The following is a 243,793-nucleotide window of genomic DNA, read 5'->3' as shown; positions in this document are numbered from 1 at the left end:
GCGAGAACTTTCAATCGATTAATCGATAAAATCATTTTAACAAAAGCTCGCAAGGCTTATCAGAAACAAAGCCAGAAAGCCCAAACTTTCTTATCCACTTTCATACTCAGGTAAGTAGTAATCGTACTCTATGTTAGCATACGGTAAGTTAGCCTTGACCACCAATAAAATTAAAGTCATGGCTAGCGCGGTAATGCCAAGCATTACTCCCGTGTTACCGAGTTTTCTTCCCGCCAGAGAACTCACTCGTGCCCCCTCCCGGTCGTTTTTTGCAAGGTTTCTTTTGACCTAAACACATAATGTATTTAATTTCTTTAGGAATAAATATTTAATAAACCTTCTACTGACTAATACAATTTTCATTTAAGGATGACTTAAAAAGTATATAGTACAGTCTAGAGTATATAGAAAATACAATTTAAAAAAAAACAGAGCAGGATTTGAAATCGATTAAAAAGTTTAACGCGGCAAACTAACAAACACAGTTTCAATTTCGACGAACTTAAATAACATATTACAAGATAGAGTTGCTAAATAATTAATAAGCTCACGCCTGAGCAATTGAAAATCGAACAACAGCAAAGCCCAGTGGACATCAACATCAAAAAATTATGTCTTTATTAAAACGTATTTAGGCTTAAGAAAAGTACTTTAGGTAAAATTAACAACAAATAGTCTGTGATTAAACATACCTTGCAAACATAAAACATGGACATAACACCAAGAGGGCAGCAGCATAACATAGTAAACAGAGCCAGAAAAAAGTTAGTTGAAATCTCATTGCTTTTCACTTTAGTCTTCTTTATAATGCCCTAAAAATTAGAAATATGAAAGAGAATTAAAAGTAGGTAAAGTTAGTTAGGTTTTTTTTTTAATTTCTACATTAGTTATTGAAATTAAACTGTAGCAAACATATATATATTTTTTTGCCAAAATTTTAAAACCAAAGTTTGAAAATATTCAATATCCCAACATTTTTAACCCCTTTCTATCAGCCTTATTTAAAACTTATAGGTGTGAAAAAACAGGAAAAAATATTTGACTTTGTTTATAAAAAGAGAGTATAAAAAAATGAACGTTTTTATGTTATTATAAATTACCTTTCTATTTGTTCTTCTTTTTGTTCTTTTGCCGTTAATTTGATAAAGTTGGACTTGCCTAAAAGCGGCAGATCTACCGTACAAACTTGTTCTTTTCCTTTTTCTCTTTGCCTTCTTTTTTTGATTGCTTTTGTGCATTTTCCTTATGAAATCTTCGTCCAGAAACAGGCTTGGCGTCTCCGAGTCTAAAATCATATCATCCATTTCACTGTATTCGTAATAACTGTCACCCCTCGACTGCTGCGACATCGCCTTCTCCCCACCCGGACACTGCTGACCTCTTAGCGGAGTTTGTATTGCTGTTACCTTGCGGTTCGAAGGTGATCCAACCGGTATATGTTGTGGCGTTCTTTTTGACGAAGCTTCTAAAGCTCTAAGACCGACAATTGTTGACACACAGTTTGTCATGGGCAAGTTTTTTCTAAAAATCGCCCCTTTGCATTTATCGAAATGCTTACTATTACATTTCAAATTGTCTTGGATGTTTCTTTTATCGTGTGCTAAGTTAAGCATTAGCTTTGGCGGGAGGGGGCTATTAATAGATGTTCTGTCTAGGCTATCAGGTGAGTATTTAGTTTCACAGTTAGGATTTTTACATTTTGGCAGTCGACCACTACTATCACGTCTCCTTTCTTTTAAATGAGGGTCGTAGTTGGTATTCTGCAACATCATGTTTTTATGATTCGGTGTGCTGGTTGTTGAACTATTTTCATAATTATCCATCACCCGAGTGAGATGGTGATTTATAATGGGAAAAGTTGTTCTGGTGATGGATTGAATCATGTTGTTTGGTCTGGATTTAGGAAACTGTTTTTTGTTTTCGCAAAAATTAGGTTCTCTCATAACTTCTACAAAATTAAAAAATCGCATAATATACAGGTTAGTTATTCAGTAAAATTTCTACTTTTAAAAACCAATTTAAATAAAAAAATAACCCTAAAGATATACGGTTATTATTTTGCACAATTTGACCAAAAAAATCAATATTAATAAAAAAATAAAAATAAACTTTTTTTAAATTTTATATAGACTTTTAAATTGTATTCAAAAATCCTTTCTAAATTGTTGAAATTAAATAATACCAACCTGAATATAAAGGAGGAGGCTTTATACAAACTGTACTACTTGATATTCCAGTTAGAGTGTTTGGTCTCTGTTTTGTAGTATTTTCAAATTTCTTTTCAACCTTCATTTCGTTTACGATTTTTTGCCAGTTCTCCTTCGGTGTTTGCATTTCAACATCGTTCATTATTTTCTTAGTTAACTAATCATACACATAAAAAGATTTAAATATTTTTATTCGTCTGGAAAACTACATTTATTGTCTTGATAGCCTAGTTAATCGGTTTTTATTAGACATTATTATTTACTAAAGAAAATAAAAATGTCTAACTAAACAGAACGACCTTATAGCTATATATGTTACGATTTTTGAAAATAATTTCTTAATTTTACCTTTCACTAATCTGTGTACAATGTTACTAAATTTGCTGTAAACCTGAACTTAGTTTATTTTGTGCACGGTGCTGTAAAGTAATTTTAATCATTTCCAACTACACAGCAATTTTACACGATCGATACTAACTTGATAATTAATTATTTTTTAGCTTCTGTGTAGTTATTTAAAAAAGAAGTTTAGCTATTGAATGTTTTTTGTTCTAAACGTTTGTAAAGTTTTAACTTTTAACGCTTTTAGTAACTTCGTACCAGCCTGTCTAAATCATAATCTCCATGCAGAATATTAAATATACAGTGATTTTTCTGCCATAAATAATTTATCCACTGAACACCTAATTCGATTTGGCCATGTATAAACACTTGAAATGGCTCAATCTTCCTTGGCCTACGTTCGCTGTACGACTAAACTATACTTTGCTTTTTTTTAACATATAACCATTTTTAGGCGACATTAAATAATTTATACTGTTTATTTTGATGGGTATAAAATACGATTTTACATATTGTTTTTTATGCTCTTTTGCTGAGACTATTTTAATTTTAGAAAACAAATCTGCAAGGAAATCCATTACATATTACTGTCAAACTTGCCCGAAAAATGTTATGCTGGCTTGTAAATATCCATTACAAAATGCACAAAAAATGCCAAGAAATGTCACCTATACCCTCATGTATATACCGTTTTGTGAATTGAGTATCGAATTTAATATTTTCTGATTGACAACAGCATAATGTAATATTCCTGAACTGCACTTCTGATTCAATTAAACGCTTCAACTTGCACTTGATTTAATAATTGATGGAAATCGATCATTCGAAAATTAAAAGTTGATCGAAAAAAAATCCCATGTATTAAATATTTACCAACCCAGAAAATGTAATTAAGTCTTTTACGTATATTTCATTAGTCCAATTTAACAAAATGTTTTTCACGTTAAACTACTTTTAGAATAATAATAATATAAAAGTACATAGCTGTGCATTTTCGTATGTAAATTCCACTACTATGGAAGATCCAACTTTAAACTTGTTGCATGGTTTGCTAAATTATGTAATAAATTAGTGTCTCTAGAAATAACATAGCTTATTAATTATATGTGTAGGAACATCAAAAACTGAATATAGTACTCCTCGTTTCTTAAAATTTCACAATCTTTAGTTACTTACAAATCAATACACTATGAGGCTCGACTACAACATAACGAATCCGCCATCTTGTTGTTTACGTTAAATTAGCTATTAATTTCTAGTCACATGTTTACACCTATTGCCGATCTGTTACCCCTTATCTCTATCACGTGTTCTTAATCACGTGATGTATTGGTTTAACTTTTTTGAATGTATTGGTAAACGAGTATTCGTGATGCGAGATTGTGAACGGTTGTATGGGATCTTTCCGCAATAATAAACTATAAATTAAAATACGACTTTTCTTAGAAAAGATAGCAGACTCGATTTTTACACTAGCTGTACCAACAAGTTGTTTTCAAGAAAAAACTAAAACGTCGGTAGGTACGTTTAGTTCTTGCAGCAATTTAAACAGTTACACCAAAGCAACACAAGTTAAGGCAATATTGCTTACTTTTGAGTTAAATACCAAATAGCAAAACATTTAATTACAAAATGTCAAAAAACTGTTTTCAACGTAAAATTGTTCTTTATTATTAATGTGTTTATGAAGTTTGTGATATGTTTTTTCAAGTTTAACAGAAGTGTATGCTATTCATAATGCACAAACGAAATACATTGTAAAGATATCGAATCATGAATAGTTGAATAGCGGTGTACACTTTTCATTTATAGATTCTCTTATAGTTTATGAGCCTTTTTATATTATGATTGTTCAACCAAGCGTATTGTTATTAGACGATGCGGAAACTGTTACTATTCCTATGTTTTACTTTTGTTTTATTTTGTTTTGACAACTATAGCGTATGAATCATGTAAACAAAGCTATGACAATACCTTCAATACCTTTGTTTGAAGTTAATAAAGAATGCCATACAATAGTGTTTTGTTGGCTACTTTTAAAGCTGGCAAAGCAAAATGTAATACAGAGTTTTAGACTAGCATTTATTAAGTTTTTAATTTAGATACAGTCTACAATATGTAATAACATTATGATAAAAGTGACCAAATATATTTTAGAATGCGGGTTTGGTAATAAGGTGGTAATATATATAACCAAACATGAAATTTGTGCAATTTGTTATCGTCATTTTATTTGGAATAAACTTCTCACTATCCGACCTAATTTTACCAGATGACATGACGCAAGGTACAGTAAAGGCAATAAACCCAAAGCAATTCCTTTTTTTTTAAAGCATTTTAATAAGATTTTTATTTTTAGGTCAATATTGCAGCGGGTGCAAAGCGACGCACAAAGGTAAAAATAACTTTGGTTTTAATTAATTTTGTTGTTTTTTATTCGATTTACCAACCAATTTTTTAAATATTATTTTAGTTGGTAAAACATGATTTACATATACACTAACATAGATAAGTTACACAACTTCTATACTCCTATTTTTAGGGATAGAAAGTTTTATAAAACAGTGGAGCGGCCGCGAAAAGTTAAATGGTGTTTGTAGAGAGAAATTTGTACAAGATTTGTATGACTCGAGCTTGGAAAATTCGATTGCAACTTGCAAACATCTATTCGGTACCAACTTTGTATGGTTTTAAATTTAGCATATTCCTGTTAGTGTGAAGCATCACAACTACCTTAAACTGCCTATTTAACATTTCTATAGCCTAATTATTGTGATGCATTTTGTATTAAGAAAACTACGGCAAAGAAATAAAAGCTCAAATTGATCAAGATGTTGGAATGGAACAGTTCAAGAATTGGCTTTGTCACGAAAAATCCTATGCTTGCATCGGGGTTTTTAAAAAGCCGGATATAAAACCAAAGGTAAAAGAAATAAATTCAAATGATTGAAAACATTGTAAGTGAAATAATGGGCATTGTGTAGTACTATTATCGCAACCGACGACCGCTAGTTATAAATAGGTTAAGTTGGACAATACTTTTGGTTTACCATGTAGTTAAGGCAAGCAAGACAACTGGTGAACTCGAAAGAGTAATAGTATAGTTGGCAATGCGCACAACTTTCCCAATATGTTCACTATGTCTAATTTTTTATATGTCCAATTCGCATACTAATAGTTTTTTTAAATTCGGTTAAAAATATACAAAAATGAAATATATATGAATTTTTAAACTCTTTTTATAGTTTTTGAAACACTTTTTGAAACCTTACCAATAAACAAGTTTACATTTGAATTGCTCAAATGACATTTATTTTACAGTACGGAGCTTCGGACGATGAAATTATTCAGAAATTTATCGAAAAAAATAAGGACCGAATTAAGACACCCCACCCTACTATGAAAAATAACTTGGAAAATGAAGTTAAACAGGCTCTTACTAATAACATGAAAGACGAATTATAATTTACGTTTTCTTTTTTGTTTTTGTAGTAAAAAACTTTATGTTTTTGTAGTTCACATTGTATCGCTTACCGAAACAATATGTTTAAAATTGTTATAAAATTGCTAAAGCCTGTTATAATAGAAGAAGGTAATAATTTAGACTGGGTATTACATTGTTAACCATATAGTCGCACTTAAGACAAAACGTATATGTTTCAAACTTTTATTTTTGCATGAAAATGTCTTCAAAAAACTTAAAAAAAGACAAACCCAAATCAAAACAAAATCATGCCGTCCCATATCATTTTATGTATTTTTATTCTCACTCTGCAAAAAAATAAAAACGTTAAAGTTCCATCAATGTAGTAAGTTTATTATGTTGTTAGCTTAATATTCAAAATGGAGCAATTTTTTTACCGTTGTTTTCACCAATAGAAAGCCTGTCTAGATCATTTTCAGCATGTAGCGCTAAATTGTTGGCTTCTGCTGTATCTTTTCCCCATCCACCCAACGAAAACCTAAAGAAATAGAAAAGTTAAGTTAAAATTTGGTATTTTTGACGAAAATTAACTCCAGTCTTTGTTTAAATTAAAATGTTTTTCAAGAAGAACATTAGCTAGATGTAAATATTGCTATTAAGATTTTTTTTAATGTTCAGTAATGCAATACCTGTATTTAAATTATTTTTGCTTTGAATTAAAATTTACGTGACCAAGTGTTTACACTAACCTGGTATTGTATTTCAGGTATTTCGAGTTTCTGGTCAAGCATTTTATATTTCCCTTGCAATCGAATTTCGTGTTTTTTTCGATTTTGTAACCAGGCACTACTTCAACTTCACTGCTACCAAATGGACTTCCATCAGGCACTGTTGGAACATCATTAGAACCAAAAATACCGCCAGTATTACCGTTGACTTGATTTGCTAATTTTTTACTAGTTTTTGATCCCCAACCGCTCTTTTTGAAGGCGCCTTGAGCATAACAGCAATAAATAATAACAGCCAGTAGCACTAATGCCAAATTTAGTTTCACAAACATTTTAGTTGTTTTAATGTTTTAAGTATCTGAAAATTAAAATAACTTTTTATTTATATAAAATGCTACAATACCATGTAGAATTTATTCTATTCTTGCAAGAAGTATGAACCAACTTTCAAGCCCGTTTATTTGACGACTTAAAATTATTTTTAAACCCTATTTATATAGAGATTTTGACGGTAAAGGAAAGTAGGAAACAATATTTCATAGCAAGGGTAGTTTTTGTCATAAGAACCCTGAGCAAGTAGGGGATTTTACTGCCATGCAAATGCCCTGCAATAAAAATAAAGGGAATTTTACTGCAATAGAAACGTCCTGCAACTTAAAAAAAAACTAAAATAAACTTCCAATGACAATTTTCAATTATTTCCAAAGAAAGTTAAAATTGTTAACATAGTTTGATAAAGCTTAGCTGCATTTTTGTCAAATTGTACTTTCAAAAATATCCTAAAATCTCTTTTTTTTAATAGTACTTATAACATAAAGTTACTTATTATTTGAACATTTATTTAAATTTTTTTACGACTTTTTAGAAGTAATGTAACAGCTATAAATAAACTCAAATAAAAGGTATTTACTTTGCAGCAAGCTCAAAATATAAATCGGAAAATATTAAATTTGTAAGGTGCAATATTACACAATTGCTTTAAAAGTTTACTGTTACAGTGGAAGCTTATACAAAATAAGCTGAGTACTATTACCCAAAAACAGGTATTAAGTTACTGCTAATTAACCTTAGAGTTTTCCGTTATAACCTATACAAACAAAACCGTTTAGTGGGTGAATTCCTTAAACATTTAATTTTACTTGGAAAAAAATCGGCAAACTTTGCAAGAGTTAATTAATAGCCTAATTAAAAATAACAATTTGCAAAAAACAACAAAAAGTCCCTAAAATGTTTGTTTTTACATTTTTTTTTCACGTTGTTGTTGTATAATAAAAAATTTTTATTAATTTATGTTTAATATTTTTGTGAATATGAAAAAAAAACAACAAAAAGAATGCAATTGAATTGTTTTATTGTAAAATTTTAACCAAGTTTAATCTGTTTATTTAGTTGTTTCCAAATTACCGTTGAAATTTCTAATTTAAAAGTACAAAAAATGAGATGTTTTTAAACTCAAGAAATTATTTAAAAAGCGTACCTAATATATTAAACTAATATACTCTCAATAAAACTGAAAGCTGAAAAATAGCTGCTGCTTGTACGTTGACCTAACTAGTACAACAAAAAATTGTTGCACCCTTTTTTTAATATTGGTTTTTAATTCGTATGATTATAGGATTTGGATGATCAAAATATAAAAAAATTCAGTTTATGGTAACAATACTAGCAAATGCCTTTTTTGCAACCAAAAAAAAATTAAAATGCGACCGGCAAGAAGGGCAATAAGAAATGATATAAGTTAACCAGAATTTCAATTGCATCTCATGCATTGTATCATTGCATTGTACAAGAACAAAAACGAGCAACACGAATAAAATTGCACACAAACGCAGGGGGACGCGGAATTTGAGGGAATGGAAAATGAAGGAACGGAAATTGAAGGAACGGAAAATGAAGGAACCGGAAAATGAAGGAACGGAAAATAAAGGAACCGGAAAATGAAGGAACGGAAAATGAAGGGACCGGAAAATGAAGGAACGGAAAATGAAGGAACCGGAAAATGAAGGAGCGGAAATTGAAGGAAAGTGAAAAAAGGAGAGGCGAAGTCTTAAAAAAATAAAACGCGGAAATTCCGTTGACTATTTATTTGTATTTATGTCAATATTATTTTAAAAATAAACGGGCATTTTATAGAAGAGAGTTAGGGTATGCTGGGGTAATAAAAATTAACTCATTTTCGCTTATCAATTCTCGAATAAATGACAGTAAACCTAAATAAACAGTCAACGGTATTTCCGCGTTTTATTTTTTTAGGATTCCGTTACTCCCTTTTTCACTTTCCTTCAATTTCCGTTCCTTCATTTTCCGGTTCCTTCATTTTCCGTTCCTTCATTTTCCGGTTCCTTCATTTTCCGTTTCTTCATTTTCCGGTTCCTTCATTTTCCGTTCCTTCATTTTCCGGTTCCTTCATTTTCCGTTCCTTCATTTTCCGTTCCTTCAATTTCCATTCCCTCATTTTCAGTCGACCCAAATTGCACACAAACGCAGTTGCAATTTAATATTTCAAGAAGTCCAAAACTTTTTGTAAAAAAATTAAATGTACTTAATCTGTGTCAAAAGTTAAGTCATTTTTTCTAAGCTGTTTAAGAGGAAAAACAAAGTGTGTTTAAGGAAAATAAAACATTTAAAAAAACTAACATTAAAATGTTTTTTAATAAACACTTCATGTTAAAGTTGTCTTTTCTGTTGTCTGCAAAAGCAGGGAAATTAATGAAATGACTTTTCCTTTCTATTAACTTGTAATAAAGTCTTGATTTTTAAAATTCAAATAGCGGATCTAAAAACTTGGAAATGTGAACACATGTTTTTGTTTAAGCTATTTAAAAGTGTATAATGAATTTTTCGTTTAGGGTTTCTTTTATATTGCGTTACCAGTTTTAACTTTTTGAACTGAGGATAAATAAATTTCGGCAGCATGATGTAGTGGTAAGAACACTTGCTGGTCGTAGGTTTAATCCCCACTGCTCTCATGCTGTAGCGCCCTTGAGTAAGTCGCTATAAACAGTATGAACTCCTTCTGAGCCAGCACTTAATCAGCAGCATAATTACCGGGCAATTATAATCTATAATATCCCAAACTGCTAAAGGCAACTCGATATAAACATATATACAAAAAAAAATCAAGCCCTAAATTGATCGCGACTTGTTAGCAGAAAGCTTAAAAACTGGCTCCGTCACAAAAATATGCTCGTTTGTGTAGGCAAGGTAATAAATAACTTAAAACAAAGGGAAGGGTAAGAATAAATTGACATAGTTTAAGTTTAACATGGCACAAATAACTCACACAATATGTTAAAGTTGTTTGCCATGTATTTATTTTCAAAAAATGTTTCAACAAAATTGAAGTAAAAAAAATTAACCTTAAAAAAACATTTTTTTATATCCTTCAATTTTAACTTATTAAGACTTTTATTCGCCGAGCAAAAGCCTGTTTATCTCATCTTCAGATTGTAGTGCTAAACTGTCAGCTTTTTCGATGTCTTTTTTCCAGCCACTCAAAAAAAACCTAAAAAACAATATTTTAAAACTTAATTTTTTTAGTTTTTTGACGTGAAGAAGTTAACGGTGAATTTTTATTAAATAAATACGTAACTTATGTGAACATTTCAATTTTCACTAAATATATTCAAAACTGTATACATAGTTTACTATTTATATGTAGGTCCATGCAATATATATTGAGTATTATCATTTTCACGTACTTTCGATTGTACTTTTGATTTGGAGGCGGATTTCTACTTTCCATGCATACCCAATAACCATCTTTGTCTCTAAAACAACCGGAATCGCTTTCAAATCCGCTACCCCAATTCGAGCTTTCCGCATAACAGCAATAAATGAATACTGCTAAAACCATGCTTGTTGCAACTAATTTAGTAAACATCTTAAAACAAGTTGTTTATTTTTTAGCTATCTGAATGTTAAAATGAACTAAACGTGTCATTCGACAATCTAAAAATAATTATTTTTAAAGTTTATTTAATGTATTTTAAAACGGTCAAAACAGAAACTAGGAAGTAATATATCAATGTCAAGGTAGTTGGTAATAAGAACCCCCATCAAAAAGGAAGTTTAGCAGCAATGTTCACGTCGTACATTTCACAGTTAAACCTTTAAACAATCTTAAAACGTGAACTATAGCCTACTTGTGTTTTTATTAAATTTTAAATTAAAAGATTACTTAAAATAAGGTTTATTAAAACTACACAAAAGTACCAATTTTAAGTAGGCTAAATTTTTTTTTAAATATTGTGATAATTCTGTGGTGGTGATTGCCCACAGCTTAAAATAAGCTAAAATTTAGGTAATTTCGCTGTTAATAAAGTTGTAACTTTTTCAGCATCTCATAGAAATTTTTTAATACAGAGGGGAGCAGAAAATTTGGCCAGTGAAAAATGGCGGGGAATCGGCAATGAAATTCCTGTGTATAATATCAGCGTAAGACCATATTTCAAATGTCAATTATTTTATCTTCAAATCACTTAGGTTTCACATAACTATTCTTTCAGCTATTGCACTTAACAAGAGCAAAAACAAGCAACACAAATGTAATTGTTTTTCAGAAAAATTAAACGTACTTAATCTGTTACAAAAGTTGAACCAAAAAACAAACATGAAACCGTTTCTAAATGAACACCTCATGTTAAAGTTGTCGTTCCTGTTGTCTGCAAAAGAAGAGAAATTAAGGAAATGACTTTTCCTTCCTATAAACTTGTATTACAATTTTGGTTTTGTCGCAAGCTAGAGATTTACTTTAAAATTTTTTGAAATAAAACATTTATGTAACAAAAGCATTCTACGTACATCACATGTATACAAACACTAAATAAATAGTTTTTGCATATTAATTAAACCTATGTCCATTTAAAACACTACAAAAAAAATTTATAACAGCTAAATGACAATTAAAATTTAAACTATAAAATTGTGTTTTAAATAAATTGTACTTTTTCTTTTTAAATTTATCTGTAATGTTTTTTTTTTGTGGATATATGTTTATCCTCGATGTGGGAAAGTCGAATGCGCGACTTAAACATAAAGTAACATAACTTACTCCGACCCAGTCTCGAGTTGCCTGTGGCAGTTTGGGATATTATAGAGACTGTTATTGCCCGGTAAAATGTGCACTGGAAGGAACTAAATTTCTTAGGTGTACAATTTCATGTTAAAGTTTTTTTTTTTGTATCACGGGAAGCTATCAAAAATAGGCGTTGTTTATTTTTAAAAACAACGGTATGGGGTAACTTTAAGACGCATTATCGCCTAAATGTTTTCCTTTATTTTCCATAAACACCGCTTAGTTTAGCAGGTGATTTCCTAAACCTAAGGCTATAACTTTTTTCGCAAAAACAACAGCACCACTAATTTTTTTAGCATTATATAAAATGCAAAAAAATGTTGAACATGTGAAACAGACGTTTTAAAATAATTCAGAAAAATAAAAGAGTTGATACATTATGTTATTTTAAGTAGAAACTAGATTTATTTGATAAATGAAATATGGTTCAAATCTTTTAATCCTTTTTTTTGACCGATATAAAAATTGTAAGATGTTCCTTTTTTACTCTTTTAATATTGAAATAAATTTGAACAATAAAAATTTGTTTCGCTATTTTTATTGAAGAAGTACAAGCATTTTGATTTACTTATTTACAAAAAATCCCAAATTGCTCGTGAAATTTTGCAAATCGCTGTTGAAATCTATCACAAAAAATAATTTATAAATAAACATGTTTTTAAATAAAATTTAAACAAAACATTAAAAAAATAGAAGTAAAAAGTTAAAAGTTTACCATTTATTTAGTTTATTCTGGAAAAAGATTCTCATTTTCATATTCCTCAAATTTTCTTGGGCCATTATGCCAACAAAAGTTACATCTGAACAAAAAATTTGGAACAAACTTTAATAACAAACAAATTTATGTCTTTTCGTTGGATAATGTATAAATGAATGAAAAAAAAATACAAAATTGAGGTAGTTGAACATCATCTTTTACAAAGTTGGCAATATGACATAAAAGCAATGGAGATTAAGTGTACGCCATATATTAGATAAAATCTACTCCAAAATATAATAATAAAAATAGTAATATTTAACACCTTTTGCGATCCCGTCTATCTCTTTGAGGATTTCTTGTTTTTGGCAAAACATCAGGTTCCTTCGGTTTATGTACCTTTGTCTCTTGACAGTTGACAATAAGAAATGTCAGCATAAAAAGAACTAAGATAGACCACACGCGATGCATTTTTAATCTATTTCGTTAACAATTCTAAAATAAATAATTCTGGTAAAACAACTACTTAATACCTATTGTTAAGTAACTTTGTAATACTTTTTAAATTAGAGTTATTTTAGAATTTGGTTCAAGAAACTACGAAAAAATGAAGTTGCTAATTTATTAACTTTTAATCTAAGTTAACTTTGTAATCTCTGTAAAGTAATGAACTTTAAACAATATATAGTAGGAAAGGGGGTATAAAGGAAAGGGGGTATAAAGGAAATTACTTCACCTTTCGTGTGAAACATGATCTTTGAACAACATCATTGGGGAAAAAAATTCCAGAAAAAATGTTATGAGTCACTAATTAATTTTTAATTTTCCATAATATTTCTCAACATCTAAACAGCAAAACAAAATTGAAGGTTAATAAAGATTGATAGGATATTTTATGCAATAAACACTTGACAAAAATATTTACAAAATCAAAAAATTCGTTTTAACATTTACCCCACAAACATATACCTAAACATTAGACATTTATTTTTATTATAGTATATGTAAGGTGAAAACATTTAAGTAGTTTTATAAACTACAATTGGTTCCACATATTTCCAAAATAGGCTAGACTCTAAAGAATTAATAAATTTACACATTTTGATAATTTCTGGATCAAAATTTGGGTTACGTGACAAATTTACAAGAATAGATAAAGCTTGGCGAAAATATATTGAAGATTGATCATAATTGTTTAGTCTAAAAAAGCAAACACCGATGTTAGAATATACATCTTTAATTTTGTTATCATGCTGTTCATCTAGTGTAAATTGTTTCTTAATATTTAAAGATTTTTTAAAATAGTCAATTGCCCTGTTTAGCTCTTGCAGGTCAATCATACAATTGCCAATATTAAAGTAAACCTTTCCAACATTTTTTTCATTTTCAAAAAGTTTTTCCGCTAAATCGTAAATTTCTAAAGCCATGTAAAAATAATCAAGAGCCTTGTTTGTTTCATCAAGTTTAGATAAACATATTCCAATGTTGTCGTAAAGTCCAGCTAATTTAACATCATTTTTTTCATTCAAGGACAATACTTTAAAGATAGCAAGCGATTTTTGATAATATTTTAAAGCTTCCGCATGTTCGTTCAAGTTGCTTTTAGTCACAGCTATATTTTCATAGGCACCAGCCACCTTTTCATCTTTCGTCTGATCCGTTGTCATTTGTTTCCAATTTTTTAAACATTTAAAAAAATATGGCAACGCCATTTCCGGCTGGCCAACATTGCGAAAAGCCATAGCAACATTCTCAGTAACTTCTGTGCATTTTTTTAAAGGACAATTCTGCTCTTCAATGATCTCCAGCCTTTTTTGATAAGACTTTAAAGCTCCAGAAAAATCTTGAAGGCTGAATTCACATAAACCAATGTTGTCATAAGTTTCTTGAAGCAAATCCAACTTTGTTGATTTTGGGGAAACTTTTTTAGCAATTTTAAGTGCTTTGTTGAAGTGTAAAAGTGCTGCTTCGAAATCCTTTACTTTTGCCCAAAAAGATCCAATTTTGTTGTAAGCTTCTGCCACATTTTCATCTTTTGTTGGATTGGATGACATTCGAGTTTTAACATCTAATGACAGTCTCAAGCATGCTAGTGCTTTATTGTGTTGGTCAATTTTTAAAAAAGTTTCGCTTATAAAATCAAGGTTTTCACATTTCTCCAAAGTGTCCTTGCTTTTTTTCGTGATCGAATTCCACTCATTTAAGACATTCAAGCATTCTTCTTTTTCATTTCTTTTTATTAAAGATTCAGCTAGAACACTGTAATTTGCATAAGTAAAGGAAGAAAAAGAATCTAAACGCGGCTTTCCTTCATTTAAAACACTATCATAATGCCTTAGCTGATATCCAATCCAGGTATACATCTCTTTGACTATTATTATTCTGTTTACGTTCGATTTTTTAAGAAACATCTTGTCATTCATACACTTTTGTAATACTTTTGTGATCATAAAATAATAAATAAGGCTTTTAATACCAACAGCATCAACAATTTCTGCAACAGAATCAGAGTGTTCCATTAAGTTATCTTGTCCGTTTTTTTTTAAATAAATCCTTAACCTGGCTTCACATGCAACAGCTATAGCAAATAAAAGGAATTCCTTGTCACGAAAACTTACATAAGATTTGTTATATAACTGTTCTATTACTTCAAAGCAAGATAACCCACTTAAGCCATGCATTCTTCCAAGGGCAGATATAAATAACGTAGAACTTCTGTAGACCCCTCTCTTCAGGTTAAGCGTTGAATGTAAGCCAATTTTTAATAAATTGTCGAAAATATCAAAATCCTGAAAGCTGTCAAATGATTCTATAAACTTCGCTTTTAATTTAGGAACTTCCTTTTTGACAAGTTTTTGAAAGTGATCATAAACTTTAACATCTCCAGAAACGTAGCAAGATTCAGCAATCATATCAGCAAGGTGATATCCATTTTTTAAGTCCTGATCTGTGTTTAGCAATTCAACCATTTCACTTACTGGTTTAATAAGCTCCATAGCAAAGGGTTTTTTCTCAGTTCCAAACTGTCTTCCAAGAGGATTTTTGCAGGCATAAGGAACCATACCATCTGATGAAATGCCGCGAGGTGTCACAGCATCGTAGAACTTGAACACAGCGTGTTTACCTCCATTTATACTCTGTATATCAACACAGGGTACAATAGTTTCCCCAAGGTTGATTAACACAACTTGAAAGATACAAGCCAACCATCTAAAATATTCCAAAACTTTGTCATAATTGGGTGAAGACTGAATTCCCTCCTCTAAGACAATTACACTTTCCATATCAGAAAACGGTGTTACTTCTTTTCGAACAAGTGATCCAAGTGCAACCAATGAAAAATTGCATGGCAATTCTCCAACCACAGCAACACAATAATCGCATAATATTTTCATAATTCTTGTGAATGTTTTAGAAACATTGAATTGAAGTTGTTTTATCTGAGTGGATTTTTGTTTCATTTGCTCGTAAAATGTACTGTCATCAGTGTTTTCCGGTATCAGGTTTATGTTTTTCAGTTTAGATTGAGCTTCAGACCTTAAGGATTTTACTTCATACATGATGCCTGCTGTAGCTATAAGTAAATCCGAATCAGAATTCTCAGCATTGGCACATACCAAGAGATCTTTACATAACTGTCTTAAATTTTCTTTAATTTCTAGTATATTGTCTGGTTCTCTGAAAATAGCAGCATTTAGTAAGGCTGCTGACTGTATGAAGTTAATTTTACCAACTCCAGTATCCTTATTTTCAATTGCTTGATTTTTGTATATAGTGGCAAGCTGATGCATTATTTTACCGGTTTCTTTACTATTTTTTTCACGACCATTTTTAAAGCAAAGTTTTTTAAGATCATAAGCACAATTTCTTTCTTCATCTGACACACAAATCATTTTAATGAAATCCAAGTTTTATGTCAACAATTCAAATACCGACACTTAAAACAAAAAAGCTTCACTATAAAATATAAACGATATAAACATACTTAAGTAACATTAACACTTAGTACTGAGAAAATAAGTAGTAAAAAAAATAAAACTTCTAATTAGAATATTATTTTAACTTGGGTGCTTTCCTTAAGCCCATTTTCTTCTGAAAATTCTGTAGAATTCCTTTTATTCAACTGTAAAATAACACCACTTTTTTTTAAATAATTTTAAAATCTCATTACTTACCTGTAAAATAACACCATCCACTTGAAAAATCTACTTTTAAAAGCCTTCCACTGTTTTAAACCTTTTTATTCAACTGGAAAATACCAGCAGTGAAGGGTATTTATTTATGTCCAAACTAAACTATATATTCTCTCTTTACTTAATATTGTAACAGCCTAAAGGTTTAAAATTTCTTGTATATCATTTAAGTATCGCGCAAAACCCAAACTAGCGTGACAAAGGCCAAAATGATATGTTTAAAATTTAGAAAAAGTAATATCTGTCTCAAGAAAACCTCTTTTCCAAAAAAAAAACGTTTTTGACAAAACAAATTTTTGTACTTTTCAACTAAATGAGTTTATTTTTCAAGACATTACTCATTGTTTATACCATTACTAAACCAATTATTTAGGCCACAATAAAATGCAGAAAAAGTAAAAAAATTTCAGTCTTTTGTTTTTCTAATTTACAAAAATTAGTTGAAATAACAAATTAAAAAATTTAATTTAGTTTTTTTTTTAAACAACTTGAGATAGAAAAATAACTTACTTTTAAAGTATAAGGGACTAGTGGTGTGACAACCTCAGTAATATAACAAGCACTTCTCATTTCTTCAATAACAAACTTAGGATGAATGTTAAGTAGTGAATTATCTTGAGTTGAACATTTCAAACTAGTGGTTGTTTCAGCTACCTAATTTGAAAATAAGTTTTTAATAAACCTGTAAAAATACAACAGAAGTCGTCTTATTTTAATTTTACTGTAATGTTTAAAAACAAATCTAGATACCTAACTAATAATTTACCTTTTTTATTTTATCCGGGCTTTTTCTATTTGGTTTACATTCATTTGTTACTGTTTTTGTTTTCTATAAATACAAAATAAATACAAAAAATTTACAAATTTAATATAATACTTTACCAAATATTAGATATTTTGTTTACTTTTAAAACATATTCTTTGGTAAATTTAACGAAAATCATTAAAAATTTTATATATATACAGTTAAACACAAAACAGGCAGCGTAGTTTAGTATTCAGAACACTTGCTACACCACACATGAGGTTGTGGGTTCAATCCACACTGCTGCTATGCTGTAGCACCCTTAAGTAAGGGGCTATATACGGTACGAACTCCTGCTGATCCAGCACTTAATCAGCAGCTTAATTATCGGACAATTATAATCTATATATATAATAACCCAAACTGCCAAAGGTAACTCGAGACTGGGTCGGGTTAACAAATGTTACTCTATGCTTAGGTTGTCAAGTCGACCCTTCCACATCAAGAATAAAAATATATAACAAAAAAAGAGTAAGACACATACCACTAAAGGTGCTAAAGAACTCGTTAAAATTGGTTTCTTTGCTAACTTCTTATTACATTCTGCACCACTTAATGCCGAATCGGTAATTTCTTTTTTAATTATTTTAGGTAATAAATGCCATTGTTTTGTTTCAACGATATAGAAAGAGTTCTTTTTCAAATAAATTACAATTTTTTTGAGTATATTTGATAACATGTCAAGATATTCCTAAAAAACAATAGAGATAAATATATAAAACTTATAAATAATTATACTGTATTTTTTTTAATTAACTTTAACTTTTTAAACTATATTTAGTTTTGACACCTACAACAAAAAAGTGTTCACACCATTTTAAGTAAAAAAATAAAATGAATTTAGTTTAAAATTTAAAATAAAAAATAAGATAATTTTCTTACATTTTTCCATCTTTCCCCATTCCCCATTGTTAACATTGTAGTTACAGATGTGTATGTTATGCAGGCATTCTCATGGTTTAAACTACTTTCAAGTTTTCCAATAAAATCCTCAACAAGATTACTTCGAAAACCTATATCCTGATTATGTTTAAATAAAAACAAATTAAAAAAAGTAATATAACTTGTTTATAAAATTGGGCAATATTTAATTTTAAATTAAAATATATATATATATTTAAAATATTTTAGCAAATTTAAAAAATAAATAAATTTAGAACAATTTTAAAAATTACTTTAAATAGCTTTATTTTAAACCGTCTAAAATGCACAAATCTAATATTTTATTTTTAACTTAATCAATTACCTGAAAAATTTTTCTTATTTGGTTTTTAAGTACTAAGTCTTCTGAATTTTCTACTAAATATAGTTGGCATGTATTGTAGAGACTTTCAGCTAGTTCAATTCCTCTTGTTGCCCATTTTATTTTTGGCAATTGACTTAAAATTAAATCACATCCAAATAAAATATCTATAACTGAGGCATTTGTCTAAAAAATAATTAAATTATAAATATTTAGTAAATATCTAATCCAATTTGGGTTGAAAATATCAAATGTGTTTTGTTAGTTAAAACATTAACTTATTATACAACCCATAAAAAATGACCAACAATATATGTTCAATTTAAAAAAAATACAAGCATAACAGAAACAGTAAACTAAGTATTTTAATTAGTATATATACATCTAAAAAAGGGTTTATTTTTTTAATTTGCAACAAATATCTTACCAATAAACTAACAGCAAAGTTTAAGACCTTTTGATGTAAATTGTCAGTTAAAATACAGAATTCTTTCATAACCCAAACTTTTTTAAAGTAAGTGAAAATCCATTTCAGACATTTTCTCTCCAAAGTATTCATGTTGCAAAAGGAGCACAATTGAAATGTTTCTAGAACCCCAGATATGCACGATTCTGTTTTTTATTACAAATAATTATTAATGCAAAGTATTTAAATTTTGGTGGTGTTAATAAAACAGAATATTAAAACAAAATTAAGTAAGTCTAAAATATGTGTAAAATTTTGTCCTAAAAAAAATACACAAAAGGGTTCCATAATTCAAGTGTCATGGTGTAATGGTAACACTTAGTTTTATTACAGTGGGTCATGAGTTTGATTCCGACTGCTTTCCTGTTGTAGTGCTTTTTGAGGAGTGCACTATAAACAGTATAAATTTTAACTTTATGAAAACTAATGAAAGCCTACTTATATGACAATTGCATTCAACAAAATCCAAAACTGCCATAGGTAACCGTTGTTGGCCTTCTCACATAGAGAATAATTAAATATAAAAACTAATTTGTTGATAATTACCTGTACAGGGTTTATGAAAGAAGTGGCATTTTGTTTTTCTTACATAAAAATTGATTGCCAATTTTAAATCAGGAAAATCCAGCATATCAGCAACAGTAAAAATTGCAAAAAATTCATCGGTTGTAGAATTACCAAAATCCACCCAGGCACCATAAATATAACACAAATAAACGACAAATGCTTTCGAACTTAAATTATCTAAAAATTTCATTTCAGTTTTTTTTGTGACAGGTGTTTTTTAAAAAATTCATTTGATAATTAAAAAAAATTTAAATACACCGTTTTGTTAAAACGAAAATTAGATCATGTGTTCAGTACTTTTAAATTACATTTTAAATAAAGCTAAGCAATTTATTATATTTTAAACACAACTTTTATTTAAATTATTAAAAAAATATTTACAAACATAATGTTATCGTGTTTTGGTTATTTTCTTTCCACTTTTGAGACAACATGGCTTAAAAATAATTTGATCTTGCCAACAATATTGATTTGTGTGCCAGAAATTGAATTTTATTGACCTAAAAAAAAACAAATTTAAAATACAAAGTTGTGTTCCAAAGAAAACACAAAAATGAATCACCTTAAAAACAATTTTTAAACATTGTGAAGTTATTACTAATGTCACAATATTAAAGCTTTTTTTTAAAATTATTTATCCAAATTAAAATTATTTTAAACATCAAAGTTTATTACCAATATTACAATGTCAAAGCTTGATGAATAAAATACAGATTTCCACATCAAACCAAAATCATTTCTCGAGTTCAAATTATTGGAAAATATTTTTGATATTAACTCACTTTGCTGCATTGAACCTTAAACGATTTTTAAATTTTGTTAATTGTAGTCTTAACCTTAGTTTGTTAATACTTTTTATGGAATCTAGTATAACAAAAAGCCAAAAGCCTTATCAACTATGTTATAAATTAAGTTTCAAAACCGACAGCAGGGTTTAGTGGTAAGAACACTTGCTACACTTCATGTAGTTGTGGGTTTAATCCCCACTGCTCTCATGCTGGGTAGTTTACTGACTTCTCTAATGTTTTGTGTTATGTGATTCGAATAGAATTTGTCGTACTAGGTCTATAAGATCAAAATATTACAACCAACACAAAAATATTGGAAATAATTATGCCATACCAATACTTCTAATGCAATCTTCAGTACTGTCAGTATCCATTCGATTGTGATTGTGCATATATTTTTGATCAAAATGTTCGTCAAAATGTAAACTTAAAAAAAGACAATTTATGTTTAATAAAAACTTAATGTGCAAACTAAAAACAAATATAACTTAAATAACTTAATAGGAAATTGTATATAGCCAAAAATTTTTTTTAATAAACGTACTGTTCAACGCTAGAATTGTAATTTTGCAACATTTTATGACAAACAGTGTTCCATTCTTTAAAAGCCTTTTCTTTTCACTGCAATATGAAGCATTGATGCTCTACTAATGGGCCTATGTAAAAGGCGGAGTGCATGTGCAGATCGCGGAGTGTAAAGTGTTTTTATAACGCCACGCTTTACTTGCAGGACGTCATTAGAATGTTATGTTAGAATGTTTATAGCATAAAATGAATAAATAACCAAAAAAGTTCTTTAAATGTCGAAAAACTATACGCATTAAGCAATATCTAAAAAAAGGTCATAACCCACGTATGTCCCATTTGTTGCCCCATTTAATTTGCTAACGAATGATGAAAATGTAATTTGCTAACAAATGATGCTCACTAGAAGGCACAAACAAAGATTTAATTTTTTATTTATTCAATAAATCGATTTATTTTCAAACACGCACAAATGTACGTTAATGCTAATCTTCTTTCACGAAAGTTCTTGCTTTTACCGTGTATTCCTCATAGGAAACCAACCCATCTATATTCTCGTCAGCTTCGTCCAATAAGCTATCTACTGCTTCTGTTAAATAATATACCAAACAATAACAAATGTTAAATATATATATTGAACTAATCAACACAAGCAGGTATACATCTTAAATACCCATATTGAACTCAAGATTACAGGTCAAAAAATGAAATTAAAATAAAAGTCAAAAAATTTCGGGTTTAATCTGCGCCGGATAAAAGGCAGAATTTCGTCCGTCTTTAAGTTCAAAAAAAAACTAAAATGATACCCATATAATATTTTTCGAAGTCATCTGTTGCAATTTGTTTTCCATTTTCATCAGTTCTTTTAACTGACTCGGTAAGTGCCGAATATAACTCATTACCATCTAAAAAGCCATCTCTATTGATGTCGTGAAGCCTATAAAAACAGTTTGTAACTTTTCTATGAGGTCTAGGGCATTAAGATAAGATTTTTATGCAACAAGACCCTTACAAAAAAAAGCAAATAAGCAATCTTGTCTTTTCACCACTGGCACCAATTTAAGAAATATTAAATAGTAGCTTGAGATTTAACAACAAATCAACCTAAAATAGTAGAATTGCAAATGCTCTCCGCTTATATGATCCACTTCTAGCTCGACCAAACCACTCAGTTCCTTTTTTAAATGACTAAAAAAATAGACAACAGATTAATATTTTTTAAATATGGCTTTGTATAAATAACAGTTTAATTATTAGGCTAATTTAATTAAACTTATCTTTACTTACTCGAGATTTTGTGTTATTTTTCTATCGCTAAAACTGGGATGGCGTAAATTTCCAGTCCCTGTAGACTCAACTGCAATAATATAAACTAATAAGCAGACTAAACCCACCCATGATTTAGACTTTGTTACAATCATTTTTCTATAACTACAATTTTGTATAGTTAAACTTTGCCAGTGAAAGTAGACATGTGTTAGTTCCCACGGCAGTTAACATACGACTCGCTTAGCAAACATAACATTTATTTATTTAAAAAAAACACAGTTTATCAAACATAAAGTCATGCAGCTTTTGAAATAGTGTGATTCGCAGAATGATTTGACTGTGAAACCGAATATGAATTTTCTCTGGGCTTTTTTAGTGAACATAAAAACTGCTTTAATCCTTTCTGAAATTCCTTGTCCCATGCGCTATATATTAAGACGTTTACCAACCTAAAAACATCGTAATATGTTTTAGATACAACTTTTTTAACAATTTGCAAGTTTAAAGTGAACTTATACACTTCATCTTTTTCCAACTCTTACCCGTTTGATGCAGATAACAAGAAGGCTATAGCTGAAGGAATAGGAGCATTATCGCAGCTTAAAATCCCACTTAAGCCCAACACTTGCACAATAAGTAGGGGAACTGAAACATGTAATAACTCGTTTATAAATAAATGTAATTAACAAATTATAGACCGAAGTTATAACTGCATTTACCTAACGTGATGGTAAATCCTGCTTCCATTAAAATAATTATTCTAAGTGCAGCTAAATCATGCTTGGTACAATGAGGTACAACATTTCCTTGTAGAACGTTGGTTCGTTTGCGTTGCTTCTTATACATTAATGCAGTTGCTATTGTAAGAGTTACCTAAAACCAAAAAAACATATTAAGTATTATAAAGACCGGCAGCGTGGTGTAGTAGTCAAAACACTTGCTACACTTACATGAGGTCGTGGGTTCGATCCCAACTGCTCTCATACTGTAGCGTCTTTGAGTAAGGCGCTATAAACGGTATAAACTTCTGCTAAACCAGCACTTAATCAGCAGCGTAATAATCGGGCAATTATATTTTATAATAATCCAAATTTACAAACGCAACTCAAGACTTGATCGACGTAACTGATGTTGTTACTTTATTTTCAGTTTGTAAAGGTGACCTTATTGTTACATCGACATCGAAAATAAAGGTATATATAAAAAAACATTACCATTGCCATGTATGGCACAGCAGTTAACGAAAATATAATCGCCAGTGAGGGAGCAAATGAAGTGAGGTCTGTTGTAGTAACCAGTGGTGTCAAGAAAAATGAAAAAACAGATGGAAAATACGCATAACTAAACATGTTGTTAAAAGCTAAACAAAACAATATAAATAAAGTTACAGCGTACTTTTTTCGAATGTTTTTGCATGGTTTTAAGCCTATAAAGCTTTTTGTTTAAACAACATAAGAGTAGTCTACTAAATTTTTGATTTTTTACCTGGAAAAACTGCAGATAGAATGGCCAAGAACCAAACAAAAAGTAACCCCATATTAAATTTAAAATTGCTAAATAGTTTGTATTGAATTGGCCATCTTACAGAAAATAGTCTCAAGGCGCTCAGATATACCAAGTGATACAAAGAAGCTGTAAACCCCAAAAAATATGAAATTCCGCCAGCAAATGCTTCTGCAGACCCTACTAAGTCAAAAGTTTGCTTTTCTAGATTATACATTGTTGAGTTTATATTCCAAGAGAAATTGTAAGGCGATATCACCAGCAGTTGGAAAGCTAAATAAAAGATAACATTATTTTGTTATATTGCAATTAAATTGCAACAGATATTAAATTTTGTAAGGATTAAACTAACCTGTAAGTAAATCAGCAACAGCCAAAGAGAATTTAATTCGATTGCTTTTTGTTTTTTTAGAGTACCTCAACAAAATCCAAGGTACTAATAAATTGCCAATTAATATTAATAGGCCCAGGAGAATAACAAATACAAAATAGACTGCGCCATTGGCTATATTGCATTCACTACATTCAAGTAATGTCCTATTTAAGCATTTTTCTGATGACACTGGCGTACAAAAGAAAGGTAGTCCACATATTCGACCTGCACTGTTGTTTAGCGAATCCATAATACTGAAGTTATTTCAACATGGCATCAATTTGAATTTTCTAAATCTGATTCATCATTTTAAAATTAACCGACATCTGACATATAAAAAATGCTAATTAAATCACGTTTTTAATTTCTAGATATCCGGTTTAGCTGAAGTTTCTTAAAGCATAGTAAACAACCCAAATGTTGAATATGAATTGACTAGTCTTCACTCTGTTAACCACGCAAGTAAGAAAAAAATAAATTTTTGCTACCTCATGATGACTACGCTTTATATATCACATTTACCTAATCATGAATCAAAGCTTCCAAAACCTTAGCGTAAATATTGTTACAGTGTAAACCATTTCGCAACGAATTCCTATAATTAGATACCATTAAAATAACTACAGCCTATAGGTAAACCTAAGTGGTATAAGAACTACCAATTACTACAAGCAAACTTGAGAGCCAAGCAATAACAACGAATTTTTTTTACTTTTTTATGTACACTACTATTTAGCGAACCCATAGTGATACAGTTATTTCTTAATTTTAATAACCTGACATTTGAAGTTAATGAAATTTAGAACACGATTTTTACTTTACATATCTAAAATTTGCAGTAACAAAGTACACAATCGAAAGTTTGGATATACATATCCGATTTCGCTCCGTTAACCAAACACGAATACAAAAAATCCAATTTCTGTTATCTCATGATTATTTCGTTACAACCATGCGTTATAAATTTTGTAAATAATTCATGAAAAACAGCTTCCAAAAAGCGAATTGAAAATAATGTTTCAGTGTGAAAAATTTCGCAACAGCAGCCTTTAAATTTAAATACAATTTGATTAACTTTAGGTAAACCTTGTTAAGTTTTAACAATGGTAATTTAAAAAATAAGTTTTACCGCTGTTGGAAAAAATAAAAGTAATACAAATATCGGGTACAATGGGTTAAATGAATTTGATCGATTTAATTAAAGAAAATTAGCGGTTTAATGATTCACGCTAAATTACTTAAATAACGTTTTCCTTTCTTTTATTTTTTGTAATTTCAGTCAAGAGTTTTATATGACTTTTTGTGTAGTTAATAAAATTATATAATAACAACGATTACAATTCATTTTTTCTCTTGAATCTGACATAAAAAATGCTAATCAGATCAAGTTTTTAATTTCTAAATATCAGGTTTAGCTGAAGTTTCTAATAGCATAGTAAACAAAATTTGGATACGCGGTGACTTGTTTTTTCTCTGTTAACCGCACAAGTAATTGAAAAAATTAACTCTAGTTATCTTATGATGACTTCGTTACAACTAGGCTACGTTATATCGCTTGTGAATAATTCATGAATCAGAAATTACAAAACCGAATCAAAAAATATTACATATGAACACATTCGCAATAATTTTTTTATAATCAAATATCATTAAAATTACTATGGCCTATAGGTAAACCTTAGTTGTATAGAAACCACTAATTACTCCAAGCGACTTTTAATTACAACAAGCAAACTTGAGAGCCAAGTTTTAACAATGATAGTTGTTTTTATTTTTTTTTGTAGGTATTGTTTTACGATTGTTGTAAATAGATGAAAATAATATTATCAGCGGATATGACAAAAAGTTAATGGTTTTGATCGAATTGATTTTAAAAAATGTAGCGGGCTTAATGATTCATGCAAAATTACTGAAATGACGCACAGAAGTTTTTTACTTCTATGTCTTACAATTGCCGCAGTCAAGCGTTTTAAACTTTTTGTGTTGTAAATTTTAACAAGCAATCATTCTCTTTAGTTGAATTTTTTATCACTATTTATAAGCTAGGTGAAACATAAGGCATTGCAAATTAAACACTACTAAATATATATTTTTATATGATTTAAAAGAGTGTTATTATAATTTTACCAACTATAAATTTGAGACAGATTGAGATATGTAAACAACCTTTCTTTTAAACGTCATCATTAATAATGTATGGGATAAACAATTTTTAAAAAGGTGTAAAATGCTTTGTTAGACGATCCACCAGTCCCATTATATTTTACCCAGTTTTAGTGTCATCAACCAGATGTTAGTTTTTAGTTAAAATGTTAGTTTTGGTTTAAATAAATATAAAAGCACAAGACTGGTTTAGGCATAAATGATCACGTTTTCTTTAAATAAATGATCACGTTTTGGTAAATTAGTTAACATTACTTCAAAATGGCGCAACAAAAGAATGATTTATGCATAATTTATCAGGCTTTTGTGTGGTGTTTTATTAATATTTAGAAAACCTTTGGTAGACAGTTAGCCTAAGATTATTTTTAGTAACTCAATAAAAAAATACTTTTAAGCTAGGTAAAGTATTATAACAATTTTCTAACCCTTTCTAATTTTAATTTAGAGTTAGTATGGCTTTAATGAATACCAGTTCAGTTGACGTATGTGGATCACCTTTCTTTTGCACGTCCTTGTATTGGGAAATATGTTCAAATATAACAATAGTTCAATGCAGTGAATGCAATATTGCTAATGGTGCTATATATTTAGTTTTTGTTATTCTCTTGGGTATTTTGATTTTGATCGGCAATTTGTTAGTTCTTTGGATTCTGTACAAGTATTCTCAAAAAACAAAATCCAACCGAGTTAAATTTTCTCTAGCTATCGCTGACTTATTTACAGGTAAGCGAGTGGTTTTGAAACCATAACACTTTGTTTAACTTTGTATATGTAATTTTAATACACTTTATTTTTAGCTATTCACTTACTGGTAATAACGCCTTACAATTTCTCTTGGGGTATAAATTCAACAGCAAACTATCTAGAAGACCACACCGTTACCTCAAAAGGCACTGCAATGGCTTTTGTGAGCGGAGTATTTTTTTCCATTGGAGGTTCAGCCTCTTTGTACCACTTGGTATATCTTAGCGCACTTCGATTTTCATCTATAAGATGGCCAATTCCATACAAATTTTTGAGCAACTTTAAATTTTATTTGGGGTTGCTTTTTGTCTGGATTTTGTCGATTGCTGTGGCATTATTGCCAGGTAATAAGTTGTATTTTATATTTTAAATAAGGATTTTTTTTATATACCTAATTTAATATCTAAATTTAATCTTAAAATATAAGCTATTGATTTAGAGTATCTTACTTGAATTTTCCTTTTCAGCCTTTTTCACCAACTTGTTTACTTTTTTGTATTTTCCTTCCGTATTCTCGTACCTTTTAACACCTGTGGGAACTAACTTGGATATTGCATCATACGGTGTTTTAATACCCTTCATATTTTCGTTTTTAATACTTTTTTACTTAGCAATGGTAAGACTTAAACTGTTACAGTAGAGTTAAAGTTTAGTAATTAAAAAGTGGTCATAAATTTGATAACCACCTTTGTTTTTAGATATTTTTAACGATAGGTACTGCAATTTTGTATAAGAAGCAACAAAAAAGATCAAGGGCATTGCAAGGAGTTGTCGCTCAAAATTCTTCAAAGCAGGACTTAGCTGCACTAAAAATACTTATTACTATGGAAGCAGGGTTTACTATCACATTAAGTAATTAATTAGAGCTAATTTTGTAATCTATATCTGGCATAGAATTTTATTTTTTTTATTTTTAGTTCCAACAATTGTTCTTCAAGGGTTATCTTTAAGTGGATATTTAACCTGTGATACCGTACCAATACCCACAGCCATAACCACTTGGTTGGCAACCGCAAACGGGTAATATAGTCGTAAGAAATTAAAAATATTTTTATTCACAACAAACCATAATAGAATTTTAAAAAAACAATTTTTGCTAAATAAATTTTTTTTTTTTCAAAATAAAATAAATCTTGTTTATTTTTGTTAGGTTGATAAACGTGATCATTTATTATGCATGGGATAAAGAATTTAATAAAGGAGTAAAAACCTTTTTTGATCGATCTACAACTCTCACTTCTTACATTACATAATTTTTGTACTATTAGTTAAACTTTTTTTGTGTTATTAAGCAAATGTTTATTTTAGTTTTTTAATAAACAACTTAAATCAAAAATAAAACACACGTATGGTTTTTTGTAATATTGAATTTCTGTTAAACTTCTTAGATATTACTTTAAACATGTTTAAAAATGACAAATATATCATATTATTGTCTTTTATAACAATAACAAATGATGGCCTAGGTTGACCAGTTTTTTTTTTCGAGAAAAAAGCTCGGGGTGGTTAATTATTTAACATCATAAAAAACATAACAATAGAATTTTTGGCTTTTGAAGCCTACCTTATTGGCTTTTGTGAAGTGTTTTAAATAATTTAAGCAACTCTTAGTCGACAGTTAAACATTGTTTTCAGTTTATAGTAAATTATATTTTAATATTAAAAGAAAAGAATTTTTTATAAACTAGATAAAATATATAAAGTTTTAAATTATTAAATGTTGTAAAAATTGTTAGGACTTGTTAAGATTTATTTTGGGGTAATTATGAATTTAACAAATACCAGTTCAAGTCAAATGTGTGGACAACCTTTCTTCTGTACGCCAAGATATTCAGAAAAGTGCTCAAATATAACACTAGTCCAATGCAATGAATGCAATCTAGCCAATGGTGTTGTATATTTAGTTTTTGTTATTCTGCTGGGTATTTTTATTATGATTGGCAACCTATTGGTACTTTGGATTTTGTTCAGGTACTCTAAAAAAACAAAAGGCAATCGAATAAAGTTTTCTCTAGCAATTGCTGACATATTTACAGGTACTTGTTAAGATTAGATTGAGTGTCTCTTCTTGTTCTATGTAATATTAAAACTTAACTTTTTTAGCTTTTCACTTGCTGGTGATTATACCCTACAATTTCTCTTGGACCATACATTCAACAGCTAATTATTTAGAAGACCATGTCGTTTCTTCACAGGGTTCTGCAAAAGCATACGCTGGCGGAATATTTTATTTTATTGGAAATGCAGCGTCTTTGTATCACATGGTATATCTTAGCGCACTGCGACTATTTGCTTTAAGATGGCCAATTCAATACAAATTTTTCAGCAATTTAAAATTTTATTTGGGGTTGCTTTTTGTTTGGGTTTTGGCAATTTGGCTGACAATTTTTCCAGGTAACACATACTATTTTTAATTTTTGTTATAATAAAAAAGCAATTGTGTTGCATTTACAATGACTACAGCATGAAATTTTGGTATAAACTACTTAATTTGTTCTCTTTTAGCTTTATTTACCAACTTGTTTACTTTTTTGTACTTTCCTGCCGTATTTTCATACTTTTTGACACCGCTTGGGACCACATCAGACCCTGCATCGCTCGGTTCTCTTTTAGCAGCCATGATATCAATATTAGTTTTGTTTTATGTTGCAATGGTAATGTTTTATATATTGTTTATAGTAGAGTTAAAGTTTTAACCAACAAAAATGTGATTTAAAAATGTGCTAACCACCCTTGGTGTTTAGATAACTTTAACAGTAACTACAGCTCTTTTGTACAAGAAGCAACAAAAAAGAACAAGAGCATTGCAAGGAGTTGGGACCGAGAATTCTTCAAAGCCAGACTCTGCTGCATTAAAAATACTTATTGCTATGGAAGCAGGGTTAACTGTCACATTAAGTAATTTTTTAAAAGTAGGTATATAATTTTTGTCATATAGGTAAATGATAATTTTTTTATTTTTCAGTTCCATTAATCGTTCTTCAAGGTTTATCTATAAGTCAATATTTGACCTGTGACAAAGTACCATTGTCAACTGCTATAACCCTCTGGTTAGCGGCGACCAATGGGTAAAAATACAAATATACTAATCAATCAACAAACAGTAATATTAATAAAACATTTCTTTTGTACACAATTAAAAGAATAGTCGGATTTAATTTAAATATCTTGAAATATTTGTAAAATTCTAAGCTATATTTTTTTTATTTTCTAAAGTCGTTTAAGTATAGTAATTTCAAATACTGGTATCTTAATGTGCATGAGATATGAATAATTGATTTTGCCCTATTGAAATCTAACTGTAAAGTAATTGAATGGACATCAAAGAAAATATAAATGCCTATTTATATTTCTTAATGTTATTATTTTGGTCGTACTATAATTAACATTGTTTTTAGGTTAGTGAACGTGACCATTTATTATGTATGGGATAAAGAATTTAAAAAAGGTGTAAAATGCTTTTTTGATCAATCTACCATTCTTTCTTTTTACACAACTTAATTTTTGTACTAAATTCTAAACGTTGTTTGTGTTTTGTAATAAGTAAATGCTGTATAAATGCCGCTGTATAAAAACATATGATTAAAGAGAAATTGCAAGGCATTGCCTGTAATAAAAACCTAAATCTTTTTTGATAAAAAATATTAACCCTTTTTATCAAATAATGTTTAAGTATAAAAAGTTTATTTTTATTTAAGGTTTGTTTTTAATTCGAAGACGTTTCACATAGTTCGTTCTATTCCTGTTTGGTTTATTTAAATAATAACTCCTAAAACATTTCTCCATTATTTTTAGCGTTTCTTGGTGATTTAAATCAGTTAATATCTATTTGTTTATCCCACAAAAAAATAAATACATTTTTGTTAACTCATAATACCTCAGTAACCACTACCTGCTATAAGGCTGTTGTTGTGTAAATTATTTATGTATTAGAATTTACAAAAATAAATCGAAATAATGTTAGATTGTAAACAATTTTGTAAAAGTTTACATCTTTTAAGATTATGTGATAATTTATCACAAGACAACTCAACGTCTATAGATGAGAATCTTAGGGTCCACGGTATTAAAAAATTGGTAGACTTGATATTGCTAAAATACGATTTAACCAAATGTAAATGTTATATAGTGTTTTTAGCTCGAAAGCGAAAAACATTATTTTTTAGGTTCAAAATTTATTATTGGTTAATCACATGTCAACGATTTAAGTGGAGCGACAAATTTTATTATGTCATGTAATTACAGTGAAGTAGTCACGTTTAATAAGGCTTATGTATTAGGACCTAATAATTAGGTTATAAATAATATATAACCAACCATGGCCAGCAGTTAATTTTTTTATCAGCAAATATTAATTTAACAACTAAAATATATTTTTATACAAGAACAATGATGTATATGGCGTTTCAAATTAAAAATTTATGTAATGACTTATAAATTTTGAATTGTAATAAACGAGTTGTAAGTATAAGGTTATGGTTCTACTCAATGCCAATTCAAGTAAAATATGCGGACTACCTTTCTTTTGTACGAAACAGGCATCAGAAAAATGCCTGAATACGACATTACTTAAATGCAGTGAATGCAGTATATCAAATGGTGCTTTATATTTTGTATTTATTACTTTACTGGGCTTGTCAATATTATTTGGCAATCTATTAGTTTTTGGATTTTGTTTAACTACTCTAAGAAAACTAAGAGCAATCGAGTTAAACTATCTTTGGCAGTTGCTGACATGTTTATGGGTAAGCCTGAATACTTTTAAGTTAAAAATTATAAGTAACTTGCCATGTTGACTTAAACTCTTGCTTAGCTTTTCAGCTGCTAGTGACAATGCCTTACAATTTTTCTTGGACTGTAAATTCAACAATAAATGAAGTTACAGAGCAAACTGTGGCTTCAGTTGGATCTGCAGAAGCTTTTGTTGGCGGGATTACTTATTTTCTTGGATTTACATCTTCTTTGTATCACTTGGTATATCTAAGCGCCTTGCGACTATTTTCAATTGGATGGCCAATTCAATACAAACTATTTAGCAACTTCAACTTTAATATAGGATTATTCTTGATGTGGTTTTTGGCAGTTATATCCACAGTTTTGCCAGGTAAATAAGGTTTACTTTTTTAAACACTAATAGTAAATATAAATTATTATCTAACTTTACTAAATTTTTGTTTAGCTCTATTTACCAACATTTTCAGTTTTTGTTATCTTCCTTCGATTTTCTTGTATTTTTTAACTCCAATTACTTCAACCGGAGTTGCACCATTTAATCCTTCTTTAGCAATTGCGTTTTCGTTAACTTCGGTGCCATATTTTGCAATGGTAAAATTTATATTTTTATCTTTAGGCTGTGTGAAAGTTTTATCCAAAAAATAATGTTAATATGCGCTTACTATTGTTGATTTTAGTTAACGTTAACAATAGCAACTGGTGTGATGTACGTACGGCAACAAATAAGAGCCAGAAGGTTACAAGAAAGTGTTTCTTCATATTCCAACAAACAGAACTTTACTGCATTAAAAATACTTATTGCTATGGAAGCAGGTTTTACTATCACATTAGGTAAATGACATAAAAGTCTATTAAATCATTTATAAATAAATTAATACAACAAAAATAATTTACTTTTGCAGTTCCTGCACTTGTACTTGAAGTGTTGTTTTTAATCGAATACTTAAACTGCAACGACGCACCAGTCCCTTCAGCTATAACCTTATGGTTAGCAGCGGCCAATGGGTAAAATATTCTCAAAAATTTTTAATATTCTTGTTTACCAATAACTAATAAAAAAATAAAAACTATGTTTGTTTAAAAAAGTTTTTATTAATTTGTTTTGTTAAACCAAAAAGCATTTGTTGGGCCGATAAATGAACATTCGAAAATAACTTTTATATTTTAAAATGTTATTTATCCTACTAAATCTTAATACCAACGTTTGATTTAGGTTGGTGAACGTTAATATTTACAATGTATGGGACAAGGAATTTCAAAAAAATGTTAAAAGTTTTTTTAGTCGATCTACTAATATAACAACTTCACATAATACATAATTTGTGTATCGTTGAACTAACAAATGGTTTTTGTCACCAATCAATATCTTTATCATTCAGTTATTACTCTAAAGGCTTAGTTATAGGCTATACCAATGGAAACTGCTAATGAAAACTTTTTGATTTAGCAAATTTTTTTTAATATTTCACAAAACAAAATATAAAATGTTTATTGACGAATGTCGTTTTGATTTACTGCGTGCAACATTTAAGTTTTTTTTAAGAGTTTCATGCATGTCATTGCTATTTTTTTAAGAGTTTCATGCATGTAATTGCTAAATTTATGTAACATCAAATAAAACAAAAATTGCTAGTTGTTTGATTTTAGAAACATGTAAACACTTTCTGATTGACGCTTTACAACATTTACATGCAAATGTTACATCCATATTCAGTGAACAAAAACGTTAGATTAGTAAGTTTAAAAACAATCTAAAAAATGAAAAGTTTTGTCTTGACTTTTCAATACAAACTGTATCTTACGTTTTACAAATCAAAATCTTTTTTAAATGTTTTCGAAAATCTGGATCGCGAGCACTATATACAAGAACGTTTACCAATCTGTAAAAAAATTTTTTTTATTTACATAAGATTTACTAATCTAAAAAAACTGATTTAAAAATGTGTTTTTCACCATCTAGTAAACATACCCATTTGCCATAAATAGCCATAAAGTAATAGCAGAGGGAATTGAAATGATTTCACAAGTATAAACTCCAGTTATTACCAGCAAATCAGTAACAATCAATGGAACTAAGATTTACAATATTATATTTTTAAAAAATTATACAAATATTAGTTTAAAGTACTAAGAAATACCCATACCCTGAACACAAGACTGGTAAAGTACTTGTTCATGTAAAGCTTAAAAATCAATATGCTGAATAATAATTTAATGGTATCACTATGTCAGTAATATCCGTAGTTGGAATGCGTATTAAAATAACTTAGATAAATGTGGGGTTTAAACATCTAGGATAAAAAGATGTACAGAAACATATTTAAAAATATTCGTTACTCAGTGTTATAGTAAATCCAATTTGCATGATGGCAACTGTTTTAACCGAATTCATGTCTTGTGAAGCTGTACTGCTGCGGGTTGAGGTGCTGGTCTTACGAGGCATGTTCACCAATTTTAAACGCTTGTTACATATAATTGATGTAGCTGTAGTAATTGACATCTAAAAAGCACAAAACTTTCATAGAGAAAAAATATTTCTTGCACCTATATACTCATAAGGTATAACTTTCATTTGAAGTCTTCTCACCATAACAATATACGGAAGTAGAATGAGAGCAAATACTATTGCGATTGACGATGTATATGATGATATTATACCATTGGTGACTTTTGGAGTCAAAAAGTAGCAAAACGTGGCCGATATGTAAGAATAGGTAAAATAGTCAGAAAACCAAACTACAAAAAATATTTAAGTTTAGGGTGATAGACCATAAAATATATAAAATAAAGTAAAGGAATGATAGTTTTACCTGGAACAATTGAAGAGACTATTGCTAAAACCCAAACAAGTACCAAACCAATATTAAACTTAAAAGTAGTGAATAATTTGTACTGTATTGGCCATTTTACAGAGTAGAATCTTAGCCATCCGAGATACACCAAGTGATACAAAGAAGCGGTAAATCCAAGCAGATAAAATATTCCTCCAGCAACTGCTTCCGGAGATCCTCTTGAAGAAATTGTGTGCTCTTCGACATAATTTATAGTTGAATTTATACTCCAGGAGAAATTGTAAGTTAGTACCACAAGCAGTTGAAAAGCTAAAGAGTAATAACTTTATAATCCATAAACTAAGTCGAGGTAGTTTATCGGTTCAACTTTATTCAAGTAAAATATATAAGGTTTAAGTTATTTTAAATGGTATGTAAAAGCTTAAAGATTGACGACAACAAAAATTAAATTACCTCAAAAGCAAAATTAAAGCCCAATTTTTTAAGCTTACCAACGTACCCACAAATAAGTCAGCAACAGCCAAAGAAATTTTAACTCGATTGCTTTTGGTTCTCTTACTGTATTTCCATAAAACCAATATAACCAAAACGTTGCAAATTAAAATTAGAATTCCCAACAAGGTATAAAGTGCAACGAAGATAGCAGCGTTGGTCAAATTACATTCACTGCATTTAAGTAATGTTATATTTGAACAATCCTTGATAGCTAAATTCGTGCAAAACACTGGTAATCCACATAACTCATTCGACAAATAATTTATATCAGAAGTATTTAACAAGTCCATTGCACCTAAAGTTAAAAAATTATTATTACTTTTTACTATTAAACTTAAACTGTTATTGCTAAATAATTTTTTTACATTCGTAAACCTGTACTTAGTAAACTAACTAAAGCTAAGTCTGTAACTTGGTATGAAAGCTACTAAATATACAACCTTAATTTACGTCACTTGAAGTTTCTAAAGTTAAGCATTCTTTTACGTATCACACCAAAGGCACTACAATAGTCATCAAACGATAATGTCATGATTTCTCAGCTATTTAAAATTTAATAAAACGCTCAAATTGTAAACGAAAGTTATCGATTTTAAAGAAAATTAAAATCGCGTCATAATTTAATATTAGAAAATTTTCTGTATATGAACTAATCTTGGGTCAATTTTAAAGACTCATATTACATAGCCCAAGACTCATATTACATAGCTCTACATTATTTTTAGTGTCAAACCAAAACCTCTATTACCTTTTATTAATGGTATAAATAGGTTTAATTAATTTATATAATAGTACAATTTTAAACAACAATAGCTAAAAAAAAATTTGACGTATTTCTTAGAAAAAGCATTTTTTGACCCACAGGCCGGCGACAGCTTCCATTTTTTTGACGCACAGGCGACGACAGCTTTTAAAATACAAATCGAATTTAAATGATACAAAATATGTTTTTAAATGCGCTCTCTTAAGGCTATATTGCCAATGGCTAACGGAAATACAATCTGTCAAAAAATAAAAACTTGACAAATATTAACAAAATTTATTCGCAAAAATGTTTTAAATCTGCTATGTTACATTTAACCTTAAGTTGTTAAGTAAGTCGGTCAATCAAAAAAAAATATATATTAAAAAAATGTTTTCTGTCAATATCAAAATATATTTCTGGGCTATGTAATAAATTTATTAAAATGTTCTTTACATTTTTTACATATTAATTTATTGAATATAATATTGTTTAAATTTTTGTTGTCGATGCTAAAATCCAATACTTTTAATAAAGATTTTTGATTCAGCTTCCAATTAAATAGGAACTGCAACTGAAGAATTTCGATGTCTATACATTTCAAAACTAATACTTGATGCTTGGTTGTTTCTCAAATATGTTGGTTTAATTGAAAAAATGTTTTTTACACTATTTTGAAATTCTTCATCACGAGCACTATATATTAAAACGTTTAACAAGCTGAAAAAAAAACAATTAACATTGATTTTATATTTTCGAATAATAAATATTATTATTAAATTTTTTTAGCATGTTTAGTCTACCCGTTTGACATTGAGAGCCATAATGTAGCAGCTGATGGAATTGAAATATGCTCACAAGTTATGTTACCAGTTAATATCAAAATCTCCATTAAAACCAATGGGACTAAAAACATATACACAAAGGTTAATTCAAATACATAACAAAAAAATGCACTGTAAAAACAATTTAGCATGAGTTTTGGTATACTTAGTGTTACAGTAAACCCAATTTGCATAAGGGCAACTGTTTTAACTGAGTTTATATCTTGCGAGGTAGGGCAAGTGCGATTTGAACAACGTGGTCTGTTTTCTAATTTTAAGCGTTGATAGCAAATAATTGAAGTAGCTGTGGTAATTGCCATCTAAAAGTATTATAACAAAATTTTATCAAGAAAAATATATTTTATCAAGAAAATATGGGAAAAGGGTTAGCGAAAATATAATTGCAATTGAAGAAACATATGAAGATAAAACTACATCTGTATGTTTTGGAGTTAAAAAGTAGGAATATGTTGTTGATATATATGAAAATGTGAACGTTCCTGGAGCCAACACTAAAAACAAAAAAGTCTTGTTGTAAAGGCTTAATCTTGGTGTTAAATATTTTCTATTACCTGGAACAGTTGAAAATAGAATTGCTAAGAACCAAACAAGAAATAATCCAATTCTGAAATTAGAATTGCTGAATAACTTGTAACGCATTGGCCATCTGATTGAATAAAGTCTAAGTAGTCCTAGGTAACCCAAATGGTAAAGTGAAGCTATAAACCCGAGCAAGTAAAAAATTCCGCCGACATAGGCTTCGACTGACCCTCGTAAATTTGAACTTTGTTGCTCGAGTTCAAAAGTTGTGGAATTGACTGACCATGCGAAGTTGTATGTGGTAACTATAAGTAGCTGACCAGCTAAAAATATACACACAGGATTACCGAACAGCTTAAGGCACAGGTTACCATTTTAAATACGATCACATTATCTCTAAATTTGGGCCGAAATAGTTTAAATTACCTGTAAACAAATCTGCAACTGCCAATGAGGCCTTTACTTGATTGCACTTAGTCTGTTTCATGTGTTTTGCTACACACCAAATAACCAACAAATTGCCAAGTAATATTAATAGCCCCAACAAAATACAAAATACAGCATAAATAGCCGCATGAACCATATTACATTCACTGCATTGTATTAGGGTAATGTTTTTGCATTTTTTTAGGGCGAAGTTGCTACAAAATGAAGGCAATCCGCACAAAACATCAGTAAACTGAACAGAACTTCCGTTAGTCATATTGGTTAGTTTCAATTTAGTTAAAACATTGATTTAATTAACGTGTTTTGGGGGCTTAGGCTTTATCTGTAAATAATGAAAAAAAAAGTTAAAATAGTTTTTTAATTAAAAATTTATATTTTGTGACAACCTCTAATGGTTAGCGGCGCCCAAACGGCAAAATCATCTTTAAATTAAAAAAAAAATATTTTAATTAACCAATATTCAATATTAAACTTGAAGATAAGAAAACTTTTTTAAAGCTACCTAATAAAAAAAATCACTTTTAAAATGCTTTTTATTCTATATATTCTAATTTCCGTTACTGGAATCTCTTTAGTTAGTCTGCTGATGAAATCTAATTAATGCAAACCATTTTAAAAAAGTTTTACACATATTTTACAAAAAAATAATTATTAAAAAAACTTAAAAATAAAATTTATAAATGGCTAGCAGTCAAATGTTCCAACTATTAAATACAAATATTATTTTAATTATCAACAAATTGCTAAATGGTTTGGTTAGTTTTCAAGTTTTTAATTACCGGACAAACGTGCATGTAATTCCTAATTAGAGATCAAATTAATTAAAACGGAAATTATGTCTCGTTTAATTTTAGCAACGCTTGGAGTAATTTGGAATGACGTTTAACAACAATAAAATGCAGTTTCGGCCACGTCAGAACTTAATTACCCACATTTTACCGGTAATTAATTTTTTAAATCCTACAAATATTATACCCTTATATGGCAAGAAATCTTGAAAATATATTCATTTGTTAAAAACCACTTCAAAAAAATTTAACAAAATGCAAAAGTTTGTCCTAGATTTTTCAATGCGGTCTTTAGTTTTACAAGTTCAAATATTTTTAAAATTCTGAATCAAGCACAATATTATTTTTACTAATCTGTTAAAAAGATAACAATTTTGCATAAGTTGTAGTTATCTTTCAAAATCTGTTTAAAATGAAGTATTTTTTATAATTTAGTAGACATACCCTTGATTATAACAACCATGAAGTAATAGCTGGGAAAATAGAAATTATTTCGCAAGTGTAAACTTCAGTAATAATCAGCAAATCAGTAACATTTCTAATTATACTAAAATGTAGTTTTATAATTTTAAAAACTTATACAATTATAAGCTTTTGTTGACAAGTAACCACACATTATGGAAAACAGTCCCTTTAAGGATATTCCCGTGAAGTCAAACAATAAATATAATAGGTGAAAATAAAACAATATAACTAAGTAAGTACAATTCCAAATTGAAATAGGTAAATTAGAAAATTAACATTAGGTATGAGTTTACACTTCTGGAAACTGATAGATGTAGTAAACTTTATAAAATATTTTTTTGTTACTTTAGTGTGTGTGGTAGTGACTGTTAACTAAATTCCTATGTTGTGTAGCAGTTACGGTTTACTTACAAACCATGTTCGCCGATTTTAAACGCTTGTGGATTATAATTGATCAGGCTGTAGTAATCACTATTAGAAAAACATAATAGGCTATCGAGCAAAAAATAAAATGTAAAAAAATCAGACGTATGTGTTTCAATTTAAGAAATTTTATTGTAAAAATAGTTATAGTACTTGGAATTAGTTTTGCCACTTTTTCTGTTTATTATTTTTTTACCTATAATATTGTTTAAATTTTTAACTTATTTTTATTAACACATTTAATTCAATTTCCAACCAAAAACATGATACAAAAAAAATTAAATAGCAACTGCAATTGAAGAATTTCGATGTCTATACATTTCAAAACTAATACTTGATGCTTGGTTGTTTCTTAAATATGTTGGTTTATTTGAAAAAATCGTTTTTACACCATTTCGAAATTCCTGGTCTCGTACACTATATATTAAAACGTTTAACAACCTGATAAAAAACAATTAACATTGATTTTATATTTTCGAATAATAAATATTATTATTAAATTTTTTTAGCATGTTTAGTCTACCCGTTTGACATTGAGAGCCATAATGTAGCAGCTGATGGAATTGAAATATGCTCACAAGTAATGTTACCGGTTAATATCAAAATCTCCATTAAAACCAATGGGACTAAAAACATATACACAAAAGTTAATTCAAATATATAACAAAAGAATAGACTCTAACGACGATTTAGAATAAGTTTATATATACTTAGTGTCACAGTAAACCCAATTTGCATTAGAGCAACTGTTTTAACTGAGTTAATATCTTGCGAGGAAGGGCGACTTCTAGATGATGTACGTGGTCTGTTTTCTAATTTCAAGCGTTGATAACATTTAATTGAAGTAGCTGTGGTTATTGCCATCTAAAAATATAACAAAAAGTTTATTAATGTAATATTAAGTTTCAATTTGTATTAAAAAAATCTTACCATAAGTATATATGGGATTAAGGTAAGAGAAAATATAATTGCAATTGAAGAAACGTATGAAGATAATACTACATCTGTTTGTTTTGGAGTTAAAAAGTAGGAAAACGTTGTTGAAATATATGAAAACGTGAACGTTCTTGGAGCCAATACTAAAAACAAAAAATTCTGTAAAGGCTAAACCCTGATGTGAATTATTTTCGTATTACCTGGAACAGTTGAAAATAGAATTGCCAAGAACCAAACAAGGAATAATCCAATTCTGAATTTAAAATTGCTGAATAACTTGTAACGTATTGGCCATCTGATTGAGCAAAATCTAAGTAATCCTAGGTAACCCAAATGGTAAAGTGAAGCAATAAATCCGAGCAAGTAAAAAATTCCGCCGACGTAAGCCTCGTTTGATCCCCGTAGAATTGAACTTTGTTGCTCGAGTTCAAAAGTAGTGGAATTGATCGACCATGCGAAGTTGTATATGGTTACTATAAGCAGCTGACCGGCTTAAAATATTTATATATAAGGTTACTGCACGGCCTTAGGCATACCGCACTATTATAATAAGATTACATCATTTCTAAGTTTAGGCCTTAACATTTAGGTACCTGTAAATAAGTCTGCAACTGCTAATGAGGCCTTTATTTGGTTGCTTTTGGTCTGTTTCATGTGTTTTGCTATACACCAAATAACCAACAAATTGCCAAGTAATATCAATAGCCCCAACACAATACAAAATACAGCATAAATAGCCGCATGAACCATATTACATTCACTGCATTGTATTAGGGTAATGTTTTCACATTTTTTTAGGGCGAAGTTGCTACAAAATGAAGGCAATCCGCATAAAACATCAGTAAACTGGACAGAACTTCCGTTGGCCATTTTGGTTGGTCTCAATTTAATTCGAAACATTCTGTAAAATTAACTTTTTCTAATATTCTAAAATACTTCAATCTATCTTTTTTATACTTATAAGTTAATTTTACTATAAAACATCAAGTTAACCTCAAAACATATATTACGAAATTACCACATAAATTTTCGGATCAACGATATCAATAAATTGCTCTTGGCGATATGACTCAAATCTAAATGACATCGTTAGATTTACATTCTTACATCATCAGCTACTTGACGGCAAATGAAAGGTTTAAGTGACGATTTTGAAATCGAAACCTTTTTTTAATCAAACCGCTAATGTATTTAAAAATGCAAGGCCGGGCAACGACTGGTGGTCTGCGCTAACATTTTAATGCTTAACAAAAACTTAACAGGTAAATTTCTAAACTTGAATAAAATATTATTTTTATTTTAAATTAAAAAAAAATAAAAAATTAGCTCCATTATAACAGTTTTACTTTTATTGAAATAAAATCTTAAATGATAATCAAATTCTTGTTTGATATATTTCAAGTCCATTTTTTGTCTACATTTACGATAATGTAAATTAAACAAGCATTGTAATCAAAATGTTGTAATTAAATTAATATAATTGGCACTAAGCGGTTTTCGAAATTTTTAGGCACATAATTGCCCATGGTACCAAACCTACAACATACCATATAGGACAATTTTATACAAAAAAATATTTCGGGTAACATTATAGCATGATTAATGGTGAAAAATTTTCATTTTTTTATCGTACAAAAATGGTTTAAGACGTGCTCGACCTCTTGCTATTTTTGGAAAAACCTTGTCAGTAGGAAAGTCGGAAGGTGGCGCTATATCGCTTTCAATGTACACATCCAGCATGGCAGTCAACCTGTGGTAATAATAAAGCAATTATATGTGGTATATCTACACAGTTAGGTAAATGTAAAGATTAAACGTACCTTAGCAGTTGAATGGATAGTAAATTGTCCTTGCTGGTTTTTGAAATAAATTCACATTTGTGATCAAGGTTAGATTCTAACTGCATTTCCTAAAAAAAAACAAAAACAAAATAATTTTAAATTTTCAAAATTTTTTAAACACAACCTAAAAAAAAAAATTTAATCCTACCATTAGATTTGGATCATTTTCAGGTACTTTAACCCCTTTCCAGTTCAACTGAAGGCTAAAAAGCGGGGCAGTTTTGGGGTAATCATTGAATACAACTACCCCTACTTTAAGGGTAACATCAGCCCCTCTTTCTATTGTGGCTAAAAAATAATTATGTTGTTCTCCAGTTGCAATATTTCCATGTAATCCTAAGTTTACGATTGTTTGGTTTTGTGGTAATGTTTCGTATTCCTGAAGTGTTAATTTTGACCAATTTGTCAGAGTAGAATGAATCTGAAATAAAAAAATAATTAAAATTTATGTTGGCCATGTGTAGTGCTCTATAACATTGTTTAACAAATTTAAAAAAATATCAATTGCAAAAATTTAAAATTACGTTTACATACCCAATCAATACACAGACTTTATAAAAAACACTTTTATAAGTTAATTTTTAAGTTTAAATTTAATTACAAATTTGTAAACAAACATGAATAAATTAAAGTCACCGTTTTAGGCAAAGTTGCAGCAATATTATCTCCACAAAGGATCTTGTTCTTTTTAAACTGAGCAACTTGTTGCGCTAATCTAAGTCTTGTAGCAACCCTGTTTTTTAACTGACGGATTGTTTTCTTCATGTGAGTGAAGCTTAGTTGCATATCACCTCCCTTCATAAAAAAATGGTAGTCAAAGCCAGCTTAAAAGCATAGCTACAGAATCAAAATTTTTAAACTTAAAATTTTATTTTTACCTGCTTTTGGTTTGTTTCTTTTGATAGAAAATCCATTCCACATAATTGTTGAGCCCATATGAAAGGTTGGCCAATGTTATTAAACGTTTCTTCAATATTGACGTTTGTATTTTGAAGTAAAAACAAAGAAGCTAGGTTAGGGCAATCTACTCCAAAATCATCAGGTAAAATACACTTTAATAATTTGTCACTTTCGAGAAAGGGACTAAAATCAAAAAAAAAAAATTATTATTAAACAAAAATAAGTTAAGTAATTTTTTACCTTGCTTGAACAATGTTTTCATTGAAAGAGTTTTCTAATTCAGATTTGACCACCACAAATTTTAGTTTCATCAAGTATAAAAACTTGAGTTTCAAAATGGGACCTGAAATTTTATTCAAGAACAAACAACAGTTATATAAACATAATAACAATGTTTTTTTTTAGAAAAAATAACCAGTTTATATTACAATATTTAAAAAAAATTTAATCTATAAATTAATCTATTATAAAAAAAATTATTACAGAGTTGATTTAAAACTTTAAAAATATTTAAAGTTTTTTTTTCTACATACCTTCCCTAGCAGTTTTAATTCGGATAACAACATAAAGAGGATGGCAAGAAATTATTCCTTCATCAACTTTTGTTTCTTCAACTTCCATTTTAACTTTCGACACTTTGCGATTTCTACGTCCTGAATCTAAAACAATGTGTGGTGCAGAATAAAATAAAATATATTTAAAAGTGATTTAACTGAAATTTAGTGTAACATTTACTATATTTTTTCCCAACCCAGTCTTGAGTTTAGTCTAGAATTTCTCCTACCCAGTTTAAGTTTCCTTTGGCAGTTCAAAATATTCAAAGCAGTTGGGATCGAACTCAGGTCCACCAGTATTAAATCAAAATGTTTGACCACCACACCATGCTGCAAGTTTTATTTATCAAAAAATTTTTTTTTTTTAAAATAGCTATAAAAAATATTTAATTAACAATTTTTTTTTCACCTTCATCTTGTTCTTCCCGATCAGAATCCGATTCTTCTCCAGTGAGTTTGTCACCGTTGGCAACCAAGCTTGAGTTTTTTCGTTCAAGAATTTCAAGTTGGTGAATATTTTCAGCAACTTTTTTGTCGCCGTCAATACTTACTTCCATGCCAGAATCTAATTCATAAAAATAAAATAAATGTTTTCCTATTTCAATTAGGTTTAGAAGAACCTATATTGCTACATAAAAGGTTGTTTTAAAATTGCTGTATATACAATTTTTTTTTGGTTTATTTAAAATAAAATTTTTTTTTTTTCGATTATTAAATAACTTAATTTACATACCACAAGCCTCCTCATAGGCTTTAGATTGTAGGAAAAGAACAAAAAGAGGTCTTGGCAAAAGGCGTGCCAGCTCATGTTGTTTGCGGACTTGATCAATCGGAAGATTTAAAGCTTCTTGTAGAGGAAGAGAACTTTTGAGAAGATTTTGTAAACTTGGTGCAAGTGTCTACGGAATAAATACAAAAAAAATTAATTTTATTATAAAATACATATTTCTTGTTAAACATGTTGCTTTTTTTGGATTAAATATATGTCAAAAAACACTGTGTTACCTGTAAATGTTGTTTTTTAATTGCAATTTCATCTAAAACATCATCCTTGGATTTTTTTAAATCCTGTAAATTTTCAGCTAATCTAAAATTTTAAACAAAAGTTTAAAAATATCGCATTTTTTATAAACAATTTTAACAATCTTATTAAAATCAATAACTTGGCTTATATTAGGTAATAAAATTTTGTTATTAAAATGAAATATTAATTTTTTTTTATATAAAATTTAAAGGATTTACTTAATTCTGGTTTCAAGTTCCCAATCAAGTCTCGCCAAAGTTTGTTTGTGTTCATTTCTCTCCGTTTCATTCTGTTTAATTTAATATTGTCATAAAAAAGAAAATCATAAAACAATAAAAAGAAAAAAGAAAATTTTATTTTCAATCCAAAAAACAAGATTTTTTAATAAAAAATAACCAACAAAAAACAATTCTTGTACTAGCATGAGTATAACAATTTTAACAAAACTTTTATAAGACAAACAAAACTCTTAGAAAAAAGGTTAAGTTACCTTTTTGGAGATAGAGTTCGGTGCGTCATTATAAAACTGATCGAGTGGAACTAAAGCAACATCATCGTGTCGAGATCTAAATAAAAAATAAACTAAAATCTGGTAAAACTCAAGGTAAAAAAATGAAAACCACATCAAGGGCAAATACATTCTTTAAAAAAAAAATTCCGTAAATGATAATGAGGTAATATAATCTGGGTAGCGTTTCTTCGTTTTATTTGCCAAGCAGAAAGGTTTATTTAAATTGGAGAAGTGCAAACAAGCGTAACACCCGACGAACAAACATGAGTCAATAAAAACCATCATTGTTTTATCACTGTACTCAGAATAGGTCGCATAATCCTGTCCCATACAGAGTTAGTAATAAGGTAATAAAAGTTTATATAACAAAAATTGGGAAAAAATAAAAAAGCATAAGAGAAAAATTAAAAACTAAAATGTAAATTTTTTAAGAAGTTTGTCAGGCTTAAAGTGCTATTTATGGAAATTAAATTTTTACTATTAGTTGAACATACTTTAGTCAGGAATGTCTAAATGACCTAGCCCATGGGCTATAAAAAGTTTTTTATTACTTGCCCAGAATATAATCACTATCAGTATTACCTTAACCTAGTCCAGTAAAATCTAATTTACCATATTGTGTTTACTAGGATTTTTTTGAGTACAAGTTAATAAAAACTGAAAATTATGCCTTTCTTTAGCAAGAAGGAAAATAAGAAGACAGAGGAAAAAAAATTAGCATTAAGATTCAGTGATGCAACCGGTTATCAAAAAACCGAAGAATACAAAAAAGGCAACACAGGTTGGTCTTATATATAACACAAGTGCTTAAAAGCATATTTTTTGCCCTTAAAGAACGTAAACTGAATTCGAAATAATTTAAAAAATTGATTATTGAATACTCAAAACAGTTTAAATACATACGTATACCCAATTCATAGACTTTAAAATTAAATAAGAAAATCAACTAGTTACAATAATTTTGTTAATAGTTGGTTAAAAACTAAACTAGATTTTTATTTTTTAATTCAATATTTTTTCGAAATTTGATTATTTTTTTTAAAGAGGTCAAAAAAACAAAAACAGAATTTGACGATGCACATGGCACTTCTGGTAAAACCAAACTAAAAGCAACGTCAAAACAAACCGACCTTTCAAAAAAACAAGACATGTCAGCAGTTAGCTCTTTAACAGAGGTCAATTATATACAAAATTTTTTTTTATATATAGGCTAATATATTTCTTTTAAATAATAAATAAATTTTGATTTAAACCCATAAAATTGTACATACCATTAAATTTTTTATTTTTTATGTAATTTTGTTACTAAACAGACAAAAAAAGAAGGTGACAAGACTTCGACAGTTACCAACGTGCAATCGAATTATACGTTCAGTGCAACTTTATCTGGAACGCCGGAAGAAATCGCAAAAGAGAAGAAAAAGGTGAAAAAGCAAATGGAAAAGCGAAAAAAGGAAATGCAAAAAGAACAGAAAAAAATGCTCAAAGAAGGCCAGGAAAAGGCGAAAAAGAAGTCAATTTCTTAGAATGTTTTGGTGTTAAGTTTACATGACTAACAAACTAATACATATATTGAGCTTTTTACATTGTAACAATTCAATAACATGTATTAAACAGAAGGTTTAATTTAATGAGATTAATTTAAAATGAGACAACATATAATTAAACAATGTATTTGTGTTAAGACTTTTTATTGTTAGCCTGTGTATATAATTTTCAATACCAGCATATGCTTAAAAAATATATATATATACCTGAATTCCAAACATTTGGTTATTTCTTTGTGTAAATGATTGATCTCATATTGTAGGTTTTGTAGTTGGAGATTGTTACCATCCAACTTTTGCTTTGCCTTTACACAATTAAAACCAATTTATTAACAAAAACAACTTATTTTTTATAATAAAATATTGCCTTGATATAGCCTATATGCTACATAGTGTTTATATGTGCCAAATAAAAATCAGATACACAATTTTAGCATTTTTCCATAACGTTAAAAAAATGTTGCGTAAAATAGGGTGTTAAATTATGTATTTTTATTAGACATTTAAATCAAATAAAACAGCCAATAGCCTATTGTTTTAGAGTAATAAAATAAAGCTTAGATTTGACCGAAAATTCCCTTTTTTTATCTGACAATAAATTAAAAGGTAAAAAAACGTTATTATTAACCTCAAGAGTTTGATCTTTAACTTCTTTTCCCCTTATTTGAGCAAATCTGTTTAATTGCTTCAAACTCAAAAAATGAAAAGAGCCCTAAAAATTTTAAACAAATTTTTGAAGAACAAAAATCTTTCGAAAAAAATAGATCAAATTGGACTTTGCAACATAGTTTTATTTTTTTTTTGTATAATATAAAATATATTTTTTTACATGATTTTACAATAAAGTGGTCACTAAACCTTTTTTTATGTATGTGGTCACTAAACCTTTATCTTTATCCCCGATGCGAGAAAGACGACTTTACCAATTAAACATAAAGTAGCATCAGTTACCCCGACCCAGTCTTGAATTACCTTTGGCAGTTTGGAATATTATATAACTGCCCGATAAATAAACTGCTGATTAAGTGCTGGCTTAGCAGAAGTTCATACCGTTTAAAGGCCTTACTTAAGGTTGCTACAGCATGGAAGTCGTAGAAACTTAAAAAATAGTAACAACTGGCAAAAACATAATTTACTTTTTAAAAAAAAATTACTTAAAGATATATATATATACCTGTATTCTAAGTTCTGTCATGTCAAGTTTCACAACTTTTTTGTTTTCGGGTAATTTCGATTTAGAAGTTACAACATCTGCCATTATCTGGCGAATATTACTGCAAACCGCAGAAAATGTAGCCAAGGTGTCCGATATTTTCTCCCCATTTTCTAAAACTGGACTTGACATTATAATAAACTTTTTTTTTTTAAATGATATTTTTAAAACTGAACTATTTTTTTCCCCTACTATATTTAATATTTTCAAATTGTTTATTTACTCTATATAACAGGTTTAAATTAAATTAAAAAGTTTTTTTGCCATTTATTCCTAATACCAATTTTTTAAATTAAAATCGCTACGTGAATAGACGAAACAGTGCAACAGGGGTGTCCATGGGAATTGAACATATGACCTACACATTAACTGCTCGTTGAAAAAAAACACAACCTGTTTTTGACACCAATAGTCAGGTTGAAATTAAAACAACTAATTCGTTAACTCAATTTGTCAATATATTTTTATTTAGATCTTGCCTAAAATAAAAAACGCTTTGCTACTTAATAAAAGTCCCGAAAACAGTCCACCAAAATTTATTTACTATTTTATCCTCAAAAAATGTAGAGAATATTTACAATGTACAGAACAGCTTTATTTTTTAATAAGGACAATAAAACACATTAAAACACCAAAAAAAAACAGAATATTACTTTAATTATACCTAAACATTGAATGATTGTTTACACTGAGTTAAATTGCTAATTACAGTATGCAACAAAATAATTTCACTACTTTTTAATCCAGGAAAAAAAACGAGTTTTCCAATTAGCAAACAATAGTTGCTGAAGTATCATCAAAAACAGAATCATTTGTTGCACAATAATCAATCGCAAAAAGGGTTCGGCAAAAAATATCATCAGCGCAGCCAGGGAATCTACGATAAACGCTAGTGTACTTAATATAAATGTCCTTTTTATCATTTTTATCTCATTTTTTCGTTTTGTTTGGTTAGATTGCAAGTCCCCAGTGAAAACTGTTCCCACAGACATCTTAGCGTTTTTCCATAAAATTGACATGAGCAATATAAGTGCTGTGACGTGAGTAAAAAATATATGGATGACGATAAATACCAGTAGACCTCCAATTAAAATATCGTTATCTTCTTTAGGCCTGTAGATGCATTCACCATTTTCTTCTACTGTAGTAAAAGCAAAAATTACCATTATAATTTCAAAAATAAATGCAAATAAATTTGTGAAAGCAGAAATCAAACTTAGTCGTCTTCGACTTTTTGTAGATAAATGACGTAAAAATGGATTAACATAAAAGCTTCGCTGTCGAAACCAAAGTGTTGAATAATGACTATACGCTACACAAATGGTAAAGATTATTTGAGTTTTAAGAAGCCAAGAACAATAAAATGACTTTGTCGTCTCAGGACCATACAATTCATACAATACTAATAAAGAATCACATATCCCAAACCAAGAACCGACTAGATTACTGAGGCGCATTAAAACAGTATGCTTCGTTACGTATGGCGAACTTTGACCTCGGCCAAATTTTAGATATTTTCGTTCATAAATGCAAAGAGCAGTGAACACGTAAACATAAACAACAAAAACAAACGAGCGTGAAATTCCTTGTACAGTGGTCGTCAAGTCTCCCCAAGTTGCAAAACTGTTAGCTAAATGTGTAAAGTTTGTCTCATTTGCTTGTAACGTAGCATTTTCTAACATAAAAACAGTTTCTCCAATTCCTGACATTTTTAAAAATCAACAGCAACAAATGTTTTACCAAAACAGTTTTTTGCCAAACAAAATTGAATTTTTTTTTCAACAATTGTTTATTCAGTTCATAAACATATTTATTGTATAAATATTTAAAATAAACCTTTTGGGCACTTATTTATTTTAAATGAAAATTTGAACTCAAAAATAGTAAAAATAATTAGCTTATGATTAAACAGCAGAGTGTTTTGAAAATTTAAGTCATAATAATCCAGTTTTAATTTTGAAAACATAAGGTATGGTGATAATTTACAGGTAATTTTTATAAATAATTAAAATATGTAATACTTTAATTTGCCAAATGTTATAACAAGTCAAGGGTTAATATAAGTAACAATGCCCTTATATGATAACAGTAAAACCAATAAACTGTTAATAACATTAAAAATTGTAGACAAAATTATTTAAATAGTCATTTTTTAATGTCAAAAAGTGGTTTGTCTCGTAAACTGTTAAATATAAGAATTCAAATACAATTAGTTGAACTCTCCATAGAATATGTATAACGGCATTTACACGATAGCCGCAAGAGCTTTTTTTAAATACGACTCAACCTGATAAATACTTGAAATTTAATACCAAAATTCTAAAGAAAAAACAATTTATTTTAATTTTTTCACCCACAGAACATTACGTAAAAAACCAATCAGTTCAAATTTATAACAAACAAGAAACTAAGTGTTTGCGGTTTATAATAGAAATTAAAATGTCGCGCTGTCCCTTACATTACCTTTTCGGCGCTATAAAAATGGCGTTTATAAAGCATATAGTCATTACACTAAATTGTATCGAAATTATTAACTGAACAAGTATAAAAATATTTACTAAAATATGAAATTCGTTTTTGTATTACTTCTGGCCAAATGTTGCCTGGGAATGGAACCTTTATGGTACGTAAAATAATTCATTTTTCAAAAAACTTATTTATTATTACACTATAGTAACTTTGTTGTATCGTTTTTTTTTCGAAGGAAAAGATTCGCCATGATACAAATGCATCAAGGTACTAGTGTAAATCAGTTGTGCTAAATCTATTTTTTAATTTAAAAACTTTACCTGCAAGATTTATTAACATATTGTATTCTTATTTTTAGACTACTATCCCGATATAGAACAAAACTCGAAAAACCAGTAAGTACACGAAATTTCAAAATCAAAATTTGTTAAACTAGGATTGCCAACATTTAATTAAGTTTATTACAAAATATAAATATTAAAACCCAAATATTGAATTTAATATAAAATCTTCATGTTTTAAAAAAGAAACGACCTAAGCACATCTTGTTTTCTAGACCGTAAGTCATTTTTTTATTTCATATATATAGAAATACATTATTCTTTTTTAAATAAAAAAAAAACTTAAATAAATTAAGTTATAATTAAACAATAAACAAAGCATTTGTGTAAATTCCAAAAGTGATTTTATTTTATTTGAACAGAGCCAGTAATTATTAATCAAAGGCTTTTGCAATGTGGCCGAAGACAAAATATGGGTTACTCAAAAAGAATAATTGGTAAAAATGTTAATATAAAATACTAAAACGAATAAAATAAATATTAGAAGCGCTTAACAATAGAACTTATTATATAAACAATTGGTAAAAAAAATCATTTGTAGTTTACGATCCCCGATAAAATTTAAACACTTAAAGGCAAAGAGTAGCAAAAACTAAAGAATTCAAAACATAACATGCATTATTTAAAAAAATATAACTATTAAGATGGACAGTAAATTGAAAAAGGCCGTTCCGGGACCGTAAACTACTTATGATCCTTTAAAATCGCCTTTTTATTAAGGTGGTGCTGAGGCTGATAATGGAGAATTTCCTTGGCATGCGGCAATATACGAATTTAACGAACTTATTTGTGGAGGAGTTTTAGTTTCTCCCGATCTTATTCTTACTGCAGCGCATTGCTATACTGAATGTGAAAGTCAAGCAATTAGGTTAGCATCTAAATTGTATATTTCTGGTATTCGTATATTATGCAAACATTTTACAGTTTAAATTAAGGGATTTTTGTGGCTAAAATAGGCAACTAAATGTTTTGCTTTTGAAAACACTTTTGCTTTTAAGAAACTTAAATATTTTTCAGTTTTGATAATGTCAAGAAAAAAAAACTTACCCCATTATGTTTTACAGAAATGAATTCTCTTTTAATAGTGGGTCTCGTTCAAGTGAGAATGTGATGTTGGGTCGCTACGGTGTAACTATAGGTCGAACATTGGACAACTTATCACAATTGAAAGTTGCTAAGTTAATGTGTCACGACCAATATAAAATTGATCTTACTACCCATCAACAAACGTAAATATAATACAGATACTAGTTTATTAAAAAAAAACATTTGTTAAAGGATCTTAGTTTTTCCTAATCAATTTTTATGTATTAATATAACATTTACGGTTATAGAAATGACGTTGCCTTGTTAAGGCTAAGTAGACCAACAGAATCAAGTTTCTTATGTATTGACCAGCCTACCTTTCCTAACCACAACTATGGTTTTAATTCAAAAGGCTGTTTTGGGTTAGGTCATGGGTTTACTGAATCAGGTAACTTTGTTTTGTACAAGCTAAGAATGTGGGTCATTCTTGAAATCGATTATGTTTGTCATATAAATATATGACAAAAATGAACATTAATTAAAAAATACATAGATTTTAGTACATTTAATATTTCTAAACAAATGTATTGCCTAATCTTACGTGCAGAGATTGTATTGGGTGTTATAACCGGCAGCGTGATGTGTCGTAAGAACACTTGCTACACCACTCATGAGGTCATGGGTTTAATCCCCACTGATTTTGTGCTGTAGCACCCTTGAGTAAGGCAATTTAAACGGTATGAACTCCCGCTGAGCCAGCACTTAATCAGCAGTATAATTACCGTGCAATTATAATCTATATTATCCCAAACTGCCACAGGCAACTCGAGACTGGGTCGGGGTAACTGATGTTACTCTATGTTTAAGTCGCGCATTCGACTTTCCCACATCGAGGATAAAGATATATACAAAAAAAATGAAGGTATCTAATTTTAAATTTAACAGGTCGTAAAAGCGAAATTCTTCGGAAGGTGAAGGTTGATTTATTTAGTCCAAGTAGATGTAAATCATTGTACAACGACTATCCAGAAGATGATACAAATTTAATTTGTACACGTGCTTCAGGATTACCAAACGGAGTTTCATGTGATGTACGTTAATTTTATTATATTTACAAAACAAAAACCTTACTTTCTTACGTATTTAGATGGACAGTGGCAGCCCAGTAGTATGTCCAGTTAATCCGAATGACCGTTATTCAGCATATATGGTAAGAGGGATATTTTCATTTCGACCTGGCAACAACAAGTGCTCTAAAGACACTGTCTCTGTTCTTACTAACATGGGTATATCCAGCAAGGAAAATTCGCCCTGGTGTTGGGTGTTGAAACAGATACGAGTGTCCGGTTTAAAACGGTGATAATTGGGATGAGAAACAAAGGATCTTTTTTATATTGACCCTAACTCGATAACTGATTTATTTATTGTTTTTTTTCAAATAAACTGCAACCAAAAATATAGTGGTTTTAAAACAAGTTTTAGAAAAGTAAGGATAAGCTCGTTTAACTTTAAAACAAAAGTCATTTAAATTGCTTAAAGGAAATTTATGACCGAAATACAAAATAGAAGTAACAATATTTTTAGAAACATTAAATAAACTGCCTAATTTAAGTCACAAATTTTAATACTTTTTATTTAAATAAATAGTTTTTATTTAAAAATCAAAACTTTTCAACTAGTAGTTTTATTGATAAATTTGTAAGAAATTCAATGGGAAATAAATAATAAAAATGTTCAAAGGTCGTCCCTTACTCCAAAGCCTGGTCCAGTTGGGGGAGTAGTTAATGAAGTTAAACCACCCAAAGGTTCACAGGCAAATCGCTCACTTCTGCAAATAACAAAATTAATAAAAAATACGATAAGATAATAGTGAGTTAGTTATACAAGTTATAGGTTTACAAATCTCTTAAGGGCAAGGCTTTATTTATTAAAATATTAACTGAGCCAAGGTTAAGGAACTTATTCTATGATTACGCTGTAAAACAACATAAAAAAACAAAATTTTAAAATCCTTTTTTTTTACTAAGAGGGATGGTAATATAAATAAATTAAAAATAACTACAAAATGGGTTATTTGCCTTGGTCCTGCTTTGGGGGTTTTTCCTGCTTTAAGATCATCAATAATTTGTTCCATGTCACTTGCTTTTAAATCTTCCTGTATTAAAACAAAAAAAAAATTTTTGATTTAAAAAAAAATTTACTAATTTTTTGTAATTTTTGGTTATGAGAATTATTGTCCATAAAAAAAAACAAAAATCCAAATAGAACCACTACTCACATAATAATCATCGTTTATTTGAATCATTGGAGCATTAACACAAGCTCCCAAACATTCAACCTCATTTAACGTAAACAAACCATCCTTGGTTGTTTCCCCAACTTTAATTCCTAGTTTTGATTGAATAACTTCTAGTATTGAGTCAGAGTCACATAGCATACAAGGGGTTGTGGTACAAAGTTGCAAGTGATATTTTCCAACAGGATTTCTATATTGTATAATTATTTATTTGTATTTATTTAACATTGCTGAACCAGAGAAAATTTAAATGTAAAGGAATTAAATATTTAATCCATATAAGCTAGGCTATAGTTGACAAGATTTTGGCAGACCTATTATTGCACATACAATTAAATTATAGGCTAACATAATAATACAATAAAAAAATTGGTTTACATTATTAAAATATCTTTCCTTTGTCGTAAGTAAATTAATTTATTTTGTACTCTAGTTAAGCACTTTAAACAAAGCAGGCCCTATTAAAGGTAAAAAACTAATAAAGGCTAATTCAAAGTAACAAAAAACTCGTTAATCTATAGCTATTAAGACAGCTTTTCCAAATCAAAGACAAACAAATCCAAATAAATAACATATTTCAAAGACTTATTTACCTTTTATACATTGTATAGAATGTTGCTACTTCATATACTCTCATTGGAGGAATATCTAAGATATCAGCAACTTTGTTCATCGCTGAAATGGGTAACCAACCATGTTGTCGCTGTGCAAGATCTAAAACTGGCATCACTGACGCCACCTTGTGTCCTTCAGGATAGTTGGCTTTAATTGCTTCTATCCTCTTTTAAATATCAAAAAATAAATAGGCCTAGTCATTTTATAAACAATGCTGTTTTTTTATGATTTTATCAAAAATAAACTATAAAGGTTGCTATGCTATTAGGTTAAGTTGTAAAATAAATGATTATTTCTTATATAAACTAGCAGACTTATCAACAGCATAGTTTAGTGGTAAGAACACTTGGCTTTAGTACATGAGGTTCTAAGCTCGATCCCCACTGTTCTAATGCTGTAGCAGCCCTAAGTTAGGCTCTATAAACAGTCTAACAGTATGGACTCATGCTAGGTCATAATCAGCAGTAATATTAATTAAAATCTACAATATCCCAAACTGCTACAGGCAACTCAAGACTGGGTTGGAGTAACAGTTGTTACTTTATGTTTTGGTCGCACATTTAACCTTTCCACATCAAGGATATAAAGTTATATACAAAAAAAACTGTTAATTAGACAAAGTTTCTGAAATGGAGAATAAAAAATTGTTTGGTTAAAAATAATCCACTTTTTTACTTTGTAATTTTCTTCAGTAAAATCGAATGGGGTAGTAGGGTTGTTTTCAGGGGTATCTACATGGTTACACAAGGCTCCACTTTTCACTGCAGAAGTTTGATGAAAAAATTTGATATTTCTTCCAACCTTAAAAAACAGAACAAAAAGTTAATAAGTGTTCTTCAATATTTTAATATAGAATATATTTAACTCACGGCGTACGACAAAGCTTTTCTTGCATGGGATAACATTTTTTTATAAAAATAACTTGGAAAAAATCAACACAACCATAAATCGAGTGAGGATGATTACCTAAGCGTGAACGAGGCAAAATTGTAACTTTATGCGTTTGAATATTTTTTGATGGATGTATTGTAATCAATACAATTGCACCACTATAGTTTTTGCTAAATTTATAAAATAAATTTATATAAAACGGTATATACAACTATTTTTTAAGACAAAAGTAGTTACAGTTTATTTTTTTTAAATAATAGAGACATTCCAATTTGTTATGCCGTTTTATTGCCAGACATCTTAGCCCTAAAAAAAACTTTTTTATTATTAACCTAGTTTCCTAGAATACCCGTGAATCCTTACTAAAGTTTATAAACTGTCGTGATTAATGATGAAGACGCATGTTAGAATTACGCGTCAAAATGTTTAAAAAATCGTGCCAGATTTTAAACCGACGCATGACATAAGTTCGTTCGCAATCGTCCAATACATCAATGACAAAAACTTTTCGAGAAGTGAAAGTTAGATGTAAATATTATAAATTAGTGTTTAGTTAAAACTAACATATAAAAGTAACGGAAATTTTTGTTTATCATTAAGTCTTATTTAACGTGACATTGTTTAGATAATAGCCTTTTTTAGTTGACAATTCCTTGTCAATTTTTTAAGTCTAAGTTTTTAAAGTTTTAGACTCTTTTAGAAAGGTAACATAGTCACAAAATCGACATTTAAAATAAGATAATGTAAATCAAATATTTTTATTGTTTTTATTTTGTTTATTGTCGTTTTAAAAAAATGTGCTTGGCTAGGTCTTGTTTTTAGAATAAAATATTCAAGTTTTATAATTCCTTATTAGATGGATAAATATTTAATAATTATGTATGGTAATCAGTCAGTGCCTTTTCAAGTTATGTATTGAGCTTTCTACAACTTTTAAATAAATCATGATGATAGGCTTTATAAATCGCTTCGTATCAAGTAGCCTATAAATATTTAAAAACACGTAGTTCAATTATTTTACCTTTAGAAAGTAAGGTAACTGTATAAAAAGTGTATTGTAGTTCAATTTTAAAAAATGAAGAAAATTTTAATATTATTCTGTCTTTATTTATGTTTATGTTTACATTTATCGCAAGGTAAGTTATGTATATATTTTTTAAGTATAATTATAATTATGTATAATTAAAAATAATAATAAGTAACACTTTAATATTATTGATTTTTATTAATTATTTAAAAAAGGTATAACTACATAATTCTATGTTTTAATAACAACCAAAAATAAAAAACATCAATGTTTAAATAATAAAAAACCTTTATAGACATTTGAATAATAAAATTATGTCAAAATTAAAAAAAAGTTACAACTTATATAAAAAAAAAAAGTTACAACTTATAAACATTTTTTACAACTTATAAATAAAAAACGTTACAACTTATAAATATTTCAGGAAGACAACCTTGCAAACCCGGATATTTTGTCTGGGGAGGAAAATATTGTTTTAAAGTATCCTCCGTTAAATCTTCCTGGAAGGAAGCGGAGGACTCGTGCTCGAGAGACGGAGGATACCTTTCCTCCGTCCACTCTTCCGCCGAGATGAAATTCATTCGAATTTTGATGCTTATTAAGCGGGCAAGAAAAATGTATTTGGGTAAGTCGAATAAAGTGCGCTCCTTTTTGAGGATAAAAATTAAATAATATTTGAACTTTGGATTTTTGTTTTAAATATCAAAAAATAACAAATTTTAAAATGCTTTGTTTTATAAGGCATTTAGTTTATTTAACACGTAAAAACATTTTGCATGCAGTAAAGTTCCAATAAATGCAAATAAACTTATATTAACACGCAACGAACTTTGATAAATATCAATCTGAATCTAACCGGACATGATTGCGACAAACTTTCGTTAGTTTTATTTCGGTTATTGCGTCAAACCAGCAGAATGTTAAACTTAGAGCAAAATTGAGATTGCGGAATCACAAATAAATGCCATGTAAATTACTAAGAAAAGTAAAAAAACCTTGATTAGCTTACCAAAATATTAAATTAGCAGATTTTGTATAATGTCCATGTTATACAAGTTAATGATAAATAATAAATTTAAAACTTATTTTCCTTTGTGAGGTATCACTTTTCGCGGAATGACACTAAAATTGTAGAACAACAGTCACGTATATAAGCCACCACATTTAATCCTTGCATTAATATATAGGTTTATATCGGGACCCAAACCATGACCTATTTCTAAACCAAGATGAAACCGAGTCAGATTTTTTTCAGTGGAAAAACGGGAATCCGCCATATTCGAAAACGAAGAAATGTGTCACCGTGTCAATGTCAGACGGCAACCGGTGGTCGGCTGAAGACTGTAATGAACGACTACAATATCTATGCAAAACATATATAAGTAAGTATGTTCAATAAGTTATAGGCAGAAATTTTGTCAAGCCCCTGCAAAATTTTCAATTTACTTTTATTATGTTTATTTTTTGATTTTTTGAGTAACTTAAATATTAATTTTGTTACAAGTTTTCACAATATGTTTTTCCATTTGTTTGATATATAATTTCTATGAGAACCTTCTTAAATGGCGCCAAATGCTGACGCACGAAACAGTTAAAAAAAGGCAAACGCCAATTTAACAAGCGCGTAGCCTTAGTTCAATTAAAGTTTAAACCAATATGTCGATATTTCAAATGTTTTGCTAGCTCCAAGAAGTCGAGTTAAAAGAAGAAAGAGGCAAAGGTGTCATGTGTGCTACAACGCGGCTTCAAATGAGGAATGCAACTCAAAAATATCTCGAACTTGTTCAGAATACGAGGTCAACAAATTTTTCCTACTCAAATATCTAAAACGGCCTAAAATTCTCCATTTTATTTTGATTTTTTGTCAAAACGCTAGGTTTTAGTTTGGTTTGTCATATCTCAACAATTTGTTATATTCTATTACAGAACACTTGTCAAAATGAAGTTCGAACCAGCGGTGGGCGGACACTTATATCAAAGCGATGTAAGCAACAAGTTGCCTGCGAAAACGATTACCAACAGAACACCAAAGCTGCTTGGATGGTTGCCCAGTGTTCTTCTACGTTTACAACGAACAGTGTTTGCAGGTGTTGTTGTAAAGGAGAGATGTGTAATGAGGCTGAACTGCCATGTATAGGAGGTAGGTAATACTTAGCCTTGTTGAAATATTAATTAATTTTTAAGGCATGCGTTCAACCGAAATTTAATAGGCTCCAAAGCAATTATAAAAAGGTTAAGCTTTCTGTTTTTATCTCTAAATTTATCAAAAAACAATAATATTTAAATTTATCTACTTTGCTAAATAAATCATGTTGATCAATAAACATTGTTTTGTAATAAATAAATGTATTTTTTTAAAAACCATGTTGCATTTGATTTTAAACAGATACGTCTTGTAAGGCTCTATCTGTGCCGAGCAATGCTTTTCTAAAGTGCAACAACGGTCAAAATTCTGGCTCAATATGTACATTTCAGTGCGCTTTAGGCTACCGACTTATTGGTGGAAATAGGAGACAGTGTATTGGACAGACTCAACAATGGTCGGGCAGCAGCCCAACTTGCGAAAGTACGTCGAATCTAGTCGAAGACTTTCGCGTATTTTTCGTTAACGCGTATTTCACGTTAGTGGCATATTTAACGAATAGTAAGTGGGCCCTTGCCATAATTCCCGACTTATATTTACTAGTCAACAGGTGGCCCCTTTAATTTATTTTTTAGTTAATAAAAATACATATTTTATGTTGTCTTCAGATGTAGTTTGTCCTGATAGGAAAACTGATCTTGTGAACGGAAATGTGAGGTGCAGCGACCAAAACTCGTTCGGTTCACGTTGTACTTATACTTGTAATCAAAATTACACGTTAAACGGAGCATCTCAGGTGTCCTGTTTAAGTACAGGAAGATGGAGCTCAGATGCACCAACGTGTCGATGTAAGTATTGCCTTTAGGTAGTTCAGTTCAAGTTTAGTTCTCGTTTTGGACTAATGTTTATTACTTTTCAGTGATCACTTGTCCAGAACCTCGTACAGTACGAAATGGTCGACAAATTAGTTCTAGAGAAAATCAAATCGGTAGCACCCGACAATATGCTTGCAATCAAGGCTATACATTTCGAGGAAGTGACGTTATCACATGCTTGGATCTTAACAACGACAGAAGAGGAGAATGGAACGGAAGGCCCATTTGTGAAAGTAAAAGTCTACATATAGTAAACCGAATTGACAATGTATTGCATTAAAGGGGCCATAGAAAAAGTTGTATTTTTTCCAAATTTATTTTAGGGATCCAATGTCTTGCGGAAATTCAACCACCAGAGAATGGCGACGTGGTTACAGATGACAAGTTTTACGGCTCAGAAATCACATATAACTGCAATGCAAGATATTACATGGATGGTAACAGTACTGGAGAGTGTGTAGATACCAACAACGACGGAGTTGGGGAATGGAGTATAAGTACACCAAGTTGCAAAGGTAGGTAAAAACTTAAAATAAGTATAAGATAACCAAAAATTCAAGGTTACATCTTTATAAGTCATATGTTTCAAAATAAAAAATTAATGGCAAATGTAGTTTAAAGTGGGTAAAAAAGTGCTAGTTATTCAAACATGTATTTATAACAAATAGTTTTTATTCCCAAACTAATATTAAAATTCAAGTGAGCAAGTATTATAGTTATTTTACAGCAATCACATGCGTCGAGCTGTCCCCTCCTCAGTTCGGAATCTTAGACGGCACTTCTCCATTTTTGGTTGACGACCAAATATCAGTGACATGCGACCCAGGGTACTTTTTAGTTGGGGAAAGTACCCTGAGGTGTTTGGATGATGATAGAGATGCGAATGGAATATGGGACAAAGCATTGCCAGTTTGCGAAGGTTTAAATAATTTGGATTGTCTAGTATCATTTTTATACAAACACAGTTTTTCTATATTAAACAATAAATATTTTGACAGAAATCGTTTGCAATACAATTTCTAATCCCATAAACGGACAAGTATCTGCAAATTCTTTACCATCCTGGGGTACCAGGGTCAATTTTACATGTTCTGAGGGGTATTTTCTAGAAGGAGAAAGTAGTTTGCAATGTGGTGATAATAATAATGATGGTACTGGTGATTGGAATAACAACGAACCGATTTGTAACTGTAAGAAAACTTGTTGCATATTTTTTTAAAGATAACTGCAACCTTGTAAGGCATTTATATTTAAAGATTTTAAAATCACCAATGTAAACACTTTTTCATTTGTCTTTAACAAAATAAGTTTTTGGTATTTTTTTATCGGGTAAGAGTGTAATATTTGGACGTGTTTGAGCTACCCATAAACGTTGATTTCAAGGGCGAATAGTGCGGCATTTGTGCGGCTCAAACCCGAAATCTTTCGGCTCGTAGTCCGAGGCCATGACTTGTATATCACACTATTTGACTATACACACTTTTTGTGCTTTTAGTAATTCGTTGCCCTGCGTTAACGATACCGGTAAACGGGAGGTCAGCAGCACCTTTGCAAACCAGATATGGTTCTGTTGTAAGATTTCTATGTGACGAGGGTTATTACGTCATCGGGTCAGCAAATTTAACTTGCGAAGATTATAACAACGACGAGGTAGGAGATTGGGATGACTCAACTCCGTTCTGTGAACGTAAGACTTTGTTAAGGGATATTAATTTTAAAGTGACAGGAATTCGGACAACCAATTTATATTAGTTGTATTAACATATTCCTTGTGCTTGAAATAGCTCAATAATACTACTTTTTCCGTCCTCAAAGTAACCTGAAATTTTAACAGTAGAATTCATTTTTTTCTTTAGGAATAGTTTGCAGAGAAATTCTGCCCACGCCTCGCAACGGTCAGATCCTCTTCTTTCCAGAAAACACGGCGTTTTACGGTTCCACGTACGAGTTTGCCTGTGACGTCGGATATTTTTTGATAGGAAGTGACGTCATTACGTGTGGTGACAATAATAATGACAACGACGGTGATTGGCTACAAGATATACCAGTGTGTAGACGTAAGTATATATATATATATATTTATTTTATATTTGTTTATTCTTAATATGGAAAGGTCGACTTCACGACCTACAAGAAGCAACATCAGTTACCTCGACCCAGTCTCGAGTTTCCTATGACAGCTTAGGATATTATAGATTATAACTGCCCTTTCATTTTTCATTAAGCTGCTGAATAAGTGCTGGCTTAGCAGGAGTTCATACCACTTAAATAGCGCCTTACTCAAGGTTGCTACGGCATAACAGCAGTGGGAATCGAACTAAAGACCTCATGCAATGCAACCAAGTGTTCTGACCAATACACAACGCTGTCGGTTGCAACAATCAAACAACGCATTAAATTTTAATTACATTTTATATAAATTTTTAGCAAAATGACTGTCTCTAGTTGGAGTTTAATAAATTCTTTTTAGTCTTGATTTTTAAAGGGTTTTGTTTTGTAGAAATCTTGTGCCCGGAGTTGGTGGCACCCAGGAACGGTTTCTTTGCTTCAATATCTTCGTTAGAGTTTGGAGAAACGTTGGAAGTTGAATGCCATGATGGATTTTATTTGATTGGAAATTCTTCGTTGACTTGTATCGACTTAAACACAGACGGACGAGGAGACTGGAATTCCATTCTGCCAGTTTGTGAACGTAAGTTACAGATTGTAGTTCATATGAGTATTTACTATGCTTTGGAATATTGAATGAGTTTACAAAAAAGCAGTTTTCTAGTAAATCTGTTGCATTTTTTGAACGTTAAATGTTAAAATTAAAATTGCGTTGATTGCGTAACGTTATTGATTTAATTTCTTGATTAATTTTAAATCCTTGATTAAATTTTAAACCGGCAGCGTGGTGTAGTGGTAAGAACACTTTCTACACTACACATGAGGTTGTGGGTTCAATCCCCACAGACATCATGCTGTAGCGCCCTTGAGTAAGGAACTATAAACGGTATGAACTCCTGCTGTGCCAGCAATTAATCAGCAGCTTAATTATTGGGCAATTATAGTCTTTAATATCCCAAACTGCCACAGGCAACTCGAGACTGGGTCGGAGTAACTGATGTTACGCTATGTTTAAGTCGCGCATTCGACTTTCCCACATCGAGGATAAAGATATACAAAAAAAAATTAATCCTGAACTATAAATTTTCTTTTATTTCTAAACGTCTACAACTTTATTTATTTTTCGATCACACGGCAAATTCTTTTTAGAAATTTCTTGTTCATCAAGTGACGTGCAAGCACCTGAAAACGGCAATGTCGAATTTCCGACTTCTACAATATGGGGATCCACCGCTACTTTTACGTGCGACGAAGGTTACTTTTTGGTCGGAGAATCTCAGAGAGTTTGCCGGGATTCAAACGACGATGGAGCCGGGGATTGGTCCGGAAATTCCTCGATGTGTGAAAGTAAGAACAAAGGGATTTACTATATCAAAATAATAAAGAACTTTGACTTTTTGAATGTGGTGACTTTATAATGTTTACCCGTTATTAAAAAAAATCCAAGTTTATCTAATTTTTTAAATTTTCTTATTTGAAGGGGTTCTATGTCCTGTTTTACCAGAACCCGAAAATGGACTGTATGTTCCAGCAGATGTTACTTTCGGTACTGAAGTCACTTATATTTGCAATGAAGGATTTTTTCTGAGAGGTTCTAGTGTACTGCAATGTACTGACATTGAAAATAACGATGCGGTCGGGGAATGGAGTAACAATCCACCATTTTGTGAGCGTAAGTAAAAAAGAAATCTTAAATTTCTGTAAAGATTAATCTAGCTTTGGTGATATTTTCTAACTCACAAATTAAAATAAAATTACTAATTTTTTGTGTGTTTTATTCTAAATTGACATAAGAATTACTCTATTTAAAAATCTTGATTACTCGATTTTAAATATACCTCTTTTTTAGAGATTGTTTGTCCTGTAATATCTTCTCCCTTAAATGGAGATGTTGTCGGTATAGGCAACGCGGTAAGCAGAGCAAGGCAGCAGATTTGGGGAACAAGAGCGACATTTATATGTGATCCGGGGTATTTTCTTGACGGTGTTTCTGTGATCCAGTGTGTCGACAATTTAAATGACGGCGTCGGGGAGTGGTCAAATCCTGAACCATCTTGCACATGTAAGTAAATTTGCAATCACATTTAAAATATATTTAGTTTCCAAGTAGAAAAATGATGTTAATATTAAAGTTAATGTATTGATATTAACATGTAAAAAAGTGACGTCAACTGCTCTTAAGACCTTGTATCAATTAAAAATTAATTCAAGTGTCATGTCATTTTTAAACAGTGATTGAATGCCCGAGTCTCGGACCAATTTTAAGCGGAGCATACGTCATGTCCGATGACGTGTTTCGAATCGGGACATCGGTTACAATTCAGTGTGACGAAGGTTATCATGAAACTTACAACGGTGACGTCATATGTAGGAATACGACGAACAGTCCGGTTGGAGAGTGGATAGGAGTTCTGCCAACTTGCGAACGTAAGTGTTTAATGATAATAACCATTACTTGACTATGATGATTACATTAAAGTTAAAGTCCTATGTTGGCGATAATTTTTAATTCAAAATTAATAAAGTTGATGTCACTGAACACAAAAATGTTTTTAACTTTGAATAATTTGACTTACTTTTTAAGTTATAAAACTTTAAAAAAAGGAAAGGCATATGTGTGATGACGTAGAAAGTATTAGCTTGTATACATTAACCACGCTACTTATGGTACTTTCTACGTTTTTTTTGCCTTTTTTTGATTTAGTGTCAACCATACTTATGCGCTATATACATCAACTACAAACGACTTTGGAATTAGTTTAATTTTCTTTACCATTAAAGTATTCACAAAAGCGACTATTTTATCTTCTTTAGAAATACTTTGCAATGATATATCAAGAGATCCACCAAACGGGGTAGTTGCTTGTTCGGATTTTAACTTGTTTGGTAGCTTGTGTGTTTTCCAGTGTGAACGGGGTTATTTTTTAAACGGTAGCAACTCGACAGTGTGTATGGATTTAGATGAAAATGGACAAGGAGAATGGTCGACAGAAGTTCCAGTTTGTCAAAGTAGGGTTAATAAGTTTTAACAGCTTTCTTTATATTATTAGGCATAGTGTGTATGATATACCTTTGTCTAGAATATATCTTTGGAAGAATAGTTTTTTATAAATTGAAGATGGAGTATATTGCATATAAAATAGGTGTTTTTAAATCTGCAATGTAATTTTAGATGACAAATAGCTATATAAAAATTTTTTTTTTTTTTAGAGCTAAGTCAGAAGCACAAAATCCCTAATTATACTTTTTAATAGCCTTTTTTTTCTTTTTTGCAGAAATAACTTGCGATCCCGGACTATCCAACCCAGAAAACGGTGTAGTCGACTGTACATTAGAAAACGAATTTTCTTCTGAATGTCATTTCTCGTGCGAAAACGGATTTTTTTTAAAAGGAAATGATATTCTAGTATGTGGAGGCGGTGACCGGAACGGGAACGGAACCTGGAGCCAGGAGGCCCCGATTTGTGGCCGTAAGAGAATTTAGTTTAGGCTACTGACCTAATCAAGGTTATACAATGAGGTCCGTTAACATCGCTGTCTTTTTAGAAATTAACTGCGAGCCGCAAAATTCTCCAGCAAATGGTGGAGTTTCATGTTCAGATGGAAACAAATATGGTAGCAGGTGTATATTCGAATGTGATATAGGACACTCTGTCATAGGCTTTGATACGGTTTCTTGTGGTGAACCAACGGCAGATAGCACAGGAAGGTGGAATGGGGATCCGGTATTTTGCGAGAGTAAGCATATAACTAACTATATATATAATATTGTATGGATGTATATTTACTGTATTGCTTATTCAAAACTCTAAATTTGGCTACTATGGACACAGTGTTAAAATTTCAAAAAAAGTTAAATTTTTTTTTTTTAAGACGAAGTATATATATATATTTTCAGCAATTAGTTAATTTATGTTTTACTCTTTAAGTGAACCAATGCGAAATACCTAGCGAAAACCCAGTCAACGGAACATACGAATGCACCAACTCGAATTTTTATGGAAGTGAATGTAATTACTCTTGTGCTGAGGGATATTTTCTAATTGGAACCCAAACTAGGTCGTGTTTGGCTAATCGACGTTGGAGCGAAGAAGAGCCGACTTGTGAAAGTAAAACTAAAACAAAATGTGTAAAGTTCACCACAATTTTATTTTTTTTTTGTTAGAAAATGATCGGTTATTTGCCTAATTTATTAATATACCCAAATCATTGGCTTTACTAAATAAAGTATTGGGTTTAATCCCCACTGCTCTTATGCTGTAGCGCATTAACTGCTGCCAAGCCAACACTTAAACAGTAGCCTAATTAGCGGGCAATTATAAATATATAATCTAGAACTGCCGAAGGCAACTTGAAACTAGGTAGGGGTAATTGATGTTACCCTACGTTTAGAAAGTTGACTATCCAAATCGAGAATAAATAAATATAAAAAAAATTACGTGGTTATCACAATGACAGCTATTTTAATACACTTTTGCATGTATAAAATATCAAAAAACAAAAATCCTATATAATATGCTTAATCGCAAGGGTTTATATCTTAAATGTTTTTACCCTTTTATCAATAGTACAACGGTGCAAACCACTGCCTGAAAACCCAACTGACGGACTAGTATTTTGCACTGATGAAGACAAATATGGGAGCATTTGTTCTTATTTCTGCGATCTTGGGTTTGAGCTGTTGGGTTCGGCGACTACAACTTGCATGGCAGATACAAACGGAGACAATTTTGGGGAATTTAACAATCCACCTCCGTTTTGTGAACGTAAATAAAATCCTAATTTATTTTAACTTATATATATTTTTTTTGTATAAATCTTTATCCTCGATGTGGGAAAGTCGAATGCGCGACTTAAACATAGAGTAACATCAGTTACTCCGACCCAGTCTCGAGTTGCCTGTGGCAGTTTGGGATATTATAGATTATAATTGCCCGATAATTATACTGGTGGCTCAGCAGAAGTTAATACCGTTTACAGCGCCTTACTCAAGGGCGCTACAGCATAAGATCAGTGGGGATTGAACCCACGACCTCATGTGTGGTGTAGCAAGTGTTCTTACCACTACACCACGCTGCCGGATTTATAAAACCAAAAACGATATCCCAATATGATAAAATTGAATGTGGTTATTGTAGAGTAATAAATGTGCAACTGTTTAGCAATATATTGCCCTGATATTGAGGGAAAGATCGACGGCGGTGCTGTCATCTGTGCGATTGGTTCGGACGAGCTAGAAGGAAACAGATACGGATCGGAGTGCGTGCTAATTTGTGACGACGGTTACCGCGCGCAGGGCGACAGAAGAGCTATCTGTTTGGGAAAGGGCGTTTGGACACGAACCATCGGAACATGCCAAAGTAAATGCATTTTTTTAGTGGACTATTGCATACAAAATTACAGAGCAATTGTGCGAGACTATTAATTTAAAATTTAATAACCTTTATTTAAGGACTTTTAAATTGCAAAAAAGTAACAAAGATTCTTTTTTAGGATATCGCTGTTTTCCACCGCTTCCCATCCCTCGATTTGGATCAAAATTATGCACCACTCGCGATGATTCTATCGGCACAGTCTGTCGGTTCTCGTGCAATCGAAGCACACTAGTGGGCGTAAGTGATCAGGTCACGTGTTTAGCGAACGGCTCATGGGATCTAGCGCCACCTACATGTAGTCGACCTTGAGTCAAGATATGTTTGCTTTTTTATTTATGATTCGTTAATGCTGTAATATAAAAATCTGCCTCGTTAAAATGTTTGTATTCGCTTTTTTATTGCTTAAAATCCGAGACTATTTATTTAAATGTAAAGGTAAAAAGTTACACTTTATTGTACCAAATTTTCGTTAAATTGTACTTACAATAAACCAAAATCATTTTTTAACCTTTAAAAAACTAAATGCTTGTAGAGTTTTTATTTTATTTATCGTACTTTTAAACACCCAGAACTTTTTCTTTTTTGGACTATTTCTAAATGTAAAATTTCTGCTATGTGTACTAATAAAACAAGCAGTTCTGTAAACAATATCAAATTTGATTTTTTTTCAAATACGCAAATTTTACATTTGAAGGTCTACCAAATTCACGCGCAAACAAAACGTAACTTGGTGATAATATAATAAAGCAAAAGTGAGAAAAAAAGATTGCACAAGTAGGTTTAATTAAACAGATGTCAGATGCAGTAATGTAATCAAATTTAAACGCAAATCACTTAACACCTTACGGCACTTGATGTCAAATATTGCCCCTTAAAAAACTATAGCCAAAATGTTATATATTTTTACACAGAAAAAATAAATTTATTTTAATAATGGTTTTGAAATAGTTTTTTTTTTTTTGTGAAAAAATATTTGTTGTAGCATTTTTTTCGACGATATTTACAATCAGTCGAATATACACAGTGGATACATGTAGACGACACTTGAGTTAAATATACATATCTTTAAATGTGCTGCTTTAAAGGAGAGGCTGTACAGGGTCGTAATGGTAGGAAAATCAGAAAAAATATACGGTGGAACATCGAACCACCCCAACAGAGTCAATTACAGAAATTCAATTTCAAAAAAAAGTCTGAGTAACGAAAATTATAAGCAGAATTCTTGAAAAATGCTACTCCTACCGTTTTTTAATATCCAAATCCATTTAATAATGAACTATACATATGTGTATACACAAACTTCATGTACTAAAACTGCATCAAGCAGCTATAGCACCCATACATCATATAATGGTGTATTTAGAACACAACTATGTAATCATATGCATTGCATACCAATTACCCGCGCAAAATAACGCTACCAATTGTCGGTTGATATCGTAATAATCACGCATCGTCGATTGCCCACATTTCGAGGCCTTGGACGAAAAAGTCGTGGTTTGAGGATAAAGTAGGGTTGTTAAAAGTTAAGCAAGGTTGGCTGCTGCCGTGGCATAAATCACCGTCAATCCAGATACCAGATCTTCCACTAAAAAGAAAAAAATTTTGTTATTTTTACAAAAAAAATCTTAAAATTGATATTGAAATTGTCAAAAATAAAATCATATTAAAAAGTCTGACAAAAAACCTTTTTAATTTTTTTTGCACAATTTTTAATTTTTTTTAAATAAAAAATAAATTCAAAAACTTACTCTCCGCCTCCTAAAGTAAAAGCGTTGATGTCGCCTTTAATGTAAAAGTGATTCTCTCCAGTCCATTCGTAAAATTCAACTTTGGGTTCAAGTTTAAACAAAAATGTTTCACCGGTCCCGTAAAAATGTTCGCTAACTCGGGGTCGGGAAGATAAATAGGCCCCAAAAATCTAAAATCATAATTGTTCGACATTTAGATTTTAATGCATCATATTTTGTACATACAAACAACCTATGCCATAAAGTAAAAAAAAATTATAATAACAGTCCAACCCAATTTACCGGCAGCATAGTGTAGTGATCACTACATTTTACTACATGAGGTACTGGGTTCGATTTCTATTGCTCTCGTGCTGTTTCGCCCTTGAGGTAGGCGCTATAAACAGTATAAACTCATGCTCAGCCAACAATAATCGGCAGCTAATAATAAGCGTATAGTATCTCAAACTGGCAAAGGACTCGAGACTGAGTCGGGGTAACTTATGTTACTCTAAGTTTAGGTCGCGCATTTGACCTTTCCACATCGAGGATAATTTAATAAAAATAACACAAAACAACATAACTTACATGATCGTCACTGTCTTTGATAACCAGCAACACTGGACAGTCGTCGTAGCCTACTTGCATTTTTCTATACAGTGTTCTTAAACTCATTCCATGTTCGTAGGTACTGTACAATAACTTCCAGTTGTAGCCGACAGCACAGGCGGGAAGTTGTTTACATAACTGTAAATATAAAAAGTTATAAATTTAATAAATTTAACGTTTAATATTCAAGTCATTAGGATAAGTGTAATAAGTTGAAAAGGCAATACCAAAATTTAAATGAAATTCATCGCATAAATTTATTAGGGGCACCAATTTTTTTTTATCCCTTTAAAGGGACAGGTTTCTGATATTTTACTAAGTAAGGGTGTAAAATTTGGACTAACTTTAGCTATCCGTAAACGCTGGCTTAAGGAAAAATAATGTGACAATGGTGCGACTCGAACCCAAAACCTTACGGCTCGCAGTCTCACACCATGACCGCTATACCACACTACCTGGGTTTACTAAGCACCAAATGCATTCATTTTTACAAAGTCAGTAGACCACGTCACCTACCGGAAGTAAGGTGTCGTCAGTGATTAAATTGCTTTTTTGTGAAAGTTCTGGTATAATTGAAGCATCCTCGTTCGCTAACTCAATTGCGCCCAAATTTCGTCTCCGCGCTTCCTCTAAACTGACAATCTATAAAAAAAAATTAATATTTTTTAAAAAAATAACAGTTAGAAAAAAAACTAAAAAAAAAATTTTAAAGTTAATTTTTAAAATAATTGAATGAAAAAAAGATTTTAGTAAAACTTAGTTTGCTTTAGTAAAAAATCGAATGTTAAAATAAACAAAAAATATTTATACTGACTCAGTCTCAAGATATTATCAAATTTAGCTAACAAGCGAAATTTCAGAGTATATCAGATCAGCAATTTAAAACTGATATTATATTTCTAGTCTAAGTCAACAACATACAACGGCAAACATTTACTTTTGTTGGTTTAGGCCCCACAGGCTGTACAACAGTTCGTTTAGATTGTCTAACAACAACTTCAGAGTCCAAGTCTAACGAACTGCTATGATCTATTCTAGTATACGCGTTATTGGGCAATAACGTTAAGTTATTTCCCCAAATTCTTAAACGAGAGCCTCTTATGTAGGATATTCCCCTTGCCATGAATGACCAAATGACGTGTAGGAACCATACCACGCATAGTTTTATTGTATTTCGTGATTTTCTATGCAGCAATAATACTGCAGCTAGTAGGAATAGTAAAACATGCCAAATCGTGGCCCTGTTTTCGTGCAGTACTATCAAAGGCATTTCGTTTTTGGCTTGTAAAAAATTATGTACAGACTGTGAAAACACACCTAAATAAATTTACAATTTATAATGCCTTTGGCGATGTTAAAATCTCAAAACATTGCAATAATGTACCAAGTTTTCTGTTGTATTAGATATTAATTAACTTCTGCATTTAAATTAATTCTACTAACTCATAGATAGTATTAAATTTCACTCCTACACAGCTTTCTAGCAAATACATAAGCTTAAATTCCCCTGCCAATTTGCGCAGTATAGCGTATGCGAGTTCTGGACAAATAAACGTTTTTTTCTCTGTATGTGGCTGGCACCCTTTAGTCATATGACACACAATGGAATCACGTGACTTCATGTCCGTGATCAAAGTATAAACAGCTTATTAAACGATAGAGGGCGACTAAGAGTCTTACAACTGCCGAGTATGTTAATAATAATAAAAATTCCTTCAACTAAAAAATTCAAAAAATGACTAAAATAATTTAAAAAAATTTAATAAATTAAAAGCTGTTAAATGCTTAACCATCGAATCGACAGTCAAAACAGTCAATAATATGCTAATTAAACCTAAAAATGACAAATCTGCTTTTCCTGCAGTTCAATCCTTGTTTAAGTAATGTTATGACTGTTATTAAATTAAATATTAATGAGATTAGGTTTTTTGAATTATTAAAATGTTTTATGTTTTACCTTAACTTTGGGGTGGCAATTCTAAATGCATATCGATAGAGATTAAATAATTAAATCAAAATAATAAATTGCAAAAAAATTATCAAAAAATTTAATTTAAACGTTGCCTTACAAACCCTTTAAAAATATTAATTTATTATGTTATATAGCACTGTGTAAATAACGGCCTTTGCCTACAGGGTTAATTAGGTTCATCTATATATAGCACACTAATAAAACAATTTATAAATAGTCGTCAAATTTTTAATGTCGGGAGACAAAAACTAAGACTGCAATTACTATATCATATTAAGCACTTAAAATAAATATTAAATTATTAATATTAATGCGTTTTTAATTGATTTTTGAATATATCTTAAAACAGCTTTTTTTCTGCTAAAAAACATTTTCATCTCAAAGATTTAAACTAAAAAATAAATTTTTTTATACTCAAAATTTTACTTAAACATTCAAGCAATTCAATCCAAATTTTTGGTATATCAATCTACCACATTTTAAATTTCTCTTACCTCCCATTCCTTATCGAAGGTAGCATCGTCAAAAAAGTCCTCGATAAAATCAAGAGATGAAGCATTCGTTGACGATCTTTCTCTCGTATCTCCACAAACTTTATCGTTGGCTGTTAACACGAAAAATAAAAAAATTAAAATGTTAATTGGTTTTTAGAGAATTTAAACATGGAGAAATGAAAGTAAAAATAAATTTTAAAGTGTGTAACACAGTAAATCTAAAGTAAATAAAACACACCTACTAGATTTTACTAAATAAAAACATATATTATCAACATTGAAAAAAAAACATTGATAGCAATATACTTATATATAAATATAAAAATTTTAAATTTTAATTTTATTTTTAAGCAAAAAAATTAAAATATTTCAAAAACACTAACTTGAATGTATATTTCCATCTTGCTGGACTACCGAACTGTTCATTACAACGAACCCGTTCTGTTCAGCGTAATCTAACGTATAGGGGTCTGGGCTCCACTGTATAAAGAAGGCCAGCAACTGATCAGACCTATATTACAATAATAAATACAACTTATAATAAGCAAATCTATTTCCTTATGCTGGTTAAACTGAATGTTTGGAATACATATGGTTATATGGTGGTTAAAGAAGTAGGCGTTTTAAAAAAACCCTATATTTAAATGCTTATAGTGTGTATACCTTATACCAATTAATACACGAATAGTACAAACATACTTTAATTAAATTAAACAAAAACGGTTCCGTTGCTTAGACTTAAAATGAAACAAATTTAAGTTTAATTATTAAGCTAACATATATAGTATTTAACATTTAACAAAAGTATATAATACTAAACTTAGTGATAAAATTTTAACGGTGTTTTTTATTGGTTATAATTTTTTTGTAGTAGGTGTGCAGTTTACGCGTCGCTGTACAGAAAAACGCCTGCATAAGCAAAAATGACTCATAGCGAAATAAACTTAAAATTTAAGTTGTTTTTGACAATCAAGTGCCGGTGTACGTGATTTTTAACAGTTGCGTTGTTGTTTATTGCGGTTCCTATATACGTCATTTATCTCAATCAATCAAGTTTATTTTGAAGAAATTGTTAACTACGTCTGACTGATCACGTAGCACAAATATGACAAAAATATAAATAATTATAAAATGTTTGTAGACATTTTTTAATAAAAACAATTTTTGTAGATAAATTTTAAATAGACTTAAACGGCAGTAATTACATATTTAAAACAGAAGTAGTCAAAAAATGTAATAAAATTAAAAAAACTTCAAAAATTAAATTAGTTTACTAAAAATAAATTAATTTACAAAAAATTAAAATAAATTAATTTTCAAAATATTTAAAAATTAAATAAATTTACAAAAAAATGAAATAATCTGGCACTAAAAAATATGAAAACACTTTATTCTTACATTTTTTTTTTTTTTTTTTTAAAACATTTTTTTTTAAAACAATTTTTTTTTAAACTTACCTTGACCGTTGCACTTGGAACCAGCTTTCTTTCGTCTCATTCTCTTTGTTGTTATTATTACTGTTCACCTTTCCTTTCACCAACGTTGCCCCGTCCTCACATCCATAAACTGTGGGGTTTTGGTCCTCACACGCCCCGTGCAATTTCTTAAGTGAAGCGAAGGTGTTGATCATGGGCATCTTGGATCGTATGCACATATACACAAATTCTTCACTTTAAGATTAAATAATTTGTAGTTTTTAATAAAGGGTTTTGCTCGAGTTTATATAAAAATCTGTTTAAATGTAGTTAATATTTTTTCAAAAATGGTTAATTTAAACTTTAGATTAAAAAAAAATTTTTTTTTGCAAATTTTATATAAAAAAAATTTATATTGCTATACTATTGGTAAAATCATTTTCGATTTAAACAATAATTATTCAATTAAATAAAAAAGTTAAAGTCCTTTTTATTTTTTTGTAAAACCTTTTTTTAAAAGGGTTTATCGCAATCGCTTATACGTAAAAAATATTGCACAATCTGAACGGAAATTTATACAATTAACTTTGCTCTTGTTTATGTATGGGTAATAAATTTACGTAGATGGACTTAAAAAAATACGTAAGCAAAATTTGATTTTGACGTCACGCATAAAAACAGCTGATTTCTAAACCTCAGTGACGTAACAAAAACAATGCGGCGATCTTTGGTCGTAAGTTGACGTCACGAAAAAAATATAAATGGTATTGAGCAAAAATCAAAAGTTATTGCAAAATATTCCATTTAAAAAAAAATTTAAATCTAACTTTAATAACTAAGAAATTGACGCTTTTAGTAACAACTTTTGCATTTAAAACAATACGAAGGCGTCAATTTAAGTTTAAAGTGAAAACAAATGTATATCCTAGAAACCCGGCGTCCTATCTATAACGTCCAATTATAAAAGGTGCGATATATAAACATCGCATTAGAAGTCCCGATGTTCTATAAACGCAACTCGACGAAAATCAACAAAAAAATAGTTTCGAGTTAATATACTGCAATAAAAGTTGACAACAAGAGAATGGCACTTTCTTATCATAAAATAGTAGTATAAATTTACTGCCTGTAATTACAGCGCTAAACGATGTAAGCCATATATGTTAGCCTCTATATTAAATAGCCTCAATGAACTAGTTAAATAAACTATAAACTTAGTAATACCCATACAAATTTTCTACTAATATATTGCTCAAGGCTAACTAGTTGTTTACCATGGATCGCTTTTCACAATAATGATAATAAATTACCGATTTCAAGGGCTTATATACTGTTGTTTACAAAATTTCTGCTGTACTACATTACACGTTAATTACTACACTGCATGACTAACATAAAGCGCTGTTACGGTGGTTGTCCATGTGACATAATGATCATTACGTTAGCGCCATGTGATAAATCAATGCAATTCTCACACATACGGACTTACTAGGTTACGCAATATTTAATAAAAATAATAAGCCTATTACGACGCTTGTATGAAATTTAAGTAAAACTTTCATAAAGTCTTTTCTATTTAAATAATATACAAATTTAGATATTGCATACAATTTACCAAAAAAAAAACTATTACATGTCTATATAATGTCGTCGATATTTTGCAATTTTTATTAGAAATTTTCCTTTATTTTAGACTCTGTCTAAAAATTCTACTGTATGTCTATCATGAATGCGAAATTACTCTAAATCACTATACAGACGACGATATACAAAGTAAATATTCTCTCTACGACAACCGGCAGAATCGCCGATGCTTTAAATACCCGACGGCTAGGAAAAAAAGAGACTCTCGCACGGATTTCTTTTCGTCCAGTGATTTCGTCCCGAAAAAGGTAAAAACTCGACTAAACTTTTTTTAAAGCGATTCGGATTTCGCAACACAGAAAACCGTTTTTTGTTTTATGTCTGTGCCATTTTTAGCGCATTGCACTACAAAAAGGGAGTTTAAATGCCCAAAAAAATTGCGAAATCCAAGCGCGTTGAGAAATTGCGAAATCGTTTCCCATTGCACGTGTTATATTTCAATTGTCGTACTTAATAAAACAGACTTTTGTGCCAAAACCACGTGTTACTAACAGTTTGCATAAGCAGCACCTATTTACAAAGGCCTCAAAAAATGTATAGGTCAAATATTGAATGATTGCATTATAATGTGATTACATTAACAGTTCAGCTAGTGTTGTCTTAAATCTTAACAAAAATCCATATTGATATTGGGTATCGATCTTACCGGTCAACAAGATCACGTGTCAAAGCGGTACAAAAGAAAATCTTATTATTCTTGCACAAAAATTTTGAAAAAAAATCAATCTACCCTTTAGCCTTTGCTCTTTGCTTTTCGACTTAGTTTACAATTTGATAGCTCTGATTAGGATGTATAAGATGCACTTAAATGACTCAACTTAACTTCTATGCTCTTATATTTGAATGATAGTTTCATTAAACATAGATGTGATGATATAAAACCTATGGACTACAGCCCAATCGACCAACGGTTAATTAACATAAACAATCTCGCGTAGGGAAAGCAAGAGATAACCCCGCGTGAACTTTTCATTGCATTTTGCAGGCTGCAATTGATAGAAAAAAATTGCGAAATTCGCCGGCGCAGTAAACCTAATAAAATAAACATTTTAAACAATTACGACCGAATTTAAAAAGCATTTAATGAAACAATGCGTTCGATATTTCGAAATCTTTTTTAAAATGCTACGTGTAACAAATGGCTTATTATTTGCAACGAGGTGGTTTATTTTTGCAAAAAAATGCATCGATTAAATACAGGCGACGTTAAATCAGCCGGCGATCGATATTAGGCCGAAGCAACGCCACTGAGCCATATACAAATGCAGATAAGTAGGTTATCCTGAGTTTAAACCAAACATAAGTCATAGGGCATGCGACACTTCGACTTTTTCGCACATATACACGATATTCTCAATTTTTTAAGCCAACGGAGACTAAATTTAACGGCCGTAATTTACAGCCTTTGTTTTTGAAAGCCAGTCGCTAACTATAAGAAAGAAACGCTCTCGCATATAGAAAAAAGAAGAATGGACCTGGCGATAGGGCAAACCGGTTCGCGGTTTAAGGAGAACCGCAACCTGAGATAGCTGCTCAGCAGGCCGCAACGCGTATCTACACAAAGCGGACTTTGTACGAACAGCGACGTCACGAGGTACTAGTGAAAAGTGGTTGTTAGCGATGAATGAAATAAAGAGACGTGTGTGTTTTGCTAGTGTAGGTTTAACTCAATAATGACGCGCTTACTAAGAAGCTGCTGGCTGCTAACTTGCAGACTTGAAGCGACAAAAACATGTTTACGTGCGCTGCATTCGCGTAAAACACCCACGAAATTTAACCGGAAACTGTACGACTGGCGCTAGAGCACTAAATCAACAACGCTTATGTGGGAAAAGGTATGGAGGATAGTAAATCGGTATTAGGCGTATTTGCCAATCGTAGTATCCCTTGGCAATTAGCATGCTTCAATAATTTTATTATTAAAGATGATGAAAATTAAAGGGATTTATTTTAAAGAGTATTAATTAAGTTATTATTAAATTAAACTAGATATAAAATGCGGGGTGCTTTAAATTAGTTCATTTCAGTTTTAATCCGTTTTACAAAACCTTGATTAAATTAATCCGGTAACCAGTACCCACAAATAGGTAACACCTAATTGGAACTTAAAAATAAAAATTCAAAAATAGACAACAATAGATTTTACATATCTAGATATTTTTGTTCTACTGTTAGTAATTAAGACAGGCTTAGTGGTTTGCTTGTTTGTTTATGTAAGAATTACATGGATTTACTAATAAGGTTTAGATCTGTTTTTACAAAATATAAAGGTTATAACCTCTAAGATAAAAAAGCAGCATTAAAGATATAATAACAAACATTTAACCAATGATTGACCTAATTTAAAAGTTATAATTTAGCCTACATAAATACAAAAAGGTAATTACATTTTTATATTTTTGAAAACAAAAGTGTAGAAGAAATATGGAAGAATAAAATTAGTTTTCTAATTGTAAAAAAATTACAGCCTAACCAAGTGGTTTAAAAATTGTGCATTGCGTTTAACCATATCTTAACATCTGACTTTACTTTTAAAAGTATCATAGCCCTTCCTGTTTTTGTTCCGAAAAGTCGGGTCTAATTGAGTGTTTTATTGTTTTGTTTGTAATTTTTGGTTATTATTATAAAATACACGCATCCACAACCAGTTTCATTAAAGTAGGAGCAATTTAGATTTTTAATTTTTGACTTAATAAAACTAGTTGGTGACTGGGTAAGTTAAAACTTACTCATTTTTTGGAACTGAAGTTTTCAGATTAACTTCTCCTACTTCGTTTTCATCAGTTTCCGGAAAAAAATCTAAAAAAATGCAATTTCTGAAATTAAATAGTATTGAATTTCAAAAATGTATCTTAATATTTATAAACAAATAAACTATTTAAAATAAACTACGAAAAAATTACAGTGAGTTTTAAAAATTTTGTTTTAACAATCAGCCAAGAAAAATAATTAAATGGGAAATTGCAATAATGCCATTTAAAAAAGGAAATATTGAAACTTTAAAATAATTAGTTGTTTTTAAGAGTTAAGGTAAAACAACCGGATCTAATTTGAAACAAATTTTCACAGTTTTCGATAATAGAATTATAAGGTAGAAAAATACACAAAACACAATTACGTTAAACCATTGTTAATGAAACACCGCAAATACCTGAATACACTTAAAAAAATTAAGGCACTAACACTAAGCCTTTTTATAAAATAGTATAAGGCAATACCATTATTCAGTTCATTTTAGATTTAAAATCGACATACAGTTTTAACAAGAACCTAATTACGGTGCAAACTACATTCTATAATTACTTTAAAAATTATTTTATTTTGACCTTTATTGATTTTTGGTTTTAAATAAAATAAAACTACAAAAAGGTTTAACAAAAAGGCTATTCTCCTAGTGCAAAATAAAATGGTCACCCTTAAATAATTTTTACAATTTAACAACCCAACGAACAAAATAACAACAAATAAAACCACACGAAACTAATGATTAATTTAATGAGTTCAGGACAATTATGAAACACCATTTAAATAACAGTTTATCTTACTTGTATTTTGGGAAGAGGTACCTAAAGCAAATTGTATTGAAAAATAAATATGATTTCACCAACTACATAATATTAAAATCTGTTAAATGCGAATGTAAGAACTATGCAAACCGCACACTTTAGCCAATTAAATATGCATTTATTTTCTAAAAAATCAAAATAAAAAAAAATGGTAGAGAATTATTATATTAAACCTAAATATTTAAAAGAATTATATGTATTTACCTTGCACAGTTTTAACAATGGAGAACAAAAATGGAAATTCGTTCATCAATTTTGTTTCCGATTGATTTTCATTCTCGGCTTTTGGGGATTCCGAGCCATTGGAACTGTTGATACCAGTGTCTTCATACGAGCAATCAATATTGGGTTGCTGCTTTTTTGGTGCTTCAGATGTTGAGGATTGTACAGTGTTTTTCAGACTATAAAAATGAATTTTGATAAAAAAAAATTTTATTTTAGGTTTTAGACTTAAAAAAAATTGATCTTATAAAACTTAGAATAAAAACTAAGATTTTAAGACCGTAATTAATAAATAAATTGCGTAAATTTTTTTTTTAATATATTTATAGACACTTAGAAATTTCGTTTTATATTTTTTATCGTGTTTTGTGGTTAGGCCATATCCTATTAGTGGTTCTTGATTGTTCAAACTAACAATATCGGCAATTTAATGGGCTTTAAATATTTAATATGACTATGTATTAGATACTCACCAAGATTTTTTTAAACAATCCCCAGTCTATTAATTATTTATACATATTTGTGGTATACAATTTTGTAAAATGTAGATATCATAAATTTATTTGCTTAGGTAAAATGTTCTAAAAAAAGATTTTTCTCAAGCAAAAATATTGCAGTCTTGGGTATATTATTTGAAATCAAACGAGTTACTACCTTATTTATTTAAGCCCTTAAATAATTTAGCACAAAATTGGTGATGCCTTTAAAAGCAGATCAATCCTAATTACATATAAAATATGAATCACCTAATTTTTTGAAAGATAATCCACCAAAAAACATTTTTATACAGTAAATAAATGTGTAATTTAGGCTATCAAAAAAAAAAAAAAAAAAAAACTAGTTTAGGCAAATGTTGTTTATAAATAAATAAACAAAGAAGTCAAAAATAAACAAAAACAAATGGGGTCACCTAATTTTTTCAGCAAAGTTTCCCGTGAACATCGTTGCACTTGTGATACAGGCCAGATTGCACATTATTCCAAACTTTTCCACCCCCTCTAACTCTACCAGTGGGTCCTTTGGATCGGGGTCAAACATTACAGATGTTGGGGTGACCAGCAAGACCCCTCTCACCATACCCTGGAAAATTAAAACCAAATTAATTTTTCTAGATTAAAAATTTCAAAGACAAATAAAATAATTTTAAATTACAATTTAAGCAGTTTTTTGCAAAAAATTTTAAGGGGAAGTAGATATATAAAAGTGCTTGCGCTTAAGAAGTTATAAATAAACCCTTAATGGCATAATGATAATTTAGATTTTCCAGGAAAAAATCCCTCTAAAACTCAAAATAATTACATAACAAAAATAAACAAGTAAAATAAATAATTAACTTGATTTCAAATATTTTAAAAGAATGGAAACTTATTTTAAATTATACACATCTTGTTAATTATTAACTTTTTATCATTGTAGGCAAGGTAAAGGTATAAGATGGGATAAAGCAAGGTACAAGACCGTACAAATAAAATATTAACACCAATATTTTACACAACTATTGAAAATTCCCATAGGATGTTAAACAAAATGATATATTACATGGTCTACTAGCTTACAAAATAATAGCTTATAAAAAATTGTCATTGTTATCCTGTATTTGGGCAAATCAATAGAATGCTATAGCCTATAAATTTGTGCTACAACTGCATAGGCGCAGTTACATTTCCTGTTTTCCAAGTCAAAAATTGTCAAAAATTATACAACATGTTAAACCAAATATAAAACCATCTTTCTGTACTATGAAAGCAAATAAAAATATGGGCCAATGCACTTACAAATAGCCTGAAGGATTATTTAATTTATTATTTCCTTTGTTGTATAACAGATTAACTAACCCATGTGATAGTATTACATTGTTTTAAACATCAAATGGTAAACCACCAAACACACTCTAAAATACCTGACAAAATATTGTGACCAATTTTGCATTTAATTATCTTTATTATTAAACATGATGGCTTATAGTTATCAAATATTTGTTAAAAATGTTAAAGACTTAGCATATGTTAAGAGAAAATACTCAAAAAATGTCATGAGACACGGTACTCTTAAAGCATGACTTACAATTCACGCTCATATGATTAGAATAAATATAAAAAAGCTATTGGAGGCATGATACAATAAGAGCAATAAACAAATTAATCTAAACTAGTTTGCACAATAAACATTGCACACAGACCTTTTTTGCAAGCCCCTGATACGTAATTCAAAACATGTTTATAAATCATTATATTACTATAAATTATGTTATGATTGTGCTATTTACCTAAATAACAAGAGTGAAACGAAAACAAACTATCACAATTTACTACACTTGTGTTTCTTTGTTTATATACTACTTTTTGTATCTAAATCAAGAAATAAAATCATGATTTTTTTGTTCTTAATATATACAGCCTTTTTTGTTTTTTTAAGCAAAAAAACTTCATTTTTTCTTTCTTTTTTGATTAGTAAACCGAAACCAACCTGATTAAAGTTAACGAAAGATGCTGTCATTTTCAGGAAATTCTCTTCAAATTTTTCCGAGCCCGATTCGCTGGTCAGCGTTTTTCTAGGAGTAGGCGTAGGAGAATATCTGTTTGTTCTTAATATTTCATCCATCGGTTGATTGTCTAGCTCTGAGGTATAAATAATTTAAAAGCTAATATTTTGGCATTCAACATTGTTAATTACCAAAAATATTTATAAAATACGAAAATTAGAACCACATAAGAACATATGCTGTTTCAATACTAGGAACCCTAACGAGGTAAAAATCTATTATGAATTTCCAAGAAGTTAACTGTAAGACTAAAAAATTGTTATGCTTTTACAAACATTGTGTTATTTAAAATCCATACCTTGTTTTGGCAAATGGTTTGGTATAATAGGTGATTTCAGAGTATTAAACTCAAATATGAATTCTTTGCTCAACTTGCGTTTCTATATAAAAAAAAAATAATTATTAATAAAGTAATTATATACTTTCTTTTTTTTAAACATTAACAAACAAGCCCCATTCCGAGGACACTTTAAATCAACATGCCAAGGCCATGCAAAAACAATGGATCTAATTGTAACTTTTCTAAACAATTACACCTTAAAAGTATTCCCTATGACAAGTATATATCTATTTTACAAAAAAAAATTGTTTGGGGATAATTGTCAAGGCCAGTTTTTCTACCAAAAAAATAGTTAAAGGCTAGTGTGAGTTAATTAAAGAAAAATTGGTATACCACAATATCATCGTTTGCTGGGGAGCCTGACAGTGGAGCAAGAAAGGCAAAATCTCCGTCAAAACTTGATCCTGATGTTGGTCTTTTCTTCTCAGGAAGATCATTTTCCTGGGAGGTATACTCGGGTACCATTAACACCTTTAAAAAAATTAAAATTAAACCTTTAAAAATAAAACTTAAAAAACAGTTTTGCTTATTGACTAAAATAACACAATCGGTTACCTTTATATAAACACAATTAACTTAAAATATAACTATATCAGGATTTGGTAAAAATTTTTGTTTTAAATTAAATGTTGTCCTTTGTATAAAATTTAGTTTAATCAATACTTATTTACAACACTTTTGGGATTAACTATTAGTATGTACCACTTAAAATAATTATTGGTTCTCCTTTCCCTTTTACAACAAAGCAATAATACAAAAGCAGTAGTTTAACTATTTTAATCTGGATATTTATGTTGTAATAATTTTCATGTTAAACAATTAATTATATTCTGAATTGATTGAAAAAATTTTGGTAAAATTATTTAAAAATTACCTGGTCTGGAAATACAAAAGATGATGACATTTTATTCATTTTCATCAACTTTGATGTTGTTGTGTTAAAACTAACAGCAATACTTCGCAGTGTATCACTGCTGTTCACCTAAAAAAAACAATTAACTTTAAAATTAATAAAATCATAATGACGTTACAGAAATTCATAAAACGAAAGCCTAAATTTTGGCACGCAGATAAACTTTTAGCAATTTTTACATTAATAACAGTAAAATTATTATTTACATGATATTCCATGCCTTCTAAATTCTGTTTTCTTCAAAACAGAAATCTATATTAACAATTGACTGCTTGACGTTCGATGTTCGAACGCTCCGATCGTCTTTTAACTTCTTCGATTAGCAGATAGTACAGTGTGATTTAAATTGATTCAAATAAACGTACAGTGAAACACTTTAGCTTCGTGGCAATTCTTTTTGCGAAATGACATAAATAAATAAAATACCAGAAGACCAACTAAAAATTTTTTCTCCTTTCTTCAAAATACTTCAGTCAACAGCTGACTTTGTGTAATAATAATAGCATACTATTAAGAAAATATGACAACACGATAGTTGTTTTGTTACGGGTCGCATATTTAAACAAAAATTGGTAAGATTGAGTTACAAAATTTATTTTTTATGCAACTTTGTAAAATATCATCAATAAATTTTGTTTGGTTTTAGGAAAACAAACTTGAAAATGTTGTTACTAATGATCTATCAACACAAGTCTTTAAATTTATGACGTCACATAATCACACGTAGTTAGATGCTACCATTGTCATTCTGCTAGAATTTTTTTTTTAAATCCTAGCAGAACTTCGCATTTTTCCGCAAAATATTACGTTGATATGATAAGTTACGTCGATAACACAAAATAAACAAAAACACAATATTTATTATTTAGAATGCGCATTTTAAGCTAAGTTAAATTTTTACGATTATGTTTTTTAAAATATAAAAAAATTAATTTAAAAACAAAATTAAACTCCTAAAAAACAAATTTTATAATTTAAATATTTCTAAATATCTAACAGTATGTTTATATTCCCCAAATATTTAAAAATATTAGGAAGTCAAATAAATTTTAATACAAATTCAACCTTGATAGATGCAAATAAGAATGCATAGTTTTAAGATAAACATTTTTCCTTTAGGCAAAAAACGAATCTCACTCTCTAGCAGAAAGTATATTCCGACTAAATAATACTAACTAAATTTCTTCAATAGATAAATAATTATAATTAAACATTGCAGGCAAAGTTTAAAGTAAAACAACTTATGGATATATCGCTTGGATCCAATTAAAAATATTTTCCGACGATAGGAACTGAATAAAAATTTAACATTGTCTGATTCATTCTCAAAAAAATGGCTTTATTAATTTTCAAAATGAACAAATTTAAATTACGTCAGCTATCAACTGAAAAATTTTAACAAATATTTCCCAAATTTAACCGAGCATTAAATTTCAAAGTTATTTAAAATATTTTCCGACAAAAAGAAATCCAATAAATTTTAATGCAAGCTAACCCTTATAATAACAATGTAGTTAAGTTTTAAGATGCACATTTTGCGTTTTCGTTAATTATCGACATTTCAATTACTATAAAAGAAACAACAGCCAGCTTCTTTAGGCAAAAAAACGAAACTCTCCAGCAAAAAGTATTTTCCGACTAAATAATACGAACCAAATTTTAACAATAAATAAATAACGATAATAGCTAAACAACTTTTGTTAGCAAAAGTTGTGGTGAAGTCGACAAACAATTAGATTTATTTGATAAATAAAATATGGTTTAAATCATTTGATCATTTTTAAAATTAATCTTTATTAATAAATAAAATTATGCATAAACATTACTTAATTATGAATATTAACTAAATAAATAAATCTAATATTACGCATTTAATTATTGGACTAAAAATGTATTAAATTATTGATTTAAGAAAATTTCAGAACAAAATTATTTTAAAAGTTTTAAAATATTAATATTTAATTTTTTGATCAACAAAAGTAATTAAATATACTCAACAAACAAAATTTAATTTTTTAACCCAGTTTTAAGTTGTTGACATCAGAATAAAATTTTAAATGCCTAAAATTGATTTTTGATTTTTAATAAATAAACAAGCATTTAAATATAACAAACAAACAAAAATTAGTTTTTAAATATGTATTTTAATTACAAATATTATAAAATACATTATACTAAATTTTAATTGCTTAATATCAAACTTTAATTTTTAATTAACAAACAAGAATTTAAATGTAATAAACAAACAAAAATTAAATTTTTAATCCATTTTTGACTTAATAATATTATAATATACCTGACCAAAATTTGAAAACTTAATAACGATTCCTAAATTTAAATAAATAAACACCTTTTAATCAGTAATTAGTGATATTTAAATTATCAAAATAGGGAGATTGAAACACGATATGATAATAAACAATATACTAAAATTTTAGAGATTTAAATACAAAATCAAAAGTTATTCGATTTTAAAATTCGGATTAGTAAGAATAAAATTGACACCACAAAACGACACATGATTTTTCAATGGAAAACCTACTTAGTGGGTAAAAAATGCCCAGTTTAAAAAGTATTTCTAAATAATGACCGTTTACTGTTGCATTCACGTTTTAAATGGTAATTGACAAAAGCGGCAGCGTGGGGTAGTGGTAAAAACATTTGCTACACCACATGAGATCGTGGGTTCCCTCCCTACTGCTCTCATGTTGTAGCGCCCCTGAGTAATGCGCTTTAAAGGGTATAAACTCCTGCTAAGCCAGCACTAAATCAGCAGAATAAATATAGATATATTATAGCCAATAATTACTTAAACTGCAAAAAATGGGTTAAATAAGTATAATTTAAAAGTCACATATAAATTACAGGTATAGTGCTTAGTTAAAAACATATTGTTCTAGAAGTTAAAAAGCGTTACAGGAATGTCCGTGAATATTTGTAAATCGCACAAAACAAAGCAAAGTATCTTGATGTCGCAATTCAAGGTTTGATTTGCAATAGCGTTAACGGATGTATGCAGAATATTTAAGTTTTTAAAAGCAACAGTAATTCAACATATTTACCACTTGAAAAAAGGTTATTCACCTAAATAATTGTCTAAATTGCATAAAAATATAATAAAAATTTATTAATTTAGTCATATTCATGTGATTTATCAACTTGTTATTAATAAACTTGTTTATTTACAGACTATTGCCGACTAACTTTAGATCAAAGCTTTAACAATCGCGTTTTTTTATGATCGAATTTTATGTCGATGTATAACTTTTGGAAACTCTAACCCTGATTTCCTAACCCTAATCTTAAAAAAGCCCTAGCTCATGCGATTTCAAGAAAGATCGCTGGATTTGTGACGTTACATCGTCTTTAAATCAAATATATAACACTTTTTATTGCATTATTTTTATTTATATATACTTTTTTTAACTATGTTAGACTACTAAAGTTTAAAATATTTGCATTTTATTAAATATTTTTAAAATAATAAAATATCAAGAATAAACGAAAAATTTGGTGTAAATATGAACGGCTTAATAAACATCAGCTTATTCAAAAATTTGTATTATTTACTTTAGCAAATATAAATTAAGCTTACTTAAAATTTTATTAATATGCTTCTAAGACTATGGTTTACTTTATTTTTTACACGCTTACCCTAAAATTGCCTATTTTAATTTAATAAAAATCGCTCTATTGGCCCCTATTTTATTTATTAATTATTTAAACATTTAAGTTTTAAACTACTGCAATCATCCCTATCACCGTTTTTTTGTAGCTCGTTTAAATTTTCGTGGTGTTAAGCAAAGGTGGGCACTAAACCGTTAACCCGCTAATCGCTGATTAACGAAGTTAACTTTTGCGTAATAATTTAACTTTTAAGTTAACTTTAAAAAGTATTATCGGACCTGTTAACTTTCGTTAAATTGTGCTTCCGTTAATATAAGTTCGTTATCTCAATTTTTTAAATCTAAGTTAATAAATGTTAGGAATTAACGCATTTTTACCGTATCACATTTTCAAATATAATATAACACCTCCCCTTTAAACCAAAGTCATTAGACATTAGTATCAAATGTTGGGTGGACCCCACCGTTAATTGCACATTTGCTCTTACATCTTATAAATAAATATCTTACTATTTGTGGTGCGTAATAATTTTGTAGAATAAATTTAAATTAGTCACCACAAACAAAAATTTTTTTTATGCGTATAACATTTTATGGCACTTCCCGATATTGAGATCATTTGTGCGGGCTCGTTCTAATCATTTGTATCTTTTAACTTTCCTGTTTTTATTAACAGTCCCATCTACCAAATGGAAGGGGTATAAGTTATTTATCACTTTTTGTGATAAAACTTGATGCCCTATTTTATTTTTCTAGATGAAAGCTGTTTTTGCTGGACAAGTGGAAAGAGCTCCGTCTGTGGATGGATGTCTCTTTTCACTTACGGGATGGAGGAATCAGGGTCAAGGTAAGATAGGAAAGGGTAGGTAAGGGGGTTAAGGGGTCGAAAGGAGGGAAGAGGAAAAGGTAGGCCGGGTGGGGTACGAGGAAAAGGTAGGCTGGGTGGGGTAAAGAGGAAATAGGTAGGCTGGGTGGGGAAAGTGGAAAAGATAGGCGGTGTTGGGTAAGAGGATAGGGTAGGAAGGAGTGAGTAAGTAAAAAAACGGTGCGTAGCTGGACGAAAATGACGTCACAATCCCTGTGTGCCACATTCTTATTGCCAGTTTTTGAAAATTGCAAGCTATGACGCTTGAAAACTTTTTTGTAAAATATTTTTCTTTCATTCAAAAGTGTAACTAAACTGCGATTTGATGCGAAAGGATTGTTTAATTTAAATGTTAACGTTAACGGTTATCAATAACTTGAGTTACATTCTATTTAATTTCACTAATTAAAGTTAACGAAGTTAATGTATTGTGTAACGAATCACTATTTAACGAAGTTACTTTTTCGGTTAATTGTGCCCACCTATGGTGTTAAGGCAAAGTAGTAATTTTTTGTTATGGAATTGTGACAATATTTTACTTCGTAGCTAATTTAAATGCTAAAGGTATCATGTTTAACACAGTATTCTAATAATATTGTGAAAATGTTCAACTTAGTAGCTTCTTTTTATGGTGTTGTGACAAAATTTTTAATAGTAGCTAATTTTAATAGTGTTCTGACTGATTTTTACACAGTAGTTCGGGTATTTTTGTATTAACTTGATATTTTTGTATTAGCGATTTAACAATTTATATTAACATTTATTACGCGAAAAAATGCGCAGTTCTACTAGCAGAATGACAGTGGTTAGATGCTGTATGCTTTGCGAGGTTTACTTTGGCGTTTGATTTTGCAAAATTAGGCCTAAAAGTTGTTATTTGTTTTGGTTATTGTATGGATAAATGGCAAAAAAGACCAAAAGGACGAGGAAGAGGAAAGTTAAATAATGGAAGAAAAGAAAATTCGGCATGGAATTCAACTTCACGACTTTCTGGTATATATATTTTATATATTTTTTTCCCAGTATAAATGTTAAACTACAACTGGGTAAAGTTTTATTCAATTATTTTTTATGTTTAACTTTTGTTTATGCTTTTGTTTAACTTTTTTTTATGCTTACAGCCTTATTTGAATTATTTATCTATAAATAAATTATAGATTAATGGTAGGCCAGTCTGGAAAGCAGGGCAGCGTGCACGCACGAGATTTTTTTCATTAAAAAAAATGCACGCCTGGAATTAGCGTTTTGCACGCCCGGTGTCTTAAAAAAATGTGCACGCACAGCACTGACGCCTAAAACACGCTAACATAAATCACGCGTGCTCGCCTAGACCGAAAATTTTAATACGCGTGCACGCGCGGTTACGCATTTTTTTACGCTTGCACGCACGAGATCTCGTCGAAAACTGCCCAACTTTCCAGACTGGATGGTAGGCCTATTTAAAAACAATTTCTGAATTTAAAATCTTAATTTATCCCAGGAATAAAACAACAAGAAAACTCCCAAGCAAGATTTGAAGCGGTTCAAAAACAACAAAGTGGAAATGTCAAAGCAATTTTGGAGAAGTTCAACTATGACTCCTCTTCTGATGAAGAGGACCTAAATGAAGAAGAAATCTTCTCAACTTTAACAAAACTATTTCCAAGTATGTAAAAAAATAATTTCAAGTTTATATATATTATATATATATATACCTTACATATTTGCTAATAAATTTTATATATAAATAACAAATTGAAACAGAAACTCCAGATGAAGGCAGGGATGCTAACCTAGGAAGTACAACTCAATATTTAACTGAGAGTTTACAATCTGGAGCTTTAACATGTCTCGTCTGTATATCAAGTGTTAAGAGAGCTGACAAAGTAACTGTATTTTAGTCTATTAAGTTAGATTTTGCATATCTAAATGAAAACTTTTTGTAGGTGCAGTTGAACAAAGTTGTTTTGTGAAAATTTATTAATTTTTTTTGAACTTTACAATTTTTACACCATATGTGAAATTAAGTGATATTTTTATAACTTTTTGATATGGTATTTTTTTAGATTTGGCCATGTGAAAAATGTTTTGCAATGTTCCATCTAAGTTGTATCAAGCAATGGGTTTTGGAAGGAGTTGCACAAGCTACACTCTTATCTGATGAATATTTTCCAAACAGAGATCATCCATGGTATTGTCCTAAATGCAGGTATGTAAAAAACTAAAAAATAATTGATTAAATTTAAATAGCCTAAGTAAAAATTAAAACCTTTTATTTATGTAACCTCTACAATGCTAATTTAAACACATAAAATGATTTAATAATTTTTTTTAAATATTTGAATTTTTGTTATTACATAGAAATGAATATAAACGCAGCCAATGTCCTGAGATTTACAAATGTTTTTGTGGATCGGTTGAAGATCCTCCAACAGATCATTGGCTGCTCCCTCATTCCTGTGGAGGAACTTGTAAAAAATTGCTTAAAAATCCACAATGTGGACATAAATGTTTGCTACTATGCCACCCAGGTTGATAGTAATTTAATTCAATAAAAAACTTTACATTGTTATAGTGGTTTTTATTTTACCATATTACCTTTATATATTTTCTATTTTGTTGTTGTTTTTTTAATTTAGTTTTTTAACATTTTTTATGTTACTTAATATGTTACAAAATGTGTAACAACATTTTTTTTAATTTTAGGTCCCTGTCCACCTTGTCCCCAAACTGTAAGACAAATTTGTTTTTGCGAGAACAGTCGACCTGTTTCAAAGAGATGTGGAAGTGGAAAATGGTCTTGCGGGAACACTTGTAACAGATTGCTAAATTGTACGAGTCATTACTGCAAGGTTGGTGTTCTACTATTAAAAAAAAAGATTATATATACTGGAGAAATTTTAATTTCCTTTTGTTCTGTGTATATGCCATATTGGTTTAATAATTGCAATTTTAAGTATTGGTATATACCTTATATTTATTGGTTACAGTAAAAGGCCTGCCAATATTCTATATATATATTTTGTGTACTGTAATTTGTAATTTATTATTTTTTTTAACTATATACTTTAATTTTTATAAATTTTATAGTTTTATTTTTTTTTGAATATAAATTTTTGCAAAATTTTTTTTTGGATTGTAAATTTAATTTTATTTTTGCGGTATTGATTGTAAAAATATGCCTGGCGTTGTTGTTAGGTTTATAGCATACGCAGAATTTACCCAAATTAAAAATAATGTTTTACACTAGGAAATATGTCATGATGGTGAATGTTCTCCATGTGCGAAAACTATTGTTAGATCTTGTTTATGTAAAATGGAAAAGCGACCCCAATCATGTGCTGTACTAGCGTGGAAATGTGAAAATAAATGCGGAAAGCTTTTGTCATGCAGGCAGCATCAATGTGACAAGGTAAACAAAGTCTCAAATAAATTGGTTTTCTTTTAATAAAGTTATCACAAAAAATTAAACTGTCATCAGGTCTGCCATTTGCCTGGAGATTGTGGAAATTGTCCAAGACAAGGTGTTAGGACTTGTCCATGTGGAAAACAAAAGTTTGAGGATCTTTTGTGTACCGATGATGTCACAATATGTGTAGAAACTTGTGAAAAAAGTTTGGGTTGTGACGGGAATCATAAATGTCCAAGAAGATGTCATTTTGGGGACTGTGGACAGGTAGAAATAACCCCTTTTTAACAACATTAGAATTTGGATAACTGTTAGTTTATTTTCGATTGCTTTAATAATATGATGTAACATTTTTTTTTACTCTGAGCATAATTTGTGGCTTTATTCAACAAAAAGGTAAATTTAGAAGTGTTTTAAATCTTTAAAACTCTACTCTTGTAGTGCCCTCTAATGGTGTTAAAAACTTGTCGATGTGGTAAAAGAGAGAAGGAGCTACCCTGTCATAAAACTTATACTTGTGATAGTAAATGTACAAAAACCAAAGCTTGTGGCAAACATCCCTGCAAAAGAAAGGTAAAAGTTTTTTTCTTTTAATGTAAAAGACTTGTTATGTTTTCTGAGTAAGCATAGTAAGCAAAAAAATAATATTTGTTTAATATTTTATTATTTAAATATGATGTTTATACAGTGTTGTACCGGAGATTGTCCACCTTGTGAGCAAATTTGTGGAAAAAGTTTACAATGTAAAAGACACAAGTGTCAGATGACTTGTCATCACGGTATGTATAAGAAATGTTAAATACTTGTTTTAGTGACATAGTTTAGTAATATTTTTAGTATTTTGTTAGTGTTTTTGTCTGTAAATATTTTATTACAAATTTACTTTACCTATTTGAAATATTCTGATATTTTCATCGGTATTGAAAAATATTGCGTGTATATTTTATAAATTGGCTACTATTATTCTAAAAGCTGTGTGCAATACTGATAAGAACTGAATATTTAATAATTAATATTATTTTTTAGGACCATGTTACCCTTGTCCAATGACATCCAATGTAACTTGCAGATGTGGTGAGAGTGTTATCAATGTTGTTTGTGGCAAGCAAAATACAACCAAGCCACCAAGGTTAGATTCAATATAAAACATAACTCTTCTAAGCATAGAAACTTTTACATATACAAATCTATATAAAATGTTTTATTTTTGCACGGGTTAAGGTGTAGAAAAAGATGCGCACTTCCCACTGACTGTCATCATTTATCGCGAATTCCCCATTCTTGCCATTTTGGAGACTGCCCAAAATGCAAACAGGTAAAATTTGGAACTTCTTATTAAATTTTATTGTTTAAATAATATTTAAACAAAATTGCTTTATTTTGTGATGCTAATGTAACAATTTTTAATTCCTCAGATTTGTGAACTTCAGTTAGAGTGTGATCACATTTGCCCAGCAAGCTGTCATGACAAAGTTATTGTTAAAAATGAGGCAAGTATACAAAAAAATCTACTTTTAATGTACATTTTTTTAATTGAAACTATTTTTGGTAACTAAAAATATTTAATTGTTAAGCTTTTTAAATTTTTTTCTTAAATAAAACAAATGACAGATTATTAAGAGCGTGAATACACATAAAAAATTTATATCAATTATATCAGGCAAAGGCATCTGCACCATGGGAGAAACCACGAACAGAATACCTTGTAAAACATCTTGATTGTCCTCCTTGTCAAGTGCCAGTACCTGTTATATGTAGAGGACAACACGAGACTGGGGAATTCGCATGTAGTGAGGCTAGAGATTATTCATGTGGACTAAAATGTGGAAGGGAATTGGAATGTGGGAATCATCAATGTTTATTCGAATGTCATGTAGTTAATAAAATTTTAGGTGACAATGATTCTAATAAAGTGAGTAGTTTTAGTTTTAAAGTATGAATTGTCATTTAAAAAGTTTTTTTTTAATTGCTTTAAGGTATTTGATCATTTTTGTTTGCAAAAACACCAAATGTTTTGCTTAGGTAACCATTAGTTTACAACATAGAATATCTTTTTTTTAATCCTTATTAAAAAGATTACTTTTTTAAAGGCTGGTTCAAATTGTTCGACATGCGAAGAACCTTGTGTTTTTCTTCGGCCAATTGGATGTACTCATAAATGTGAACGTAAATGTCATAAAGATGATTGTCCACCATGCCACAAACATGTTAAAAGAAAATGCCACTGTGGGTTAGTTAAACTCGAACATTTGTGCTGGTAAGTTCAAAGTGCATAAACAAATAGTATTTTAAGAGATTTTTAGTTTACCTGAAATTTTTTTTGTATATATACATCTTTAACCTTAATGTAAAAAGGTTGAATGCGCAACCTAAACATAGAGTATCATTCTAGTAACACACAAACGTTGTTTACTCCGACCCAGTCTCGAGTTGCCTTTAGCAGTTTGGGATATTATATAGATTATAATTGCCTGGTAATTATCTTGCTGATTAAGTGCTGGCTCAACAGGAGTTTATACCGTTTTATAGCGCCTTACACAAGGGCCCCAAAGCATGAAGCAGTGGGGTTTGAACCCACGACCTCATGGTGGTGTAGCAAGTGTTTTTACCACTACACCGCGCTGCCTGTTTTATTCAAAATCAATTTTTTTTAACTTTTTTTAAATTTTTTGTTGTTTAGTGAATGGGCAGAGAGAAGCGATGAAGAAAAATCAAGAATGGCTTCGTGCGGTGGAGGTTGTCCTAAAATTTTAATACCTTGCAAACATCCCTGTCCATTACAGTGTCACACTGGGGAATGTCCCTCATCGGATACATGCAAAAAGAAGGTCACTCTTCGTTGCCTGTGCAAGCGAAGAAAAAAGGCAAATATTTTGACTTTAAACTTTTTTTTTTTCATTTTTTCATATTTAAATGTGATTTACACTGTTACAGGAATTTATTTGCTCTCAAGTATACAAAAACAAGAATATAGTGCAGTGTGATGATATATGTGCACAAGTTAGGGCTGCTAAAGAAGCTGTAAGAATGTTTTTTTTATTTGATTCTATTGTTCATTCCCCACCAGTTTTTTAACTTTTTCTGTAATTGTTATGGATTAATGTTCGTACTTAAGTATGTGCTTGAATTATGAATTTTTTAAGCTTTTCAGTATTATTTTCTTTCCCAGGAAGCGGAGGAGAAAAGAAGAATACTCAGGGAAGAAGAAGAAAAGAAACAACAAGAAGAAGTGGAAAAATTTGAAAGAAAAATTCACAAAAAATCGAGAGCCAAGCGTCGTAAATCTATAGAAGAACCTAACCAACCTAATTTCATTGTTGGAATAATTAACAAATATAAATTGCGTTTTGTGTTTATTTTTTTGGTTGTTTTGGGTGCTATTATTGCTGCTTATTATAAAACAGAGTTATAAAGGTGTAATTTTTTTATTATCAAATAATTATGTCAGCTCAAATTTTGTTTGTTATTAATAAATTATTGGAGTGTTAATTTACTTGATAAAAAAGTACATTTCTTGTTAAATATTTAGGTTGTAGTTCAGCCCCTACCGTTAGCATGTATACACATCAGGTTTCATGTTTTATTCCTATCGTTGACATTTTTAAGTCTCTGAGTCATAGGTTTAATTCCTTTACTTGTATATAATTAGTAAAGGGATTTATAAAGTAGTAGTTTTACAAATCACCTAAACATGGGGTAACATCGGTTAACCAGTCTTTAGTTGACTTCGGCAGTTCTGGATATTATTGAATATAACTGACCGATAATTGAGCTGCTAAATAAATCTTGGCTCAGCATAAGTTTAAACTATTTATAACGTCTTACTCAAAAGCGTTACAGAATAAAAGCAGTGGGGTTAGAACCTAAGACCTTATGTAGTGAAGACAACACGTTATTACCACTGGTTATTTTTGTGATGTATGCATTTTAAATGTTTTAAAAATATTATAAATATTAAATTTATTAGCGCAATGATTATTTCAAAACCGTTTTTGTTATTTTTTGGTGTTTTTTTTAGTAATAATTTGTTAAAATAAAACTGTGATAACGCGTTTGTCCTCGATATACTCACTTTCCATTTGACGTTTTTTTTAAACTTTTTTTTAACACGTGAGATTTGTGGCTACAAAAACTTCCTGGGCGGTTAGAACTAAATAAAATCATTGTTTACTATATGTAAAATAAAATTAATTATTACCCTAAGAGGTTTATAATCTTAATAACTTAAATTTTAGTGTAGGTATTTCTAAAGGTGGAGCTTCAGAACATACCAGAAAACCTTAACTGCTTAACAAATTCATAGAATTTCGTAATTTGTATATGTATTTATTTTCAGTTTTTAGTTTCAATGTCGTTAATAAGAATGATTTTTAGTAAAAAATTTCGTTATGTAATCTTGTTAGTGATAGTTGTTATAATTGTAGCTGTTGCAACTCACGAGTTTACGGAAGATTCCACGCTGAATTTTACCGTGATATTAAAAAGGTTAAACATCATACAATCTGAAAATGAAGAACTCCGAGAAAAAGTCCAACGCATGGACAAGTCATATAAAAAGTATTTACCAGTAAAGTTTCTAGCTGAAAAAGACAGAAGAAGAATTTTAATAACAGGCGGTGCAGGATTTGTCGGAAGTCATTTGGTCGATGCTTTAATGATTCAAGGCCATGAAGTTACTGTGGTTGACAACTTTTTTACAGGCAGAAAAAGAAATGTCGAACACTGGCTTGGTCACGAGAACTTTGAACTGTTACATCATGATGTAGTTAAACCATTGTACATTGAAGTCGACCAAATATACCACTTAGCATGCCCTGCCTCTCCACCTCATTACATGTACAATCCAGTTAAGACCATTAAAACATCTAGTATTGGGACTCTTAATATGCTTGGGTTGGCCAAACGTGTAAAGGCCAGAATGTTGTTAGCTTCTACATCAGAGGTATATGGAGACCCTGAAGAACACCCACAAAAAGAAACATACTGGGGTCATGTTAATCCAATTGGGCCCCGTGCTTGTTATGATGAAGGCAAAAGAGTTGCAGAGACCATGTGCTATGCCTACCAATCCCAGGACAATGTTCAAGTTCGAGTTGCAAGGATTTTTAATACTTTTGGTCCTCGAATGCACATGGCTGATGGCAGAGTTGTATCTAACTTCATACTGCAAGCTTTGCAGGGCGAACCGATCACAATATATGGTGGGGGGACTCAAACAAGGTCCTTTCAATATGTTACTGATTTGGTAAGAGGACTTATTGCTTTAATGAACAGTGAGGAATCGACGCCTGTTAATTTGGGTAATCCAGAAGAGCATACAATCCTTGAGTTTGCTGAGATTATAAAGAGCTCGGTGAATAGTAACTCGACAATTATTCACAAAGATGCAGCGACTGATGATCCAAAGAAGAGAAAACCAGATATTACTAAAGCAAGGAAAATGCTAAACTGGGAACCCATTGTGCCTTTAGCCAAAGGACTTGAAAAGACAGTCAAGTACTTTGAAGCGGAATTAGCACAGGAATCTGGAAATAAAAGAAATGTCTTTTTACCAGATGAACTTTAAAAAATATATTTATATCTAGACCAAAATTCTACATAGTTGGGTTAAGCATTATACATATTATTATTATTATTATTCTGTATTGTTTTTTGTTTTACGTGAAATTAATTTCAGAATTGGCATTGTGTTTATGTGTTAATCGTACTATCCTAGTATTTATTATTCTTTTTTATTTTCACTGTATAATTTACTCAATGGATTGCTTAATCTTGCTAAAATTAAGCCTGACCTTTTTTTGCAATATTTTTGTTTAAAATTGAAATAACGTCAATTTATAAAAATAAGTTTTTAAACTGCCATATCATGTAATTTTCATTGCACTTTACATATTTGCATGATTTGTTCTTTATTATGCAGTACTAAGTCACCTTTATCGATTTGCATATGTTAGCATGTAAAAACTTGTATTTGCGCTAATATTAATTTTTAATTTAATAATTATTATTAATATTAACTATAATAATTGAGATAATTTAACTATTTTTTACTAATTTTCACTGTTAATCCATGTTTTTGCTATCATTTTGTAAGTTTTTTCTGATCAAATAATTTACAAATCTGCCTAATCATTCAAATGGCTATGATATATGTTTGCAATATTAAAATATATTTGTGTTTGTGTAATTTTTGTTTTCGTGCTTTGTTTACTTTTTGTATCAAAACAATTGTTGTGTAATTTGTGTATTTATCGGTACAGTGTTTTTTTATGAACCAGTCCTCCATTTGTTGTTATACATACATGACCATGTTATGTTCAAAACTAGCTTAAAATGAAATAATAAATATAATTTAGTTTTGTTATAACATGTTTTTTTTAATTTGAAATACCGTTTTTACTAAAAAAGTTAATATTTTCATCACATGAAATTTGCACAACAATTTTATCACTCCATTAAACTTTATTCAAACCCTAATTTTGTTCCATAACGATATTAATATATACTGATATTATTATAGAAACTAGTTACGTACAAAAATGACTGATAAAAAATTAACCAGTGAAGAAATAGTGGAAGGATTTCAAAGACTTCGACAGCAGCAGAGAGCAATCGCAACCAAAATTGCTGAACTTGAAACAGATAAAGTTGAACACTCCTTAGCACTGGATGCTTTAAATGCAGTAAGTATTGGTCCATTCTCATTCACAGAATGTAAAAGTTAAAAAATTTAAAATGTATTTGCAACTTTTTAAAAGTTTGCATTCAAAAACTGTGCATTAAGTTAGTTAAAAAAAGAATAATTTGTTTAAAAACTTATTTAAATTTTTTTGGGGATTCTTAAATTTTTTTTTTTTTTTTTTGTAATATTACTTTGTTGATTAAAACCAATAAATCACTTTTATTCTTAATTTAGAAAATTTGCTTCAAAGCTAAAACTTGTAGTTTTTAAGATATTTTGGATGAGTAATAAAATCTGTTTTTTATCATGGGTTTTAAGACGCTTGGTAAACAACTCTTATTAGAAAATAAATAAAGAATTAAAAGGCTTTGTTTACAGTAATATAAAGATCACATTCCTGGTAAGACTACAGTCACAATTATAAGACAGAGCACAATGTTGCTGTTTTAAAACACATAATTGGGTTAAATAATTTTTTAGGTTGAAAGCACTCGGAGGTGCTATCGTCTGGTGGGTGGAGTTTTAGCGGAGCGTACGGTCAGCGAAGTTCTCCCGGCGTTAGATAAAAACAGAACCCAAATCTCATCTTACATCGAGGAACTCAACAATCAACTTTTAGCTAAAGGAAATGAATTAAACGAATATAGAATAAAACACAAGATTACTGTGAGGGGGGAAAACAATGGGGCTCAGGGGGACAATGCCAAACCCAGTCTTCCAGATATAAAACCCAATCAAACGGCTGGGGTACTGGTGCCCAATGCAAATTAAAAACATTGTAATATAGTTGTTGTTTTCCATAGCTCTAACTGTGTCAATCAACTGCACAGCAACAAATGTTAAATTTAACTACTTCTGATTCAAGTTCAACAATTATTTCTTTCTGCAAAAATAATGCAAGAACGAAGCCCATGTAAGCCTCACAGTATTTACTCTTTAAAAAATATAATCTACTGCAGTATTAAGATTTACACAAATTTAAAACTGGAATTAAATAAATGTTTGTATTTTCAAAGTGTGCTGTTGTATTTGTTCCTAGAAAAAAAAAATAACTACTATTGGGTCTTAAAAAGATGTTGCAATAGTATTGCTTACCTTTGTACACACAAACCGGTCTTACATGAAAACCAATAAAAATTTAATATTACCATTAAATATATTATTATTATTTGACAGGGTATTATTAATTATGCCCTTCGTAGCAATTGTGGTTAACACCTAGGCTCGAAATTAAGTTGTGATAGAAAAGAATAGGTGCGAAGCTCATTTTTAATTCTTAACGATTGGTTAGCTTGAACACGTCGTACTTTTTAACCAATATTTAATTAAACTAGAGCTTTTGTGCATTTTTAATGAAAAAAATAATGCACGAAATCTAAAAAAATATAAATTCTTACTTATTATTATATACAAAACAAATATAAATACATATATTTATATATGACTTTGGTAGTATAGAGAAATTCGGTTTAAACTTCGTTTCAAAATGTTACTAATAGTAGTCCAATTAACTTTTTATTTGCTACCAAACTTGTCAACTACTATACTGTATTCCACGACCACTTTATTAACGCAGTAAAAGCAAGACCATGAGATTTATTTCGTATAGTAACTTCACCAAAAATTGTCACACAAACGCTAACAAACCAACAGTTAATTTACCGCCACCCATTAACTTAATCGAGATACGAGTTTAACATAATCAATATATTACATAAAAATAAAAAATTGAAATTAAATACGTTATTGAACTTGCTCCTTGTGTAATATGGCTAATTATATATTTTCTTTCGCTGTAGCTATAGCGCCTATTAAAATGAACAAGTAGATACGTATTAATAAGAAACAAAATTAATTCCTTAAAATATTTATTTACATAAAAATAAGTCTATAGCGTAAAATTTTGTCAAAACAAAGACTTGCCTTATTCAGGACAATCGTCATAAGCGACGCATTTATCGTCGAAAACGTAGGAATTCTTCGGGCACCCACATCCAGTAAAACACTTAGTTGGACAAGGCGGTGGATTATCCCTATCTTTGCAAATAACTTCACACGTATGGCATGCACAGAAGACTCTGCCATTTGTGCATTGCTCCTCTGCAACGTAAAAGTACAAGTGGTTTGTTTATGGTAAGCCTACTACATGTTTCAATAACGTTTTTCCTTCTTACGTTGGACACTACGATTACGATATAAGCTACAGTATGGTTACATTTTTAATATACAATTATTATTGAAATCGTATAGGGGATATTTTGTGAAACATACCTTCACACGTTCTACCATCTCCAGTATAACCTTCATTGCAAGTACATGTATAAGATCCTGGTGTGTTTGTACATTCAGCATTCACATCACAATCATCATCACCAGTTGTACACTCGTCTATGTCTATTTACACAAACTTTGTTAAAAAAATTTATCCTTAGTTAATTTTACTGAAACTATTTGTTCGGTACAGTTTTATTGTAACATCAGTTTGCTCACTTTTTTATATATATATGCCGCGTATTGCAAATTTAAACAACACTATCACTACCTTTACAAGTTTTTCCATCTCCAGAAAAGCCTTCTTTACAGGTACAAGTATAAGAACTTTCTGTGGTTGTACAATCTGCATTTACATCACAATCGTTGTTACCAGATGTACAAGGATCCGTAGCTAAAAATCATTTATCAACAGCTGACGTTAAATATAATTGAATACTTTGTGAACATAAAGGTATATTAAGTTTAAAACCTGTTCAACTTGATTGGGTAGGAATAAAATTTAAGTAATATAAATACAAGGAAAAAAGCCGTTTAAAATTTTGTTACACTAACGTTCGCATGTCTTTCCATCTCCAGTATAACCTTCCTTGCAAGCACATGTATAAGAACCTGGTGTGTTTGTACAAATCGCATTTACATCACAATCGTTGTCAGCTTCGTTTGCACATTCATCTATGTCTAAAGTTTAGAATTCTTTTTAAAAATTACTATACATTAAATCACGTTTTAAATATTTAACTGATTGTTTCCTGTTAACAGGTAGCTGTAAAAAAAACTCAGTGAATCCTAAACATGTAAAAGTGGCAAACTTATAATAACAAAATAATGTTATGTAACCTGTGCAAGTTTTGCCATCTCCAGTATAACCTTCCTTGCAAGCACATGTATAAGATCCTGGTGTGTTTGTACAAATTGCATTTACATCACAATCATTGTCAGCTTCGTTTGCACATTCGTCAATGTCTAAAATTTAAAAAAATTAATGCATTTTTACAAAAAAACTTTAGTTTGGTTGAATATGCGCTTGTTGTGTATTTAAATGCACAGTTTGTTTTAGTAAAACCTATATTTGTTGAGCATGATGTGATAACGTACCTGTTGAAAAAAATATGTTTTATATTTACCTGTGCAAGTTTTGCCATCTCCAGTATACCCTTCTTTGCAAGCACATGTATAAGATCCTGGTGTGTTTGTACAAATTGCATTTACATCACAATCATTGTCAGCTTCGTTTGCACATTCGTCAATATCTTAAATTAAAAAATAATAAAGTAATTTTTTTTGAAACAACGCAGTTGGGTAAGTGATACCCAACGACAGATGCTTCTTTTCATTTAACAGTAACTTGCTTAAAACAAAACTATAATACATATTGGTTTTAGGATTAAGTCTATCTTACCTGTACAAGTCTTTCCATCTCCAGTATAACCCGTCTTGCAAGTGCATATATAAGATCCTGGTGTGTTTGTACAAATTGCATTTACATCACAGTCGTGGCTACCATCGTTAGCACATTCGTCGATAGCTTAAATTAAAAAAAAAAAAACTTGTTTAAAAAACAATAAAACATTAGCCTGAATTTCATAATATTCTTAAAATAAATTAAAAAATAACAAAACGTAGAAAAATATGTATTTATTATTCGGTTTTCGAAATATTGCCAATTTTTATTAAGAGTTGTCCATAATTTAACCTTCGCAAGTCTTTCCATCTCCAGTATAACCTTCCTTGCAAGCACATGTATAAGATCCTGGTGTGTTTGTACAAATTGCATTTACATCACAATCGTTGTCAGCTTCGTTTGCACATTCGTCAATATCTATGAAATAAAAAATGAAATAAATGCTTTTAACAAAGTAATTCTACAAAAACAATTCAACAATTCATTTATGACATTTAAAATATAATTTAAGAATGTTATCGAAGGCATTAACTTTATGTAGTTGGAAATTAGTTGATTATGTAAAAAAGGGTATTTTTATTATTGTATTTAATCTGAACCTGTGCAAGTTTTGCCATCTCCAGTATAACCTTCCTTGCAAGCACATGTATAAGATCCTGGTGTGTTTGTACAAATTGCATTTGCATCACAATCGTTGTCAGCCTCATTTGCACATTCATCAATATCTTAAAGTATTTATACCAAATTATTCAATGTTTTAACAAAATAATTTTTCTAGAAACACAATTTAATAATTCATATATATGAAGTATTTTTAATAAAAATTAGAAATGTTAGCATAGGTAATAGCTTTGTTCAGTTTAAATTACCTGAAAACGTAAAAAAATTATTTTATAATATTATACACAAATTTAACCTGTGCAAGTCTTTCCATCTCCAGTATAACCTTCCTTGCAAGCACATGTATAAGATCCTGGTGTGTTTGTACAAATTGCATTTACATCACAATCGTTGTCAGCTTCGTTTGCACATTCATCAATGTCTAATTATATGAAATACAAATTATAACAATATTTTTAACACAGTTAATCTACAAAAACATAATTTAATAATTTATTTATGGAATTTTTTAATATTATTCAAGAATGTTAGCATGGGTAATAGAGTCACGTAGTTTAGATTAACTTGACCATGTAAAAAAAGGATTTTATAATATTGTAGACAAATTAAACCTGTGCAAGTTTTGCCATCTCCAGTATAACCTTCCTTGCAAGCACATGTATAAGATCCAGGTGTGTTTGTACAAATTGCATTTACATCACAATCGTTGTCAGCCTCATTTGCACATTCATCAATATCTGAAAATATTTCTACCAAATTATTTAATGTTTTAACAAAATAGTTTCCTAAAAACACAATTTAATAATTCATATATGAAGTATTTCTAGTAAAAATTAGTAATGTTAGCATAGGTAACAGCTTTGTTCAATTCAAATTACTTGAATACGTAAAAAAATTATTTTATAATATTATACACAAATTTAACCCGTGCAAGTTTTTCCATCTCCAGTATAACCTTCCTTGCAAGCACATGTATAAGATCCTGGTGTGTTTGTACAAATTGCATTTACATCACAATCGTTGTCAGCTTCGTTTGCACATTCATCAATGTCTAATTATATGAAATACAAATTATAACAATATTTTTAACACAGTTAATCTACAAAAACATAATTTAATAATTTATTTATGGAATTTTTTAATATTATTCAAGAATGTTAGCATGGGTAATAGAGTCACGTAGTTTAGATTAACTTGACCATGTAAAAAAAGGATTTTATAATATTGTAGACAAATTAAACCTGTGCAAGTTTTGCCATCTCCAGTATAACCTTCCTTGCAAGCACATGTATAAGATCCAGGTGTGTTTGTACAAATTGCATTTACATCACAATCGTTGTCAGCCTCATTTGCACATTCATCAATATCTGAAAATATTTCTACCAAATTATTTAATGTTTTAACAAAATAGTTTCCTAAAAACACAATTTAATAATTCATATATGAAGTATTTCTAGTAAAAATTAGTAATGTTAGCATAGGTAACAGCTTTGTTCAATTCAAATTACTTGAATACGTAAAAAAATTATTTTATAATATTATACACAAATTTAACCCGTGCAAGTTTTTCCATCTCCAGTATAACCTTCCTTGCAAGCACATGTATAAGATCCTGGTGTGTTTGTACAAATTGCATTTACATCACAATCGTTGTCAGCTTCGTTTGCACATTCATCAATGTCTAATTATATGAAATACAAATTATAACAATATTTTTAACAAAGTTAATCTACAAAAAACATAATTTAATAATTTATTTATGGAATTTTTTAATATTATTTAAGAATGTTAGCATGGGTAATAGAGTCACGTAGTTTAGATTAACTTGACCATGTAAAAAAAGGATTTTATAATACTGTAGACAAATTTAACCTGTGCAAGTCTTTCCATCTCCAGTATAACCTTCCTTGCAAGCACATGTATAAGATCCAGGTGTGTTTGTACAAATTGCATTTACATCACAATCGTTGTCAGCCTCATTTGCACATTCATCAATATCTGAAAATATTTCTACCAAATTATTTAATGTTTTAACAAATAAGTTTCCTAAAAACACAATTTAATAATTCATATATGAAGTATTTTTAATAAAAATTAGGAATGTTAGCATAGGTAACAGCTTTGTTCAATTCAAATTACTTGAATACGTAAAAAAATTATTTTATAATATTATACACAAATTTAACCTGTGCAAGTCTTTCCATCTCCAGTATAACCTTCCTTGCAAGCACATGTATAAGATCCTGGTGTGTTTGTACAAATTGCATTTACATCACAATCATTGTCAGCTTCGTTTGCACATTCATCAATGTCTAATTATATGAAATACAAATTATAACAATATTTTTAACAAAGTTAATCTACAAAAAACATAATTTAATAATTTATTTATGGAATTTTTTAATATTATATAAGAATGTTAGCATGGGTAATAGAGTCACGTAGTTTAGATTAACTTGACCATGTAAAAAAGGGATTTTATAATATTGTAGACAAATTTAACCTGTGCAAGTTTTGCCATCTCCAGTATAACCTTCCTTGCAAGCACATGTATAAGATCCAGGTGTGTTTGTACAAATTGCATTTACATCACAATCATTGTCCGCTTCATTAGCACATTCGTCAATATCTGAACAAACATAAACGATGTAAAACTTTTGGTTTTTGACAAAGTAATTCTACAAATAACATAACTTTACAATTCACGCATGGAATATTTTAATACCAATAAGAATATTGGCATATAGGTATTAGCTTCAGGTAGTTTATAATAAGTTTAATATGGGAAAAACGTTTTTTTTATAATATTATTTTAAAAATCAACCTGTGCAAGTCTTTCCATCTCCAGTATAGCCTTCCTTGCAAGCACATGTATAAGATCCAGGTGTGTTTGTACAAATTGCATGTACATCACAGTCGTTGTCAGCTTCATTTGCACATTCATCAATATCTAAAGAAAACTTTAAAATTACTTTTAAATATAAAGAATTTAAATTAACTTATTTACAATCCTACTAATAAGTATTATTTGTTTTTTATTCTACTTATTTGTATATATATATATATATATATGTACCTTCACACGTTTTTCCGTCTCCAGTATATCCTGTATGGCAAGTACATATGTACGATCCCTCTGTATTTGTACAATTGGCATTTTCACTGCAAACGCCATCTAATGTTGTGCATTCATCGACATCTAGTAAAAACAACTATCATGTTCTTCTGATTAAAGTATTTAACAATTTAACAATTTTCTTAAAGTGTATTTACCAACGCAAGGAGAGCCGGCATAACCTTCAAAGCAATCACATTTTGGTTGCATTTTGGCTGGACAAGTGCACTTCGTCTTGGTTTCGGGAAAAAGTAAAACATCACCTTTAATTCAATAGTGGAATTTTCAAAGTAGGTACGCCCAATATGTTTACATGTTGTTAATAACCTATTCGCTAGAATTACAACTATACAGGCATTATAATATACCTTGATTAATGTAACGGCCTTGAATAAGGCAACCACAATCTCCATCTTTTACACATAAAGGTCCACTTTGGAAAAAACCTTCATCACAAGCACATCCCTCTACAGTTCCTTCTACCGGACAACTTTAAAATAAGTTAGTTTAATAAGATAAATTATGTTTATTCAATGAGCAAGTTTTTATTAGATGACATTATCAAGTTGCAAATTCATATAAGAAAAAAATCAAGTCCAATGAAAAAAAATGTTGTAAATATTTGTCTATCTTTTTTTAATAATTTTTTTTATATACTAATTTTTACCTTTGCGAATATGTAGGTGCTACGCATTTGTTGGAACACGGTGTTGTGCATCCCTTGTAGTGGCTGTTAGCAGGACATTCTAACGGTGGTGTATTAGTTTCCTCTCTCCAGTTGCAATTTGCTTTGTTATCTTTTCCACAGTTATCGTTAAACGATTTAAATGACTGCAAATTATTAAATACAAACTTAATTAAAAAATTGCTTTATTGCTTAGTTATTTACTTATTGCTAAATACTCTACGCTAAATAACCTTAGTAGACAACCTTAACCAAAACCATGCAACCTTTCAAGCGGTGTATTAACCGTACTTACGTTAGACAACACGCTTGGGTCACCACCAGAGGCGCACATGTCATATACGCAATTCATGAAGGCATTGTTATTAGTTGCACCATGTAAACAATCTGTGAAAGTTCCTCCTGTAATTAATGGCCCACAATATTCGGCCGTAGTCCTGTCGTGAAAAATATTTGTTACAAATAGATTTTTCTTAATTCTTGATTGTACTTTTTTTTAATATGTATACTAGATTTTTTTATGTTAATCGTTTTTGATATTGCAACGTCAATGTCATAATATAATTATCGAGTTAACTTAGCTGTCCTAGCATACAGTTTTAAGTTGTTTTTGGTCGAAACATATTTTTCATATTTTTTTTCACAAATTAAAAAATATAAATGAATAAGCTAAACTTAAAAAGTTTTACCAATGCTGAGGCTCATTGCATTCAAACGGAACGGGATCTGGCTGATCACATTCCCCTATTTGCCAAGATTCCGCAAATTCAGTAAAATTAGCTGCAGTTTCGCCATTATCCATTATTAGATCATCTGCATCATCATCGTTGTAGTTTCCGCAAATTCCTTTAAGCTGTGTTAACATATTAATTAAATTCTTATCGTGTTAGCTTGAACCTATCCAGCTTTAATTAGTGAAAAGCTTTGGACTTTTAAATTGTAAAGTTACGCCGTTAACCGAAATTCGTTGGGCTCAAAAAATATTTATTTACTCTTAGCCGCCAACGTAACAGTTTTCAAAAATGTCGTTTTTGGTTTGCGGGTAAGTTAACATTAACAATGTTTGTTAAATCATTTAATTACAATTAAGGTGCAGTCTGTTTGGTCGAAAATTAACTATTTCTGCAAAATATTATATTATCTGTATGAACTTTAGAATCATGAAATTTTCTAACCTGATCTTTATAAGTTATGGGAACTGTGATTTTAAGAGATCGGCCATCGTAATATAAAACCATTTGGCTTTTTGTAAGCATTTGCAGACCAGTTCCAGTGTGAGTTACCAGTACATCGGGAGCAAAATAACCTCCAACAGGCTGATCGTTAACCTACACACAAAACAGAAAAGTTTTTAACTTCGTAGTAAAAAAATTTAGTATAGTTTTTTTTTATTAGAAAATTTACCAATATAGTCTGGTTGCCTTCTAAATGGAATCTTAATCCTGCAATTGTAACATCAACAGAGTCAAGTTTCGAAGACATTCGGTTACTACCCGAAAACTTGTTCGTGGCCACGATATCGAAATACGCCGGGTTACTGGGGTCTAGCTTGGTTTGGGACAGTCTATATGTACAAGCTCCCATAAAATTTTGTGCCTGATTTCCATCAAAAGTTTCGTAGTGAGGATCTCCGTAGACGTTGCATTCTGCAGTCTCTGTATGCATTAAATTAAAATGGTTACTGTGTGTTAGCAATAAAGTAAAAACTGACATTCAAAATAGAGTGTTAAACTAACATCTTTGCATTAAAACTTTTATATTTATAATTTGTTTTTTTTAACAACACCACGTTGTAGAAGTTTTCCCATGTAGAAAAAGTTAAAAATATATATACCTCCAATAGTGGCAAATAAACAATTTTGAAAATATTTTTCTATTCTGTTAAAAAAAAATTATAAATAGCACTTACTTGGTGGTTCAGGTCTTTCACAAATAAATCGGGTTTCTTTGTCGCAGAGAACAGATTCCCATTTATTTTCCTCGGTAGGTTGCATGTTCATACATCTTTGTGTTTTCTTATTTTGTGGCTCCCCTTCGGCCCAGGCCGTATACCTTACTTGCGTATTCGCATCCCAGTAAAACCTATGAACTATTTTTTGAAAGTAACCCGTTCTCTCTAATTCACTTACAACAGTAGCGGCTGTGTAGAAACCAGTTCCTTCGCCTTAACATAAAATGATATTTTATACCTGATTAAAAATATAATTAAATTTATTATACCACACAAAGCTAAAATACTTTTTTTCGAAATGTTGTTAAAATAATGTGACTTACCAATTTCAGAGCCAATAGTTTTGCTTAAAAAGCTTTGAACGTCTGACGTAGGAATTTTAACAAGAGTTGCGCCCATTTTAGCACAAGCATCTTTCGCTCCAAGATACGTTGTATTTTCCACTGAAAAGAAGTACTCTTGTCCACCATAGGGATACCATTTCTCTTGCGCTCTTGCGCATAAAACAAAATATACACAAAATACTAGTAACCTTATCATGCCTTTTGATTTCTTCAAGGCCTGCGACGACTTGATGCTTACATAAAAATTTCCCGCTCCTGTGGTCAACCTAACTTTAACAAAAAATATAAAAAATGTTCTTCTTATAATATAGACTAAATAATGATGCATTAAAACGGTTTTCCCGGTTTTAAAATCTTTTATAAATAATTGAGAAAAAAATTTCTGCAACACGCTAGAACAGACTATTAATTTTCGCTGGAATTTAATTTTGGTTTTATAATATATTAATAACACAACTTAGTAGTTTTTTGTTAACATATTTTTGTATAGTATTTAACAAGATACCATATGATTTTTTAGATTTATTTATTTTTTGGGTTACATAATATTTAATTTATTAATATTATGTTCCTTTAAAGTTGCTTTTGTTTTTGCTTTATTATATTAAACAAACAACTAGTTTGGAGAACGGCTAGTTCAAATACAAAAAAATCTTACTTTATATCATTCTACTTAAAAGTGCAAACATTGCAAAATATATCTTTATATATTTAATGACATCAAGTTGTAGGGCAAAAAATATAATTTTAAAATTAAATTCAAAATTTTAGTTTATAACTAGAATTTTAAAATTCTTTTTATTGTAAATTATATTGTTTTAATTTAATTATTATTTAAATTTACAGACATATGCGATACACAGTATTAAAAAACGTATTTGGAATGTATTAGCTCAGCAATGTAGGAATTACCTAAACGATATTATCAGGAATAGCTACCGGTGTGTTAATTGGTAAAAAAAGTTTGCCAACGATGGAAAATACACAGCGAATCTAAACTGGAATATCCAAACAGGATAATTAATTATCGACAAAACGCAAAACTTTTTCTGCTATTATTTGTGCTCGGTAACAAGTTAAAACAGTCACGTTTAAATAGCCTATACTTTTTTTGGAATTTTCGCGTCGTTTTTATTAATAAACTGCATAAACTTCGATAACTTTTACAATTAACTCTTTGCAAAAATAAAATGACATTTTATTAAACAATGAAGAATAAATTTTTATTTTGTTGTTTTTTTGGTTATTTACTTAGGTTATATTTAATAAACACATAAACATAATGTAATAAATATATTAAAACAAGAAAATTTTGTAACTAAATAATCAAACTCCTATAATTTATATTCATATACGGCAAATAGGAAAATAAACAATACAAAGAAGGTATGTTGATTTGCACATATTACTTGACAAAATTTGACTTTGTAATGATAGGCATTGTTTGATATATTTATATATCAAAGGAAGTTTTTATTGTAAAATGTTTGCCAATATTATATCATTTACTTAGTTTTCCGTATTACGGATGACATATTGTAATTCGTCGTGTAAACAACTAAACATACACAATTGTAAACAGTTGAAGGTAAAAGCGGTTGTAGACAGTACTATGTATACGGTAACTGGTAATAAACTATTTTAAGTACAAAAGAATGAAGTATTATAAAAATATGAAACGGGGTTTATTTTTATAAATTTACAAGAAAAATTTCTAAATTTGTTCAAGATAGCTAAATTAATCCTTCTGTTATACGGAAATAATTTTTTGTTATTAAAATTAAGAAAGTGTATTTGTTTTAGTTACGGGTACAAAACTAAAAATTCAATCGTGACAAAAACGGGGAGATTTAAGATGGAAAAATTTAGGTAAAAAAAAATTCTGCTGTGAATTTACCAAAATTATACTGTAAACCAGTAATTACTCAATTTTTTAATAAATACTTAAATACTGTCAATGTTTTTTTTAAATCAGAGATACTTTTACGAATTTAATGTCAATTTTATTTATTAAAAAAATAATTTTTGGAAAAAATTACAAAACTTTTCAGATTATAATATAAATAATAAATGATTACTTAATTGCAAAAATAAATAAAATACATATTTCAAGGTATAAAATATAAATATAACAATTACAAATAAATTAATAAGTAAAATAAGTTAAATGCTTTTACAATTTCATAAATAAATTAATTCAATCGTTAAAAAAACCTTACATATTGATATAATATAATTACAAATACATATAACTAATAAAAATTGCAACGATTTGATTGTGCTGGTGTAATTGCGCGGCAAATGCAACTGGCTCCAACCCGTATAATTTTATCGGCTAGAAATACTTTTTGTTTCTCTGTTTCGACTGTGTACAAATTTTTGTTAAGGCATCTACCTGTTTTTGGATTTCGACAAACTTTGCTGCAGACTTTGTTGTAAATTGTGATTGGTCTATTAATATGTGTGCAACTTATTTCATAGATCACGTAGGGTGCATGTGTATTAATTTTCGTTTCGGAAACTGTAGAAAAACATTTCATTCCCTGAAGATACCTTAAAATCAATATATATAAATAATAAACAATTTCAATTTTTAATTTAAATCTTCAGAAGTATATAAAATTAATTTTTTTAAATATTTAATTTTTAGGCTAAAATGTCTTTGCGTAATAAAATCTTTTGATTTTATTTTTAAATTTTAAGTAAAAATTCAAATAAATTAAGAAAAAAAATTACTCTTTGTCGTCATTGTTCAGATTTCTGAATGCTGTTTCATTCGAACTAGTTGATATTTTCGACAAAGGAGATTTACTTTCTGCAACTCTAATGATCACAAATAAGTAAAAGAACAACATCTAAAATAAAATCTCTGCGTTAACTTTTGCAACACGTAAACGCAAGGAAAAAATATTATTTATTAAAACGTAACAGTTTTTAATTTCACTTACCACCATTTTAATAAAGTTCATTTTGAGACGTTTAAAATTTTTTTCTTTTTCAGTTTTTTGTAGTAGTTTGATATTTCTTGATTTGATAAAACATCTTCCAGCATTGCCGTATTTATACCAAATCCAGTTTCCGAAATTGTGCGTTTTTCAGTTTTTATTTAGGGAAAATTTCCGGACTTATCATTTTTTAAACGTTATAAAATTAAAAAAGTAATCAATATTGGGGGAAGTGTACTAATTTATAATCAAGTATATTCCAGCAATTTTAATATTTGACTTTCAATACTACCATTGCGGTTATTAATACCTTTACAAAAGTCCAATGCTTATCTAAATACGTAAATATTTATTTTGGGTAAAATAATTTTGACGTTTGTACTACCGTTTCCCGTATATCTACATAAAAGGGTAATTAAACATGTAAATTAAAATCAATTTATTAAAAATTTTTACTCAAAAAAAAAATTCCATTTTTTGTTATAAATTTTTTTTTTAATTTTAATTAACTGATTTAATTAAAAAAAATTTTGTTTTAAAACGCAATAAAACAACAAATTTTAATATTTATAAAAAAATTACTGAATTATATTTGATAAACGTGATGTTTTTTAATAATCTTGTGTCATATACCCCAACAGAAAAATATACACCAACGTTTTCCCGCCTTTTTTAGTGGTTACAACTGTGTTCGTTTTACGTTGCGTCGCTCGAGTCACGTAAACTTTGCTTTTCGGTAATGACTTTGTTAAATGCCTCATTGCTTATTTTGAGGTCGGATATCTTATCTATATAATGCTTAAGCTAATAAATTCTTGAACGCTTCCTTAGTAGCGTAGGCCGTTTAACGTTTCTTTTTTAAGGATGTTAATAATTAATTGTCTTGTGGTTGCGTTGTAATCGATATCTTATCTCTAACGTGTAAAGATAATAAATGTACATTATGTTGCGTGGAATCTATATGAACGTTGCGTAGCCTTTTTAAAAATTTGAGACCCAACAGCGTTAATATTTATCATTGGTTTCTAAAGGTATTTTTTTAGTTTGCAGGTGGTTTTGGTGTAAAAGATATTAGATAACTTATCATTTGATATTTTTTATTCTAATGAACCTATGGTTTCTATGAAAAAGTGTGTGAAATAATTTTAAAGTTTCAATTTCGTCAACAGATATGTTGCACGAAAGTTTGCAAGTAAATAGGATATGAATGTTTTAATAAATATGAGCTGTACACAGTTACAGTTTCGGTTTAGGCAACAGTTTGATCAGCAATTTTACACTCTAAACTAATTAATTTAAATTATATTCATAGGAAAAATATTTTTTTACCTTATTAATTGGTATATTTTGTATTTAAGATTGTTTTGTAGTTTAAATTGTACACCTAGGTTGAAATGTAATGGCAAGTGAAAAAACGACACAATAATAAAAAAAAACACTAGAGGGATACTTACAAATTATGTTTCTATAGTAACAATCCCACGATCAAATTTTAATTTTCTGAAAAACCTTCGTTTAGGCTGCCATGTCGTTTGTGTGTAAAATTGATATTTATTAATAAAACTAACGCTCTCAAATCTTGATATTTAATAGAGATTGCCACTAAACCCAATTTTTTAATAAATGTTGACTTAAAAATCTTTAACAAATGGACGGCGATGTAGCTGGAGTTCGAATTACTCCGCCTTTGGTTGAGTTTGTTGATTCGGCTGCGAATCAACTTTACACAGCTAATTTAACTGTTCAAAATGTCAGCAAGTTTAGCAAACGAATACGGTTTCACGCTCCAGTTACCGACGTAAGTCATGTTATTCTATTTTCTTTATTATTTGGTAACTTGGTTAGTTGGTTCACTCTGTCTAATGTTTTATTTATTTTTTGTATATATATCTTTATCCTCGATGTGAGAAAGTCGAATGCGCGACTTAAACATAGAATAACAACTGTTACTCCGACCCAGTCTCGAGTTGCCTTTAGCAGTTTGGGATATTATAGATTATAATTGCCCGATAATTATACTGCTGATAAAGTGCTGGCTCAGCAGGAGTTCATACCGTTTATAGCGCCTTACACAAGGGCGCTACAGCATGAGAGCAGTGGGGATTGAACTCATGATTTTATGGTGGTGTAGCAAGTTACCACTACACCAAGCTGGTACTCAGACGTTGCAAACAAAATATATATGCTAGAATAATACATAAAAAATAATATTTTCTTAATAGAAATTTAAGTTGACGGTTAAAAATCCTGAACGCCCTGTCGCACCCGGCCTTGAACTTTTTGCAACGATCGAGTTTTTGAGTGAGGTTGCTGAGGATGCAAGAGATCGAGTTATTTTGGCTGTCGATGATGACATTATTGAAATACCACTTTATTCGTAAGAATCTTAATTTATTTTTTGTTTAAAAAAGTTGTGCAATATAACAAAGTCTTTATAATTAAAATCAGCTAAGGATCCATTAATTTTAGGTTAACTGAAGTATAAGTATTTATTTTACCGGCAGCGTGGTGTAGCGGTAAGAACAATTGCTACACCACCACGAGGTCGTGGTTTTAATTCCTATTGCTTCCATGCTGTAGCGTTTAAGGCGCTATAAACGATATGAACTTCTGCTGAGCCAGCACTTAGTCAGCAGCATAAAAAGTAAGGCGCTATAAACGTTATGAACTTTTGCTGAGCCAGCACTTAATCAGCAGCATAATTACCAGGCAAATATAATCTATATAAAATTCTGAAACTGCCACAGGCAACTCGAGACCGGGCCGGAGTAACTGATGTTACTCTGTGTTTGGGTCAGGTATCAACCTTTCCACATCGAGGATAAAAATATATACAAAAAAATAAATAAGGTATTTTAATCTTTAAAATTTATTCTTGATGTTTCAGTTACACACCCACACCTTTGCTGGATTTGGAGGGACCAGTTGACTTTGGAATGGTCGTGGCAAACAGTCGGGTTCTCAGTCAAGAAGTTGCTCTTATCAACCATGGCTCCATGACGGGAGAGTTTAGCATGACCTATGATGGTCCACAACCTATCGTTATTTCTCCGATGAGTGGAAAAGTAACACCTAAAACAATACAACTTGTTAAGGTTGAGCTAGTTACTGAAACACCTGGAGAAGTGAATGAGACTGTAAAGTAAGTGTTTAATTTTTGTGATATTATGTATTTTATCTATGATTATTTCAAGTTCTTTATTTTTAATTGATCAAGTTTAAATCAGTATTTTAAAATTTTTATTTTAAAGGTTTATATTTATTTTTTAATTGTTAAATTGTAATTGTAATATATTTTCATTTGCACATCACTAATCATTTGTTATTATATATACAATCTATTTTTTAGGGTAAAATTAGAGGGAATGCAGGACACAGAACTTATAATCAAGGCGAGCATAGTTGAGCAGTCTTTACAATTGTTATCAGGAGATAGCAAGACTGCATTGAAATGTGTATCTTTTGGACCTGCTTATTATGGTACTGACTTGGTGCAACCAGCTATACTGTTCAACAATGGCCCTGAACCTATTAAATGGGTTTCTGTGTTAGAGGAAGGAGCAGATGGAGAAGAGGCTGTAAGTTAAAATTTACAGTTAAAAAAAATTTACATACTGGTTACATTGTGAAGTGGTCAGAACACATGTCTTTATTACATGAGATCCTGTTATCGCTCTCCATTGCTTTTGTGTTATAGGACCCATTAGTAGGGCTCTAAAGCAGAATAAACTGTTTTAAATGGTCTATATTAGTTTAAGTATTTCAACAGTATACATTTTTTAGGAAAATTGTTATATTTTTAGGGCACTGATCTTACCAAATCTACTGCAGCAATGTTAGCAACTTCTCCCATGCAGAGAATAAGGGGAAAGGCTTTTGATGTTTTGACTTCACTTATCACTGTTTTTCCCAACCAAGGAGTAATCGGACCTTATCAAAAATTACCTGTTCATTTCAGGCAAGCATTTAGAACCAACAAACATTCATCTATTTATTGTTACTTAAAAAATTATAAATTAATACAATAACCTACTGTAAATTATAATAACCTTTCTTTTATATACTTTCTCACCTACTAAATAACACAATTAAACCTGTTTTTTTCAAGGTTTTTTGTTGTAGCAATTTGTTATTACAAACTGACATTACAATTTAAAACATTGACAAATCTATGTGACATTTTATGAAATTCTTTATTTTTTATATGTAGGTTTAGTCCTCGATTTAACAGTTCAAACGTTGGTTGGGAGGCAACGGAAAAGCCTCCACCACGACAAGATTTTGCTCTCTTTATGAGATTTGAGATGGTGGGAAGCAATGACAGTTTTATTTCAGATGCAAATGATTGTAAGTTTATATTAAAGTTAGCTTTTATAGATTAGAAAAACTGACTTTTATTTTTTATTATAGCTTGTAAAAAGATTGAAATTGCTGTCACAGCAACTGCTATACCTGTTCTAGTTAACATTCAACCTAGCAACACTTTTGATTTTGGAGAGGTATGAACAAAATTCATTGGTGTTAATTTTATTTAATATTTTGGTGTAGCATTAGTTGTAAAGATCTTGACTGGCAGCGTAGTGTAGTGGTAAGAACACTTGCTACACCACACTGAGGTCATGGGTTTAATCCCTACTGCTCTCATGCTGTAGCGCCCTTGAGTAAAGGCGCTATAAACGGTATGAACTCCTGCTGAGCCAGCACTTAATCAGCAGCATGATTACCGGGCAATTATAATCTATAATATCCCAAACTGTCACAGGCAACTCGAGACTGGGTGGAGTAACTGATGTTACGCTATGTTTAAGTCGCGCATTCGACTTTCCCACATCGAGGATAAAGATATATACAAAAAAAAAAAAGTAGTCCTAGAACTATTGCTGTGTAAATTTTTTTTTGTTTTTAATAATTATTGTTTGATATAATAAAATAATTTCATTTTTTTAATAGGTGATGTCTGGTGACCATACAAGTGCTTTATGTACTTTAACGAATGAGTCTGCTTTGTTACCCATCAATATTCAGTGCAGAAAAGTTGCTCATTTTAATGTGTGTCCTGTTCAATCTAAAATTGCAGCAGGGAAAAGCCAGGTAACTTTTCAGACATTAAAATATTAATTTTTTCAACTGATTACGCCAATGATGTGAAGATAACTTACTAAGTTTAATTAAATAACCTAAATTGAAGTATACGAACTAAGGCTATTTTTTTTTGTATATATCTTTATCCTCGATGTGGGAAAGTCGAATGCGCGACTTAAACATAGAATAACATCAGTTAGTCTGACCCAGTCTCAAGTTGCCTGTGGCAGTTTGGGATATTATAAATTATAATTGCCCAATAATTTTACTGCTGATTAAGTACTTGCTCAGCAAGAGTTCATACTGTTTATAGAACCTTACTGAAGGGCGCTACAGCATGAGATCAGTGGGGATTGAACCCATGACATCATGTGTGGTGTAGCAAGTGTTCTTACCACTACACCACGCCGCCGGTAAACCACTGCACCCCGCTGCTGGTTTTAAAAATTCTTACAGTATTCTAAATAATTTGCTTATTTTGTCATGTATATACTTTTTTTAGGATATCATGATATCATTTCAACCCAATCAAGCCGGCACATTTAACCCATTACAACTGATTGATGTACTTGGCAAAGCTGTTAATACTAGTGAAGAAAATGAAAATGAGAATGGACAACATCAATTTATTACCCGTCCATTTCAAACTATTCCAATTCAGTTGATCGGAACTTCAGTTGCTGTGTCGAAAATTAAAGGGCCAAAGTAGGATTTTTTTGTTATTATTCAGAAATCAAAACTTATTTATATTTAGCTGAAAGTTCCTCAAAAAACGTTTGTAAAACAATTTAAAAAAATTAAAGACAAAAAATATTTATTTATAACTAAAAATAACATGTAAATAAAAGTTCTATATTTTTAGGATAAATCCAGGTATTACGCCACTTATTACAAATGAAACCGGTCAGTTTGTTGATGTAACATTTAACGATTTAAACAAGATCAACAAACAACTTCGACCTTCTGTAGTTAATGCAGGGAACTCAATTTTACATTCACAGGGAAAGAAAGATGGAAGTGCAAAGAAAGTCAGAGTTGCTTTTCCCAATGACCGGTATTAAAACAGTTTAAGTTTTTTTTGATAAATCCAAATACATATCAAGTAGTACATTCTATTAAGTCTAAAATCAATTTTAGGTTAAAAAGTAGGCAATGTATCAATACATGAGGTCCTGGTTTTAATCTTTACTGCTCTCATGTTGTAGCACCCTTGTGTAAGTGCTGTAAATTGTAACTGATGCCAAGTCAACATTTAATCAGCAATGTTACTATTGGCAATTAAAATCTATATTATCCCAAACTGCCAAAGACAACTCAAGACTGGGACAACCCAAGAATGTTTAGGCTGTGAAGTTAACTGTCCCACATCAAAAATAAATAAATATAAAAAATTATATATATATACTTAACATTGAAGAAGACTAACTGAGGAGGAGTATGGAAAAATACATAATGTTAAAGATGATAGGCCTTCTGTTGGGAATAAATTTTAAAAATTATTTTCAGAGCTCAAAGTATAAGGCCATCAAAACGTGATGAAGAATACCAAACTCCATTTACGAGAAGCACGAGACATACTTATGTGGATCCTGATTATGCTTACACAATTGAGGAAGAGGAGGATAGGAAAGCACACAAGGATAAGTATGCTCAGTTTATCAGGGAGTGTTCTGAGAAGAGAATGCACAAAGAACAAGCCAGGTAAAAAGTATTTAGAAATCTGTATATTACAAGTATTTATTAATGGTTGATTCACATCTTTATAGCCCTGTACTTATTAAGATGTCAATTCATCTCTGTCATTAAACCTAAAATAATAGTAAAATCATAAGTTCTTTAAAAATAAAGAAATCTATTTTTTACTGTATTAATAAGTGATTTTCCCGTTTTAGAGAATTTAAACAAATCAGCAACAAAACTGATCTAGCTTTAAGACCTGCTGCTGGGTTAAAACCTCCAAATCTTTCCGCAAAAGGGATTGAAAGTCCAGGTGCGTGAACATTTTACACAAACGTCCAATTTCAGATTTAAAAAAAATGTTAATTAGTTATTAACCAAAAAATAAAAAGCACATTTTTGGAGCTACATTAAAAATCTGTCCATGAAGTTATAAAATGTGCAAAAAATTGCAAACTTTAAATTTTAATTTAACAATTTGGTGTTGTATTTATTTAGCACCTTACCAAGTTTCACCTTTGCATGAAAGGCACAGGCTTCTGACAACCAGGCAATTAGCCAATCAGGAGAGACAAGCCACCACCAGGCCAGTAACTGAAGGTTTAAACGCAGTTCCTATGACCCATGTGGAAAAAATGGACTGCAAAATAAAATTAACACCCCAGGTTAAAATGATTTACTGGCTTCAAATTTATTTAATTTTGTGTTATGTGAAATTGGAATTCCAAATTTTCAAAGGATTTTTGCTGATTTAATAAATTATTAATCACTAGGTACTGTTTTGTATTTTTATAAGTTTTTATTTAAAAAGTAAATTACATTCATTCAATGTTAAGTAGCTCATGAATTCGATACTGTCATGGAATTTTTTTTTAATTTTGTAAGATTTAACTTTTTTATTAACAGGATCTTCATAAAGTGATCATAGGACCTCCCACTATTGATTTTGGTGAAGTTTGCTTGAGATCAACCAACAACAAACATCTTCACATTGTCAACAACTTGTCACATTTTATTCATGTTCAAGTAAGTAAAATATTATTTAGAATTTCTAATACTTACTCAACCATTGATTGTTTTATGTTGAACTTGGATTTATAATATAAAACTACATAAGGCTACCTTAAGTTAATAAAACTTAACTTTTACTAGTTTTTACTACTTCTTAATTTTTTCAAATTTTATGACAAAACGTTTTATTTTTTTATTGACTAGGTTACGATAGACTGCAAAGAGCTGCGACAAACTTCTCCCCTGTCTCAAGTTATTCCAGCTCAGTCTAAAGCTCAATTTACTCTGGTATTTGAATCAAGCAGTGATGGAAAATTTCAGAGATCTATCAGGTTGGCAATATTTAAAATGTTCTTATAGTTTTTTTGTTCAAGACTAAAGCTTGTTGTGTATTATTTTAAAATTTTGATTCTTTTGAATGTGGAAAAATTATAACTTTATCACAATTATATTTAGACCATCAGAGTGGTGTGGTGGTAATAACAATTGTTACACCACATGAGGTCGTGGGTTCAATACCCACGACTCTTATGCTGTAGCACCCTTGAGTAAGGCGCTAAAAACGGTATGAACTCCTGCTGAGCCAGCACTTAATCAGCAGCATAGTTATAAGGCAATTATAATCTATAATATACCAAACTGCCACAGGCAACTCGAGACTGGGTTGGAGTAACTGTTTTTACTCTATGTTTAGGTCGCGCATTCGACCTTTTCACATCGAGGATAAAGATATATACGAAAAAATATATATTACAAGAAATTACAAATCATTAACAGAAATATTTTTATATTGGTTAAATCTGTTTTTTTTTAGTTTGTGACAATGCTTTTATCTTTTAGTTATTCAGTGAACACCCAACATGAAAGTCATGTTTTAGTGTTGGCAAATGTTATTCCGGTTGCTCTGAAACTTTCCTCAACTTACCTGGAATTAACTTCACAGTCTACACTACCTGCAGATGCTGGTTACAGGTTTATATTACATTTCTATTTATTTAAAATACTCAAATAATTTTACAACAAAACGAATAAAAAAAGTGGTACAACAACAACAAAACAATACAATAACTGCCAAACTAACACAGCAAAAACCAACAATAACAAAACAAAAACCTATACAAATCACAATACACCACTAACAACAACGCTGTCAATGCAAAACAGAATATGGCAACAACAAAACCACACAACCAACAAAAACGAAACTAAAAACAAAATCACGTCAAATTTTTGGATGTATTATTTTTCCTTTTTTTTTATCAAGTACAATCTTATATTATATATTCATTAACTATTCAAAAAATAGGCTTTTTATTTTTTTTTTAATTAATTTTATTGCAACAATTTTCGCAAATATAAATTTTGTAGTATTTCCAAATGATATGTAGTACTTTAAAGTGTTTTTTTTACAATGTTTGTTTAATTTACTTATAGAACAATTGTGACACTATTTAACAAGCGAAACTACCCTGCTGATTTCACATGGTCACCAATATTAACTGACAGAGGGACAGCTTTCTCCATTAGACCAGCTACAGGAACTGTTGATGCTTATAAAGATCTTAAGTGTGAGGTAAAAGAATTTTTTTTATTTTTTTAAAGTTTCGATATTGGATTGGCAGTGTATTTTAGTGGTTAAAACACTTGGTTTTGTTACATGTTGTTCTTGGTTTAATAACCACTGCTACCATGTTATGAAAACTATAAGTAAAGTACATTTTTTTTAAATTGAAAGGAAATTTTTATTTCAAAATTGTGACACAAATTTATATTTTTTATACTTTTCTTCAGTTAGCATATCCGCTTTTAAAACTTTTTTTGTCTATTATGGTCAGGTTGTGTTTCATCCAAGCTACTTTGCACCTTTGGAAGGTGAGTTTCACATGCAAGTTCATAACGGAAATTCAATGAAGCTTAAATGCTTGGCTAAACTTGGTGCAGCTAATGTTCAGGTACTGAGCTATTCTAAAATATAATCTATTCTATCTATGGACATCCAATATATATGCACCTTTTTTAGAAATTTTTTTATTTAAGCCATTGAAAAATATATTTTTTTAACATTTTTTATTTGTTATCATTTACTTTTTCTTATTATTCAATATATTTAATTTTATCTTAGTTTGTGGAGCGTAGGATTTTATTTGGTAATGTTCCTTTAAACATGAGAACCACAAGGACAGCTTTGTTACACAACTCAGGTCATAGTCATGCCATGTTTTATGTAATCAACTCTAACCCTTTTCCTGGGATGACAGTTTCACCTGTTCACGGAGTTGTACCTGTAGGTGGCAATGCTGAATTAAAGGTGAATTATTTTGTGCTTCTTGAAATTTAATTTTTTTTTATGTTTATTTTATCTAATGTAATAGGTATTATTGTAATTATATAAAAGCTTAGCCAATGTTTTTTAATTTTTTTAAAGTTTATTATCTACTTCTTAAGAATAGTAACCCACCTATAAACAGCAAAAATTTATAAGAAACTGTTGGGGTTTATTAATTTAAATTTTGCTTATGATGTATACTTATTTGTTACACAAATTTCTTATTTTCACACAGATTACACTTGCCCCTACCGCAGTTGTCAAGTTTGATACATGGATACAAGTGAATATAAGAGGTTGGAAAACAATTGATTTAAGAATGGGAGGAACAGTTCAACCTCCAGAAGTAGATATTGATGTTAAGGTAAAATCTTAATGTTTAGTTTAAATAATAATTGTATAGTCATTTATTAGTTAGATAAGTAGACAAAATTTACAGCCAAATGATTAAAAACTCTGAGTTAATCTTAAAATTTAAATGAGTTAATTTCAAGATTTATATTTTTTACTCTAAGTTAGTCCTAAGTTTTAGTTGGGTTTTTCAAAAATTATGTTAAAAACTAAAAAAATGACTTCATTTTAGGCATTTAAGTTTAATGGAGTTTATTGTAACTCAAAAGTTACAATTCCATTTACTCTAATTAACATGACAACCACTCGTGTTCGAGCTGATTTTGATCTCACAAGATATTCAGATTTTAATTTATCTTTTCCTGAAGAGGAAATAGACGGTAATTGTTTTTCAATTTTTTTTTTTAATTTTTACCAAATTTTTGACCAAATTAAGGTCTATGCTTGAAGATGTTCAAAGTTTATGTGCTTTTACTTAGTTTAGAGCACCAGCAGTTAGCTTTTCTGTTTTATTTTATTTTAGATGATCCAACCGAACAACAAAGTTTACCGGAAAATATGTATTCAGTTGAACTCTCAGGCCAACAAAAACTTAATTGTGTGCTCACTTTTAGACCTACTTCAGTAAGTTTTTTGTTTAAGTATTTTTTTTTGTATATATCTTTTATCCTGGATGTGGGAAAGTCGAATGCGCGACTTAAACATAAAGTAACATCAGTTACTCCGACCCAGTCTCAAGTTGCCTGTGGCAGTTTAGAATGTTATAGATTATTATTGCCCAATAATTATGCTTCTGATTAAGTGCTGGCTCAGCAGGAGTTCGTATCCTTTATAGCGCCTTACTCAAGGGTGCTACACTATAAGATCAGTGGGGATTGAACCCACGACCTCATGTGTGGTGTAGCAAGTGTTCTTACCACTACACCACGCTGCCGGTTTTTATTGTATCACAAGTTCTAAAAGTATTTAAAAAAAAAGGTTTTTTATAAAGTTATTTGAGTAAATTTATTATAAAAATTTTAGAAAAAAATTGACGTATTTAATAATATTTTATTTAAAATTTTTTTTAAGGTTGCTCAGTATGATTTTAACTTACCAGTAGTGATCAACAAAACTGGGGCACCAAGTCCCACACCCAGTACCTTCCCTCCTACCCCTGTGCCATCTGAACGCCACATCATCACCCCAAGGCCTATTGTTATTACTATCCCTACTCCCAGAAGAAGGGTGATTGCCACTGCTCTAAGACCAATTATGGAAATATCTTCAACAAGGTAAAAAAAATTATTTAAATTAAAAAAGTTGTTAAAGGATGCGTTGTTGTTGTCTTAGCAAGAATTCAATATTTTGTAATAATTTAGTTTTATTTTAAATAAAATTTTCATTTTTTTAATCTAAGGCTCAGTTTTTCTCTTCCTGTTACATACATGGAGATGAGTGTGGCAGATAACGCAGTTGGAGACCAACAAAAACTTCTGCTCACCAACAAAAGTTCATCAACAGTTGAGTGGAAGTTGGATTTGGAAAGTGTGACAGGAATGATTGGCGATTCAGCATTTGCGTGAGTATTCTGTTGTGACTTTATTAATAATATGAAATTAATTGTTAATTAAAAAATAGTCAATATACAGCCTTGAGGAGTGAGTTTTTATACTTCATCTTAGTTTCTAGCCTAATTTTTTATGTTCTGTTTATAAATTTCTAGTTAATTAACCATTAATTTATTATCCATCTATAGATTTGTTTATGATGAACATCTTTTAAATATAAAACTGCTGTTTATTATATAGGGCATATTTGTGTGGCCAAATTGGTAATAATTTAGGCTTTAATAACAACAATCAGCCCTGCAGAACCTATTCCTAAAACATTAAAATCATTTTAACTTATTTAAATTTCTCTCATATTTTATAGATTTATTAAACCTGGTGGTGCTTGGTTTACATTGGAAAATATATCTGGGAGTTTAAAGGCTGGTGAATCATATAACCTCACTATTATATTTTGTCCAAGAAAAGTGGGAAGTTATGTTTACAGCATTCCTTTCATTCTGAACAACGATTTCACCAAGCCATACAGGTAAAAAAAATTAATTTTAAGCAAACTCAGTTAAAGATTTTTAAGAAATGGTATTTTTCAAGTTAACTAAAAAAATTTTTTTTATAGGCAACATTAAATAATGGCTATTTGAAATGATATAAATAAGAACTTTTGGGTCATAAATTTTAAAATGATGCATTTAATCACCTAAGGCTCTTAATTTCTTGACCTACGTGTAGGCATATTACGCTGAGTGCTTTGCTGCAAGCACCAAACATTTCATTTGATCCACTTGCTCTTGTGCTTACTCCTGTTCCGTTGTCTACTGCTGTTTATGCTGAATTCAACATCATTGCAACAGGATATATCAAGTAATTTCTATGTTAAAATAATCAACTTTGTATCAAATTTAAACTTTTCTACTTTTTTGCTATAAGTAGCTTTTTGGATCACAATCTTACAATTTATACTAAAACCTTAATTTGATACTTTATTTTTTTCTTTACACTTATATTTATTCACTCAGGGAAAATGAATTAAAAGTTGATGTACCTGATGTAGAAGCAGATGATGGTTCAATGATTTCTTGTTTTGCTCTTGAATTTCCGAATGGGCCAACTATTCCTACCCCCAAAAACATGTCAACTTCTCGTAAGTATTCATAATCAAGTGTCTTAAAGCCTAGGGTATTTATACGGTAAATTTTTTAACTTAATGTATTTGTTTTTTAGATGATGAAAAAGTTTCAGCTGTGATACCGTGCATCCTAACTTTTAACTCAGACAAACCTGTTTCTTCTACTATAGATGTTACTCTTACTGATCGAGCTGAAAGAAAGTAAGTTATATTTATTAGTGTTAAACTATTTTTAGTTACCATTTTTGCTTTAAAATGAAGAGATCTTAATATATCGTCTTTTTTACCGGCATAGGCGACCTAAGAGTTTGCCTGCTTAATATCTATTGTTACTTAAAGTTGCTGTATTTAATAAATGTGATATTAAATCAGCAACATAAAATCGGAATTTTATTATTTTTTACAGATTTAGCATACCTGTAACAGCCACTGCTGATAACTGCCTTCTCACAGTTTATCCCTTTCTGGCAGCACACAGAAATGATCACCAGATTGTTTGTGAACAAGATAAAACATTGAGAGGACCTGGTGCATTGGATGCTAATTCAAGTATTTTATTTATTTAAAAAAAAATTATATTTTATTTGGTTTTGAAATTTGTTTTTCAGAAAAGTAATAATTTTTTTAAGTATATTTTGTAAATTTATGCAATTTTATTAAAAGATGGTTATATGTTTTTAACTTTAAAAATTTAATTTATAGCCAGTCTCGGTGAAGCTGTGTTGCTTCCATGTGTTTCACCACATCGACCTTCCACTCGGGGGAGCACAAGTGCAACCAGTTCACATTTTGGGACTGCTTCGTCATCGTTTGGTGAATCAACAAATTCTGTGACTGGTAAGAAATTCTTCTTGATTTTAACAGGTCATAAAAACAATTTTCATGCTTTTAAGATAAGTGTATTCAGTTACATTTACTTTTATAAAAAAAAGCAGTAGTTTTATAAAAAAAAGCATTGCTAGAATGGTCTAAAACTGGTCTATAGATTCTTGTTTATTAGAAGATTTAAAGTTAGCATCATAGCTTTAGTTTTTGAGAATGTATATTAGTCAGTTAAAGGATCAGCTAAAGACTTAGTTAAAGAAAAGACTTAGAAGTCAAAAAAGCTAATTTGTTTAAATGGGAAAATATAAGTTGTTTGATAGGTGACACAACCTCCTATTATATGTCTACACGCTTAACTGATATTGGAATGCAATCGTCAGCAATTTATACTTCAACAACTTGTGCAACCCGCTACACTTCTATTCCTGACTCTATTACTTTTAAGTCAGACTCAGAAGAAGGTTAGTTAAGGGTTAGCAAAACAGGTTATAAGTGAAAAAGTTTGTGTAAGTATTTTATACAGAAGATATTAGTTAAATTGTGTTCAGAGACAGGGCAACAGTTAGGCAGTGTGTATAGAAAAATGATAGAAATTATTGAGCTTTAAGAATGAAGATCATGTTGTTAATGAAGAACATTTTTGACACTAAATATTGAATCAGTCAAATAAAATTTAATACAGGAAAAAAATGCAAATTAATATAAATTTTTACCCAAATTTTACAACAATAACTAAATGCTAAAAACCAATATGATCTTTTTGTAATGTTATTGCTTTTTGTAAAAGACTCAGAATTTGGACCTCACAGTTCTCGCGATGGAGCACACCCTGCACATATGACACACAGTGACACAACTGGAACCTCACAGCATAAAACCAACCATCAAATCAACAAGAATGCCACACATGATGTTGCTTCACTGCACAAAGTATAAACAGTTTTATATTTTACAAGTTGTATGTCTCAAAGTTTATGGGGTCCCAAAATTGAATCATTAACAAATTAAATTCGCTCTTAAGAATACTCTTATAGATCTTTTGTATTTTTTTAATTTTATTTTACAATGCTTGATGTGTTTATATTTATATATATAAAATAGTAATACTTATAATTTAAATACTCTTCTTTAACAGGGAGTTGATCAAGGCAACTTGGAAGAAGCAAATGCTCAACGAGAGTTAGTCTCTCGATCTTTAGGATCAGCAGTGTTTCCATTTGAATGCTCGCTGGAGGCTCATTTCCACCTGGAGGTGCTAAACGCAGCTCAGCGATGGTTCTCATCGCATGGTTGGCCTGGAGGTCCATTTCCTATCACAGTTCCACATGGTTTAAGAAGGTAAGTTTAAAATTTATTTTGTTAATTTTTTTCATTACTTGACCGAAATACAGAGCTTTTATTGAAAGTTTTATCTTGACATGTTTTTTTTCTTTGTTGACATCAGTTTGTGGTTACTATGTTATAATATTTCACAGGCTGGTCACCAGAATGCCAAATGATGAAGATGCTTCTGTAAATAAGAAATCACCAAATGGAAAAAGAGGAAATGGAACAACAGGAGGTTGGGATACAAATTTGAAAAAAGATGTAAAGACAATTTATGACATGCTACAACATTTGTGCGGAAGGTAAACAAGTAAAGATTTTTTCAACAATTTTTTTTTAATTTAAGATATAAAATTTTGCAGTGCTTCTTTTTAAGCTTTGTTAGATAGCTAGAAATAACAATCAAAAATTTTGCTGTAGACCTAACTTGAAATTTTAAGCTAACAACTAAACTTAATTAAACAATTCAGCACTTGGTCAGGCTGTTAATATAAATTATGTATATGAAAATAAAATATTTAATATAAGACAACATGTTTTTATGTTATTAGAATGGTTCCTGGTATTCCAATCAATCAACCTTTACCACAAGAACCTACAGAGAGAGTTCTTCAACTATATTGGCAACATTCAACACTACTCACTTTCTTAAGGTTGGTTTAGAAACTGCTAAAATTTATTTAGCATTTATCACTTATTTTTTTAAATCTTGGTAAATTATTTTTTTTTAAATCTTAATAAACTTGGTAAAAGGGGCTGTTAATAACTTAATTTTAAAAATTTATATGGGCCTAAAATATTTTTTTCCTAATTATTTTTTAGAGGACAAGGTGCATCGGTTTCTGCAATTAGGCCTGAGTTTCTGCTTACACCTCGTGACTATCGGCGCTGGGTGAAAGTTCGTGAAAGAGAAGCTAAACAAGCCACTAGTGGGAGCGGAAGAGACTCAGTTGAACAGAAAGACAATAAGAATGAAAAATCGACGGCTTCGATGATACACATCGAGGATGAATTGTTTGAATCAGTGTCAAAAAGAGCGTGGACTGATCTTCTTCTACAATTGTTTAAGGTTTGGAATTTCTAAAAATATATTTTTAAAGTAAAAATTGTTAATTAAGTTTCATAATTAGTGATCTTAATTCGCCATTTTAAATTATAAATACAGTAATAAACCATAATTGTTACGCCTTTAACAGGATAGTATAATACTTAACAAACAATAATTTGTGCAGTAATGTTAGTATAACAGTAAATCAACTTTGTAAGAGAATCTCTTATGTTAAAATAGCATTTGTCAAGATCAATTTATGAATTAAGTTGGTAAACACTTTACAATATTCTCAGGTTCTAGTTTTATCTCGTGTTACACCAGCACATTACAAAAACTTAAAACCAGTTGATAAAACTCGACCCCTTCCTACTATCAACAGTGACCCACTTGCTAGTAATGTCTACAGGTAAGCTATATATGTTATTTTTTATTGGTTATATATCTAGTTTAGTTAAGGAAATGGGGCCTTAGTACAAAGCTATCAAAAAGCAAATAATTAGTACAAAGCTATAAAAAAGCATACATGATTTACAAACATTTTTTAACATGTTAAAAAATTAAAAATTAAAAAAAGATTAACAATTTTTCTAGTACTGGAGAAAGAATAGTTTTAGCTTGGTTGAATCATCATTATGAAAACCAGCGTTTAGAAGTTTGGGGTGAACGCTCAATGTTAAAGGGTGAAAAGGGGGGAGTACCCCCTTCTAGATGGGTAGTGAACTTCGATTATGACTTACTTGATGGTCTCGTTCTTGCTGCAGCAGTTTCTGCTTATTGTCCATGGCTGGTAAGGCTGTTTTTTTACAAAAAAATAATCTGAAACACCTTTTAATATCAAAAATATAACTGTTTGAAAAATGCAATAAAATTATTAGACCAAGTTGGTTATATTTTTTGAAACCATTTTAAAACTTTTGTTTGCAATGTCATATAAGTGTGTTTAATAATATACTATTTAATATATTTTAAAAGTAACATATTTCCTATCACTTTAATTCTAAATTTTTTAATTTATTTTTTCAAAATTTTGTATACTTTAATAATTTAATTTTCTTTTGCATTATTTTGTCAACTTAGAAAGCAGATTACTTTAGTGAGATGTACACTGCACCATCAACACCGGAACAATGTCTCCACAACACTTTGATATTAGTTCGTGCAATCAGAAGTTCGGGAATTGATTATGACATTCAAGCAACGGATATTACTGATCCTAATCCCATTTCTCTGCTTCTGGTAAATACATTTTTTGGTTAGTTTTTTAATAAACATGCTAACTGTACAAACAAATTTATTAACATTGCTGATTTGACCAGATTTGCACTTTTATTTTTGTTTTTTTTGCTTATACTTTTAAATTAAATTTTGAAATATAGAAATATTGGTTTCAAGATTTAAATCTCAGTATAAGACTTATTTAACTCTGTTTTTTGCAATTATTTTATTATAGTGTCAATTTTTTTTTATAAAATAGATTTGAAAATTCATTTTTCAGCTTTGTGTTTATTTGTATCAAAACCTCCCACAATATTCTCCCAAGTCTTCGATTGAATTTGTTGGTTCTCTGCATTCTGTTGTACGCCGACAAGTATGTTAAAAATTTTATTCTTTATCATTTTTATTAAAATTTTAATCCAGTGAAAAATAGGCTAATATATTATTATGAACCATAGGTTTAATACCATTTGTTGTTTGTTCAAAGGTAAGACTGAACAATCCAAGTTCACGTTCACTTAAATATCAAGCCACAATATCTGGAAGGGATGCTTCAGATTTTACTCTTCCAGATGGAGAAGATGTTTATGTTCCACCAAGGTGAGATGTTCTTCTGTAATTTGACATTAAAAATTTTTTTAAATTTAAATTTATTCTTTTTTGTACAAAATTTTTTTAGTTTTACGGTAAAAATTATTACTTTTTACATTGTTTTATACTAGTTTATAACTGCCCTGCCATAAAGATTTTTATTATCATAATTTGGTCGCAACTTTTAACTAATATTTACATGCTAATCACAAATGGCAGTTTTTTGCATGTTGGCCTATTCACATATATAGAGTAGTCCACTAGGCTTCTTTGTATATAGCTGTATATAAATTGCTGTATTTTTCTTATGTATTTTTTGTTTTATTTTATTTTTATCATAACCACAGAGGTGAGATGAATCTTGAAGTCAATTTCACAAGTCGCCTTATTCGACCCGCTGAAGCAGTTTTAGTGTTGGTTGGACGAAGGGAGGCAGCCACTGTTGGATCAACTCTCGTGTTTGATATGAAAACTGCAGTCGACGACATTCACCCGACTGCTTCTATACAAGGGGAAGCACCCTGCTATGAGTTTAAGAAAATTAATGTCTCGGTAAGATTTGTATTTAAAAACTGTGTTGGACTTTTAAAATAATTTTTAAAATACTTTTGAAATAATAATTTGTATTGGACTTTTAAAATAAAAAAACTTTTCAATTAAGTTTTACAATTAGAATAAAAGTTTTGTTCATTTTTTGTAAGGTTTTTATTGTATGGACATTTGTATATTTAATTTTTTTAGATTATTAGCCCTTTTAAAGATTCAGGAAAGTTTAGGATCGTGTTGGTGGAATCTAATGATGGACCACCTTCTCCTCTTGATATTGGGAAAAACCAGGGAATTGTTCGGAGTAATAAGAAGACTCTTTCTTCCCGCATCAGATCTGTAAGTTCATATTACCAAGATTTTTATTAACTGTTAAATAATTATTTGTAAAATTTAAAAATCAATATTTTTTATTGTTTCAATTTTTAAAGCTTTTTAAAATTTTAAATATTTTGTCTTCAGGTCAAATCTAGAACTGATCATGGGCAACCAAAAGAATTATCTCCACCACCCAGTCCACTACCAGCTATTAGATTGGTTCCAGATAATCCAAAGGCCAACAAATCAACTATGACATCACAGTTAACTGCTTTCTTTTGTCATGAATCTCATATGTTTCTGAGGGCAGGTGAAGCTACTGATCTTAAGGTAAAAATAATTGTGTGTGGTGTAGTGGTCAGAACACATGGCTTGCTCTCATGCTGTAGCACCCCTTAAATGGGGCTATATTTGGTCCTGCTGAGCCTATTGTTAATCAGCAGCTTGATTATAGGGCAATTAAAATGTATAATTTCCCAAACTTCCAAAGGCAACTTGAAACTGGGGCGGGGCAACTTATGTTACTCTATGTTAAGGATGTGAAGTCAAACTTCCTACATTGAGGATGAAAAAATATAAAAACAATTATGTATAGTGAAATTTTATGAATATTATGTGTTTTTAAACAATAAAACTAAAACTCAAATTACTTATAGAGCTTCAGTAAACTAAAATTTTTATAATTTTCAGGTTGGATTTTTACCTTTCAGTGTCGGAAAAAAGTTTTGTTCAATTCTTCTCATCAATGAGACGATCGGGGAGTTCCTTTACTCTGTGGAAGCAAACTCTCTTCTTCCAATCCCATCTTCTGTTCCATTCAATTCCGCATCACAACATTCAGTCCGCATCTCTAGCGCAGCAGCAGCTGAGAGAGGTAAAGTTAAAAAAAGACAAAAAAATTTAAAAAAACTAAAACGAATAAAAAATTTAATATTTGCTAACTTTAAAAAAAAATTAATTTAAATGGACCAATCACAGGACGCGGTTTATTTGGAGGAGATGATCGAATTATTTACTGGAAATGTGAGAATAATGCAACATTACAGGAAAACTTGAATATTCCAATCACTAATGAAGCTAAGGAGAAGGCTTTAAGGATTGCTGCAAGACAGAGAATGTCGAAGAAGGAACAGGAACGTAGAACATTAACAGGTCTGTTTGATTTGATTCGGTTTTTAGATTTAGTTTTAATATTTTTTGTTTGACGCAAGTGGTTAAAATTTATTAAAAATGGTAATTTAATAAATAGAAATTGGTTTTATCTCAGTGCTTAAACCATTATTCATGTAAATACAATATAAAACCACTTGTGTGAACCATATTTTTTTGTCTCTAATTTTTTTTCTCATCTTAATCGAATATTTTTTAAATTTATTAGGAACATTGGACAGTGGTTCAGTCACTGCTGCAGTAGCAGCTATGGGTTTAGTTGACAATGAACAGTTTAACGACCCCCAAGATAGTTACTCCATGCACCCCACTTCTGCCCCACCCAGACCCAGGGGTTCTCACTTTACCGTGGAGGCTTCATCTGAGTGGTTTGAGGTCCCAAAAACGATTTTGATTCCGAGTCCATTAACATATGGACCACCCCCAGCTTCTGAGATGAAATTAGCTCATGCTGGTCCTAATGACAGACAGGTTTGAAAAATAGTTTTTTCTAATTTTAATTAAAAAATTTTTGTTTTTAACCTTAATTTTTGTATATTTTAAAGAGTTATCAGAGAGGGCCTTAAAAAATTTTTAAAACAGTTTAAAAATTATTATTTATTTTGTTTTGTTTATCAGAATGATGGCCATGTACCACTTCAAGTGACATTTACGCCACAAGGACCAGGTCACTACCCTTGTGACATTATACTTAGATCACAAGGTGATGTTAGAGTGTACAGAATTGAATGTACAGTCAACCCAGCTGGCACAACTGCTTCCTTTGACTTTCACACCCCAGCACATCAGAGCATTACTCAAAGCATTCCTATTGTAAGTAAATTTTTTCAGTAATTTAGTGTGACTAAAGTTGTAAAGTTTTATAAACATAGATTTATTTGGCCAAGACCACATGATTTATAGAGTTTAATTTAAATTACTTTCATTTTGTAGTGCCTTTTTTACTATTATTGTAATCATGTTACATTTATGTTACAAGTAGTACTCTTACTGTTATAAGTCGAAAGTAAGCTGTAGGTACTTATTTATTTTTGGTTCTAAAAAATAAAAACAGAAAAAAAATAAAAAAATAAGTGGTTGCACAAGTTAAACAAATATACTACTTTATTTTCGAGTTGGAAACATAACAAACTTTTTAAAAAATACAACCTCTTGCTATAAAATACAAGACATTTTTATTAATACTAGTTTATGGATAACTTGTTTTAAAAATTTAAACTTTTTATGCCAAAAATTATTTAGCAAAATGCTTCAAATCATGATTGGGAACTGCAGTGTAGTATTGAAGGAAAAGGTTTCCATGGTCCATTTTACATGACAGCAAAAGCTGGCCAGACCACGTACTACCCTCTTATGTTTAAACCCCATTATGAGTGTAACATTACAGGCAAATTGTCAATCAAAAATAAGTAAGTTTAAGATAAGTCAAAATATAAAATTTTAGTTGAATACAATGTAATTTAATGTAAGTTGAACTGGCAGCGTGGTGTAGTGGTAAGAACACTGTCTACATTATGTGAGGTCCTGGGTTTGATTCCAATAATCTTATGTGTATCTTTACCATGCTAATATTTTAGTAAAAAACTATTAATATTTTTACCTTAACTTACAGGTCTGATGGTACAGAACATTTATTTAACCTACGAGGCATTGGAGAGAGTCCTCTTGCATTGGACCATATTGAAGTGGAATGTAGATGTCATTCAACTGTAGAGAGAACGGTGACTGTGCCCAACTATGTTCCTGATAAATTAACTTACCGAGTATTTTCTGATATACCATACTTGGAAGGGCCAAATATGATCACTGTGCCTAAGGTAAGTAAATTTATTGTTAAAAATAATTCAAAATTTTAATCTAAACTACCTTTTTTTATTTTAGGCTTATGTTGCGTAAGTTAATGTTTTAATTATAGTATTCTATGTTGTATTGTTAGCTTTGTTGTATAGTTTGTTAAGTAGTCTTTAAATATGTGTTTAAAAATAATATCATTTATGTAAATAAAAAACATTGACTTTTCTAACTCAAAATTTCAGGCCAAATTTATTCATCTTATATGCAATTTAAAACCAAAGTTTCCAAAAAAATTTAAAATTTATTTTTAATATCTAGGGAAAAGCAGTTGATTATACTTTTAACATTTCCACATGGAAGAGAGGGATGACAAAAGGGGTTCTCGCGTTCGTGGTTGACGAAGTCGACAAAGGACAATCGCTAAACCGTGACGACAGTGATTCTGATGACAACATTGAAAATCGACCAATCACACAGGAGTCTAAAACACCATCCTATTTGAAACCAGTTCGTGAGAGGGATGGTTCATCTGGTTACAGGTAATTTTAAATTTGACAAATCAGTGTATTAAAAATAATAAAAAAAATTTTGTATTTTTTTTTTTAAAACCTTTTTATATTTATTTATCCTCGATGTGGGAAGGTGGACTCCACAACCTAAACGTATAGTAACATTAGTTACCCCAACCCAGTCTCCAGTTGCCTTTGGTTGTTTGGGATATTATTTATTGAAATTGCCGCTTATTATATTCTGCTGATTAAGTGCTGCTCAGCAGAAGTTTATATTATTTTTAGCGAATTACCCAAGGGCGCTACAGCATGAATACAGTGGTGATCGAACCCAGGACCTCATATAGTGAAGGCAAATGTTCTAACCACTACACCATGCTGCTGGCTAACCTTTAAAAAAATCAAGGCTATTTTAATATTAAATGTTACCTTATTAATACAAACAATTTTGTAGTTTTAAAATGATGTTAAAATCTTTTTTCTTTTCCAGAGTTTGGTATTCTGTTGATATTATTTCTGAGCCTCCCGATGCAATTGGTGTTTTACCAATCACATGCCCAGTTCAAAGGTCAATTGATTTCGAAATTCCACTTAAAAATCCGTCAGGAGAAACTGTTGTATATGAGGTAAGTTAAACTTACTAAATTAAGCATTTTATTAATTTTACCTGCTTTGTAAATTTAACTTGTTTAACATAGGCTATAAAGATGTTCTAAGATAACCCATTAGTTATATTTGGCTGTTTAAAATTACATTCATGTAATAGCTTTTCTAAGTTATCCATAATATAAGTTTTATATTCATAAATACCCTATCACATTTTTAACTTGTATTTCACACAGGTTAAATGTACTGGTGATACTGTAACAGGGCCAACCAGTATAACTTTAGCACCTCACGTACCAGCAGTGTACACTCTTAACTACAGCCCATGTGTGGTGGGCAAAACTGAAGGTACTGTGGTGTTTTATAGTGAGTTGACTGGGGAGTTTTGGTACAAACTGAGTCTGGAATGTGCCTCGCCTCCACCAACCACGTTGCCTACTATGGACTGTCAACTAGGTAGAATTTTTGTGCTTGACATTTTTAGTGGAATTATTTTGTTTTATGTATATAAATTGTATAAGTTATCAGTTATGATAAAGCTAAGAAATTTTAAATTGTGTAAATATATTTAATTTTTCCCGAAAAGTCTTCGATTTAACCTGGCAGTTTGGGATATGATCATTGGTTTATGACTCGGCAGGAGTTCGTAATGTTAAAAACGCCCTAACCAATGGCTTTACAGTAAAAAAGCAGAAGTTATCGAACCCAAGCCCTCATGAATTGAGCTGAGTGTTTTAGGTAGTCTATAGATAGAAATCATATTATTATTAGGATAAATTAAATATTTCTACATCAGGTCGTTGGACACGTCAGTACATAAGCATTTGCAACCCGACTGACGAACCTATGGAAGTAGAGGCTTACGTGTCGAATAAAACTAACTTTTCAATTGACATGTCTACGTCATCAGGTACCAGCATTCACCACGACGACCAAGATCGTTTGTTCCAAGCGTTTTGCGTTCATCCGCGCTCGACTTTGGATATTCCAATTATGTTTATGGCAACTTCACTAGGTGCTCACACACATCAAACTACTGGTAAAATTTTAAAGTTTTTTTGTATTATTGCAATATTTTGATCGTATATTTTGGTAAATTTCCACTTTATGTCATGTGCTTCAAAAGCTACTTAGGGGTATACCAGGAAAAAAATCTATACAATTTGTTCAAACATAATTCTATAACCAAATTTGGAGCAACAAAAATGACTTTAAAATACTGTCTTATGCATAACATTGGTGAATGTTTTAATAACCTAAGTTACTATTGTTAAAACTACTTTATATTATGGTAGTGACAGTTAGTTTAAATTAAAAATATTTAAATTACTTTACATTCAATATTTGATAGTTTAAATTAATAATATTTAAATTACTTTACATTTAATATGGTAGTGACCCTCAAAAGCAAGCAACTGGGTGAAGCAACTTATCTAATCAGCGGACGTGGGTTATCACCATCTACAATGGAACCTTTAAGCGTTAGTGCCGCCATGCGTTCAAGTACTTCGATTATTTTGCCTTTCCGTAATCCGACAGACGTTAACGTTCTGGCAGATATCGTGTTAAGTGATAACGAGCAAACGATGAATAATATCTCGTCGTCTGTATTAAGGTAAAACATTTTTGCTTTTATATACATATTTGCTATCTATCATATTTTAACTTAGCTACTTGAGGACCTGGGTTTGATTCCCACTGCTCACCCACATCGAGGATAAAAATAAAAAATTTAAGATTTTTGGCTGTAAACGCGATTTTAAATTTGCACTGGCTATTCTTAAAGTGTTATTAAAATTTTTATTTGATTTTTGTCATATTTTTTTACAGAAAAAGCATCACAGTTGATTCCTCTTTTTGTTTGTTACTTAAACATTCGAACAGTGTTCTTATGGAACCCAAACAAAATATTGATATTCCATTTACATTTGCACCTGATACTGTGAGTGTAAAAATGTCAAATCTATAATCTAAAACAGTTTTAAAGTTGTTAAATATTTATAAATTAATTTATAGTATTATATGACATTGTCCCGAAAACCATAAAATGTTTGCAATTTATAATTTCTTATTAGGTTCATTTTTTTTATTCTATTTTTAATATTTTTGTCTTTACAATGAGGTTAGTTAATTTCTAGTAAGATTAACATTTTTGAGATTAACATTTTTGTTGTTATTTTAAATTACCAGATGCGCAGAAAGGAGGGAATGTTGTCGATTTCACTCAGAAGAGAAGACGGAAAACCTTGGTCGGACGAGAACGATGGAATAGAAGATTTATCAGGTTCGAAAAATAAAATTTTCACTCACTAAATTATACACTAAAGTCCTGAGTTTAAACCATGATTAGTAACATTGTAGTTATTTTGTTAAAAAAACTACAACATGTAATGGTATTAGCAACTTTTGTATTAAACATTAAAACGATCACTGGTTCTCAAAAAAACTCTTGTATTATGCGGTCCTTGGTAGGTCTCTCTTGTACCCACCTAATTTTCTCTCGTACTATACAGGCCTGGCTAGTTCTCTCTCTTGTATTTTACGGTCCTACCTAATTCTCTTGCGTACTTTACGGTCCTAATAGTTTAGGTTAAGTACAAGCGATCCCATTAAAATGAGTTAATATTATATTAGGTGAATATTTAATACATTATAAACTTTAAAGTTAATTATTCTAGGTCTAAAAGGTCGATACACAGAAAGTGAACCACGACCGTTAAGTAGATCATCTGATGGCTCGATTAAAGCTATCAGGTGGATTTATCCAGTTCATGGAATACCAGAAGTTCGATCTAAAGAAACTAAAGGTTGGTGGAAACTTAACCGTTTTTTTTTTAAATGAACCTTTTCTATTCATTTTGAAATGAATCTTTTTCTATGTACTTAGAACACCGGCAGCGTGGTGTGTGGTAAGAACACTTGCTACACCACACATGAGGTCGTGGGTTCAATCCCCCCCACTACGGTATGAACTTCTGCTGAGCCAGCACTTGATTAGCAGTATAATTATCGGGCAATGATAATCTATAATATCCCAAACTGCCACAGGCAACTCGAGACTGGGTCGAAGTAACTGATGTTGTTCTATGTTTAAGTCGCGCATTCGTCTTTCCCATATCGAGGATAAAGATATATACAAAAAATAAAAAATAATAATTTGTAATGCATTTTTTAATGTATGTGTTTATAAGTTTTTTTAATTTTTTTTAAATAAAGATGCTGTGTTGCATTGTCAAGCCCGCAGTCGCATAGAAGAACGATTGGAAGTAACTTTAACGGGAGCCGTCCCCAGTTCATCTTCGGGATGTGACCTTGTTAAGTTAAGGGCCGTTACACCACTAAAAAGTAGGAGGGGGTCTGCTAATAATGACAATAACGAAGGCGTAGTAGTGGAAGGTAGGTTGTTACTGTCTTTAATTTATTTTATTGAATAATTTTTTTTTCTAGCTTATTTATAAAGATTTAACGCAATTGTATATAGTATTGATTTAGTTTATTTCAAGTGAATACTAAGATACCAAAATGAACTCAGTATTTTTAGTATTTTTACAAGTAACACAAAAACTTTAAATTCAGGTCACTCTGTAGCCGAGGAGTTTTCTTTCAAAGTAGAATGTCCAGACAGCGCAGAAGCTCGACAGCAACTCGAACAAGCTCTTGCTGTTAGTTTGGTGAGAAAAGAGAGAGATCCACATACTGGTTTGGTCGTCCTTCTTTTCAACTTGGTCTTCTCTCCTTTTAGACCACTGTGGTGAGTCGAATATTTCGTTAAATTTTATACAATATTCTTTTTTGTTCGGTAGTGTGGTATACCGGTCATGGCATCGGACTCCGATCCGACAGGTTTTAGGTTCGAGCCGCACCAAAGCCATGCTATCGAGCTGCACTAATGCCACGCTGCGTTTACGAATAGGTCCTAATATCACCCTCTTTCCCAATAAAAATATTAAAAAACTTATTTCCTTTTGGGGGGCATGAAAAAAAATAATTATTTTTTTTTGATAATTGGATTAAGACACTAATCTTCTTGTCCTTTTAAGCTTATCTTTGTATATTCTTGTAACGTGGCAAAATTTTTGAATTTTTTTACTTTTTGTCTAGCTATAAAGTTGTTTTGACTGTGACATCAGCAATGGGTGGTTTGTGGAGTTTTCCACTCACCGTCCAAGCATCGGAACCACCTCCTGATGACGTCATTACAGTCGAGGCTGCAGGGCTGGGAAAGGGATCAGCTGTAAGCTTCGTGCTTTTCAGTCATTCCAGGTAAAATATGCACAGTTTAAGTCAAAAAAAAAATATATTGTAAAAAAATGTTTTTAATATTTTGTTTTGACATTGTGATGTCACAGACATGCTACACCCTTTAACGCTTTCTTTGTGAGCGGGAGCGACTCCGAATTTACGGTGACACCAGAATCAGGGGAATTGCAACCCCAGGGCACGAACGGTACCCGACTTGCCGTGGTTTTTACCCCGAATATGTATGGAAAGTCTTACAACGCTCGTCTTATAATCCAGGCAAGATTTTTTTATTTTTTTTATTTTTTTTATTTAAAATCTTAAAATAAAATTCGGATAATTTTCCTATTTTAAATAAATATTTTTTTTGCCTACAGACATTGGATATGCAATGGGCGTATGACGTCAAAGGGGTAACCCCCGAATATCGCGTGCCTAATGTTCCGTCGACCTTGCTCTCGTCTCTCGCACGCCCACGCGCGGTCAACCAGCGACAGCGTGTCAATTACGTTCGCCAGAACATGAAGTTGACAGCAACTGCAGTTTCGTCGCCAATTAAAGGAGCTTCGTTGCTGCAGCACATTACCGGACAGTAAAACAAAATAGAGAAAGCGATTTAAAAAAAATTAAAGTTTTAGATAAATTATAAAAAAAATAAATATTTACTTAAAATTCGATGTTTTGAATTTTTTTTTTAACTGTGATTAATTTGGGGTATTGTTTTTTTTGCTTTATATTTTATCCAATTTTTGTTATATTTAAAGAGAGTGATATATTTTTGTTAGTATTTTATAGCTAGTTTTTTTACTTTTTATATAAATATATTTTTATAACTTGTATTTTTTAGGCTTTTTTAAGTGTTTTGTGGCAAAGTTTGATTTTATTAAAACATTATTAAATTAAATTGTTTTCTATGACAGATTTAAACGCTATTATTAAAATTCGTGTTTAGTGTTTAAGCATATCTACTTATAGCTTCATTAGCATATCTTTAGGCTTAGCTATTTTTTGAAGGAATGGATTTTCAAAGTGTTTAAAACCAGGAATTTCCTGCCTAGGCGCGTTTAGGATTTAGGCATAAAACTAACAAGGCTTAGCATAGAAAGCGTCGTCTTGTCATTAGTGTACACTTTATGCAGAAGTTAATAATATGTGATCTAAAGCGACTGTTTATGTTTGCAATTGGTTGGTTATAAAATTGATTAATTACCATAGTTTAGTAATGCAGCATAACTTAGTCAAAATTAGCTGATATCTCGACGCTACAGTTTTATGATGCTAAAACATATTTAAATAGGTAAGTATCTGCTATATATGGATTATGAAAGGCGTCGCCAGTAACAATAAACGATGTGTACTTAGTTTAACAAGCGAACTTGGCCTTCTATTTCAACAATGTTTTTAGTATCATCGTTTATTGACTTTAAAGTGTACTGATTTGGCACCTGCACATTAAACGAAAGACAGACCAAGATACCGTGTTAACTATGAGAAAAATATTTCAAGTTGTATTAGTTGGCCTATCAGCTGCTGTTATTACTGTTATTGTAATATTAAGCAAGAATGAAATCTTTGAAAGTTTAAATAAACATCATACAAAACCATTTCCGAATAAGAAAATTTGGCAAACTGAAGAAATTTTCACTGAAGTCAATAAACCTATCAAAGCCTTAAAATATAAGAAGTCTCCGGTGATAGACAAGCACGAGCAACTACAGATTAATTACAATAACCAACGACAAGAATTAAAAAGCTACTTGTCAAACATTACCGAAGAGGTTAGTAATTTGAAGTTCAATATTAGTTTAAACGTTTAATGTTTTGAATTGTGTAAATTGCAAGTGTTCAGTTTACATAAACATTTTTGTTTTAAGATTAACATTTTACTATGGAACCCACCATTGTGGTATAAAGTTTTAAAGAAAAAGGACAAAACTTCAGGGCTTTGTGGTCCTTGCCAAATTACGACAGATAAGCTTAAGGTAAGTAATAGATTGTTGTTGTGATAGCTTAATAATAAATTTAGTAGGACTGAAAACAAAAGCTATAGTGAACTATAAAAAGTCATTTCTTTTCTATTATGATTTATTTACGGCTTTGTACCTAACCTTGACTTGCTTCTGGCAAAAGTGTAGCCTAATTATCAAAAAAACGAACAATTTGTGATTCTACAAAAGCTACGACATCACGAAATCAGCTGACTCGATCTAAACTACGCCACCACCGACGCCTTTTTTATTACTTTATAATATTTTGATAGGCCATAACAATTTAATATTTTTATAATATGTTTTACAAGATCAACGATACAAATACTAAAGGGATTGTATTTTGTTTCAAAAATTTGAAGTTAAGAAACTTTCCAAAAACAAGGTATAAGCGTTTGATAAAAAAATTTGCTTTTTGCTGTTCGGTCTGTGAATATGAATGTTTAAAAATGTTGATATACTTTTGCAGAAGAGAAGATCAATATTATAGTTGGTGGTCGCGGGAAACATCTAAACACATTAGAGAAGTTGAAAAACTGCAATTAACAGAATTTGACAACGTATTTAACCTTACGATGTCCTATAGGTAACTGTCTATTCTATGTCTAATATTGTATATAATTGACATTTCTGAAAATTCTTTGTTTTTAGACGTGATTCTGATATTATTTTTCCATATCACACCGCTTCAAATGTATTTCATTTTATTCACAAAAATTCCCAGCTGATGGACTTTAACAGTTTAATAAAAACTAAAACTAAGTTGGCAGTATGGATTGTTTCAAACTGCAACAAAACAGAGGGTGCTAAAACTAGAATGCAAATTATCAAAGAAATGATAAAAGAAGGTTTTGAAATTGATGTTAGGGGCAAATGTAATCCAAACCATCCACCTATTAAAAAGGAGGACACACCTCGTTTTATATCACAATATAAATTCTACATGGCATTTGAAAATAATTATCATTGCAAAGACTACATAACTGAAAAGTTTTTTCGTAATGGACTTTTAAGTGGAGCATTACCTGTGGTTTGGGGTTCTCGTAAAAATGATTATCTTAAAGTCGCCCCACCAAACTCTTTTATACATGTGGACGATTTTGATTCCACATATCTACTGGTGGAATATTTAAAGTATCTTGACCAGAATGAGGCAGCTTATAAACAATATTTTCGTTGGAGATATATGAAACAAACTGATATGCCAGATTATTCCAGATACTTTGGGTTTTGTCAAATGTGCCAAATAATGCACGGTATAAACATTGATAATTTGTTGGATTCAAAATACAAAGCTTCCCAATCTAATGTACCGTTATTTGGATATCCTAAAAGACGTAGAATTGTAAAGTCGTTGGCTAATTGGTTTTACGGTACAAATAGGGAAGAATGTTGAAAGTAAAAGGGCGTACAATCCCTTTTTGTAACCGGTATGTTTAACATACTGCCGTTCTGCCAAAATTATTTTTGTATAGTATTTTAGTTAAGCTTTGTATTGATTTAAGGCAACAAAAAGATATCCGTATTCCGGAATCTGGCTTAACAGGTGTCGCTCAATTTAACCTTCGTGTCTACTTTGCCTTATGCTTTTGTTTTGATAACTTGATCGAGTAACGTTATAGTAATTAAACCTGCTATTACAATTGTACAGAAGAAACGAATCATCTTAAAAATAAAAATATAAAAAATATTCATTATACTATTAATGTTAAGTTTAATGTATAAGTTTATTAAGCGAGGATAAATTAAAAAGCGTTGTTAATAAACATCGTATTAGCGTGAGTAAACAAGCGATTATGTTTCTTTTTTTACTCGGTAATGAGAATAAGTGATAACATTTTTTATTTTAGCAGCTCATTAGTTATGTAACTTTGAATTAAGACAAAAAAAGGTTGGATTATAAAAGTAGGGATTACTAGACAACCAAAAGGCGGAAAAGACGACGATGTTTCTAAAAGCAAAACAAGTTTTATTAGTTATGTTGGTTGCAGCTTTTGCGATTTCATTTTTAGAATTCTATACGAAAATAAAGTGTCTACAAAGTCAAAACTAATCGATGATGTTCGAGATGAACATTTGTTGGTAACAAAAATATTTAAAAGAAAAACGACCACATTCGAAGTAAATAATACGACAAAGCATTTTGGTGAAGTAACGAAATTAACTTTGGAAAGACATTTTGCTATGGAACCCACCTTTTTGGATAACATTATCTAAGTTACAACAACCTGAAAGTCGCTGTGGGCCTTGCCAGTTTATTTCAAATAAGACTAATGGTGATACATATACATTTATTTTGTCCTGTGAATATAACTTTTTTTGAATATTTATAAGAAATTCCAACAAAAGAAACTGTAATTGGAGATATATGAAATATATGAAGGAGATATATGAAACAAACTGATATGCCAGATTATTCCAGAAAATTTGGGTTTTGTCATGTGGATTAATCATTTCATGATCAATCCTTGGTACGAGTTTATTCAGGTTTATCAAGGTCAAGACATTGCAATACAGCAGCTGCTTTATTCATGTAAGGTTTATGCGTTCGGATCGGTCAAGCAACCTCAAAGCAATTAAAGACGGTCTAACAACAAAACAATAAACTGCGCGATTTTATTAATCAACGACCACGTCGTCATTTGCCGCAGTAAAACGCCTCTAACCATTTTACATGATGCCTGCAACACGATGTCAACGACCAACAAAAGGAACAAACCTAAACATTGTTTATACTTATAAACTCGTACCTATTCTATTCCCCTTCTTCGTAAACATAATTATCTTATTTTTGGGTATAAAAGCCCATTGTTTTTACTGTTAAAAAACAAAAAGACACTTGCAAACAGACCTTAAGTCAGACGCGTTCGTCTACCTTTTTGGTAGACGAACAACCACAGTTGTCGTTATTATGTTAGTTGAAACATTGTAACTTTAGTAAGAATGTAGTTTTACTAATTAGTATTTCAACGCAGTTTTTACGTAGTTATCAAGTATATGCCCCCGTTATATCTTTCGTTGTACGTTAAATATAATATGTGAAACAATCAAATTACTTGCGTCGTATTTTTATAACTCAGACAAAACGCTAAGTTTACTATCTTTTATAATGCCAGATTTAACCAACAAACTTAAAGTATTAAATAATTAAATTCGAATAGTCAGATTCATCACAGGACTTCAGTAATGAAGGCTATGGTAGAATCTGTGGTGACCCCAAATCAACAATAAACAATTAACCTAACCAATAATCAATATATAACTAACTACATAAACAAATAGCCCGAATTAATTAACCCGTACAGTCGAATGTGCAAAATAATCCACGGTATAAACAGTGATAATTTGTGGGATTCAAAATATAAAGCTTCCCAATCTAATGTACCGTTATTTGGATATCCTAAAAGACGTAGAATTGTAAAGTCGTTGGCTAATTGGTTTTACGGTACAAATAGGGAAGAATGTTGAAAGTAAAAGGGCGTACAATCCCTTTTTGTAACCGGTATGTTTAACATACTGCCGTTCTGCCAAAATTATTTTTGTATAGTATTTTAGTTAAGCCTTGTTTTGATTCAAGGCAACAAAAAGATATCCGTATTCCGGAATCTGGCTTAACAGGTGTCGCTCAATTTAACCTACGTGTCTACTTTGCTTTATGCCTTTGTTTTGATAACTTGATCGAGTAACGTTGTAGTAATTAAACCTGCTATTACAATTGTAGAGAAGAAACGAATCATCTTAAAAATAAAAATATAAAAAATATTCATTATACTATTAATGTTAAGTTTAATGTCTAAGTTTATTAAGCGAGGATAAATTAAAAAGCGTTGTTAATAAACATCCTATTAGCGTGAGTAAACACGCGGTTGTGTTTCTTTTTTTACTCGGTAATGGAAATAGGTGATAACATTTTTTATTTTAGCAGCTCATTAGTTATATAATTTTGAATTAAGACAAAAAAAGGTTGGATTATAAAAGTAGGGATTACTAGACAACCAAAAGGCTGAAAAGACGACGATGTTTCTAAAAGCAAAACAAGTTTTATTAGTTATGTTGGTTGCAGCTTTTGCGATTTCATTTATTAGAATTTTATACGAAAATGAAGTGTCTACAAAGTCAAAACTAATCGATGATGTACGAGATGAACATTTGTTAGTAACAAAAATATTCAAAAGAAAAACGATCACATTCGAAGTAAATAATACGACAACGCATTTCGATAAAGTAACAAAATTAACTTTGGAAAGAGAACGGAAAAAATTAAACGCTATCTACAATGATTGTGAACCTGAATTACAAAAGTATTTGTCAAATATTACCAAAAAGGTAAAATGATTTGCTGTAAAACGTCGATTTTTTAAAATTACATTATATTGTTGCATAACAGAGATAATGCTATAAATTTTACAGGTCAACATTTTGCTATGGAACCCACCTTTTTGGATAACATTATCTAAGTTACAACAACCTGAAAGTCGCTGTGGGCCTTGCCAGTTTATTTCAAATAAGACTAAGGTGATACATATACATTTATTTTGTCCTGTGAATATAACTTTTTTTGAATGCCTATATATAAGAAATTCTAACAAAAGAAACTGTAAAAAGCCTTGTTTAACAAAAGATTCGTGTTATTATATTTTAAGATAAACGAATCAACTACAAAAGGGGTTCTGTTTTATTATCAAGATTTGGAATTAGAGGGCATAAATAATACAAGGTTAGCATCAAAAATAGTTTTTTTTGTTTGTAAAATAAAACGTGTACCAACTCAATAACTATTTTTATACATTTATATATTTTTTAAACATATAATTAATGTATTGCCAAACAATTTAATTTTTTTAACAAACTAAATCTGTAAACAAACTTACAGATAAAACCTTAATTTTAATTATACATTGACAATGAGCCAAATAAACATTGGGCCACAGGTCAAGTTGATTTTAAGCTTTGGTCTAGGGTGGGCTTGTATAAGATATAAGATACCCAAGGTATAAGATGCCAATAGCCTAATTGAGAGTTGCCAATGGTTAAAGCCTATTTTTGGAAATAATTTGTTAAGTCATAATAAAATCATTTATATTTGCAGGAGACCTGATCAATATTACATTTGGTGGACCCAAGAGTCCCCTAAGCATGTAAGAGATTCGGGAAAAATACAACTTGCAGATTATGACAATTTTTTTAACCTAACAATGACTTATAGGTAAAACTAGAACAAAAAGTTTGATGTACATATTCCATTATTGTCTTATAAAATCCTATGGTAGATAACACACATTTTTTAATTTATTCTAGTCAAATAATTTATACTTTAAAATTTATTTTTAGACGTGACTCTGATGTTGTTATTCCATATGATACTATGTCAAGCGTTTTTTATTATATCCAAAACAATCCAACGTTAATGAACTTCAACAGTTTATTTAATAAAAAAACAAAGTTAGCTGTGTGGATTGTGTCAAACTGCAATAAAACAGATGGTGCTAAAACTAGAATGCAAATTATTAAAGAAATGATAAAAGAAGGTTTTGAAATTGAGATTAGAGGCAAGTGTAATCCAGAATTACCAATCATTGAAAAGGATAACGTATATAGTTTTATATCACAATATAAATTCTACATGGCATTTGAAAATAATTATCATTGCAAAGACTACATAACTGAAAAGTTTTTTCGTAATGGACTTTTAAGTGGAGCATTACCTGTGGTTTGGGGTTCTCGTAAAGCTGATTATCTTAAAGTCGCTCCACCAAACTCTTTTATACATGTGCACGACTTTAAGTCCATACCTTTATTGGTGAAATATTTAAAGTATCTAGACCAAGATGAAACAGCTTACAAACAATATTTTAAATGGAGGTATATGAAAGAAATTGATATGCCAGATTATTACAGAGGGTTTAGTTTTTGTCAAATATGTCGAATAATGCACGGAATAAACATTGATAACTTATGGGATTCAAAATATAACGCTTCCCAATCTAAAATACCGTTATTTGGATATCCTAAAAAACCTAGAATTGTAAAGTCGCTGGCTAATTGGTTTTACGGTACAAATCAGGAGGAATGTTAAGTGCATTAAATTATTATATGTGTAGCTTTAAAGTAGACCAAGTAATCTTTATCTAATGTAATTTTTTTGCTGTGTGGTTTGTATACTTAAAGTTTAACAAGTTCAAAGCTTTTAAACTTCACTGTGCGTGCTGTTTCAACTGCTTAGTCACCGCACTTAATTGTTACATTAAAGTAACAATTTCGGTAAATAATTACCTATACAAAAAATATACAGACATATCTTTTAATAGTTTGTAATGATTTATTACTTATAGTTCAAAATCTTAGATTTCAAACAATCTTATAAGCCGTAAATTTTGTGTCGAAATATCTTTTGTTCTAAAAGATTTAAAGTTTTGACGTTTTAGTATGTTGTTTATTATGAGATTGTGTTTCGAACCTCTGATTTTTGAAATTCAATTATCACACTAATTAGTTTGTTTATTAAAATTTAAGAATTGTCTTTAGGTTTCAAATTATGGTCAATTGTACCAAATGATAATAATAACATAAAAATAAGTAAACATATTTTTAGTTGTTTTTTATATTTAAATCTTTGTTTGTTTATTGAAAATTAAGATTAGTATTAATAATTAAAATTTGTTAAATTAAATATTATAATAATAATAACTTAAAACGGGTTAAAAATAAATATTGGTTTGTGTATTATGTTGATTTGTTCATTAAAAATTAAACAATAATATTGTGCTATAAAAATGCGATGTAATGAATATTTTAATATCAAAAAAGAAACATGCTTTAAACTTTAAATTTTTGTTTGTTTGAACCATAATTAATGGCCAAAATAAGCCTGTTGAAGTTTAAAAAAGTTGTGGTTACCGGTAACCAAAGTTAAATTTAAAATTAAACTTTCCAATGTATTTTGAAAATAAAAACACGCCCTACTTTGGTACACGTGGGGCGCTACCGAGCAGTAAAAAATGTCGGCTACGAAAATAGGCTATTTGTTGAATTAAAATTTAACCTCTTGGTTGAAATTAGTTAAGCGACAATTTGTTTGTGACTTATAATATGTTACATGTATTTTTACGTGAATTCATTGAAGGTTATGTTATGTAAAAAATCCTGGTTTAAGGCAAAAATTAAAACTAAAAACACAATGAAACAGTAAATTTTGATTATAAGTATAACAGGATTTCCTCAAAAAAATTCTAAATCAACTTGTGTTTTAAATTAAATTTGTAACACATAAATTCAGGCATGTTAAAATTAGTTGACAAAAGAAGGATATGTTTTATTAGTAATACGTAAGAACTTTTTATGTAATGCAATATCAAATCTTCTAAAACACATAACTATAATACCAACAGAACGCAAGTTGTCGAATATATATATATATCTTTAATCTATATCAAGAAAAATATTAATATTTTAGATAGACTCATATAGTGGTTTGCTAAAACAACTTTAGACAATGAAAAGGTATAACTGACAAAATAAAGCCTAGATAAACATTTTTTGATACTCCTCAGCCTCGTAACATATTAATCTATTTAAGAGGCTTTTGTAAACAAACTGAAGCGGTTTAACAAATATCATTATTGCGTTACAGTTAACTTAACATGGTAAGGTATATATACCACAGCCATGTCTTTTTGGAAGAAAAAAGTGTATCTAGGTATGTTAATAACAGCGTTTGTCATCTCTTTTTGGGGCGTTTTATATGAAAGAAAGTTATTAATAAAATGGAATATATACAAACCGACATCTATGAGAAAAAAAGTGGACGTCAACATAACTTTAAAACCAGTTGTAAATCTGTTTAATAATGAGGAAATAAATGAAGAACGCAAACGTTTGAATGCGCTTTACAAAAGTTATGAACCTAAACTGCAAAGTTATTTGTCAAATATTACCGAAGAGGTAAGTTAAATAGTCCCTCAAATTCTTACCTTGTAAAAAAAACATCTTTATACTAATGGTAAGCAAGTTAAACGCTATCTACAATTAAACGCTATCTACAATGATTGTGAACCTGAATTACAAAAGTATTTGTCAAATATTACCAAAAAGGTAAAATAATTTGCTGTAAAAGGTCGATTTCTTAAAATTACATTATATTGTTGCATAACAGAGATAATGCTATACATTTTACAGGTCAATATTTTGCTATGGAACCCACCTTTTTGGATAACATTATCTAAGTTACAACAACCTGAAAGTCGCTGTGGGCCTTGCCAGTTTATTTTAAATAAGACTAAGGTGATACATATACATTTATTTTGTCCTGTGAATATAACTTTTTTCGAATACTTATATATAAGAAATTCTAACAAAAAAAACTGTAAAAAGCCTTGTTTAACAAAAGATTCGTGTTATTATATTTTAAGATTAACGAATTAACTACAAAAGGGGTTCTGTTTTTTTATCAAGATTTGGAATTAGGGGGCATAAATAATACCAGGTTAGCATCAAAAATAGTTTTTTTTGTTTGTAAAATAAAACGTGTACCAACTCAATAACTATTTTTATACATTTATATATTTTTTAAACATATAATTAATGTATTGCCAAACAATTTAATTTTTTTAACAAACTAAATCTGTAAACAAACTTACAGATAAAACCTTAATTTTAATTATACATTGACAATGAGCCAAATAAACATTGGGCCACAGGTCAAGTTGATTTTAAGCTTTAGTCTTGGGTGGGCTTGTATAAGATATAAGATACCCAAGGTATAAGATGCCAATAGCCTAATTGAGAGTTGCCAATGGTTAAAGCCTATTTTTGGAAATAATTTGTTAAGTCATAATAAAATCATTTATATTTGCAGGAGACCTGATCAATATTACATTTGGTGGACCCAAGAGTCCCCTAAGCATGTAAGAGATTCGGGAAAAATACAACTTGCAGATTATGACAATTTTTTTAACCTAACAATGACTTATAGGTAAAACTAGAACAAAAAGTTTGATGTACATATTCCATTATTGTCTTATAAAATCCTATGGTAGATAACACACATTTTTTAATTTATTCTAGTCAAATAATTTATACTTTAAAATTTATTTTTAGACGTGACTCTGATGTTGTTATTCCATATGATACTATGTCAAGCGTTTTTTATTATATCCAAAACAATCCAACGTTAATGAACTTCGACAGTTTATTTAATAAAAAAACAAAGTTAGCTGTCTGGATTGTGTCAAACTGCAATAAAACAGATGGTGCCAAAACTAGAATGCAAATTATTAAAGAAATGATAAAAGAAGGTTTTGAAATTGAGATTAGAGGCAAGTGTAATCCAGAATTACCAATCATTGAAAAGGATAACGTATATAGTTTTATATCACAATATAAATTCTACATGGCATTTGAAAATAATTATCATTGCAAAGACTACATAACTGAAAAGTTTTTTCGTAATGGACTTTTAAGTGGAGCATTACCTGTGGTTTGGGGTTCTCGTAAAGCTGATTATCTTAAAGTCGCTCCACCAAACTCTTTTATACATGTGCACGACTTTAAGTCCATACCTTTATTGGTGAAATATTTAAAGTATCTAGACCAAGATGAAACAGCTTACAAACAATATTTTAAATGGAGGTATATGAAAGAAATTGATATGCCAGATTATTACAGAGGGTTTAGTTTTTGTCAAATATGTCGAATAATGCACGGAATAAACATTGATAACTTATGGGATTCAAAATATAACGCTTCCCAATCTAAAATACCGTTATTTGGATATCCTAAAAAACCTAGAATTGTAAAGTCGCTGGCTAATTGGTTTTACGGTACAAATCAGGAGGAATGTTAAGTGCATTAAATTATTATATGTGTAGCTTTAAAGTAGACCAAGTAATCTTTATCTAATGTAATTTTTTTGCTGTGTGGTTTGTATACTTAAAGTTTAACAAGTTCAAAGCTTTTAAACTTCACTGTGCGTGCTGTTTCAACTGCTTAGTCACCGCACTTAATTGTTACATTAAAGTAACAATTTCGGTAAATAATTACCTATACAAAAAATATACAGACATATCTTTTAATAGTTTGTAATGATTTATTACTTATAGTTCAAAATCTTAGATTTCAAACAATCTTATAAGCCGTAAATTTTGTGTCGAAATATCTTTTGTTCTAAAAGATTTAAAGTTTTGACGTTTTAGTATGTTGTTTATTATGAGATTGTGTTTCGAACCTCTGATTTTTGAAATTCAATTATCACACTAATTAGTTTGTTTATTAAAATTTAAGAATTGTCTTTAGGTTTCAAATTATGGTCAATTGTACCAAATGATAATAATAACATAAAAATAAGTAAACATATTTTTAGTTGTTTTTTATATTTAAATCTTTGTTTGTTTATTGAAAATTAAGATTAGTATTAATAATTAAAATTTGTTAAATTAAATATTATAATAATAATAACTTAAAACGGGTTAAAAATAAATATTGGTTTGTGTATTATGTTGATTTGTTCATTAAAAATTAAACAATAATATTGTGCTATAAAAATGTGATGTAATGAATATTTTAATATCAAAAAAGAAACATGCTTTAAACTTTAAATTTTTGTTTGTTCGAACCATAATTAATGGCCAAAATAAGCCTGTTGAAGTTTAAAAAAGTTGTGGTTACCGGTAACCAAAGTTAAATTTAAAATTAAACTTTCCAATGTATTTTGAAAATAAAAACACGCCCTACTTTGGTACACGTGGGGCGCTACCGAGCAGTAAAAAATGTCGGCTACGAAAATAGGCTATTTGTTGAATTAAAATTTAACCTCTTGGTTGAAATTAGTTAAGCGACAATTTGTTTGTGACTTATAATATGTTACATGTATTTTTACGTGAATTCATTGAAGGTTATGTTATGTAAAAAATCCTGGTTTAAGGCAAAAATTAAAACTAAAAACACAATGAAACAGTAAATTTTGATTATAAGTATAACAGGATTTCCTCAAAAAAATTCTAAATCAACTTGTGTTTTAAATTAAATTTGTAACACATAAATTCAGGCATGTTAAAATTAGTTGACAAAAGAAGGATATGTTTTATTAGTAATACGTAAGAACTTTTTATGTAATGCAATATCAAATCTTCTAAAACACATAACTATAATACCAACAGAACGCAAGTTGTCGAATATATATATATATCTTTAATCTATATCAAGAAAAATATTAATATTTTAGATAGACTCATATAGTGGTTTGCTAAAACAACTTTAGACAATAAAAAGGTATAACTGACAAAATAAAGCCTGGATAAATATTTTTGATACTGATCAGCTTCGTAACATATTAATCTTTTTTACGAGGCTTTTGTAAACAAAACTGAAGCGGGTTAACAAATATCATTATTGCGTTACAGTTAACTTAACATGGTAAGGTATATATACCACAGCCATGTTTTTTTGCAAGAAAAAAGTGTATGTAGTTATGTTATTGACAGCGTTTGTCATTTCTTTTTGGGGCGTTTTATATGAAAAAAAGTTATTAATAAAATGGAATATATACAAACCGACATCTATGAGAAAAAAAGTGGACGTCAACATAACTTTAAAACCAGTTGTAAATCTGTTTAATAATGAGGAAATAAATGAAGAACGCAAACGTTTGAATGCGCTTTACAAAAGTTATGAACCTAAACTGCAAAGTTATTTGTCAAATATTACCGAAGAGGTAAGTTAAATAGTCCCTCAAATTCTTACATTGTAAAAAAAAACATCTTTATACTAATGGTAAGCAAGTGGTAGTGTGTGATCTTTCAAAACATGCTTTAGGTTAAATAGTATGGAGTTGGTTGAATTGAAAACCTGAAACCTTTGCTGACATGAAACCTAAAACTAAAAGTTTAAATAAAATTATTTTGAAAGTTAAAACATATAAATTTTGTTATATTATTTAAGATTACTATTTTGGCGTGGAATCCACCGTCATGGTATAAATATGTGAATAAGAAAAATAAAACTGCAAGCCATTGCGGGCCTTGTCAATTTACAACAGATAAGCTCAAGGTACTTTTTATTTCCTAAATAGTACGGCTAAAATAATCATTTTTTAACTTGTTTGTTTTTAACTCTGTATTTCTAATGTTTATTACATGTACTAAGATCAACGAAACAACAACAAAAGCAGTTTTATTTCATTACAAATATATACAATTGAATGACTTACCAAAAACAAGGTTAAGGCAATGGCTTTATTTTTTGAAAGTGATTTTAAAATTATTACTTCAATATATTAAAAACTTTTTGGAGTTAGGTTATATTATACAGACCTGTATTAGTTTAAAGTATAATGTCTTTTAAATGTTATAGGCGAGCTGATCAATATTATATCTGGTAGACTCAAAAATCTCCAGAACATGTCAGGGAAGTGGAAAAAAAACAACTTACAGAATATGACAATATTTTTAATCTTACAATGACTCAAAGGTATTTGCTGTATTAATAAATATTTTTTGTTTTTTTTCAAATGTTTTCCAGAAAATCCAACTGTTACGAATGAGGATATTTTAGGTTTTATATCACAATACAAATTCTACATGACATTTGAAAATAATTATCATTGCAAAGACTACATAACTGGAAAGTTTTTTCGTAATGGACTTTTAAGTGGAGCATTACCTGTGGTTTGGGGTTCTCGTAAAGCTGATTATCTTCAAGTCGCTCCACCAAACTCTTTTATACATGTAGACATTTTGATTCCATACCTTCACTGGTAAAATATTTAAAGTATCTTGACAAGAATGATACAGCTTACAAACAATATTTTAAATGGAGGTATATGAAAGAAATTGATATGCCAGATTATTACAGAGGATTTAGTTTTTGTCAAATGTGTCGAATAATGCACGGTATAAACATTGATAACTTATGGAATTCTAAATATAACGCTTCCCAATCTAATATACCGTTATTTGGATTTTCCAAAAATCCTAGAATTGTGAAGTCGTTAGCCAATTGGTTTTATGGTACAAATCAGGAGGAATGTTAGCAGTAAATGCATTAAGTTGCTGAGCTTATCTCCCTAGTAATTTAAATTTCTTGTTGTACCTTAGAAATTATAAAAGGCTTGTGGTTTGTACATTAAAGTAAACGTCCATTATTGCTATTTTATTGACTTTGTCAACAATACTTTTACTGTAGCAGTTACTAAAAAAAATTTTGAGTCCTAAATCGTGTTGTTATGTCAATATGGCTTGTTTGCCAACCTTAAATATTATTATAGCAGAAAGCAAACCTAAAATAATTCTTTTTTGTGGCCACATAAATCTTATGCGTTCACTGTTGCAAGTAGGCTGGCTAGATATCTTTTTACCTAATATTTTTTTAGAAATAATATTTTCCATTAGCATAACTTAGAGTTTTCAAATTCAAAATTTTTCTTTGACAATATTACATTTTTATGTTTTAGTTGTGTAAATGAAAAGGATATTAGGTGATATAGTAAAATAAATATTTAAGTAAATAAAATAATAATCCTATGTTTTATTTGGTTTCAATTAAACAAGTTTTTCTAAAATTTTAGTATAAGTTTTTCTAAAATTTCAGTAAAATAATTACATTGTAATTAAAAATTAACATGTCAAATGTTTCAACTTATGCGGGGATAAACTGATTTGTTTAAATTTTATAATTAAGTTGTTTCTATAAATCATAAGGTGGTTACTATTTTATATCAACATAACAGCCATGGAAACTGATAATGCTATTCTCGTAAAAATATACAAACTATTGTTTTTACGTTTAAGACTCTACATATTAAAAAAAAGTAATTTAATTTGATAATTTTTATTTATTTTGTGTTTTCACGTTTTTTTGCCCTTTTTACAGTCAGATTTTTTGCAGTCAAAAATATTTAAAAACGCCGCTATTTGGCTATTTTTTTTATTCTATCCTATTCTCGTTCTCGATGTACACTGAGGAAGGTCGTCTTCACGACCCAAACATACGGTAACATTGGTTACCCCGACTCTGTCTTGATTGGCCTTTGGCTGTTTAAGACTCAATAGATTAAACTGCTTGAATAAATAAACTGCTGATTAAGTATTAGCTTAGCTGAAGTTCATACTGTTTATAGTTTCTTACCCGACGGTCCAGCATGAGAGCAGTTGGTTTTAAACCAAAAACATCATGTAGAAAGCGAAGTGTTTTGACCACTCCACCTGGGTCGACTGAAAATGAGGGAATGGAAATTCAAGGAACGGAAAATGAAGGAACGGAAAATGAAGGAACCGGAAAATGAAGGAACGGAAAATGAAGGAACCGGAAAATGAAGGAACGGAAAATGAAGGAACTGGAAAATGAAGGAACGGAAATTGAAGGAAAGTGAAAAAAGGAGTAGCGGAATCCTAAAAAAATAAAACGCGGAAATACCGTTGACTGTTTATTTAGGTTTACTGTCATTTATTCGAGAACTGATAAGCGATAATGAGTTAATTTTTATTACCCCAGCATACCCTAACCCTCTTCTATAAAATGCCCGTTTATTTCTAAAATAATATTAACTTAAATACAAATAAATAGTCAACGGAATTTCCGCGTTTTATTTTTTTAGGATTCCGCTTCTCCTTTTTTCACTTTCCTTCAATTTCCGTTCCTTCATTTTCCGGTTCCTTTATTTTCCGTTCCTTCATTTTCCGGTTCCTTCATTTTCCGTTCCTTCATTTTCCGGTTCCTTCATTTTCCGTTCCTTCATTTTCCGGTTCCTTCATTTTCCGTTCCTTCAATTTCCGTTCCTTCATTTTCCATTCCCTTAAATTCCGCGTCCCCCTCCACCTCACTGCCTGGTAAAAATATTAAACCTCGATATTATTGTTTTAAATAGGTGGTGTGGATAAATACCAATATCATTCTATAAATAAATTTGAACTGTAAAATGATGGAAAGTCCGGTAATGAGTTCCACCACATACAGTGGAAGGGATAGTTTATTTAATGATGGAATTACTATGGACAACGATAGCATGTATTCAACCAGAAGTGGGACTGAATTAATGCAATCTCACGAAGCATCTGTTGTAATTAAATCATCAAGTTCTGTTGCAACTAAAACAGAAGTATGTTAATAAAAATTGTTTTAGTTACAAACTATTGTGTGTATTTTTATTAAAGTATAGGTAAAATTTTGGTTTATTTTTTAATAAGAAAAAATTTAAAAAAAAAGTGTTTTTATTTAAAAACTGTGTTTTTGAATTAAAATATCTACTTAAAGTTGAAATATTGTCAGTAATAAATTTGTTTTTTATTAACATTTTAGAGTTCTGTCACTCCCGAAAAAACCCCATCAAAAGAAAAGGAAGTTGAATATAATCCTCAAACGTCTGGCAACATTTATTTACCGTTTGAACAGGAATGGTTCTCATGGCAAAAACACAAGATCGAACAAAAACTACTCTCACTTCAAAAAAATAAGAAGAAACGGGTTAAAAAGGAAAAAGAGGATGCTCTTAAACTTGAAAAAATGGTAAAATTGGCAAATAGTCTTGTGGCAAAACAAAAATAACATAAAGATGTAGATTTACCCTAAAAAGCTGATTTTATGTGATTTTTACTTTACATGTAATATGTTTTAATATTTGCAAACAGGTAAAATTTAGTTAAACAAGTTTTACTTGCTCAATAAATCAGAAAAAATATAATTTTTTTAATTATTTTTTTATATTTACTCATTTCTTCACTCAAAAATGCTGCTGAATTTTAATGGTAATTTTTGAACCACCTTTTGACTTATTTTTTGTTTTTTTATAATATGGTTTATGTATTCACTTAGTTACCAATGGATCTTTTAGCAAGAGAGTGGTTTAATGAGAACGCGATTGGTTCAAATCTGAGAGTTTATTTGATTGAAAAACTTTTACCAACCTTAATTCTTGGAATAGAAAAGGTAATATAACGTTTCTTGTAAGCTTATCTTTATTTAAATGTAATTAAACTAATATTTAAATTTAAAGTAATTGAATGTAAGTAGGGAAAAATTTTCGCGAGTAAAAGGCCTAGAATTTAATGCTTAAATTTATTTCACTAGATTTTAGTTGAAGCACAGAAAAAAGATTTAATTAACAATCTTGAAAGTCACCCAACCTTTAACCCAATCAATCTTTTGGCCCAATTTCTTATGAGAAACAACCCCCAATTTAGTAACTTTCCAGAGTCTTCTCCATATGCCAGGGGGTTACATCAAGTTGCTGAGGAACTGAAAAGAAATGTGTTTGATGTTGCTGAAAATAAGTAATTTGTTTAAATTTAATTTTGTTAAAAAATGTTTTTTTTCATAGAAGTGTATACTGTGATAAATAAAAAATTTTTTTTTTGCCACAGAGATTTATTAGGGTAGTTCTATTAAATATGTACTATTGTTTAACATTTTTATTTTATTGTAAAAGGTTGGCCAGACTTAAACTTGAAGCTCAATCGAAGAGAATTGAAATGGAAGAGAAGGAAAGAAAAAGGCAAGAGGACAAGAAAGAAAGAGAACGCTTGTTTAAAATTCAGTTCAGGCAATGGTTGTTGGACGAAAATAATATGCTGCAGTTGCAACTTATTCAAAATTCTTTGTACTCTTACATGGAAATTTCATCACATCTTGCATCCAATACAGAAAATGGTAAAAATAATTTGTTTATAAAAAAATTTTAAATGAAAAATTGTCTTTTTTTTAATGTAAACATCTGGCGAAATTTTTTTTTAGTAATCCATTATAGCAAAGAACTTGAAGTAACAGATGAAAGTGGAATATGTTTAACTCTTCAACAATATATAGATGTAAGTTTAAGCTTTTAAACTAACTTGAAAGGTCACATAAAAATTTATATATGTTACCATTACATATAAAATGTATGAATCAAAGATGTTTAAATTTGCAAGTCAAGCTTTTTAGCTTGTTTTTTAACAACCGACGATAAAAAATTATTATCTTTTAATAAGTTTAAAATACTTTCAGTTTATTTTTTGATATGTAAATATGTATTGTTCGAAAATTAAATTGTATTGTTTTTAGTATCTTGAAGATTATGTTCATGAAATGAATATGAAGGAGTTTAAAAGTTTGCTGCGCCATTTGGATCAATGTGCTGTCGCATTTCGTAAAACTTTTGAACATGAAGTTTGGAGAGATATGTTTTCCAAGGTACTTTATATATTAAATGTGTTTGTTAATACTATTGTAGTAGCCCATTTTATATAAAATTTATTAAGCTAAAAAATATTTTTCTTTTTGGGGTTTTCTGTGACAATTTTTGGGGTTTTTTGTGACCTAAACTTAACTGTAGTATTTTTCTTTTGTTAATGTTTTTGTAATTTTTTGAAATTTTTTTTTAATTTAAATTTTCACTTTGTACTTAGTTGTTTGCAAATCTGGACTCAGAGTCATGTGGTTATGTGGATCGACATCGGATGCTGCATTTACTGGAGAAGTTTTGGGATAAACTGGACGATGAAATGAAAGAACAACTCCACAATCCAAGAAGATGTAAGATTCTTTTTAATAAAACCTTTAATTTCAGATTTTCAGTTAAGCAGTTCACTAAGTTCTATTTTCTTTAGGTTATCTCTTTATAACTTTTTTTTTTTTTTTATTGTAATTATATTAAAATGAAAAAAATAGCTTTTTTTTTGGATATATCTTTATCCTCGATGTGAGAAAGTCGAATGCGCGACTTAAACATTGAGTAACATTAGTTACTCTGACCCAGTCTCGAGTTGCCTGTGGCAGTTTGGGATATTATGGAGACTATATTTGCCCGGTTTTTATGCTGGCTCAGCAGGAGTTCATACCGTTTATAGCGCCTTACTTAAGGGCAGTACAGCATGAGATCAGCGGGGATTGAACCCACGACCTCATGTGTGGTGTAGCAAGTGTTCTTACCACTACACCATGCTGCCAGTTTAAAAAAGCAATCTTATTTATTGTAGGTGCCTTTGCATAAGTTTGCTTCTATTTTAATTATTTTTTTTTTGTCCAATTAACAGGGCCAGTAATTGAATTAGAGGAATTGGACGATTTCGAGTATCCCGACTCAGATGATGGGAATAATGAGTCAACAGAGGAAGTGGATTCATCTGAATGGGCTTCTGTTCCAGTGTCAGCTTTTAACAGCAAAGGTAAAATATTGTATTTGAAATAAATATATTTTATACATACCTAAAACTATTATAAATGTGTTTTTTGACATATTTATACATTTATTTTATTAATTAAATATTGCATAGGGAACTAACTCTTTTTTTTGTTAAAAAATATAAATTGTTTTTTTACGATTTTGTTTTTAAAAGTTGTTTTAAACATGTGTTTACTTTTATTGCATCAGATTCTGAAGAAAAAGCGGATGAAGAAATTCCTCAAACTGATGCAAAACTTGAAATAGAAGAAAACAAAGTTGATTTAGCTGAAGAAGAGGAACTTAATGAAATCCAAAAAGGTATTTTGTTTTAATTCAAATTTGTTTTTCTTTTTTAATTTTTTTTTGTGTTTTAAATTTTTAAATTCCATTTTTAGAGTCACCATCTAGAGAAGAGGATCGTGGATCTGAAAAGGTTTCGGTTGCAACGGAAATTGAAGTTCAAAGTCTGGAAGACAATGCCAAAGAAGATAATGAGCAAAAAGCGGATGATGCCAAATCTCCTACAGAAGAGGAGCAACAAGAAGTTGAAACTGATCAAGAAAAATTACCAGAAGATGAAGTGAAGAGTTCTGAAGATAAAAATCTTCCAGATTCTGCAGAGAATGAAATTACTCCGGATGTTGCACCTGAATCCAAAGATGAGAAAGAAATTAAAGAAGTTGATGACAATATTAGTCCACAAGCAGATATTGCAGTAGAAGGTGTGGAAGAGACAAAGATCTTGAAGGAAGATATCAAAGAAGTAAAAGAAAACTTTAATGAAGAAGAATTAGAAGATCAAAAAGAAGATGCCAATAAGGATCAAGCTGAGATTGACACCAACAAAGAGGAGCCTAAAGAAGAGGATCACAAGGAAGAAAATGAGGAAGAAAAAGAGGTTAAGGAGGATTCGGAAATTCAAGAAAAAAAAGAGGATTCAGAAGTGGAGAGAAAGTCTCAGGGTAAGTTATGTAAAAAATATATTTAAATCTCTTTATTAAACTTATTTTTTATAAACACACTGCTTTTAGATTTAAACTATATTAGAAATAAATTTATATGGTAATAAATGGTTTTTATTTTTAAATTTGGAATCAGTTGATTTTTAAAGACACTTTTTTGTTAGACAATTTAAAGAGGTTCAATATTTTTTTGTATTTTTATATAGTAGAACCAGAAGAAACCCATGATAATTTATTGAGTAGTGGAGGGCTTGCAGTGAATTTAATCACCCCAGCACCAAGCACAGATGGGAGCATGGATGTGGGTCCAGTTAACATCCAATTCTCAAAGGTGATTTAGTTTTATGTTTAATACTGTTTAGAATACTAGAATATATTAAATTCAGTTTGCTTGATCTTGCATTAAAACAACTCCAGCACATGATATTATTCCATTCTCCTTTTTTACTTTTTATTCAGTTAAGTTACTTTTTTATTATAAAGTTCTGTCTAAACATATGTTTTGCTAGAAAACGTTTATCTATTAGGAGATATCTCTAAAAAGTATTTTTTAAGAGTGTTTTAATTACATTTCTGATTATACTATGAATAAATGTATTTAAAAAACCCAAATACTAACTAAATAAATGATTTTAGTAATTTTTAAACACATGCAACCAATTTTTTTTTGTTTTTTTAGGAGCCTCCCCAGCCTCAGGTCCGGAAGACAACATCTTACACAACCGTTCAACGCAAAAAAGTTCCTCCAGCTCCTCCTGGGGACGAGGAGAAAACGTGGGGTCCGGATCCGATTGCTCCGACTTTTACTCCCATAAAGGTTGAAGAACAAAATGAAAAAGAACCTGAAACGTAAGTGAAAAATTAAAAAAAAAAATTTAAATATAATAAAAATATAGCTAATTGAAAATATGAATTTAAAATGAGTTTTTTGTTTATTATATAATAGAACTGATACAGAGAGGGACACAGAAACAGTTGTAACGACTTTAGCTGGTGCTTCTGGAACAGTGTTGGTCCAAAATAATGAAGAGGAATTATGTAAGATTTATGTTTAGTAACGAAATAAAAAATGATTTTTAAAATTTCGGATCATTTACGCAAGTTTTAAGTGTCAGACTTTTATTGCTTGATTTAATATTACATATCTTAGGTGTCCGAGTTACTAAACAAAACATTTTTATACCCTTACTTTAATTCGAGTATAAAAATGTAAAAAGAAACAAAAACTCTGTTTTAAATGTCTAGATCATTTAAACTGTGTTTTTTTTGCTTATTCTCTGTTATTTAAGTAGAACTGTTTTTTTTTTCAGTAAAAGACGAGTACATCCCATACCCTGTCGAGGTAAAAACCAGGCCAGCAAGTGCAAGTCGAATGAGTGTAACATTCGCCGCTGAACCTCTTATTTTACCCGATCGACCGAGCGCAGAGTTTTTCTCGCACTACTCGTCCAGGAGTCATTCCAGGTAAAGTTAAAGTGTTGCTGGTTTGTTTTGGTTGTTTTTTTTGAATTAGGTAAAAATGGTATTAATCTTAATTTTCTTTGGGGGGATGTAGTCTCTAAAATGTTATTTCATTTAAATTTTAACTTTAATTTCCTTTTGAATCATTATTGCTGACCTTATGGCTTGTAAAATCCAAAAACTGGTTAAAAGTTAAGGTACTAAAAACCATGAAACCAGTTAGACAACGCCAAGCTAGACCATATTAGATAAAAAAAATTATTTTTTGTTAAAAGTTTTGCTATCAAAATTATTTAAATTTTCTGTAACATACTAAATTTCCTACTTTGTCAATCCTACATAATTTGTCTTGTCAGCGAAATGTTATTTTTTTTCGTTAGAATGACCAGCGTTTTCGACGAGAATCAACTTAACATCGGTCGCTTCCTGTCACTGTTGGACAACTTTGTGTGTGACGACACAGGTCACGTGACCGTCGAAGATCTTGTTAATTTCATACACGAAGGTTATGTCGAAACAGAAGAGGAAAAAATGACAAGGCTCGCGCGAGTATGTTAAACTTTTATTTTTGACTAAATCATATATTTTTATTATAATACTAACTTTGGGCAAATATGGAAATTGATTTCCCATGTCAAACTTTGTAATGTGTAAAAAGATAACTAATTTCAAAACTACCAGAGGTAACTTAAGACTGAGTAACTGATATTACTTTATGTTTAGATCGTAAAGTCGACCTTCCAATGTCGAGGATAAATAAGTATAAAAAATTGTTTTTAAATTTTAGGCTCGTCGTGAGATTCTGTCGGCTAAGCACAAACAAATGATCGATAATTTGTTTAATAAATGGGACAACGATGGACAAGGGTATGTCGACAACGAAGGAGTAGACGACGTATTATCAAAGTACGAGTTTAGATTTACCAGAATGTATTAGTAAACTCGTTTGTGTTAAACTTGGAGCTCTTGGATAGCAAGTAGTCTAATTTGGTCTAAGATTGCCATATAGAGCCTAAAACAACTTTTTAAATGGCAAACTTTTAATCGATATAATATGATCTTTACTTCGAGCCATTTTTTTAGTTATTTTGGTCATTGCAACATTTTAAGATTTTTTAAAATGGTAAAAATACAAATAAATATTTATTTTATTGTAGGTACAAAGGTGGTATGGAGGCATCTGCATTAAAGAGAGGTCGACAAGCAGTTCGAGCTGCAAGAAAGGGAGCTCCGTACCACGATAGACGACGTCTTATTAGAAGGGAATTTCATCTTTATATTAACTCGGTCATTGGAGCTATGTCAGGCGGAGAAGAGGTTTACATTATAAAAAATGAGTTTTTCAATACGTTATAAAAAAAAAACTTAGCATAAATATGTTAAAAATCTTTTTTTTTAATTAGGTTGAAACATTTTTATTTTATTTTAGGTTTTTGATGGTCTGATAGAGTACGCGACCAGTACGGTCGAACGTACTTACGCAGAACGTGTACGTGGTGACGCACGACGTAAGTGGTTGACGCAAATCCAGTCAGCTGCTGAAACCGGCGGAGCTTCGATGGATTCGGTGTACAGGGCAATATTTCAAACCTTGTACAAGGTACAGTGTGACTTTTCTTTTATTATTTCCAAAGTTTGATTCTAAGCATTAATAAACGACAATGACTAAAGTATTGTAGAATTTAATAATGCAGGTTTTTATCTATACTATTCCATATCACTTTATTGTCATTTATTTATCCCTCTAAACATAGAGTAACATCGTTACTCCGACCAAGATTCGAGTTGCCTTTGGCAGTTCGGAATACTATAGATTATATAAGCCTTTATATAAAGCTGCTGGTTAGGTTTGGTTTAGTAGATTCATACCGTTTATATTAGTGCAGTGGAGTTTGAACCCTGGACCGTATGTAGTAAAGCCGAGTGTTCTGATCACTAAACCACAAACATTTTTCAAGTAATTTGGCATTCTTTTAATACCTAGGTGATTTTTCTTTTTGTTATATTTTTAGGACGCAGATGCTCACGGTAATCAGAAAAAAGTGAGTGCTTATGTAGCTCTATTAGAACACAACGCAACAAGTCATCACACCGGTCCTCTGTTGTTAAGATATGTGGCAAGTACTCAGGACAATGCACCGTTTCTTCTTGGGAAAGCGTTCTACGAGGATATGAAAGGAATAAGGTAAGAGTTAAATTTTAAAATTATGGGGTTAGTTAGTGGTAACTTTGGATATTTTTATCATAGGTTTTAAGTAATGCTGTGAATTATTGCAATACATTTTGTCTTTCACAATATAAATTGGATATTTGACACAAGTTTTTTTCTGTAATATAAGGTGGTTTTTGTTATTTTTTTGAAAAAAAGTGTGCAGTTGGGACGTGTTAAAGCTATTCGTAAACGCCGGGCTCAAGAGCGAGTAGTGAAGCATTGGTGCGGTTCGAACCCGAGTTCTTTTGTACCTTAGTTAAATCCTATGACCACATGTCATACTATCGGTCTCCGTTTTGCTTTATAATATTCCAAAATATAAAATTATTTTTAGTTTTTACGCTGTGCGGCGTGGTAAATTGGTTCACGTGCCTCGTGTCCAAAGCCATGGTCGGATTTATTTCTGGAACCCGGATCGACATGAAGGTGACCATGAAGGTTCCTTGGTACTGGTACCATTAAGAGATGCACAGCGAAGGACTTACGGTTTGATTGGGATTGATAACGTGGATACAGCGACATCTACCGACCGGAGTATTTTTGCATCCCATGAGATTAATTTTTATCAGGTAATTTTATTATTTTTTGTGTGAAGTAGTCAGTAACATTTAATAATTTTTTAAAAAATTAAAATTTTAACTTCATCAAAATTATAATATTTTAAGTATTGTATGTTTTTTTGTGAGACTATACTTGTACTAACAATAATATTTGTTTTAAAAATACCAGGGTGTTGCCAAAATGTTTTCGAGCGCTTTTCACCACGTGGACTTGCGCAGAAAACTTCTGCGCATCGTTGATGCGGCAATGTCGTGGGTTCACAGCCGGGCTCCCCGGGTTCGAACGATTATTATTTATTTTGTTGAGCCGGACCCGAAATCTCAAACTGGTCACGTGCTACGAAAAATGATGACCGCTGATAATAATACTGGTAAAAATTTTAAAACTAGATTAATTTTTAAAACTAGATAAAACTAAATTTTGTTTGTGTTTTAAGAATGGTGTAGTGGTCAAAACACTTGTCTTTACTACGTGAGTTCCTGAATTTGATTCTTACTGTTCTTATGCTGTAGCGCCTCTGAGTAAGGCTATAAAACATTATCAACTTCTGCTAAGCCAACATTTAATCAGTAGCTTAAATATGGGCCATTATAATCAATAATATCCCAACCTGACAAAGTCAACTCGAAACTGGGTCGGGGGAACTGATGTTACTTTTTGTTTAGCTCGTGAGGTTGATCCGCCACATTGAGGATAAATAAATGTAAAAAATTAACCCATCTATAAGCCTTTATGTTAACACCACTTTGTTTGACTTGTACAGGTGTAACAATAACCCATTCTCGACCTACGAGGCTGTACAGAAAAGATAATTTGTTCCGGGATTACTTATTTAAATGTATGGAAAACTCGGAGACTACATCGGCAGATGCTTACGGGGAACGACATACTGCTTACCCGCTGAGGGACGATGAAGGTCGATGTCAGGTCAATCTTTTTTTTTAGTTAAATTTTTTAAGGTTAAAATAAAAACTTGTTTTATCGTGTAAAAAATTATTTAAAAGGAAAAGTTATTAAAAAAAGAAATTTTCTTCAAAATATTATCACTAACTTTTTTTTTCCGTATATTTCTTTATCCTCGATGTGGGAAAGTCAAATGCGCGACTTAAACATAGAGTAACATCAGTTACTCCGACCCAGTCTCGAATTGCCTGTGGTAGTTTGGGATATTATAGTTTATAATTGCCCGATAATTATGCTGCTGATTAAGTGCTGACTCAGCAGGAGTTCGTACCGTTTATAGCGCCTTACTCAAGGGCGCTACAGCATGCGATCAGTGGGGATTGAACCCACCACCTCATGTGTGGTGTAGCAAGTGTTCTTACCACTACACCACGCTCCCGGTTATAAAACATTACAAGTACAATTTTTTTTATTTTAAAGCAGCAACATTTTATTTAAAAATCTCACAAAACGACTCATTAAAAAACAAATCAATTAGTTTTATATATATAGTGTGTAATCGATATCAGCATCGGTACATTGCGATCTCTACCAAAGCACGAACGAAAAGAGGTTCAGAGAATGTTGAAGTTATTACAAGCTGCAAACAGGGAGGTTATGAAGGAATCTCAGAGCGGGGAGAAGAATGTAATACTTGGTAGGAAGATTTTTTGTTGTTTTTTAAATAATATTAAAATGTTGGCTAAAAAGGGTAAATTCCGAAAGTATTACTTTTTTAATGCCTAACTAACATTTTTTTTTAACTTTTACAAAAAAAAAATTTGTGTATTGATGACGTCACTTGCAATGTTTATATGACGTCATTTAGAGGCCGAGGAACGTGGTAGTGACGAAACGAGAGTTGAAATAATGTTCGATCGATTGATGTTGACCGACCTGAGAGAAAATGTGAGAAAGTTGGACAACAATGTTTTTGCTGAACTCAAAAACTATAAAGTATGTTAACCTTTTGTTTTACTCAAATGTAGAATAAAAACTTTTAATAAATTTGTTTTTGGATTTTATTTTTTTAAATATGGAGTATTTTTTGTGACTTTTTATTTTTTTATTGTTTTGTAATTATGTTATTACGTGCTAGAAACCCCCGCCAATGATTCACAAAATCTTGAAGGCAGTTTTGTTTTTGTTTTACCACGAAGCTGAAAAACACCAGGAATTCGAAGAGTGGGATAATTGTAACCAGGTCAGTATGTTATATTGCATTTTTTTCTATTTTAACTTTGCAAATTTTCTAGTGTATAAATGCAGCTTTCAAAGCCTAAGCCTGGATTAAATCAAGTTAAACATTTTGACAGGCTTAAAAAAAATAGATTAATTAACTGTTTGCAAGGTTTACATATTAAGTTAACAAGAAATACCTTTATTTAAAGATTTTGCATTTTCAAACATATTAAAGATAACTTTTTGAGTAACCAAAGAAAATATCTCTATTTGAGGGCTTTGTCACTTTAAACAGTTTAAAAATGACTTTGTCGTAGTACTAAATTAAGACTTCTTATTTTGTTCGTCATATATTAACTTCTATTATCTTTGCTTAAAGATGGTAAACAACCGATTGCGGCAGCAGATATTAACCTATGACCCGACAGCAGACCGTGAGAACGGAGATACGGAAGCTGATACTGAGTTTGTTGTGACTTCAGTTGGAGCATTATTAAAGGTATGTTAAAGTAGCTTCAAAATAATTACATACGTTTTAAATTTAATATTTTTATGCCATTTTAAATAGGCTAACCTATTTTTAATTTTTTTACAGGGTATTGCCCATGGTGCAGTTGCTAGGCAGGGGTCGAGGCCAGCTCAACAACTTTACAATTGGGCATTCGTGTGTTTGTCTTTAATAGAACACGCCAAGAAGATGAGATTAAACGAAGGTCAACCTGCTATAACCCCAGTGACGTCAGCAAGTACAATTACAACAGTCGACAGTAATATTGAGAGTTAAATTGAAGTTATGTACAAGAAGTTATAGCCACTATAACAAACACTCAATTTTTTGCTGTTTTTTATCGTTTTTTTTTAAACGATTAATGTTAAACAAAAAAATAAAAATTGTTAGTTTAAAGTTCTTAGTAAAACCCAGTATTTTGCTTTATAGAGTATGAGCTTACTTGTTTTTTAATTTACAATGCAAAAAACTTTTAAAAAGAATATTTTTTGTTATTTTTTTAACGATATAAAACATTATTTTGTAACATATATCTTTCAAGTTAAATTTGTTTTTTTATTAATTTTTTAGTTTCTTATTTTGTCACTGTGTTTTATCTCGCTTGTTAGTAATTTTTGAAGGTTTTTATTTATTTTGCTTATGTAGTTGCTTCTAAAAAATGCTTAGGTGTTATATTCATAAAATATTTTGTACTAATTTACCACTGTGTTTTTATTATAATTTACCTATTCTCGTTACTAAAACCTTAACCAATCCGACAGTAGTTACCAAATTAAAGTAGTGTTATTGCTATTAATGTACGTTTAGATAAATTAAAGTATTTTATATTTTTTTAGATGTTAGAGATATGTGTGTATTTGCTAGTTTTAAACAATTTTAATTTACTATTTAGTGTTATCGAAAAGATTATAACTACAATTTTTTTTTTTGAAATACATCTTTTTAGAAATACATTTTTAAATATTAATTGTTGTGTGAATTATTATAAACGTCATAGTAAAAATAAAATATAGTTTGACAACCCTGCGAATTGTTGCTTGTTGATATTTTCTTATGTTTTGTTGATATGTATGGCGGGAGATTAGTAAATCGGCTTATCGTAAAAATTCGATGTAAAGTCCAAAACAAATAGATTAGATTAGAATTCACAAGTGAACAATTAACAAAAAAGGTAAAAGTAATCTATTTTTTATTCCACGATATAAGTTATGTTAAATTGAGTTAAAATGTTAATGTACTAATGCTGCATGTCTGCATCTAGAAATTATTAAAATTGCGTGACCAGTTAAAATATATAGAAACTTGTTAAATTATTAGTTAGACAGCAATACGTTTAACATAATTTCAGTATGGTATGGCAATACAGAATTTGCTACTAACTATTTAATATTTTAGAGTACTTAACTAATAACTGGCTTATCATTTTTAGAAAATGAGTTTTAACGACATTGATGAAGCTGCAATTTTGGATGAAACAAGTCGAGTTAGTGCCTTGGATTTGTACGAAGATCTTCTCATAACAGATGAAAAACAAGGAACGTCCCTTACTATACATGAGGTAAGAAGATAACTGCCATTGCCAGATTCTACTAACAGACTAATTGTCAGGACTGTAGAAATATACAAAAAGAAAAATGTGATTTTTAAAACTCATTTGTTTTTTAGGTGAATTATGAAAAGCAACAACTTGAAGAACAAAATCGTCTGCTTCGCTTACAACTTGCACAAGCAACTTCAAGTGTAAATCTTCTTTAAATTTTTTATCAATTTATTTTAAAGCTATTTGACTATATGAACTTTGCGATTCACAATTTTTTTTACACTTTTAATGTTTTGAAATTGTTTAAAGAACATTAAAGTTTACATAATCAATCTCTTTTGCCAAACTTGGTATTTTAATAATATATATATTTAGTTATTTTGTACTTATTTTATTTTATAACTTGTATTGTATTTTTTTATAGTTAAAAACAGTTAGCGAACAAAATCATTCATTGAAAGAAAATTTTACAAGTTTATTGGAAACTGCAAAGGTTGAACTGGAAAGAAAAAACAAAGTCATAAACCGACTGTCTGGAAAGCCATCAATGTAAGTTTGTAAATGATAATAAAACCAGTTAAATCAAGTTTTATTTTATTTATAAACATTGTATTCAATGTTGTTGTTAGGTCTACTCCTACTTCTAACCGATTAATAAATCGACAAAAGAAATCTCAAAATTTTAGTTCAGTTTCATTAAAGGGAAGAAGAATTAACGACACTGAATTGGGTAATTTTTTGAAATATAAAGTTTATTTATAAAATAAATGTATAATATATGATTTAGTTAACAGTTTGTTGACCCAAAATTCTAAGAACAAGACCATTTTTAATATGTATATGTATATGCAGTAAGCATTTAAAGTGAGCTGGTATATTTTTTGTAATGTCAACTTTTTTGCAGCGGAAATCGCCAAACAAAATTCCAAAAGAAATACAAATAATAGCAAAAAATCTACTGGAGATTTAACTCATATCAAGAAACGCTTACCTGAAGAAGAGGATAATAAGAAAGTCAATACCACAAAATCATCAACTACAAATTTTAAAAATCCAACGCCAACAACACTAAATTCTCAAGTGAACAATTTCACACACAAAGAAAAAACTTTGAACATCAACCCAGCATTTGATTTAAACAAAAGCAACTCAAAAAAAATTGAAATAAGTACAGAGAAAAATATAAAAAACACTACAGCTAAAGATGTTGCACAGAGTCTACCTAAGCCCACCAATGGATTCTTACATAAAAGCCTTAAACGTGACCACAGCAAACCACCCCATTTTCCTGAAAAGCTTACTTTAACTCCTAAGTTTACTACTTCAAGTGCAGATGAAATTTCAAGCGTTGAAAACTGGTCCGCCAATATGTTAAACAAATCTGATAAATATAAGGATTGTAATTCGACTTTGAGAAAAACTAATGAGGGCTTTAGTAACAAAAATTTATCTTTGGTTTCAAAAGGATGTAATAATGAAGAACAATCTCAGCAAACTGCTATGAATTGTTTATTAAAAATAAACCAGCAAAAACCCAACAAGAACTGTACAACTTCAGAATTAAATTTAAAATTAAAATCTTCTGACGAACCAAAAAATAAATTAGTTAATCAAATAACTGAAAATATGGAAACAAAAGCAAAAGAACAAAGTGTAAATATTAAATCATCAATACCAGAAAAATCAACAAGTAAAACAATGTCAGATGTATGCAAAAAATCTCTGGCATTAAATAATGGAAATCCAGAACCTGCCGAAAAGGTAATTCCAGAGGAAATAATGAAGCATATACCTGCAACGAAAAGTATTAACTCATTACCTATTAATAAAAAAAGAGATTCAAGTTCCTTAGAAAAGGAAAAGAGTAAACCAAAAACAATGTCAACAAAAACACACAATTCCATGGATCTTTATTTTAAAAGTCAGGCGTCTTTTGATACCGCCAAGCAAAAATCAAACAAAGTAAATCCTACCAATAATCCTGTGAAATTCTCCACAGAAAAAGATTATTTATCTTCATTTCGTCAGGAAAATGAAGCGTCTAAATGCCATTATGACATGGATAAAAACCATGTTCCTTCAAATAACAGTAGCACTAACAGGGATACTAAAACCACTGATCAAAAAAAACATCAATCAACAAAACACGACCACCATTATAACCATAATGACAAAGGAGTAAATGGTTCAGTTTACGATAAAAAGGATCAGTTAAGTTCAGATAAGGATTTAAGGAAGCGGTTATCGTCTCGAGATCGTAAGTCCTCCAGGGATCGCAGATCCTCAAGAGATCGGGATTATAGATCTTCCAGGGATAAAAAATATTCCAGAGATTACAGTTCCTTAAGTTCCTCAAAATCATCAAGATCTTCTCACAGTGAATTGTCTTCCAAAGATCGTGATTTTTCAAGAAATAGATTATCCTCAAGAGACAAGACATCATCCCGGGACCGACTTTCTTCAAGGGATCATTCGTCTGTGAGGCATGATAATCATAAACGACGAACACCAGATCGATACAATAAAAGCCAAAATAGACCTGAATGTGAAAAAAGAAGCAAACTTTCTACAGATAAACGGAGCAAACAGTTTACTAAACAAGATAAAGAGCACCGTGACTTTGAAAAAAGGCAGCCTAAATTTTATATGATTGATCGAAACAATAAAAGCAAACAGTTGCCCATGCCTTGTGATTTAATGGGCTATGATAAAACAGATCCATTAAACTTAAGACACGACGTTATTGACAGTGATGTTTCCATTACCTCAAAAAGAAGCAAGTCACCAATAAAACAGAGTAGGCATAATTCCCAACTGTTAAATAGTCATCATAATAACAGTTCAAAATCTGACAGAAAAGAAATCAAAAGCTGTGATGTCAACAACACAACTTTATCTGATAAAATAATTCAAAATGGAAAGAAACCAGCTCCACCACAACCTGTTTTTAATAAAACTGCTACGAATCAGGACAACCAAAAATCACTTATGGACAACAATAATCTCAAAGGGACAAATTCAGTTTTAAATTTGGGTAATAAAAAAAGAAAACAAAGCATTGACAAAGGAAAATCTGAGTATACCACTTATAACAACTTAAAAAAAAATGCAAATCCACATAACCCAAGAATTTTTGAAATAAATAAACAAAGTACTCCACTTATACACAAAAACAATAATCAGATTGAGGAAAAAGAAATTATGTTACCAATTAACAAACCACAACAAAATGCAACTGAAGTTTTTGATCTACCCGGTTTTGGAATTTTAGATCAACTTGATTTTGATGAAGATTCTCAATCTCAAATCTTTTTACATTCTAAAAGCAGTAATAACATACAAATACCCAAACCAATAACCTCTACTAAGCAAACTTTTGTACCTTCAATACCGCCATCTCTTTGCAATAATACCCCCAAAAATTCTATAATAGAACCGGCTGTCAAAAAGAAAAAGATTGATGAAATGAGCTCTGTTTGTGATTTTAAAAATTCTTCGATCAGACCATCCATAAATTTGAACAATGAACACAAATCTCCTACAAAAACTGGACTGCCAAAGATTTTGCGAAGGTCTCCACGCATTGTTAAGAAACAAACAACTTCGCTTTTAAATAACAATTCTGATACTTTCCATAAGCGAAAAATTATTGACAGTGATGCACCTTTACTCTCTGATAAGAAGAGAAGGTTAAGCAATGAAGCAAGTTGTTCTTTGCCATCAAAATCTTATAAAACTACTAATAGAGTTGAAAAAAACACCAGTGATGCTATATCTGATTGTTTATTGAACTCTGTCAGTGTTAATCTTGGTAAAAAAGTGTCTACCTCATCTTATGTTTTTCCCAGTAGGTCGAACAACCTGTCCACTTCAAATATAAATTCAAAACAGGCCGGCGAAATTGAGAAAAAATCCTTGGCAAATTTAATGTCTAAATACCTAATTTTAAACCTGTCAAAAACTGGAGAAAAAAATACAAAAAAAATTCCAAAGAAGGATGAAAACTCTATACCTAAACAAACAGAAACACAAAATAAAGTTACAGATCAATCAGTCAAACAAGTTGAAAAAGAAGTAAAGTTTTCAACCCAGGCCCAATTATCAAGAGTTGAAGGTAAACTATAGTAACATCTGTTTTAAATAAATTTTTTTTTTTACTGGATTTTTGTTTTTTATTTTTGTGCACAGCTCACCAAAAAATATAGTTAAATTTTATATTTTAACTTAACAAAATTTTATTTAATTATTTATGTAATCTTTAGAAGTTTCTCCAGAAAAGTCATCACCATGTAATACTAGTGGAAATTTTATGGAGTTTTATCGCAACGCATCACTCCAATACCTGTTGCATTTATCTAAAACCTCATTAAAATTGCTGAAATCTAGTGAGTCTGTTAGCCAATCCTTCTCAAAATTTTATTTTCTACTGTTGTATGTAATATACGAAGGTCCACTTAACAGTCTGATCTATAAATACTTTGTACTGAATTTTTTATTGTTATGTAGAAATGAAGTTAAATCCCGAAGAAGAAAAGGAAATGCATACGAGTGTTACTTCATGTAGCTCATCGGAAAAGGAAAATTATGCCAATCGCAAGCATGGTAGTTTAACAATTTTTATATAATATATCTTTTTTTTTTTTGAAAAATTCTGTTGTGATAAAACTTTTTATGTTAATTTTTTTGTAAATTTTTTTTGTATTAATTTTTTATAAAGCTAGTAAAATTAAATTTTAATGTTTTTCATGTTTGTAATATTCTTTTAAATTCAAGTTTTTAAATCTTTAATATCTTTTAAAGAGTCGCTAAAGAGGACGAATTCCCGTACAATGTGGTTGTCTAGTTTGGATGAATGTCAACACAGAAGAAGAAGGAATAGTCAATGGATGTCAGAACGAGAAGAAAATAAAAACGAAATTAACAACCTTGCCCTCAGTGAAAAGAAAAAGGAATTTTCACCAATTATAGGTATTTGTTTAATTTAAAACTTAATAAAATATTGTATATTATTTTTTATCAGTTTTAAATTTTTCATAGAACTTTAGTTTTTTTAGTGTTTTGATTTGAATACAAATAAACTGTTGCCCCCTTTGTGATTGGTTAAAAAGTTTAAAACTATACTAATATAAACTTAAAATAAAATAAAGTTTTTTGATTTAAATAACATATATATATTTTTTTAGTTGATGACGCTTCAAATTCGAAATCTTCAATAAATTCCTGGTCCCTAAATGAAGAATCTATGAACCAGTTTTTCAACCTTGCTAATATTGTAAACATTATAACTCCTATCAAAAACACTCCTGTTAGGCAACAAAGTATAGGAGGCATAACCAAAGGTAAATTTAATTTAATAAATAATATTACTATCAAAATTTTCCGATATATATCAATAAATGATGGTTTGTAAATTCTTTTAATGTTTGTTTTTTATGTAGTTTTTTTTTAATGTTTGTTTTTTTGTTTTTTTATGTAGGTTCCACAACTACTGAATTAGTTCAATTGCAAAAAGTTTGTCGAAAAGTATTACAAAGTCCATCGAAAAAATAAAATTAATCTGTTTTTTTTTCTGTGTTTTGTATTCTTCACAATGTCGTTTTTGATGTGTCTTTTCATTTTTTTTTTTTCTGAAGCTAAGAATTTTATATATAAAAAAGTTAAGATTAATATGAGTTTTGTATTTTAAAATAGTTAACTGATTTTTCTTTTTTAAATATGTAAATCCAGAAATTGATGGAGACAATTTTTAATTGTTTTATGGTTACTGATTAAATTTTATTATTTAACATTAACAAAATGTATTTCTTTGTAATAAGGAAAATGTTGTAGTCTAATTTTACCCCTAAAATGGTATCATTATAAGTAAGTACAAAGAAGACAATAAATTGAAAAATATTTAAAACTTTAATGTTCTAAATAAATTAAATTAGTAAGTGATAATAGTGGTAAGAACACTTACTACACCACATATGAGGTCGTGGGTTTACTCCCCCATGAACTCACGTGCTGTAGCGCCCTTGAGTAAGGCGCTATAAACTGTATGAACTCCAGCTGAGCCAGCACTTAATCAGCAGCATAATTACTGGGCAATTATAATCTATAATATCCCAAACTGCCACATGCAACTCGAGACTGGGTCGGAGTAACTGATGTTACTCTATGTTTAAGTCGCGCATTTGGCTGTCCCACATCGAGGATAAAGATATATACAAAAACAAAATTGTCCTGATTCGCTTCGTTGCACAACGTTTTGCAATAACAATCAACAACACTTTTCCTGTTTAATAAATCTTGTAAGGAATTTTTAAGTTTGTGAACATGGCGCTAAGTCAAATTCGTTCTTTGGTGCTGTCCTCGCATAAACGTAACTTTATATCAGCTATTACCTCAATCCGCCATTCCAGCAGCAAACGAATTGAATTAGATCAAGATGCAAAAACCGGTAACTTTTGTAAACATTTTAAATTTCATTTGTAATGTACGTTTCTTTTAACTTTAGCATAATAATTTATTTAGAAACTTTGTAAATAAATTAAAACTTAATATTTTTCAACCCAACCATTATATTTCTTTAGTTAACAATAATCTGATAATACTATGTAAATTTATTGGAAAAATGTAAAAATAGAATTTAAAATGTTGAAAAATTGCATTTATAATTTTTTTTCTATAGGTTTGGTTACCTTTACTTTAAGTGAGGCTCCTGTAAATAGTTTGAGTTCTGAATTTCTTACCGACATTTCTGATAACCTAAAAAAGTTGAACAATGATCCAGATGTGACTGGAATTCTAATGACTTCCAAATTTCATGGAAGAGTTTTTTCCTCTGGATTAAATATCCTTCAACTTTATCAAAAGTACGTACAACATAGAAGAGGTGTTACACTAAAAGAAGGAAGTGAAGGGAAGACATGAAGCGGGGAAAGCACTAAAAAGAGGAAAGGAGGGGAGAGGAGGCTAAAGGGAAGTATTTTGCAGTCATTTTTATTAAGCAGCAGAAATTGTCAATGTTAAAATTCTTTAAGGAAACATTGACAATTTCTGCTTCTAACTAAAAATGACTTCAAAATACTTTCCCTTCAGCCCCTCCCCCTTTTATCCTGTTATTTGGCGCTTTTCTTCTTCCCTGTCTTTCCTTCACACCCTCCTTTTAGTATTGCCATAAAAGAGGTTAACTTGAACTCATCTAGATGTTATTTAACTGGCTATTTTACATAAAATAAGTGTGAGTATATTCTTTAAAAAATCAAAAATTTTTCTGTTATTCTGTTAAACCAGAAAATAACTTTGAATATTTATTTTATTAGCAATGAAGCTGGTTTGTCAGAATTTTGGAGATGTGTTCAGGAATGGTACTTTGATGTTTTTGGTTCTCCAAAGCCTATTGTTGCTGCTATAAATGGACATGCACCTGCTGGAGGGTGTGCTCTCTCGCTGATGTGTGATTATAGGTAAAATATAGTGTTTAAAAATCTGTCAGTTTTAATTTAGTCCAAATATATTTTTTTAACTAGTTTTGATGGACTTAAAAATTGTTGTTTTTTGCAAAATCTTTTCATATTTAATTTTAATTATTAGGGTGATTCAGGAGGGTAAGACTATAGGTTTAAATGAAACCCAGTTGGGCATCAGTGCCCCCTCTTTTTTCCATGACATTATAATCCGGGCTCTGGGTAAAAGAAATGCTGAGTTGGCACTTTTACAGGGAACCATGTTTAACTCTGATGAAGCTCTGAAAGCTGGTAATTTTTTGTTATTTGATTAATTAAGGTGAAACATATGTTTAAATATTATTTAAAATTAATTGGAAATATAAAATTTTTTTAAAATAATAGTTAAAATGTCTATTTTCACCTGCATAGTAAAAAAAACCTTTTAATGTTTTTATAATTTAACTTAAACAGTTGGGCAATGATTTCCACATTTTGTTTTAATTGTATTTGTATATATATTATTGACATTCTATATGACATTTAAAAGGAATGGTTGATCAAGTAGTTGCTTTGGATGAGGTTATACCAGAGGCAAACAAAGTTCTTAAAAGGCTTTCTAAAGTTCCCCAACCTGCATATGGTATCACTAAACAAGTAATGAGATCAGCAGCAATTGAAAATTTAAGAAATAACCGCGAAGAAGATATTAATACGTTTGTGCGCGTTGTTCAAGCGCCTATAGTACAAACAGCAATTGGATCATACCTCAATGCACTTAAAAATAAAAAAAAGTAATTTCAGCATTTAAATGTTTAAACTAAATTCATTAATTTTGTGCTAATTATACACTGATTGTATTTTCTTGGGGTATGTTTATTGTTTTTTAAAAATACAAATTATGCAAGGATAGGCACAGAAAACTTTCGTGTATCAAATTCGTTTCGTTCATATTAATTTATTTATTTTTGTATGTTTAAACATAATTAATTAAAAACAAAATTCTGATTAATAAAGATTTAAAAAAAGATTTTTTTTTATGTGGGTATTTATTTAAGGTGTCGAAAGTCCAATTTGATAGCCCGATTTGAAGCCTATAGTGAATAATTTACGCCGGTTTGTTTAATTGTAAAATATAAAAAATCATATTAATTAATGTAAAAAATAGTAGGAACTCTGTAATAAAGTGGGTTTTTACAAATGAGGATAAGCATTTAATACCCGAGTAAAGAATTTTTTCCACGTGTCGTTTACATGGACGAGTAAGCACCTTAACAACGCAACGCATGATTGCTCACCATGTATTTCATAATTTAAAGCTTTTTGTTGATTTAATATTTTGATGTTTTGGTTATTTATTACTGCTGTAATTAACTAAAGTTTTTACTTTTATACAAAGAAATTAGGTGGTGCTTCTTACAATTGTGCAAAATGGGATTTTTAAGCTTAAAAATGCTGATATTTGCGTTTGTTATTGTTTTTAACAAATGCTATGCAGAGGAAAATTCGCAACTTCCTCCTGGAGTGTTTTGGCCATCTTATACCAGTCATCTTTTGCAATCAACCAAGGCTCAAAGTAAGTTTAAAATTTTACATTTTTAAACTGATAGTATTTAAATAGCAAAGCCAAATTGTTTTATAATTAATAAGGTTTTATAAGTGGGCTTGTTCTTTGACTAGAATATTTAAAAACCATAGATTTGAGGTGATAGTATATCTTGTGTAATACTTCCATGAAACTAGTCAATTAAGATAGTATCAGTTTATAGTTCACATTACAATAGCTCCTATTAAAAATCAAATAAATTCATGTTTTGATCCTGTAGCACTTATTTTAGATTCTAATTATGTCAGTGTTGAAGTAAAAGGTTAGTGAATTTATAAATAAATAATTTAGAAAAGGTTTTGGTGAAAAGTCTTAAACTATAATCTAATTATTTGGGTGAGGCAAAGAGTTAAATGAAGGGTTTGAATTTAAAATTAATTGTAAGTAAAAAATAATTAAATATTAGTAAAAATATTGTATTGAAAACTTTATTATTGTTTTTATTAATCAATGATTTAATTTATTATATTTTCAGAATTTATAATTTATTTGTGGTATTGCTAAACACCTTTTTTATTTTAGTTTCCAAACCAGCACCGCAATGGAGTTCTACAGCAATTATTAATGGTGAAATAGAAACCATTAAACTATCTGATTATAAGGGAAAATATCTAGTATTTTTCTTCTACCCTCTCGATTTGTAAGTTTTCCATCTTTTAATATTGTTTTGTTTAAAAATAAAAATTTTATTTATATATTTTAACTAACTTGTTATTTTTTTCTTTAGCACTTTCGTATGCCCAACAGAAATTATTGCATTCTCAGATAGAATTGATGAGTTTAGGAAAATAAATACTGAAGTAGTGGGAGCTTCTGTGGACTCCCACTTCACACATCTTGCATGGTTTGCTTTACCTTGTTTTTTTATTTATAATAGGTTGTATAATAACCTAGAATTACATGAATAGTAATTTTGCTTTAAATAAAGGATCAACACAGCAAGATCAGAGGGTGGTCTTGGTAAGATGAATATTCCACTCGTGTCTGATCTTACTCATAAAATATCTCGAGATTATGGAGTTTTGCTTGAAGATCTTGGACACACTTTAAGGTAAAGTAAAAACAAATATGCTATAAATATTTCCACAATTAACTAATTTTGTCTTTTTATTACAGAGGTCTTTTTATTATTGATCCACATGGAATTTTAAGGCAAATTACAATGAATGATTTGCCTGTTGGTCGATCAGTTGATGAAACCTTAAGACTTGTACAAGCTTTCCAACATACTGATGAACATGGTGAGGTGTGCCCTGCTAACTGGGAGCCAGGCAAAGATACTGTAAGTGTAATTAGTTTTCATAATTCGTTTAGTATGGTCTGTAAGAAAAATAAAAAATAAATAAAAATAATTATCACATTTTTGTCGTGGATGCTAGATTTTGTTATCACGTTTTATTCGTTATTACTGAAGATGTATAAAAACCTATTATAATGTTTCTCTGTTATGTAGTTATTTTTTCTAAAACTTTAAATTTTTTTATCTATTTTTAATTTTTTGCAGATTATTCCAGACCCCAAAGAGAAGATGAAGTATTTTCACAAAACATCAGAGGCCAAGGGTGAACTTTAAAAGAAAATTCAAGTTACTAAAAGTGTCTGTAGTGTTTGTTTGTATGTTAGATTTGTGTTTTTGGTGAAAAAATATATTTTGCAAGAAGCAACTAAGCAATCAGGCATTTTTAATTGTTGTGCTTGGGTTGAGTTACTAGCTACTTAATAAATTAATAGATTATTTACGAAATTTTTGTTATTTTTTTTGTGTTAAATATAATATTGCAAAAATTTTAAATTGAGAGTAAAATTTGTTACCTAATCGTTAAACCGCTGTAGTTGGTCAAATAAAGTCATGAGTGCCACTCGTTAGCGTATGGTTGTTAGCAACTTCGTCATTTAAATAAAATATTTCTTGAATTGAAGCGAGTTTGCTCGTTAGTTTGACTCTTTAAACCTTTAGTTGTAAATTAAAAGTTTAAAGCTAAAGCCAATTTAAAAGATGAGTGGAAAAATGAAATACGCAACGGATTTGGAAAAATCTGTTTTGGTCAACAACTTCGAAAAACGCGGTTGGACGCAGGTAATTTATTTTTTAAATATTTTTTTTCGACGGCAGCGACAAAATGTATTTTATAGTTATAACAAGGTAAGTTTGTAAAAATTTAAACGTATTTTTAAATAGGCCTATTAGAAAAATAGGGTAACGTATGTTGTCCAGTTAAGTCGCGAACTTAAAACAATCAGACAATAGGTCTTGTCTACTAATTACTAATTAGCAACAAGCGTACTGCCTAATTTAAGACTTAATCGAACTTACAACTGTTTTATTACACTAGAATCTAGTAATTTATACCTGATGTTTATTATTTATTGCTTTTTATGTTAATAGTTACACTTTTACAAGTAGAAAGAACACATAAAAATTAGACACAAAACATAATTACACTACGGTCCTCCTAAATTCATTTCTTTGGTAAACGGAACGTTGTTTTGTTTAGAGCTGGACAACATTCATGATCTGAAAAATATAATTATATTTAAAATGTATTTAAAAACTCGGAACACAAGACCTTACAATTTTTGTTGTAACAAATAAAAATGTTAATTTAAAATAAAATACCAGGTTTCTGCGGATGAAGATTGGAATTTTTACTGGACAAATGTTAACACAACTCGAAACATATTTAGCCTCGAGAATGGATGTAGGTTGGTACTGTCAATGTCTATTTTTGGAGAGTAATGTCATCTTTAATATATGTTTCCTTGCAGGCTTTCCGATGATCAGATTATTAACCATTTTCCAAACCATTATGAGCTTACTAGAAAAGATTTGATGGTGAAAAATATTAAAAGATTTCGAAAAGAACTTGACAAAGAAGGTCACCCATTGGCAGAAAAGGTTAAACAGGGTTTTATTTATTTCCATGAGTAGTATATCGAACCGACAGCGTGGTGTAGTGGTAAGAACACTTGCTACACCACACACGAGGTCGTGGGTTCAATCCCCACTAATCTCATGCTGAAGCGCCCTTGAGTAAGGCGGTATAAACTTCTGCTGAGCTAGCACTTATTCAGCAGTATAATTACTGGGCAATTATAATCTATAATATTCCAAACTGCCACAGGCAACTCGAGACTGGGTCGGAGTAACTGATGTTACTCTATGTTTAAGTCGTACATTCGACTTTTCCATATTGGGGATAAAGATATATACAAAAAAAAATATTACAGAATACTGTTCAATTTACAAATAGTTTAATTTTATTTATAGGATGAACATGGGAGATATATTCACCTTGATTCAATCCCAGTTACGTTTCTACTTCCCGCTGATTATAATTTATTCGTGGAAGAATTTAGGAAGAACCCATCAAGTACTTGGATTATGAAACCTTGTGGAAAAGTAAATGGTCCATATTTTAACTTATTTTAATACTAGAGTTAGATCAATGAAAATCATGATTTATTTTCTTTAATTTTTAATTTATTACAATAAACTACATAGCCTTTATCTATAAGAATGGATGTATTAGGAATATGTTTAGTTGGGCAGTAACAGCAAATTAGTAGTTTTTAAACCTTATCAATTACTAATCTAAAAATATTTAGGCTCGTGGAATTGGAATTTTTTTGATTAACAAGTTATCACAAATAAAGAAGTGGTCACGGGATAGCAGAACATCTTCATTTGCACCTCCGTCAGCGCGTGATGCTTATGTTATCTCTCGCTACATTGATAACCCATTGTTAATTGGTGGAAAAAAGTTTGACCTGAGACTGTAAGTTAATGCATTATATGCACTAAAAGACATATATTTATAGATATTGCATTTTTTTGATCCATTTTAAATATTAACTCCAATTTTTTAGGTATGTTCTAGTTACATCTTATCGACCTCTCAAATGCTACATGTACAGATTAGGGTTTTGTAGATTTTGTACAGTGAAATACACACAGAGCACAAATGAACTGGACAACATGTTCGTACATCTAACCAATGTTTCAATTCAAAAACACGGAGATGAGTATAACCCTGTACATGGTGGTAAATGGACAATCAGGTAGTTATCATTTCTTAATTTATATTAATCTGTATAGGTTCTAAAAGATATGACTTTGATGCAATTTATCAATTTTTTAGTAACCTGCGGCTTTACTTGGAAGGAACTAGAGGCAAGGTTGTTACAGACAAACTATTTGATGAAATTAATTGGCTAACTGTGATGTCATTGAAGGCAGTGTCAAGCTCAATGGCCAATGACAGGCATTGTTTTGAAGTATATGGTTATGATATTATCATAGATGACAAGTTAAAACCATGGTTAATTGAGGTATTAAAATAAAAAAAAAATTTGTAGTATAACATGTTTTGTACCTTCTTTTTACCTTGATGTGTGAGAAGTAGTACCTATAAAATATATATAATAAAATGTATATCAAATAAACTGGATGGATAGCATGGATTAAGGGGGTTTTCTGAATATGTTAGGGTTTAATCTACTTAATCCTTATGTATCTTGTGATCCATTTGATATAATTCAACCCAGTATATTTTAGAAGAAACTACTATTTTAATAAGAAAGGATTGTGAAAAAATTGTTTTAATATATAAGCATCAGTGTATTGTAAACTATTTGCTAATTAACTTAATGTAGGTAAATGCTTCTCCTTCATTATCCTCAACAACAGCTAACGACAGAATCATGAAATACAATTTAATGAACGACACTCTTAACCTGGTGGCACCCAACGGAGAAGTTCCCGATGTGAGATGGAATAAAGTTCCTCCGAAGGAGGGATACGGACATTACGATTTACTTTATGATGAGGAACTGGCTAACCAACGTGATGAGGGTGGAAATGGGGCAGGACAGGGTGGAGGGTCAGGTACAGAAAGGGACTCAAGATCTAGAGGGTTACTCACAGGAATGGGGGGAATTAGGGGGCGGGATCATAGTAGAAGTAGGGCTCCAACAACATGGAAATAGTAATTTTTTATTTAAGTTTAATTTTAAGAAACATTTTTTTTTTCTACTTTTTAAAACAAGACACTGTGCTTTAAAACAAAACCATGTTCACCAATATATGTGTATGTATTATATTGTTGTACACTGTAAACTGAAATTACATTATTATATAATGAAAAAAATAGCTTTGGTGTTGTACAGATTTTTTAAATGAATGAAAATAGAAAGTGATATCATTTTAATTTTCCTACGCAAATCAAAGTGAAAATTTAATCTAAAAATAGCAACATAAAAAATATATATCCTGTAGAACTTTGTGAATGTTTTCTCGTATATGGTTTAGCAAAAACTAATCAGTTCTACATCGAAAAGAAGTGTAGCATTGGGTGGTATAACTCCACCTGCACCAGCTTGACCATAAGCATAATCTGGGCTGCATGTTAACTTTGCACGTTGGCCCTTTGACATCTAAAAAATAGTTACCTTAGTTAAAGGATATGCCCAAATAGAACAATAATTTTGGTTGGGGAAGCAAAAATTTTGAGGTCAAATTAAAAGTCACTTTTAAAAAAGATTTTAATTATTAAATAATACAAAGAATTATTTATAGCAGTACCTTCCTTGGGGATTAGTTTATATTTTTAAATATCCGTTTAGATGATATCAAATGCTCATGGGAATACATAAAATAATTGTAGTCTAGCTGACCGGGCTTAAGCAGAAAAAATATACTTACTTGTAATACACCTTCATCCCATGCTTTGATAACTTGACCAACTCCAATTTTAAACTCGAATGGCTTTCCACGGTCTCTCGATGAATCGAATTTTTTGCCATTTGTCAAAGTTCCTAAAAATTAAATAATGGTTTTATTAGAAAGGTGTGTAAATACTAGCCTTAGGTTGTAATTTTTTTTGCAACTATTTAATTATTAAAAAAATTTATTTTATTAAAATTGGTTAAAGAAATAACTTGCCAGTATAATGAACTGTGACAGTGTTACCCTTGGTTGGAAAATTTTGACCTGTAAAAAAAATAAATTTAATTTTTAAAATCTTATATATATATAAAAACGAAATTGATTTTTTGGAACTGGTGTAGTCTGACAGTCATGTGCCTTATATTTAGAATGTTTTTTTAAAGGAAATCAATCGAATTAATTTAAAAACCTTACCATCTCCCGGTTTAATCGTTTCAATATCAACTCCCATTTTGCGGTTTGATTTTATTTCAAAAATAACTTAAAATTTTAAAGAGTTAGGAATGTTACTTCTTATATCTAAAAAAACAGTTACAAAATTATTATGCAAAAACATACTTTTGCTCCTAAACTTGAAGGGTTAAAAAATAAATACGCACATTACAAAAAACAGTCTGCCTGTAGATAGAATAGTCGTTGCACTCGTTTTTCTCGTTCCGCGCGCGGGTTTATTGGGTTACGCCTTATAGCTTTCTTATAGCACGCGTTTCATGACCCAATTATGAATCTGGTTTCAGTTAATGGGCTAGTTTTAAAAAATTGCATTAATTTTTTTTTAATTTTTTAAAGTTAATTTAAATAAATAAAAAGCATTAGTAATTTAAATTTTATTAAAAACAATGTGAAAAAAGTATAAGTTTATATTATGATATGTCTATGTTTTTTTTGCCAACGAGCATGTTTTTTTTCTCAATCATTCCTTTTCATTTAATCGTTGGTGTGAGTGTTGAGTTTTAGCAATCGTAGAAAATGGTGAGTTTACTATTTATATCCAAGTTAATCTAAATGACTGTGTACGTTTTATGTTAAATATTTTTCATAAGTTCTTTGTTAAGCAATATGTTTTTCATTTAAAAGCCAAAAGGTAAGAAATCTCGTGGAAAGAGGGTGGCAACCGCTCCATTGTTGGCGAAAAAAGCCCTCGCAAGAAAAGTGAAAAATCCTCTTTTCGAGAAACGTCCAAAGAATTTTGGCATAGGTAAGCCATTAAAACAGTAACGTTTAGCAACGGTCTAACCATTAATTTTTAATTGGATTATTAGTTATTTACCATGAAGTATATATTTTATTTAATATCGGGTGTCTGTGTGTTCAGCAACAAAATTTTTAAAATTAAAAAAACAATTAAGGTCAAGACATCCAACCCAAGCGGGATTTGACCCACTTTGTTAGATGGCCAAAATATATTCGACTTCAACGCCAAAAAGTTGTTCTTCAACGACGACTTAAAATTCCACCGGCAATCAACCAGTTCAGCAACACCCTTGATCGTCAAACTGGTATGTTTTAATTGTTTATTTATGTTAAGGCATATATATATATTTACCAGTCTGCCAGTCTGAAAATTAGGACAGCGTGCATGCACAAGATTTTTTTCGATGAAAAAAAATGCACCCCGGTATTTAACGGTTTGCATACCTGGTTTTTAAAAAAATTCGCGCACGCGCAATACTGACGTCTTGTGATAACATATTTAAAGAAAAACACGCTGACATGAATCACATGTGCACAATAGACCGAAAATTTTGGTATGCCTGCATGCGCAGTCATGCTATTTTTTACTCTTGCACGCACAAATCTCGTCGAAAACTGCCCTACTTTTCAGACTGGTATTTATATTTATCTTTTAAAATCTGTTTAATAGTAAGAGCTTGTATATTATTGGTAAAATGTTTTAATTAGATTTGCTAACTTTTTATATTATTTAGATACACTAAACTAAATTGATGCCCCTTGTTTTGGCTAATTTAGCCGTGCAAGTATGTTCTAATGCTCTTACAGCATAAGACATTTACAAGACAGTGCTTTGTCGTCAAAACACTGTTTTGTAATTATTTCGTTCCCAATACAGCCACTGCATTGTTTCGTTTGGCCAAGAAATACCAACCTGAATCAAAATTGCAGAAGCGTGCGCGGTTACGACTACGTGCAGAAGAAAGGTTAATTTAACTTTTACCGTTTACGTTTTTTTAGCAATGTGACACCAATGATGTTAAAATAATTCTGCCATTATCAAACAGTTTTAGTAGGATTGTACATGATATCAAATACCGTTACTTTTCTGAGGTGTCAATAAAATCAAACCCACATTAGATCACTGCAAGCCCTGATCTCTAACAAACAATTCCTTTTGTAGAGCTGCAGGAAAGCCAGACACGCCGACCCGTCGTCCTCTTGTTCTCGCAAGTGGAGTCAATGATGTGACAAATCTTATCGAGCGCAAAAAGGCACAATTGGTTGTGATTGCTCATGATGTTGAACCAATCGAGGTAATGCAAATTTACCTAAATTTACAATTTGCATTATGATGTTATTTCGTTGTGTTTTATAACTTGTATATTTTATTAACTGTTTTCTATTAGATTGTGGTGTTTCTACCAGCTTTGTGCAGAAAGATGAATGTTCCTTACTGCATCATCAAGGGCAAATCTCGACTTGGACGTCTCGTACACAGAAAAACATGTACCTGTGTTGCCATTACTGATGTCAACAAGTAAACCTTATTTTTTTTAAATTAGCAATATTGGGGCATTAGTTAAATTTTTTTCCACACATAAACACATTTTTTAATGGTTATGTGAATTCTTTATGTATGAACATACTACACAATTTTATTTTTTTTCGAGACTGTTTTAATCATCTGTGATGACAGTAATATTTGCTATCTTGATTACGTGATAACAATGGCAACCACCAAGATCGCTGAGATGATATCCAAAGTTACTTCACCAATTTTTTGGATAAAAAATCACAATTTACACACTAACTAACTTATTTTACAGCGAGGATAAAAGTTCGTTGGGAAAACTCGTTGAAAGTGTTCGCACAAATTACAACGAAAGATTTGATGAGGTACAAATGCTGTTTATGTATTTTTTTTTGTCATTTGCTGTGATGTATGAATTTCTTCACCTGATATTTATTGAAGACCAAAAATGACTTGTCTGAGCAACCAAATCTAAAATCAATTTTTTTAACTTTTTAGAAAGATTTAAAAAAAATTTGTTTTTTCTAGATTCGTCGTCATTGGGGTGGTGGAGTTATGGGCAATAAATCAGCGGCCAAGGTTGCAAAGCTTGAAAAAATTAGGGCTAAAGATGCTGCCCAAAAAGCAAGCTTAATGTAATTACATTTCGCTCAATAAATATTTTGCTCATTCAAATCCTGTGTTTTTGGTTTCTATTTGAATATAAAAATTTAGATAGTTGAGTTGTTTAAAAAGCTTCATATATTATTTTATTGATTTCTGGTTTTAACTGTTTTGTACTGTGTCTAAGGAAGCGTTTAAATTAAACTATTACCACCATCTTTACCCAATCGGAATACGCTTAATCTATTCGTTTTTGTATTTTTTTAAGATACCGCTTTAAGAATACCTTTTAACAATATTTTCGTGAAGAAAAATGAAGGGTGTAGTTATAAATTTTTCATATATATCTTTATCGTCGACTCGCGAAATTCGAATGTGCAACCTAACGTGGAGTAACAACAGTTACCCGACCCAGTATCGAGTTGCCTGTGGTAGTTTTGAATTGCGCTGCTAATGGCCTAGCAGGAGTTTATAACGCCTTACTCAAGGGTGCTACAGCATAAGATCCCAAGAGGATCAAACTCCAGACCTTATGTAGTGTGAGAAATGTTCTGACCACTTTACCACGCTGCAGGCAAAATGTAAGTATTTAATAGGCAAGCTATGCATTAATAAGAATTTGCATTCTTAATAAGAATTTTCCTTCATTTTCCGTTCCTTCAATTTCCATTCCCTCATTTTCAGTCGACCCGTGCATGTTTAGCAAACGCGCTTATTTTGCATAGATATTTTCGATATTTTACGTACGTTATGCAGCGTCGGTTTAGAATCAAAACAAATGTACACGTTTAACTAAAGATTTCACTGGTAACGTTTTTTTAAATAATAGTTCAAATATATTTTAAATAAGCTTACTGCTAACATTGGTATAACTATTTGTTTAAATTTACTTTTTGTGTAATTTTAAGCGAGCTTTTTGTTTTGCAGAATATGAAACGACTTTTTAGAAGTAAAAGACGAACTCTTTTAACGCTCTTTCTAGTTGTTTTTCTTATCGTTATATTTTATAATTTTCGTCAAAATTTTGCAACAGAATTTCTGTCAAACAAGTTAAACGATGTTAATCCAAAGTTTAAAGACCTACACGATAGCTTAAATAGTAAAAGTATGAAGTTAGAGGAAAAGTATGACAAACCTGTAAGTTGCATTTTAAATCTTTTTTTTTGTATATATCTTTATCCTCAATGTGGGAAAGTCGAAAGCGCGACTTAAACATAGAGTAACATCAGTTACTCCGACCCAGTCTCGAGTTGCCTGTGGCAGTTTGGGATATTATATAGATTATAATTGCCCGATAATTATGCTGCTGATTAAGTGCTGGCTCAGCAGGAGTTCATACCGTTTATAGCGCCTTACTCAAGGGCGCTACAGCATAAGATCAATGGGGATTAAACCCACGACCTCATGTGTGGTGTAGCAAGTGTTCTTACCATTACACCATGCTGCCGGGTCTATATGATAATAAACCATTTTTTTGTTTAAAGCTTTCTTTATGTGTCTAGGAAAACTTCCAAAAAGCAAATAATTTACCAATCAATTATAATGTTCATGCGTTTTATTATGCCTGGTATGGAAATCCAGAATTTGATGAAAAATATTTACACTGGAATCATAAGTTTTTGCCACATTGGGAAAAAAGAATATCAAGATTATATTCAACTGGTGAAAGTCATATTCCACCTGATGATTTAGGCTCAAATTTCTACCCCTTTCTTGGAGCTTACAGTTCGAAAGATCCAAAAATCATTCACTCACACATGCAACAAATCGCAAGAGCAGGCATTGGTAAGTAATAAAACACACCAACATTACAGTTCAACTACTTTATGCCGTAAATCTTAAGTTTACTCCTTATTTTAAGATTTGTGGCAATTTTTAGATTATATTAATACAGATTAAGGTCGCAACTGTCTTAAAAAAACAGAACCCCAAAATGTAATCTTATTATAGGTATATTGTAATGTATATATATAACTTTGATATTGTCAGGTGTGCTATCATTGTCATGGTATCCTGATGGTAAGGCAGATGACCAGGGACTACCTGCAGAGCATTTTATACTCTGTATATTTGAGATAGCTGACCTTTACAATATAAAGGTAGTTTAAACTATTAGTGGATAAAAACAAAAATAACTTTTTAATGACTTTTTGGCATTTTTATTAGATTTGCTTTCACATTGAACCTTACAAAGGTCGAAATGCAGTTACAGTTGGCAAAGATATTAAATTTATATTAAAGAAGTGAGTAGAAGTCAAATTATGTTATTTATTTTGTGTATCTACAAATTATACCAATTTAAAATTTTATCTATTCAGATACGGTGACAACCCTGCTTTTTATCGAACCAATGACCCAAGGACTGGTGATAAAAACTTGCCCCTGATTTATGTTTATGATTCTTATTTAACTTCTCCAGTCGAATGGAGTCAACTTTTAAAGAAAGGCGGGTCATTCAGTATAAGAGAGACCAATAATGATGCAATCGTGATTGGATTGCTAGTGGAAAGCAAGCACAGGTAAAATACACAATTTATTTCTTTACATTTATGGAAAATTATCTACGCATTTTAAACCTTTTTTGTTTTGTTTAGAGACGATATTGCCAAAGGTGGATTTGACGGTTTTTACACTTATTTTGCCTCAGATGGATTCAGTTATGGAAGTACATGGAAATCTTGGAAAGATTTGACATTGTTTGCTAAAAATAATAAACTAATCTTTATACCAAGTGTAGGCCCTGGATATATTGACACTAATGTCAGGTATTAATTTATATTTTTGTATTTCTTTGTCCTTGATATTGAAAGGTTAACTCATGACCTAAACATAGAGTATCCCAGACTAGTCACGAACTGTTTTTAGCAGCTTGGGATACTATATATTATATTTGCCTGATAATTAAGCTGCTGATCAAGTATTGGCTCAGCTGGAGTTCACACCATTTATAGCGCCTTACTCAAGGGCACAAAAGCATGAGAGCAGTGAGGAACAAACCCATGACCTCATGCAGTGAAGCCAAGTGTTCTGACCATTATACCACGCTGCTGGTATGCAGTTATATATCTGTGCACACCAATACAAGTATTTACAAACTTCAGAAAGAAATATTGTTACTTAGTCATTTAGTAATGAATAGTTATAAAAGTCACCTCTTTACAACTTATACAATAATTTTAAATTAAAGGCCTAATTTAAGCTACATGTTTCTGTTTTAAAGACCCTGGAATGGCAGAAACACAAAGCAAAGATTGGGTGGAAAATATTACGAAACAAGTTGGAAAAATGCAATTGATTCAAAACCTAATTTTATTTCAATTACTTCTTTTAATGAATGGCATGAGGGCACTCAGATTGAACCTGCTATGCATAAGAAATCCACAATGGTGAAAAATATGTTGGGAAAACCTCGCTCTGGAAATTTTACCTATGAAGATTATGGGCATGACCCAAATCTGTATTTAAGTCTAACAAAAAAATGGATTTTGGAATTTGAAAAATTGTAGGCATTGAAAATTTTCCAAATTTTAAAATATTTTGTTTTTTTATTTTTGAGATTTAGGTGTTAAAACTTATAATGAGATTTATTACCAAAGTAAAAAAGAGATTTTATTTTTTTTATATTTATATCCAAGTTGCATTTTTGTAGTTATTTTGTGATTTTTATTTTAATCAAGAAGCCATAATTTGTTTTCTTTTTATTTTTAAATACTGTGATACTATAACTAATACAAGAATCAAAGCATATTGTTTGAAATAAATTACTGCACTTATATTAAGTGTGTCTTCGCTTTACATTAATAACAAGTCCATCATATGCAGCAATAACTGGTCCCCGAAAATTTAACCGAGCTTCGTTTTCCAGAATATCTGTCGTCATGTCATCCGGTTCAACGTCATGTGTTAAGCGGTGTTTATATCTAAAAAAAATTTAATAAAATTTAAAAAAAATTGGATTGGAAAAAAAATTTTTGGTTTGGAAAATTATGAAAACTGTCATACCATTTTGGATCACTTGTACTTTATGGTCCTCTAAACACTTAGGACCGTAAAGTATACAAGTTTTTCTTAGACCGTAAAGTACAAGTGATTCAAGATCTTTAACTTTTGTACTTAAGTTTGTTTACTTTGGGAAATTGAGACTAGGTTACCATACCCATTTCTTACTTACCTTTGACTAACATGGGTTATTACAAGCATTCCAGCTTCTATACTAGTAGCAAAATCTGCTGTCATTTGGGAAGTGGAATGCCCGTTTTCCACACATTTAGTTTGATGACTATTTTCGTTTGTTACTTCGTGAATTAACATATCGCATTTATGACACATTTCTTTCATTGACCATGAATTGCAAGTATCTTGAAGGACAGCTACCTAAGTTTATTAATATCCCTGTTACAGAGTAACCCTTTTGATTTTACCATAAGGTATAGCCAGGACCCTAAGTATAGCCTTTACCTTTCTTCCATTTTGAATAGGGCCTATAAACTCTTTTGGATCCACTATTCTTCCATCAGGTAAAGCTACACTTTCTCCATTTTTAATCCGGCCAAACAAGGGACCTTAAAATAAATATATATACATCCAAAATAAACATCAAAATTTAAGACAACTTAACTAGATTCTTACATTTATATTAACCTTTTGGAACTCCAATTTCCAATAATTTTTTGCTATCTAGTTTTCCAGGTTTTGAGCCCTCCGTGAAAACATATCCAAAACTTGGAATTCTATGTTGAAGCCAGCCTGCTACTACTGTAATGTTGTTATCTTCACAAATGGGCCAATGGTCTTTCTGTTTATCAAAAAATATTGCTCTTCCATGTCCTAGTTCAGAAGGATGTATGTTACCTGTTAGTTAATCATTAAGAATATATAGTAAATCATCACACACAAATGAAAATGTTTAGTACAAAAATAGTGTTATCATGTAAAGTAATAAATGTATCTATTTGTAACGTCTGAAAACTGGTTAAGGAAACCACCTTTAGCTATGTGGTCTGGATTCCATTGTGGCCAACTTGGGTCTCCATTTTTGTGTGAGAAAAACTGTCGTTCTTGTGGAACAAGCTCGTGTACAACATATTTGAATTGAAGTACTGACCTTGATAGGCTCAAAGCCTCTCTTAAAAATCTAAAAATAATTTTGGTTCTAAAATATTTACTTAAAATCTAACAAACACAACCAAATTATAATAAAAATATTCTTTTTTTTATTCTTATTTGTACCTTCGAAGACCAACTGGGCCATAAATTTCAATTGTTTTTAAGGTTTTTTCTTCATGTGGAATGTGATTGCAAGATTCTAATTCATTGTTGGCTGCATGTGCCATTGACATGGTACAAAGCAAGCCTACAAGAATAAATAATTAAAATAAAAAACAATAAACAACAGTATAAACATTGACAATACTGAGTTTATGTTTGAATAACGTCACATTCTTAATATCCTGCTATTGGCATAAATCTTTTTACCATAATATCATAATTTTAGTATTTGTGTTTAAAAAAGCACAATTTACAAGTTTCAGCTTCAGAGTTAACATTTTTTTCTAGGGATTTGGTTAAAATTAAAAATAATTAAAACAACACTTAACCTGGAAGTCCAAACATGTGATCTCCATGCAGATGTGTAATAAATATTTTTGTGATATTACCGGGTCGAATTGTCTTAAGTTTCATGATTTGAGTTTGTGTTCCTTCCCCACAGTCAACCATCCACACTTCCCCTTCGTATCTTATTGCCAAAGATGATGCACCTTAATACATAAATATGGAAGTATTAGAATAAAAAAGCTTAATAATTGGAATAATTTTAAACTTATATATATACTCCTGCTTACCTAACCCTTATAGTTATTAAGTTTTGTGGGTTTTGTACGATTACTGTTACTGAGAAATGATATTTTTGAATTACTGTTTAGTTAGGGGGACAAAGTTTTTTTAACAACAGAACAACATTATTTATATACTGATATAGCAGCTTAAGCTGTATAGTCAGGATAGTGAATTAGCAGACTTGTCTGCTTCTTGACTTTGGTATAACCGGTTATTTTATGCAAACAACAAAAAAACTATGATTTACCACGACTTGGTGTAGGATAGCCCGAACCAGTACCCAGGAAAGCGACGTCCATAATAAAAAATACGTTGTACAAAAAAAATATAAGAAACCAGTCAAAAATTTTTTACGAGAATATACACAATGTTATAGGGAAACCCCCCTTATAATATAAATGTTGTCAACAAATTATAATATTTTAACTTCTTAAAATTTTCTTGTGTAAATAATTGTTTATAATTTTAGATGTTCTTAACTAAACGTTATGCTTTACTATATATGTTACGATTCAAAGTTGAACTATACAAAAATATAGCTATTAAAACCAATCTTGGTGAGGTTAAATTTCATGACCTTGCAAGTTGTATAATCGACAATTGATGGTGTTTAAACAAAATTCTTTTCTTTTCGGATAAAAAAATTAAATATTTTATAACTGACCTTGAAAACATTATCGTGCTAATATTTGCTGTGCCATAATTTAAGCCTGTCAAAGTTAAGTTCGTCAAACATAAAAAAAATACCGCAGCCGACGCAACGCATTTTCCAACTAGCTTCGATGCGGTTAATGGCTTCACCTTCTTTCCGCCCAAAAGCCATTAATAGCTAAATAATGGCCTGTGTCGTACGTGGTTCCTGACGTTGTAGTAAATTTTTCTTTCTTTCACTTAACGTACCTATTAATATGAATGAAAAAGAGTTAACTGACTTGGTTTTTACGGTGAGCCTTAAGGTGGTGTACTTAGGCTTTTACTTAATTAGGAAGACAGTCTTCTAATAAAGAGTCTAGGGTGAGACTTATATTTAATTAGAACTCTTATTATATCACCACCTAAAGGATGGGTTGAATTACAAAACGATTGAACTTGTCCTGTAACAAGGGTCAAAAACTGGTTAGAAGATAAACTGTCGTTCTTGTAGAACAATTAAGCTCATGTACAACATATTTGCGTTGGACTAAATATTATAATATGCTTAAAGCCTCTAATAATTGTATATAATTTTAAATGTATTTCTACTAAAGGTTTTGTTCTTTATTATCAAGTTACGTAGTGAAAATTACTTAAAAATTATTTAAACAAAACTCCATTTTATTAGATTTAAAAAATATTTCATTTCATAACTGTCCTTGAAAACTACCGTGTTAATATTTGCTGTGCCAGAATGTTAGCATTGCCAACGTGCGAAAAACAAGCGCTAATATGATTTGTATAAAGCATAGGTTTACATTAGATAACAAACTATTTTAAGTGATTTTATTCATAAGACTAACATTGTAGTTTTGTAATGTTATCGTTAATTAATTGTAGGCAAAAACTATGGAAATTTGTAGCGTAATATTAGCTTTAGTTTTGGGGTATATTGGGTATTTGTTAGTAAGGAACTATCGACGATATAACGAAAGGTTGGATAATATTCGTGAAAGGCCTGTTGTAGTAACGGGCAAGTTTTTCTTTTTTGTTTCATTTAAACATTTTTATAAACATTTTTTACAAATATATCTTTTTAATATTACGACGAATAAGGGAAAGTTGCATAAAAAAATAATACTCATTTAGGATGTGACACTGGATTTGGAAAACTTCTGGCAGAACATCTTAACAAATTAGTAAGTAGAATCTTTAAAACAACACACAAAAAAATAAAACCTTTATTAAAAAATTTCATTCGACCAAAGGGTGTTAAAGCTTATGTAGGATGTTATCTGCAAACTTCAGTCGACTTCTACAACGAAAATTTTGGTGATAATATTAAAGCTTTTCGGTTGGATGTCACATCGGAGGAAAGTGTGATTAAGGCTGCTGAGTTTGTTAAAAATAATTTAAACGGAAAGGGTATAAAAACTAGTTGACTTTTAATTTTATCATTAATAGTAATAAAATACTCTTGCAACGGTTACAACTGTTACTTCAATATATTACATTGTATTACCCTGAAGATTGAATATTAGGCTAGTTTTTTTTGTGTTCCTATATAGCCTTATAGAAATATAAATTTACTTTTTATTACATTTTGATATTTGTTTTAGCGTTGTGGGCCATTGTAAACAATGCTGGTATAACTGGACAAATGTTGCCAATGGAATGGCAAACAAAAGTTGGTTACCAAAAAGTATTTGACGTTAATGTGTTTGGGGCAATCGATTTTACCAACAAATTTATTTCGCTTGTAAAAAGGGGAAAAGAAGGTAAACAAATTTAAAACAATAAAATCTCACATTTCTTGTAAAAATATCTAAATTCTTAATACATTTGCAAGTACATAGGTAAAGATTATAAACATAAATTGGTATATAATTTTTTTTTTAAATTGGTCTTATTTTAAAAGGACGTGTTGTTAATATGTCCAGCATAGCAGGACGTATAGCCACAGTAGGATGCGCTTATGCAATTTCAAAGTACGCCATGGAAGGATTTTCTGATAGTTTAAGGTTAATAATAAACTTTTATTTAATTATTGCCCCCATACGTAGGCACTTATTACATTTTTTTGGATATATCTTTATCCTCGATGTGGAAAAGTCGAATGCGCGACTTAAACATACAGTAACATCAATTACTCCGACCCAGTCTCGAGTTGCCTGTGGCAGTTTAGAATATTTTAGATTATAATTGTCCAGTAATTATGCTGCTGATTAAGTGCTGGCTCAGCGGGAGTTTATACCATTTATAGCGCCTTACTCAAGGACGCTACAGCGTGAGACCAGTGGGTATTGAGCAAGTGTTCTTACCACTACACCACGCTGCCGATAAACATAAAATAATCAACGACTAAAAAATTACAAAACAACTATCATTGCATTACCTAATACCATTTTAACTTAGCTTTGACATGGATCTGTTTAACATTACTGTTCATGTGATTCAACCAAGTTTTTTTTAAAACAAACATATTCGGTCCTACCAAGCAATTGGGCAATATTTTTGTTCAGCATTACGAAACATTGTCGGAAGAGTTGAAAGCAAGTTATGGAAAAGAGTATTCCAAGAAAAGTAATGTTAAACTTTATAAAATTTTTCAGGATAATTTTTTTCAGTCTTTTTGTTTATTAAAAATATTTTGTTTTATTAAAACCTGTTTATTGAAATATGTTTTATTAATTTCTGGAAACTACAATTCTACCTCGCTTCTTATCAAAAAATCAATGTTTAATTTTTCCCTAACGCTATACAAATTAACAAACAATATTAACAAACATTAAGCCTTATTTTTCATATTTTTTCTGATAGGAGATGAAATGACTCTTAAGGTTTTTAATGAAATGGCCTCGGAAAAATGGGAGGATTTGATTGCTGCTTACGACCATGCCTTGTTTGCGAAATATCCGATTAGTCGATATCTCGTTAACAACGACTCGAAGTTCATGTTTAGGCCTGTCGCCTTTCTTTCCGTGCCCAGACAGGCAAGCATTTTATTACCTCTTGTTTACTTAGTTAAAACAATTGGCAAACTATCTTAAAATATGACCAATCTGTAGTTAATATTAAATTGGTTTATAGTAAATCATTAATAAAAACAAAAATTTTTTTTTAGATTAAGGCTTTTAAATTTCTAAGATGGCTTGGCAATGTTGAACAAGCGAAACCAGCACAAGCTGTTAAAAAATAAAACAAAATTGCGAAACTTTTATTTAAAAAATTGTGTGCTTAAATAATTTTTAAAACTGACATTAAAAAATATATTTATTAAATAATTTAAAATAATAAATATAATAACTGTGTTAGTTTATTTTACTTATATTGATTTGGAGTTCAACGTTTTGCGACTACTTTCGAAATACAACTAATTTTTAAATATATTCTTAAAATTGTAATCGATTGACTAAAAAATGACACTTCGTCGTTGTGATTAAAATTACTTTCATTTTGGAATTCGAATGAAGAAGAAAATTGACAGATTTTTTATCAAACCATATTTGTAAAGTGACGTTTTGATGTATACTCTCTTGTGTACTCTTTCAGTTTGCCTATATATATACCAACGTGCTAATGTTTGATCACTTCGTATATGTAAAGAGTTAAGGTACAATCCTGTTCAGTTAAAACAAAATTTAGTAGTTTTAAAACTTAAGAATCAAAATGGGAAACATGGAATTAACAGTAAGTAAAAAAAACTAAATATATCTGTATTAAATCTCAGTGTAAATTTTTTAATTTAATAATTATTTTTTAGGCAAAATTAATTTAACTATAGGCTAAGTTTTTGTGTTATAGCCGACCGTCACTCCAGACGATGATTTTGATGCAGAACGAGATTGCAATCGTCTCCATGAAGCTATGGACGGTTGTGGAACAAATGAGCGACCGATTATTAGAATACTCACCAACAGGTTTGTGTTTTTAAAAATAGTTTTCGTTGTGGTTATTAGGATTTTAACTTTATTTGTAAGCAAGCTTCAAAATACCTACAAATAATTAAGATTTTCGATTAAGTATGGTTTGTTCAAATTTTAGTTGCTTTATTCCACTTTTTTTTCATATCCCTTTAAGGTTTTTTGATTTTTTTTGAGTAAGGTTGTGCGGATTGGAAGATGTCTAAGCTATCTTTGAACGTTGGGTTAAAGGGCGAATAGTGTGGCGTTGGTGCGGCTTAAACCCGAAACCTTTCGGCTCGTAGTCTGACGCCATGACCGGTTCACCCACTATCATACTTTAATCCACTTTTTGATTAAAATGTATTTTAAGTAAGATCATGTGCGAATCAAACAGAAAAAAATTGTTATTACTTAAGCCAGTTTTAAAAGATTTAATCAATCTTTCGCTAAATATGTATCTCAAGCAAAATCATTTGTGAATCAAATGGAAAATTTTGTCGTTAACCACGCCCAAAGCACATTTTACTTAATCGTTATCGCGCCTGATTGGTTTGGAGAAAACGTGTTTGACTTTTTTCTGTATTTGTTTTTCAACGACATTTTGGTTAAACATGATCAAACAAACGATAAACCGACTCCCTTCTATAACATTAAACCATGTTATATCTTATTTTAAGCTCAAAAATACCTTTACCTAATCAAAAAATTTATAAGATGTGGATTAAGATGTAAAAAAATAAATTTTGATTATTATCTTAAAATTTAAAAATGTTGTTACCTTGAAAAAAATGGCTGGATAAATGTTAAGTTATGTGTAAATGCCAACGCTATGCGTGAACAGGGTGTCGGTAAATAGTGATTGGCGTTTAAGTTGACGTAGGCTGTAGGGAACACATGTACTTTGACTTAAAATATTTGATCATTCGGTTAATAATTATTAACGTTACATAGCGTCTGGGCCTAACTAAACAAAGCAGCCTTGTTACAGAATATTTTAACTGTAATGGCTTGATTTTGAATCTAAATATATGGCCATATTTATACTCTGTTAACAACTTAAAAAGGCAATAAAATTATTTGGCTAAAATTGTTAACCTAAAAAATCAAATAACCATGTACTTTTTTAGGTCAACACTTCAGCGCCAAGTACTGAAGGAAACGTATAATGATATGTTTGGCGACGATTTAGTTGATAAACTGAGAAGCGAATTGCAGGGAGATTTTGAAGAAGTAGTCACCAGTCTCATGGACGTAAATCTAACTTTTTATTTACCTTTTTTAATAGTTTGGTTAAATTGCCACAGCTTTTTTTTTAAAACAACGTAATATATCGAACGTTACCCTTTTTATGATCTGGTCGTTAGGTTACAACGAGCAAATTAATCGCAATATGATTCAAAATCGTTAAAAAAACATTGTTGATTTAAATCAAGTTATGACTATATAAGTTAATATATGTTTGTTACGTATAGCCTCCATGTGTTTACGATGCCAGGCAACTTCGTAAAGCTATGCGAGGACCAGGAACCAATGACGAAATTTTGATTGAGATTTTGTGCGCGAGAACTAATGAAAAAATCAACCGTATTCGGGTAAAAATATTTTTAATGGTTGTTGTACACTTTTGTATTTTGTAAGGTGTTAAAGTATTAAATTTAAACTAAGTGTTTTCTCATTGTTAATATGTAATCCTTCACAAATCACGCGCACGTTGTGCATAAACGGCTCTTAGCCTTAAAGCAAAAGCTATGTTTCGACAGTAAAATTAAGGCTCAGTACACGCGCTAGTGCTTAGTACAGTAGCTAGTCGCAGTTGTTTAAGTATGACCATATGATTTCAGCCATCCATGTACATAGCTAGGAGATGTTTATTACTTTTATATGGACAGTGCTTATTGTCGTTAACAGCCTATGTGTATGGTGAGATACAAACTATGTTTATAGATTATGTAAACAATTTGAATATTTAGCTGGCCTACAACGAAATGTTCGACCGTGGATTGGCTGATGATCTTAGAGATGAAACATCAGGAGATTTTAAACATCTTCTTATGATGATGGTGTTAACTGAAAGAGACGAATTATTCGAAGTCGATGAAGACCAGGCGGAAGCTGATGCCAATGCAATCTATGAGGTACAAGAAACTTACTCTTAAGTTTGATCAGCGATTTAAAATGGATTCATTTTGTTTATTTTTTTTTTAAGTTTTGTTAAGTAAAGCACAACTTACACAAACTTTTAAACATTTTATTTAAAATACCACTTGTTTAATAAGCGAACATTTACAGCCTTTGTTGTAAGTGATCGTTGCCATTTAATGACTTAGTTTTGGCCAACAGAACTTAAACTGACCTTTTTTGTATTTTGTATTATAAGGCTGGAGAAAACCGTTGGTTTGGGACTGACGAAGACGAATTTACGAAGGTTTTGGCAACACGAAGTTACCTTCAACTTCGTCTCATATTCAACAAATATGCTGATGTAAGATTTTCATTACTTTAAATCGTGATATTTAAATTCTAGTTTTGCAATAGAGTATTTAATACCGCTTGTTTTTATATACAGATTGCTGGTAACTCGTTTGAGGAAGCAGTCGAGGGTGAGACTTCAGGCAACTTGCAAGCTGCTTACAAAGCAATCATTTCAATTACAAACGATCATTTTGGTTACTACGCACAGAAGTTGTACGATTCGTTGAGAGGTATCGGAACAGATGATGACGTTTTAATCAGACACATCGTGGGAAGATCAGAGGTGAATATATATATTTTCTTTAATAATATTAAGATCCTATCTTATAAGGTTATCGGTCTTTTAAAGCCTTAAAAAACTACAATTTTTGATTCCATTTTTAGATTGATTTAGGCAACATTAAAGATAGATATGCAGAAATGTTTGGCAAGAGTTTGTGGGATGATGTTTCCGACGACTGCTCAGGAGATTACAAGAGAATTTTGCTCGCTCTTCTCCGAGAATAAAACGAGTGGTTTTACAAGTATAATCAATATTATTCTTATCAGTTTGCTACAAGTAATTTCCACATCATTATCCAAATGTATTGATCATTTATTTCAAATATATACAGATCCCTTTGTCATTTAAAAAAGTATATCATTTCTGGACTATTGAATTTAAGTACTATTAATATATCAGATTCTACACCTGTACATTTTATATAAGAATCATTTTAAGGTACGATAATAGTTTAATTGTCGGATATTATTAATAATTAAACAAGAAATAATAAATCTATGTCTAACAAGTTAGTTTGTTGTTTTTACGGGTTTTGATTCATTCTGATTTCCAGGTTCAGGCAGAATGTCAGCTTCTGGTACAGTTGGTAAGCGCGACCTAAACAAAATCATGTTATAAACATTTTTTTAGGTAAAAATTTTGTTACCCCGACAAAGTATTGTCTTTGTCATGACAATATTGTCTAATCATTAACATTACGAAAACTGCTGAAGTTTTGAACTGGTTATACTAAGTCCTTCTTTTTTATTTGGATAGAGTATTAGGGTGTGTTTAGAAAATATTTGTGAGACAATACCTTGTTGATTTTTCGTTATCTGCAGTTGAAACGCGAATGTTTGATTGTTTGCTTTGTGGTCGAATCATGTTTCCATCTTCTTCGTATAACTCATTTAAGTCAGGCCCATTTTCGTCATTTGGAAACCCTGACATAAAATTTAGCCATTTTTTGTGTTAAATAAGTTACTTACTTGGAAATTTAAATACTGAAATTAGATTTAAATAGCATTTTACTTGAGAGAGAATCGTTGTCTGGTGAATCGTTTCGACTTTTTGATCTCCTATGATGTCGTCTTTTAGGTCTATGGTAATCTTCTAAGAAAATAAATAACTTGTTCATACTACGACGCTGATTTAGTTTAATGCATCAAAATTTATCACGGTCTTATTTCTTTTGTACTCAAAAGTAAGCTCTTAAAAATTGTCTTACCAGCTAAAAATAATTTATAAATTTAAAAAGATTGAGTTATGGAGTTTCTTTACCGGAGTAAAATTGATTTTTTCTTGACTCCGCTCCAGAATATTGTTGCATCATTGCTTCTTGATTTTCAAAACCAGGATTTAAATAAGGGTTAATATAAGGTCTGTATATGAAATTGAAAATGATTTTCAAAAAAAATTTGACGTTTTGTTTGTATTTTACTCACCTATACATCGAGATAAATAACTCCATTGCTTGCTGAGGTGGCAGAGCCATCACAGTCACGTGACCTGGTTCGATGTCGTCATGTGGGCCGACTTTACCAGATTTAAATTTAATCTTGGTTTTGGAGTTGCCCTGTTAAAAATAGATATCCAAAAATTAATTAGATTTTTACAAATCTGAGCTACACTTACTCAATATCAAAGTTACTTTAACAATTAGGTTATCAAAAATATTTATTACCTTAAAGTTGCAAGTACACCCAATTACATTAAAGCAAACGACAAATGTGATTATTGAAGTTATTGTTTCAATTAATGAAACAAATGCGGTAAGAGCAGCCACGACCAACTACAAAAAAAATAGATTTATAATTTTTTTGGGAAATTTTTGTGAAAAAACGGATTATAATTGGTTACCCTTCTCGGTACAATTTCAATTTCTGACTCTCTTGCGACCGCTATCGAAGAATAGGATAATAATGACAGAGCACAAATACTACTAAAAATCGCAAATAGCATCACCCAGGATATCAACTTTTTACTTTGGGTCTTACCGCTGGATATTGACAAAATACCACATACTATAAACTACAAAAGAGAGTTGTTTTAATATACAAGTAACATTTGAATTAGTGTTGGGTTTATATTTTTAAAACTTAATAACAAGTTTACTGGAATAGAAATCCATATTCCAACGCCCGCTGTACCAAAAAATGATGCTTCTACACCAAAAGTGTTTTGTGACCGAATCCAGACCGCAACAATTCCTAAAACTATACTGGTCGTCCAGCAAGAAAGATGAATTACTGCTAGCACATTCACATTCCGTGTTGAAATTATATTCTGATTTTCGTTAGTGTGTTGTGCGTTTTGAAATGCTACATTGCCTGAACTTCGGTGTACTTGTGGCATATTTATCTTAAAGCTTATATTCAATTAGATATTTTTAATAAAGCTTGATTTAATTTAAATTAGAGGCAGTTTACAGTTATTTCTGTCATCTGTTTAAACTGTCTACTACTTTATTATGTATAACCATAAACAATATTACGGCTTTAAATGTACAGATGAATTAAATCAAAATGCTAATGGACATTGTTTTAAATTGTACGCGGATCAAGTTACTATTTTATGGTATCATTTTGTGGCTTCCTTTGTTTAAAGGCTGAGTAGGCGCCCAACTTACAAATAATGGGTAGTACTTTTTGAAGGGGTGACACATAGCTAACACTACAAGATTTTGATAGACTGTAGTAACGTGTACAATTTAGCATTGGTTTGTTTTAAAGGACTATATATTGTTATTTTTTCCCTTTACATATCCTTTTACAGCGATAATTATTTGTAAAAATTTTGCTTTGTGTTAAGTTTGTGAATATAAATACAAAAAAAATTCGTTCTTACTTAAGCACTAGATGTTCTATGACGCAGTGGCGTTTTTATTTATTTGCACAGTTCGACACGTCATAGGGTAAAAACAAGGTTCGAAGTGCGTTGAAGTATTTGCGAACAGGTGGGACTAAGATTTTCGGATTAAGTCGCCTTCTTACTTTCATTAATGACTGGCAGGCAAAACCACTTTGTGATGGTGGACAAGGGCTTGTTAGCACTCTTGATTGACTTCGATTGCTCTTTTTAACCATTGATTGGGTCATTCGTCAGAACAAGTTAAAACCAACACGGGAATTGTAACAAATGTAAACATTCCTTAAGAGATTGTGGCCGACACTAATTTGTATTTTGGCTTAATACATTAAAAACATTGGTCCATTTTAAATTGCCAAGTTTATTGCTACAACAGTACGACAATAGCTATTGTGTTCAAGTTATTTAAGTATTGTTAAATATACACTCTAAGCGCTAAAATTGTTTGTGCTAAGTTAGATTCAATAGAGAGCGTTCTTAAGTATTGTCACATCACTGCTTTTGTCGGTTTGTTAGTTTTGTCCTTTATTGTATTGTCTCCGCCTAAGCTTTCCAGCTACTATGATTTTTAGTAATCACATTAACCCGGATTTACGCAGGTTTAACTACAATGAATGCTATGTAGATAACAAAGTCTTCTTCTTTATCTGAGCGTAAAAACAACAACGTATTTCAGGTTCTAGCGTGATATATATGGAAGTTCCCTGTTACAGCATTGGTTGGCGTTAATTGTCTGTGCTTCTACCTTAATTGGTTCTAAGTCAGAAAGTAACGTGTTTTCTGCGGTATGATATCCAGTCCTAAAACAAACAACACATTTATTCGACAATACAACTTCTTAATAAAGGTCACGCGTACATTACTGCTGAAGAGTAGTTAAACATAATCCCTTAATAAATAGTTAAAACATTTTTACCTTAAAGCTAATTTAATAGAACTAAAACTAGTTGTTTCTTGTCGTAGTGCTGGTTGTTCTACACTTGGCAGATGAACGGTTATAACTCTTTGTTTTGACTTGATTGGTATTGAAGTTTCACGTAAATAGTGAGCTTGTAATGCTCTTCTAGATGCTCGTTTGTATTTTTCTGTTTGTAAAAGTTTTAGCAGTGGCTTGTTGTTTTCGCGTGAATGTAAAAAACTGTACAACTCGTTGAGATAATTCAATTTTTCAGCGTCACTATATGTTAATTGTGGAAGATAATTAGAATCACGGCCTTTGCAATGTTTAATTGTGCCTGTAGGTTTAGCGTCACCAAAAACTTCGTCCAATTTTAAATCTGTTTCAGCAGTTTTTAAATTCGAACAACAGCTGTTGCTGTTTAAGTTATGTTGTGTAGATGTTTCTTTGTTTAAACTTTGATATTTTGAACCTGTTTTTGTTGTTCTTATTCGGTTTTTGTTGCTTTCAACATCATTAATAAATGGCCTTTTAAAAGTTTTCATAAGATGATTATAACTGGAATTAGGATCTTTTGCAGCAAGTAATGTTAAAATAGTGTTATGGTAATCTCGTTCAGCAATGTTGTTTGGTTGTTTATTACCGCGAGTTACGTGTGCTGACTTACACTGCCCTGGTGTAAAAGCACTATGGCAAATTTTACTGGATTTTATAGTTGGTCTCTGAGTTGTTCCAGCACTAACCCAACGTCGACTTCGGTTGACAGAATCTCTTATTTCGTTGTTGGTTATACTGCTGTGTAGTCTTGGGTTGCTTGTATGGTTAAATGCCCTTAAAGCGTCTCGAATTGTGCAGTTAAGTTTTTTCTCTTCAGCATTTTGATTTTTGATATTCTGTTGATCTTCAATTTCGGTAGCACGCTTTAATGCACGCCAGACATCCAACGACTTAATAGAGTCAGGGTCACTAGGATTGTGATGCCTCATGATTTAAAAAAAAATTACATATTCCTGTTTGTATTTAAGAAGCTGCATAAATGTAAAAATTTATTTAGCATTTATCCCTTTAGTTTTAAGACTGCTATAAGCCTACAAGTCTAACAGCTACTTGCGTTGTTTAAATAGAATAAGACTTTCCAAGTTTCCCTTTTTCGCACAGTGTTCGGTAATCGCATAAACATTTACAGCGATTTTTCAGTAAAGGAAAACCTTTTTTGCTTTTATTTATTTAAAACTCCAGTCCTCTTACAGGATTTAAAATACAATAAATAAACTTCAGTACTCCACGTTGTTTGACTTTTGTACCTTTTATCTTTGACATAGGTTACTCTTAATTAGGTAGGATTCAATCGTTTTTTGTAAAATAGTAATTTTGTGGTATGCTTATCAGAACGTAATACACATTTAAAAATTTTATCAAAAATTTGAACGTTAATTAATTTTATTTTTGTTTTAATATTAAATAATTTTTAAAAATACAACAAATTTAAATCATGTAAATTATCCTTGGGGATAAAATTTAAAAAAAGTACTTGAAACGGGAACTCCCCATTTTTCGCGTGGATTTTATAAAAAAAATAAAAAATTGGTTTTTAGTTAAAATATAATTCAATAATTTACTTTAGTTATACTTTGAGAACAAAAATTAACTGTTAAGTTATGACAACAAAGCTACTACAAGTAAGTTAATTAATTTTTTTATTTCTTAAAGCGGTGAATAAACAATTACAAATGCAAAAAAAATATTTTAGAAATTGATCAAAGAACTTTCAGTCTTGTTCGAAAATTCAGTTTTACCAAATCAGTTGATTAACGACCTACCTCGCAAATGGGAGAAACATGGAGATCTTGTTGTTTTTCCTATGAATACTTTTAAAGAAAAAGAATGGAAAATTATAGGTCGGTTTGTCTGTTTGTGTAATCTTTTTAAATTTTGGGTATATATGAAGTTTGAAAATGTTTTTAAACAGTTTAAAAAAGTTTTATGACAATTTAAATCAAATATATTGCAACTCAGTGACATAAACTAAAGTTTAAAGCAGTTTTGTTGTCACTGGATAAGTTGTTCGGGGTTGGTTAGTCCTTGGAACAAATTAATCGATCTTGATTTTATCATCATATATTTGTAATAGATGTAAATATTTTAAGATGTTACATCATGTTAAATCTATAACAAAATTTTAGATTAAATTGCTTTTAAAATAAATTGATGTATTTTTAAATAGTTAATATTTTGTTTTCTAATTTTTTATTTATCGTTATGTTCCAATATTTTTAATAAGATCAAAATACTTTGTGGGCATGTGTAGCAAAAGTCTTCAAGGTGACTAGAGTGGCAAAGCAACAAAGAATTTCAACTGATGGGTTTAGGACACCCATGGTTGTAATGTTATTTGGTGAAGATACATGGGTGACTCATCTGGATAATAAAATCAAGTGAATATTGTTAAACATTGTCTTCTTAATGGAAATTTCTAATATCAATTTTTGACAGAAATGTTAAAATATTTATGACTTAGAAATTACATAAAAATATTTTTAAAAGGTAAATTTATAAAATAACACTTTATAATATTTGAATTAATAAAAAAAATTTTTATTCGTTGTTAAATTTTAAAATTAGTAAATTTATCAAGAGCATAGGCTATTAATTATTAGCTACTATTTTTACTAATTTAAGCAAATATTTTAGTTTGAAGTTTATATGCTTTGATTGTTTGATTCTTAGTTTAAAAATCATTTTAATTTAAAAATGAATTTAGGTATAGTTTTGATGTTACAAAAAACATGTTTTCATCTGGCAATATTACTGAGAAAATGAGAATGTCAAAACTAGATTGTAGTAAAGAAATAGTGGTAGATATGTTTGCAGGTAAGTTATGTTAAACAAATACCTTATCTTGCATGATATTATTTCATTAATTAACCCATGATACATAAATTTTTTTACCTCATTTTATACTTAAACGCTTTGATTATTCCAATTGTTTGTGTGTAATTTTATGCTGTGCTGTGCTTGGGTTACTACTTTATACTGTTATTTATGTGGTGCAGTGATTAAGGCACTGGGCATTGTACAGTTAAGTTTTCTCTTTGCTTTGATGTCTAAGCATCTACAAATAAAGCACCAATAGCACTCTGGCAAGTTTTTCAGGAAAACGTCACTAGCTCATTAGAGTCAATAATGGCAGCAATATATTTTTAGCAGAGTCATAATAATAAAAGGTATATTCGGCATATTTTTAATATATATATATATATTAAACTTTTTGTTATTGTAGGAATTGGTTACTTTACATTACCATTACTCGTGCACTCTAAAGCAAAACATCTGCATGCCTGTGAATGGAATCCTGCTGCTGTTTCTGCTTTAAAATTTAATCTCAAGCAAAATAAAGTGGATGAGAGGTGCACAGTCTATCATGGAGATAATAGAGAGGTAAATTGGTGATATTTATATGCATATAAAACTAGTTGTTCTTTGTTGGTAGCGTAATATGAAAGCATGCAGGATGTATTTTTTAGTTATTATTGTTTTTATGTTTAGATTAGTAAAGTATAAATATAAGTTCTATAAAAGGTTTAAGAATATTAGCATGCTTTACCATGGAAAAAAGACAATAGGTTTTAGATTAAATAGTTAGCTTTAGTTTAGAAAGTTTAGAGATTTGATGCTTTACAGATTTGGTATATCTAAAAATATTTTTTGATATTAGCTAGTTGTATATACATGTTAAGCATGCCAATTTTTGATTTAGTTCTCTACTTTTTACAAACATGGAATGTGTTTGTGTATAAAATTGAATATATTTGTTTGTTTAAACATTCATACAGTTTGTTCCATTGTGTATGTTTAATTTTGTATTAGTGTATTAAAAGAAAGTCTAAACAACATTAAGGCTAGAAACTTAAAATGCAGGTTTGTCCAACTGGAATTGCCGACCGAATATTATTAGGATTGATTCCAAGTGCAAGTAAGAGTTACCTTGCTGCTTGCCGTGCCTTAAACCCGGTGTCAGGAGGAATTATGCATATACACTGCAATGTCACTTCAAATACTAGCAATCAAACAAAATTTCAACCTAACAAGAATATAGACTTAAAATTAGGCATCAACTCTGATAACCTAACTTGCAATAGGGTTTTAAAGCCAGAATGGGTAGAGTGGGGATTTAAAACAGCATTGGAAATTAAAAAACACTTTGAATCAATTTCAGTTGATAAAAAATCCTGGACTTTTAAGCTACAACACATTGAAAGGGTAAAGTCGTATGCACCCCATATAGACCATTTAGTGTTGGACCTAATTTGTCTTCCTATTGAAACGATGGACGTTTCGTAGTTACTGCTTGCAATTTTTCTTAAATTTTGTTTTATTGTATTATCAATTTTAAAAACTTATTTCATTCAAAAGTTAAACTTTTTCTGAAATAAATAAAATTTAATATCACAAAAAGCATTTTATTACAGGAACGGTACACAATTTTTATAATAAATTTCTGTTTACTATATAAAAGGCACAGCATTTTTCAGCATAAATTCAAATTTACTTTTTAGCACGAAACGAACAAATGAACATCTCAAAAAATTTTTGTTAAATTATTCAAAATTTAATATCAATACATTTTTTTATATCCAACAAATACATTAAGGTCTGAGGGCTTGTATTAGTATAGAAGTAATGGGTAGACATGTACGGTATATATGACTTGAACCTAAACCAATTTTAAAATAATGTTAGCTTATAAAATTTATTTTTATTGTTTTGTATTTGTATGAAAGGTGTTGCATTATGCTTTATTACTTCAGCTTTTAGCTGTATAATAATTAAAAGACATTTACTGCTTTTTACATGTTAAAAAAATAAAAAACAAGTAAAAATTAACAAAATTTTCAAAAATTATATTCTGACAAAAGGGTACTTTTTAGACGACTAAAATTGTTTTAAAATCCGAATAAAATGAATTTGTTAGTTTTATTAAAATTTAAATGTTGTTAATACAGTTCAATAACATAATAACGAATAACCAAAAAAAAATTAACTAGTGTTTTACCCAAGTTTTATATCATAATGGTAAACAGTGCACCAAATATATAATTACAAATTCCCCAAAGATTTGTTTTTATATAAAATATAATAAAATAACAATAATGATTCTTAGTTTGTCATTAAATCTAAGTTTAAGTTCAGTAGTTTTTTTTAAATGTTTTTTTTTCTCTATTGGGGGGGAAAATCTGCAAAAAAAATATAAAAAATTGATTTATACAAATTTAACCCGAAATAAAAATGCTTGCGTGGTCGAAATAGAAATTATTGTTAAAATGTTTTGTCAAATGAACAGTTGATAATTGTTTGATATTGTACTTACTAGTTGGATCAAAATATTGCTGTTGTTGTGGCATTTTCATGTTAGATAAACCAGGGTCCAAGTTAATGTCAAGGCCTAGTTCGTTCTTAAAAAAAAGGAATGTTCACTGTCAAGTTTAAACAAATGTTATTTGCTTTGTTTTTTTTAATTTAAATACCAAACAGTTACAAAAAGTAGTTATGCACAAAGAAAATATATGTCCAACAATTCCAACAAAAAAAACGGCAGCGTGGTGTAGTGGTAAGAACACTTGCTACACCACCATGAGGTCGTGGGTTTAATCCCCACTGCTCTCATGCTGTAGCCCCTTTGGGTAAGGCACTATAAATGGTTTGATCCTGCTGAGCCAGCACTTAATCAGCAGCATAATTAACGGGCAATTATAATCTATAATATCCCAAACTGCTAAAGGCAACTCGAGACTGTGTCGGAGTAACAGTTGGGACTCTTTGTTTAAGTCGCGCATTCGACTTTCCCACATCGAGGATAAAAATATACAAAAAAAAATTCAATGGTGGTTTGAAATTATTATGCCTTAAAAATAATAGACTTTGCATTGATTTGATTAAGTGTGTTTTATAATAATTAAATGCTGTTTTATGTGGTAAATGATTTTTAAATATTCAAATAGTCTTTTAGAATTTAAAATACCTTTAAGTCGAAGAAAGGTGCCTGCTCATTGGGCATGTTGTTGGCTTGATTCTGTAATAATAAATTGTTTAATTATTATCAGAATATTCTTCTTCTATAATTGCAGTGTAAAAATTAAAAGCATGCTCTGTCTATTCAAATAATTAAATTAGTTTAATAATGTTTCATTACACATAATGTTTAAAACCGGCAGAGTGGTGTAGAAGAACACTTGCTACACCACACATGAGGTCGTGGGTTCAATCCCCACTGTTCTCATGCTGAAGCACCCTTGAGTAAGGCGTTATAAACGGTGTGAACTCCTGCTGAGCCAGCACTTGATCAGCAGTATAATTATCGGGCAATTATAATCTATAATATTCCAAACTGCCACAGGCAGCTCGAGACTGGGTCAGAGTAACTGATGTTACTCTATGTTTAAGTCGCGCATTCGACTTTCCCACATCGAGGATAGAGATATATACAAAAAAAAAAAAAAAAAAAAAAATTGTGATGTAAATTTTGTAAAAAAGTTTTACCATTTGTGATGCTTGAGCAATGTCTTGTGGGTATTGACAGTTTGGATTAAATCCCTCTGTAAAATAATTATGTTTTATTTAAAGTTTAAAATTGTTGTAGTTTTTGCAATTTAACAATATTGTAATATTAAACATTCAACTTAAAAGTAAAGAGACGTTAGTTTACCTTGATGTGGCCTCATGTTGTTGCCTGGTATTTGACCTGTTGCTATGGCCATGGCATGTGAGGGGTGATTTTTCATGTAGTTTTCCACTTGAGACAGGGGATCTGTTGTCTGAAAGTAAATGTTTTAAACGATAATTTATGTCATTCTATTGGTTAAGAGTTGAAAATGTGCTAATTTTGTTAGCGTTTTAAAACATTTGAAAAAAACAAAACCTTTTTTAATATTTTTTTTTGTATATATCTTTATCCTCGATGTGGGAAAGTCGAAAGGCGACTTAAACATAGAGTAACATCAGTTACTCCGACACAGTCTCAAGTTGCCTGTGGCAGTTTGGGATATTATAGATTATAATTGCCTTATAACTATGCTGCTGATTAAGTGCTGGCTCAGCAGGAGTTCATATCGTTTATAGCGCCTTACTCAGGGGTGCTACAGCATGAGAGCAGTGGGGATTGAACCCACGACGTCATGTGTGGTGTTTATGTTAGAGAAAAGCTTTTAGTATCAATATCATATTAACCCATACCTGATATTCTGCAGCAATTTTGGCCAAATCGAACTGAACAACATTGTCCTGTATACCAACATGTGGATCAGCATCAGTCCAGTTTTGTTGTGGAGTATATAAGTTGTCATTCATTCTGTAATTGGTTCGGTTTTCTTCGGTCATTCTGTTTACCTGTATTTAAAAAACAAATTTTTTGATCTACAAAACTCTAACTGAGTTAATTCAAATGCCGGCAGCGTGGTGTAGTGGTAAGAACACTTGCTACACCACACATGAGATCATGTGTTCAATCCCCACTGAGCCAGCACTTAATAAGCAGCATAATTATATCCCAAACTGCCACAGGCAACTCGAAACTGGGTCGGAGTAACTGATGTTACTCTATGTTTAAGTCTTGCATTCGATTTTTGCAGTCTGTATATATTTGATAAAAGTATAACAAACCATATTATCAATTTCTGGATTTCCAGTTAGATTGGTTACAACCGATCTTATCGTCATCGCATTTGTGATTGTTTGGTTGTGGTTTTTATTATTGTTTTGTGCCATTCTTTGCACCGGGCCTTGGCCCATTTGTAAATGTTGGTTCGATGGATCCTGCAAAATCAGGTTAACATCGCCATTATGATTGTCCAGTGGTTGAACATTGTTTTGTTGTGGAAACTGAAGCATGCCATCCATAATATCATTGTTTGGTTGGTAATTTGAAAATTGATTTTGAGGGACGTTTTCTGCTTTTGGTATCTGTTTTCCTATGGATGCATGCCCGTAATAGGCATTGTCATTATGTTGAACATTTATGTTGGCTTTCGCTGCATCTGGGTGAGGTCTTTTCAGTTTGTTTGATTGATACTCTTGGTTCATATTTTTCCCATAACTTTGCCCCTGCATGTATTGGGAATTCGGGTAATAATTTTTATTCTGCATGGGAAGGTGGTGTAGCCTTGGTGGTTCCAGGTCGCTGTTAAGACTGAATGTGGAGGAAGCAGGACTGGACATTTCTTTTGATGATATATCGCTTTGTGAGGAATGACATTTTTTGCCAGTTACTGCGGAAAGTATGCTCATTGGTGAGTAAGATTCTATGCTACTGGCCTGCCCCATACCAATATCTTTCTGTGGAATGTTCTGCCCAATTGGATAGAAATATGGCTCTGCATCGTTATTTTGTTTTAGCTCATCCTCAAACTGCTGTTGTAGATTCATCTGCTTTCGTTGCAGAATTTCCTGCTGAGCTTCTTGAGATATTGCAGCCTTGGCATACATTTCTTCAGGCTGATTTGGTATACTACCAACATACAAATCCATAGACTGCATGGATTGAGCACCATAAAGTGAAGACCGGTCAATTGTTGGTGTCGTCATTTGCTGTGTTTCAATGCCATTGCCGACGCGAGGTCGCTTTGCGCTTGGGCCTTCATCAAACCCATTCATGCTTTCATTGGGATTACCTGTCCCAATAGGATTGACTTTTCCATATAAGATAGCTTGCCCAGTGAAATCAAACCTGAAAGCGGTATTTCGCTTTTTTAATTGGTCTTCACCTTCCTGCTCACTGTAAATTAACAACTTAGATTTAATGCAAGCATTACATTTGATAAACATTTTTAATTTAAAAAAACTAAGTATAAAAGTTAATAAATTATGGAATTATTTTAATTTTCTTTTAATTGACCATATTGTTTATTGTGTTCTATGTACTGTTAAAAACGCAGATTTGTGATAAAAACTTAAACGTATACAAACATCTAATGGAGCTTACGGTATTGGTCTTTGTGTTGCAATGATGTAATCTGGTCTTCCATTCCTAAACACCAGTCGTGCCGATGCAGTTACCCACACCCAGGTATTTTCTTTGTGAAGAAGACGAAATATGGTTAAACCACTTTCTCCTTTTCTCATCACTAAAGGATTAGTTTTGGTAATTATAAAAGCGTACAGTTATTTTAAATTCGAAAAAATTAAAAATTTTAAATTGGTCTAAACTACATCAAACAAGGAAAGAAATCGATTTAATTCATGAAGTATTCATTTTAAACTTTATGCAATATTATTTCCATATATTTGTGTTTGTTACAATAATTATTTAATGCTAATAACTGGAACTCACATTTAGTATGAGCATCAGCACAGTGCATCATATCAGCAGAGTGAATAAATTCATAGCCAGATCTTTGTCTTAGTTGAGGTTCGGTGTACCCAAGTACAGCTTTGCCCCTTTAAATATATGATTTTGTTAATAAAATCAATTTAAAAAAATGAAAGAGTGTTTGGGTTTATAGAAAAGAGAGTGTTTGGGTTTATAGAAAGAGTGTTTGGGTTTAAAATACTGCTAAAAAGGATTAATTATATCATAACAATATAAGTCATAACTATATAAAGCGGCAGCGTGGAGTAGTGGTAAGAACACTTGCTACACCACCATGAGGTCGTGGGTTCAATCCCCACCGATCTCATGCTGTAGCGTCCTTGAGTAAGGCGCTAAAAACGGTATGAACTCCTGCTGAGCCAGCACTTAATCAGCAGCATAATTACTGGGCAATTATAATCTATAATATTCCAAACTGCCACAGGCAACTCGAGACTGGGTCGGAGTAACTGATGTTACTCTATGTTAAAGTCGCACATTCGACTTTCCCACATCGAGGATAAAGATATATCTAAAAAAAAAGAATACTTTTTCTTGATTTTGCATTTTGCAAACTTTGTATTAAAAACTAAGCAAAAACTTTACTCACTTGGCATCAATTCCAAGCGGTTTGTAATCAAGTTTATGCTTTGTACGAAATATAAAATTCTTTGTCCTAATTTCCAGGATAGAGGGTGACTGAAGTGGTGATGCCAGCAAAAATAAAGCAGTTTCGGGTGGCAAAAGAACGTTGCCTTCCCCCCTTCTATTCTGTCCTTGAATTAAACGCAAATGCCCAGTAAAATGAAGTGCCTGAAAAATATTGATACAGGTTTGTTAAATTATAATTTTTTGATTCATAAAATCAGATAAACAAATAAAAACGTGTGTGTTTTATATTCTTTTCAGGTCATCAACTGTTGCGTAACATATTCTATTACACAACAGTTTTGTGTGATTAGAAATGGAAATTCCATATTTTTTTTTGTACAGACAGCTTACTTATTTTTAACAGAATATATAAATATTTAAGTGCCCTGAAATAAAATACATACTAATGCCAATTTAATTAGAATTTAAATATTTTTGTGGGGAAATAAAAACATTTTTTTTAGGTTTATGTCAAAAAAATTCTTAAGGATATTTAACTAGGTTATAGTAAAATATTTGTATTATTTATATTTTTTTAACTGTTTGGCTAAGTATAAATTTCTTAGGTATTATTTATTAACAAAATCATTTTGTTTTGAAGGTCTTACCAGAAAACCTGATGAATTGTCTAACAAACAACGAAGTCGGCAAATAAAAGATTTGTGGAGTAATCCATCATCAGATAACTCTAAGGTAAATTAAATGCTAATTTTGTTTATGGTTTCTCTTTAGTTTTACTTTAATACAAGGTTAAACAAGGGCAAAATATAGTATTATGACTCAGACCAGACCCAAACCAAAACAGCTCATGATTCATAGATAAATATAAGCTTAACTTGCTATCTTATATAAGTAAACACTACCCTGAAAAATGATTAAATTTTTTTAAATATTTAATGAGTAATATATGCTTTTAATCATTAAACAAAATGAATGACTTAAGTCAATTTTCCTAAGTGAAAAACCATGAAAAAATAATTTATTACATTATTTTATTTTCATGTTAAAAAAAATAAAAACTTTTTGGGTGTATCAACTTTGGCATTAGGCATTGCATTTCAATTTTAATTGTCATTTTTTATTATGTTTATTTTATATTTTTTTGTTTATAAAAAGTTGAACTTGTGTTTTTTTTAACTTCTACCTTTAAAATACTTTGCCGAAAATCCATATTTGGCATACTCAGGCATTTCTGGAGGGTCCCCTTCTTCAGGAGGTTTCCCAGGCTGTTGGGTTGAGCTTATTTGCATGTGCTTCATAAAAATTTCTCTGTCTTCGGCATGTATAAGATCCAGCATAGACTGATTCATTACATCACTCTAAAAAATGTTGTTTGTTATTATTTTTTTAATTTTGATCCTTAAATAGATGGTCTTAGCTTCTTAAACCAACAGTGCCATTAATTAGTGGTCTTATGTTACATATTTGTTATTGCATGATAACCGATAATTCATCTTTTTGAGTATTTATATATACTTATCTGCCGTTTTAAAAAACTGCATATTATGTTAGCTTCTTAAACTAACAGTGCCATTAATTATAAGTCCTATGTTACATATTTGTTATTGCATGATAACCAATAATTCATCTTTTTGAGTATTTATATATACTTACCTGCTGTTTTTAAAAACTGCATATTATGTTTTAAAACCAATTTCGCAAATTAAATTTTTTATAACGGATTATATTTAGAAAAAAACTCACCTGCGGAAAACCAAGGTAGTCTTGAACTGTTTCGGTTATGTAAAAAATGTTGAAATCCTGAGTGACCACAATGATAAAACCATGGAGTGCCTAATAAGGTAAATTTGATTTCTTTAATATTTTGAGTGTGGTTATAACATTATTTGAATTGAATAAAATACAAAGAAAGAAGATGATTAAGAATGGTTTATGCACCACCCTTAAAGTATTGTCAAAATCTTAACAATTTTTGCCCACAGAAATATATTTGAATGTTTTAATTTAAAAATTTGTTGTCCTATTGTAATTTTTACCGCTAGTGACAGAGCACTTTCTGATTCAGTAAAGCAAGCAACTTCTTGGTGTATGTTCTTTGGAAGAAGCTCATTTAGCTCCATTTCAATTGCATTTCTTGGTTCTAATTAACACAAAGAATGGTAAAAATAATATATATAAGTTGTGTAAATTTGTCTTAACGTTTCGACAGCAATTTTAAGAGAATGGTATCAATTTAATTTAGTTTATTTTATTGTTGGCAACAAAATATTTAAAAAAAATGATTTTAATCTTATGTTAAGTTACATTTTTTTATATAGAAAAAATCATTTGTATATACATAAGAATGTCATGAAATTAAAAATGGAATTCATCAAATGACTTGCTCATATTAGGTAAGTTTTTATATTTGTTCTCATAGTTTTAGGGAATTGCAAGAAAAACATGTTTTTGTGTTATTTAAAAGCCAAAAATTTTTAGTATTTATCTTGGCCTAAGCCTAAAAGTTATTATATTTACAAACCATCAGTTAATTAATGTCATATCTAAAAGTAATGTCATTTAAGGCTTGTTTTTTACTATTTTTTAAATATATAAAAAGTCAGGAAGTGCTAGTACTTTATTTATTTCAAACATAAAAAATAGAAATGTTAAAAATAGACGATTGCCAGAAGATATTTGCCTGTTTCTAATTATGTTGCGGTTTATGTGTTTGTTTTTGATGATTTTGGTGCGTGCAAAGTTGAAGATGATATTGATTAGGTCATTAATGGCATTAGGGTATGAAATTGAATATAAACAATAACATCGTTATGACATTTTGTTTATTATTATCTGTTGGATATTGTTTATACAAAAATGTAATAACGGGGCTTTGGGATTTTGTGTTTGTTTTTGTTTATTTATATCACAAAAGGGCTTATAAAAAAGTAATTTTGCCTTGTTAAGATAGGTAATATAAACACCAACTGCATAATGTCAAAAACAGGATTAAAATTATGTTGGTCTTTATTTATATAAATGGAAAGGTAATGTGCTATTAATAGGTTCAATGTTTGCTTTTTAAGAATTTTTTTAAGTGACTTTTTCGAAAAAGAAAATGTTGGCAATATTTACACAAAAAATTGTGGGTTAATATTTGCAAGCTAGCTATAACAAACAAAGGATTAACAATACACTCTATTCAATGCTACAGGCGGGCAGGTATAGGTTTAACACCTATAATTAACCTGAGTATAGCTGAATTGTCATGCTCTGGTTGTTGTAGAGCGTGTAATTTCGACCATTAATATTTTATAACCCTTTTCTTATTTGTTATCCTAGCCCGGTCTATGTTTGAATTGCTTACCACGATAAAGGCCTTGTAAAAATATTTCCTACGCCGCGATGTTGTTTGAATGACTGGTTTAAACCGGATGTTGCTTTTATTTTTCACAAAAACTTTTACTGTCGGGTCAAAAGCGGTCACCATTTTATTAAAACATGTCTCGTGTGTGTTGTTGATATTAATTTTGCTGGCACGTTAATTTGCAAAAATTAATCATTTTTGGAGGGATTAGGGAATGTTTATTATTAAATTTTGACGGTTAGCGCATGTTTTTAATCCATTTTAAGCGCGTTTTGTTCGTGTTTAATTATATTTTCTTCTAATAAGCATTGCTAAAGCACAACGTAGCCTAAATATGAAATAATCCCAGACTATATTAACATGTGACGGTCGTTAGCTGTATTAGGTTCAAGTGTAATAACAGATTAACATGCATAAGGCATTGCTTTCAACAACAGCATAAGTTAAGCCAATAATTTGAAAACCGAAATAATTCTTTTGTTTATTTAACGGGCCGGAGAAATTTTGCCCAAGGCTGTGTTTACGAAGGCCTTCGTGTCGGTCCGCGCTGTTTTCTCCTTTTATTCTCTCTTTTGTGAAAAGATAGAAATATTACAAAATGTGAGCTTTTTGGTGTAAACAAAATTCGTCTGCTACGTTTCCTGTCTCAGCGCGCTGTATTTTTATTTAATGAAAGCCAAACAAAAATCACGACTTATCAGAATATATATTTTGTTTATTATGACTATGTTCCTCATTCAGCCCATACACAAGCCTAGCCTAAGACTTTTTCTAGACAAATTCCCCCCACAAAATCGTTATGTAAATTTACCTGAGTGGTGGTATGCTTTGTTACGCAAATAAACAACCGCCAAGCGAAGGATGGATAACTTATCCAATTTATTGAGCACATCTTCAGAAAATGGAATAAGCTTAGCCAAGTTGTCTAGCTCCGAATTCAGGCGGTCCCTGTGTCGTTTACTTGGATTGGATTTGCCTGTGCCCTCTTGGTCTTTGTCCCTGTAATATTTAATTAGTTTATTTATTTAATTACATTTGCTCATAACACGATATTTAGAAAAAAAATTACGCCGAGGAAAACATGATACGTTAAGCTTATTTATTAAAATATTTTCCTACAAACACTAACATCAAGGTCGCATGTTATGAATTGTGACGGGTAGTTTTTTTATATTTAAATATTACGCAATATGTTGGTTAGAAATTACTCGGGAAAACGAGATTACGAAACTTGTTGTTGTCGTCATTAAGCGCATTTGTTAAACAAACACAGCACATGATTAAAGTGCATTTATCTTATCAAACTCCATAACAAGATCAACGAATTTTGTTTTCATGGCGAAGTTGACATTTTAGCAAGTTATATTAAATTTAAGTAATTTACTTTTTCAGCAGACTATCACACTCTGCTCTTTGGCATTTCATTTTCAAATTTATTGACTAAAAATGGTATTTAGGTTGGTTATTATCATTTGTCCTTTTTGTCAATATGCCGAGTCATCTATTCCGATTACTTGATTGACATGACTTCCTTTAAAAAAGCGGATAAGATTGTTCATGATATTAGGTCACGTTTGTTTCTGCACAGCGTCCAAAACCGAAATTTTACTATTGCTTAACCTTTTGATCGATAAGTGTTTATGTCAGCCTATACGACGTCATTAATTGCTGTGTTTATTAACGCTGGTGACGTCACTTACAGCGTTAATCGCTGTATTGAAACCACATCATGCTGTAAATTTGCCTGTCTGAGCTATTTTAATTGGTTTAATTATTTAGGGTTGGCAACGTAGCGGAACCTGGTAAAGGTTGTGGCATTTTATAGAAAGTAGAAATTTTTGTGTGACACATTTTGTATATCTACGTTGACGAATCAATCAAGTAGATATAAATTCAATCAGAAACATTTCCTTTGATAAAATCAGACACCTTTTGACATAAGGGTGTATAAGGGTTACCGTGTTTTTGGTGTTTAAAACACTTACAAATGTTACCTTAAAATGTTTTAATCAAACTGGTACCAACGTAATTAAAACTTAAACAAGATGTAAATGTTCGGGTTAAACTATTCACCTAATAATTATAGAACGCGCCTTAACCGCAGGCATTTGGTTACATTTAGTTAAAAAAACATCTAAATTATAGCATAAGGTAAATATCAATACCGTTTCAAGTCCTTTTAACAGGAAATTTTTATGATATTTGATTACTATTTATAATAAAGTTGTCTTGTTTATGTGTTTGTTAAAGGAAAAAGTCTAGTTTGAATCTTTATAAAACTTTTTTTAAATGTTTATGTTGTACATAAAAGTTATATTGATTTTTTCCAGAAATTTAAGTTTATCTAAAAAGTAATCTAGCCACTGTTTGGATCTTGAAATATTAAGTTTTGGTGCCTGAAAAGCAATTGCAGCGCTTGCAAAGCCTTATGTAAACTGACTGCTGTAAAATAGCAAAAATCTGGGTAATGAGCCGTAAATTTCATCATTTCCTTTAATTATCAAGGGCAAAGCCGACCATATACACACATGTACTTAACTTTTTAATCAGCTTAAAATATTACAAATTGAAGTTAATTGCAAGGCTAAACGGTGATTACAACATTACAAGGCCAGAACCAAAACTTAATAATTTGCTTCGCCTTTTTTCAAACTTGCAATTTAAGGTATAAAAGGACATAAAATTTATTAAAAAAATTTAAATTTTACTAATTTTTGGTTCCTTTTTTTCTCTTATTAAAATAGATCCAAAAAATTGGATATATTAGATTTAACTTTGTACTTTTGGTTTTTTTTTTTGCAAAAGGTATGTGTTTGTTGCTAACATTTGACTTGTTATCGTCATTGATGGGTAAAAAAAAAAGTTCAACCCGCCAATTTGCTGATGATGTCATCTGGTACCTAACAAACCGTGACTATGAATCATCGTTATTCGAAAATTTGCGCGATTTGTTTACGATGACGTTTTCTGTTAATTTTAAGTCGTCAGTTACCTAAAATTATTTTGTTGGCTACGTTTTTGTTGGCAAAAATTATATTTTTTTACATAAAATCGAGCTACCATTTTTGAATTGTGTATTTTTAAGGCCTGGTTAATTTTTATAATGAGATCTATGTTTTATATAGTTTTAAATTATGTAAAAAAGCTATATTTATTGGATGTTTGTTTATCACATAATTTAAATATTTTTTTCTATTACATTTCGGGTAATTGTTTTTTTTTTAACTGTAATTATTATAAGGTTAATAGTATTTTTTTGTGGTAAAAAATGATGTGGTATTTTTTTCTTGCTCCCATATTATGTAGGCGTTTTATTAATTTGTAATTCTCCGCGTGGGCTATTTTACAGACAACATGAATTAACTAACATAAACGATATAAATTGCCAGACTATTTCTGAAAAAAAAATCCAAAGGAATTGAGTAAATTGTGTATTTGTTTATAGGGTTTTATTATTTTTTCGATATTTCGAGTGAACGCTATCAAATAATATAGTTGTATTAGGCCAAAAATTAATATAAATTTTTATTTTGAAACTTTTTGTTTTTTAAACAATCCCAGAAGTATCGTTTTTTGCAATGACGTCAGAGGTAAGGTTTTAATGACTTGTTTTACCCGATTCCCTTAAATAACTTCCGCCATTGCTTGATTTAAACAACACAATAAAAGGCCACTTTTACTTATTTGACAGCTCTTTGATAAATGATTTTTTTAAAAGCATTTTTGAAAGGCGACTCGGAATTTATTTATTATTTATTTGGTTCATGTTTATGTAAGTTTTATAAACTGTTTTTTTTGAATTTATTTTAGCAACTTTTAAATGTTTTTGGTTTGTTTTTTAGTTTCGAATATTGTAATTTTGTAATAAACTAGGTCCGTTGGACAAGATGTCCTACTTTCAACTTTTCTAATTTTAGTTCTGACGATGCTTGACGTCAATAATCGACAAAATGACTGCAAAATTTGGTTATTATAAACAATATCTCAGCCCCCAAGGCTGCTGAAGAAATCGAAAATGTATTTCGGGCGTATTAACTTTTTGTCTAAAATTTTTGCACCGAATTCGCGGAATTGTGATCGTGTTTGTTGATTAACTTAGTTCTTGTGACGCAGTTTTAGGTCGAGATCTTGCAGCGTTGTCACCTGTCAGATGTAATGTCGATGTTCATATTTTGCAACCGAAAATTGCAATTTTAACGGGTCAACCTTCTCTTGCAATAAGCTGCCAGGTGATTTTAAGTTAAAGGAAATTGGAAAAAATTAATAATATTACGTTTTTGGTAAACCTATTTTAAGTAGGGTTTAGATAGAGACGTATGTTTTGTAATTTTCTTTCAAGAAAATGGCCGCCCTTGCGTGACTAGCCGTCCGTGCCAAAATATATTTCTCCGTTTGTCTTTGATAAAATTTCGCCCATTGTTGACGTTCCACTTGACTGCCTCGTTCCCCATAATCCGCCCCCCTTTTTTCGCCCTCCTCTCTCGCTTTTCTCTTTTATTCTCTTTCTAGCGGGGTTACGTGCAGATCAACAAATCCGTAGATTACATACGGCTGGTGTGCACTATCCCCAGCAATTTATTTACTGAGCCCCTTATCTCTATTTCCCCTTACTTGTAACTTGGTGTTTGAATTGCGTTGTAAGAAGGTTGGCAAAAAAAAACAACATTTGATTGGCTGTAAGGCCCTGATTTTAAAGTGGGTCGTAAAAAACGTATCCCAACTTTGCAAAACAAAATTGAATTTAAAATAAAAAAATTTTGTTATTTGACTTTTCTATCGTATTTTTTTTTTTTTGAATTTAATATTGATACATCTTATTAGTTATCATTTACAAAACATGAACAGTTTTTTTAAAACATTAATCTAGGTCAATTTGCCGTTTTGTGTATATAATGTGTGCTATTGTGTACAAAATCGCAAGATTTCTCGCGTATCAAAGGTTTTATTTGCGAATTGGTGAAACTCTTTGTAATGCTGAGTAAGCGTTATTTCGTGCCTATAAACTAAAAATGTTATTTTCTTTTTACAAGAGTTAGTCTAAGATATGGGGTTTGATAAATAGAAGATTTGCTCTGTTTAATACCTTAACCCAGACTGAATATTTTTGCTTTGTTGTAGAATTATTCTTTGACGATCAAACGAGCGATTTTATCACACTTACCCACATATAAAAAAGTTAGTTTACAAAACCTGAGCAAATACGTTTACGCCACTATAAATTTTAACATAAGGACAACAAACAACTTTTCTAAGCAAACATTTTTAACATGTTTACCAAAAAATTTCGTTCAATACAAATTAATTATTTTTAAGCTAATAATATTTTAAAGGGTTTGTTTTAAAAGGCAAAAAAATGACAATGCCAGTTGCATTTTAAAATGTTTAATTTTGGTAAAAATAAGTTTTTGTTTTTTAGAATATTTTAACAATTATAAGGTCAAGCCTTAGAATTTTTGGGAAGTTGATAAAATTTACAAACAAGTTACAGATTATAAGCAAAAGAAACGTAAAAATCTAGTAAATAACCTAACAGTTTTTGTTAGTAAAACTAATTAAAAAAAATTCAAAATCGTACTTTTTGGCTTGAGGTCGCCTTCTTTTCTTAACAGCATATTGAGTAGATCCCCCTACTTGTGCCAAAGCGTTTGTCGTCGACGACATATTTCCGAATAAGAATTTATTTACTTTTCACACTAATCAATGTTGATTTATATAAAATCTAGCACAAATGAAACTATAAGTCTAAAAATAAACATCATGGTTTAAGTAACGCCCTTAAATTTCTGCAGCTACTTCTTGCAATACATTTTGTTCTTTAACTGACTATTTCTCCAACTTTAAAGTCTAAAAACTATCACTCTTTTTGTTTACACTATTTCTTATAGTTTCGAGACGGAATTTATTATAATAGTTCATTTATGTGCAAAGGAAATCATGTGACTTTTTCCCAAACTAGCAATTTACAACTGTCACGATTTAACAAATGGGAAGACGACTTGTTAGCGACGCAAAGCGGTGAGATTCGCCACTTTGCGCTCAAATGATTTCTAAAGCGTGTATCCGCGCACAAACTTACACATCCGTAGCGAGCTGTGATACGCATGATGCTTGCAATTTAACCCAAGTTTTTTTTCTTATTTGAGATCCGTGATTCGTGTTTTAAATTGCTGGCTTTAATAATAAAACGTATTGCCGAAGGGCAAACGACGTAGCGGTTAGTTATGTTCGTGTTTGCTGCGGAGATTCCTTGTGTGTAAATACAACACATCTGAACAGCCACAACTTTTTAAGTCCCATGCTTTGATAATATCTACCTTAAATTCTTAATCTTTAGAATCTTCTCTATCATTCAAAACAAATTTACGATAAGGCGGTTGAGATAAATTTTTGGAAGGATATAATAAAGTTTTTGTTTACCAATAAACATCCAATTTCAATACCTCAATTTTCTATTTTAAATTGTTTAATAAAAAAATATTTGTTTTTGTAAAACTTTGGTTTGTTGTTATAAGTCATTATGTTGGCTAAGTTTTCATTTACTTGTTTATATTTTTTGGAACTTATTTATTGTTGTTCGTGGCCAGGTCTGTCTTTCGATTTTCTGCTTCAGTAAGCTTCTGAGAAGAGCGTTAATCATTACCTAACTATTCGTGACGTATATGAACTATAACTGACATCACTTTGTTAAGTGAAGTAATGTTGAAATAAACATAGCGGCTTCTAGTCAATTACCAACATCTATTTCTGCTGATTTCCTAAACTCCAAGGCATCTTTCTTCGCAGCCTTATTACACTTTCAAGTTTAAGTAAATAAGCAGTACACAAATCCAGTTTTCGGGAGCTAGCGTTGCCTGCTCGTCGAAAAGGAGATTATACCTTTTTGTCCGCCTTCAACCCTATAGGTAAGCTTGCTAAGCTAACAAGACGACGGTGAGAGAAAAATACACAAAAAAAGAGAAAATGAACGCGCCCCGTTTCCTTATGTAATGCCAATTGTTCCCTGACAAGAAAAGGAAATGAACGTCTGAAGCAGTGATGGTATTGCGGTGTATAGGGCCTTAGAATTTGATATAATATTGCGCCACAAAAACCTGCATCAAATCAAACGAAACAGCCCAATATTTTATTTGATAAAGTTCACGCCTTGCTTTCGTTTTTGAATGCAGCTTAGGAATTTATGGGGCGTTTTGTTATTTATAACATCCTATATTGTGATCTGTTGAAAAATCTTGAAAAAATAAAAAAAAAATAATTTATTTTATAAAAAACCCAAAATTTCCCTTTTTTTTGTTATGTAACTTCCACTTAGTTATGTAATATTCGCAACTTTTTGTTTTGCAACTTTTCAAAATATTTAGAGATAAAAATGCACGGCATATTCTTTTTGTTTAATATCAAAATATTGGTTGGGTAAGCTCTTTGTTAATTACACAAAACAAAGCATCAGTTTTCCCTATAAATAAAGCAAGTAAATACCATACCATATTTGTCAATTAGCTACCTAGTTTGTCAGAGTACACATGTTGTGCTTTTTTGGTGGTAAATTCATAGCACATTGGATTTTGATATCGCAAGGCCAAATAATAGTTAGTCATCATTCAAAAATAGAATTTTTTCTCACTAATTGTGGTAACCGTATTATGTAAAAGTGTTTATGTTTAGGTGGTTTATTATGCAACACTTTTTTGGTATTTTTTGATGAATCATTAAGCTTATGTAATCATATACTAAATTTTTTTTAGTTATTTTTTAATTATGGTTCGAAATCTTAGATTTCGAAACATATTGTTATTGTCATTATGGTTCGAAATCTTAGATTTCGAAACATATTGTTATTGTCATTATATTTATTATTGTTTTTATTCTTATTTGACAAATTTTGAAAGACGATAACTTTTGTTCTTTAAAAGTAAAAGTTCTAAATTTTTAGTATGTTTGTTATTATCCCAACGAATCGCAAACCTCCTATTTACGACATTTAAATGTCACTAATTACTAATTAATATATTTTATTATTAAAATTTAAAGATTAAATTTTCTGAAATTTTAATATGTTGTTGGTATTATTATTTTGTATGTTGCTATTTAAAATGAAGATTTAACTCTAGCTAAATATCATTTAATCATTATTTTAGTTTTTTATAAAATAACGAATCAGTGTGAGTTTAACGCTTGAATAATTTAATAGCGTTCTGGTCGCCGTCAAAAATCGTCCTTTTCGCTGTCCATTAAAGTAAAATATATTGGTTGAAAATTTAAGTAAAATGTTAAAGTATAAGTAAAAAATGTGTAAAATTTTTTTTTTAATTGTTTTGTTATTATTATATTTTAATACTCGTTTGATTACCAAAAATTAAGAACGGTATTTTGCTTTTAAATTTAGTTTACTTTTATATTACAATATCAATGAATGCGTGTTCGTTTGTTAAAATTAGGTTTAAATTTAAAAAAGTTAATATTTAAATTTATAATTTATTTAATAAACCTACTAAATAAATTATATTTATAAAAAAGAATTAAACGATTTCGAACCATATTTTATTTATCAAATAAATCTAGTTATTATGGTTCGAAATCTTAGATTTCGAAACATATTGTTAATGTCATTATGGTTCGAAATCTTAGATTTCGAAACATATTGTTATTGTCATTATGGTTCGAAATCTTAGATTTCGAAACATATTGTTATTGTCATTATATTTATTATGGTTCGAAATCTTAGATTTCGAAACATATTGTTATTGTCATTATATTTATTATTGTTTTTATTCTTAATCGACAAATTTTGAAAGACGATAACTTTTGTTCTTTAAAACTAAAAGTTCTAAATTTTTAGTATGTTTGTTATTATCCCAACGAATCGCAAACCTCCTATTAACGACATTTAAATGTCACTAATTACTAATTAATATATTTTAATTTTAAAATTTAAAGATTAAATTTTCTGAAATTTTAATATGTTGTTGGTATTATTATTTTGTATGTTGCTATTTAAAATGAAGATTTAACTCTAGCTAAATATCGTTTAATCATTATTTTATTTTTTTTATAAAATAACGAATCAGTGTGAGTTTAACGCTTGAATAATTTAATAGCGTTCTGGTCGCCGTCAAAAATCGTCCTTTTCGCTGTCTATTAAAGTAAAAAATATTGGTTGAAAATTTAAGTAAAATTTTAAAATATAAGTCAAAAATGTGTAAAATTTTTTTTTAATTGTTTTGTTATTATTATGTTTTAATACTTGTTATTACTAAAAAATTAAGATCGGTATTTTGCTTTTAAATTCAGTTTACTTTTCTATTACAATATCAATGAGTGCGTGTTCGTTTGTTAAAATTAGGTTTAAATATAAAAAAGTTCATATTTAAATTTATAATTTAATTAATAAACCTACTAAATAAATTATATTTATAATTGTTTTTATTCTTATTTGACCGAATTTTGAAAGACGATAACTTTTGTTCTTTAAAACTAAAAGTTCTAAATTTTTAGTATGTTTGTTATTATCCCAACGAGTCGCAAACCTCCTATTTACGACATTTAAATGTCACTAATTACTAATTAATATATTTTATTATTAAAATTTAAAGATTAAATTTTCTGAAATTTTAATATGTTGTTGGTATTATTATTTTGTATGTTGCTATTTAAAATGAAGATTTAACTCTAGATAAATATCGTTTAATCATTATTTAAGTTTTTTTTAAATAACGAATCAGTGTGAGTTTAACGCTTGAATAATTTAATAGCGTTCTGGTCGCCGTCAAAAATCGTCCTTTTCGCTGTCTATTAAAGTAAAAAGAATTGGTTGAAAATTTAAGTAAAATGTTAAAGTATAAGTCAAAAATGCGTAAATTTTTTTTTTTTAATTGTTTTGTTATTATTATATTTTAATACTCGTTTGATTACTAACAAATTAAGATCGGTATTTTGCTTTTAAATTTAGTTCACCTTTCTATTACAATATCAATGAATGCGTGTTCGTTTGTTAAAATTAGGTTTAAATATAAAAAAGTTCATATTTAAATTTATCATTTAATTAATAAACCTACTAAATAAATTATATTTATAAAAAAGAATCAAACGATTTCGAACCATATTTTATTTATCAAATAAATCTAGTTATATTTATTATTGTTTTTATTCTTATTTGACAAATTTTGAAAGACGATAACTTTTGTTCTTTAAAAGTAAAAGTTCTAAATTTTTAGTATGTTTGTTATTATCCCAACGAATCGCAAACCTCCTATTTACGACATTTAAATGTCACTAATTACTAATTAATATATTTTATTATTAAAATTTAAAGATTAAATTTTCTGAAATTTTAATATGTTGTTGGTATTATTATTTTGTATGTTGCTATTTAAAATGAAGATTTAACTCTAGCTAAATATCATTTAATCATTATTTTAGTTTTTTATAAAATAACGAATCAGTGTGAGTTTAACGCTTGAATAATTTAATAGCGTTCTGGTCGCCGTCAAAAATCGTCCTTTTCGCTGTCCATTAAAGTAAAATATATTGGTTGAAAATTTAAGTAAAATGTTAAAGTATAAGTAAAAAATGTGTAAAATTTTTTTTTTAATTGTTTTGTTATTATTATATTTTAATACTCGTTTGATTACCAAAAATTAAGAACGGTATTTTGCTTTTAAATTTAGTTTACTTTTATATTACAATATCAATGAATGCGTGTTCGTTTGTTAAAATTAGGTTTAAATTTAAAAAAGTTAATATTTAAATTTATAATTTATTTAATAAACCTACTAAATAAATTATATTTATAAAAAAGAATTAAACGATTTCGAACCATATTTTATTTATCAAATAAATCTAGTTACTTTATTTGAATGCCTTTTAAATTTTGAATATAAATAAGTTTGGATGAATGATTTAAATAATTTTCAAAGTAAGGGAAGGGGGTACTTTGACCCATTTCAATTTATTTAATATCTAAACAAACGACATTGCCAAATTCTTTTTTGGTGCAATTTAAAATACCTCTTTTTGTATATCATTGTATATCACTTAAAAATATAAGATTTTTCATCTTTTCTTGCCGATGTGACGCAGCAATTTTGTATGTGTGTGTTTTCCATCGTAATTTTCTGCTTCGATGCGCAAGAGATCTGGCGAGATGATATAAAAAGGTTAACCACTGGTTTCTTGACACGCGATATTTTTTTTGCTTAAGTTAAGACCAAACAGCGCACCCAGTGATCGAAACTTTAGTTTCGTTGTTATTTTAAAGAAAAATTTGTTTAGAGCTATTTCTTATTTTATTAAAATTAGATTTATAGAAATTAATTTATTTTTTTTATTTCAGTTTTTAAAATTATTCAAAAATATTGCGCGGCTTTGTAGTTTTGTTATATACTCTGGGAAAATAAGCAACTTTTCTATTTTTAACGATGGTGATTTTCTTTGACATTAATTAATGGTTGAATAAATCCAACAGGGCATTTAAAGATACCAACTTTGATAAAACCTTTTGATGTAGATTAAAGTTTAGATTTAAAATTAAACTTTAAATAAAATTAAAACCATAAAAAAGGTAGTTTGTATAAAATGTAGTTTACTATATCCTAAGCCTTTCTAGAGTATAAACATATTTAAAATATTATTTTATGCTCATGCTTACACCTTTTAATGACACACCATGGCATTTAAGTAATCATGTGTTAGTGGACTTAATCCAAAGATTTGTTTGTTGTTTTTTTTGAAGCGTTGTTTATGTAATTCACATGTATAAAAATTATTTTTTATGTAATTTAAATTCGGTTGTAAAAATTTATCTTTTTTAAGCAGTACATCAATGTACCAGCCGCAAGGTGGCACGCGGGAGTTACTTTTAACAGTTAAATCTAGATTATAATTATTTCCTGTCAAAATGTTTGTTTCTTTAATAATTTTTAGATTTGTGTACAAAGGTTACCACGTGACTTTTTAGAAGTATTACGAGACGCGATATTCGAACAGCACAACAACTCCGTTTTATGTTTGACTTTTAGGAACTTTAACCTACTAAAGTCTATTTAATTGTAATCTAATGCTAGATTCTGTAACAAAATATTTTAAATTAGATAGGCTTTACTTTTTTACAGCGTTTCACGCTTTGAATATGCTACATTAGCTTTCTTTTATTGCTTTTTAGGATAAGTTTGTATTTATTTATAGGTCAAATTTTTTTTACCTAAAAAAATAGCGCATACAATTCAATCGCATTTTAGGTGTTGGGTTTCGTCAATTACGATTAAGCGAGATTTTTGCAACAGCGTTTTTTCGTAGAATTCTAACATTCCTAAAATACCCAAAGGTCGCCGCATTTTCTTCTACTCTGCTTCGTCGTGCGGACAGAACAAAACAAAACTTTAACAATCTTTGTGGCGAAACGATATTTATGCAACAACTTTGTATTGTATAAGCAACAAATTGCATTAGAAAAAATGTTGCATATAACAAAAATGTCAATTAATAGCCAGGTTGTATTTTAAACGATTCGCGCGCTGAAATACACATTCAAATTATTTTTGTGTACGTGTGTACTGGCACAAGTTGTGTTTAAATTACAGTCAAAATGTTTTATCGTTGCCCTGAGGGCTACTTGTTTAGGGATTATAGTGTGGTTAGCATTTTAACATGCATTTAAGTTCTATTTTTAACCTGGATCGCCAGGCAGGGGATTTTGTCCAAATATTATGTCCCGAGTGAAGATGCAAAACAAGGTAGGAAAATCGCTCTACTAATATAGTAGAAAATCATAAGAATAATTAACCAAAAAAATTAGAAAATAAAATAAATATTACACACTTTCAATTTTGAAGAGATTCGGTATTTGGTTTTTAAATTATTTGCGTTTGATCTGTGGCTAAATTTCGATAAGAACCATTTGTATTTGTTAATTTTGTTGTCTTTATGTCCATTACTTTGGGGCGAACTGAAAGAGCTTTTAAAACGGATTCTGGCAAACTGTTTTTATTTTTCCTTGTCCGCTCAAACTTGTAATTATGCATAAGGACGTTTAGAAAAATAAAAGCCTCCATTTTTCCCACTATCTCTCCTGGACAACGCCTTCTTCCGTCTCCAAATGCGGCCACTTTTTCAGCAAGTTTCCCATTAAATTTTCCACTTTCTGTCATAAAGCGGCCAGGCCTTTAAAAACAAAACAAATTTACCATATAGCTAATACCTATAACACCTATAACACCCATATAGCAATTAGGATTTACTCCATTATAAGTAGATTTACATTTAAATCTATATAAGTTAATGACAGTTAACTTATGTTTTTTATGCATTATTACCTGAATATTTCTGGATTTTCCCACACCTCTTCTGACTTGTTCAAAGACCAAAAACTTATAAGAGTTATGGTGTTCTTCGGAATAGAATAGCCAAATAATTGGGTATCACTAACAGTGCAGTGTGTTGGTGCAAACGGAAGTATTGAGGAATGCCTTAAGACCTCCACAAAAAAGGCCATCAAGTAAGAGCATTCCCCTCTCTCCGAAAACCTTTAACAAGCATCAATTTTAAAGTTTTTTTAAAGTGGAACAAAAACAGGATCTTTTTTTAGATAAAGACACTTACGTTGGGTATCGATTATACTGCTTCCTAAACGAGTTGATTACATCACGTAACTTAGTTTGTTCGTCTTGATACGTTGCTGCATACATTATCAACCATTGGATGCTGGCTCGAGTTGTGTCGCCAGCTGCCCCGAAAAAGTCACTGTTCTAAAATAAAAATGACTTTATATTGTATGACTGCTTAGCGATTTAAAATTTAATAAGAATCACAAAAATAGGAATTTTAATATTTTGCAAAAAATCAAGTTAGTTTTTATTGCAGTTTGACAATATCTGGTTAAGTTGATTGAACTGGTTTAAAGACATCTGTTGATTATTGGTTATTAGAAATTAAATATTGGTTAAAGACCCACCAGGTTCATTAGATAATCTTCTTCGTATTTTTCGTTTTCTTGCTTTTTCCATAATTCCATTGTGCGACCAAGTAAACAGGTACCTCTCTTTACCCCATTATTGTTTTCTGCTTTATCTTCAGTTGATTTAAAGTCGGCCAACTCATTTTGCAAAAATCTTTAAAAAAAAGTATTAATTAACGTTATGATATGTAGTAAAAGGCAGTATTGTTTACCCCTCAAAGCCACCCTTGTCAAAATAACTCCATTTTAAAGGTTAATTTGCATATAGACAAGTTTTTTTTACATTTTTATTTCTTTTAGTTCGCTGACTGTTTTTCTGAATTTTTCTCGTAAAATCTTTTCCAGGAAAGGGAAAAATTCGAAAAATATTGCAGAGGTTTTGTCGGCGTCTTTAAAAAGTTTCAGCATCGCTTTTGCTCTTTTATCTCGAAACTGAGATCTAGATATAAAAAAAATTAAAAAAGAAAGTTTAAAGTGATTCTGGTTAAATTAAAAAATGGGTAATAAAAAATGCGTTTGCTTGGTTTAATACATTGGGGACTAAAACATTTTATAACTATCTTAAAGTGGACGATATTAAAAACATCTTTTCAAGCCCAATATTAGAGTTTTTTTTAAATGATATCACAAATGTCAAATTTTTTTAAGAGAATTAGGTTTACATCAAAGAAAAAACTTGATGCTGTTAGTTTGCATTATTAGATAGCATGTGTAACTTACCTTTTTCCAAATACAAAGTAAGAGGCAATATTGCAGGTTGCATGTGCTATAATGTCGGTCAAAATATCTTTTTCTAAATCCCCTACCTCTTGTTCAGAAACTTCGACCATTTTTTTGCCAAGCCACTCGGCTTCTTGAAACATAATATTTTCAAGATCAGTGTAACGACGTTTTTCTTTATCAGTGTTTGTATTGACAACGTGTCTTAGTTCGGAAATTCCTATTTTCTTATAACGATGATGCGTTTCGATGCTTATGCTGGAAAAAGCTAAACTTTTACCATCTAGCACATTCCGAGATAGAAAGAGGTCGGGTCGCTTGGAGAAAGTGACCGAGTCTTTATTAAGGCACTGATTGATTGCTTTACCACAAACAACAACAACGGGATAGCTTCCGACATGTATTTGGAATACGTCACCATATTTTCGTCGCATTTTTTCAAAACTAAGAAAACTTTTGGTCCCGATTTCAAAGATGTTTCCGATTAAAGGCCATGCTATAGGTCCTGGGGGTGAATTTTTTCGTCTGTTTTTTGCAAGTGTTAATAAAAATGTAATCAGGATTAATCCAGCGGTGAAGGCTAATAGTGCAAAGTCTAATGTCATAATGCAGATTTATCCTTAAGTTGCAAATGGCATTTTGCTATCTGGGCTATTTTCCTAAAACCCTATAGAAAAAATACATTCATATCAAACTTTTTATTTGTTTTTTTTTCTGTGGTTCTGGCCTACACGATTTGAAAAATTATGAAATGCAGCAGACGACAATTATTGAACTAAGGCTGAACCTAATAAGAATGGCCTTTAAATGTCAATCTAGGCCATTAGGTATTCCATGTAATTGCTTGCAAGACTATTTCCGTCTATGACTAATTATTGACTCCAAATGTGGTTTAAATAACTGGCTAACATCCAGGCTCAAATGTCATACAAAAGTTTAAATAATACTTATAAACACTTTTTTATTTGCTATTGATATTATTTTGTATAGTTTGCGCGCAATAACACAAAGCAAACACCCATTGGGCCTGTTCTATTGAATAACTATTACAGAATCTGTCAACTGCTACTCTTCAAAAACTTTGGTATTGTCGGTATTTGAGTGAAGGAAATGTTGTATCGAGTCACGCTTGGATTGCAACATGAACCAATACGGGGTCGCGGTAACTGAATCATAACGCTTCGTGAATGGATAACTACAGCGCCGGAAAGCAAAGATGAATGGCTGTACCTGAGTATAGCTTTAGTTAATGGTTAAAGCCAAATTCTTAGCGTGTGTATTTTTACGACCGTAAGCAAATCGTTTGTTCAGCGACTTTGTCACAGCGTTTGCGGGTCGTTACATTATTTATGACATGTCATAAATAGGGGCACGTTAAAGTTTACACAAAAGCCTCTCACCGTAAAAAGGCGTTTTAGATAATATTTTTAATTCAGTTGCAAAGGTAATTATATTTTTTTCATTTGGCAAATGCTGCCAGTCGAGTGTTAATGCGTTGTGCAACGCGACACAACAGCACACGCGCAATACAAGGGCTTAGTCTGAACATAATTGGATCGCGTGTGAGCCCTGCCTACTTTACCACCAATCGTTCTTTTATCTCCAATATTTATCAAAGGCTCGCATTCTACGAGTTAAATGCCATTCTTAATATCGCTCACGAACATATGTTTTTTATTACAATATCCAGCATTGTTGTTAAGCGTCAGCTATATTGTTTAATAACTCTATTTCAATTACAAGAACATACTTCGCTTTATGTCATAATACATTTTACGTGTACCCTGTTCGGTAGTTTAAAGTACACGTTATAGTTAAGACGGCAACCATATAATTTTGTCTAAAAACGCTGTCTCTGTTTAACCCCAAGTTGCGGATACTTCTGACTATTTCTAGAAATAAAATTCACCTTTTCCGATTTTTATGGCTTTATGTAACCTCCAAAAAGTTAAGGTGTGTTTAAGGCGTTCCCTGACTACTACACCATTAAAAGTGCGCGGGGATTTATTTAAATACTATATATAGAGAAAAATTAACGCTTTAACATCATAATCGTATGTTTAAATTTTGCTGTTTTTAGGTTGATGTATTTCTAGCATTGTTCCACTCTTTCTTTAGTTTTTCTATGGTCGTTTGGTCATTGTTGACACCTTTAGCGTAAACGCCAAACTTGGTTTCTGCTTGTTTTAGTTCTCCCATAAATCTTTGGTCAGGTTTTTGGCTGCTCTGTTGCCACCTAGTGTCACAACTTAAACGCACAAACTTGGTTGAATTTACAGTTGACATGTGTACAAGTCTATATAATATAAACCATGTTTGGTGGATTAAAACTATATTTAAAAACTTTTTATACATTTAAAATTTCTATTTTGTTCAATAAACCTCATATTAAAAATTAGGGCATCTCCTGCTTCAAAATTTGCTGTTTTCCACGTTCCTCCCATCTTTGATATTTCAGTTGGATCATCGCTGTACCATCCTGATCCAACTACGTTTTCCTTCTCTAAATCGCAGTTTGCATAAGTATTCTGAAAGTTGTCAAACCTAAAAAAATGATTTGAAACACAACTTGCAGAATGTAAATCTAAAAAAGGGATGAAAGGTAGCACTTAAACTTAATCTTATAATAAAGGTATGTGATGCCCAAGATCTGTTACCCATTTTCTTTATGAGACCCTTCACACACAGCCAGTACTCCCATATGAGCTGGGATGTCGCCCAAAGGTGTCCACATGGTTAGCAAATCTTGGGAGCCACGCCCCATATACACCCTGTTCAATAAAACTATGTGCATATTTTTTTATATTTATCTTACAATATCTAAGTTGATTTTGAATAATAAATAAAAATACTTAGTTTTGTTTTCTACCTGTCAACATGTGCACCAGTAAACCCTGTCGTGTGCATTGCTCTCAGCCATTTAAAATCAAACGTTAAAGATTTTTCACCAAAAAGACGGTCAAAAAAATTATACGCTGTAAAAAAATCATTGTTAACAGATACTTTTTCTCTTAAATAGTGTTTAGAAAATAGTTAAATTCGGTCCTTTTTCGGTTCTAAATGAAGATTACTAGACTAAGTTTTGTTGTTTTTACCTCTTGGTCCCTCTATTACTTTTTTGACTTCTTCAGCATGTGTGATTTTATTTCTACCTTCCATAAAAGGAACACAACCCAAACCACATCTATGATTTAATATTCCGTCTTCGATCTTGCTTTTACTCACATCTAATATGTGCGGACCCTAAATAAAAAAATAAATATCAAGGGTTTGTGTTCAAAGAAAGTTAATGTATTGTTTACCTGGTTGTGCAAATGGTGTAACACAGCATCTCGGGCAGCCAAAACCTCGGCTCTGTTGTGAAAATTCTTTATGTACAAATATCTAAATTGCAGTAATTTAATTAAACATTTTGTAAGGTCTATTAGTGGCATTTAGAACTATTGAAAAAAACTTAACTGATATTTTTTTTTATTTTTACCAAAAGCTATTGCACGTACACACTGCCTACCCGTTTTTGGCAAGTTCTTTGCGTAATTCTTCTATGTAATTTACCAATGTACTCACATCTGACAATTCCTGTAAATATTCACTTGGAAAAATACATTTCTTATTTCCTAAGCTTACTTCCATTTTTTGAATGTTTAATACCTTTTCGAAAGCAAATAAACCTTTTAGTTAGGTCTTTTGTTTTGTGATGTAATTGTGTTAAATATTAACCTTGTGTTTATGCAACAACAAATTTTTGTTGTTTGATTTTAGCATTCAATAAAGCATGTGATTCGAGCTATACATTTTGTATGTTAATATTATAAAGTAATTTTCTTTGTTTATTCCGGCAATATGTCAAGTTTCCAAAATTTGAAATTTATTAAGTTGATGCAGATTTTTTTAACAGCAATTGTAAAATATTATTTTTTTAAGTTGTGGAGACAAACGTTGGTATACCTACGGATTTATTACAAAAATTATAAGTAGAAATTTTAATTATTGAGTAAATAAGTACGACGTAACATTTATAATACAAAAGTAAAAAGAAATAATTCAAACAACGTAATTATGTACATATTGTAATTGCTGATGAGAATAAGAGAGTTTATTTATTAAGTAAAATGGACAAATTATTAAATAAAATGGTGCATATAACTTAAAACAAAAATTGTAATTTACTAAAAAATAAATTATATAGAAGTATATGGATGCTTTTAAAAAAGTACTTTGGATTTAATTTTTGTTTGGCGCAGTGTTATAAAATAAAGTAATGTGCGAAGCACAACACTTTATCGATTTGATTCTTTTTTGTCTTAAAGCGAATCTGTAAAAAAATTTAAAATTTTAGTAAATTGTATTGCTTTATTAAAGTAGCATTACAATTTTCATTTACGATTATATAGTTATTCATACTTACTCCAAATGGCCAATAAACAGCACAATGCAGTTAGGGTTAACATTGCAAAACTTTTTACAGCACCTATGACAAAAAAATTCGTTTTAAATGTCTTGTAAAATATTTTGTTTACTTAAAGCAATTCTATCCATTTCAAATTTTTGTTGTGTTATTTTAAATTATATTTTAATAATTTTACTAAAATCAATCCCTTACCACAAGTTTCTTCAATAAGAGGTTGAGTGTACATACATTCACACTTGTAATCTTTTCCAGTACCAGTCAAGTAAGGATCGCCAAATAATTCTGTGTCGGTGAATAACTAAAAACAATTAGGTTAAGCATTAGCAAAATGTTCAATACTAAAGTAAAATGGATGTTGGTAAATACTTACTCCTTGAAAAGTAGTTGGACATTTCGCGCATAGATCTCTAGTATCGTAAGCGTTTAAGTAAATCTAAAAATAAAACGTTAGACATAACTGTGATGTAAGAAACTTTTAAAACTAAAAATGGATAAATTTGCTTACGTTGATAGCTTCATCTATATACTCAGTCACTTTTTGTTGTCTTTCCATGCTTTCAAATGGAAAGACTGATGACGATATAAGGCTGCACAAAAACATTCAATTAGAGAATATATTTTTGTACGTTGTTAGTTTAGTATATAGTTTGCTTACGTTGAAAGTCTTTCCAGTTGAAATCTGTTTTTATTAAGAACAGGAGATGTGGCAACTGTTTGTACCCATGCATCCCAGGATTCTTTGCTGTCAAAAAAAAACTTTATTTAGGCACATATTTGTCTTCGCAAAATTTTAGGTATTGTTAGTTATGCATTTAAAACCTATAAAAAAAAGTTATTTTGATATATGTAATTGCTTAGCAAATTTTATAATTGCAGGATGTTGTTGTGGTAAAAATTATAAAAGTTTGTTTAAATTAATAATTTACCCAAACTGGAATTTAAGGTTGGAAGCTGCCTCTATAGTTCCCCCCTCTACATCGAATGATGTTTCCAAAACTTGATCGGTTACTACTTCGGCTAAAACATAAATTGAATCGTAATTTAAACACCAAAAAATAGTTAAAGCATGATAATTTTAAATTACTGAATATTGATTTTTTAAACCTGAGCCGGTTTTTCTACACCAAGAAGATACAAGTGCTATGGTTGGATCTGGAGAAATATTGTTGTAAAATGTTTCCTTTGAGCAACTGGCTAAATTGTTTCTCCAGTTAATTGTATTGTCGTAATCTTCGTATGCGGCTGACTCGAGCCAGCATCTACATAAAAGCAAATTCTGATAATTATCTTAAGTGTATTTTTAAAAAAAGATTTTCAGTATTGGCTTTTGTGTATGTTTCAGCATATCACTACAGCAACTTAAGTACTATTTGTGTTGTTTGCTAAAGGCCAAGTTGTAAGCTTTTATAACGCCATAGACTTTAGTTATTTAAATATTTGAATATTGGTGATTCGTGGAGCTGTCAACTGTCTTTGTTAAAATATAGGTTTACCTGGCGTAGCGATCGACTTGTCTAAACGCACCACCCAAGGTGCCTGACGTGATGTAATGGGTTCCAAAGTCCTCTATTAGTTTCATGTATTTGTAATTACTGAACGAGGAGAATGGCAGATCCATCACCCTTGAAATAAATTCTGTGCTTGGTTCCAAACTTTTAGCCGATTTCAGAGTAATCTAAAATTTAAAATTTTTAATTTGGAACACTAAAATTTGGGTTATATTAGCGGGACGTTACATGAACGTTAAATCCACATTGTCTTTGTTGACTTTCTGTTTTGGCTGTTAGTCTCCACTTACTGAGGTTGTGTCAACAAATGCGTTAACTATGGAAAAGGCAAATTGTTGATCGTAAATCAGTTCAGTTAAAATCGTATCTTTTTCATCTTCTCCTTGCGAAAATCCAACCTCTCCTGAAATGTCTGTCAGTTCACCTCCAATGTCAATGTTGTAACGTAGATTAGCTTTGGTTTTATTTACTAGATCAGGACCGTTCTCAATCAACTAAAAAGAAAAAGGTATTTTTCAATTTAATTTGCATATTGTTTTGTTTCCAACGGACCTTAACAACATTAGCACAACAAAGCATTATTTATACATTGGGAATCAAAATTTATATAACAAAATATGACATTAACGATAAATAAACCAGTCTTCTACTAAACTTGGAATATTTGCACTTAGATGGTTAATAACATTGAATGTAAGCTTAATACATTAAAAAGTCTTAAAAATATCGTTTTTATACCTTTGCCTCGTCAACTTCAATATTCATCATTTCTTGAAATGAGGCAACGTTTGCTGGTAATCTGTAATAAGAATCAGTTGTTCCAGATATCAAAACCCGTCGGCAAGATCCGTGACCACTCATGGACAAAACATTTTGTTTGTGTTGTCCTAAAAACATGTTTTAGTTCTTATGCCAGCATTTATGTGATATAAAATTAATTTTCAGTATACTACAGGTAATCTAGTTAACATGCTACCTTGATTTATACTATTAGTTAAGCCCTTACACTCTGGCCTTAAACCAAAACACAATTTAATGTGTTACGTTTATTTTGTTGTTAACTTGTTGTCACTTACCTGTCAAAATATCAAATCCAGCTGCAAACTGGTTAATTCCCGAAATTCCAGTCAAGAATCTTTCTCCTTGAGGCACGTTACTACTTGTACCAGGATCTTGTGACAAACCACAAATTAAAAGAGGGTCCTGATCAAAAAGTAGGTTAAGTTATATTTTTGTTATGTTCACATGTACCATTTTCACCATAGATTAACACAAACCCTTTTTTAAAGCTTTAGTATGCAAATTCGCAGAGTTTACCGGTTTTAAACAGTTAGATGCCAGTGTTGGGTATTCGTCAGTATTATCACCACAATCATTATCCCCGTTACATCTGTAGAAATCTGGTATACATCTACCGTTTCCACATTTGTACTTTCCAAGACTTTCGCAATCTATGAAAAAAAAATTTTTTTTGATTACCAACATTTTTTATTCAAAAAAATTTACATGCTATTTAAACGGTTTGTACCCAATGCATTAAACACGCAGGTGTATTTCGTTAAAAAATATTACTTACCGGCAGTGGCAAGACCAATAATTGGTGGATCAGTTGTTGAGCAAGAAAGTCTTTCAACCTTGTTTACTGGCTCCAAATTGGGACATAAGGAACCTTCAAATTGAGCTGGGGAGAATTTTAAGATACGATCCTAAAAAAAAATTAGTGTTCAACTTGGTTATTTTAGTAAGAACCTTATAGTTTTTTACCATTGTAGTATATTAATGCTAAAACGTTAAGATTAAGTTTTAGTCTGGACTAACATCTTAAAACATTGGGTGTTCGAACTTTTTTTAAACATGATCAAAGTTTTGCTTTTCTTAAATCAAGTAATTTAATAACTAGTAAAGGTTCTTGTTAAAATCTTACTTGCCACATTGTTCCATCACTTTTCGTCCCAGGAAAGCATTCGGAGTATGCACTCCAGCAAGCAGTACAACTTGTATTTTGTCCTAATGCTTCTTTTGTAGGCAAAGGTGTAACAGTGCAGTCTTCGTACCCAGCAACTATATTAAAACGTTTTTAGAAAGCTGTTTAACTTCACTCTTGTTATATAAAAAATTGAAAGCCTAATATACAGTTTTGGTTAACCGACTTGCCTTAACAAAGATAGTTACTATACCTTATATCATAATAAAAAATATAATTTTTAATGGTTTATTTATTAGTTTATCACTTCAATAAACTGTTACTTACCTAAACAAATGTGGGTGATATACAAAACCAGAAATATATAAATATTCATTTTTTTCATATTTAAATTATTTTTGGTAAATTTTATTTCCTAACTACCTAAAAAACGATAGTTTTTAAATTTCGAGTTATCTATTTATTTATTTTTTTAATACTATCTTCTATTCTTTGCAGAACACAAACCGTTTTTTTGTTTCGCAATAAAAAATCTGCCTATAAAAATTTTTTTTTGTCTATTTTTAAAGCTTTTGTTTGTTCAAGTTGATTCAACAAAAAGAGTTACAAATTAATCTTTCTTAAAACTTTAGCTCTACTTATGTTTCTGTTGGATACCTTTTTAATAAAACTGGCTATATTTTTTTACTTTTTAGGTCTGTGTTAAAACAATCTAGCTAACTAATTTAAAATTCTTTTATTATTAATTATGCCAAACGAATATTGTTTTCCAGGTTAAAAATTAACTAACGAAAAGCGAAATGACATACATAAAATGTAACGAAATAGACTAGTCAATATTTGCATTCAGATGACGCCGTAAAAACTTTATAAAACCTTTCTATAAACTGAAATTCCTAACCTTATAAAACTTATAAAAAGCATTAAAAAATGTTACCGTTGTAAAATTTTACTTTTGTTGGATCTGTAAACAAAATCTTAATTGAGGTTTCATTTTTGCTTGACCAGTAGCGAAATGGGAACACGCCTTTAATGTAATCATAACTTAGCTGGTTTATCTCTAAAACTATTTTTAATGGAGCAACGATAATATCTTAATATTATTTTTTTGTAATGCCCTAATTTGATTTTTTTTATCTTTCTATCTTGCCTAAGCGATTTGTTTTTGGTTTTGACAAGTTTTAATATTAATTTTTCCTAAAATAAATTTATAATAAGGGCGTGCTTTCAATACATAGCCGATCGTGTGAGTGGGCTAATATAGCCACTCCTTAATTAGTGACGTTTTTACAAAACTGGCTTCTCCATATATATCACTTTTTTAACCACATAAAATTAATTTCTTAATTATCTATTTTTGGAATTTTTTTTTTACTAAAATTTTTTTAAATCTTTTTTTTATCTATTTCACAGTTCTATTTTCTTTAAAAACTTTTAATTAAAAACTGCAACTGTCTGGGCATTGCTTAATATTTAACAATTTTTTTATGTATTTCAAAACATTTTAATTATGAATGTAATGAACAAAAATTTTAATCAAAAATGGTATGTAAACATTAATACACCTTTAACCTGTTACATCATATTAACTCAAACATCGGTTCCTAAATTCGTGGAACTAAAAGCCGAACTGTCGAAAACGTCATGCCTTCAAAACTTAAATTAACTCTTGAGTTGTGTACTTAAGTTATGAGATATATATAAATTTAACGTCTCTATATAATATTGTTATGTAACCTGGTTCTTGTTGACTGCCTGAGTCATTTAACTACGGCTTGTTAAAAATTAATCTATTATGTTTGCTAGCCTAAAAAATCAAACTATACGTATTATACAAACACATAAATCATTCGCAATATTTAATTAGGGAGATTTGTCATTAGCATACATGTGTGACGACAAGTCAAAGTTTTCGTAAATATTTCTATATTTTTGTGGTGCAATTTCAAGTGGGAACTTCCAATACCAATATTGTTTATTTAGCGTTTATGGTGAGTACGGCAATGATAACGCTCACTCTAACACTATTAGTTAATGATAAAAACTGCTTATTTTTAAACTTCTCTTTATTAATGTCTTATAAATATCGTTGCTTTGTACCCAAATTATAAAGAAACTTATAAACCTTTGTATTATGGACTTTTTTCTTTTTATGTGTTATAACTTTGGCGGCTTTTAATCAAGTAACGTTGTTACATTAAAACTGCCGGATGTGGATCAAATTATAAGACCATGGTGTAAAGTTTAAAAAAGTCGTATAATTACAGTTTTTTAAACCTCACTTTATGATTAACGTTATTTAACCGATATCTTTATGTTTATGTTTTAACATATTTTTAACTTTTTAAAATTTACCGTATATAGTAACTTGATCGGCAATATAAAAGTCTTAATCAGCAGCATCAGCTAATTAGTTTTTTTTTACACTTAACCAAATGTGATCTATTAAAGCTATAAAAATTGTAAAATTACAATACTGTTGCATTTGAAGGGCACATTATAACTAAGAAAATTGGTGCATATTATAGTAAGTATTGCCAACAATTTATAGACAATACTAGTTTAACATTAGCGTAGTAAGGTGCAATATAAAACCGTAATGGTTGTAGTATTTATTGCATAACATCGTATTTTAGCTCGCCTTAGATATCGCAATAACAAAAAAGTTTAATTTGTCTATTATGACTTTGTTACTACCCCACCTGTAGTTAATGTTAACCGAATTAAGCTCACAGCTTTGTGTGAATTTTATTACATTACTATAGAACTTAACAGACGTTTGCAGATAGTTTACCAGTGTGCCTAAATAGAATACAATAAATGTTATTGTGTTTTTAGTTTAACAAAACATGATTTAAATAATTCTTCTATTTGTTAAGAAAGAACAAATGTAGATTTTGTATTCCAGACGACAACGATGATAAATCAGTTGTGTTGAGACGGGATACAGTTAAGAGGTAATAATAAGAAGTTCGGAAACGCTATAACCGGTGTAGGTATAGGCGTTTATATTGCAAAGAGTAGATTAGGTTCAGTTGTTTACATTTGCAAAAACATTGCTTTTGTTTTAATTCCAAGAAATGAAAATGCTTGATTTAAATTGTTTAAGCTTTTTACAGATTTGTAGTTACAGCTTGTTGTAAAAAATGGATAAATTAAAGTTAGTTACGTTTGTTCTTGGATTGTTATTGACTTTTGGCGTGGTTGCAAATGCAAGTAAGTTTTGTTATAAACCATTTTAAATATTATATTACTTAACCGAATGTTATAACATTTCTATTAAGAGTAACAGTTTTAAAAGAAAAGGGGCAAATAAAATAATTTATTCGATATTTATAAAAATATAAAGTTTTGTAGTATTTTTGGCCGGCCATAATATAATCAGATTGTAAAAGCTCGGATTTCGATTTTAGCTCAAATTATGCTCCCGAAACTTTGCCATATGTTTGTTCGTTTATCATCAGAACGAGCTGTCAGGATTGAATTTCTTAGTATTCTCGATTTTATTAAGACAACCACGTGTCCGGCTCACAATTTGTAAATTGTCTCCAAACCTTATTTGTCAGTTCGGAGTCAGGCCGATTGTTCGCTGATTTCCAGTCTTCCAAGTAAATGGAAAACGATAAGAAATCAAACAGTTTGTTTGCGATATATCACGACAGAATCTCCGACGCTATATTTCAATATTACTAACTTTACCTTAATTCCGTAAACATTTTCTACATATCAAATTTCAACTTTGTTAAGTTGTGTTTTTCAATTCGTTGTTGTAATATTGCAAAACATGTAATTTAAGTTGTAGCATCCTGTGTGAAGTCTTTTAATGTTGCCACATATCCTTAACATGACTAACTTGTTTGTTAGTTAACCCTTAATGATGACATATAAACGTATATAATTTTTACCCTCGTTATGTCTTGACCACAATAACCTTGTCTTATGTAAGTCAATATTTAAGTTTGTGCTTTGTCCATTTAGGGTATTACGAACCTGCATACTCTAATATGTACACTTGTTTTATACCTATAAATGTTGTTTTTAATTTTAGACGCCAACACACCTATAGAGTATCTAGGAGTTTACAAAGATAGTGAGGCACTATTTTTATCTACATCCGACGATGTTGATCTATCTCAACCCAAGGAAGTTCAATTTCAGTATTGGTGGAATGGTCCAAACGCAATGTCATCAAAGGTATAGAAAATTACTTAGTTTTAGAGCCTTATATTGTTAATGTTTTTTTACGTTTAGGGTTTTATTTTTATTTAAATTTTAATTAATTAATTACATTGTATTTAAATTTCGTTATGAGATGTTAAGATTAATTATGCGCGATGCAGAAGTTATTAAGTTTTATCGTTTTCCTGTTGGCCAGTTAGGCTGACAACCGTGTGAAGAAGCACCAGAACTACATTTAAATTAGAAATGCCTGAAAGATTAATGATATCACGCAGTTACTATTTAGTATTACGCTTAATAACCGTGGTAATTTATCTGATTCAGTAACGCAGTGATTGCAATGGGGTTATGAAAACTAGACCATTTGCGAACAACCTTTAAGTCAATATAACATTTTGTATCTTTACTAATACAACTTATGTGACGGCCTATTTTATATCTATTTTTTAACATTTAAAAGATTTTTTTCTTTTTAGCACAATACTCTTGTGATGTTTATTGCTTTAATTTATTTCTAATAGGTTTATGAAGAAGTTTTCGAAGTTCGTTCAATGTTAACGTTTGTGCCATTGCAAAACCATACAGAAAATTTTATATCATTCTGTGTTAGGGTAATAAATCCCGGCAATAAAAATCAACAGACTTGCCTAAAATCAAACAACCCAATTGGTAAGTATAAGTAAGGTAAATAATTAAACAACTGCAGAGTTTGTTCGAAAAAAAGTAAACTCCTTATGCAGCTAAAAACTTTAATGTATTTGTTTTTTGTAATTCGTTTAGCGTTATGTGATAACTTTAATTAATTTACACAACTTACTTATTTTGTATTTTAGAACTTCTGCCGCCTAATGCCCTTGTGATTATGTCAAGTAATGTTAACCACACTGCAGTTTGGGAATACAACAACAGCGACGTTTTCTATGAAATGCAATATTTTGAGTACGTTTAAATATTATATAAAGATATTGCTTGAGTATATGCAAAGTCACGCGGTATTGCCGCTTTGGATTAATATTGACTTGACAAATTAAGACTACATACTGCAAAAAATTTCGTGTGTTTGTTAAACGCTTTAATTTGCAATTTAATTAAAACAGATTGGGTCATACAATTGGTAATTTAAGTTTGTCTTAGCCCAATAAATATTAAAAAAAACAAATCTTTCCACGTGTTGTAGTGAAATCTTTGAAGAGTGGTCTCCTGCATTTGGATGCGAACGAGTGCTGACCAAAAGTTGCAACTTGTTTGAAATTGTTCACGATCCTTACGACGAGGATTGTCCAGATTACAGCAATACTGGAACATTCTCACTTCGGGTACGAGCTTGTTCGTTTGTTCACGAAGATGTTTGCAGTCCATGGTCTACTTCAAAATCTCCACTTATTCTGCCCGAAAAAGGTAAAATCAGAACTTAAAAACAAGTAATTTACCTTATTTTTAAACGTGTAATAATACAGACTTACTATCATCTTAGTTAGTATTGTAATGACGTAAAATTTGATTTTTAGACATAATTAAACCACCAGATTATGAAGTATTGGGTTTGTTCGCTGAGGCACAGTTAAGAATTATGAACAAACCTTACACGGTTTGGCCCACCAATAAATCACTTAACTGTTACTATGACAACAGCTTACAATATAGGATTAATTACTGGTCCACCAACGATAGTAACCAACCAATACGGGTATGTTAGAATAATGTTTATTGTTTTATT

The 243,793-nt window shown here is 30.2% G+C and overlaps 34 protein-coding genes, 1 long non-coding RNA gene and 2 other non-coding genes across 44 annotated transcripts; 22 read left to right on the top strand and 15 right to left on the bottom strand.

The window, feature by feature from the left end:
- Nucleotides 1-4,682: 4,682 nt before the first annotated feature.
- LOC145763484 (uncharacterized) lies at nucleotides 4,683-6,351 on the top strand. Its single transcript, XM_082574940.1, has 5 exons — nucleotides 4,683-4,836; nucleotides 4,909-4,944; nucleotides 5,092-5,220; nucleotides 5,342-5,472; nucleotides 5,871-6,351. Exons 1-5 carry the CDS (start codon nucleotides 4,749-4,751, stop codon nucleotides 6,012-6,014), a joined length of 528 nt encoding a protein of 175 aa, XP_082431066.1. The 5' UTR covers nucleotides 4,683-4,748; the 3' UTR covers nucleotides 6,015-6,351.
- Nucleotides 6,352-12,126: 5,775 nt separating this feature from the next.
- On the bottom strand, nucleotides 12,127-21,156 carry LOC145751895 (BTB/POZ domain-containing protein 8-like). Of its 4 annotated transcripts, none has more exons than XM_082568050.1 (15): nucleotides 21,082-21,156; nucleotides 20,872-20,963; nucleotides 20,425-20,814; nucleotides 20,135-20,249; nucleotides 19,729-19,926; nucleotides 19,144-19,328; nucleotides 18,720-18,902; nucleotides 18,356-18,493; nucleotides 17,958-18,164; nucleotides 17,435-17,497; nucleotides 17,179-17,322; nucleotides 13,212-13,320; nucleotides 12,801-12,953; nucleotides 12,494-12,578; nucleotides 12,127-12,401 (listed from the first exon to the last, which is right to left on the bottom strand). In XM_082568050.1, the coding sequence occupies exons 4-12, from the start codon at nucleotides 20,181-20,183 to the stop codon at nucleotides 13,294-13,296; spliced, it is 1,194 nt and encodes a 397-aa protein (XP_082424176.1). In that variant the 5' UTR covers nucleotides 20,184-20,249; nucleotides 20,425-20,814; nucleotides 20,872-20,963; nucleotides 21,082-21,156; the 3' UTR covers nucleotides 12,127-12,401; nucleotides 12,494-12,578; nucleotides 12,801-12,953; nucleotides 13,212-13,293. The 4 variants fall into 4 exon arrangements, with proteins under 4 accessions (XP_082424176.1, XP_082424155.1, XP_082424166.1 ...); XM_082568029.1 differs by having other exon boundaries at nucleotides 12,131-12,401; nucleotides 12,801-12,970; XM_082568040.1 differs by having other exon boundaries at nucleotides 12,131-12,401; nucleotides 12,801-12,970; nucleotides 20,425-20,546.
- A 391-nt stretch (nucleotides 21,157-21,547) lies between these two features.
- LOC145764212 (longistatin-like) lies at nucleotides 21,548-22,483 on the bottom strand. Its single transcript, XM_082575821.1, has 4 exons — nucleotides 22,350-22,483; nucleotides 22,167-22,250; nucleotides 21,869-21,999; nucleotides 21,548-21,651 (listed from the first exon to the last, which is right to left on the bottom strand). Exons 1-4 carry the CDS (start codon nucleotides 22,481-22,483, stop codon nucleotides 21,548-21,550), a joined length of 453 nt encoding a protein of 150 aa, XP_082431947.1.
- A 19,157-nt stretch (nucleotides 22,484-41,640) lies between these two features.
- LOC145750245 (THO complex subunit 5 homolog) lies at nucleotides 41,641-48,238 on the bottom strand. The gene is made up of 15 exons (XM_082566237.1): nucleotides 47,852-48,238; nucleotides 47,306-47,389; nucleotides 46,885-46,982; nucleotides 45,110-45,185; nucleotides 44,838-44,908; nucleotides 44,601-44,682; nucleotides 44,329-44,494; nucleotides 44,005-44,160; nucleotides 43,575-43,700; nucleotides 43,282-43,384; nucleotides 43,020-43,224; nucleotides 42,778-42,936; nucleotides 42,290-42,562; nucleotides 42,121-42,209; nucleotides 41,641-42,050 (listed from the first exon to the last, which is right to left on the bottom strand). Exons 1-15 carry the CDS (start codon nucleotides 48,020-48,022, stop codon nucleotides 41,900-41,902), a joined length of 2,010 nt encoding a protein of 669 aa, XP_082422363.1. The 5' UTR covers nucleotides 48,023-48,238; the 3' UTR covers nucleotides 41,641-41,899.
- LOC145750255 (uncharacterized) lies at nucleotides 45,739-47,060 on the top strand. The gene is made up of 3 exons (XM_082566248.1): nucleotides 45,739-45,911; nucleotides 46,175-46,305; nucleotides 46,444-47,060. Exons 1-3 carry the CDS (start codon nucleotides 45,797-45,799, stop codon nucleotides 46,654-46,656), a joined length of 459 nt encoding a protein of 152 aa, XP_082422374.1. The 5' UTR covers nucleotides 45,739-45,796; the 3' UTR covers nucleotides 46,657-47,060.
- A 3,106-nt stretch (nucleotides 48,239-51,344) lies between the features above and the next one.
- Nucleotides 51,345-53,086, top strand: LOC145764205 (kallikrein-6-like). The gene is made up of 6 exons (XM_082575811.1): nucleotides 51,345-51,351; nucleotides 51,421-51,568; nucleotides 51,765-51,929; nucleotides 52,035-52,174; nucleotides 52,672-52,817; nucleotides 52,874-53,086. Exons 1-6 carry the CDS (start codon nucleotides 51,345-51,347, stop codon nucleotides 53,084-53,086), a joined length of 819 nt encoding a protein of 272 aa, XP_082431937.1.
- Nucleotides 53,087-53,154: 68 nt separating this feature from the next.
- LOC145751521 (NADH dehydrogenase [ubiquinone] flavoprotein 2, mitochondrial-like) lies at nucleotides 53,155-55,615 on the bottom strand. The gene is made up of 6 exons (XM_082567699.1): nucleotides 55,507-55,615; nucleotides 55,313-55,438; nucleotides 54,616-54,803; nucleotides 54,005-54,212; nucleotides 53,805-53,881; nucleotides 53,155-53,554 (listed from the first exon to the last, which is right to left on the bottom strand). Exons 1-6 carry the CDS (start codon nucleotides 55,540-55,542, stop codon nucleotides 53,461-53,463), a joined length of 729 nt encoding a protein of 242 aa, XP_082423825.1. The 5' UTR covers nucleotides 55,543-55,615; the 3' UTR covers nucleotides 53,155-53,460.
- A 1,555-nt stretch (nucleotides 55,616-57,170) lies between these two features.
- LOC145764204 (sushi, von Willebrand factor type A, EGF and pentraxin domain-containing protein 1-like) lies at nucleotides 57,171-67,306 on the top strand. The gene is made up of 24 exons (XM_082575810.1): nucleotides 57,171-57,180; nucleotides 57,743-57,937; nucleotides 58,239-58,351; nucleotides 58,482-58,695; nucleotides 58,942-59,121; nucleotides 59,307-59,486; nucleotides 59,558-59,746; nucleotides 59,837-60,028; nucleotides 60,241-60,432; nucleotides 60,512-60,703; nucleotides 61,009-61,200; nucleotides 61,370-61,570; nucleotides 62,014-62,205; nucleotides 62,772-62,969; nucleotides 63,103-63,294; nucleotides 63,472-63,684; nucleotides 63,855-64,049; nucleotides 64,437-64,631; nucleotides 64,898-65,092; nucleotides 65,169-65,360; nucleotides 65,552-65,731; nucleotides 66,191-66,388; nucleotides 66,785-66,982; nucleotides 67,116-67,306. The coding sequence occupies exons 1-24, from the start codon at nucleotides 57,171-57,173 to the stop codon at nucleotides 67,304-67,306; spliced, it is 4,389 nt and encodes a 1,462-aa protein (XP_082431936.1).
- Nucleotides 67,307-67,633: 327 nt separating this feature from the next.
- Nucleotides 67,634-82,907, bottom strand: LOC145750322 (oxidation resistance protein 1-like). 2 transcript variants are annotated; one of them, XM_082566325.1, is made up of 16 exons: nucleotides 82,651-82,907; nucleotides 82,406-82,513; nucleotides 81,865-82,002; nucleotides 81,490-81,571; nucleotides 81,116-81,267; nucleotides 79,560-79,729; nucleotides 78,632-78,828; nucleotides 78,407-78,427; nucleotides 77,591-77,660; nucleotides 73,260-73,472; nucleotides 72,186-72,313; nucleotides 71,803-71,912; nucleotides 69,853-69,978; nucleotides 69,316-69,474; nucleotides 68,749-68,918; nucleotides 67,634-68,585 (listed from the first exon to the last, which is right to left on the bottom strand). In XM_082566325.1, exons 1-16 carry the CDS (start codon nucleotides 82,660-82,662, stop codon nucleotides 68,444-68,446), a joined length of 1,998 nt encoding a protein of 665 aa, XP_082422451.1. In that variant the 5' UTR covers nucleotides 82,663-82,907; the 3' UTR covers nucleotides 67,634-68,443. The 2 variants fall into 2 exon arrangements, with proteins under 2 accessions (XP_082422451.1, XP_082422459.1); XM_082566333.1 differs by lacking the exon at nucleotides 78,407-78,427.
- Nucleotides 82,908-87,765: 4,858 nt separating this feature from the next.
- LOC145747524 (NF-X1-type zinc finger protein NFXL1-like) lies at nucleotides 87,766-93,811 on the top strand. The gene is made up of 18 exons (XM_082564889.1): nucleotides 87,766-87,928; nucleotides 88,416-88,580; nucleotides 88,679-88,800; nucleotides 88,981-89,123; nucleotides 89,276-89,445; nucleotides 89,621-89,766; nucleotides 90,165-90,326; nucleotides 90,396-90,590; nucleotides 90,765-90,896; nucleotides 91,012-91,102; nucleotides 91,350-91,452; nucleotides 91,545-91,638; nucleotides 91,739-91,813; nucleotides 91,984-92,235; nucleotides 92,414-92,580; nucleotides 93,004-93,187; nucleotides 93,258-93,344; nucleotides 93,493-93,811. The coding sequence occupies exons 1-18, from the start codon at nucleotides 87,829-87,831 to the stop codon at nucleotides 93,733-93,735; spliced, it is 2,631 nt and encodes an 876-aa protein (XP_082421015.1). The 5' UTR covers nucleotides 87,766-87,828; the 3' UTR covers nucleotides 93,736-93,811.
- Nucleotides 93,812-94,665: 854 nt separating this feature from the next.
- LOC145747540 (UDP-glucuronic acid decarboxylase 1-like) lies at nucleotides 94,666-98,023 on the top strand. Its single transcript, XM_082564891.1, has 3 exons — nucleotides 94,666-95,474; nucleotides 96,859-97,006; nucleotides 97,486-98,023. The coding sequence occupies exons 1-3, from the start codon at nucleotides 94,672-94,674 to the stop codon at nucleotides 97,774-97,776; spliced, it is 1,242 nt and encodes a 413-aa protein (XP_082421017.1). The 5' UTR covers nucleotides 94,666-94,671; the 3' UTR covers nucleotides 97,777-98,023.
- A 1,253-nt stretch (nucleotides 98,024-99,276) lies between these two features.
- Nucleotides 99,277-100,244, bottom strand: LOC145763719 (uncharacterized). Its single transcript, XR_014288448.1, has 4 exons — nucleotides 100,117-100,244; nucleotides 99,832-99,957; nucleotides 99,548-99,670; nucleotides 99,277-99,399 (listed from the first exon to the last, which is right to left on the bottom strand). It is a non-coding gene; the product is annotated as an uncharacterized LOC145763719 (long non-coding RNA).
- Nucleotides 100,245-100,342: 98 nt separating this feature from the next.
- LOC145764202 (uncharacterized) lies at nucleotides 100,343-107,452 on the bottom strand. The gene is made up of 24 exons (XM_082575807.1): nucleotides 107,377-107,452; nucleotides 107,012-107,266; nucleotides 106,507-106,757; nucleotides 106,278-106,430; nucleotides 105,792-105,955; nucleotides 105,398-105,539; nucleotides 105,085-105,248; nucleotides 104,786-104,907; nucleotides 104,576-104,680; nucleotides 104,379-104,501; nucleotides 104,127-104,252; nucleotides 103,806-103,931; nucleotides 103,489-103,614; nucleotides 103,175-103,312; nucleotides 102,858-102,983; nucleotides 102,544-102,669; nucleotides 102,228-102,353; nucleotides 101,914-102,039; nucleotides 101,598-101,723; nucleotides 101,281-101,406; nucleotides 100,973-101,098; nucleotides 100,679-100,804; nucleotides 100,419-100,529; nucleotides 100,343-100,374 (listed from the first exon to the last, which is right to left on the bottom strand). The coding sequence occupies exons 1-24, from the start codon at nucleotides 107,450-107,452 to the stop codon at nucleotides 100,343-100,345; spliced, it is 3,222 nt and encodes a 1,073-aa protein (XP_082431933.1).
- Nucleotides 107,453-111,939: 4,487 nt separating this feature from the next.
- Nucleotides 111,940-138,550, top strand: LOC145764117 (cilia and flagella-associated protein 47-like). The gene is made up of 62 exons (XM_082575707.1): nucleotides 111,940-112,140; nucleotides 112,565-112,719; nucleotides 113,230-113,484; nucleotides 113,692-113,920; nucleotides 114,146-114,300; nucleotides 114,553-114,689; nucleotides 114,753-114,841; nucleotides 115,293-115,433; nucleotides 115,927-116,129; nucleotides 116,287-116,478; nucleotides 116,931-117,125; nucleotides 117,317-117,414; nucleotides 117,600-117,766; nucleotides 118,008-118,127; nucleotides 118,317-118,444; nucleotides 118,953-119,084; nucleotides 119,547-119,685; nucleotides 119,948-120,064; nucleotides 120,235-120,420; nucleotides 120,674-120,802; nucleotides 121,022-121,169; nucleotides 121,313-121,413; nucleotides 121,861-122,063; nucleotides 122,189-122,350; nucleotides 122,704-122,868; nucleotides 123,069-123,200; nucleotides 123,356-123,480; nucleotides 123,561-123,666; nucleotides 123,872-124,014; nucleotides 124,168-124,302; nucleotides 125,078-125,220; nucleotides 125,426-125,628; nucleotides 125,766-125,918; nucleotides 126,168-126,269; nucleotides 126,439-126,685; nucleotides 126,961-127,073; nucleotides 127,259-127,454; nucleotides 127,745-127,903; nucleotides 128,163-128,255; nucleotides 128,370-128,482; nucleotides 128,821-129,025; nucleotides 129,215-129,358; nucleotides 129,482-129,667; nucleotides 130,028-130,211; nucleotides 130,316-130,489; nucleotides 130,716-130,978; nucleotides 131,126-131,320; nucleotides 131,750-131,916; nucleotides 132,120-132,324; nucleotides 132,620-132,840; nucleotides 133,301-133,436; nucleotides 133,653-133,872; nucleotides 134,213-134,455; nucleotides 134,812-135,031; nucleotides 135,247-135,358; nucleotides 135,607-135,700; nucleotides 136,095-136,223; nucleotides 136,633-136,812; nucleotides 136,993-137,167; nucleotides 137,518-137,679; nucleotides 137,766-137,934; nucleotides 138,033-138,550. The coding sequence occupies exons 1-62, from the start codon at nucleotides 111,991-111,993 to the stop codon at nucleotides 138,249-138,251; spliced, it is 10,062 nt and encodes a 3,353-aa protein (XP_082431833.1). The 5' UTR covers nucleotides 111,940-111,990; the 3' UTR covers nucleotides 138,252-138,550.
- A 592-nt stretch (nucleotides 138,551-139,142) lies between these two features.
- LOC145764201 (3-galactosyl-N-acetylglucosaminide 4-alpha-L-fucosyltransferase FUT3-like) lies at nucleotides 139,143-141,039 on the top strand. The gene is made up of 5 exons (XM_082575806.1): nucleotides 139,143-139,433; nucleotides 139,530-139,637; nucleotides 139,955-140,028; nucleotides 140,113-140,229; nucleotides 140,295-141,039. Exons 1-5 carry the CDS (start codon nucleotides 139,143-139,145, stop codon nucleotides 141,037-141,039), a joined length of 1,335 nt encoding a protein of 444 aa, XP_082431932.1.
- Nucleotides 141,040-143,569: 2,530 nt separating this feature from the next.
- On the top strand, nucleotides 143,570-146,120 carry LOC145763361 (3-galactosyl-N-acetylglucosaminide 4-alpha-L-fucosyltransferase FUT3-like). Its single transcript, XM_082574796.1, has 5 exons — nucleotides 143,570-143,969; nucleotides 144,054-144,158; nucleotides 144,287-144,360; nucleotides 144,733-144,849; nucleotides 144,975-146,120. The coding sequence occupies exons 1-5, from the start codon at nucleotides 143,661-143,663 to the stop codon at nucleotides 145,717-145,719; spliced, it is 1,350 nt and encodes a 449-aa protein (XP_082430922.1). The 5' UTR covers nucleotides 143,570-143,660; the 3' UTR covers nucleotides 145,720-146,120.
- Nucleotides 146,121-147,431: 1,311 nt separating this feature from the next.
- Nucleotides 147,432-149,885, top strand: LOC145764198 (3-galactosyl-N-acetylglucosaminide 4-alpha-L-fucosyltransferase FUT3-like). The gene is made up of 5 exons (XM_082575803.1): nucleotides 147,432-147,584; nucleotides 147,819-147,923; nucleotides 148,052-148,125; nucleotides 148,498-148,614; nucleotides 148,740-149,885. The coding sequence occupies exons 1-5, from the start codon at nucleotides 147,432-147,434 to the stop codon at nucleotides 149,482-149,484; spliced, it is 1,194 nt and encodes a 397-aa protein (XP_082431929.1). The 3' UTR covers nucleotides 149,485-149,885.
- A 4,627-nt stretch (nucleotides 149,886-154,512) lies between these two features.
- On the top strand, nucleotides 154,513-166,428 carry LOC145748315 (EF-hand calcium-binding domain-containing protein 5-like). Of its 2 annotated transcripts, none has more exons than XM_082564954.1 (28): nucleotides 154,513-154,731; nucleotides 154,932-155,138; nucleotides 155,445-155,558; nucleotides 155,700-155,902; nucleotides 156,058-156,278; nucleotides 156,363-156,436; nucleotides 156,672-156,800; nucleotides 157,016-157,142; nucleotides 157,643-157,774; nucleotides 157,981-158,091; nucleotides 158,169-158,735; nucleotides 158,945-159,066; nucleotides 159,415-159,584; nucleotides 159,682-159,773; nucleotides 160,046-160,199; nucleotides 160,577-160,745; nucleotides 160,984-161,102; nucleotides 161,354-161,513; nucleotides 161,626-161,796; nucleotides 162,209-162,381; nucleotides 162,743-162,977; nucleotides 163,138-163,339; nucleotides 163,733-163,896; nucleotides 164,425-164,569; nucleotides 164,741-164,868; nucleotides 165,011-165,115; nucleotides 165,473-165,592; nucleotides 165,689-166,428. In XM_082564954.1, the coding sequence occupies exons 1-28, from the start codon at nucleotides 154,552-154,554 to the stop codon at nucleotides 165,875-165,877; spliced, it is 4,683 nt and encodes a 1,560-aa protein (XP_082421080.1). In that variant the 5' UTR covers nucleotides 154,513-154,551; the 3' UTR covers nucleotides 165,878-166,428. The 2 variants fall into 2 exon arrangements, with proteins under 2 accessions (XP_082421080.1, XP_082421078.1); XM_082564952.1 differs by having other exon boundaries at nucleotides 158,942-159,066.
- Nucleotides 166,429-166,675: 247 nt separating this feature from the next.
- On the top strand, nucleotides 166,676-172,761 carry LOC145756282 (uncharacterized). The gene is made up of 11 exons (XM_082572356.1): nucleotides 166,676-166,772; nucleotides 167,031-167,159; nucleotides 167,267-167,341; nucleotides 167,566-167,690; nucleotides 167,771-167,871; nucleotides 168,046-171,255; nucleotides 171,404-171,526; nucleotides 171,648-171,743; nucleotides 171,942-172,109; nucleotides 172,325-172,459; nucleotides 172,618-172,761. Exons 2-11 carry the CDS (start codon nucleotides 167,034-167,036, stop codon nucleotides 172,689-172,691), a joined length of 4,233 nt encoding a protein of 1,410 aa, XP_082428482.1. The 5' UTR covers nucleotides 166,676-166,772; nucleotides 167,031-167,033; the 3' UTR covers nucleotides 172,692-172,761.
- Nucleotides 172,762-173,405: 644 nt separating this feature from the next.
- Nucleotides 173,406-175,581, top strand: LOC145758532 (enoyl-CoA delta isomerase 1, mitochondrial-like). The gene is made up of 5 exons (XM_082572518.1): nucleotides 173,406-173,583; nucleotides 173,815-173,998; nucleotides 174,449-174,592; nucleotides 174,720-174,883; nucleotides 175,122-175,581. Exons 1-5 carry the CDS (start codon nucleotides 173,460-173,462, stop codon nucleotides 175,367-175,369), a joined length of 864 nt encoding a protein of 287 aa, XP_082428644.1. The 5' UTR covers nucleotides 173,406-173,459; the 3' UTR covers nucleotides 175,370-175,581.
- A 318-nt stretch (nucleotides 175,582-175,899) lies between these two features.
- Nucleotides 175,900-178,019, top strand: LOC145759960 (peroxiredoxin-like). Its single transcript, XM_082573818.1, has 6 exons — nucleotides 175,900-176,147; nucleotides 176,700-176,817; nucleotides 176,905-177,021; nucleotides 177,106-177,228; nucleotides 177,294-177,459; nucleotides 177,682-178,019. The coding sequence occupies exons 1-6, from the start codon at nucleotides 176,003-176,005 to the stop codon at nucleotides 177,748-177,750; spliced, it is 738 nt and encodes a 245-aa protein (XP_082429944.1). The 5' UTR covers nucleotides 175,900-176,002; the 3' UTR covers nucleotides 177,751-178,019.
- Nucleotides 178,020-178,089: 70 nt separating this feature from the next.
- On the top strand, nucleotides 178,090-181,319 carry LOC145759951 (polyglutamylase complex subunit TTLL1-like). Its single transcript, XM_082573807.1, has 8 exons — nucleotides 178,090-178,254; nucleotides 178,798-178,880; nucleotides 178,944-179,073; nucleotides 179,446-179,577; nucleotides 179,784-179,953; nucleotides 180,045-180,236; nucleotides 180,317-180,506; nucleotides 180,831-181,319. The coding sequence occupies exons 1-8, from the start codon at nucleotides 178,174-178,176 to the stop codon at nucleotides 181,161-181,163; spliced, it is 1,311 nt and encodes a 436-aa protein (XP_082429933.1). The 5' UTR covers nucleotides 178,090-178,173; the 3' UTR covers nucleotides 181,164-181,319.
- Nucleotides 181,250-182,438, bottom strand: LOC145759971 (peptidyl-prolyl cis-trans isomerase FKBP1B-like). The gene is made up of 4 exons (XM_082573828.1): nucleotides 182,317-182,438; nucleotides 182,119-182,166; nucleotides 181,879-181,991; nucleotides 181,250-181,610 (listed from the first exon to the last, which is right to left on the bottom strand). The coding sequence occupies exons 1-4, from the start codon at nucleotides 182,351-182,353 to the stop codon at nucleotides 181,482-181,484; spliced, it is 327 nt and encodes a 108-aa protein (XP_082429954.1). The 5' UTR covers nucleotides 182,354-182,438; the 3' UTR covers nucleotides 181,250-181,481.
- A 363-nt stretch (nucleotides 182,439-182,801) lies between these two features.
- LOC145740749 (large ribosomal subunit protein eL8-like) lies at nucleotides 182,802-185,289 on the top strand. Its single transcript, XM_082558587.1, has 8 exons — nucleotides 182,802-182,874; nucleotides 182,980-183,100; nucleotides 183,252-183,401; nucleotides 183,974-184,061; nucleotides 184,259-184,391; nucleotides 184,485-184,615; nucleotides 184,905-184,974; nucleotides 185,138-185,289. The coding sequence occupies exons 1-8, from the start codon at nucleotides 182,872-182,874 to the stop codon at nucleotides 185,246-185,248; spliced, it is 807 nt and encodes a 268-aa protein (XP_082414713.1). The 5' UTR covers nucleotides 182,802-182,871; the 3' UTR covers nucleotides 185,249-185,289.
- On the top strand, nucleotides 184,760-184,832 carry LOC145740803 (small nucleolar RNA SNORD24). Its single transcript, XR_014280913.1, has one exon. It is a non-coding gene; the product is annotated as a small nucleolar RNA SNORD24 (small nucleolar RNA).
- Nucleotides 185,009-185,075, top strand: LOC145740802 (small nucleolar RNA SNORD36). The gene has a single exon (XR_014280912.1). It is a non-coding gene; the product is annotated as a small nucleolar RNA SNORD36 (small nucleolar RNA).
- Nucleotides 185,290-185,734: 445 nt separating the features above from the next.
- On the top strand, nucleotides 185,735-188,985 carry LOC145751347 (glycoprotein endo-alpha-1,2-mannosidase-like). The gene is made up of 8 exons (XM_082567466.1): nucleotides 185,735-185,793; nucleotides 186,140-186,349; nucleotides 186,715-186,997; nucleotides 187,202-187,311; nucleotides 187,379-187,455; nucleotides 187,531-187,731; nucleotides 187,807-187,977; nucleotides 188,433-188,985. The coding sequence occupies exons 2-8, from the start codon at nucleotides 186,143-186,145 to the stop codon at nucleotides 188,716-188,718; spliced, it is 1,335 nt and encodes a 444-aa protein (XP_082423592.1). The 5' UTR covers nucleotides 185,735-185,793; nucleotides 186,140-186,142; the 3' UTR covers nucleotides 188,719-188,985.
- Nucleotides 188,904-191,408, bottom strand: LOC145751358 (zinc phosphodiesterase ELAC protein 1-like). Its single transcript, XM_082567478.1, has 8 exons — nucleotides 191,298-191,408; nucleotides 190,810-190,971; nucleotides 190,442-190,565; nucleotides 190,198-190,346; nucleotides 189,854-190,063; nucleotides 189,671-189,774; nucleotides 189,384-189,586; nucleotides 188,904-189,132 (listed from the first exon to the last, which is right to left on the bottom strand). Exons 1-8 carry the CDS (start codon nucleotides 191,347-191,349, stop codon nucleotides 188,988-188,990), a joined length of 1,149 nt encoding a protein of 382 aa, XP_082423604.1. The 5' UTR covers nucleotides 191,350-191,408; the 3' UTR covers nucleotides 188,904-188,987.
- A 550-nt stretch (nucleotides 191,409-191,958) lies between these two features.
- LOC145764197 (retinol dehydrogenase 16-like) lies at nucleotides 191,959-194,882 on the top strand. Its single transcript, XM_082575802.1, has 8 exons — nucleotides 191,959-191,994; nucleotides 192,584-192,716; nucleotides 192,833-192,882; nucleotides 192,952-193,108; nucleotides 193,303-193,461; nucleotides 193,602-193,742; nucleotides 194,504-194,676; nucleotides 194,808-194,882. Exons 1-8 carry the CDS (start codon nucleotides 191,959-191,961, stop codon nucleotides 194,880-194,882), a joined length of 924 nt encoding a protein of 307 aa, XP_082431928.1.
- Nucleotides 194,883-195,290: 408 nt separating this feature from the next.
- Nucleotides 195,291-198,763, top strand: LOC145749223 (annexin A13-like). The gene is made up of 8 exons (XM_082565019.1): nucleotides 195,291-195,373; nucleotides 195,488-195,603; nucleotides 196,716-196,839; nucleotides 197,061-197,180; nucleotides 197,559-197,723; nucleotides 197,966-198,070; nucleotides 198,155-198,343; nucleotides 198,445-198,763. The coding sequence occupies exons 1-8, from the start codon at nucleotides 195,353-195,355 to the stop codon at nucleotides 198,565-198,567; spliced, it is 963 nt and encodes a 320-aa protein (XP_082421145.1). The 5' UTR covers nucleotides 195,291-195,352; the 3' UTR covers nucleotides 198,568-198,763.
- On the bottom strand, nucleotides 198,660-200,809 carry LOC145749207 (uncharacterized). The gene is made up of 8 exons (XM_082565018.1): nucleotides 200,438-200,809; nucleotides 200,183-200,353; nucleotides 200,007-200,114; nucleotides 199,768-199,898; nucleotides 199,604-199,704; nucleotides 199,355-199,435; nucleotides 199,140-199,266; nucleotides 198,660-198,940 (listed from the first exon to the last, which is right to left on the bottom strand). Exons 1-8 carry the CDS (start codon nucleotides 200,675-200,677, stop codon nucleotides 198,853-198,855), a joined length of 1,047 nt encoding a protein of 348 aa, XP_082421144.1. The 5' UTR covers nucleotides 200,678-200,809; the 3' UTR covers nucleotides 198,660-198,852.
- A 742-nt stretch (nucleotides 200,810-201,551) lies between these two features.
- On the bottom strand, nucleotides 201,552-203,112 carry LOC145763435 (uncharacterized). The gene is made up of 2 exons (XM_082574879.1): nucleotides 202,107-203,112; nucleotides 201,552-201,990 (listed from the first exon to the last, which is right to left on the bottom strand). Exons 1-2 carry the CDS (start codon nucleotides 203,072-203,074, stop codon nucleotides 201,870-201,872), a joined length of 1,089 nt encoding a protein of 362 aa, XP_082431005.1. The 5' UTR covers nucleotides 203,075-203,112; the 3' UTR covers nucleotides 201,552-201,869.
- A 522-nt stretch (nucleotides 203,113-203,634) lies between these two features.
- Nucleotides 203,635-206,911, top strand: LOC145751578 (tRNA wybutosine-synthesizing protein 2 homolog). 2 transcript variants are annotated; one of them, XM_082567768.1, is made up of 6 exons: nucleotides 203,635-203,767; nucleotides 203,839-203,986; nucleotides 204,397-204,523; nucleotides 204,850-204,959; nucleotides 205,369-205,526; nucleotides 206,007-206,911. In XM_082567768.1, exons 1-6 carry the CDS (start codon nucleotides 203,747-203,749, stop codon nucleotides 206,427-206,429), a joined length of 987 nt encoding a protein of 328 aa, XP_082423894.1. In that variant the 5' UTR covers nucleotides 203,635-203,746; the 3' UTR covers nucleotides 206,430-206,911. The 2 variants fall into 2 exon arrangements, with proteins under 2 accessions (XP_082423894.1, XP_082423886.1); XM_082567760.1 differs by having other exon boundaries at nucleotides 204,370-204,523.
- On the bottom strand, nucleotides 206,521-221,124 carry LOC145751564 (uncharacterized). Of its 2 annotated transcripts, none has more exons than XR_014283739.1 (16): nucleotides 220,962-221,124; nucleotides 216,198-216,385; nucleotides 214,077-214,180; nucleotides 213,784-213,873; nucleotides 213,224-213,398; nucleotides 212,688-212,767; nucleotides 212,039-212,241; nucleotides 211,411-211,517; nucleotides 211,063-211,204; nucleotides 209,745-210,855; nucleotides 209,319-209,471; nucleotides 208,792-208,900; nucleotides 208,626-208,681; nucleotides 208,108-208,158; nucleotides 207,457-207,562; nucleotides 206,521-207,322 (listed from the first exon to the last, which is right to left on the bottom strand). XR_014283739.1 is itself a non-coding variant. In XM_082567746.1 (16 exons), the coding sequence occupies exons 1-16, from the start codon at nucleotides 221,045-221,047 to the stop codon at nucleotides 207,306-207,308; spliced, it is 2,757 nt and encodes a 918-aa protein (XP_082423872.1). In that variant the 5' UTR covers nucleotides 221,048-221,124; the 3' UTR covers nucleotides 206,521-207,305. The 2 variants fall into 2 exon arrangements, 1 of the variants encoding a protein (XP_082423872.1); XM_082567746.1 differs by having other exon boundaries at nucleotides 207,457-207,541.
- A 6,772-nt stretch (nucleotides 221,125-227,896) lies between these two features.
- On the bottom strand, nucleotides 227,897-230,708 carry LOC145763424 (cytochrome P450 1A1-like). Its single transcript, XM_082574870.1, has 6 exons — nucleotides 230,055-230,708; nucleotides 229,618-229,773; nucleotides 229,332-229,488; nucleotides 228,980-229,125; nucleotides 228,694-228,903; nucleotides 227,897-228,541 (listed from the first exon to the last, which is right to left on the bottom strand). The coding sequence occupies exons 1-6, from the start codon at nucleotides 230,657-230,659 to the stop codon at nucleotides 228,232-228,234; spliced, it is 1,584 nt and encodes a 527-aa protein (XP_082430996.1). The 5' UTR covers nucleotides 230,660-230,708; the 3' UTR covers nucleotides 227,897-228,231.
- Nucleotides 230,709-232,130: 1,422 nt separating this feature from the next.
- On the bottom strand, nucleotides 232,131-233,687 carry LOC145764196 (uncharacterized). Its single transcript, XM_082575801.1, has 7 exons — nucleotides 233,566-233,687; nucleotides 233,357-233,438; nucleotides 233,150-233,297; nucleotides 232,924-233,029; nucleotides 232,712-232,825; nucleotides 232,437-232,598; nucleotides 232,131-232,350 (listed from the first exon to the last, which is right to left on the bottom strand). The coding sequence occupies exons 1-7, from the start codon at nucleotides 233,685-233,687 to the stop codon at nucleotides 232,131-232,133; spliced, it is 954 nt and encodes a 317-aa protein (XP_082431927.1).
- A 454-nt stretch (nucleotides 233,688-234,141) lies between these two features.
- LOC145763341 (complement component C6-like) lies at nucleotides 234,142-238,322 on the bottom strand. The gene is made up of 16 exons (XM_082574773.1): nucleotides 238,225-238,322; nucleotides 237,898-238,034; nucleotides 237,550-237,679; nucleotides 237,291-237,424; nucleotides 237,050-237,176; nucleotides 236,712-236,860; nucleotides 236,264-236,467; nucleotides 235,959-236,140; nucleotides 235,570-235,724; nucleotides 235,392-235,482; nucleotides 235,121-235,207; nucleotides 234,971-235,052; nucleotides 234,836-234,898; nucleotides 234,658-234,763; nucleotides 234,463-234,525; nucleotides 234,142-234,369 (listed from the first exon to the last, which is right to left on the bottom strand). Exons 1-16 carry the CDS (start codon nucleotides 238,280-238,282, stop codon nucleotides 234,359-234,361), a joined length of 1,779 nt encoding a protein of 592 aa, XP_082430899.1. The 5' UTR covers nucleotides 238,283-238,322; the 3' UTR covers nucleotides 234,142-234,358.
- Between the last annotated feature and the right edge of the window lie 5,471 nt (nucleotides 238,323-243,793).

The sequence above is a fragment of the Corella eumyota genome, chromosome 1 (genome assembly GCF_963082875.1).
Source record: "Corella eumyota chromosome 1, kaCorEumy4.1, whole genome shotgun sequence".
Lineage (NCBI taxonomy): Eukaryota > Metazoa > Chordata > Ascidiacea > Phlebobranchia > Corellidae > Corella > Corella eumyota.
This window is presented reverse-complemented; position numbering and strand designations above follow the sequence as displayed.

Coding starts and splice junctions, on each gene's coding strand:
- LOC145763435 (XM_082574879.1), bottom strand. CDS start 203,074: ATGAGGCATCACAATCCTAGTGACCCTGACTCTATTAAGTCGTTGGAT. Junction 201,991..202,106: donor TCTATTAAATTAGCTTTAAG/GTAAAAATGTTT, acceptor TGTTTGTTTTAG/GACTGGATATCATACCGCAG.
- LOC145751895 (XM_082568050.1), bottom strand. CDS start 20,183: ATGTTGTCTCAAAAGTGGAAAGAAAATAACCAAAACACGATAACATTA. Junction 18,165..18,355: donor ATGGGGAAAGATGGAAAAAT/GTAAGAAAATTA, acceptor ATTGTTTTTTAG/GAATATCTTGACATGTTATC. Junction 13,321..17,178: donor TAGTCCCTTATACTTTAAAA/GTAAGTTATTTT, acceptor TTTGCTGTTTAG/ATGTTGAGAAATATTATGGA.
- LOC145740749 (XM_082558587.1), top strand. Junction 184,062..184,258: donor CGACTACGTGCAGAAGAAAG/GTTAATTTAACT, acceptor TTCCTTTTGTAG/AGCTGCAGGAAAGCCAGACA. Junction 184,975..185,137: donor ACAACGAAAGATTTGATGAG/GTACAAATGCTG, acceptor TGTTTTTTCTAG/ATTCGTCGTCATTGGGGTGG.
- LOC145763341 (XM_082574773.1), bottom strand. CDS start 238,282: ATGAAAAAAATGAATATTTATATATTTCTGGTTTTGTATATCACCCAC. Junction 236,861..237,049: donor TGGATTTGATATTTTGACAG/GTAAGTGACAAC, acceptor ACATGTTTTTAG/GACAACACAAACAAAATGTT. Junction 235,053..235,120: donor CAACTGGAAAGACTTTCAAC/GTAAGCAAACTA, acceptor GTTTTTGTGCAG/CCTTATATCGTCATCAGTCT.
- LOC145759960 (XM_082573818.1), top strand. CDS start 176,003: ATGGGATTTTTAAGCTTAAAAATGCTGATATTTGCGTTTGTTATTGTT. Junction 176,148..176,699: donor GCAATCAACCAAGGCTCAAA/GTAAGTTTAAAA, acceptor TTTTTATTTTAG/TTTCCAAACCAGCACCGCAA. Junction 177,460..177,681: donor GGGAGCCAGGCAAAGATACT/GTAAGTGTAATT, acceptor AATTTTTTGCAG/ATTATTCCAGACCCCAAAGA.
- LOC145747540 (XM_082564891.1), top strand. CDS start 94,672: ATGTCGTTAATAAGAATGATTTTTAGTAAAAAATTTCGTTATGTAATC. Junction 95,475..96,858: donor ATGGCTGATGGCAGAGTTGT/ATCTAACTTCAT, acceptor CTAGTTACGTAC/AAAAATGACTGATAAAAAAT. Junction 97,007..97,485: donor CACTGGATGCTTTAAATGCA/GTAAGTATTGGT, acceptor ATAATTTTTTAG/GTTGAAAGCACTCGGAGGTG.
- LOC145764205 (XM_082575811.1), top strand. Junction 51,930..52,034: donor CTTACTACCCATCAACAAAC/GTAAATATAATA, acceptor TTACGGTTATAG/AAATGACGTTGCCTTGTTAA. Junction 52,175..52,671: donor TCATGGGTTTACTGAATCAG/GTAACTTTGTTT, acceptor TAAATTTAACAG/GTCGTAAAAGCGAAATTCTT.
- LOC145751564 (XM_082567746.1), bottom strand. CDS start 221,047: ATGTCGTCGACGACAAACGCTTTGGCACAAGTAGGGGGATCTACTCAA. Junction 209,472..209,744: donor ATCCAGAAATTGATAATATG/GTTTGTTATACT, acceptor TTTTAAATACAG/GTAAACAGAATGACCGAAGA. Junction 207,542..208,107: donor CACCTTTCTTCGACTTAAAG/GTATTTTAAATT, acceptor CTTTTTTTTAAG/AACGAACTAGGCCTTGACAT.
- LOC145751358 (XM_082567478.1), bottom strand. CDS start 191,349: ATGGACGTCGCTTTCCTGGGTACTGGTTCGGGCTATCCTACACCAAGT. Junction 190,566..190,809: donor TCACATGTTTGGACTTCCAG/GTTAAGTGTTGT, acceptor TTATTCTTGTAG/GCTTGCTTTGTACCATGTCA. Junction 189,587..189,670: donor CTATTCAAAATGGAAGAAAG/GTAAAGGCTATA, acceptor TAATAAACTTAG/GTAGCTGTCCTTCAAGATAC.
- LOC145764117 (XM_082575707.1), top strand. CDS start 111,991: ATGGACGGCGATGTAGCTGGAGTTCGAATTACTCCGCCTTTGGTTGAG. Junction 120,065..120,234: donor TTGGTGCAGCTAATGTTCAG/GTACTGAGCTAT, acceptor ATTTTATCTTAG/TTTGTGGAGCGTAGGATTTT. Junction 130,490..130,715: donor GGAACGTAGAACATTAACAG/GTCTGTTTGATT, acceptor TAAATTTATTAG/GAACATTGGACAGTGGTTCA.
- LOC145748315 (XM_082564952.1), top strand. CDS start 154,552: ATGATGGAAAGTCCGGTAATGAGTTCCACCACATACAGTGGAAGGGAT. Junction 155,559..155,699: donor TAATTCTTGGAATAGAAAAG/GTAATATAACGT, acceptor TTATTTCACTAG/ATTTTAGTTGAAGCACAGAA. Junction 156,437..156,671: donor CTCTTCAACAATATATAGAT/GTAAGTTTAAGC, acceptor TATTGTTTTTAG/TATCTTGAAGATTATGTTCA.
- LOC145764202 (XM_082575807.1), bottom strand. CDS start 107,452: ATGGGCGCAACTCTTGTTAAAATTCCTACGTCAGACGTTCAAAGCTTT. Junction 102,040..102,227: donor AGATGGAAAAACTTGCACGG/GTTAAATTTGTG, acceptor AAATATTTTCAG/ATATTGATGAATGTGCAAAT. Junction 101,724..101,913: donor AGATGGCAAAACTTGCACAG/GTTTAATTTGTC, acceptor TCATATAATTAG/ACATTGATGAATGTGCAAAC.
- LOC145751347 (XM_082567466.1), top strand. CDS start 186,143: ATGAAACGACTTTTTAGAAGTAAAAGACGAACTCTTTTAACGCTCTTT. Junction 186,998..187,201: donor AATCGCAAGAGCAGGCATTG/GTAAGTAATAAA, acceptor TGATATTGTCAG/GTGTGCTATCATTGTCATGG. Junction 187,456..187,530: donor ATTAAATTTATATTAAAGAA/GTGAGTAGAAGT, acceptor TTATCTATTCAG/ATACGGTGACAACCCTGCTT.
- LOC145763484 (XM_082574940.1), top strand. CDS start 4,749: ATGAAATTTGTGCAATTTGTTATCGTCATTTTATTTGGAATAAACTTC. Junction 4,945..5,091: donor GTGCAAAGCGACGCACAAAG/GTAAAAATAACT, acceptor TCCTATTTTTAG/GGATAGAAAGTTTTATAAAA. Junction 5,221..5,341: donor AACTTGCAAACATCTATTCG/GTACCAACTTTG, acceptor TTTTGTATTAAG/AAAACTACGGCAAAGAAATA.
- LOC145749207 (XM_082565018.1), bottom strand. CDS start 200,677: ATGCCACAAGTACACCGAAGTTCAGGCAATGTAGCATTTCAAAACGCA. Junction 200,354..200,437: donor GAATATGGATTTCTATTCCA/GTAAACTTGTTA, acceptor TCTCTTTTGTAG/TTTATAGTATGTGGTATTTT. Junction 200,115..200,182: donor TTGAAATTGTACCGAGAAGG/GTAACCAATTAT, acceptor TTTTTTTTGTAG/TTGGTCGTGGCTGCTCTTAC.
- LOC145764201 (XM_082575806.1), top strand. CDS start 139,143: ATGAGAAAAATATTTCAAGTTGTATTAGTTGGCCTATCAGCTGCTGTT. Junction 139,434..139,529: donor TGTCAAACATTACCGAAGAG/GTTAGTAATTTG, acceptor TTTTGTTTTAAG/ATTAACATTTTACTATGGAA. Junction 140,230..140,294: donor AACCTTACGATGTCCTATAG/GTAACTGTCTAT, acceptor CTTTGTTTTTAG/ACGTGATTCTGATATTATTT.
- LOC145758532 (XM_082572518.1), top strand. CDS start 173,460: ATGGCGCTAAGTCAAATTCGTTCTTTGGTGCTGTCCTCGCATAAACGT. Junction 174,593..174,719: donor TCGCTGATGTGTGATTATAG/GTAAAATATAGT, acceptor TTTAATTATTAG/GGTGATTCAGGAGGGTAAGA. Junction 174,884..175,121: donor TGATGAAGCTCTGAAAGCTG/GTAATTTTTTGT, acceptor GACATTTAAAAG/GAATGGTTGATCAAGTAGTT.
- LOC145749223 (XM_082565019.1), top strand. CDS start 195,353: ATGGGAAACATGGAATTAACA. Junction 196,840..197,060: donor TAGTCACCAGTCTCATGGAC/GTAAATCTAACT, acceptor TGTTACGTATAG/CCTCCATGTGTTTACGATGC. Junction 198,344..198,444: donor ACATCGTGGGAAGATCAGAG/GTGAATATATAT, acceptor TTCCATTTTTAG/ATTGATTTAGGCAACATTAA.
- LOC145764197 (XM_082575802.1), top strand. CDS start 191,959: ATGAATGAAAAAGAGTTAACTGACTTGGTTTTTACG. Junction 191,995..192,583: donor TAACTGACTTGGTTTTTACG/GTGAGCCTTAAG, acceptor AATTAATTGTAG/GCAAAAACTATGGAAATTTG. Junction 193,743..194,503: donor TTTAATTATTGCCCCCATAC/GTAGGCACTTAT, acceptor TTTTTCTGATAG/GAGATGAAATGACTCTTAAG.
- LOC145764196 (XM_082575801.1), bottom strand. CDS start 233,687: ATGGAAGTAAGCTTAGGAAATAAGAAATGTATTTTTCCAAGTGAATAT. Junction 233,030..233,149: donor AGTAATAGAGGGACCAAGAG/GTAAAAACAACA, acceptor ATTTTTTTACAG/CGTATAATTTTTTTGACCGT. Junction 232,599..232,711: donor GGGTCTCATAAAGAAAATGG/GTAACAGATCTT, acceptor TCATTTTTTTAG/GTTTGACAACTTTCAGAATA.
- LOC145764198 (XM_082575803.1), top strand. CDS start 147,432: ATGAGAAAAAAAGTGGACGTCAACATAACTTTAAAACCAGTTGTAAAT. Junction 147,585..147,818: donor TGTCAAATATTACCGAAGAG/GTAAGTTAAATA, acceptor TACATTTTACAG/GTCAATATTTTGCTATGGAA. Junction 148,126..148,497: donor GGGGGCATAAATAATACCAG/GTTAGCATCAAA, acceptor TTATATTTGCAG/GAGACCTGATCAATATTACA.
- LOC145763361 (XM_082574796.1), top strand. CDS start 143,661: ATGTTTCTAAAAGCAAAACAAGTTTTATTAGTTATGTTGGTTGCAGCT. Junction 143,970..144,053: donor TGTCAAATATTACCAAAAAG/GTAAAATGATTT, acceptor TAAATTTTACAG/GTCAACATTTTGCTATGGAA. Junction 144,159..144,286: donor TTATTTCAAATAAGACTAAG/GTGATACATATA, acceptor TTATATTTTAAG/ATAAACGAATCAACTACAAA.
- LOC145759971 (XM_082573828.1), bottom strand. CDS start 182,353: ATGGGAGTTGATATTGAAACGATTAAACCGGGAGATG. Junction 182,167..182,316: donor AACGATTAAACCGGGAGATG/GTAAGGTTTTTA, acceptor TTTTTTTTACAG/GTCAAAATTTTCCAACCAAG. Junction 181,992..182,118: donor TGTCACAGTTCATTATACTG/GCAAGTTATTTC, acceptor TTTAATTTTTAG/GAACTTTGACAAATGGCAAA.
- LOC145750255 (XM_082566248.1), top strand. CDS start 45,797: ATGCCTTTCTTTAGCAAGAAGGAAAATAAGAAGACAGAGGAAAAAAAA. Junction 45,912..46,174: donor ATACAAAAAAGGCAACACAG/GTTGGTCTTATA, acceptor TTTTTTTTAAAG/AGGTCAAAAAAACAAAAACA. Junction 46,306..46,443: donor CAGTTAGCTCTTTAACAGAG/GTCAATTATATA, acceptor GTTACTAAACAG/ACAAAAAAAGAAGGTGACAA.
- LOC145751521 (XM_082567699.1), bottom strand. CDS start 55,542: ATGTTATCCCATGCAAGAAAAGCTTTGTCGTACGCC. Junction 54,804..55,312: donor TTACTGAAGAAAATTACAAA/GTAAAAAAGTGG, acceptor GATATTTAAAAG/AGGATAGAAGCAATTAAAGC. Junction 54,213..54,615: donor TTCTATACAATGTATAAAAG/GTAAATAAGTCT, acceptor TATACAATATAG/AAATCCTGTTGGAAAATATC.
- LOC145750322 (XM_082566325.1), bottom strand. Junction 81,572..81,864: donor CAGCAAACGATGATATTGTG/GTATACCAATTT, acceptor TTTTTTATATAG/AAACGCAAGTTGAGCAAAGA. Junction 69,475..69,852: donor CTGACGACACCTTACTTCCG/GTAGGTGACGTG, acceptor TTATATTTACAG/TTATGTAAACAACTTCCCGC.
- LOC145759951 (XM_082573807.1), top strand. CDS start 178,174: ATGAGTGGAAAAATGAAATACGCAACGGATTTGGAAAAATCTGTTTTG. Junction 178,881..178,943: donor AGCCTCGAGAATGGATGTAG/GTTGGTACTGTC, acceptor GTTTCCTTGCAG/GCTTTCCGATGATCAGATTA. Junction 180,507..180,830: donor TAAAACCATGGTTAATTGAG/GTATTAAAATAA, acceptor AACTTAATGTAG/GTAAATGCTTCTCCTTCATT.
- LOC145764204 (XM_082575810.1), top strand. Junction 57,938..58,238: donor TCTATGCAAAACATATATAA/GTAAGTATGTTC, acceptor ATGTTTTGCTAG/CTCCAAGAAGTCGAGTTAAA. Junction 61,201..61,369: donor CTCAACTCCGTTCTGTGAAC/GTAAGACTTTGT, acceptor TTTTTTCTTTAG/GAATAGTTTGCAGAGAAATT.
- LOC145764212 (XM_082575821.1), bottom strand. CDS start 22,483: ATGATTGTAACAAAGTCTAAATCATGGGTGGGTTTAGTCTGCTTATTA. Junction 22,000..22,166: donor TTGCAATTCTACTATTTTAG/GTTGATTTGTTG, acceptor CTGTTTTTATAG/GCTTCACGACATCAATAGAG. Junction 21,652..21,868: donor CTTCGAAAAATATTATATGG/GTATCATTTTAG, acceptor ATTATTTAACAG/AAGCAGTAGATAGCTTATTG.
- LOC145756282 (XM_082572356.1), top strand. CDS start 167,034: ATGAGTTTTAACGACATTGATGAAGCTGCAATTTTGGATGAAACAAGT. Junction 171,256..171,403: donor CCAATTATCAAGAGTTGAAG/GTAAACTATAGT, acceptor TGTAATCTTTAG/AAGTTTCTCCAGAAAAGTCA. Junction 171,744..171,941: donor TTATGCCAATCGCAAGCATG/GTAGTTTAACAA, acceptor TATCTTTTAAAG/AGTCGCTAAAGAGGACGAAT.
- LOC145751578 (XM_082567760.1), top strand. CDS start 203,747: ATGACAACAAAGCTACTACAA. Junction 204,524..204,849: donor CATCTGGATAATAAAATCAA/GTGAATATTGTT, acceptor AAATGAATTTAG/GTATAGTTTTGATGTTACAA. Junction 204,960..205,368: donor AGTGGTAGATATGTTTGCAG/GTAAGTTATGTT, acceptor TTGTTATTGTAG/GAATTGGTTACTTTACATTA.
- LOC145747524 (XM_082564889.1), top strand. CDS start 87,829: ATGGATAAATGGCAAAAAAGACCAAAAGGACGAGGAAGAGGAAAGTTA. Junction 90,897..91,011: donor AACATCCCTGCAAAAGAAAG/GTAAAAGTTTTT, acceptor ATGTTTATACAG/TGTTGTACCGGAGATTGTCC. Junction 92,581..93,003: donor AAACTCGAACATTTGTGCTG/GTAAGTTCAAAG, acceptor TTTGTTGTTTAG/TGAATGGGCAGAGAGAAGCG.
- LOC145763424 (XM_082574870.1), bottom strand. CDS start 230,659: ATGACATTAGACTTTGCACTATTAGCCTTCACCGCTGGATTAATCCTG. Junction 228,904..228,979: donor CAGTATAATCGATACCCAAC/GTAAGTGTCTTT, acceptor TGCTTGTTAAAG/GTTTTCGGAGAGAGGGGAAT. Junction 228,542..228,693: donor GAAAATCCAGAAATATTCAG/GTAATAATGCAT, acceptor TTGTTTTTAAAG/GCCTGGCCGCTTTATGACAG.
- LOC145750245 (XM_082566237.1), bottom strand. CDS start 48,022: ATGTCAAGTCCAGTTTTAGAAAATGGGGAGAAAATATCGGACACCTTG. Junction 47,390..47,851: donor TGACAGAACTTAGAATACAG/GTATATATATAT, acceptor TAAAATTTTTAG/GGCTCTTTTCATTTTTTGAG. Junction 44,495..44,600: donor TTAAAAAACAACATTTACAG/GTAACACAGTGT, acceptor TTTATTCCGTAG/ACACTTGCACCAAGTTTACA.